We start from the raw sequence: 265734 nt of genomic DNA on the forward strand, positions 1-265734 counted from the left end.
AATTCATGTAATGGCTTGTAATTCTATCCAGTTTTCCAAACCTGACATAAATATGCTTCTTTTAACAGCACATGGTGATTTTTACCCCTTTGATGGCCCTGATGGCACTCTTGCCCATGCCTTTGCCCCAGCCCCTGGCATTGGAGGAGATGCTCATTTTGACGATGATGAGACCTTCACCTTCCGCTCAAACTCTGGTGAGTTATTTATGCCCAGCATAGTGTCTGATTTTACTCTATAACTACTCAGTGTATATTTTCATATACATGATATATTGTATGCTTTTCATTGAGAGGATCTGTATATGACTGGTAATTCTGTCTTTTCTGCTGTAGGATACGTCCTGTTCATGGTAGCTGCCCATGAGTTTGGCCACTCCCTGGGCTTGTCTCACTCTACAGATCCTGGTGCTCTCATGTACCCCAACTACTCATACAGAAACCCTGACACCTTTCTTCTCCCCCGGGATGATGTCAACGGCATCCAGTCTCTCTATGGTTAGTACTAACTGACCGATTCATAGCTGCCTGTTTGCACAAATAGCACTCAGCCTAAATCTCTGAGGAACTCCTGAACATAACATTACTCTGACTTTATTCAACCTCCAGGTCCAAACCCTGATAAGGATCCAGTTCAGCCTGGACCTACGCCTCCCACCACCCCTGATGCCTGTGATTCTACCATGGTATTGGACGCTGTGGCCACCCTGCGAGGAGAGATGTACTTCTTCAAAGACAGGTATCGCAGACATAGAATGCTCAAATATCTGAATACTGAAGTCCATTCTGAGTGTTTTCTCTTCACACAAGAGCAGGTTTATGAACTCATTTGTGTTCTTGTGTGTTCACAGCTTCTTCTGGCGTAGCTACCCTCAGAGCGATACACCTCAGCAAAGTCTCATCACAAACTTCTGGCCTAATGCCCCTGTCAACATCGACGCTGCTTATGAGAGCAAACAATCAGACAATGTCCTACTCTTTAAAAGTATGTGTTCTCTTAATCTACCTAAAACTCCTAATCTGACACTATTTTCAAGTGTACATTATTAACCCTTACATGTTTACTAAAAAGTATTTTCTTTGAATCTCCTTACAGATCGTAAAGTGTGGGCTTTCAGTGGCTATGACCTTGTACGTGGCTATCCTAAAACAATTTCCAGTTTTGGTCTGCCCATAACTGTGGAGAAAATCGATGCTGCTATGTATGACGTGGATTCTCGCAAGACTCTGTTCTTTGTGGGCAGAGATTACTACAGGTGTGTTCAAATGACGTGATCTGAAATCAATTCAGGTGACTGATTTAGACGTGACAATGGTTTACAAGATGGTGTACAAATAGTGAATCGGTCTAATTCTTGTCTGTGTGTCTGTAGTTATGATGAGACCAAACAGGCTATGGATGAGGGATTCCCCAAACGTGTTGATGACACCTTCTCTGGCATGACCGGCAAGGTGACAGCAGCTTTCCAGTACAGAGGTGAGTAGCATTCAAGGCTGATCTGAGTTTTCCAAATCAGGACTGTTGAAATGAGAGAATGTTTACAGTTACTGTGAATCCTTCCAGTCTTTATCAAACACAGACACTAACACTGATTCTCTGTTCTCCAGGTTTCACCTATCTCTACAGTGGACCCCATATGTTTGAGTACAGCATGAGGAGCGGCACGTTGTTCCGTGTGCTGGAAAACAGCTACTTCTTGCGTTGCACTAACTTCTAGACCAGATGACAACAGAAGTTGTTAAAAAGTTTACATAACTTGTAATAACATATTCTATAATATCTAATTGTATTGTTACAGAATTAAGGGTATATACTGGATATATGCCCCTTCTTATAAACAGCACCTTACACTTTTTTTAAAAATACTTTAATGAAATTGCATTTTTGCAGCACCAGCCATTGCTTATTTTTTTACTTATTCAAAGTTAATTTAATTCTAGTTTATTGTATTTTATTTGTAATTCTTTTTCAAAATGTTGCTGTTACTATGTTGTTGATGCATTCATTTTGTTTAACTTAAAACTCAGGAATTATTTTTTATCATTTTCATAATTGCACGTCTGCATAGATTTGAACACCACTGTGACAACACATATGAATGTATGCATGTAAAAACTGTGAAAATAAATTGGCTCCTTGAGTTAACAAATAAAAGTTGTTTACGTACATTTTTAAGTATGTTTTGTTGTTATTTTGCTAAAACAAAAGATAAAGTACTGATAATGTCATGATATTGCTTGTGCATTTTCTCAACATGACATTTGTCTTTTAGCTTATAATGTATGACGAACAAAGTTACTAGCAGTCAGTAGTGCAGTGCAGTAGTGTAGAGTAACTTTTCATCATAGAGATGTGAAAATATGTAGTACTACACAAGAAACATACAGATACAACCGCTAATAACTACATTATGATGCTTAACTACTATACTGTATACTGTAATACCTAGTTTAGCATGATAGCATGCTAACATTTGCTAATCAGCACTAAATATAATGTGCAGCAGGGCTTGGACGTTTTCGAGGTAGTCCAAAGAGGCCCCTGCTTCGTTTAAATCAAGAACGGGGAAAATCTACTTTGTGTCCTTTGAGAAATGTTGAGGCTCGGGATTCCTGATCCCACAGTCCAGGCGCTGATAGTTTTAAAAATGTGTACGCAAGGCGAAGGGCTTGCTGAGTCTTCGTCCATTTGGCTTCAGACCACTGCCACTGTACCACGGAGAAAAGTGTGAAAAGAACTTTGATGCTGATGTTGTTGAAATCTGTTTGTGTGTAATGTCTTAATGTGTGTGTGTGTGTGTGTGTGAAAATGGGCGACAAAACGCCCAAAGCAGTGAGTAGAACAGAATCTACAAACGAATGAATCAACTCACCATAAGTTAAGGCTACCTGTGTTTCAGTAGAAAACAAAAGTAGCAATTTGGAACTGAAAGGTCAATCTGTCATTGATAAGCAACCTGCCGAAGCAAACGCACTCAGACCCACAGAGACACACGCTGGCTGGAATTGTTGGTAGACTGAAAGGATGGACTTTTGTCTGTTTCCATTTTCTTCCCTTATGAATGAGTGGATGTATGGTGTGTGGCCATATGAGGGAGCGTGTGATAGAGATAAACTTCAAATCGCTGAACTCAATGTTAAGGCTAACCTTGGTAACCATGGTAATGCTGATTTACTCTTTATCAGAGAGGCCTCTGCTTTTCCCAAACATCACAGAGGGTTCCCGAGTCTCAAGGAGAGGAGAGAATGTCTCCTTTCTGCTTAAGAATTACAGTATGACCTCAAGGCCCAGGCTTGACCCAGTATAACCCAATTTCCCTAAAGATGGAAAATTCCATAACACCAACCATGTGCCAATTAAGCTAGATGAATCAGAAAGTAAACATATTGCTTTTTATAATGAATACAGTAGTTGAAATAAATAAATAAATGACTGAGTGAATGAATGGGTGAAATTTGGGACAAGGGAGTTGGGGTGGGCGTGGTCACATTGAGCGTGGCCTCTATTCCATTACATTCCATGTCAATGAACAGTAAAACATGTGAAAGTCAAAACTCAATGCTAAAATGTATTATTTTTGTTTGTGAAGTCAACTGTCATTAGAAAAAAGACACACAGTGACTGTGTTGTATGTAACAGTGTGTAAATCATTATCTGTTACATAAAATTCAGTTTGTTTCTTCATTTCATCAGTGCGATGCTGATCACATCCGTCTGTGCGATACGCATGTCAGATCACTCCTCCATGGCTGCCTACAGCTACACTTCCCCCTGTTCTGAAGATTGCAATATAGATTGCAAATATATATTTCAAAATTACTACATATTGTTTCTAGAGCAGCAATAGTAATGTTTACCTCAGTAAGTCACTATATAAATTCAATAATACCTCACTGGAAACAAATCTAGTATTCCTGAGTTCAGTTGACTCACAATGTTAATACCTAGTTCAGTTCAATTTTACGGCGTGTTCATTTTGAAACAACTGAACCAATTACTGTAACTGCTGGCTTAATTTTAAATTTCAGAGGGATTAAAATATAGAATAATTTAAAGTAACATCAGACTCTAACTCTTGATATTATGTAGATCAGTTTGTACAGATGGACAAAGCGAGATAGTATGACTCTGAGGATGATATGAAGCGCAGTGTTCTGTGTTTACAAGATGCATGAACGGTTACACACGTGACAGGTATGTTACAGGAGCTTACAAACACATTTTTTTAGATATTTTTATCATAAATTCCTCCTGCAGTGACGGCTGCACTCTCCCTCATCTACTTTAAAACAGGTAAAATGACATCAATAATCCGTTATTTATGATAGCCTTATCAGTGCCATAGACAAGTGAAAACACATCAATAATACTCAATAAAAAAGGAACAGGATATTTTTTAATAACTAAAAGCAGGAATTATAGCCTATAGCCTAAGTGATCTGATTAGAATATTTTCACAGATTCAGAGAGTAAAAATAACAACAAGGCTAATTCATGTAGACTGATAATTTAATGAAAGGGTTCTCTCATTCGAATTTAGAGTCTTCTACATTAAAATCTGGTGACAGCAGCAGCTTCTTATGTTATTAAATATTCATGACAATTTGGCAAGACGCAATACCTTCAGTGCAGCCTTTTTCAACATCACCATGCTGAGGAGATTCATCAACAATTTGCCGTGAAAACCTTTAAACACCCCCCCAAACTCCTCCCTTTTTTGAACAAATTATAAAAAGGAAAGCTTAACTGAATTTAGTCGAGCTGGCCTCCAGAGCTCTTGAAAATTCTTAAGATGTCTCTTTTATTTGTTTTTCAACTAAGTATATGCATATTTAATCTTTTATTGAATCAAGTTTAGTTTGTTTTTGTTTTATTTACAACTTTAAGTCTCATATTTCAACATACAGTATATTATTTTGGATGTAAACACACACAGTATTTTATTTTTGAAGAAAACGCTGCTGAAGATTTGAGTGTAGTCAAGACTCTACTTCCTTCAACCCTCTCGCTGGCAGCTCAAATCCTCCCGCTCATTCGGGTTGATGATGACATCACAACGCCGCCTTTTACAACAGAGCCCAGACTTCTTCAGCGATCGGTGCGATTCATTTGGGCGCACTCCGGTGTGGACCAAGCTAACTGCACTGAGACCCTTTAGAGGAAGTGGTCTCGGTCTGGTCCCAAACAAACTCTGGAGTGATTTGTTTGTGGTGGGAATATGATCCAACCCGACTACTCTGCAAGTGTGAGCTAAAAGGCTCCTGTAGCCAGGTGAGCTTTGCATAGTGGCATGTGGATGAGTGAATTTAACAATTGCTAACAGCTAGCCAGAGAATGAATCAGACATGGACTAGTGCAACGTAGTATGTTGTATTTGGCCAGGCGACCTCCTTCAGGACCTTCTACCTGTGTTTATGTTTTTGCCCCCACCCCAGTCACATCTGACCAATGAGTGAAGTGAATATATGTTATATATTAACATATAGTATATGTTCTCATATGACTTGTAGTGCTGTTCACCAGTTCACCAACTGATTTGGACCAGAGCAAACTAATAAAGGTGTGAAAATGCCCTAAGTCTTCAAATCTTAATAATGGAGCAATTATTTCCAAAACTAGTGCAGTGCCTGTTAAAAATGTGCCAATTGCTTGGCCTCCAGCTGCTACTTAAATGCCTAGAAAAATGAATACAGTTGAGGTGAGGAGTATATACACCAACAACAACGAAGGAAACTAACATTCTGTTATACACAGATGTTATAAATAATAAGTAATGTAATAGTAAATAAATGTTATTTTCTCATTTCAAGTAAAATAAGTAATATGCCCTATGGCTTTATGTAGGTTTCCAGAAAAGTTAGTAATTTTTTTAAACGAATCAGGTGGGTTTTAACCAGGATTGTGCAGAAAACTGTCAATCTAATCTGGCAACACTACTGAATTATTGGGCTCTGAGCACTTCCAAAATGCGGGTGACCTATGCTCAACAATGTACCTGAACACCTCCTGTGTAGTCACTTGCAGTTGCTGCTGATGTGCTAAACGTGCTGCTAATGCTACACTTTCTGTTTGTGATTAAAAGCTCTGTTTTTGCTGTCTACTTTTCTCTTTTTGGAGTACTTTTCTCTGACTCATGTCACGCCTCATCTCTGGTCTCTCGCTGACAAGCTGGAGTCAGTCAGCAGTCCCCTGAAGCTCTGCCCTGCCCCTGCACAGAGCAAAGCGCCTCACTGATCACTGGTTTATTCAAAGGTTATTTATATGAAATGTATAGCATGTCCAAATTGCATCAAATTTGACAATGCACTTCCTTGGGTCCCCAGCCATACACTCACCTAGTGTGAAGTCAATTGGATGAACGATTTAAGATATACATTAAGGACATACATACAGACAGAGAGTTCTTCCTTTAGTAGAGAGATGACCACCAGCACACTTATTAGAGGGCCTGAATTTAGAGATTGAGACCAGAATGACTTGTTGAAAAAAATTATTGACTGTATTTCATGAGAGAAGTTGATGCTTTTTTAAAGGTTCAATGTGTAACAATTGGCCAGAATGTAGTTTAAAACATCCCAAAATTAACTAAAGTTATCAACAGAATGTGAAGAAGTAACAGTTTTGAGGTTATGTCAAAGACCTATACGTATTGTGTTGCAGAGGTATCTACTGAAGTTAGCATGCTAACCAGCTAGCTCCAGCCCTGTCTGGCCTGTACTGTCTTTTAATACCCCTTTGTACCACAGGGGCGATAGTGAGTCACTGTAGTGTCCAGTCTGGCCTCAGTCCAACATGAGAGGAAGAAGTAGTGCTGCTGTGGTAATAGCAAAGACAGGCTGAATGTTATTGAAATTTATACTGTAGGATTGCTAATATGTCACTTTATTAAATTTTAATATTTTTTCAGGTGAGAAAGTAACCATGTAGATTGCCAATATGTGGTCAATTGCACTGTCATTGTCGGAGCAGCAGGCTGCTGCTGCAGACGCTGGCTGGGGAGACATCAGCTGGTCATTTCAATTGGAACTGCACTAGGTTGCACCAGCTATGTGTAAGCTGACATGAGCCATTTGGCGTCATAGTACATTAGTAAGCTGAATCAATATTAAAATATCAAATTAACAAATTGGGTCTCTACTGGATTACTGTGTTGTAAAATGTCATGCATTTAATGCAAAAAATGATGCTGTGTGGCAGAAAAACTCCTGTTTTACCATTAGTAAGTTCTGTGACACTTTATGATTTATACCTGCCCTAGGGGCATGTGTCTAACTACTTCTTTGTGACTTAGACCTATGTTGTAACTTATCCTGTGGTGCAACTGCTTTCTGATCTGTGCAGCTCTTTTGTAATTCACCACTGTCTCTAATGTCTCCATTGCATTTTGATATCTTGACAATGCCATAGCACAGAGTCATTGTAAAAGAGTAAGCTTCATGCTATGTCTTTTATGGATTGCCCAAAGTACATAAATCCACTAACAATCCTCCCCTCCACCCAATTGTGGCAGAAATTGTTCTTTTCTTGGGGACACTGTTGACATACATACCCATTACCTCAACAAACGTCCAGATGGGATTCTGCTTTTCTAATGAATTCTTACTGACACTGTCGGAAATTATCCTCACCATGAATTTTCAACCAAATATTTAGATTCCTGTTAAGTGCAATCCCATGGCACAGCTATGGGCAGTGCTTTTGCCCCATCCTATGCCTGTCTTGTTATGGGTCTATGGGAAGAGAGATACATTCATATCCAAACACACTCCAAAACACATTTTGTACAAAATTGCTTTGTGGAAAAGATACATCGATGATATTGTGGTGATATGGAGAGGTGATAAAGGAGAACTGTCTGATTTTCTGAAATATATAAATTCTACTACTAACTATCTTTCTTTCACTATGGAACAGCATGAAACTTTTGTCCACTTTCTAGACCTAACACTTTACAAGGCAAACAACAGTACTATTGAGACTACAGTCTATCGTAAACCCCTCAGCAGAAACAGACTTCTAAAGGCTGAGAGTAACCATCCAAAACAACTCAAAGTCAATATTCCTATTGGTCAGGTTTTTTAGATTGTGCAGAAACTGCAGTACTGTTACAGATTTCCAGTGTACAGCTGTTGAAATGAAAGAGCGTTTCCAACATAGGGGTTACCCTACATCATACATCTCTTCAGCTTATCAGAAGGCCCTACATACAGAGAGGGAATCCCTGTTAATTAAGAAAACTAGAGCTACCGCTAATTCCCCACAGATGACTTTCTCTACTGAGTACTCTCCTCTGACAGGCAGGGTCAAAAATATTATCCTTACATTGGAATGTCCTCAAAAGTGGCCCATCTCTAAATAATATCAGCTCTGTGCCTCCCCTGATCACGTTTAAACATGGCGCGCAATTTGAGGGACAGACTGCTTCATTCTGACACTAAAAAACTACCTACTACTAAACACTGTCTCCTGGCTGCCTAATCAAACTACCGGCTTTTTTTCACTGTGGCCACTGTGCACAATGTTCTAACTCATTGGACACCAAGTACTTTACACATCCACATACTGATAAAAAGTACTTCATTAACTGCAGCAGCACACATGTTGTCTATATGCTGAAGTGTCCTTGTGGTCTGGTTTATGCTGGACAAACAAAAAGAGCTTTAAAGACTTGCATATCTGAACATTAGACCACAATACGTATACGAAACATGGACTATTTTCTGGGGAATTTCACCCTCTCCTAGACGTAGTGACATCATCAACTCACTGCCCGCAGAGAAGAATATTGAATTCCCACGCTGAACACGGTGGAGCCCTCAGGCATACATGAGGAACTGGATTAGTCATGTTTCCTCTGAGTTGTCATACTTGATGGATGTTTGTATCTGTATTTTATGTACTTTATTCCTTTTTTTAGAAAAGTTTTTATTCTTTTTGTTTCTGACCTTTCACATTAATGAAGTTAATGAACTAAATTTGTCATGTTTCCTCTAATTTGTCACATTTGATGGATATTTGTACTTGGATTTGTTGTATTTTTATATTTGTGACTTTAAGGGAGGTTTATGTTCTGACTATGGCAACTCCCACCCTTGGATTCATTATCCAATAGACTTGAAACCCTGTTCAACCAATTATCAAATGACAACTACACACCTACTCTAGGTTGATTACATATGTTGTTTGCCTCGTGTCTTTGTCCACTCTGATTCTGATGAGGACATAGTAGTGTTGAAACGTTAGTCTGTTTGCACAACGAAAGCCTGTGAATTAATCAGTGTGCTCCAGTCCCTTTTATTCTGTGGAAGTCTGCTCTCCTTGAACTGAGAAGCACCTGATTCAGCCATATTTTGCTGGAAGATGTGTGGAGAACCCTGTTTCATCTAGAGCTTGTGTGATATTTCTGTGATTTATGATGCATAACAGGAACACTGTACCAATATAAATAGAAAATAGCTACAATACAACACAATCATATACAGTAAAATACAAATTTAGCATTAAAGTTTGTCCTATGTATGGACAAAAATTTAACATCTCCCAGATATATTTAATGCAGCTGAGGGGCAAAGAATTCTGTGTGTGTGTGTGTGTGTGTGTGTGTGTGTGTGTGTGTGTGTGTGTGTGTGTGTGTGTGTGTGTGTGTGTGTGCTTGGGAGCATTAATCACACTATGTATAATAATAAACTGGTGGCTGATGAATAATGCGGGAGTGAAAAGTGCTAACTTCAGCATGTAAAACTGTGTTGTAATACTGACTTACTTAATGTCCCCTAAAATAGAATATATTATTTATTGTCCTGGAAACAACAGTAAATTTTGTTCCTCATGTATTAAATTACAACTTTTGTGTTTTCTATTGATTTGATTTTACAAATTGTGTGATAAACAAATGACTTTTTTATTACATTTTTCAAAAGACTTCAATATTCCAGACTTTGTGCTCAATTGGTCAGATTTTACAGGCAAAAATGCTCACATGTATATTTTATAGAACTACAAATAATAATATTTAATTAATCAGATGTTGTCTTTTTATTGCAACACTGTCATTCTTACTGTCTGTGTTTACTGCTGTTTGTTAGTTAACCTGAGAGGCAAGTTGCACAACAAAGACAGTACTGTTCCTCCCAGTGTCCAATGTTAGGAAACAGCAATGTAGTTTTCCATGAATAATAATGTACCAATGTTATGTGAATAGATAAATAATTGCATACTTACATAGATAATTACAGATATATAAGGATGGAAAGCTAGTCAAGTCAAAAAAAATCTAACCATCTTCATGCACAACAGCAGCCATAAATAAATCTCAGACAAGTGATCTGTGGCATTTACAAATACTCCATACTCAGTCAGAATGATTTTGTCATGGATATACTGGATGACCTAACAGTCCAGTAACAGGACTATTGTTCATGACATGACACAGCATGTCTGTGTTTGCTCATAGGGCACAATGCTGCCTTATATGGAGCAACAGCAGCCTGAGGGTAGGAGAAGACAGTTTGTGAGTGACATATTTGAGTTCATGACAGACTGCCTTAAAAGTCTGGGTAAAATGTCAGAATATCTCTCAGAATGTAACCTTAAGCAACAGATATAGAAATCAGCATTTTTTTTTTCAAAATGAAAAGAAAAATATGTATGAATATGAAGCAAAGCACTGATTAGAATTTGGTAAATCACTCACACTACTGAGAGCATACAATATGTGTAAGTTTAAGCACTCAGGTTTCATTTGTCAGATATGATTATTGATCACTTATTTGAAAAGGTCATCCACTCAGTACTTAAACGAGGGAAATTTCCTGTGCTGTGTGTCACATGATTGTCATCATAATTACAGTCTTCTTTTGGGGAACTTTTTTGGCTGCGCAATCAAAGCCAATCTTCTACTTCTATCATCCATAAATGGAATACCTATTGAGTCACTGACTCAAGAAGGTTGTTGCTCAACACGCCCATTCCCCAACACCTACATTCCTAAGCCTATATAATAGCAGGCTCCAGCACAGAGTGGCAATTTGCATTCAAAGAGGAAACATGAGGTCTCTCAGTCTGTGCATCGTCCTAAACCTTGCAGTAGCAGTTTACTGTGTGCCGGTCTCACAAGTTACTGTGCAAGATGAAAGTTTTGCAGAGGTATGTAGCATGTATTGTTATTTTGCCTTTATGATCAAGTTTTGCATTTTCAAAACTTTCATTGTTCCTTTATTTCTGAAGATTTTCAGTGATCTAATTCTTGTCTTCTTTTACAGAGCTACCTGAAGAAATTCTTCAACCTAACTGAGGAGAGCGGTCCAACTATCAGACGGGGGATCAGCCCCATAACCAAGAAGCTGACTGAGATGCAGCGATTCTTTGGTCTCCAGATCACCGGGACGCTAGATGCTGACACCATAGCGATGATGAAGAAGCCCCGCTGCGGCGTTCCAGATGACAACATTGCCCGTTTCTCCACCTTTGGAAATAACCTCAAGTGGCAGAAAAACAGTCTTACGTACAGGTGAATGATCTAAAGAGAAAATGTGTGAGAGACTAACTTTAGGCATTGCATGTGATTAATTATTGAAGTATATTCTATATTTTTCTGTCTTACAGGATTGAGAACTACACACCTGACATGTCTGTGTCAGAGGTAGATGACTCCATGGAGAAAGCACTGCAGGTTTGGGCCAAAGTCACTCCTCTGAGATTCACAAGAATCAACAGCGGCACAGCTGACATCATGATCTCCTTTGGCCGCCAATGTAAGTACAAAAGAACTTTTTTATTTTATTTTATATTTTTCATCAATGTGAAACCATATAACTGATTACAAAGTAACTTAATTTTTTTTGGTTTCACTGTAAAAAAAAAAGCCTTATGACTGAAGCTTATCTCAGTTATTATCCAGACTTAAGCCCAGTGCAGCAGGAGTAAATATCCTAGAGCGTTTGTTGTCACCTCTGCTATAGGGCGTACTGTAGTGCATATTTGAGTGGCATTTATCCTTTAATCACAGGCAATGGACCAATTGCAGAGCTGTTACATTATGTGTATTTCTCAACGTCACAAAAAGATAACAATCTTTCCACCGGTGGCTTGCCAGTGCTTGCAGACGAATGCTGTTTTTTCCTTTACATTGTTTTAAGGGTTAAGAATATGCTGAAAATGCTGTGTTCACCATAGCTCAGGCTTGTGGCTGTGATATATCACAAAGCATCTTAGAGTAAGACTAGACTAAGTGTGCAGCAGATCGGACACTTAAGCAATAAATCCAGTTCTGACTTGTAGATTTTTACAGTTTGCAAAACCTGACATAAATATGCTTCTTTTAACAGCACATGGTGATTATTACCCCTTTGATGGTCCTCAAGGCACTCTTGCCCATGCCTTCGCCCCAAGCCCTGGCATCGGAGGAGATGCTCATTTTGACGATGATGAGAACTTCACCTTCCGCTCAAACAGGGGTGAATTTGTTATTTATTCTCTGCATGTGGTGATATATTAAACAATTACTGCATCGTCAGTGTGTATCTTGGCATGAAGTGCTGTAACTGACTTGTAATTCCACTGTAGGTTTCGTCCTGTTCATGGTAGCTGCCCATGAGTTTGGCCACTCCCTGGGCTTGTCTCACTCTGATGATCCTGGTGCTCTCATGTACCCCACCTACTCATACAGAAACCCTGATACCTTTGTTCTCCCCCGGGATGATGTCAACGGCATCCAGTCTCTCTATGGTTAGTACTAACTTACTGATTCATAGCTGCCTGTTTCCACAAATAGCACTCAGCCTAAATCTCTGAAGAACTCCTGAACATAACATTACTCTGATTTTATTTCACCTCCAGGTCCAAACCCTGATAAGGATCCAGTTCAGCCTGGACCTCAGCCTCCCACCACCCCTGATGCCTGTGATTCTACCATGGTATTGGACGCTGTCACCACTCTGCGAGGAGAGATGCTCTTCTTCAAAGACAGGTATCGCAGACAAGTCTATTCTGTGTGTGAGTGTTTTCTCTTCACACAAGAGCAGGTTTATGAACTCATTTGTGTTCTTGTGTGTTCTCAGCTTCTTCTGGCGTAGCTACCCTCAGAGCAGGACACCTCAGCAAAGTCTCATCACAAACTTCTGGCCTAATGCCCCTGTCAACATTGATGCTGCTTATGAAAGCCGAAAGTCAGACAAAATCTTTCTGTTTAAAGGTATGTGTCCTCTTAATCTACCAGAGGCACCAATCTGACACCATTTCAAAATTTACCTGAGTCAACTTAATGTATTTTCTCCATCTTTTAATGCCTGCAGGGCGTAAAGTGTGGGCTTTCGCTGGCTATGATTCTGTACGTGGCTATCCTAAAACACTGACCAGTTTTGGTCTGCCAAGATCTGTGGAGAAAATCGATGCAGTCCTCTATGACAGGGATTCTGGCAAGACTCTATTCTTTGTAGGCAAATATTACTTCAGGTGTGTTCAAAGTAGATATTCATTTCTGGGAACTGACTTCAGTATGAGCTATTTTTCACCCTTTACCATCATTGAATATATCTAATTTTTGTCTGTGTGTTTGTAGTTATGATGAGGCCAGACAGACCATGGACCGGGGATTCCCCAAACGGGTTGATCAGACCTTCTCTGGCATGACCAACAAGGTGACGGCAGCTTTCCAGTACAGAGGTGAGTAATGTTCAAGGCTGATCTGAGTTTGATAAGATATGATAAAATATTCTGTTTTGTCTTTTCAGCCTTTAAAAGAAAAGTTCAACATTTTGGGAAAAACGCTGATTGGCTTTCTTCCAGAGAGTAGATGAGAAGATTGAAACCACTTCCATATCTCTTCCTTAAATATGAAGCTACAGACAGAGGATCATTAACTTTACACAAAGACTAGAAGCAGGAGGAGACAGCTGGTCTGGCTCTGTCCAAAATAACAAAAACACACCCATTGTACCAACACCTCTAAAGCTCATTAATTGACATGTCATAACATGTTTGATTAATCCATACAAATACTAGTGTAAAAAAAAGTTGTGGTTTTACAAGTGTGGTTATGAGCAGCTATTCTTGCAGTCCTTTCTCAGCAAGGTGCACTGACTTCCTATACTCCCCACTGGTTGCCTGGTAACCTCTTGGTGACGACAAGACCGGTTAATCACTGCACCCTGCCAAGAAACAGCACAGTCCTCTGTAAAACCACAAGATATCACATGATAATTAGTGAGTTCTAGAGATGCCTGTAGGTGGATTTTGGTACCATTTGACAGAGCCAGGCTAGCTGTTTCCCTGCTGACCGGTCTTTATTCTAAGCTAAGCTAAGGATCTTCTGGCTCCAGCTTCATATTTAGCGGACATTGGTATAAATTTCTCATCTAACCCTTGGTCCAAAATGTTGAATTATCTTTAACTAGCACAGAAACACTAACACTAAGCTTCTGTTCTCCAGGTTTTACTTACATCTACAGTGGACCCTACATGTTTGAGTACTACCTGAGGACCGGCAGGTTGTACCGTGTGCTGAGGAACAGCTACTTCTTGCGTTGCACTAACTTCTAGACCAGTTGACTAGTTAAGTTGTTTATGTAGATGCTCATGTAGAATGACAATGAATAAACAATAACCGTGTTAAGGTAGTACAATATTTGTATTATTCTAAATATTATATTTTCAAAATGTATTGCTGTAAACATACAATATTCAAAGAGTTAATTAATGAAGTTTGTTATCTATGTAAACCTGTCTACTTTTCTGTTATATTTGCATTGTAGCATATTGTTGTGTATGAGACTTTTTCAGCCTGTAGCCATGAGATACTGAAATGTTCCATATGAAAGGCTTCTATTGTTTGGACCTTCTTCTTTAAGATGTTTCTTCAAGACAGCAAGTCCACTTGTTTTTGACATATTATCACTGGTAATATTGATGCTGTTCTTTATGTCTGTAATCTAACTATATTATATAGTTGCTATAAGGAAATTCATTTATACAATAAAGGCTCCATCATTAAATATATTTAACTATAAATCAATTAATTTTTATTTGACAGTTAAAGAAAGATTAAAAAAAGACTTGAGTGTTTTGGAATTTGTACAATTTAATTGCAGGTTTTGACATGAAAAAATGCTAAATTCACAGTTAAATTACATAGTTTTAAATAAAAATATTTTTGAAATCTATTTTTACATTTCTTTTATCCAATTTGTGTTTAGATTTTCCAGTTTGTTCCAACTTTACTCATTTCCATATCTCATTATCTGGCACACTGTGACCAAAAAGTTTTAAAGGTAAAAGATACATTGGCTGTATCAATTAATACATTTTGTTAACCTTTTTCAGACTCTCAGGGTCCTCCACAATTGGATATATATTATCATTCAAGGTGTTGTACTGTATGCATGTATAAATGTAAACTATTTGGCACTATCAATCAACAAATAAATATTTCTTAATAGGACAGTGTAATGTTTCCTTTTTGCAAGTGGGGGTTTTGCACAATAGAGGTAATGTAGTACCAGTCATTCAAAGATGGTCATTTGTCCTTTAATCAGAAGGTACATTTATGGCCAATGGGTCATTTTCATGAATGAGACCTAAAAAACACATGGTTGACACCTTGTCATATCTGTTATGAACAGTTATGTTCAGCACTGCACTTGACTGTCTTAATAACAACTTCAGATTTGCTCTCATGGCTCCCTCTCTTGTCTTTTTTGCTTACTACACCAGTGACACATTATCGTCCATACACCAAAGTGCTCTTTAAAGGAATACCCTAAAATAAATATTCCATTGCCTGTAGTTGCCCTGCATGTATAGAGAAGAGTTTTGTACCCAAGATTTAGATCAGGAAATTTAACAGATTTCAAAAGTAACCAAAATCAATAATGTAACCCAATTCTAAGTGAACAGTTGGCTGGACCTTAGACTACTTAACCTGTAGAACTCAGACAGTGAGAGCGAACTTTTCAGATCTGACCATAACATCAACTAGCTCCCCACAGGGCTGTGTTCTCTATCCTCGTCTATTTTATACACAAACAACTGTCAGTAGGTTTGAAAACTGTCGTATATTGAAATTCGAAGATGTCACAGTCATAATGAACCTGTTGAATAATGACAAAATGTCTCACAGTCCTGTTATGGATGGCTTTTTAAAATGGTGCCAAGAAGCCTTTTTAGAGTTGAATGCAACTTAAACCAAGGACGTGTTTATTGATTTTAGGTGTCAAGCAACAAGTTCAGTCAGCACTGTAATTAATGGCAAGAGTGTGGAAATAATGGAGTCTTTTAAATACTTAGGCACCATAATCAAATTATCATTTGAGCAAAACATAAATATGCTGTACAAAAAAAGCCAGCAGTGTCTTTTTTTGTCTGAGACAGCTGGTCAAGTTTCAGGTGGACAGAACTCTGATGACATTGTTTTATAAATCTTTTATTGAAAGTGTCCTTACATTTTCTTATAATTGTTGGTTTGGCTGTCTTAATGTTAAACAAAAAAAATCATTAAACAGAACGGTCAAAGTAAGCAATAAAATCACTGGAACTAAATTAGGAAGTCTGTCTGACCTCTATAAAAGACAGCTACTAAACAAAGCATAGTCCATACTGTCAGACAGCTCCCATCCCCTGCATCCAGAGTTCCATATCTTGTCTTCTGGCTCGATTTCAGACTGCCACTAGCCAGAACCAACAGATACAAACTCTCTTTTTTACCCTCTGCTATCACTCTGGTAAAGCAAAAGATCATCTCAATACCTTTAGATGAATTTCTTGCATTTGAACTGAAATGTTTGACATGTTTTTTTCATCTTTTTTATGCATTCAATGTTTGTTGTTTGTTTGTTTCATGCCCTCTGGGTACGATAAAGTTATTGAATCTTGAATCTTCTCTCTGAGATATTTGCATGTGAGAATCTTGATCAGTGAGGTGATATATTAGAACAGAGGAAAGTTTTGATACAGACAACTTCTTAAAACAAAACACAGTAAGGACATGATACCTCTTGTCTCAACAAGACACTGTGTTCCTGTTGATGGTTCATATTGTACCATTTCTGATCATCATGTTCATGCAGGCCCATGCTACTCCAACTGTCGACCTCGTCTTACCTCTTCTACCTCCTGACTCCCTCTCTCTCACTATACTTATTATCTATCTGCTTTTGCTTTACATGGGCCTGTTCAGACACTCACAGGAATGTTTTTTTGCCCAGTCATGTATCTTTACCTCACATCCAAAACACTGAAATGTGACTGTTTCAGGCAGTAGTGCATTAAACCCTTCATCTGACCAGAGCGTAGGAGGAAGAATAAATAGTATCTGGAGTTATTCCTTCTCCTCTGCAGTGGAAAAAAGGAATCATGGAAGGTGCACTGGCTGTTAAATCAGTGATGATGGTGGTGACTGTAGCACTCTGTGGAGCTGTGCCCACCTCTTCACCCAGCCAAGAAGAGCTCACTAAAGCACAGGTAAACATGAATTACATAAATGTGCTTTCAAAGCCGAAAGATTTATCTGTTTAAATCCGTTAGTTAATCTGGCGATATAAGAGGGAGAGAGAGCAGTATTCAATATTTCTCTGTGGTTCTGTACTGTACATGTTCTTTCAACCTTCAAACAATAAAGTTTTACACAGTGTATTAATTTCTCACTTAAACTTCCTTGACATTTAGAGTCAGCTTTACAGCATTAAAAGATATGTATGAACGATTCAGGGTTTGAAGATAGGGTTAAAGTTGGGACCATTATCTTTACAGTAAGGGAAAATACCTAAACCTGATTAGTTTAATTAAAAACTGCTTCTTGCTGTTATTATTGTGATTATTAAGGCTTTTTCATGGTCTCTAAACATGAGAAAGTCTGCAGATATTCCTGTCTGTGTCACACATTATATCCAACACTTTTCTCAGTTTTGTAATGCAGAGAAATTTTAAAGGATTAATGTGGATTTGTTTGTGGTGAGCTAGCAAATGTCGTCCGTCGTATATAAGATGAAAAAGAAGCAATACTTCTACTGATTTCTAAATACATTTCTTTTGAAATACTTTATTTGTAATTTTAAGTTAATAGCACTTTAGTCCCTCCCTCCACGTCCCTTCCTACAAATCCCTCTAAGGCTCCCTAGGTTGGCTCATGATACACCATCTTGCTAAAGAGTTTAACATGAACAGAAAAAAACAAAACAAACACATCCAGGAGAAAACGGTTATATACAACAATCAGTCAAGTGCTCATACATGCATGTACATATAGCAAATGTACATGCATGTACCATGAAACAAAAGAAGTACCAGAAAATTATTTCGTCATAAGGTGTTTAACTCACAGTCACAACAATCAGTAACTAATATCACAGTTTACCTTGGGGACAGCTTATGTTACAGCTCGTATGAGGGATTTGTTTAATTTCACTGATATCTGCTGACGTATTAATAACACTTATACATTATCCTGAAAAGGAATAGGCCTTCCACAAAAGGTGGCCATTTCATGCTTTTCAACATGGTAACATTTACACCTCCTCCACCCAACGTTGGACGGAGGGAGGCTTGTCTGACTTCCTTGGAAAAAGAATCAATCTACACGAGGTAAACACTATGATATGGCGCTTTCTTGCGATGCCATGATTTTATCTTTCAGAAGATACGCTCTAACAGCAGCAATGCTCCAGTGAGCTCTTGTTTGTTTGCAGCATGTGTGTAAAGAACTCAAAGACCTCAAAACTTGACTTTGATGGTATTTTGGACAGTCTGAACCAGAGTTATGATACATTTTGACAAGTTCATCATTTGAGTAGTGTAAACGATTAAAAACTTTAATTTAATAATGACGATGAGTAAATGCGTTCCAGACTGTGTTTCTATACCTCCTCTGGAACTACATTCCTCTCTAAATGGTATCTTTATAATTGTGTTTCACTGTAAGCACATATTAAATTTATTTCATTTATGCTGTAAATAGATCAGAGTGAATATACTCTAGCTGTACCGTTATAATACCAACTAATAGTCTAAGATAGTAAGTCCCAGCAATAAATGAATAAGTGTTATTTGAGTAAAAATCATGATCATAAAATGTAATGGTACTTTCATTAAATTAAACTACTATTTCAAAACAATCTTTTTCACTCAACTTTTCTCAGAATTCTGTATTACAGTTTTATTAGCTAAATTACTAATCTGTTAGATTGATCATATATGGAGTATTATCTGTATATGAGAGGTGTTCCTGTTTTCTTTGTTCAGGATTATCTGTCTCAGTTTTTCTCTGACATGGGTGTCAGTGCTCCCAATGGTACCTGGCGCAGCGCTCTGGATTCCTTTGAGGACACTCTCAAGAAAATGCAGGAGTTTTTTGGCCTGGAGGTGACGGGGCAGTTGGACTCCAACACCCTGCAAGTGATGGCTCGCCCCCGCTGTGGCTTCACAGATGTGCTTAAATATAGCCATTTCGATGGTCGACCCAAATGGGACAAGACAGTGGTCACATACAGGTACTAAACTACACATTCTCTATGTCAGAACAGAGAGCAGCCCATCCACACATAATGTACTTGTTAAGAGATTTGTTAACTATTTTCACTCTCACACTGCCTTAGGATAACTGACTACACACCAGACTTGAGCCAAAGTGATGTGGATGCCACCCTAGCTAAGGCTCTGAAACTCTACAGTGACGTCATTCCTCTGGATTTCAGGCAAATCCACAGCGGCACCGCTGACATCATGATCATGTTCAAGGCTCAAGGTAATGCAATGTCTTCACTGCCTTTGAGAAAATGTGTGACCTAGTGTTACTGTAACTTTCTCCTTCTCAAAACCAGAACATGGAGACTTCGCTCCATTTGATGGAGAGAATGGGGTCCTGGCTCATGCATTCTCCCCTGCAGAAGGCAGAGGAGGTGACACCCATTTTGATGAAGATGAAAACTGGACTCTAACCTCAACAGGTTTGGACATCAAAGAAATGTTTTTGAGGTGACATGATGCTACAGATGATTATATACCCACGGTTCACATCCTTACTTTCTGTGCGTGTGTATGTGTGTGTGTGTGTGTATGCAGGAGCCAACCTGTTCTTGGTGGCAGCCCATGAATTTGGCCATGCACTGGGATTAGCACACTCTAAGGTCCAAACAGCTCTGATGTTTCCCACCTACCAATATGTGAACACGGAGGGGTACACACTACCAGATGATGACAGACAGGGAGTGCAGGCTATCTATGGTGAAAGCCTAACTAACTCACAGACTTATAATAGCAACATATAAGAGCCCTTTTCATGACAAACTTTTCTATTGAGAGATTTTCAGTACTCTTTATTTTCCTTTTGCCTCTCAAAGGAGTCAGAGAAACGTCAGTTCAGCCGACAATAAAACCTGTGACTCAACCAGCACCAGAACCAGAACCTGCCCCAGACATGTGCAGCAGGAACCTGATTTTTGATGCCGTAACCTCCATTGGCCGTAATCTCTATTTCTTTAAAGACGGGTGAGACGTTTATATACTTTGACTTCAAGGTTCACAGAAACATGCAACTCCATCAGATAGAGCAGTTATGTTGATAATCACATTAAGATGTCTTTTCTCAGTGTGATTTCTATCCGCTCATACTTATCATGGAATGTTTGCTTCTTTACCAGACATTTCTGGAGGAGGAGCAGCAGATGGGGCGGCATCGTCATGAAGAAGATTCAGTCTGTCTGGCCTGGGATCAGCAAAGTTGATGCTGCTTATGAGTATAAGATACGCAACACTGTTGTTTTCTTTGAAGGTACAAAATTAGCTCATGAGTATCAGTATCAAATGAAACCAAACTTATATTCCCCAAAAGTGAATTTATTGTTTCTTGTTGATTAAAAAGTGTTAAATAAAGGCAGGGACCAGTTACAGAAGGAAGATTACATAACTCCACCTTTTCATTTCACAGGGGATCATTACTGGGCGATCAGTGGAAACACTGTTCTACGTGGTTATCCTAAACCTCTCAGCGACTTTGGCTTCTCTCAATCTGTCACCAAGATAGATGCTGCCGTCCATGTGTCAGTCACAGGCAGAACCCTTCTCTTTGTGAACAATAGATACTGGAGGTGAGTAATGTCCATCATCATAAACATATAGGCTGAATCAATATACAGTATTGATCAATATGCTGTGCTGATGAACACTCCTCCTCATATTATTCATATAGCTACAATGAAAGGAGGGGGAGAATGGATGCTGGGTACCCAAAATTCATTCACAAAGAGCTCCCTGGGATTGGCTTCAGGGTGGATGCTGCTTTTGAGAGCAGAGGTAAGTATCAGTCAAAGGTTAGTCCCTCTGCAGTAGCATTATGTTCCTGTTTGGGGTGATACTGACGATGCATCCCTCCTTCATCCCAGGTTACCTGTACTTTTCATATGGATCCGAACAAAAAGAGTACCACTACTTGAGAAGAAGAGTGCTTCGTACTCTGTTAAACTATAGATGGATGGATTGCAACTAAAGAAACAAAGACCCAAATCTCTCTCTCACACACACACACACACCTTTGAGCATGCAATAATAGCTATGGTCTACTCCACATCCTAAGCAGCTTATGGGGGCTTTTCTGTAGAAATCTGGAAATACATAGAAAAACTTTATGAAATAGTGTAATAATCCTGTAGGCAACAGCTGTTTGTTATCTAGCCAATGTCTTTTTTTTTCTTGGACATGCATCGAGTAAACATGAATTAATAAAGCTTTGAAAGTGAAAAAAAAGGATGGTTTGAAATGTTTCTCTGTTATCCTGAGTATATAAATTAGGTTATACTAGAATAAGGGAAATCTGACAACTCTGGTGTGTGTGTGTGTGTGTGTTTGAACACAGGCAAGTAGAGTAGTAGACCATTCATCTTTACAGCATGACCCCAAAGGAGTAGGCCTAGTTGCTGAAGGAAAAACAATCACACACACTCATACTCATAGAACCACAGTTGTCATCTTATGTCCCTTAACTGCACAAGTGCACTTAAGCGGCTGTAGCTGAAGAGGGAACATACCTTGTTCATTTTCTTTACACAATGGGTTTAACACTCAATCACATGCTTAGTCCCACTCAGATGTCTATTCATGTCACACTGTAGAAAAATGTGGAAAGTGGTGAACAGTGTGCATAGTTTAGCAGTCTGTGGGTTCACATTTTTAAACTGTAGCAGGACAAAGGACACAGTGTCACTGAAACAAAACTAGGCCCGACCTAACTTATCCACTGCAAATCAAGTATAGTCATTTTTATTCTGTTCAAAAATGTGAACATACTTTTTTTTTAATGTCTATAACTTTTTTTTAGAAAATATTTTTTATATGTGATCATGATGAAATGTATTTATTTGTGTATGAAGTGATATTTTGAAGATAAATGACTGGCGTAGTTCATGTAATCGATTATATCACATTGTACCTGGGGTAAAAACTACAACAACCATAATGCCTAGCTGAGCGTGACGTCAGGGGAACACCTCTCACTGTGATTGGCTGATATATTTCTTCCTCCGCTGCATGGCTGAAGGTGAAGCAGGTCTCAGTGTGTGAGTCAGTCCTGTCTACTAGTCCAACATGTCATCCAGTGGACTTTTAACCATGCGTGCTCAAATGTGTAAACGCCTGGTAAGTGAGGGTGTGTAAAATAAGCTATTTGGTTTTGTCTGTTATATTCTTGCATTGCATATTAATGCTAGTTGTAGCCACAGTCCTGCTAAACACAGCAAGGCCTGCGTTAACTTCTAGTAGCTCAGCTAACACTTGTGTGTCTGTCCGTGACCAACAGCCTGAAAACACCTGATAACTGCTTCAGGTGACTCAGGATGACGTTATCTCATATCCTTGTAACCTTACTGACCCAGCAATGTCTGCCCTTCAACAATGTACGAATTAAGCTGACAAAGAGAGCAACAACAGTAACAGCTAAACGAAAAAAGACAATAAAAGGAGTCTTGTTAACTGGTGCCCGGTAACATTAAGCGTTTAACTGACAAGAGCCAAGCTAAACTAGCGAAGTTTAACGACGCAGAAGTTAGCTTCTGATTCGGAGTTAAAGGAAAAGTGAAGGGAAACATAAGTAGTGATATTTAGCGGCTGAGTCTCTGTTTTTTCACCACGTACACTTGTGAGTGTTAGAAAGTGTTAGACAACGCTTAACGCTGTTTAAACCCACTTTCAGATTTGTGAAACCTTTGTTTTGCTTATGAAACTAAAAAAAGGGCGATTTCTCAGTTTTTTTTTTTCCCCATCCAGATCAAAAACTACTATACTTAGACTCGTCAAATCTGTACTAGATTAACAACGAGACTCCAGAGACTCTATTTGTGAAAACAGGGCAATTTCTCTGATATTTCTCCATCCAGACCACATTAGGCCTGATTTTTTTTCAGTTTTACAAATAGAATAAATGTTTCACAAATCTGAAACTGTTTTAATGAGTCTCTGGAGTCTCCTTGTTAATCTAGTCCAGATTTGATAAGTCTAAGTATAGTGGGGTTTGATCTGGATGGGGGGGGGGGGAAAGCAGTGAAATTGCCCCTTTTTCTGTTTTCACAAGTAAAATAAAGGTTTCACAAATCTGAAAGTGGGTTTAAATAGCATTAAGGCTTTTGCTATGATGTATAACACTTTTTCACAAGTGTAAGTGGTGAAAAACAGAGAATCAGCAGCTAAATATCATTATTTGTTTCCCTTAACTTTTCCCATAACCCTGAATCAGAGGCTGCAACTCGCAAGCTAACTTCAGTGTTGTCAGTTTTAGCCATTATAACATCATCAGGTAGCTGGCTAATGTTCCCTGCCTGTGTCTGCCCTTAGTTTTAGCATAGCTAACGTGTTTCATACCTGTTAGCTTCGAAACTTGATTCATTTGAAAGTATAGAATAGAAATAAACTCTCTCATCTGTGAAAGGTGTATTATCCATATCATTATCCTGTCATTTTAGGCTCACAAGTACCTCTCAAGAACCTACACATCTCGCCCTTCACTCAATGTAAGTACACTGACTGGAATTTGAAAGTCTCATCATAATGAACTGTTTGGACTGCAGACTGTAATACAGACTTTAAATGGATGGTTTCAGGAAGTCGTTATCGTCAGCGCAGTACGCACTCCAATGGGCTCCTTCAAAGGCAGCCTGTCAGCAGTACCAGCTACCAAACTGGGCTCCATTGCCATCAAGGGAGCCATAGACAAAGCAGGTATGTTCAGGCAGTTTACTTTGCATAGAGAGAGTCAAGTATTTCTTATTCATTTGTGCAGTAAAATTCAGATCTGATGTCTTTTAAGTCATTAGTGGTTTCATACATTTAATCAGACATGATGATAATGTTTATTGGGGTTAAGTGTAACATCAGTAGACCAGCTGCTGATGTGTGCAAGCATGGCTAATATAATACACCGAATGCAACAAATTACCTAAGTTTTCTCATTCTCATATTTATACTTGTATGCAGTGCTGCGCCACAGAGTATTAACTACCTGTGTATGCGATTTGACTTTCTTGAATGTTTCTTGTCTTTAGGAATCACTCCTGAAGAGGTGAAGGAGGTCTACATGGGCAACGTGCTTCAGGCAGGAGAAGGACAGGCCCCCACAAGACAAGCTTTGCTTGGAGCAGGTATGGTCGTGCTGTTTTATTTTACCTACATTCTAAATGTGGGCGTTAGACCTCAATATTGATGTTGAGAAACCAGCTACACATTTGCTGTCTTGACAAATTGGTGAATGCAAAACGTGGATTGCCATTTCTTCCTCTATAAAACTGACTACATTCATAATCCAAAAGCCACACATCATGCTATACATGCCTGACCGAGGTTAGAAAATAGGAAAAACAAAAGTTTTACTGCACCTTAACACAAGCACGGTTTATCTGCAGCAGCTTAGAGAGGCATATTATAGCATTATTGATATCAAAAATAAGAGGGAGGTTGGAAACTAGTGTGAAAATATGCAAAACATGATTACTATGATTGTTTAATCATGCATAACAGATCAATGTGAAATAATACACAGTAGCACCATTTTCAAATATACAATTATGCATTCATCCTGTGCCAGACTGACACATACAAACACACACACACAAGCATAATTGAAGGTTTGTTAAAATATTTTTCAATTTTCATCCATTTATTTATTTTTTGCAAATGCAAACATGTCTCTGATTGTATCTCCAGGCTTGACCCTCGGCACTCCAGCAACAACCATCAACAAAGTGTGTGCCTCTGGGATGAAGTCCATCATGATGGCAGCCCAGAGTCTAATGTGTGGACACCAGGTAGCATGAAGATTAAATGCATTGTAGTTGCTCTGCATGCTAGAGGCTGCTTTCAGGTACAGTGACAATGCATATAGCATGTAGTCGTGCCGATTGTTGGGTCTTTCTTACAATAATAAAATTAAGATATTAGATTCTTCTCACATATTGCCTCTCCTGCCATGAAATTGGCTGATGATAATGTGTATTGAAGCACAAATGTGACCTCAGATAAGATAAGAGAATTTTATTTGACTCAAAACAAGCTTTGTTTACCATAAGATGTCTGATATCTTGCGAGCTGTTGCAGTATGATAGGTCACACAGACTTTGCCTCTCTATGGCTGCAATTACTAAGTGTGGCATTGTAAGACAACTATATACAGGAGGCTAGCTGTTACTACAGCTAAAACTGAGGCTGTGTATGTGATTTTAGGATGTGATGGTGGCAGGAGGCATGGAGAGTATGTCCAACGTACCTTACGTGATGTCCAGAGAGACCCCAGCCTACGGAGGAGTGAAGATGGAAGACCTCATCGTCAAGGATGGACTCACTGATGTCTACAACAAATTCCACATGGTAACTGTCAACCTCCTGTTCAATATGACCTTGTTGTATATTGTTTTACAGCATCATAATATGACACAATGACTGATGTTTTTTTTTAATGAAATGATTGGATATACTGTATTTCTGGGGGTGTGGGGTAACACTTACAGCAGGGAGTGACTAAGATTATCCAGAAAGTAAAAAATAATGGGATTTACCTTTTTTATATCATGACATGGGAATTTTCCTACTATCGTCCCACACAACTCTAATGACATATGTTGAATTTGTAATTTCATCAGTTTCATATTTGATTTGTTTACCGTACTGTCTTAAACAGGGCAACTGTGCAGAGAACACCGCCAAGAACTGCAGCATCACCAGGGAGGAGCAGGACGCCTACGCCATTGGCTCATACAGCCGCAGCAAAGCAGCATTTGAGTCTGGCGTGTTGGCCAAGGAGATTGTACCAGTTAGCATTCCCAAGAAAGGTACAGGAAGATGGACAAACTAAATCTTTCCTCGCCAAGAGACATTTGTTATTTACACGACACAAATATCTGATGATGACATGGTTTTATAGGCAAACCTGATGTGGTTGTGTCCGAGGACGAGGAGTGGAGACGGGTTGACTTCAGCAAAGTCCCCAAACTGAAGGCAGTGTTCCAGAGAGAGAATGGTAATCATCCAATAATATTTCTTTCTTTCCTTCCTTCCACCTTCATATTTGAATGTACATTTTGTTCTGATTGGTCACTTGCTTTTTAGGCACAGTGACTGCAGCCAATGCCAGCACACTGAACGACGGGGCCGCTGCTCTCGTTCTAATGACAGCAGATGCTGCAAAAAGACTCAACGTCACTCCACTGGCCAGGGTTGTCTGTAAGTCACACACACACACACACACACACACACACACATACTAACCTGCACTTGCAGAGCTTGACTGAAGTTGAGGTTTTAACTCATGGCAGGCCTACAGATGAAACAAAAGACTGTTGATTTGCATTTGTTCTACTTTGGAGTCGATAGTAGTCAGAGAGCTCTATGTGCTAGTTGAAAACAATAATCAAAGTTTTTTTTTATCTATGCTGGATATTTGAGCATGTTTAGGGAGCTAACTCTAAAGTATTGATGAACAGGTGCCATCAACAGGATATAATTGGAAAAAAACATTTTTAAAACACAGACAACAGTCTTCCTCAAAGATCATCCATCAAGCTGTAAATCACAGGATTGATATGTTTTGTTTGGGTTTTTTTGCAGCTTTTGCAGATGCTGCGGTCGCACCCATTGATTTCCCCATTGCTCCTGCATACGCTGTACCAAAGGTGAGTATGAGGATGTTATGAAGGGCTTTGGTCATCCCAGGAAATATGGAACAGATGGCAGTGCAGTGAACTTGGAAGTGATGTATATTGCTTGTGCATTTTCATTTGTATTTTTTTTTTTCTATTCCAAAGTGTATCATTATGAGTGTGTATGTTTCCAAAAAGTTTTGGGACATTGTGATAAACTGAACACACATGTAAATCTGGTTTAAAACTGTGACACATATGTTTTTTTTTTAATTATTAAGTCCAAAGAATTATTTTACCAAAATCATAAGATGTACTCTACACTCCCCTGCACTCATGCAAGTGTGTTAGAACATCCTAACACTTCCTGTGTCTGTTAGGTCCTGGATGCAGCAGGGCTGAAGAAGGATGACATCGCCATGTGGGAGATCAACGAGGCTTTCAGTGTGGTCGTCCTGGCCAACATCAAGATGTTGGACATTGACCCTGCAAAAGTGAATGTCAACGGGGGAGCTGTGTCACTGGGACACCCCATTGGGTAAGCAGCTGAGAGAGAGAGTGATGCAAAGCAGCTCATTTATAAAGAGAAGAGACAAAATAATAATAATGAGCTTTTATCAGAAGATGTTTGCAGTTGAGATGATGACCGGGATGTGTCCTGTTATCTCCTCTGATTATCCTCTACCTCTTCCTTTCCTCTGTGATGACTTTTGTTTTGCCATTTTTGAATCTGATCCAGTAGAGCGGGAGACAAAAGATTCTGCTTAAACTAACAAAGCAGTTTGACAAATGATCCACAAAAATATCCCTTTCCAGGAAGTATATTTTAATTTTAAGCCCATATTCAAACCTATTCCTTAACATCATGGAAACCAGTAACTGACATTGTTGGCAGTTAAGCGGTTAAGTATCACTTGTTTTAACCATTACAACTTTTTAGTTTCTTGTTTTTTCAAAACATAACTAAATGAGTGTTTGTTTACAGGTTACAACATGTCTGTCTGTAAATAGCAATTTATGTGCAAACAATCTGCATCATTACTTACATTTTATTTATTTCTCCTGTCAGGATGTCTGGGGCAAGAATTGTGGGTCACATGGTGCACAACCTGAAGTCAGGCCAGTACGGTCTGGCAGGTATTTGCAACGGAGGCGGAGGAGCTTCATCTATTCTCATCCAGAAACTGTAGGAAACTTATGTAGTGACTATCTGTTGGTTCCAAATGGCAAAGACTTCCATAAACTCCCTTTTTACTGTGAAGAATGCATCTGTTACAACTTCAATGCCGGTGGCCTTATTCAAACTGCAAACTAGGACTCAACTCACATGACATCATGACTCCAGTGTTTAAAACACTCCTTTGTTTGAACAAACGTCTAGTGCAAAAAAAAAAAAGCATTAATATTTAACTCTGAATTGAAATGGTTAAATAAATAGTTTTTATGAAACCAGTATTGTGTTATTGGTCTTTTGTGACTAACAATGGGGTTGATGGTTAATAAAGGTTTGACCTACAAGTTCCAAATTCAAGTTTCACAACAGGTACATTACTTTGATTTTTATGCTAAATTAAAAAAATGTAATCACAGAAATCTACAGTTGGTACTTCAGTTGTCAAGTTAGCCACTAGATGCTGCTGTTTCCTTATTTATGTGATAGTGCTGCAGTTGAGCTGTAAGAGCTGAAGTTTATGGTGCTCTTACTGCCTTTGCAAAGCAAATTTGAGTTTTATGCAAATTTGTTGTTATTTTCCACTTATCCTTGTTGGCATCTAGCTGTGCTGATTCACTGTACCTCAGGTTTTACCTTTGAGGGTTTGAGATACCATCTAGAACTTTCTGCTGTCACCTCAGTACAAAGGAGGTGAATTGAATTTCATCTGTGGCACCAGTTTGTAAAACACAAGAGCAACATGCCTCACCAGAAAGACTGCCGTTTCAGAGGTGACTGTATATCACTGTGATGAGGATACATACCAACAACTTTCTCTACTTCTGTTGATTAAATTTCCCTTTAAACAAATTACCCCCATAGTTTCAGTGTATCCACTTGGAAGTAAAACAACATGCACACTGAAGTGTGCATATTGTACCATCTTAAACTTGGTATTGTTGAGAGATCTAGTTAGATCCTTAGTGTATACTTTTACTTTTTGTACTTCTTGCATGGCTTCTTTATGTGAAAATTTCATTCAGGACAGATTATCTATATTTGACCTTGAGAATTTTTCATTTTCATGTTTTTGGTAAATTGGACTTCCACACACTACAATACCTGCTGAGTCTGATTCCTCTTATGTGCAAATGTTTTTTTTCTACAATCCAGGATGATCCATCCCTCTTATGTACTTTACATTCAGTATGTTAAAAAAAAATATGCAAAGATTGAGCTGATGTCACCCAGCAGGACATCACGCTCTTCACTACTGGACTTCTCTTACTGGATGACTCTTTCATTCCTTCCTTTTCCTGCCAGTTAGCATTGTCAAACATTTAGTTAAAAATTAACAGGGTCTGAAAGTCCTCAGGCCATCAGTTTTTTTACTTGTCCATTTGTTTAGATGTTACTGATTAAACACAGCATACGCTTCTCTTTAGGAGGATGGACAAAAGCAAATGTGTAATGTAAAAGCAAAGTCTATTATACCTTTTTTCCTCAGCTTTAGATCTATGTTATACTACTTAACCCAGCTCTTGGTATGTCAAACAAACAGTGAGCACTTGTCACCTGTTCACCTCTTCTCCTCTCAGTCACGCTGTGGACGTGATAGGAGTGGCAGTTTTGGTTACTGGAAAGCATGACTCACGTTATTAACCTGTTTATCCACTTTTTAAGAACTTGTCAGCTGATAAAATTTTATTTGTGCATATTTTTAGGTGTGCATGTGTAACTTCCAAATTTAGCAGATTTTATGATAGCAATCACATTCTAGGCTAGTTTAGCCAGTGAATGTCTGCAATTTGAAGAGGAAGTTAAAATGCTGATATGATCAGATGTTTGCTGCTCAACCATATGACCAACAAATATTTTTATATCTGTTTTGTAAAATTGTTGTGAGAGTGACATCAGCTGGATATATATGCTTGCCTGGGAAATGTCATTAGTGTTTAAAGTTATACTGTAAACCCATACAATAAGATGCACAGGACCATGATGCCTTTGTATCACATTGCTGAGATTTATGCTTGATTAAGATACAAATGAGTGGAGAGTCACCGCTGGATGAACACGGTCCTCTGCTCATTGTTTTCAGTTCATGCACCTTATCTCATAGCCTGGCTGTTGACAGAAGATAATGTGTATCGCTGCTGGCTTGCATCAATACCTGCTGTTTGCTCATGTCATTTGAAGTGCTGTATAAATCAAGCGCCACACAACAGGCTGGCGTGCGCACACAGTGGAAAAGGTGTGGTCATGGCTGTTGATTATATGGAAGAATGGACTGAACATGAGACAGAGAGGGAAACAGGGAGTGGAGGGACAGACGGAATCAGAGCGCTGAAGGAATTTGTGGGAAATCTAGCTGAAAACTTAAAGTGAGTCAGCCTGCGAAGGTAACAAGTGTTGTTGTATTGTCTTTTGAAAAGAAACAGTTCTCAAATCGGCTTGTAGCTTGAAAAAAAAAGCAAATTCTCAGTGTATTTTAGATATGTATTCATATATTTTGGTAATATATGTGTTTCTTGTTCCTTAACATTTTAATGACAAATATTCCTCAAACAAAAGTTATGTTTTATGAACAAATTGTACTTTTCTTATGATTACTGCTTCATTCAGTTTTCATTTATAAAAATGTATAACCTTTTCCACAGATTCCTACTCTCTAAGCTGTGTAACCAACATGACTAATAATAAGGTAAGTTCAGCTTCACACTATAAAAGCAACATTTTTAAATATCTCCAATATTTTTCTCTTTTTGAACAGTTTACTCTTGATCTGATCCCCACATATTTTTCCATCTGTTCACGTGAAATTTATGATGATTCTTTTGAAAACAGCCACCTGATGACATTCCAGATCACACATTTACCTCAGTCACTTTCAGTGTTAGCAACAGCAAATAATCATTGTGCTTCTCTTTTCCTGCAGGCACATGGTCCTACTTATGACAACATAGGGTTTCAGCGTGAGGAAGGACCCCCTGCATATACCGCGCAACAGGGGGTATACCCTTCTCTCCCACAAAATACCCCCGTCTATGTTGCCTTTACCCCCCGAACCATCAACACCCACCACACTGTGACACCTGGAATACCACATAAGATAGGACAAAAGACAGGTACAGTAATATTTGATTTAGTTTGTGTCACAAGTTTTTTTTAGGTGATACCATCTGGAATAAAAAGGTGGGTAAACAATGACTTCCAGTTAGCCATAAGGAAAACATCTGTTCAAGTGAGCGATTGTAATTTCACAGAATCATTAACTTGTTTTGATTTTAACTTTACATTTGGCTCATTTGTTCTACGACCCAATGCATAGCGCTTTATAATCTATGACTAATACATTATGAGGCTGCTATGATCACTACCACAGAAACCTCTGCGTCACTACCCTCACCGTTTATGACAGGTTGTTTTGAAGGAAGTAGATGGAAATTGTGGATGTTACCAGTGCTACAGGAAGGGACAATGCAGCAGTAATTTTAAAAAAATCAGCATTTTTTGAGGTCATGTCAGTGGAGCATGTCGCTGTGTTACAGGTTATAAACTTGTGTCCGAACCTCTTCCAAGTTGTAGTCAAAAGATTAGAATAAAAGTTTGTTTTACTCTATTAGTTATGTGTGTTGATAACTCTCTAATAAGATTTAACTTTACTTAAATTTAACAGCTTTTCCTCTACTGTATGTTTTATTTTTGACATATCTGCAGCGTAGTACCTGCTTAATCTTGTTTTTGCATGTGTGCTACTATGCAAATCTTGAAGCTTGTGCAATTTGCATTTTTTATATACTGTAGCCAATTTCAAAGTAACTGGTGTGTAAAAGTGAAAAAAAAAAAATCACTTTATTTTTGTCTTGCCTTGCAGGAGTAAAGAGATGCCAGTGGAAATATATACTGTGTGTATCTCTGTGTGCCGTTCTTGTCCTGGCGGTGGTCGGCCTCTTGCTCTGGTACTTCTGTAAGTTCGTTTGAAGATCTTTGCAGTTTCTTGAAATTATTTTTGTCACCACTGGCATTCAGTGTGATGCACATCATCCATGTGTGCTCTTGTATGTGTACAGTATACTGTATATGTGTGTGTGTTTGCAGTGTACTACCAGTGTTTACTGGGGAAGTCGTGCAGAAGTGGTGGAGCGTGTCTGAGCGCCTCTCAGTGGTGTGATGGAGTCCAGGACTGTTCACATGGAGAGGATGAAGCTCAGTGCTGTAAGACATTAAAGTCAACACCTCAGTCTTTCACACATGTCTGTCTTTTTGTTAGGTGAGTAGTATTATCCTCTCTGCTTTACAGTTCGCCTCCACGGGACCAACTTCGTGCTAGAGAGTTACTCATCAGACAGCCAGTCGTGGATGCCCGTGTGTGCCGAGAACTGGGACAACAGCTATGGGATTGCTGTGTGTGAGCAGATGGGCTACAATAGGTGCTGATTATCTTTTTCACTGCTGTTCATGTTGTCCCCCTTCTGCAGAGTCTTGTACAACTACTGCATAAAAGTCAACATACAGACTGCATCTGGCACTGCTGCTGGTACCTTAGAATTATTCAGTGTTTCCCCCATAATGTGTTGTTGTCTGTTAGAAAAATCCATTGAAACAATATTTAGACTGTCATATGACACTAAAACTCACCATTAAAAACCAAAAACATTAACAGCATCTTAAAGCACCCACGACACATATTTAGAGTTAAAGGAGACTGAGTAGATTAATAGATTAAAATTTAGAATTGACTCATTAAAAAACAAGCAAATGACTGAAGTCAGTGAGGAACCTTCATTATATTAACATGGCTGATATTCAAATCTTTTTTAAAGGTGCAATATACGATATTCAGCCCCACTAGATGTCAGCAAACAACTACTTGCTATGTAAAAATATAGAGAAGTAATGGTGACCTGAGCAGAGAATGAAGTCACACTCCCTCTGTGTGTGTTGTAGTTTTGAATTTTTGATAGCCGGTTCAGCTGCGCTACATGTTAATGCATGTGAGTCCTCCCGTGTCCATTTTCAACATGGCAACCAGGTCACAAAGTTTCTCATATTACAGCTAAACAGTACACTAAAATCTGAAAACATTTGAGGTGAGAAATAGGCAATGGAGTAACAGAATCTTGATCCATATTTGATTAGTATTTGATAGTTTGAAAGTTTGATCTGACTTTCGTGAGCTGTTGGTTTAGGGGCCACTTTCTTTTTTTCTTTCAACTTTATTGAGTAAATGATGTGCATATTTGTTTTGGTCTGAGCTGCTGGTGCTACAGTGGGGCTGGATGTTGTATATTGCACCTTTAAAGGGACAATTCCAGCTGAGTACAGTATGTTAGTCTCACCTCACTGATGCCATTTTTGTCCTTGTGTCTGTCTCACAGGCAGGATTATGTGTCCTTCTCTCGAGCCAATGCAGGTTCTTTGGCCGCAAGGGGATACATGAAGATGAAGCCTGGATATTACCATGGATCAGTTATACAGTCCCAGCTAATTCACAGGTAAACAAACCCTACTATCACTAGATAATAGTTTTAAGCACAACACTACAGTGATGAAATAAATTCCCACTGCGAGCCGAAACAATTTAATTTCACTGTTTAATTTAGAAGTCGCAAAATAATGAGTGAATATTTTGTTTTTGATGTGTCATGTCTTAAATGTAGATTTTTGTCTCCCCTTCCTTTGCAGCCAAAGCTGCTCAGCAGCTGTTGCTCTTCGTTGTATTGGTAAGCTACAACTTTAACTGGGACATAACTGCAACATTGAAATACTTATGAAATAATGTGATACTGTATGTGCAAAACTGTTGTGACAGCTAGATTTAGCCAACCAAGAAGTGGTCTAACTATCTATCTAAAACAACTTAAAGTCGCCCTCCAGTCAAAAATGTGTTTTGCTTATTATTCCTTCGGTTCGATGTTTGAGCTTCACTGTGCAGAATGATATAATAGTTATTTCACTCTGAACTACAAATATCAACCTTATGGTGGAACTAGAGGAAAAGTCAGGAAAAGTCATTAGGATACATTGTCTGGGAATCATGAATTTCATATCACAAATTAGTACAATTTTATGCCAATCCACTCAGTGTTGTTGAGATATTTCATTCTCAACCATGGCGGTGGACTGCTAGTGTGGCTAGAAAAAAAAACCTTCAAGTGGGACCTGTTTTAAGAGAAACACACATAAGAGATAAGCGTGTATTTTGTTGACTTTTAAAAGAATGTCATGATAAAGTCTTTTCTTCCTTCCTCAGACTGTGGACAGAGTTCAGCAGCCCCCAGTACTCGTATCGTAGGTGGTACAGAGGCGGTAAACGGGGCCTGGCCGTGGCAGGTCAGTCTCCAGATTAATGATCATCACTTGTGCGGAGGCTCCATTATCAGCAGTAACTGGATCGTATCTGCTGCACACTGCTTCCAAGAGTGAGCTTCTACTTTCCACTTTCCTTTACCTGAATAATTCTATAGGAACACTGTAAAGTTCAGTTTGTCTCAGTTGATACGGCTCTGTTTTCTGTGCTGTCAGTTCACAGTTGAATAAAAAAATATCTTAACATAGTTATGACCCAATTTAATACAGTGCTCGTGTGTGTCATTACACTTTACTGCCACTGGTATAAGACAGACAGCCTTTCTAGTCAGTTATCAGTTCTCTGATATCGAATTTAACTACAACAATAAATCATATCTTTGCAGGTTGATTACTAACTAGATCAGTAGCAAACAGTCAAGCATGCATGAGTCTGTATTATCAATGTCCACACATGACATGAGTTATCTCAGCTTCCTCTACCTGACCTTCCACTCTTGACACCATTAAGAGACATTTCCCTTGTTTATTGATATTTGATTTTTACTATCTTTTGCTAGATTTTCAGGAAAAGAATCAGAGATTTGTTTACCATATGATTGACTATATTGCCTCGTTATATTTGCCTCTGTTCTTCATGGCAGTTACCCCGATCCTGGAATGTGGAGAGTACGCTTTGGGGGTGTGAGCTTGATTCAAATGATCTCAGGAAATGGCAAAAGAGTTCAAAAAATCATCAGTCATGAAAAATATGACAAAAACACACATGACAATGACATTGCTCTTCTAAAGCTCCATACACCTCTGAGATTTACAAGTAAGTACTCGCCAGTTCATGTTTCATTGATTGAATTATGATTTATATCTATTCATATATATATTTATCTATATTGGTAATGGCAACACTTGGAGCTCATAATTGTTATTGCCTCAGGAACAGTGAGGCCAGTGTGTCTCCCCAACTTTGGCGTGGACCTGTCTGCAGGACATCAAGCCTGGATTACAGGATGGGGAGCCTTGCGGTCATCTGGTGAGCCAAACACTTGGTGTATATGCCCACCTGATTCACTCTCCATGTGCATTAAGAAAAGAATATATACTGTATCAACTGCAAACGAAACTGAACACATACTGTAAATTATTTGTTAAAAATGTTTCCTGTCATCTGCTTTTTAGGACTTAAAATAGAAGTAAGGTAAAAGTACATCTTAATCCTTGACTGTGCTAACTGTGAGTCGACAATCATTAACTTTCCTCAGGACCGACCCCCCACATACTAAATCAGGCTGAGGTGACCGTTTACAGCAGGGAGACATGCAACAGACGTGAGATATTAGATGGGGCAATCACTGAGACCATGATCTGTGCTGGCAAACTGCAGGGAGGAGTAGACTCATGTCAAGTTAGTATAACTTACACACACACACACACACACACACACACACACACACACACACACACACACACACACAACACACACAACACACACACACACACACACACACACACAGTGACCTGAGATATTTATTATTCTCGTATGCTGCAGGGTGACAGTGGGGGGCCCCTGGTGTTCAAGGAGGGAAACGTGTGGTGGCTGGCAGGGGACACTAGCTGGGGGATTGGATGTGCTTGGAGGAATAAGCCAGGAGTCTACGGCAATGTAACCTACTTTACTGACTGGATACATGAGCAAATGAAGGTATGTTAATACAACAGAGACGGATTTCATTGATAAATACCGAGCCTTGAAGAATGATTTTATGGTCATATGATAGTTATTTTTTTCAAGGTAGGTCTTTTTTTTAACGACTCAAAATTAAATCTGCATGAATTTTGGCTGATAATGTATAAATAACTAAAATATTGATTTATTTATCAAGTTTTATGTGGATTATGTTTGCAAACAACCAAATGAGGGCATGCAGTATGACACAGGAGTCCTCCTGCTCGCTACCTGTTGAATTCAAATCCAGTATTTTCTTATATTTTATCTCCGGTTTGATCCACTAAAGGTCTAAAACCTGCAAACAAAACAAAGAGATGAATTTCATGGAGTTGCAGACTGGAGAACTGATTCTCAGTTGGATCAGTTGTACAAGCAACCTTTTCATATTACATGGAATCATTTGATCCCATATAAATATAAAAATATTGCTTGGAGCTACAAGCTTGGTAGAATGAATGTGCTAGACACCTGCACATAAAACATGACAACAGAGAACTGTTTAATGGGAGTGATGGCTGAGCAGGTTTAGTGGTTTCAAGTCTAACTTAATTATTATGTTTTTTTATGTCGACAGAATGAGTGACGGAGTTGTCAGTGAAAATGAAGACAAACCTCTTCCATTAATCAGTGTTCCCCATCACACGCTTTGCTCTCGGAAGTTGAATAAGGGAACTTATTAATCGGAAAGATTTTCCAAAAAAACAATCACAGATTTTACAAATAAAACCAAATGTATCATTTCATTATTTTTATATGCTTGTTATCAGTGCACATTGAATGTTTGTATTTGAACAAATGTTTTCTATTTATTTGTTGAAATAAAATAAAATTGTTTTTGCACTAGAATCTGAGTCTTCGGTTTGATATTTTGCGGTTTGAGATGATGTCGTGTAGAAGTTGTCACAGTAGACATTTGCCTTTTATTGTGTTTGACCATGGAGAAAACTTCACAAACATTACAAACTAAAAGTATAATCTTTATCACATCACCCCTTTAATTGTGTTAAAAGTGGTTTAGTCCAGTCCAGTGTCTTACATTGACTTTTATCACGGAAGAAAACAGGGAGATGACAAAGGAAGTGGTTGATGTACTGTTATCATCTCCTTCTTAACGCTGAGTCAAGTTTTTTGAAGGAAAAAGAGACTACAAAATAAAATGAAACAGTTGTTTACTTTCCTCACAAAATACCCCAATAATAAGAGCACAGCTTGTTAAACTGTTATTTAAGCTTCATCTTTAGCTGTAAAAATTCATTCACATTAGACCAAACTGTCTCAGCTTTTTTCCTCCAAAATTAATGAACATGCTTCAGCCACAGCTTAGGTTTACTTTGTAATGTTGTGTGTTCAGTTAGTTTCAGTTGATACTGCTCTGTCTTCATCTGTCTTTTAACATAGTTAAAGCCGGTCCTCGTGTGTCATGTTTACGCCACTGTTTTTGTCTAGATAATTATCAGTACTTTGAATTGTACTTTACTACAACAGTATCGGTTGGTAGGTTACTGTGCCACAATAAACAGTGAAGCATGCACGAGTGTCTGATCAATGTCCAATATGTAATTAAAAGTTAATGAGGTTGCTGGTAGGTCCGTAGTATCTTTATTGACCCTGCACGTTTTTCCCAAACTCTATTTCCTCAATCTGGTTTAAACTTGAATGGAAGCTACTTGCTGGTTTGTGACCAGTCCACTAAATCACATTCTGAACTAAGCCCTGTAGATAACTTTTAGAGCACTCTGTGATCATTCTTCCATTTTCAGCATCCCTTCGTCACCACTAGATCATTAATCATAGCTTTTTGGTTGTACTGACCAGCCGAAGGTGTGTGAGGTTGTGGCTTCAAAACTTTGGAATTTATTTACTTTGGACGTAAAATTTGCGGACACTGGACACCCTTTAAAAGTTTCACCAGCACTTTTGTTTATTGATGTTTTTTATCGTTTGTTATTCATTATGTCTATTATTTTATTGCACTTTATCTTTTTTTTTATCTTTGTGACACTTTGTTTTGGCTTCTGTAAAACATAAATCAAGTTAATCTTTAGTAAAAACATGATTCATAGGATGTTGTTGATCAGCTCTAGGGAAACTCAGACGGAAGTACACAACTAATTGTCATTTGACGGTAAGCGGCTGTGATAAAAACTAAGAACCACCTGCTTTGCACCGACCCGATCAAAACAAGGAAGGTGTTGCCATGTTTCCGTTGTATGTTTAACTGTGAGTTATAAATATCTTGGCTGCCTGGCTGCACACTAACACTCCATTTTTTTTATTTTTTTTTTTTAAAGTTGCTGTTTCATTAGGATATAGATCCAGTGAAGTAAAAAAATGAAAGTTCAAATGAAATTTTCATGTGTAAAACATTTTTTTCACAAATTCATTATCCTACTAACACAGTGAGAACATATGCAGTTTGACATCCAGGAAGTCCACTTTTTGGAAAACGAGAGTCTAAGGTAAAAACAACAACACCAAGCTATTCCGGATTGAGCAAAATATTCTTTTTTCCCCATAGTTTTCTCTGCCCTTGTCCTATATGTCATGTCATTTACTTGGAGGTATAGAAGCCAGCAGCTCTCACAAAAGATGTTGTGGCAGCTGAACAGTCTATTCTTGTGTGTATGCTTCTGTGCATGTATGTTTTTCTGAACTGGGTGAAGTAGAAAGGAGCAGACACAAATACAAGACAGCTCTGCTTGCTGTTGAGTCTGTGCTTTTTTTCTTCTGTTGCTGACAGTAGCTGCTCAAGGTGTGTTTTCTACCCCCAGTGCTCGATACACACTTCATATCAAAAGAAACTCTGAGAGCTTTATAAAAACATACTTGCTGGTGATAACAGGTGTTATCGAATGAACCAGGACTGACCTTTTAAGGATTATAATGAACCAGTGAAATTCTCACCACAGAATTTCCATCTTTTATGATGTTCCTCTTAGGGATGCACGATATTGGATTTTTTGCTGATATCCAATATGCCGATGTTTCCAACTCACTGTGGCCGATTGCTGATGCTGATACCGATATATGCACATATTTTTCTCCAGTTGGCTGAGGAGACTATTATGCATGCAAGCATAGATTGTACTAAGTATGATCAAGAAAGACAATATATGAAGGAAGAATTTAGGAAGACTAGATTCAGGAGCTCAGCATTAAAACTTTAATGAACCTGCCAAGTGGGTGGAGCAGTAGAGTTTTCTTTGAGTTTATTAGACAGACAGGATTAATGTGTAAGATTTAATCTCGTATCCACACTCCGGAGTAGAAGGTGGCGGTATTGCACCTAACACGCTGGTTGCCAACCGCTGTTATGAACCAAAAAGAAGAAGGTGAAGTTTTTTTATTTTTCAAACAGAGTGGTACATCCTGTCAGCCGAAGAATTTCTTATATGTGCAGCCGAACACCGCAGCACCTCGATGGACTGTATCGCCTTGATGGTCCCGGTTCGTCCGTCGCAGGCTCCACTTCACTCAGCTGCTCGTCAGACCCGCTGCTTCTTCCCACTTTAACCCAAATCGGGGCTCGGTGGTCCAGCTGGATACACATGGAGAGCCGGGGCTAACGTTAGCTGGGAGGCTAGTGGAGCGTTAGCCGTAGCATGACCTGAGGGAAGCACAGTCAGCTAGCCTTCGCTAGCCTCCCAGCTAACGTTAGCCCTGGCTCTCTATGTGGAGCACCGTGCCCCGGTTTGTTATTCGGGTTAAAGTGGGAAGAAGCAGCGGGTCTGATGGGCAGCTTGAGTGAAGTGGAGCCTGCGGAGGAAGCACCGGGACCATCAGGGTGACACAGTCCATCAAGGGAAGCACAGTCAGGCGGCAGAGGAGATGGCGACATATTGGCCTCTCATAATCGGCAGAATTTTCCAGAATTTGCTGATGCCGATATTTCATTTTAGAGCTTTCATCGGCCGATACTGATGACATGCCGATAATATTGAGCATCCCTAGTTCCTCTAACTAAAGATGGATGTACTTACTTACTTATTTACACCTACTGCTCCTTTTTCATGGAGCATAGGCTGTTTCCATGTCAGCCTACTCTGCTTGATGTCCATTTCGAGGTCCCTGCGCCAGGTGTTCTTGGGCTGGCCTCTTTCTTGTCCTTGTCTTCCATCTAAGGGCCTGCCTGGTGGCACTGGTGTGTGGCTGATCCATCCCCATCTTCTTCTCTTGATCTCCTCTTCCACAGGTTGTTGGCCTGGTATCTGGCCAGAGGATGTTCAAGATCCACCTCAGGCAGCTGTTGATGAATGTTTGTACATCATTGTGGTCTTGGTTGTCATCCACATCTCTGATCCATAGAGTAGTATAAACTTGATGTTGGAGCTGAAGACGATTGATGTTCTCATTTATATTTGTTAATCCTTATCAACTACTTAATAATACATAAATATAATGTCTGATGTGTGATATAATAATATTCTGATAATACACACAATGCTGCAATCACCCTTGCCTCTGTTTGCTCTACTGTGTCACAGTGCCACCTCCTGACAGCTCTCACCACCCTGAAACTTTACCTCAACACAACACCAGCGGTGCTTTGGTATCACAGAAATTTGATTTCTAAAACTATTACCCCTGATGTATTTTGACATACAGTAGATCTGTGTTGAAAGAAAAATGTAGTTTGTTCATCTTTGTCCTTGACCTTTGCTGGTTCCTCTGAACTGTCACATATATTTACTAATGTAAAAAGTACTGTTCTAGGTTTTACAAAGTTATCCAGATAACTTAGTGTATCTGCTTGTTGAAACACAGTGACATACTATATGTAGTTGTTTTGGAAGCACTTTATCTACTAGAATTATTATATACATTATAACACCTGCTAATATGTCAATATTTCGGAAGCTTTTCATTAACCCAACAGCACTGAGGGAAAAAGATCTCACAGAGCACACTTTCATTTTTAATGCCTGATTTTATTTTTTTTTTATCGAATTCTACACCAAATCAGTCAAGTAGCAGAATAGTGAGCAGATGATGAGCTTCCTGTGAGTGTGAGGAGCTTCCCAAACCCACCAGCTGAGAAGAAGCAGAGAGTGACAGCTCACTATGCACTGGTAAGTTCCTCTGCTACTGTAGTTCTCTGTACTCACTGGCTCTGCACATGGTGTTTGAGGTTGGGAAGCAAGTATACGGTGCTGAGACTGGTTCAGTGTGCTCAGTGGTTTGTTGTGGTGCTGCAGCCTCCTGAGATGATCAGGTGGCTGACGCCCACTCTCAGGTGCCCCAAAGAGACAAGAGGAGGCCCGCCCAATGAAATCTGAAACAAGCACTGTAGTGAGTATTTTTTGGTCACAATATACATACAACCGGTAATCTGTCGTGTTGCAGGTATACAACATATGTCATAATTCATTAAAGAAGGTAGCTTTAAGAAGTGTCCTCAACACATAGTATATAATATTAACTTCAGATTATCAACACTTTATGTCACTGTTGTTATTTAGTGGTTTTAGTGAGGGTATTACTTACTTAGTCAACTGAACAAGGAGACTTCTGATCTCTCTATTTTGTCCTGTGGTCATCCATCCTCCTGATCTGATTTGGAGTTAATATATCTCCTCTGTCATCAAGGAAACCCTGGATGTTGTTTGTCAGTCTTCTATGTTGTCTCTTATTGGGAGAGGTTGATATAGTGCATGTAACCCTGAAGGCTTCTGATGACCACAGAACATGTTCCAGCTACCACAGCTCCACCTGACAAAACAACAAAAAACATTATCTTTGATGGACTTTCTGATACAGCAGCATGATGGGCAGCCATCTGCTCTGTCAGAGGTGCAATGTGAGGAATGAGACAATGGCTCCAAAGTAGCAGAGTACTACCTCATAAATGTAGCAGTCCTGCTCCTGCTGAACAAAAGAGACATGGAAGTGTTTTTCTACTGCATTCATGTGAGATCTAAATAACAGTTTGCACCACTTGGAGTCATCTACACTTTATATATCTAGATGGATAAATAGGACTCCCTAATTTATGTTATGATTATTATTACAGCCAGACGCAAAGTCTGGCCAGGCTGGGACATTGCAGCTCTATCCAAGTGTGAAGGTTTTCCAATCCAACTGTTTCCTTCCATGTTCAGTGTTGACAATCCTAGTAGGAGTCACTGTTGTCAGACCACCTTGGGCACACAAAATGACCAATCCAGTATCTCCTGTTTGTGGAGGAGCTGAGGCCTGAGGAGCTAAGGAGCTGAGGGTTCTGTGAAAGAGCTGCTACCAGTAAGACAGAATGCTTGTGAGAGACCTTCTTCAAGTGGCCCCAGGTGCTGCTCAGACTCAAGCTCCTGATTCCTGTGGATGTCTGCAGTTGGTTGTTGAGGAACACCAGCAGGAACAGGAGGTATCATGTCTCCAGCCCTGCCAAAAGTCTTCTGGTGGGAGCTGCTGGATGACAGGAGAGTGAGGTCTGATGTCCTCATCACCATCATCTTCATCATCAACACCTTCTTCTTCTTCATAAGCAGAATCAGGAGAGGGACCAAGTGTGCGCACATCCAGGCAAATTATTCAGGTACAAGACAAAAAATATTTAATTGCAGGGTACAAAGGAGTGAGGTCTGCACACTGCTAAGCTCCCAATAAATAATTGTATTCTCTTTTTTGAGGCAACATTTCAATCTGCAACATCTTTCTCAGGCAAATGTGAAAGAGAAAACAGGCATTTCTTGCAGAGGCAGCAGTCAAATCAAATTATTATCACCTGCTGGTTAACAAGCAACAAGGAAAACAAACACCACAAGATGGCAGTCCCAAGAATGTAAATAATGGGAGTACTCCAGAAAATAGAAACACCAGAAATTCCCGAAAATTTTAAAATACAACGTTGATATGACAGCATTTGAAACCATATGGTTTCAAGACAAGAGTCATATACAGAGAATTATATTATTTTTTCAAATCATCTGACTATCAATAATGTTCCAGGGACATTTTCTCTAAGCACATCTTCATATCAGTTTCTTCTGTGTCGAATATTAAACGATATATGTCTTAAATGTAAGTTTAATATGTGAAGAGTTTTGCATTAGTTTTCAATGTGAATCTGAGAAGAGTGTGTTCATTCATCGTTAAATGAATTTAGAGGACAGTGTTAATTGCCAGTGCTGGTCTCGGTCAGCAGTACCAGCAAACGTCCAGCAGGTGTCAGTGTCTGTGAGGACAGCATGACTGCACAGACAGAGAGGGGAATGAAAATGATGATGTCAACTTTAAACGTGATAGTCACATTTTTCAGGTGAGCTAGTTAGTTTTAGTTCTGGCTATGATAGGAAAATTAAGGTTTCATACTTTCGTTGCTTTTTTCAGTACTGTGTGTGTTTTGTTGGCAAACTTATTGAGTAATGTTATCAAGCTAGCCAATCAGCAAGGACTTGTATCATGGCCAGTAACTTACCACCAACAGGTGTGCTTGTAGTTTCACTGAAGAGTTGTTGGTACTGGTTCTTTACTGGGTGAAGCTTATTTGCTCTCAGCTTGGTCTGGGGTGATGTAATATTGTATTATATTGTAATATGCTGACAATGACAGTCTCTGTATATGGATGCAGAAAATTCTGTGTACATTAACGACTGTCAAACTGAAACTTGATTTTCACATTTTTGCAGAGAAACAATTGAAAATGGAGCACAAAATCCATCCTGTGTGACATCACTCTTTGCCAGCCAGAAGATCCAGGACCTGGTCCATCCACAGGAGACAAACCTGGAATAGCTTCATCAACAGAAGGGAATCATGGGACTGTTGCTGGATGAAGAAAGCAGTAGTAATGAGGTACTTATAGTTTATGAATAATTGTGACAAATGACATTTTGTGGGGGGCATAAATACTGCCAGAGCACTGTAATTGGAAAAATATGATACTAAACAAGAACATAAAAACAGTCAGAGGCTGAATAGAAAATCTGTTTTAAAATGCATTCAGTGCAAGTAAGACTTGATTCTGAAATATCAGCCAATTTTCTATGGTTCACATGATCATAAGCACTGAGGTGAGATGGGTACTGATACCAGTATTAGCTACTCGGCTCATGCCTGGGACCAGAGGCTGACCCTCTACAAGTCCAAGCTCTTCTCTGTGTGTGCAGTGCAGAAATTACTAATCACTTTGCTGTTTCAAATCATTTTGATCAGCTCACTTCAAAGATTTGTAGTCACTGACTATGTAGGTTTTTCATTCATAACCCAAGCTGTTCAAATGTACATCAGTAAGCAGTCGCCTCTCTGTTCAGACAGATATGATGTTACAGTGACTTTTATGACTGTTTTCAGTTAAGTAGCAAGCTCAGTATTAGAGCTGCCATGATTAGTCAATTAGTTGCCAACTATTAAATTAATCGCCAAATATTTTGATCGATTCATCGTTTTGAATCATTAATAAAAAAAAAAAATCCAAATTCTCTGATTCCAGCTTCTCTTATGTGAATGTTTTCTTGTTTCTTTAGTCTTCTGTAACAGTAATCTGAATATCTTTGCTGTGGACAAAACAAGACATTTGAAGATGTCGCAGGCTTTGGGAAGCAATGATCGATATTTTTTCGAGGAAATAATCAACAGATTAATTGATAATGAAAATAACCGTTAGCTGCAGCACTTCTCATTATGTTGCTGGATCAAAGTGTTTGAAACTAATTTGTAAAGGTGGTAGAAGAAGTGCTAATAACATTGGAGTTTCATTGAAGCAAGCGAGTTGTTGGTATTTTGGTAGAAACTGGGTCGTGCTGAACCACGTCTGTCTGGTGTGAAGTCACATAGTTGGTGACTTAGTCAACAAGGATAATCTAAATACATCAGTTACAGAATAATGACCGTGTGGTTATATTCTGTAAACTGCTACATCTGGATAACATCATATTTTCCAAAAAGCAGCAGAGAGATTATTTGGGGGAGCTTTCAGTTCATGTAGTCTATAATTGCACCGTGTTCTTGTTTTCTCACAGTATTTACAATAGTGGCATTATTGAACATATGAATGTACATGGACACTGTATAAATTGAATTCAACATTTTTAATCAGTTAGACTTTTTAAAAGGACTTATAAAACATACAAGTCATCAAGGTAAAAATTCAAAGAAATGTGACATAAAAGAACATTTTCAATAGTTTTGGTTTGTGATTATTTCTTGTTTCGTTGATCTAAAATAAGAATGATTGAATCAAGAAGTTGAATTAAATACAGATTAGATATCCTGCTTCCTCGCGATATAAATAACCATCTTAAGAAACAGTGAAATTAAATTCCCAACAGACAGAGACTAATATAAAGTCTGTAAAGTAGGACAGAACAATGTAAGATGCTTCTCTACTGATGTCAAGCTAGTGCCATCTGCAGGCAAGATGTTAGCATGACAGGTTCATCACCGTGCTGACCATGAAAGCAGTGCCATCAGCTGACTCTCTGGTTTATTATTAGTCATTCAAACATTAAAAATCGGCAGCTGACTAGTGTTGTTACTTGGCTTTTTTATTAAATTGATTTTTTAAATTTTCTTTTTCTATTATTTCACAGACTTAACCTGGTGTGAATTAAATTTGTTGAGTTTTCAATCTTAATGTTCTATTCAAAGGAGGTATTTATTTTCATCATTAATAGGTAATTCTTTATGTATACACACAAGCAGTGATAAGTTAACTGATCTCAGATACATTTGAGCCTCAGTATGATGATGCTGTGAGATTTATATTTGTGATGATACAACATGCAGTACTCAGGTCCTAACTGTCTATTTCAGTTTTCCCATGTGATGCTACATGACACTAAAAATGCATTTATTAGATAAGATATGAGCTGGAAACCATCACATAAGTTTTATTTTATTTTATATTTCTAGGTCACCTTAAAGCAATGTCATGGCTTGATTAATTCTAGTTTAATGATTCCTCAACCAATAAATCAATAAAAAAATAAATTCTTTGACAAAAAATAAATCTATACATTACTTTTAGAAAACTGCATTTAAAGGGGACACAATTGACTTGGAAAAGTTTTTTTTTTTTTTTTGACAAAATGTACTGATTTTAATGGATGATATATTCAGTGGTTCGTCTTAAATTCCCCTCTTTCCAAGGTTTCTGTTTCTCCCAAGAGAGTCCAACTGCGGGCCTCATGTCTGGGGACCTCAGGTCTGCGAGCAAATGGAAAGAGAGTAGGGTGCTCATATGTGAAGTTCTCCACTTCCTTTAGGGTCCCAGACATGAGCTCTGTCACTTCCTCGATTTACTTAAATTTGCAAATGGTCATATTTCTCTGCTCTAGAGAGTTATTGTGATGTTTTTGTTACATAAGAAATAACTAAATATTTGCTCTTGTTGTGTGTTATGTGTGAAAGAAATACTGTGGTAAATTACAGAAAAAACACAACCTGTTACCCCTAACCCTAAACCTGCTGTATACAATATAGAAGTTAGAAAACATTTTTCTGTATTTTGTAACTCCTTCCCACTCAAGATAAAAATGTAACGATGCTGTAAATTAATTGACAAACACAAAATCATTTCTATCAGACCAATAATACCTGAACATTTGACTCTTTGTGTGGCTTTCTTGACCCGGACCTGGGGACCCCAGGCATGAGGTCTGCAGTTGGATGCTATTCATTTTTTCTGGGATTTTTCTCCTCTCCTCTCCTCTCCTCTCCTCTCCTTTCCTTTTTCATCTCTCTACATCAGTTTGGCTGTGTAATCGCCGCTCATGGAGGTTGGCTCACTAATTGGCAGATGCTCAATCCCAAAGCCTGCATCTGCTACCTGTTTGTACCAATTAACAGGCCCATGATACTGCACTGACACCTCTTCAATGAGTTAACAGATGCCACAATTAGCCACTCATTTGAATTGCTGCCTGCTTAGCGTGAGGACCCTTGTTGCATCATCTCCAACTGTGGGAGACCGCCTTTCATCTATTTGCCTTTTTTCTTGTTGCCTCTCAAATGAGGCGTGGGAAGGCCAGGGAACCCTGGTGTGTAGAGCAAACAGTCTTTTCGCTAGATCCCTAAATTAGCTCTCCAGACTCACTGTTGCAGCTGAGGGGTAGCTGTGGAGTCACATGGCAAAGTGTGCTGCATTCATGAGAGGGGACGGGACACTATTGCATGTGCTCATATTTGGGGCGTTTCCATCAGTGAGAACAGGTTCTATATAAAGTTCTCAGAATATAATTTTAGCCCAGTTCAGGAGCTCAGACTAAATCTGGAACCCAGATTCCAGGAACCTCCAGGCAGAGATAACAACACTGTTGATCACAAGGTTTACTCTTTTACATTCTTCCTCATACAACATATTCTTGCCTCATGTTTACCAGACAGTAATGCATAATAAAGAACAAGATGACTAGACTTGTTTCTAACACATTTCCTACTGTACTATTTTGTGGTTATTCATGTACATTGGAAAAAAGAAACTGAAAACTTACAAAGTAGCATGAAAGACATCTTTTATCGCAGCACCTGCCATTGTATAAATCCATAGATGTGGAAATAATGAAACTGAAACACGTTTATTAAACCAATTCTCACTGTAAAACAAGCCATGTTGCTGCTGTTATCCTTTCATTCGTATGTGAGGAATATGAAGATCAGTCATGTTTGAGAATGAGAAAACCTGTCTGGTTTTCTTAGAAAACAGAATAATCATAATAGTAATACGAGACATAATATTCAAATGTCTGCTTTTTTTAAATGTTTAATATGGGTTAAAAGACACATTTTGATATTGGGTAATAGACAAGTATATTTAAAATTATAACAATTAAAGTGTAATGTTTAAAACTCTTTTGCTGCATTGGGTTCTCAGATAATTTTGAAATTCTAATCAGCCATGTGATCATCTAGGACTCCTCTACATGTCCTGTTTCTGTTTCTTGCCAGAAGTGTCTTTGTGTTTTATATGATATTGATACTGCTGAGCATTTTTATCACATACCTTTCACAAAATATCTACAGTATGTATTTTACTTCTTGATACTTGATGTGTTATCACCAAGAGACAAAAATGTATACATACTGCATACAGTCACTTATAAGAGATGCATGTTCCGTTCAGTAAACACCAGATCTTCAGTGAGTATGTACAGTCTCATCCTGCAGCACACGTTGTACTGAGGTCAAATAGATTTGTTAGATATTTTAATCTCAAATACTGATGTCAGTACAGGCCTCAAAAATCAAATATCGGGTTTATTGGGCCATACTTAACATGTGATCACAACAATCACTCCGTCACTGTTACATAGCCTTGAAATGACAGAATGATACAGAATGAATGAATTAATTATACATTCTTTGGTGTCTGAGGATGTGGGCAAAAATCTTTTTGCCTCTGTTTATATGAAAATAATTTACTTAGAATAAGTATTTCGTTTTCTTCAAAACGGTTGGCTCACAGCTTTTGTATGTAAAATTATTTTTCTTCAAAACAAATTTTTTTTTTCTATTTTTCCAAACTCAGTGAACTGCAGTCCAGCCCTGTTCAACATAATTTAAAATGTTTTATTTTCAGATTAAGTGATCAACAAGAAAATGTCCTTGTTGTTATTTAATATTCATCTTAAATAAATGTTCTTAGTTTCTTAGTTAACACATAAACTATGTGCTGATGTAAAAATCAGCCAATTACCAAAGAGGAAACAGTGTTGAGATTAAGTATGAAACATGGCGGGTGACGTGTAACAACAAAATGACAGCAGTGTTACTAGGGGCTAAGTGCTAATCTTGGGTGGGGAAAAAACTGAATTCTCAGAGGATATTTAAGTAAAAAAGAGGCTTAGCGGTGTGATTCTGCCCTAGTTCTCACCAGCACTTGTCAGTGTGTCTATGTGAAGTGTGTTGTGTGATTGTGCGAGTGCATGTGTTTGTGCACGTCTAAGCCTCAGACTGTGCATGCGCATACACAAGCTGCAGTGCAGTGTGTGTGAGCATGTTACTGTAATCCTGCCTATGTACTGCGTGGATCAAAACCACATGTGTCATTTTGCACAAAGAGTATGATCAATGCAACATTCTTCAGCAGCCAATGAGGAGAGAGCCCTTGTTACTGGGCAGTTATGTGTTTACCCCCCACCCCCCCACCCCGTTCTTTCGTGAGGTCGATGTCACGCGTCAAGCCTCATAGACTCTCAGATCAGCATGAGTCTTTACGACACACCAGGGTCCTGCGGTTGTGATGAACATCAGCACTCTCACTGGTTTTGTAGGTCAACCAGTATTGAGCTACGGGTGCAGCCCAGCTCACAACACATGTACTTGTGTGCACAGGTTTTATACACAGAGCAAAGGTCATATAGGAAATTCTATTCACAAAATCCAGGATATTGGCTGGAGTTTGTGAAGAAAAATCTCCATTGATTTTAATAATTTGCAAGTTAAATTTCTGGAATTTCACTGTAAACAGCTAAAATCAGCACCTTTGCTTGTGGAATTTGGTTTCCTCACCTTTTTAGGATGACATAACGTCATATAAACAATATTATATCTATCAAGATAGATACAATAGACTACAGATGCAAATTAGCTTCAAGCTAACTCCAGTGCAGCGCATCTTTAATGTTTCAAACTGCACACTGTCCCATTCAATAAATAAATAAATCAAATACGAAAAAAATAAATCAATGCTTACTAAAAAGGTATTATCAGTTTTGTTAATATTGGTTAGTCACTGACTAGATCACATTAATATTTACTGTAAATTTACAGTAAATGTTGGCTTCAGTACACTTTGCCAGTCGTAAAAGAAGTTTAGAAATATTTCACTCAGGTAAAAGTATCAGCAGCAACATGTACTTAAAGTATGAAAAGTAAAAGTATTCAGCAGCAGAATGGCTTCTATTAGAGTGTTATAATGGATTATTATTACTAATGTATTGATGTGTAAGTAGAATTGTAATGTTATAGATGGTTATCCAAAGTTTATTTGAATTACTTTATATACTGCAGTGTAATTTCATCTATAACAATGTGTCATATTTTATAAGCTCATCATATGTTTTGTATGTAAAATCTTGATGTTCAAAGCAACTAGTAATTGTAACTGTCTAATAAATGCAGTGGAGTAATTTAGAGGAGTAGACATATAAAGTTGCATAAAATGGAAATATAGGTAAGAACAAGTACTGTAGTTCAAAATGATGCTAAAGTACTGATTAAATGTACTTTACATTCCACTACTGCACGTTGCAGTCTTTAAAGTGGATCACTTATAATAAAAGAGCATGAAAAACGCATAGCCAATACAATTCAATGTAACTGCAACACAAATTTTAATTGTTGTTTCTATTACAGTAGACAAGAGATTGTCAAATGAATAAAGGGCAGTGACAACTAAAGTAACAGACTGAACCGTGATACTACTAACCACTTGCATCAATCTTTGTATCAGCAGGAAGATTTATTTATTTATTTATGAGCCTTTACTCAATAGTTGAAAGTGCAGAGACACAGGAAAGAATGGTTGTGATTAAGTGGTGTGTTCACCAGTAAGCTACTGGAGTTCCCAGCAGTCTCGCATTTTTATAGACTTTTGGAAGAAAAATCTGAAATACTTCTTTTAACCCAAAAATATTTTATTTCGAGATGAAGTGTTTTTTGTGGGCAAAACCCCCGATATATTTTAAAGAATACTTTTATAATTTTGTCATAGAGAAAGTTAACAGGAGCTGCTGACACTATTGGAGTTGAATATGACAACAAATGCCTCACAAATGACAAAGAGTTGGATCAATACCTCTGACACAGTCGCAACAAACATCTAACATTAACAGCATCACAAAGGTTTACAGGGCTGTTGTATTGTAATGCATTACATTGTGATGATTTCAGGTTATTTTGTTTTACCATTACAATACTTATGCTTCATCAGTTTGATTCTAATTACAGTTCTATGCTGTTTAACCTCACAGTGCTAATGTGAGCCTAAGAAGTTGGGTTAACTGACTTGTTTGTTGTGTTACCCTTCACCATGTCCCTGCTTATAGTTAAGAATCTTAACAAAGTATGTAAACCGCCTAAATAACAGCTTGTAACAATAAAATACCGACGAGAGATCATGTAGTGTATCATCAAAACACTTCAGTGTGAAGCTTATTGTTCTTAAGATAAGCCTTACAAGGATTATCCATTGTAAGAAATGTAAAGCAACTAAACAAACATACAGCTTGTTCTCCACAGGATTTATGCACATATTACAGGATTGATGTTGTGATCCACCTGCAACATCACCTCTGACCACATGGTGGCATCAGTCCTCACTGATTCAGCACCACTGATGAGCTGCATGTCGAGAAATCCTCTTTACTGGAAGGGTTAAACTTTAATCTTAACAATCTCTTTTCACCCTTCATGTAAAAACTATGTAAATACCTCAGTAACAATACAGCATAAACATCTGTTTGAACCCTTCAAGTAAACAATGAGATTTACATGTAAGCCTGCTAGTTACTGTAATAACCAGATCTCCTTGTACATCAACAACACTTCCATCTTATTTTCTGAGGATGAACACATGTATTTTGCATACAGGGAGCATCATCTTTATTTAGTGTAATGTCTTCACCGTGGTGGGAGTTTGTCCCATGAAACATTAAAAATAACCTTTGGAGATTTGGATTCCCAGTTGAGGTATTTTCACTGATGCTGTCTTTGCACAGTTAAATGTTTGTTTCCCCAGCGCTCTCTTTTGGTTGGTCAGTGTACTATTGCTGTTGACAATTTTGTATTTAGGTCAGTGTGGCCCCCTCAGGGTCTGACAAACCACTTTCTCCCAGAGTCCCCATGATTGACACATTTTCTTATAGCAAATGAAGTCCTGCTCCTCCGGTTTTAAATTCTTGATGAGTAACATTTTATAAAATACAGCACTAAACGCTGCTGTTGGTGCGCTCTCATTTAGATTTCCCTGAATACCATTTAGTTATCCCCTGGAAACCATTAATAATATTACTAATAACAACAATGACATTAGTATTGTAATTATTTATCAGTCTTTCTGTCAGTTTGTGTATTATAGCTATCTGTTTATTCTCTGAATGTTAATCCCATCACTTCGCCATATACTGCAAACAGACATATGTCCCCTCTGGGTCCTCAGGATCTTGTTTTGCATAGACTGCAGCACCACGTGACCCAGTCAGTAAAGATGGCTACCTGTTGTCCGCTGTGCTGCCTCTCAGCTTCACCCCTTCTAGACAGCATGGTAATAATCAGCAGCCTGGCAAAAACCAGAATTACCAGGACATCCTCTAAGAACATAATGCCTGTCTTAGACACTGGGCATCTGTTGGCATTTCCTCGCGATACGCCGGACACAGGGGGGGAGGGGGGTGAGGTGAGGAGGAGGAGGAACGAAGGGAGAAGGAGGGGAGGGAGCTTCAGGCTGGGATTACGGGGGAGCTGTGAAGGGGGGGAAGAGAAGGAGAAGAGATGACCTGACCACATGCTCCATCCGTAAAGCGCTTTTCTTGTGTGCTGGCCCTCTGCCCTGGACAGCCAGTCCAGGTCAAACCAAGAGCCCCCACTGGGCGATGCCCCACGCTGCAGTCAACAGCCATTGTGATCTGCAGATCTGCTCAGTCAGCCTCTCAGAGTCTGAGGCTTCGTTTTGGGGAAGGTCCTGGGAGGTCTGCAGCTTAATTCTTTACTCAGCGCTAAAACTTTGTCTTGACTCTCGAAGAATTGCAAAGCAGAAGGAAGAAGATTAACTCCAACACAAAAAATAGATACTGTACATTACATACTGAACCCCGGGCCCTCTGTAGCAGCTGAAAAACATGTTTTTATCAGGCTGATGTTTTAGAAGACTTCTCTTTTTAAAACATGGTTAAACACAATGAATTTTAGGCTCTACAGTATATACCTGATTGGCGTTAACAATCCTTTTTGCACAGCACTACTCCTCCAAAATGCCCCCCAAATTATATTTTGATTACACTTGAGTTTTATTGCAGTTTGTTCATTAGAGGTCTACCAGCGAGTTACACCTCTGTCTCTCTTAACTGACCCTCAACATGAGTAATGTCACTGTATAGGGTAACATGTTCTACATTTCTGTCAAAAGAATATGTATTTGTACATTCATAGCCCATATAACATGTAAAACATGAATAAATATTCCCTTATACTTTAGGGTAATTTTCAAAACTCGTCACCTTCATCCAATGTGCAAGCTCAGTTTGTGGCAAAGAGAAGATCCCCTTCATACACATTTCAAGACATATAAAGATACTCTGCTTTGAATAATCATTAAAATCACGTCTCCTCCTTCTCCCTTACTGACAAATCCAGAATACGAATATGCAAATATTGTTAATGTTAAAAGATTAAAAAACTGCTGGACACAAGATGTCTCACACTCTATAGAATTTTCAGTGTTTGTGCACCGGAGGCTTCAGGTTTCCACATCACACTTGTGTAAATTGCATACTGGACCACGATTGGCCCTTCAAACTAGTTGGGATGTCACATATCTTGACATCTAAGCTCAGATTTAAGACACAAAGCTACAGAGAAATCTTCCTCCTGCAGCAGATGAATATGAAAACAGCCTCCTAGTGTCAAACTCTTAACATACATCATTCTGCTCAGTGAAGCTCAAACATCCAACTGACAGAACAAGAAGAAAAACACATATTTGAGTGGAGGAGGTCTTTACAGATGCCCTCCAGAAATGTTTTAAGACAAATAAAAATACTGTACTTGAAATAATTATATGTGCCTGATATGGTTTACCCACAAAAAAGTTAAATTATTTCATTATTACATCTACCCTACTCCTATGAATATTATTTTGATTGCAAAAGATTTGAACTGCTGGAAAGCTGTTTAGTATCCAGTAACTCAAAGTTGATTGCAACTATCTTAAACCTACATTTATTTTAATGCATTTCTGGAATATATTTTAGGCACAACGCTAGCTGCAGACTTTTTAAAATCATTTTGTAGAACAAATAAAAATCACTGCAGTCACTACATGTAATGGCAAATACCTACAATTTCTTTTTTACCTGCTGATAGTATGGACCACATTTGGTGCAGATCGGTCAAAGGTTAACACACCTTGAGGCGTGAACTGATTACAGTCATATAACTGCTCGTGCCTCCAGTCAAGGAAAATTGTGTCTTTTTGCAACAGCCAATCAGATAATTTACTGGAAGGCTGAACACCATTTTACCGCAACTGTTATTGCAGTTTTCTGGACATTTGTGATGTACCACATATTTGTTCCTGGAATGGCCCTCAGAATAATGATTTGGAAAAATCCTAAAAAGCATTTTTACTTCAGTACAGTCATCTGTTCAGTCACCATGCAACACGAGCACCACAAAACCATGTTTGTTTTCTTCCTGTTTGTGAAACAGAACTGACACATTTTTATTCCCACTTTGTGTCACAGGGAATCTAGTGTACACTATGAAGATGTCAACAATTTAGTGTAAAAAAAAGAGAATATACAGGAGAAACATGGGATCAAGAATAATATGCGGTGAGTCATTGCTTTATACATACTGGCCTGCATTCTATTCATATGTTTAAATAGAGAATAAATGACCAACATGTAGTTATAATTGCTCCTTAAATCTTACCGATGTCAGCTGCAACATAAAACCTGACCAGAAACAAGATAAAAAACTTAGGCAAGCAGTTGCCTTGGGATTAATTAGTCAGTCCCCACTCTTTTCTTTCTACTGTCTGTTGACATTAGCTCAGACGCGTTTGATTCCCACCTCCCCACCCCCGCCCTTCTTAACTCCAGTGAAACCACCCAGAGAGTACAACGTTTTGCGCAAGGTGACTTCCAGCTCCTGACAGGCTTTCTGTCGAGTAAACGTTGAAGATGCCCCGGGGGCAGAGTGCCAGCACCGAGGCCAGATGGGAGCCCCAGTCTCTACCTGCCACCCGGTGCCAGTCCCCCTGACACCCCCCTCCTGCCATCTGTGCCGACCTGCCCCTAGCTGTCAACAGTTCAAGAGCAGGCTGTGACGTTCTCCCGCCTGTGCGCGGCAGCTGACAACACAGCTGTGCAGATGTTGTCAGGGCGAAAAGATGGCGACGGCAAGACTAACATCTGTGCTCCCTGTGGGAACAACAGAGCGGTACTTTCTCGCTGTGATACTGTGTCAATGAGCTGACAGACGCGGTGCTTAACGTCCTGTGTGGAATCATCAGCGCTGCTCCTGGCTTGTTAAGGCCTCGGAAAACCTCACGCAGTCGTACGCAGAGCCACCGCTGCATAATACTTTGTCAGTTCCATAAATATGTTCTGGGGATTAAGCCAAGATTAAGACACTGTAAACTAGACAGATTTACATCAACTAGCCTAAGTAGATCACAGCGATGTGATACTGAAAGCACCCCGGATCATAGGTTACACAACACGTAATCCAAATATCATTATGTTGCTTGAATCTGAATCCATTGGGGGTTTTTTTATCCTCAGTGGCATAATGCATACATGTCAGTGAACCTCTGCTGTTTTCCTGTGTGTGTTTCCTGCTGATTTTCTTGTCACTGGATGCTCTCCCCCACCTCACTCTCCATGCTGCTTGATGCAGTCTGTGGCATGTGTCAGGTATAGCCCTTCATTACCACCCTGCTGCTCTCTCTCTGTGTCTCTCTCACACGCACACACACACACACAAGAACAATGCATTTACGATGTGTTCATTTGAACTGTGTGTGTGTGTGTGTGTGTGTGTGTGTGTGGGTAGGAGGGAGGGGTAGGGGGGGACAGCACAGAAGAGAAGGAAGAATGAATAAAAGGACTTCATACATTTTTATGACCGCACCGATAAGGTCAGTCATGTGCTGTGGTTACTAAGCAACGCTGCCACCCCATGTTGGACAGTTACGGACCAGAAGAGTCAAACTCGAAGATGTTTACTATTGCTCTGTGAACGACAGTCGACCGGTCTCTTGCTTCCTACATGTCTCTGGTCAGTGTGATATCACAGTCACAATAAGATAAAGACACACGGCATGTACATAGATAAGCTCATCCCCATGATGTATTGATCCACAATATGGAAAGACTTTACAGCTAAAGGTCTTCAGACGATTCAGTGAATTTTACAGATAAATTAAAAAGTTTAGTCAGCTGTAAGACACAAGAAGCCTCAGCATATATGATCTTTGCAACAAGGTCTCAGAGCTTTTCTAAAATCAGTGTAAATCATGGTCTATTGTGTCTTTCATCACATATGGTTCAACATGAGGTCAAACTATTTCCAAGATATGTGGAAAAGATGTACTTTTAGATGGAAAACAATTATAGCACTTACAGTAGCTACATCTATTTGGAAATGATTAATACATATGTACAGCACTTGTATAATAATTCTAATAATACAACACAGTGACTGGTGGTAAATGTTTCTAAGGCTTTCGGGAAAAAAAACATATTTTTTGATGTTCAGCCACGCTGGCTATAAATGCTCACACTGACTGCTGCCTGGGACTATTCTTGACAAATTGTTCCCGGTGAAAAAGCACAGTTGTACGATGCACCACTTTTCCCAGGAAAAATGTGGATGCTCCCAAGTACAATAGAGAGCTTCAGGATCTTGGGATTGATTGACTGAATCTCTGTTGTGTTCTGTCAACTGCTGATAAGGTCGACATAATGAAGTTTTGACCAAGACAAGTTTTGAAAGTCTGAAGAACATTAAACGGTTTAGCAAGGTAAAATCCTCCATAGAATGATCAGTTTTGATTTCATTGTAAATTAAGTGCTTTTATTATAAAATATTATGTTTATCAGTGTGTTAGTTTGTAGTTGATAGAGTCAGGTTTGCACCGGCTCTGAGATGAAATAACCCAAATCATCACAATTATCAGAGCTTTAAAGTTATTAGATAATTACACTTATGATCGTTCTGAGCCATGAAGTGGACCACAGAATTTCAATCATCTTTTTACTGTAATGGTCAACTTTTCAATATTTAAAATTTCAAATCAGTTGCATCAGACATCAGTGAGACATTAAAGAGTAGGGAGGCCTATAGATGTGGATACTACTGCAAAGTGCGATGTACAGACAGAATGTAAATTTCCCTATAAATGAAGTCATTTCTACATGTGAAAACTGTCACATTTCTACTCACTGCAGTTGAATTCCATAGTGCCAGTTTCTGTGGACTGACACACACAGATAAAAAACAACTCAGAAGGAATGTCCTGTATGTACAAAATAGAATTACATTTTATGTATCTACTTATAGTACAGTACACCAGAGTTATCAATTCTGCTACTTAAATTCAAAAACTCTAAATTCCTAGAATTACCTCTGGATGACCCTGCAGTCCACTTAATCAGGACCGGACAGGAGTGCATTGAGCCGTGAGATGCAAAGTAGTCAATGAGGGGAATCAATGTATAGATTGGCTAAGGTGGGCCATCAAGGTGCTCTGCTTTGTCCACTCAATTGGTCGCTATCTTATGAGGCAAGGTGATTATGGAAACCAATGAGAGAAAATTAGTGTTTTTCAGCCTTGTTAACCAGGGATCTACCAGGCATTTAGCTCTCAGTTTCTAAAAATAACTAACATGTATGTGAGGACTAAAACAGGTAAAAGCCCTCACATCTGTAACAGAGTGGAATCATTTGTAAATGCCTCTTTGGTTGATTGGCACCTCGGTAATCAATCAGCACGCAGGAAAAGAAAGAAAACACATCAGGATGGAAAGCACAGTGCATTTCTGGGTCAGTTTGATGTATTGTTTTATTGTCAGAAGAGTTTCACTGGTGTAAAACAGTGGTTCCAACCCTTTTCTAAACTGTATTTTAAACTGTATGTTATAACACTATTATCTTAATATTGTATCTTGGAATTGTCTATGTTTAGATTTGGTCGGTTTGGTCAAGTTTGCATTTAAACTATTATCACTTGGCAGTGACAGAATGATTTGAATTGTACATTATCCTTTTATTCTTTTGCTATCTATTTCAATTTCTCTGTTTATGGCCTGTAGCTGGTAGTTAATCCAATTTGTGTGTTAATATTTGTTCTAAACCCAAAATGGACATATATCTTTAAACAAATCATAATTTCTATTTTTAGTTACTCTAGCAACACCATGCTTTAGATGGCGATGTCGGTATGTCATGTCATGTAAAGGCTGCAGATCTGTATTTTTCTTGATCGGAGGAACATCAACAGTTTGATATCAACAGAGTATCCAGTCGAGGATGTGTCCTTTCAATTCTTTATTGTTCCGTCTTTGAAAGCAGAGTATTCATTTTTGTGTAACCTGCAGAGGAAAGCTTATAGCACAGAGCTTATTTTCAAGCAGACACAGCACTTTTCACCCTCTAATGGCAGGGAATTACTCTCACAGGGAACACGATTTCTCCATTTCTTTATTCTGGAGACATGTCGACTCATTAAACTTGAATTGTGACTTAGTCTCACGTTCCGTTCAGAATTTATGGGCAGTGAGAAGGATTCAAAGATGATCTAATAAAATGAGGGTCTCAGGATGTACGTTAGACTACTGTTTCTCCATTTCTACCTCATAACGTGGTTTGAATTATTCAGCAGTCTGACCCAGGCAGCAAAGCTCCCATATTCCTTATGAGTCGCAGATTGAGGACTTGCCATAATTGGTCATCTTTAAGACATTATCAGATGTATATTTTATTGGGCTGTTTGAATATAATCAAAGTACTTGAGAGTATTTTGTTAATAAGAGCCATAAAAGTTACCCTTGGGGAATCTAGCTCTTTGTAGTGAAGATTGATGGATATTATAAATCCCCACTGTACACTGGCTTCTTGTTGAACTCATATACATACATTATACAGTAAATAAGCTGCTACAAACCTGCATTATACAGAGAAATGAAAGTAAACAGCACAATACTGACATACAATTAGCTTGGTTGAATATATATATATATATAAATATATTTTTAAATCTATAATATAAAGTTTTAGATAAACCTGTCCAAAGAATCCCTCCATGACTACCAATCTAACATCTCTTCTATCTCTGTTCTCTTCTCATTACAAGTGTAGTGGAAATCAGCTGTAGTGTTCTCAGTCGAGCCTGGATACTCACGATCTGACAAGTGTTTGTCACAATATGTGCTGTGTGGGATATTTATAGGCCTTTCTCTTGTCTCTGTGTTTAATAATGAGTACAGGTTTGCTGTTGTACTCGCATTTCACTCACAGTATTGCTGACCTCCTGTAAAATTCCCCCCATCTGCTTTTCACAACCAATATTTTCTGTATCTCCAAGATAATGTTTCATTGCATTAATCAATATGGATAGGAAGTGTTTCTTGTTGTATGTGAACTGCTCATGAGCAGTGTGGGACAGAGTGTGTACCATTCACTGATATCACAGTGTTTGGCTGCAGGGTGCAGTGAACTGGAAACAGCATGTTTTAGCCATGCTAGCAAAAATATGGGGTTGTCAATGGTCTGTCTGTCAATCTAGACTGAAATATCTCAACAGCTATTGGCTGGATGGGTGTGAAATTTTGTACAGACATTCATGATCCACAGAGAATGAATCCTACTAACTTTGTGATCTCCTAACTTTCCCTCTAGTGTCACTGTGGGGTTGATATTTTTGTTTTTAGTAAAATAACTCAGTTATTGAAGGATGCCCATGAAATTTGGTCCAGACATTCATGGTGACCATAGGATGAATCCTAATGACTTTGGTGACTCCCTGACTTTTCCTACAGTGTCACCATGTGGTTCACATATTTGTGATTTGAATGAAATGTGTTGACAACTATCGGATGGATTGTCATTAGATTTGATACAGACATGAATCTTTGTGTTTACTGTGTACTCTTTTCCATATTTAATATTCAATCTAATGTCTAATTCTTACCTAAAAAAGGAAGCAGAAACAGAAGAACAGACATGATTGACCAAGTTCTTGACAAAACAGCAGCTTGTAAAACATGACATGTATTCTCAGTAAACTAACTGATGCACTATAAAAATGTGACAAGTTGATCTTACTTTATAACCGATAAATTATACTTATTTACTTAATTTTGTGAAGTTGTTCCAACTTATAAACGGTAGGACAGTTTGGCAACTTATTCTTTCTCACTGTGCTGAAAACATTCAACAATTTGTCATCTTTCTGCAGCAGTTTAAAAACACATTAAACTGTTTAACTCAGTCTCAGATTTAGGCACTTTTATCAGTGCGAAGAAAAGAAGTTCCAGAAATGTCTGCAAAGGTTTAACATTTAAATAACAGGACGGCTTAAAGAGGATAATACCTTTGATTTGATCATAACCTCACAACATATCATGGAGTTAAAGCAGGGATTAGAGAAATAAGGACTGAGCTCTTTATGACCATGCAGCCAGTGATTTTAATCCAATCTCTGTACCCGAACAGTCCACTGAGACGAACACTGAAGAGAATCATTTACCATATGGCTGAATGATTGGACATGGCAAGACAAAAAAAACAACAACAAAAAACAATGAATCATTAAGATTGGTGAGGAAATGGGTCAGTGCCAAGTTAATTGGTAGTCTTGTGTTTGTATGTATTTTGTCAACAGCATAAACCAGCAGCTACTGTCTGTTGTAAATAGGTTATAGCAGTTTGGATTAGGCCTCTTTCATACAGCAGCTATTATATACAGTAGCTATCTTTGTCTTGATTGGATATCATTTATAAGCAAATATACTTGACTTGCATTTTTTGACTAAAAGTAGATAAAATAAAGGAAAAATGTGTTAAATATCAGTAGGTGTGTGTGTCAGTTTATCTAATGAGTTGCTTCATATTTTCAGGCAGTCTAAGTAGGTAGCTGCCTGCAACTGGAGCAAAGTATGTACAGTAAGGTTTCTAATAATAATTCATTTGAAAAGGGTAGTAGGGCGTTGAGAGTGGCGGGCTGCAGACCGGTGCTTTACAGAGGCAGGTAGAGGAAGAGGAGGCGTGCGCATCATAAGGAACACAACAACATAACCGGATAAACAACAAACCTCCTTACTACTGGGAGCCAAGGAGACTGACAGGGAGGAAGATTAGGCAAAATCAACACACACAAAAAAAAACTTTGTATACAATGTATGAGGAATAGCGCATGTTTCCCTCCCTTCCGTCTTGGTTCAGGTGGCTGCAGTCGGTGATAATGATCTGTTTTATTTTGGGGATGCCTGGCTGGAAGCGGAGGGGGCCAGACAGGCGGTGACAGGTCTTGTATTCCTGGTGCAGAGCATGTTCATGTGCAGGTCTGATGTGGATGCTAAGTCTAAGAGACAGACACTGTATCCGGGCGCAGTGCTAAAGCCCGGCTCGCCTGCTACAGTATTGGAACATAAATGGGCCACGCTAAATTCAAACAGTCACATGGCAGCGGATGGCCCTGCAGTTACTGCTGTGTCAGTGGCTGCGGAATCATTTCAAATGTTACACATAATGCAAATATGACTTTCTTATCATAACACCATGCCAGAAAAAACATAACATGACTGTTCGCTTGCAGCATCTCACCATCGCAATTTCAGATCAGTCAAAATTATCATTAAAATAATGAGTTGTGCAGTTGACATTTTCAGGTATGCTGTCCTTCCTTTTTTTTACGGCCAAATGCTAATTGTTCATTATGAAATGTTAATATGAAGGTCACACTGCAGTTCACACACCTTATCATTTCAAATAAAACATGTTTATGCCACCGAGTCTTCCTCTCGGCTTGCCAGTGACCACCTTGTTTTTCACATATTAATCCAAAGCCTCCTGTGTGGTTTGTATGGAGGTGAACTCATGCAGGGGGCTGTGGATGTCTGACATGGCCACCGTGTGATGCCCCCTGGTGCAATGTGTGTATGTGTGTGTGTGTGTGAGAGAGAGAGAAGGAAGAAAGGGGGGTGGAGTGGGGGGGGGGGGGGGGGGGGGGTCGCTGCTTATATTTGTCAAGGTCAATTAATGAATGCAGGGGTAAGGCTGGCAGGATCCCCAAAACGCCCCTGGGGCTCATAAATTATCCAGAAAACACATTAAAAGACAAGATTTGATCTCCTCCAATTAAGATAATTTAGCATCTTTTCCCTCACCAAATGCCTACATAGTATCCAGTCAGGTGTAGCCTACATCACTCCCTCTCTCTGCCTCCCTCCCTCCCTCCCTCAGCATCCATCCTCCAGCCTGCTACACCACAGCAGCGCCAGCAAACCATAGAAGGATGTCCTGCATGGGCTAATTCTCTCCTGCTTATGTTAATGTACAGTTTTCCCTCTCTTGAGTGGGACACCTTGATCCGTCTTCTCACTGATAAAACAAAAGAAAGAGGATTTTTTTTTTGTTTTTTTTAACGCTCTTTCAGAGGCTCAGCTGTGCGCCCCCTTCGTACCCCCCCTCCCACCCCCCCACCCCTGCACCTTTAAGGCAATGGAGAGGGAGAGAAGCGGCTGCGGAGAAGGAGGCGAGGGTTTATTCCACAGTTCTGTGAGGCAGGGCAGGTTATAAGCGCAGGGACCAGTGTGCGCAGTTTGTGTGTGCGGCTGCGGGGAAGATGCGTGTGCTTGTTGCTCGCCGGACGGAGAGAGGCGGCGAAGAGAGAATGAGTTTTCAGCGCAGCTAACAATCAACTCTATGCGCTTTGTAATCCTCGAAAAAATCCAACTTTTACGCATTTTTTTTTTCTCCATATGCCCGAGGTGACATGTTTGGCTATTTTGCGTGCATAGACTTCTAATTTATTTATTTATTATTTATTGATTCTTTTCTTTATTCAGATTTTTGGAGCCTTTTGTTTGTTTTTTGTTTTGTTTTTGTTGTTTTAATTGTTTAACCGTGGAGTTGGGTGTGCGCATTGGCACTTTGTCCTATGCGTCTCCAGCCTCTGACTCAGCAGCAGCAGCAGCGGCGGCGGCGGCGGCACAGCTCACCTGGACCGGAGCGCACCGAGCCGAGCTCCCTCATGTTCCACGCAGAGCAGCGCTCCGACACGGGGGGACGGATGCACTGAGGCCCCGCGCGGTGCGGTGCGGTCAGTCCGAAAAAGGGGAGACGCACAGTTGTGGATCATACACTATCTCCCGCTGTACCAGGAGACAATCAGCAGCAGGAACAAGCTCAAACCTCCTCCTCTTCATCTTCTTCCCAACGTGAAGGATTGAGAGAGAGAGGGAGAGAGAAAGAGGGAGAGAGAAAGAGGGAGAGAGAGAGAGGGAGAGAGAGATTTGCATGCTCCCTTTTCTTTCATTGCAATTGACTTGTTGAAGAATTAAAAGGAAGAATTTACAAGAAGAAAGAGTGCGGGGAGAGAAGAAGAAAAAGCATAAGCTTGGATATTGAACGGAGCGGGGCATGTGGATATTGGCTCTTATCTTTTCCCAGTGCATCTTGAATGGTAGGTGATGCATTTGTGCACGTTAAACTTCAAGTTTATGTGAATTATCCCACAGGACTGAACGTACAAATAATATCTTAAACAGTCTGCATGCATTTGCACATTGAAGGTATTGAATGATTTTTATTTGTGCTGGTAAATTGAACGGAGGAACAGGCTGTTGCTATGTCCTGTCACAAGCACAGAGCCTTTCTGAGGGGAGGGGGGAGGAGGGGGGGTTGATAGTTACATTTACATTAACCTTCATAGAGCTTAAGTGTAAGAACGCTTAACCACTCGTGCATTATACATATTTAAGGTGATCCTTTTATCAAATAGAGAGAGAGAGAGAGATACACAGAAGGAGAGAGAGAGAGAGAGAGGGCTTATGTAGGTTGAGTGATAGGTGCAGCCTGTACTGCATTAGGAACAACACATTTTCATGTGTTTTTTGTTTTAGTTTGTGCACAATATATTTTTAAGGATATTCTAGGCCTTCAATTAAATCTTATTATTATTTTTGTTTCATTCTCAGTTTGAATTAGAGAAGATTATTTATTCTCTTTCATCACACTGTACTGGGCCTCAGTCTGGGTGCATTTTTCTACATCATTTTTAGATGATTCATGTGTATGTTAAGAGTTTTTTAACCGTATTTCAATGTAGATAGCTTCTAAAAAATATTTCTTAGTAATTAATTAATTTTGTTGTAACACATTTGCATGTTTACCTGTATTAATGAGCATTTGTTTGTTTCATCTCCAACCAGGCAGCAAATTGCATTCAAACACTGCAATTATTCACTTAATGAAAATGAAATAATTTCTTTAAAGACATTTGAATGAATTTTCTATTTAGAACTCTACTACTGAACCAAGATGTTGATAAAAAATGTAGTGCATTTATTGAATGCCTTAATAGAAGTAAATGTTTTTATTATTTAATGTATCAAATGTAATAACTTTGCACATATGATTGCATGTTTGCATGCTTTCTGTTAGATCTATCGAGTATCTTCTAGGAAAAAGGATTAAATAGGTTGGCTGTGCTTTCTTTCTGGCATTGCAACCGCCATATTAGAAGCACAGACATGGAGTCATTTTGGATTGGAAAAAAAAAAAAAATAGACAAGCCCTTATCACCCTTGCCCAAGTGCACATCACACAAAATACATCCAGATCCTATTTTGTGCACAGTGAATTCCCCAAAAGATAGGTTTGATAAGTGACAATTGTGTTTTTTGGGGCTGGGGGTGACTGATTTTTTTTTACAGCGAACACAAGAAGGGTGTGTGAGGAAGGGGGGCAATGAGGAGGACAAGGGGCTGTGGGGTAGGGGGTGGGATGTGCGCGTGTTGGGGGGCAGAAATCAGCTCGAAAGAAAATTGGGGGTATTTAGAAGATCTTTCAAAAGGTAGACGGAGGGAAAGGGTTAAAAAAAATTTAAAAAAAAGTGGACACATTGTAAACTGAGAGTAGAGGGTGATGCGTCAAGCAAAGATGACAGGAAAACCATTTTGTGGCCATGCTGAAGGGTTCAATGAAGGCAGTGGTTATTTATAGAAGAGAATGGAGTAAAAGCAGTGACCGTGGCGTACCAAAGACTCCTTTCTGTAATTGATGCCAGACATTGTCCAGAAACAGAGAGGACACTGATGTCCATTTCAAATCTCACTCAATGCTGTGCTGAAATCTCTGTTTGCTGAGCACGATGAATTGCTTTGCTTGTGAATGGCTTTTCCAGTCTCTTTGGTCCAGGCAACAGCGTTGCAAAATGGCTGCTGCTACAGACATCTACATGGAAACTTTGAATGGCAGCAACAGCACTTCTAATTGTGATGAATGCTGCGTTTGTGGTCGCTGCTGATGTTGTACCATTCATATCGACGGACTCGCTTCATTTGACACTGACCTTTTCTATTGATTCAAAGATTCAAATATTGTTTTGTGGGCAGAAATTAGAATTGCCCAAGAGTGCATTATGACAGTCCTCACTTTGTATTTTGATTCTTTCTGTGCAATGCTGAACTGACTGCTGGCAGAATAAAAGGGCTGTGATTGTTGATCTGACACAGTATTCTTTCTGCTGCACATTTGTTTTCACCAAACAGACCTGCAGAGATTAGTCTTAATGAGCAGCTTCCATCAGAATAGTACATTTTGCACCTCTTGTGGATGGAGAGATATAGCTTCCTGAAATAAAGGCTTTTAAGGCTCTGGTCCAGTACAGGCTGCTGAGGTTGTCTCTATGGAGACCTGGGTAATGAGTGTTGCTGCAGTGTGGGCTTTGGGCTCGAGCAACACTGCACTCTGTTCAGGTGACCCTGGGAATGCTTCCTGATAGATTTCAGCCTGTCACTCTTGCCTTATGATATTTATGGGAGTAACATTTGATCTGATTTAAATGCTTGATTGGTCAAATGCTGTAATTGATTTTTGTCTATTTAGGTTTATCCTTTTAAGGCCGTTTATGTAGATACTGATATTTGCATTGTCTGTTAGTAGAAAATATCTTTAAAAGCTTATAAATTCAATCCATCTATTTGCACCTCAGTTCTAGCTTTGCAGTGGTCATTTATGAATTGTAGCTACTGTACAAACTCCATTTTGTTCTGAATTGCCGTTTGCCAATTTGAGGACACATTTGCGAGCTCATCTACAGTAGATATAAACAATTCACCGCTGTGGAGAGTAAAATCCGCTGTGGAGTTCACTTCAGTGGTGCTTGAGCTTTTAAACTGCTCTTGCAAAAGTGTCTATTAAAACCTAAATGGAATGGGAACAACATTTTCCAGTTATGAAGAGATAAAATTGGAGAAATGGCATAATGTTGTTTTTGCTCAGCTATGCCAGGGGGGGAAATCTGACACATGCTCAATTGGACACTAATAAGCTGTGTAAATATACAGCGAAGCTCCTCAATTGGATCTTAGTATCACTCTGTGCATGTGTATTTTTAGCTTTCAGCTTAGGATGGTTAGGGGCTGCTGGAGAAAAGGTACCTTCGCTTATTAAAACATAAGCATTTTCAGTATGACTTCATCCAGACTTCAAACATGATTAATGTAGGAACACGGTTTAGTTTCCCTCTGCTTTTTTTCTGCTCTAGATCATCATAGCAACAGACTGAACACAGAAAATTGTCTCTTAGCTCCTTCATACTGAACAACAATTGTGAAGGATTAAAGATTAAAAATGCCCGAACATCTGAATACCTGTCATCAGCAGTTGCAGACTGCTGATTTTGATTTTTTTGGCTATTCATCGAGAATACCAGATATTAACCCTGATAAGCACAGATATTATAATCAACCAGGCTCAAGAGAGGAGAGCTATTAGACATACAGACATCATTCACTTGTGTGTATCTGTATAATTTTACCAGTTATGAGCAACTAATTGATCACAATGTGATGTGTGTACCTTACTGTGCCACTGAGAGGGAGAAGTCTATGATGTTGTCAGTTGTGAAAGTTGCAATACATGGGTTACACAGCTCCATCTCATAGATATTATACTACTAATTTATGTTTTTCATCAACATAATGAGGAAGGCTTTTAATGAATATATCTGCCAAGTGACAAAGTGTTCACTGACAACATATTTCATTTGTTTTCCTAACAATATTGTATCTGCTCAGAGCAACTAAAGCATGATTCAAGTTGTTTGTAGTTATTTAGGCACTCACAGCTCTTGGTTAAGGATAAGGAAAGATCACAGTCTCGGTTCAATATTGAAAAAGTGACTTGAGCCTATTTTGTCTCAAACTTTCACAGATGTCTTATAAAGATACAGTGTTGCATTTCTTTTATTTAATATTTTTTTGGTGCTGAAAGTGAAACATTTGTCCAGTCTTCGCTAGTCTTAATGTGACTGTTTGATATTGTACACCAAGTTTGATACCGTTTGCAGTGTTCTAACCAATTATCACCAGTCAAAACAGCGCTGTGTAGAGGTCACATTAAGGCCAGTGGGAAACTAGGTCTGTGCAGACTTGTGTCTTTTGGTATACATCTGTCACTTCACATAGAGCCAGAATGGCTTGACAGAGTCACAGCAACACACATCAGCAAACAACAACTGAGCTCAGCTCCTCAGCCGCCCATTAATATCAACCCACCAGTCAACACAATGTAGGCCACCGGGAAGGAAACGTGTTTTTCAAAATGCTGTGATTATTCTTTATTAGTAGTTAGTGCTGACCAGAGTTTACTGATGCTGTGCTGTATTAGTGGTTGGATATTCCTACATTCATTTAACCCTGTATGTTAGTCTGAGCTAATAAACAGTCCATTTCAATACCATGTGTTATGATAATTTGTAGTTACGACCTTCAGGTGATTATTTCTTCATTGTAACACAGTTTAATAATGAAAATGTAGTTTTAACCTGAAATTGATCTATTTTTTTTATACATGGTGTTTCAGATTGTATGTAGTAATCCTGGAAACAGGAAATGAAACTTTTAAAGTCCTCACTTCAGTCACATTCTCATTCAGTAACATGTATTCTGATTGGTTGAATTTAGGTCAGAGCTTTGATTCTTCTTTGACTTTTTTACAACCACTGTACAACTCAGGTTTAGGAAGACATTTTTATTGTAACATCTTATTTTGATCATGCATAAGGCTTTGTAAATGAATATTATCTGGTATTTTTCTAAAGACTTACTGTCTATTAGTGACATGCTGTTTTCGTGGACTCGCTAATCTCAGCAGGATTTGTCAGTGCCATCGGGTCAAGATTTTTTGTGTCGCTCCACTGTGTGCGCTTACGCCTTAGCTTGGCTGTTCAGACGGGTGTAGACTCAAGCATATGTTAATGGATGCACATTGAACTGTTAAAGGTTTCATTTAACCCAGACCGGAATGCTTAAGGAGATGATAGTGTGTAGTGAGGCAGAAAAAGAGGAGGAAGAGCGGGGGAAGAGGGACACAGAGTCAGCTTGTGTTATGTGGTATCTAATGCTGAAATTCATATCAAATCAGCCTGGTTTTCCATGCAGAAACAAGGCTATTTTAGGCACTTTTCCTATATATCAGACAATTATATCATTGGACACTGATGAAGACTGACCAATCTTTAATGTAGGAAGAAGACAAGTTCACTTATGGTTTACAGTTTTGTTCATATTGAGTTCCACAATCCACATTTCCTGGTATAAGTGATAGAAGCAGCTTTAGCTCTTTGTGTAATGTTAGGACAATGCTTTGTACTGCTTATGCTGGTGATAATCAGTGATGCAACTGACATAAGAACAGTGTGATGATTTATGAAATGTCAGGAAAATATGAACTTGACTTTAATAAGGTCAAGGCAAATGGAGTAGAAAAATACTCCGCAATTATTAGAACGCTGGATACAAGAGCGGCTATTAAGGGATTTCCCAGCTTGTGAATGTTTTATGGATAATATGAGAATTGCTATCGATGCTTACTGGAGTCTGTCACTTCTCACGGATGTCACAACCACCATACCACACTTGAGTTTGTTTGGTAACTTTCATAACTCACATGGTGTTTGCATTTGCTTTTAAAAACAGTAAATCCCATTGTGCATTACATGTTTTTAAGATTCTTGCAAAAGTGAATGTAAAGTGCATCAAGACACCAGTGGGTGAACTATTTAAGAATGATGCTGCAAGCAGACTTGTTAAGTCTTTGCTCTAGAACATTGTTCTTGGCATCTGTTGACAGGACAGGTGACTTAACAGGATGACAATTAGTTGTAGTGTTTGTTCTCCATGCAGTCTGTATCCTTTCATTATAAAATAGGGCAGTAGGTTAATGCTTTGGCCACGCAGGTACTGCAAGACGTAAGCTAAGTTCAGCTCAGGCTGTTCCCTAAATAAAGGCCCTGGACATTGCTCTTTGCTCGTAGTCTAGTTTCAGCTTTCCTACATTCACATAAACCCTATTGAAACTTTTTGTTTTTGTCTCATAACATGTGGTTTATCTCATTTTCCTCTATCAATTTTCGATGTCTAACACACAAGAATGTAACAGCAAACTTCAGATACTTTTGATTTTGATAAACTCAACATCAGGCGGTTACTTGTCAGTGAGGAGTCCTCCATTCAGAGCTGTACAGTGACATTTTTCAGCTGATTGGCAACTCTTGAAGCTACAACAGCAAATATTCAACAGCAGGGAAACCTCTGTGAACTGACTCTACAGTCAAACTACAGACGGACATGGAAAGAGCTTTGTTGTCTTAAACAGTATTGTGCTTATTTGCCATGAGCAGATATTCTGGGAATCAAACATTTAGAAACATCAGCGCATTGGCAAATGTGGCATGAAACATGTTGCATATCTTTACTTCTGCTTTGAACATATCTGCAGAATATGTTGGCAGTGGACGTTTCACATGTTCCATATGAATATTTTGCCTCATTTGTTGGGTAGGTGGCAATGCATTATCCTCCATAATGTATTTTTTAAATGCAGTATACTGTAGTTGCATATTCTGATAAAGGTTGGTCACTGGGGTGATGGAATTGTTGCCAAACAACCCTACAGAGACTCTGCCGCCTGTTTGTTCTTCTTGGATGTGGACAGCTATCTGTGTGCTGACAGATCAGCTTTATTTTAACAGTATTTATGGATATCTCTGAAGAAGAGACAGATCCTCCTCCTTTTTTTTATCTTCATGTACATTCACAACAGCACCACACTGTATGCACAGTAAGATGATGATGTGAAATGTTTGTGTGAGCATGTGCTAGAAACATTTGAAGCTCAATAATATCTCATCCTGCAGACCCAATCATTTATCAGAGGGTCTTGGTATCCCTGAGAAAATTCAACATATATCTGAAATCCATCTGAGCTGCAGAAAGGGAAAAGCTTCACTGCAGTGATTAGCTCACACTGTTTATTATGTTTAATTCTAAAATTGTTTATAACTTAAAAAACCAGTAGCCAGTAGTAACAAACAGTATGTAACCTACAACCTATTCATATCTGCTCTGTAGTAGCCATTCATAACACATTGACCCTGCTTAAGTTATTATAACCTCCATGCACAAGGTGATTTCTTAGGTGCAAAATGTGGATATCCAATCAGTGTAGCCCTCTACTGTAAGATATTTGGGTGCAGTTGCTTCTTTATCTTTGTAAGGCTGGTAAACCAGCAGATTACAAAGAATCATTTGCTGACTGTGTAATTAAAAAAAGTGCCAGCTTTTTTGTTTCTTCCAGAGTTTTCTGTTGTCTTGTTTGCTTTTGTAATTTCTCTTTCCTTTTGTTTTTTACAATCTGCTTTATGTGACTTCTGCCATAATCTTTACCAAGACAAGGTTACAAAAAAGATTCAGCAGGTTGTTTATTCCTCTATCAGGCCATTTACAGTATTATTACATCAACGGGACTTGATTTGTGAGGACAGTAAACAAGGACAAAAGGTTTGTATTTTTATATCAGGATATTTCCAATGAGATTAATAAAGACTCAGTATGTTTTGAACCTGAGATTCCCAAGTGCTCAGGTCCCTGCGCTACTTGTTTTGTAAGTAAATAATAGGGAGGTGACCTGGGACTGCCACAGCAATAGTTTGTTAAAAGATAGGTAATAAATAAAAAGATAATATAAAATGAAATAAAACAAACATTAATTTTTTTTTAAACTGAATTTTATACCATGCAGCAAAAAGATATCAAATCACAAACTCACTGGCAGTTTCCCTCTCTTTGGCTGACTACTGGGGTGTATTCATTAGGCGTTACCAAACCGTGCTGATTAGTATTCAAAATCCAGCTCTGTTCCTGTAGCCTGAAATGTGTAACATTTTCAAACATTCTGGCAATGTTTCATTAAAGTGTTGCTAGCCCCCAGCTCCATTCCGCTTCAGTCTCCGCTCTATCAGGCCTTCCCCAGAAGTGATTATGCTAATTGCTGTTTGATCAGATGATTAAATTATAATTTGATTAATCCCGGGCACTAAACGCTCTGAATACGTTGATGTGTATTTTGCTGCCTGGCAGTGTTTGCAGAGCCCCCTTGTCACCAGGCAGGCAGTGTGATACACACAATCCAGGTATAGGACAGAGAAAGATGTATGTAAGGCTGCATTAGGAGGTAGTTATGAACATGAATGAAACACTGGTTTGGATGTACTGTGGTCTAGTAATCACAGAAAACATGATGATTAATAAAGGATCACTGGCGTCTGTGTGCAGATTGAGTACAGCTCTAATGCAGATAGCTGCCATTTTCTCAGCCATTGCTTGTCTCTGTTACTCTCAATTGACCGCGTATCCATCAGGGTGATTTATAATAGTGCTGTGTAGACAGCCTGCTGTAGGACTAAATGACGAGGGTCCTATATTGTATCCTCACTATAGGATTCAAGGTGTATTTTTAGTATGTCTGTTCTGTGATGTGTTTGAGTGTGGTTATACTTCTTGAATGAAGGTAAATTGAAGATATGCAGTGGTGTTGATGCACAAAAACTTTATGATTTCTACAAAATAATGCACAGACACATACAGACCCGCATACGTAATAGATTGGCTGGCTGTGTGTTTGCATTAGTAGCAATAAGGGAGGACTGTCTCCTGCAGTGGGGTTACTGAAGATGAAATGCTCTCGCCTTTGAGGCAAATGGAGGCTGTTGAGGGGAGGGGAGGCAGGGATGGGGGGAGAGAGTGTTGTGTGTGTGTGTGGGGGGGGGGTGTGTGGGGGTGTAGGGGTGGTTGATATTTTTCTGAGGCACAAGAGGATGGCTGTGAGCGGAAAGGCAGCGATGTCTAGTCATCTGACCCACAATCCCATTTAACCCCAGGACTTTGATTTGCCCTCCACTGTCAACTGCCAGCTTATTTCGCCTCTTTGTTTCTCTTCTGCAAATGGCTCTCGTTTTATCTCACCCTCAGACGATACAAAAACAATATGCCCATAAAGAAAATTGCCTTTACCTTATTACTGTACTGAGCCAAAGAGAGAAAAGTATTTAAAATAAATATTTATGTAATCTTTCATTGTGAAAATGGATTCAGGAAAATAGCATATTGTGTTTATTCGTTGTGATGGAATTAAACCATATAATTTTTTTCTTTCTTGCAATTTCTTGCTAATGCAATACATATTATACACACTCTATGATTAAGATATAAGTAGATTTATTCTACATTCATCTCTGTAAGGCCTGTAAACCAATGCAAGTAATGCATGCAACAATTAAAGACAACATTCACTCTCATGTGTACAAAAATGTGTTTTCCAAAATTTGTAACTCAGCGCTAATCATATCTTTCAGGTGGAGGTGCTAAATGCAGAATACTGAAAAATTACAAGTGATAAAGACATTGTTTGGGTTAGAATGATATTAATCTTTATCTTGCATTTGTCAACTACTGAGAGATTTTTGCTATAAGCAGATAAGACTAACACACTTGTGTTAGTGGAGTATCTGCCAGGCCCAGTGTTGCAGCCACACTGATGGGACAGAAGTTTGACTGAGAGCAATGTTGTCTCTTTCCTTTGATGCAAAGAATGAAATCCAAAATATATCTGTGAATGGACACACATGTGGCAGAAATGGACACATCACCTGTGTGTGTTCAATTGGCACTTTTCATTGAAAAACAAACAGCAGCAGACAGGCTGAACAGCGATCTTGAGTCAACATATCTCAGTCACATTTTTGGACTGTGGTTTGCTCACCACTAATGTTGCAATTCAGCTCTCAGTCATTCATGTCAACATGTTTTAGTCACCACTTGCCTTCGGTCATGTGTCAAATCAAGTCATTTATTTATAGAAAAAGAATGTATAGGAAAACTGGTTAGTCATTACAGACTTTCTAAAAGTGTACATCAGAAAGCTTTTGTGATTCATTGAGTGTTTTTAATACCAAAGACCATCCTCTAATGCAGAATCCAGGAGATTTCACTTCAGCTAGTTCCCTGATGCACTGTTGGAACTCTCACAGGAAAAATAATGTAAAACCCTGCTCAGACTCAAATGTAATTATTCCATTCAGATGCATATGATATCCATATACTGGCTATAGGCTCCTGCTCTGTGCTGTAGTATAATATTAAGATGATGTTCAAACTGTCAGCTTTCCTCCCTCAGCTAATCTCCTCGTTCATCCCTCCCTGCTGGGTTTAATGTCCTCCCTCTCAGCTCACCTGAGATCAACCTCCTCTTTCTCTCTCTCTCTCTCTCTCTCTCTCTCTCTCTCTCTGTCTGTCTGTCAGCTCAAGTCAGAGCTGCACTTGACAGTATAGCCAGCAGAGGTGGGAGGAATTTGACTGAAATAGAAATAATGCCTCTCCTCCCCTCTGTAAAAGTGTGAGCTTTTTTTAAAGCAGCTCAAACTAAAACCTCTCTTACTAAAAACAAACTCCAGCACTCAGTTCAATGACAAGATGACAAGACAAGAACTAATGTTTTACTTATACAACTGGACTCTGGAGTCATTACTTTGAGGTTGTGAGACTCCAAGTTACTGTCCACATACCCCAATACTCCAAAGAACATAACATTTTTACACTTCAGCTTTTGTAGGTTAGACAAGCAAGATATAATATGTTAATTAGTGAGCTCTTGAGGTGCCAGTAGGCAGATTTTGTTACCTTTGGTAGCTGTCTCTCCCCTCCTTCCAGTCTTTATGCTAAACTAGCCAGCTACTGGCTGCAGCCGGGCTGTGAGTCTGTTAGGGTGACCATATTTTTAAATGCCCAAACCAGGACCCTTAAGTGTATTGCACATACATCTTCTGCATGGACCAGAGGTGTTTTCATCAACTATTTCAGCGCTTAGCACACCTACTGAGCGCACCTTTCAACACCATGGACAGCACCTCAACAGATGAAAAATCATGTTTTGTCCAAAATCCACCAAGTTATTTGTCAGTACAGTGAGCATTTTCCCGTTGAAAACATTTAAAGATATTTAAAAAACAACTATGGTCACTGGAGAAAAGACATTCAAACAGGGTCAAAAATGAAGTTTTTACACTGACTATTTGAAGACGTTGATTAAGCTCTATCTCTATTATATAGTTACAACATTTTTTATATGAAACATTAAATGCGTTGAAATGATGTCCTCATGTAGACCACATTTTGCTTTCCAGTGCAATATGACTTTGGAGAAATACCTTCACACTAATCAATATCGTCTCTCTTTCAAGCTACAACTGAACAAATTATTAAAAATGATCAAAATCATTAAACAATGTGTTTTGTGACACGGTGATGTTCTAACCACATTTTAGCTGAACGTTGAAATCCTGTTGAAATCCCAGTTGTTTTTTTTAAACAAAACAAGGTACAAATCTCTTTGTGGCCTATAAATAACTTTATGGGCTATAACATAAAATAACTTTAACTTACATCTTCACAATGTATGCCATGAGCTGGTCGAATTTACAAAGATTAAAACATCAAAACATTAAGTCACAATTGCAATGTTGTGGGACAAACCGGTGCATCTGATCACTGTAGAGCCTGCAGACTTGTACAAATAGCCTAATCACAAAAGCAGTTATAGAACAAGACTAAGAGTCTACAGCCATGCTAGCATCCTGATGTTTAGCTGGTATAATATCTATCATGGTCACCATCTCAGTTTAGGCTGTTAGCATTCTAACATTTGCTAATTAGCACTAAACACAAAGTGCCAAGCCAAGGTAATTGGGAAAGTTATTGGATATAGTATTGGATAAGCAAAAATTTTGGCCAGATGATGGTACATCATCATAAAAGTCTATTCCAAATGTCATTGCAAACCTTCTAATTGTATAGACGCATAACACAAATCTTAACCTCATGTTGGGGCTCAGGGGAAAGGATCAACAAAGTCTGTATGATTCATCCTATGTGGACCATGAATGTCTTCACAAAATTTTATGGCAATCCATCCAGTAGTTGTTGATATTTCAGTCTGGACCAAAGTGCTGGACTGACTGAATATTGGTTGAGACTGACATGAACCATGCCGCTAGCATGACTAAAAAAACCTGCTTGAAGAGAATCAGAGATCATTTATGATTAATTATGGTTTATGATAATTTAAGAGCATTTGGATTTCATTTACTAAAATCTCTTGCAGTCATGTGTCAGAGGACATACTGTTGGGCCCGTGGCTGTGGTATTTATGGGTTTTAATTTGACCCTGTAATGCAGTATGTGAGTATGTAACCAGAGTCTACATCAGGCTCTGATTCACACTTTGATATTCATGTGGAATAATATTAAAAGTTGCTACATCGGGTACATGCTGTCATTTCAATGCAGTGTCACTTAGGAAGGGTAATGGAGCATTATGAATGTCTCATATGGTTGTTTTTACCTCATTCTCTTCTGTCTCTTGATGTGCCTTTGCATATTAGCTTCAGTGGCAGCAACAAGAACTTGTTTACTCACTCACAGGAGTTTCTCCTCTTTTCACTCCGTAGCCATCTCTCTCTTTCTCTCTCTGTCTCAGTTGATTTTTAGAAATTGTCCATTTCCACCTTGGTGATGTAACTGATTAAGGTCTTCAAAGTACCCAGTATGTGGGAACTCCCTCGACTCTTGTTGGCGCTCATGTAAATGAGCATTCATATGCATCAACTAACCCTCTCCATGATGACTTTCATCTCGCCCTCCAGAGAGTTGACATCAGAGGAGGGTATCATTGGTTTTACATAGCGGCTGCATGGCACTGAGCACACCGCTCAACATTATTCATGAGGGCAAATTGGGAGCCGGTGATTTGGGAGAGTGAGGGGACCCTGTTCTTCGATCTGTGCATCTCGGCTCTGCACAGCACTTCTCTTTACCGCTTATTGTGTAAGCCCCTAGGGCAAGAGAGGAGGGGGTAGAGGTTGAGGGGGTGCAGGAGGGGGGTTGGATGCTTACTCACTGTCATCATGAGGCCGTCCTGTCCTCCACCCCTCCCTTTTCCACTCCCCCAGCCCCCACTCTCCCCTCCCTAGGCGGTCTCTGCAGAGCTCTGCCTTAATTACCTGCATCGCCTGCCATGAGCTGTCAGTGTGGCTCAGTGCTTGTTTGCCCCAGTGGAGTTGCCCTAATGTCTTGATGCCCTGGTGCCCACTGTAGCACCACAGAGATCTCTGACCTGGAGAGGGCCACACTGTGGCTGAGAGCCAATTGGACTAATGTTTAAATACATTAGCGGCCTTGGGCAGGGCAGACATGTTGTGGCTAATAGCTAATTCAATGTGATAAAATCATAAGAGAAAGGATGAATATCAGGCCGTTGTTGCAGAAAGCTAAGCAGTCAACCAAGATAATATGAAGTAAAATAAAGCATCACTGAGTTTTCTGTCATTTCAACAAGAAAACAAGAAGCTCACAAGCACATTCATCTAAGGTTGATTAATGGTGTTTGGTTGAGGTAAACACAGGCTACACAAAAAGCCCCTGACACATCAGTGGGCTAATGCGCAGGCTAATGCATAGGCCTATTTATGTTGTGTGTTAGTAGGACCTGTATTGATCAGACATTTACTTAAATAAATTGCCTGGGTGATTTGGAAGCAACCACTGACGGGCATTGTCAGAGTGGAGGTTCACAGGTCTTGCTGAGCACACATTACAGGGAAAATAAAAGGCTTGTTGTTTATTCTGTAGGAAGAATAATATCATTGAGGATCTTTGCTTTTTCACTCTGGGAGACATCTCCTTTGTAACCAGTGTGTTGATGTTTAATTCCAACATATTTGAAACATCTACATGTGCCAGTGGAATATTCTCTGTAATGGTGGCAGGCGAAACCAGCAGCATTAGTGGCTGCATTGACTCCTCGCTGTCTCGCCTGTCAACCGAGCCCATGTCAGCCTCTGTGTTCGTGGACTCCCAGACATTAACGCTCATCCCCCCACATCCCTCTGACACGCCACATGCACTCTCCTTGACCGAAGCGTGTCTGGTGCCCTTGAGCTCCAAAACACTGTAGCAGAGGCTCCACAATGGGAAGACTGCATTAGGAGTCACCTGCAATCCACCATTAGAGGTTTCAGTGAGGCCTGCCACCAATAGGTGCTGACATCTGGGACTGCGCTAGGCATTATTTCACATAGCAAGAAGAAGGGGCCCATACTGGACCCCCCCCCCCTCCTTCCCTTCCATTCCCTTCCTCCTGTGAGCTCTGCTAAAACTGAAAACACAGAAAAAAAGAGAGTCCATCTATTATACATGTGTCGGATTCATAATTGAACAATATCACTTTTTCCTCTTTGTGGTTTTGGCTCATGGAAAACTGATGTCGATTAAGACGGGCTCTGGCACAGGCTGGCATATGGTGACTGTTAGTGAGAGCATGTGTGTGTGGGCATGACAGGCACAGGAGTGGGTTGGTGTTCCTTCAGCATAATATTGTAATCGAACATGTGTGATGCCAAAAAAACCATATCAAGGAGACTGAGACAGACTGACTTGAAGGATTTGTAGTTTCTGCAATTGAGGAACTGCGTATAAAAAATAAGATTGCAACAACTTGTATTATCAAAATCTCTTTTCCTGGCTGGGTTTGCAGTGTGGGATAGGACACAAGAAGAGGCTTTAAATGAAAGAGAGGACAAACCCAAGCACATTTTTTCCAGGTCTATTCAATAAGTGAAAAAGAAGATTATTCATTTGAAAGTAAGATTCAGAAAAACCAGCACTATCAACAGAGACAGAAATCCTTTGAGATGTGGACCAAAGTGTTGCAGACTGCAGCCTTAATCTGCCAACCAGGCTGACAGCTGACCGACTATCGATAGGGTCCACATAAATCTTTCATCTCCCGTTTCAAGATTCAGCCAGCTCTTGTTTTGATCTTACTCATGTGTTCCCAGTATTATCAATAGATTCTCTAAAGTGCGTTGCTTCCCTCTGCAAAAACAATGCATTGCATATCTCTGAGATGCGCATTTGTATGTGTTACATCTTACTATTTTATGACAGCTGTTAATGAGATTATTATTTAACGGTGCTGGTACACAAACACACTTGATGACAGCCAACAGCCACCCACATTATGTCTCCAATGCTGGCAAGCAAGCATTAAGATAAATTGGGCTGGTTTGTCTTGGACTATACGACTGAATATTCAAATAATATCCACCAAAAATACAAATTATGTTTATGTAATTTCTGCTTGTATTAGATAATTCTCAGTGAAGAGTCATAGCAAAATATACTGCAAGGAGTGTCTAGCATTAACCTGATTCAATGAATTATCGGACGAGTGGTCCAAGTAGGGTAACATGATGAAGGAGGATTTTTTTTTATCAGTACCCTGACCCAGTAGTCCCCTTTGTTCTTTTCCCAGGACACAGCAGAGTGTATATGTTGTTTTTATACATTTACTGCAGCACTGCACTTGCAGGAACTCATGAAGGACCAGTGGATGATAAATACAGAGCAGCAGAGTCCGTCAGTGGACAGCTGGGCTCTGTGTGTAATACACACACTTCCTCCCTGGCTCTCTCCCTTCACATTTATTGTCTTTTGCACCTGTATCCTTGTGTAAAGATGGGGCAGGTCTGAATGTGAGAGACAGGGTCAGAGGAGCGGGAAGGAGAGATGAAGGTTAGAGAGGAATACAAACAGACAAATCAGAGCTTGGAGAAGGACATCCTGGGTGGAGGAAGACAATGAAGAGTAAAAGGAATAATGGAAGAAGAAAGGATAGATTTGAAGGAGGTTATGAGAGATAACTGAGATGGAGCATGCCTTTGACCTTTGTCGAGCCATCCCCCCTTTTCTTTACATTCTCTTTATGTCTCTCTCTGCTAATAGCGGCCTGCATGTCACTGTCTGAGTGCTTTCCAGCTTTCCCGCCTCCCCACTCAACCCCCACCCTCACTGTTTTCCTTGGCACCGCACTGAAAAATAAATGCACTCCTACTGTATCTATCTGAACTATTGGGATCTGGCAGGGTTCTGCGTCCATCAGGCTTTCTCATCTTAAGGAATCAGCCACCCAGAAATGGGTGGTGGTGGTGGTGGTGGTGGTGGTGGTCTCAATTTTTTATGAGTTGGTGCAAAGCAGATTGAGACAAAAGCAGTTATGAGGCAGCCTCTCTTCCTCGCTCAGTCACCTTTCAAACAAACTCAGACCAGAGGCTGCATGATGGCTGTTTGTTTAGAGTGTCAACCACTGCAGCAAGGCTGGACCTCCTCCCAGCATACACACAAGCTCCTTAAAAAAAGAAAATCTGGCCAAATACAATTCTGATTTCTATTTCCCCACTGTTAGAACCTCCCTTTCAATTTCCACTGTTCATTTTCACTCAGACCTTTCACAGTTACTCAGCTTTCAGCTCAGAGAGGTAGGGTTCAAATACACATCCTGCTTTATTATTTGGTGAATTTAGACACAGATAGGTTTATATTACACCCTTATACTGTACTTTTATATTACTGTATGTTACTGTACTGTTGGACAGGAAATAGTAGAACACTGCAGGTACACCACTGATTAATACACACCAACAAAATCCCTGGTTTGACTGTTTGTACATCATTAAAAAACATGTCTGTGTGTAAAACATGTGAAATTTAAAACGTCACAAAACAAATGCTTAATTGTTTTTTAGCATCTATAGTTTTTGGCACCATGCTGTATATACAGTATATACATTGTACTGATATGAATTAAGAAAAGCTTTTAGGTTATACAGTTAGTCACAGTGGCGCTTTCATTCCTGCTCCACTGCTTGTTTCTCAAATTAAATAAAAATCAGCTGTTGAGTATTACAATATGGATAACGCAGTGTGTAAATGACATGATTACAAGGGATCGAACAGTGTCACAATAACAAACACTTGTGTGAGTGTGTGTGCATTCACATAGCACTCTGTTTATGTATCAGCTATGTGGGAAATAATCATTAGAAATGTATGAAGATGATGAGAGCCAGTATGTCTATTTTGGAGCCAAATGAAGTAAATTGTGGTAAAATAGTCCAGTCACTCTACTGTGACAGTGGCTCCCTGCTATTCATAACAGATGCTGAGATTTTATGATCATCTTGATGGCAGATTTTCCTGCTTGAGATAACAACTGACAAGCTGTTACTCTGTATGATTACACAGCCATAAATTAAACCCTGTTAGGTTTTACATGTATCATTATGGGAAGAATTCTAAATTACTTATTTTGTCCACAATTTCATCCTGGTTACTGCTGCTTTTTTTTTATATATATACGTACTGCATTAGTGCAGCTACTGTATTTTAAAGCGATTTTCAATGCTGAACATGTATGTTTATCATATGTATTGTTTTGTCTGTCTGTATGAAGACTAATGCTTAATAGGGAACCATGCTTAATCGTTGCAACAAATGAAATAAAATAAAATAAACCTTCCAATCAGATTGTCATGAGAGAAACCACAGTTAGTGATCATACAGCTGTCAGAGTATTTTTACATATTCAGAGTCATATGACAACAGAACCTGTCAACAATAAAGGCTGCAGGTTACCTGTCAGTGTGTCAGCTACAAAACAGGATAGACTGTACACACGCAATACACTCTCATACACACACGAAGGCAAACACAACATGTGTGTGTGTGTGCTGCTGGATGTGTTGTCAGGCCTCATCAGCAGACTTGTTTTTGAAGTCTTCACTGTTGTCAGGTTACTCATTCATTGGTAATGTGACACCTCATTGTTTAACTCTCCATCTAAACTCCCCAACGATCTGTGTTTTAAAAGTAATTAATGTTCAGGTTTCAGTGCGGCCAGACTGGCGATCAATAAGATTTCCCCAAGAACTGACCGGTGTCAGGGCTCCTCTGCCTTTTCTCGCCACCTCTGGGATAAGAAACTACAGTCTTGTAGCTGTCGACAAGTACAACTGTTCGCTTTTCAACACCCCCGGGCCTGGCCCTCTGAGTACTGCATGTGTGAAGTGAGTGCAGCTAGAAAAGTGCTGGAACATGTGTACACCATGGTGTTTGTTTGTCATAACAGGTTGAACGACCAGTGGGTGGAAGTGGCCGGTGATTTGAGCGCGCTCATTAGGAATTTATGAAGCGCTAAAATGTTTGGTCTCTGGGGAGGGGGGATTGGCAGCTGTCGCACAGGCAGGCAGGCAGGCTGGCGACAGGAGGGGAGAACCCACATTAGCAAGAGAGCAGAGACTGTAGAGATACAGTAGAGCTGTCTGAAATATTTACAGTAGCTGACTGACACTGGCTGTCCACACAATACCACAGTTAAGATTAGCTTTAAAGGACCATACTGTAACTCTTTCTCAGCCATGTCATTGTTCAGTATGGAGTTATCATTTGCAAGTTAGCGTTTTGGTTTGTAGTTACCCTGCAGGTGTAACTGATATCATTAAAACAAACGTATTTATGACACATAGACATACTGAGGTGAATAATCATTTGTATTTGTCAGCAGGCCTCATTACAAATCTATTTCTAGACTTCTGTCCTCTTCCTTTTAGCATAAATCTGTCATTGTACTTGTCTTTTATTCTTGTATGGACTTAATTAATAATACAGGCCAAGAACAAAGTTTTACAGACCAAGTTAAAAGCTTGATCAAATGTTAATAATTTCCTCAAAAGAGAGCAAGGAAATTACAGCCGATACACATGAAATACATAGGATATACAGTATTTGTTTACAGCGTTATACTTGCATCAAAGAGAGACAGAAGACAGACATCACTCACATTCCAGTAGCTCCTTTACATTATCATATGCTCCTGCCCATTGTGTAACACTTCTCTCACTTGCACCATGCTTCCTAGCCTCCGAGAGCTCTATTACGATCACATCAAGAAAGGTGTTTAGCCGTTGAAAAGCCGATATCTCTCTATTTAGTGACCATGTTGCTACTGTGGATCCAGCTTAACATTGGGGCAAGCAACACAAGTGATCTACCTGAGCCTAAACAAGTGAAAAAACAGACAATATCAATATCATTACATTATTAGTGTTGTAAATTCTCTTACATTTTGCAAAGCAACTTGTTGGGTCAACTTTTATCTACTGTACTTACTGTATCCAGTCGCAGCACACAGCTTTCAGTGGATCATTAGAACGGACACCAGTTACTCCAAAAAAAGGACAGAGGCATCGTTGCAGTTTCAAACTTTCAGCTTCACATTAAAAGCATCATCAGCAGAGGTGACATCTCTACCTGCTCCTGTTCTGGGGCAGATTTGGGAGTAACTTTACTCTGTCTAGTATGTCCATATCCATTTATTGATGTATTGTTTGTGTTCATCTTCAACCAAATAATTTGGTTTTGAGGATTGACTTAAATTGGACATCTGTTGATATCGTGTCGTTGTCTGAACGCTCATGTTGCTTACCCAGCTGCTGTTTGGTCCAGCCATATTGCAGCATCTCAAGTCATAAATTGTTATTATAACTTATAGGACTGATGGAAAAACTTAACAGACAGGCTGTAAAAGATGTTTCACACAGACGAATAATCAACAAATGACTTCTTTGCAGAATAATGATAAATAAACCTATTCAATGGTTAGTTGATTGATTCAGTCAGTTACCTGTCTGTTAGAACAGAAGCAACTATGTCATCAGTCATTTGTGCGGAGAGTTGGAATGTAGTTTGAAGTGCAGCAATACAAGAGATGTATAGAAATGTGCTAAAAACAAGGTCTGCGGTTATCTAACTGTTTATTCTCTCCACAACTTGAATAAGGGGAAACTTTAAAAGGCAGTATATGTATTAAACAAGCCCTCCACTCTTCCTTGGGATCCAGCCAGTATACATATCCTGGCTTCCTGCCGGCAGCGTGGGTTGTCCATTACAGCAAAGAGTTGCATTGTCAGTTTTTATCCAGCACAGTAACTTACTACAGGGGAAGTGCATCACATTACATTGACTTGCTTCATTAGTTGAGATGACTTGGAAACATCCTCTGCTGCACACTGTGTAGATAAACATGACAAATTGACTGCATAGCAGCTTTTAGTGGTATTTTTTTTAGGCAATATCCGAATTATAAATGTGGAAACTGATTCTCAGTGAGTGTTTGACAATACAGCAACAATATAATTGTTGCAATGATAGATTACTTATCGAGATCCAACCTCTTAGAGATGAACTGTGATGGCTTTTAATTCTGATGAAAGCATAGATGCAAATTAGTTTGTCAAGTGGAAATGTATGGCTGTTTGGCTGTGTGAGAGTAAATACAAAAACAGAGAAGAAAAGATGCAAAATAAAACCTTGAAAACACTGATATGTTGTTGTGAACATCACGGCTCACACAATATGACGTAGCCACTTCTATTATACTATTTTTGTTCAGGATGATCACTTAAGCTTGAATAATGATGAGTTTTTACCTCATACGCTTACTAAGAAATGCATCTATTGTTGGAAAATTACCCCTGAAGCTACTAACAACAAGTATTCACTTCTGAGAACACTGTTGGGTTGTGTTTGCCCTCAGAGCTTTTCAATTGATGTGGAAAAGGATTGTGGATTTTGTGGTGTGTGTGTGTGTGTTTCTGTGTTGTATACACGTTTTAGAGGAAGGGTGTGGCTACAGATGTGTGTGTTGTGTACTCAGGTCTGGTGCTCTGCTGGTTCACTGCTGCTCTCCCAAAGCTTTGCTGCAATGTGTCCTCATAGACAACAAGAGACACACTCTTGCAAGCTCCCCCAACTGCAGTGAGCACAAACACAACGGTCAACCAGGGAAAAACACACATGGCCTAAATTCAAAGGAAAACACACCACAGTTGAGGAGATTCAGGATAGCACAACCCAGTTGGAAATAATAGTTATTCTCTTATGTGTTGGGGTTAACAATTATAAGTACAGTTTGACAATTTAATTATTTATCATCTTAAGGCATGCTGTACAATGATCAGGGTTTCATTGGAAGTAAAAAACAATTGCTTTTCTAACATTTTTGTTTCAAATTTCATTTCTCCCTCTGCAGTTTTCTGTGAAGATCTACGTTCCAGCTTATATTTTGTCAATGCATCTGTGCAAGAGGTAGTGTTTGCCAGCACCACAGGGACATCGGTGCCCTGTCCCGCCGCAGGCGTGCCCCCTGTCTCACTGCGCTGGTACCTGGCCACCGGCGAGGAGATCTATGATGTGCCAGGGATCCGCCATGTGCACCCCAATGGCACCCTTCAGATCTTCCACATCCCCCCTTCCAGCTTCAGCAAACTCATCCACGACAACACCTACTATTGCACAGCGGAGAACCCCTCAGGGAGAATCAGGAGCCAAGATGTCCACATTAAGGCGGGTCAGTTTCTCTTCTCATGAATGTGCTTTGTTGAAACCCAAACAGTCATGATCCATTATGAGGAGAAGCTTTTCTGGTAGTAGCGGTTTTCCATCTTGTACTCAACACACCTCTTTGTCCCCTCCTCCCAGTCCTACGAGAGCCCTACACTGTCCGGGTGGAGGACCAGAAAGCCATGAGAGGCAATGTGGCGGTCTTCAAGTGCATTATCCCTGCCTCAGTGGAGGCCTACATCACTGTTGTGTCCTGGGAGAAAGACACAATGTCAATCAACGCTGAAAGTAAGTCATGGCGTCTGTCTCTTCTACAGTAGCTACTGCATGATGTCTGAGAGTTAAAAGTCCACGTGAGCTTGCTTGTAGTTTGATATACAGCAATTGACAATTACAAGTGTTGTCTGACATGTGATGAGTATTGTGACAGCAGAGGTGTTTGTGTTCTGAGTTAAAAGTGTGAAACTTCTGACATGAACCTACACAAAGGACTGGCTTGTGCTGTACTAGCTAGCCAAGCCCACTGTGTGTGTGTATGTGTGTCTGTGTATCCACGTCTGTCTGACCCAATGACAGTGAGGTCCCGCTCCTCTTCCTCTGCCGGTCTTCCACGAGAGCGCAGGCTGCCAGCCGTGTCACTTAGTCTCAGTGTATTGACCCATTTCTCTGGCTGATAGGAAGCACTGCGGCGCTCCGATCATTCAAATCACTTAAATGGAACACTCGCCTGCGTGATTGTTTCCCAGCCCTGGGGGGCAAATTCACTTTATGTGGGGCATTTAGCAAACTCAATAGACAAGAGATAATGTCATTTTGCTTTTGGATGGAGGGCAAATGCTGGCTAGCGACTGTCTCTTTTTTTTGTTGACGTTTCACATTTGCCGACTGAGGCGAAATCGGCCATGTTGAAATCTATAGCAATCTCTTAATTGTCCATAAATGGATTTGCCGCAAGCATGTTTTCATATACGGGCATATACAAGGGTTGTGTCGCTGATGGAATGTGCGCTGTAGGGTTTCTCATTTTCAATACATTTGTGTTTGGACTTCTGCATTGTTCAGTTGTTTAACGGTATGGCAGAAAGTTTGAAGTGGATATTTTGGAACACTGGATCTTTTCAGGAAAGTTTCTGCATTGTCAAAACAAAGTATTTATCTTGCGCCGTAGAAATCCGTCCATCTGTAGCCGTCAGCCATGTAAACACTGTCAGAAAAATCATCCAGCCACCAATCCACTGCTCTTCTCCATGCTAAATAATGGATGACGGAAGCCTATGAATCCGTGAGCAAATGGTCTTTATTCACGTCTCAGTGCACGCATCCTACTGACGCACCGTCCATTCCCCTCATCCTCTTGTACACACATTTTAAGTGCACTTTGTGTGTGTGTATCCATGTCTGCGAGTCTATATGCACACTAACCGACATCTCAGCGCGAGATGGCTTAACCCCTCATCTCCATGACCAAGCTTCCAACATTTCAATTTTTAATGAATAAAAATAATATCAACACTTGGACTTAAAACAAAAAACTTTGTGAAATATAGCTTTTCTGTTTCTGACATGAATAATTGACTTAGGCTTTTCAGTTTGGAAGGTGTAGCATGATGTGAAGCATCCGTCAGACAGGCCCTCTGTAAGTCTCACTGGACGTAGACCATTTGGAGATGTTGCAGGGTAGACAAAGCACCAGCTAAAGAACCCTGGTGTCCATTAGAAAAGAATAGAAAATTATGATGAAAAATGCATTCAGTCAGGACAAAATGAAAGTAACAGTGCAGTATAGCTGTCTGATATAATGGTTGTATAGTAGTCTGGTGTTTTAACAGAACTACTGCAGAAAGAAGCCGTTTCATGCTCTGCAATTGACTCTTAAATTTTAGTTTTACTGGGGGAAAAAGATAACATCTACTAATGAGGTGAGACAGTTTAATTTTCTAATGTATTTTTATGTGAATCCTCTTGCATTTGTACTATATCAAGGAGCTTTTTGACAAGTTGATTTGCTTTGGGAACAAGTTTATTTATTTTACTGAGGCGGGTGCATTTTTCTCATTTCCACTCACTTAAAAAACCTCAGTTTTAGCTAATAAAGATGGATATTGTTTTGTGTCCTAACCTGCGCAGCAGCTTAACTAAATGTGTGAAAACAATAATTGGGCTGAACTCATTTTAGCCATATCAGTAGAGGTAGACAGATTCTTGGATGTATAAATCACTTGTCTAATAAAATTACTTTAAAACTGTGATTGGAAAACAAGTATTGATACAGAGCTGGTAAATGTTGTGTATTTAAGCAGTGACCAGTTTATCAGCTGTGACTAACTATGAAAGCAGTTGTGTGGTATTTACTACTTGCATCTTTACTGAACAATATAAAATGCTTGCAAACATTAATTTTCTGTGTGAGTATCAAAGCAAGGTGGGGGATGTATCAATTCTAAAGCAGCAAGATGTCCTGACTAAGAGGATTTCAGTTATTGTTTAGAGAGAAGAGCCAATCAGGACCAAGTCTGATTGTTATGGGTTTACCGGTTTACTACAATTTATGCACACAATGGAGGGAAATCTGTCCTTGTATAATTATGTTCACAAAGAGGGCCCAACGCCAGGGGGGCAAAGTTGACCCCAACCTAAAGCCGCCCAAATGGTCTGTTGTTGCTGCAACTTACATGAACATTACGAATTTTGTTACTGATTTATTTCACACATTTATTGTCATTACAATATTTATATTAGCATGATATAAACTTCTTGTTATATAACTTCATAATCCTACTATATGGTCAACCATGGTACAATCAACACAAGCACCAGTGACACATTCATTTCATGACATTAAAGTCCACCTCCACTCAAAATGTGTTTGTCTTTTTGTTTCTTCAGTTGGCTGTTTGAGCTTCACTGTGCAGAATGATGTTTGTGCAGAGTTTGTTTTCACATTCATCTGCTGAAAATGGAAAGTTTCTCCGTCTCACTTTAAATCTGAATTTAAGGCATGTGCCTTGGAGCATGATTTGTGATTAGTTTGGAGCCAATCATAGTCCAGTATGCAACTTAGTGTGATGTGGAAACTTGGAGCCTCCAGTGGAAATACACTGAAAATGTCAACTTTTAATGTAAACTTCTGAAATGAATGAATGAATTTGTGTATTAATAGATTCTAGATTGTTTTTTGGAGCTCTTGACAAGGTACTTTTTTGTGCAAAAACCACATCAAACACAAATTACTAGTCAACACAAAATATTTTTAGATGTTTTAAAACATGTCTGGTGGTATACTATGCAAGTTTTTCCTAAAAAAAAAAAAAAAAAAAAACGTAGAGACTCATACGAAAGTAATCCTTATCAATCATCACTTATGACCCACTAGAAGTATGTCTCGGTGTATGTATCTACAGAGACTCTGCACTCGGCTTGTATTTTCTTGTTTTCTGATTATTTTGCTGTGTTCGGGATGCTGCTGGGCATCAACCTTTGGGCAATAGATGTGTAGCCCCCAGCCAATAGCAATACGCAGGGTCCCCGTCTCTCCTCTGCTCCACTCTGCTCTCTGTCTCTGTGTCATGGATGTATACAGAGCTGCAGGTCTGTGTGTCTGCTTGACCGAGGGTGGGGCTGAGCAACACACACGCGGAGCAAAGAGGCCACAGCGGACAGGATGAAGCTCTGCATTCACACAAAATCCGGCAATGCAACACCCTCAGACAGGGTTGTGCGTAGGTGTGGGTGTGTTTATTTGTGCTTTAGAACATAACCACCATGAAACAATCAGAAAATGACATATAATTTATCTGATTCACAGCTTTGTTCTCACCAGCACCGCTCAATCTCTTCATTCACTCTCTAGCTCACTCGTTGTGCTGGAGAGGAGGGGCCAACTTTGAATGCTGTGTGTTTACAAACACCAACTGACAAATCCTACATAGTATACCTTTAAGTAAACTATGCATCCGTCTGCCGCCTCCCGCTTGACTGGCAGAGCTAATCCTCGTCAAGATGCCAAAGAGTAATCAGAAGTCAGGGCCCAGAAGAAGAGGATTTAAGAGGTCAGTTAGAAATGAAACGAAAGAAGCAGAGATGAGTTGTTTTCCATCTTTAACTCATAGCAGTGATCATTTGTGGTAATGCAGTTAAACACTAAGATTGATTTGCAGTTGTGGTGTACTCATGTGGTTGTGGCAAGATCCGAGACTTGTTCAACAGCAGGCTTATGAGCAGGGATTGCATTCACAGTCTATGTGTTGGAAAATCTAAGTAAACATGGAAGCCTCTTGCTTTAGAAACAGGACTGCAATTTCACTGTTGCTGTGTTCTTCCCTCTTGTTTACGGTCATAAAGAACAATTTACCTTTACTACATTTTGTGCATCTTGATCTAACAATGAAAGATATATATGTATACAGAAACATTTTTGTGTGTGTTGAGATGGTGCTGAGAAACGTAAAGGAAGAAGTGTTTGTGTGGGTGGTTGTAGGTGTTGGTGAAGGGTCCTGTTGTCTGGTAGATGTCCTAAATTACTAATGGCTGACTTGCTTTTAAAATACTGTAGCAAGTAGCACTCTCCGCTATCAAAAGAAAGGCCCAGATTAGCAAGAAAATAAAAGAAAATGGTTTCAATCTGTGGGAAATGTGAAACCTTTTGGAGCAATACCTGGTGGACTCACGTGTACGTCCTCCTGTAGGGTTGCTTTTAAGGATGTGTTGTGATGGACTGTGGCTGGCTGCGGCTGTGTTGCTGTGCAGGGCCATTCCCCAGGTGCAGCCTGTGCTGCAGTCACTGAGGAGGCCTTGTAGTCATTTGCCTCGGCCTGATGCTGCCTGCTCTGCATTCAGCAGCAGTAGGGCCGAGAGGGGGGCGACCCCCCAGCACTACTGCAGAGAGTCACACACACACACACACACACACAAGCGGGGGCTCCTTTTCATTCAGCACACGAGCTAAGCACAAGGGCCGTCGGCCATCACACAGATTCTCTTTGCTCTGCTCAGCCCTCCCTCACCTCTCCTGCGTCTCAATCTTTTCTTTTTTTTTTTTTTGCTCACATTCCCTCTTTTCTTTCTGTTTCTATCATTTTCTCATTCACACATATAAGAGCTATTAAACAGGTAGACATGCCTTTAACATCTTAACATCATATTTCCTCCACAACATTGAAAACGAACACTAAAAATCACAAGTTACCCAGTTCATATCTCATATTAACTATCAATTAGTGCTGCTGGGTTGGGCAGCATGTAGACACAGTTGTTTAAGGATATTGCAGATTGCTCTAACACTTTCAGTCTGGCCATTTGCTGAGCCATCTTGTGCGTTTCACAGTTTCTTTCATGTTTGTTGACATTTGGGATGTGCGTCGGAGTTATTTCTGCAGCCAGTCTCTATCCCTGCAGCCGTTGCCGAGAGGGAGAAGAGCCAGCCACACTATGTCGGTTTAATTGGCTGTGTATAATGGGCCTTTGAAGTAAATATCAAGAGTTACTATCAAAAGGCTGCTGGACGTTATCATGTGTTTCCACAGTGCCCACTGTTTCTCCTCCACTCCTCCTCCTCCATTTCAAGGCAGCTACAAAGCCGGGCTGGTATGGAGGCATGTAAATGTGTGTGAGTCTCGGGTCGTGTGGTTGATGGCAGTTGATGTGAGGAAAAACCTGTGCTGACCTGTGTGTTTAAAATCCTCTTTGTCACTATAGATACAGTCAGTGAACCCTGTGATGTCCTTGGTGGAAGGTGTGTTTGGCCACACTGTTAAAAATGTAAATCAGTTTCAGAACATAATTGTGTCCTATACATTTAATAACAGTAAATTAAGGTTGTGTATGTCAGTTTAAATTGTGTATTTTTAGAGGGATGGTGACTTTTCTGAATCACTGCTGCCCTACAGTAAACAACCTACATTACTTTATTGTAATACAAATGCAAAAAAAACAGCATATGTATGCACAATCAACATGAACATGATGTAATCCTCTTTATATTGCCTCTTTTTGCTGTCTGTTTTGGTTTTCTTCTTCTCTGGAGTCTGTTCGAGCAGTGTCTGAGACAGACGGCCGTTTGTTTAGTTTTAGCCATTTCTCCATGTTGCTAATGCTACTGTAAAAAAAACCCAAACAGTTCCTCTTCTTTGTATGTGTGTTTGTTTGCAGCTACATTTCAAGTGCCGCATACCGAAACCTTGCAAGTCAGCGAGTTTTCCGCAACATGTTCCTGCAAATGTTTCACAATGAAAGCTTTGTTAAGAAATGAAGGGTTCCTGTCCACTGAAACACTAGAGGCCTTTTAATTCAAAACAGATACAGGAAGTGTTGAGTTTGTATTAACGGCGTAATGCAGTGACTTCAACAGGGAAAACAGGAGCGGATCAAAACAAGGCTTCGTAATAAAATATGACCAATCATTTTTTATCAAACAGAGGGAATTAGAAACAAAGGCCTGCCTCTAATAAAGGCTTTCTGCAGTAAATAAAGGGCCACTATTTGAGGAAGTACCACATGTCTGTAAAGGTCTTTTTAAAATATATATTTTATTAGCTCACAGACCCCTTGCAATTACACCATGGCCCATTAGAAACAATGGCCTAGAGGATAGAATGGGGGTTAATCATTTGCTACATACTGTGTGTTGTAGCCTACAGGTAGTGTGGTATAATGAATGTGTTTTGTTGGGAGCAGCCTTGCAGCTCACTCGCTGTCGGGTTTTGCCCTTTTCTTAGAACGCTATGTAGGAAGCGCAGCCATTGGCGCAGCACAACCTTGAGCTGGCGGCTAGGGTGGGTGGGTAATGGTTTTACTGGTCCCTGTGTGATGGGGATGTAGAGGGAGAAGAAGGGGTGGGAGGGTGGGGGGGGAGAGAGAGAGGATAACTAACTCTCTCCCTCTCCATCCCTGCCTCGCTCTGTCGACAGGCAGGGTTGGGACTCTTACGTGTGACAGGCTGGATGTAGAGTCTTTTTCCAGCATTCGTCATTCTGTCTGCCCATGATTGGCTGGAGTATTGTTATTCACACAGAAAAATGGGTCAGGTGGCCTGTGGAGAATGGAGTGTTTGTACGGACGGACGGACGGACAGCACAAACAAACGTACACGCACCCACATCCACACGCATACCTACACATGCATCCCACACAGAGCAGGATTATACTCGGCAGCGGAGCAGCGCTGGCAGATAAATAACAGATAAATGAAAATAAATCCAGGTTGTGTGGTGAGCGTCTCTCTCATCTTGAATTCACTGTGTCCTCTCTCACAAGCCGCAAGCTGGTTCTTTCCTCACACCCAGTGGCAGGAGCTTAGCGAGATAAATAAAGGGTTGCACTGAAGGAGGAAAAAAAAATGGGAAGAAAATCAATACCTGTGTGCATGAATCTGGCTGCAGCTGCCACAAAGCATTATGGGAACATGAAGGGTAGATGCACTCGGGCTGGGCAGCGTGCAGGCAGCATGCTAAGCCATAAGGCTAAAGAAACTAGAGACACACTGAGCTCTATGAAAACATGACATGCTTACTTTAAAAAATGTGATGGTAACAATCAGTATATAGATAGATAGATACAAGTTTAGTATGTTATATTTTAGATATTTTTAATATTATATCATGCTTTTTATAAATTTGGGCAGCTGCAGTAATGGTTTATAAATCTTTGAGTTTGTCGTACAGTCCCAATCCGTTTTTAAGAAAAAATAAAGTATGATAATAATCATTTTATTTGCATAACACTTTTCAAAATAAAGTTACAAAGTGCTTTCCAAAAAGATATGAAATCAAGACAATGTTTGGATCAGAGTGAAATGAAACAAAATAAAATGTAGTGCTATATTATGACTACATTTGGAGTACATGTGTGAATTTAAGTGAGTCAATTATGTAATAATTGTAATTGTCCACCTCTCTAAAAAAAAAAAAAGCTTAATAATAGTTACTCTTCATGTATTGGGAATCCAGACTGGTATCAGGACTGAGTCAGGCCCTACATTGCAAGTGTAAAATGTGCATGTGCAATGCATGCTTCGTTACATCATTTAAGGTGGAAAACATGAGCGCAGATATGAGTATGCGGTTATAATAGCATGCTTATTGATGTGTTACCATCATGTCACAAGTGTCCAGCAACACTGTGAAATATTACCATTAGATTATGCTCTGTGTGCTCACTACATCTCTCTCCACACACTGCTGCTCCAGTCGTAGCCTGAGACTGACAGAGATATTAATTAAATTGGCTGATGCCCTTTCTCTCGCTTTACTGCGCTGGTGCTGCAATGATCACACTCCCACCTCCGTACTGTGCTGTTTGCTCACCAATAACCGCAATTTGTTCTTTATTAAACTCTCGGGGCTAGGAACAATTAAGGTGTGAGCTGGAGGTGGTGGTGTATGTGTGTGTGTGTGGGTACGCATGCGTATATTTGAGCGCAGGCAGGAGGAGGAGGAGGAGGAGGAGGAGGAGGAGGAGGGTCGGGGGAGAGATACTAAACACTCCTTAATCTTTGATAAACAGTGAAGTCTCCTTTGTGCCGCTGCAGTTTGGCACATCTTCTCCAGGCTGCTCAGCGCTGTGCTGGGCTAGCTCGTGGCTGCTGCCTCCGCGGCTCCCGGACCTGGATGGAAGCCAGGTCATGTGTGGCTCCCTGCCAAGATACAGATTAGCTATAAGCGCAACATGAGCTAATCGTGGAAGGAGCCACCAATTAATTGGCACTTAGACGTTCTGTCGACTGTATGGATTTGGGGCTGGACGTTATCAACAGATCAAAGTGATTGGCGTGGATGTCACTGGCGGTTAGATGTATATTCACATGTCACATATGGGGGAAAAAGCTTTTGTTGTGTGTGTGTGCATGTATGCTAAATCTTTTTTTTTTTATGATAAGGCCCTGAAGCACAAGCCTGAATGTTGGATATTAAACTGCTGAGAGAGCCGGGCCAGGCTGTGTGTATTTGAGTTTGTGTGTTTGTTTGATGGGATCTTAGTCCCCAGAGATCATTTCCTGTCTGGGTGGGAGGAGAGAACATGATATGTATGATGCATCCAGGCCTAAACATCTGAGGAACGCAAGGTGATATAAGTTGCAGTTTTGGTGCAGAAACAATGAACATTGTACTCAGTTCTACACGGCAGAGACAGTAATTGGTCATTATGGGACAGTGATTTTCAGGTATTTAAGCAATCATCTTCCATGTGAGATCATCAGAGAGAGCCAGACACAAAAAAAAGAGAGAGAGAGAAATGAAAATCAGACTCAGCGCTGGTGGATGTGGAGGACAGCTAGATGAGTGTCAGTCACAACTCTGGAGGAACGCTCGTGTTGCTGCCTGCTGAGCGCTGTACGTGATTACTCTCTGTCAGCGATAAAGAAAAAAAAAGAGAAAGGTGATCCCCACCTCTCCATCTCATCCATGTTTAACCCGCTGTACTTTGATGTCAAGGAAAATTTAGGAAAAAATACACAAAATGATTTGCAGGGAAAACCTTTGACTGGCAACAAAGACCGCTTGAAATCGCAGCATCTGTGGAGAAACCTGCAGAGAGGTTGATGTGCATATAAACGTCTGTGTGTGTGTGTGTGTGTTAGAGAGACAGAGGGGAAGAGGAAAAAAGTATTGGTGTGTGTGTGTGTTGATGTGTAGGAGGAGGAAAAAGGGGGGAGTTGGCTGTGAATGGTTGCTCTTATCGCGTGCATGCAGCTGCTGCAGTGTCTTTGAGAGACAGAGGGGCTGTCCATGCATGCCACTCACTCTGCCTATTCACAGCCTCCCGCCCTCCCTACATCCCTCTCTCTCTCTCTCTCTCTCTCTCTTTCTATCTCCGTCGGTGCTGCATTCTCCGTCAAGGAAGTGAGCGCAAGAAAAAGGGGGGAAAAAAAAAAAAAAATCATGACTTGAGCTTTAATGCAGACTCATGGTGTACCGGCCCCTCAGTTTCACATCCTCGTGCTGATTCTTATAACAAGGGACAGGCAAGAAATGAAATGTCATCGGACATCACAGCATCACCTTAACTGATGTGTGATTGTTCGTGCGGATGTACATCAGTGTGTGTCCCCCCCCCCTTTGTTGACACGGACATTCGAAGGTTTCAATAAATCATGCTGCAAATGCTCAGCGGGCCCCGAATGTGTTGTGTGCTCTTATCATGTTATCCAGAGATTTTGTTTCTGTCCTGCAACACGCATGCAGAAGTAAACATTCAGTTGAATCAGTAGTAGGGCTCCAACTAACGATTATTTTCATTATCAATTAATCTGTTGATTATAAGCAATCGATTAATCTAGTAATCGTTGCAGCTCTAATCAGTAGATGATTTCTGCTTGCTTGAATGTGGGATGCATCGCAAAAGAATTTAATGTGCAGATTTAAGCACAGATGTGAAGACAGAGGTACCAACCTTAACTGTCCCCACAAGTCAGTCAGAAGATAACAGCGATGAAGATTTCTCCCCCTGCTACACAATGCTAATCAAAACTTGGAATAATGAAGTGAATTCATTCAGTTGGGAGCCAGTGCCAGTACAAAGGTGCCCAGTGGAAAGGTATTTCCAAGATGACCCGCCATGGGAAATCACTTTGATAGATGGACGTCTCGGGCAGCTGGGGAAGTGATATCCCCCCAAGCAATGCATGCTGCATGCAGAGTGCATTGTGGGATTTGTAACTCCCTCCCTCCTCACCCATCTTTAGCCCAGGTGCCCTGTCATGTATCGCTACACTCCCGCAGCAGTATTTTTTCAAGCTGTGATATGTAACCTTGAGTCTGATCAAGGAGTGGAGCAGCAGATGGTGAGAGAGGATGATTAAGAATCAGTTTGGGCCGGGAAGATCTGGGAAGCCTGGATAAAGACAGTTCATGTGTTTATTCAAGGTGCTTTTGAAGAGAGATTTTTTTTGTTATCTAGTATTATTTCATTGTTTCAGTATTAATTTAGCAACTGAAAAATTAAAAAAAATATATTTTGTGTTCATTACATTCATTTAGCTGGAGTAAATTGAAAGCTGTTTATAATTAGATAAGCTATTAAGATTTAAATAAATTTAAATAAATAACATTCAAATAAATAACATTTAAAATGAACTAAATAAAATTGTTTTTGACTATAGTAGATAAAGATTTTACAAAAAATATGAAAAGCAAATTTGTTACATATTCAAGGCCCAAAAGAAATGCTGCACATTTTCAGTTATTCAAAAATGGAAGATTCATTTGATTTATTTACATTTAGTTTAAACCAAAAAAAATAACGCTGATAATATTTTAGGAATGCATTAAATCAGTTCAGTTTTCATTTAATAAAGTGAAACATAAAACAGATTAATCAGATTTATATTTGTTATAGAAGTACTACAATTACAAGACTTTAAATGCAAGGTTCAAAATTATACAGCATTTCGTTAAAGATATATTTATATGTTTGAACTTAATGAATGTCTTAAAAGAATTTAATTCTGCATACAATCTCCATCTAGTGAAAACAATAAAAGAGAATTTATGCTTTACATTATTTTGTCCAAGGTGAGGAAACCTAATTTTTCAGAAATGCTTGCATAATCCTTTAGTTCCACTCGGTAACTATAGAGAAAGATACAATACCGAGGGAGTCTGTGTAAAAATAATTCACAAGACAAAGAAATTAAACTGATAAGTAAACGCATGAAGGGTCCTTTGCATAAGCCGAGTTAATCCATAATGCAGAATAAAGAATGAATTGTCTAAAAATATCTGACTGCCTTCAGAAAGCTGAGGAAACATGTTTAATTAGCATGTTAGGTGTTTTTACTCTTTCTGCAGCCGTCATAAATAATATCACTATCACAGGTTTTATGTAAAGATATGAGTGCAGAAAAAAAAAAAATTAAATGCTGGTAAAATCAAACAATTTCTGTTACATTCATGTATGAAGACAACAGAAGTGAATGTTCTTGTGTGTGTGTGTGTGGTGTATTGGACGAGCAGTGATGAACCCCACATAGATTTTTCTCTTGCATACAGTAAATAGTCATGTTGTTGCTGAGGGCCTGAGTTGACGCTGTCAGCTCCGCCTGATTGGCTGAAGCTTACTATGACTCGTCATGCGCTTGGCCAATACAGTTTGCTCGGGCTCTTTTTTTTTTTTTTTTTCCCCCCCACCCTAAATAAATTGCCTAGAGAAATTGAACAAAAAAATTTAGAGAAAGGGAGAGAGCCTTTCATCTAATTGAGAAGCTCATATTAGCTGTGGTGGGAAGATAAGCTCCTCTCTCTCTCAGCAGCTATTAAGCTCACTGTATGTTAGCCAGTTTCCTCTTCTTTTTTTTTTTTTTTTTTTTGTACACTTTAGCTTGATTTCTTTTAAGCTTTCACCTCCTGTACGCTCGGTGTTAGGAAGGTTTCAAGTTTGTATGTGGAGTTTACCGGGCGTGTGTTTTGTCTTTGTGTGTCCCAGGTGTGTGTGACATGCTGCTGTTCCTGCACATGCACACATGCACAGCGCTCCAAAATGGAGACCGGATCATGTGACCTTGTGCAGCCATTTAGTCAGGGAAAGACACACACAAACACACACGTACACATTTTCCTCATTTCATCAGCTTTGTTGACTGTTTTTCAAATACATTTGTGCACCGTCTTGCACTTGTGAGATGACATTCTTATATTCATGCAACCATGAAATCTATGAAAAAGAAATTCTGATATATTTCCTTTTCTAAATAAAGAAATGAAATAACTGAATGAGACTGTGAAAAACAATCTTTTACTTATAAATGTTAACTATTAAATTCAGTAAATTAAAAAAATCAATGTGCGTCGTTCTCAGCATGCGTGAGTGACCATCACAAGTGTCATGCATCAACTAATGTGTCCCAACATATGTTCTAATTGACATTGTAGATAAACCTCTGCTTGGATTTATCTTGTGGTCTGATTCTTGGGGTGTTGGTCCTGATTACATTGTGTCTTCTAGTGCCTTGATCCCTTTAGCCCCCAAACCAGGATTACATTGTGGAAATGTAATCCTGGTTTGGCGGCCCGAGGGAGGTCACTGTAGCCCCCAAATGTCTTGGTGTGACGGTGATTCTGCGGGTCTTGCGTGTGTGTGTGTGTGGGAGGGGTGAGGGGGGGTGGGGGGGGTGGGGAGGGGGGGGTAAAGCAATCAAGTGGTGTTATAGTGGCGATTTGTTAATCTTCTCTCAATAAGAGTGAGGAAAGAGGGAGACCGGTAAAAGGTTCGCTCTATCTAGGCTGCTGCTGCTGCTGCTGCTGCTGCTGCTGCTGCTCTGGCTTACTGCCTCTTTTCAGTCCAAGGCAGCCATTTTGTGTCAGCCAGTCTGTGTTGCTGGAACAGTGCTGGTTCTCAGTTTACATTGAAAAGATAAGCTGATCAGGAAAAACAAAGCACAAGTCTTTTCTGACTCCTAACCAAGGCTTTTTTTTCAGCTTGGAAAGAGAACATTTAATGAAATGATGCATTATTAATGTGGTAAAGGCCCTTTGGATACAAGACGCAGTGATGTCGAATGCTTGGTCTAGATTCAGGAGTTGTTTGATTAAGGAAAACATGAGGTGTATTGAAACAGTTGCGATCCATGTGCCTTTTGAATTCACTGTGTCAAAGCAGCCTAAAAACAAGCAGCGACAGTAGCGAGTCTAGTTTGAGCCGCAGGGTAAAGAAGGTCCATGTTAGTAAGCTTTCCCCTCTGCACACACACACACACACACACACACACACACACACACACACACACACACACACACACACACACCTGTCCTCTCTAGAGTCCAGTGCACTGCTCATCAGCCACAACCACTCTCCTGGAGCTCAAATAGTTCCTTATCTGTGTGAAAATGGCTGTGTACTAGCAGTGTTGTGTGCCTGTGTAGGGCCTGAGCAAACACAGCGTCTATGGAAGTGATCAGTCGGCCCATTCAAGGAGGCCTCATAATGGCCAGCTTCTTCCAGCCTTGTTTGCTCGGTGTTTTGTGGCTTTGGCGTCTGGCAGATGGGCCATCAGGGATTATACCTGCTAATGAAGAGAGGTGGAAGAGGGTGGGGAGGGGGAGAGCAGGGGGGGGTTGAAGGTTTATTACAAGTTATGATGTGACCACGTGGAGGACAGGCCACTGACGATGCTATAGGTCCTCCATTAAACTTCTCACGCAAGGACAGATTCTGGTAAACAGTGCTGTGTATATTAGAGTGTATTTGTGATTTTCAGGCTGTTAACTGTATAGTGTAGAGAATTATTACTTTCATTAACTTGTGTTGGTAGGGGTTAGGGTTATGGTTAGGGTTAGCAAATTTGAACAACATATTCTTTCTAAATTTCTTCAACAACATGGAGGCAAATGTTGTTTGGACACTGAAATAATTATGAATTTATGACACAAATTCAGAAAACTAAGTTGTCCAAGCTTTCTCCACTTTTATGTTGGTGTTTTTAGACAGTTTTCTATTTCCTAGCACATAATTCATCCCTGGTTGACTGCTCGGTGCTCACAGCAGCAGCTGCAGCAGACTCACTGTGTAGGTGTGGGTGGGGGGCTGAGTGTTTTTTTTTTTTTGGTCATTGAGGTTATAACGGGGTGTCCTGGGGCCCACAGATCCTTACTGGACAGACAATGACCAGCCCCTCCAGCGTGATTATACAAGCCGTATGTCCAGACAGGATGGCCTAATCCCTGACACCCCACCACCACCACACCCGTTCGCACACACACAAACACTCCCCCCTCCCTCTCCACCCCTTAACATATGGAGATGGGAGGAATTAGCGCAGTGGAAGAAAATAAATGAGTTAAAGCAGCCAGCAGCTTATATCCCACAATATTTGTTCTTGGGTGACCCGTCTGTGAGTTTCTTAGGAGTGATGCAGTCGTGGAGGAACATCTCTGCTCCTTATTTTTTCTTCTTTCCGTTCAGCATATCCAAAAGCTTTGAATCAACCTCAACCTGGATGACTGAGAATCTTCACAGACATTTTTCCCTTCAGCAACAAATAACAGAAAAACACTGGGCCATTTTACATACAAATGCGCACTTTAGTTTGATTAAATTCACAAGTGCTTAATAAGAATGTATTTGACTGATTAGGGATGGACACAGGCAGAGAAGTGTAGTGTACATTGGTGTTGTGTTTGGGACCAAACCACCCTGAGAGCCACAATTTGACCCCGACGGGCTCCTCGTGTGACCCCACCAATACGCCCCACCCCACATTCAGCCCAGATCTTGTTAAATAGGATTATGCTGGCTACCTGCCATTCAGTGGCTTGGACAGGACCTCTTATCTCCTGTCTTCAGATGGCTGCCAAGAACAACATAATGCAGAACGACCTACATTAAACAATGCCACATGCAGCTTTTATACTGGACCTGTATTTTCTGGCCAGTGTAGGTATTGTCTTCTGTGTGCTGATTAGGGTGCAGGTTACCAGGCCACTTACATGTCTAATTGATTGGCCGCATGCTAAAAGGCATTCAAGCTCAAGCCAATTAAACGTTTTGATGTCATGTGTAGATATGTGTGTCTTGTACAGGTTCTTGCGGAGCTGTGTGCATGTTTGCCTTTTAAACTACATCTTAATTCCCCTGCCCTTTGCACTCCTCCCTTTACTTGAATACACCAGGTTTTTCCATGTGTTTAGCAGGACGGGGCCCTGCAAGAGACCTCTGCAGGCTAGAGAGAGCAGTGGAGTCCATGTCCTCCAAAGCACATGTGACATGTCTAGAGCTCCCTCCCATACTCTCCCTCGAAGCAGGGACACCAATTCTGCGGCGTAAGAGGCTTTGTGGCCAAATCCCCAGTTGATCTTCATAAAGTTTGTGTCTTACAATTAAGTGCAGATGGTTTGCAGCTGGTTGTAAGGCTAGTAAATAACTTGGGCCTCTATTTTCGCCAGGGATTTGGTGGGGTAATCCCTCTCTCTGACAGTTTACCAGATTCAAATCAGTCCAGGCTTTGCTTTCCTTCCTCCACTTCTTCAACCGTTTTCTCTTCGCCTATCCCCCTCACTCCATCAAAAGCTCTTTATCCTCATTTGAATATGCGATCATTTAGAGGAAGCACACACATGACATGACTATAGGGGTGTGGGCGATGGAAGAATCTCAGTCGTTACCCCTTAAAACCCCTTTCAATCTGAGAGGTCCATAGTGTAGGTTGGAATTAGTGTTTACTTGACTACAGACATGCTGAGAAATCTTTCATCCAAACAAATCTTTCTTGTCATATTGTTTGTCCACAAAATACATGAATATGTTACAGTTGCTCTTCTTTGTCTGATGAACAGAAGCTCTATAAAGCAAACTACATTTTAAAAAGTGGTTATCAGAAACTTAAAAAGAAAATTGGGACATCCTTTCCTGTAAATGTTCTGTAGCTGAAGTTAGAGTAAGTCTGTTCAAAAAAAACAAAAACGGTTTTATAAACTGTATCTTCAACGTCATGTCCTAGAAGTTACATTTATATACTAGTGAATAGTTTTTCCAATTACATTGCTTTGACAAACATATAATTGCTGTCTGGATTACGCTCACAGCAGGCAATGTGTTTTCAAATGAATGAAGCGCTACATTTATGAACCACACTGAAGTTGGAGGGAAGAGTTTGATGTGGTTGGTGGATGGATGGATTCACATCCTGAGTCCTGTGTGTGGTTAAGTAGGTTTATGCAACAAAAGCAATTTGGTTCAAGTTAGTGAAAGATTGTGGTTTCAGTTACAAACACGTCATGTCTTGTGCTTCAAGTCACTGCAGACTTTTTTCTGTAAACTAAACTGAAGCTGCAACAATTAGTTGACTAATCAATTTTTAATCAACAGAAATGTTTTTGTCATTACCAAAAATGCCAAATATTCTCTGGTTTCAGCCTGTCAAATGTGAGGACTTGTGCTTTATGTAACCATATATAAAATATCTTTAGGTTTTGGACTGTTTGTCAGACAAAACAAGTAAATTGAGGACATCACTGCGAATGCTGAGAAATTGTGAATGCCAGTTTTTTTTCTTGTTAAACATTTTATAGACTAATAAATAATTCATCAATAATGAAAACAATCATTAGTTTCAGCCCAACTGTAGCCACTACAAGCAGATATTGTACTGCAAGAATGGATATTGTGGCAGATAAAAAATTGTCACTGAACATTTTACTCAGATGTTCAGCAAGAACATTTTTTTACAAGATTCATTAATTAACAACATTTTCTCTTTATGTTGACAGAAAATGTAATTCAGGTGGCATGACTGATATATTATGCTCTTTATTATAGCAACTGTTGTCAACTGAAAAAAACAGAAGTACACAATGACATTATCAGTATTGCTTAGCATTCCACCGCGTCTTCATAGCTTATATAATGCATGTCAGTATGCATAGAGGACCCCTGTTAAGCAGATCTGTCTCCTGGGACGTTGCCGGGGCCCAGAGGAAGACAAACCTTAATGAGGACATAGTTACAGCACTCACACATCCTGAAAGAGCTGTGATCATCGCCAGGTAAAAAGCAAACGCTCCCTAGGTAACAGCTTGACCCTGCTGCTCCTTGTTTCCCCATCCTGCCATTCCTATTATTCAAATATATTTATATATTTATATCATTATTTATCCTCTGTAGGTGGAGGGACCCAGCACAGCAACACCTCATCTGCATAAGACAGTAGCTAACTGCCCTAGTAGCCCCTCGGGATATGAACAGATGGAAGTGTTTAGCAACCTTACCCACCTACCCCTCCCACCCCAAAACACACACGCACACAAACACAAGTACTAAAACCCACACACACACACCTCCTCCACCTCTTCTTCCCCACCTCTCCTCCACCCTTTTTTCCTCCCTGCGCACCCCTACCGCGCGCTACCCCCTGCCAAATGTTCAGTTAACCTGTCAGTTCTCATTGCCCAAATTTCAAGATGCCATATGCCTCGCTCTGACTTCTAACCCTCCGCCGCCCTTCTTCCCTCGCTTCCTTCATGGTGACATGAAAGTCCCCCTTGAAACATGAGGATGTCTCTTCTCCGCTGTTTGATTCAGAACGCCTGGCTGAGATCACAGCGATTGCGAGCGTAGCTTGTCTTGTATAATAAAAGCAGTCACTTAGTGTTACACAGCACAGTGGGAGCGCATTTACCACACCACCATTGATGAGACTTTTGATGATCTACCTGCGTAAATGCTACAAATAACTTAGGATGAAAATAAGGAAGGGACAAATGACGGACGTGTACAACATCTAACACCGAGCTCATGTGGCCTCATCAGCTGGTTGATGAATGGAAATGTTTCATTTCTCGCTGAGATTGACTGATTGTTCAAACGAGTGTACAATAAACTGAGCGGCCCCTGTGCTATGATATCTAATAACTGTCTCCCCTGTGAGCTTTGGCAGTCCTGTCCAGTGAATTCCAGGCCATTTGCCCTTGCACAGAGGGCAGCTCCCAGCAGGCCTGGCCATAGTGACAGTTTGTTGTTGTTTATAAGGTCATCCCCACCATAGGGGGCAGCATATTCATTACACCCACCCCATGGCTCTGTTTGTCTCTGGCAGTCTGTTTCTCTGTGGGCTCCTGTCATAAGGTCAGAGGGTACTTACTATCATCCACTTCTTGTCTTCACAACAGGCCAGGAAAGTCATAATGCCTTTGGAAAGAGTTCAAAGGTTAATTGGCTTCATTTAAACTAAAATGGCAAGTTTATATTGAGAAATGCAGCAACATCAGTAATAGTCCAGTTGCATGCGGATGGAGTAGGAATCCACTAGATTGTTGCAGTCATTTACAATTAAGTCATAGTGTACACAAGTGTGAAGAATATTTTATTAATTTTAATGCTCAAATCCAGCAGTTGAACCTCAACAACTAGCATTTATTAATTGTAAAATTCAATCTGAGCATCACCTGCAATAGACTGAAGCGTGCAGTGTTCTGAAAGAGAATCAGAGAGAGAGAGAGATATAGAGTAAGGAAGTGTCTGGGAGTGGGAGCAGCAAGCTAAGTGAGGTTGTTAGTAGGAAGCGCTGACAGTCCAATCCAGCACAGCGACCATTCAAAAGACAGCTCCTTTTGTTTCTGCCTCCCTTTCTTCTGCCAGGGTAGAAAAAGAGGGTGAATCTCTCTGTGTGCAGTAACCCACTGACACCTCCCTCTGATCTGCCTCCTGCACTCTACCTCCTCCACCGCCGCCAATCCCCCCCACCCCTCCTACACCCCACCACATCCCCTCACCAGCACTCTCCACCTCCTCTCCCTCTGTCTCTTTCTCTCTCTCTCTCTCTCTCTCTCTCTATCTCTCTCTCTCTCCCTCCCTCCCTATGCATATGCCTTTGCCCAAGAGTCACTCTCCTGGTTGCCACAGTAACTAGCTCACCTCTATCTCTCCCTCTTTCTCCCTCTCACAATGCACCTAAACAGGAGAATCTGTCTCAGTCTGAGAGACAGAGAGAAGGGAAATTGGGGGGGAGGCATATTTGAGAAAGAGTGCTGTTTCACAATTGTCTTCTTTTCTACAATCCTTATCTACGCACGCACCACAGAGCAGACCAGGCAAGGCACGAGGAAAAGAACGAGGGAAATAACAAACAGGAGGGAATAAAGACATGAAATAATAGGGAATTCTGAGAAAGAATACCAGGAGGACACATGTACAAAGCGAGCGCTCCCAGAATGACAACCTCCTTTTTGTTTTTTTGGGTTTTTTTTGCTCTTACATTTACAGCACCAGTAGCGCCACTGCTAACCAGCATTCTCCACCTGCTCCAGCCATATTCCCCCATCCCCCCTCTTCCACATCAGTCCTCCCACCTCCTTCATCCCCCTCTCCTCTTGCCTTGTCGCCTGTGAGTGGCAGTCAGGTGGTGGTGGTGGTGTTGGAGAGTCTGCCCATTCTTTACAGCATCGTTGCAGGTGTCTCTCCCTCAGACAAGACCAGTTATTCAGCACCTGAACGCTCTCCCTGTCTATCTGTCTGTCTGTCTCTGTGCCCAATGCCCAATTACACTCTCATTACCTCCTAATTACCCCGGACACAGCAACTGGTAGCACAATCAGAAAGAGAGCAGAATGTAAATCAGTTGCATTCGTTCTGACATTATTTGTGGTACTTTTTTTTTTTTTTTTCCACTGGGTGGTGGCATGTTAAATGCTCCCCTGGTGATTGTGGTAATTTAGAGCAATATGGTAATAGGGGTGCTGATGGCTATTTCTCCTCTCACCAGCCGCTGTTTTTGTCCTTTCATGAGCTGTTGTCAGCCAAATTACATTGAAGGTTTAATTGGGTATTTTAGATCACGGGCATCACAATTGATGAATGATAAAAAATCATCTCAGTGATCATCGATTATCACTTTTTAGAGCATGCATCATAAATTAGCCCATCATCGGCTTATGCTGTTTTATTCATATATTCATATTCACATTACTCTTGATGGCTCAGTCTGTGATCTGTGCGCTATTTTTTTACGTCAGCAATGTTTGTAAACAAAGGCATAAAATCTCCTTTTTTATGACCTTTTATTTATAGTTATTGAGATTTTTTTTTTCAGTTATAAAACAACACTTGAATTATAACGTGAATACTCTATGAGTAATTTATGTGGTCAGAAATGTGCTTATTGAGGTGCCTTGAAAGACACAAAAACTTAATTTGATCTTTGGAACCAAATTGCTTTCAAAATCCAGTGTCTATATATCAATACTCATATATGAAGTTACAAATTTAATGCACACACTATGTTTGGCTTGAAAATGAGTAACAACTGATCATTAAGAAGAAATCGTTTTTTGTAGTAGTTTATTAGATGTAAGTCATTTATACAGTTCAGAGGAAACATATTAATTAGAGCTAGACTGATAAATTGGCTGGGCGGTTATATCCGCTGATATTATCTTATTGCAAATACAGTAATAAAAGTATATTCCAGACAATAAGTAACAAGAAATTGTAGCACATATGCCAAATATATGTTTGATGTTATTTATCAAATGTATCTCCATGACATAGCTTGAGAGCACCGACAGAATGTTTAATTTTTAACTGTAAAATGTCTTGCACACTACATATCTTGGTCACAATTCTTTAACAACCAAATTATTGTATGTAAAATGTTTATGTTTGTGTCAAAAAATGAATACAATTTTTTACAATTTTTTTTTTGCTCAAATATTGATATTGATATCAGCCTTAAAAATCCAGAAAGGCTTTGGCTCTAATCCTAATAATGAGTCTTTTCTTACTTTCAAATAAGATTCTGTTGCTTGTCATGTTTTTTGCTGATAATGATGAATAACAGAATAGCCACACTTTTCTCTATGTTACTGGTTCCCAGCAGCAGAGTGATCTGTGGTAGTAGCAGCAGGTGTAGGTGGACTGTGATGTACTGTATATTTATTGATTTTGATTGCTACCTCCATTCTGCCTCCAAATGACATTTTCTACCCAGAAATAGGGGAAGTGTTAGTTCATAATTAGAATGTAGAAACATACAGCATCATTGAAAATGACTCTGCTTGTCTTTGTCCCTCCTTTGGCTGCTTCAGTGCATGTTCCCTCCATCTAAGAAGACCTTCCTAATCTGTTCAAGTTTCTTTCAGAGTATGCTGATTTGAAAGGTTTTTACTAAACAAAGTGCAACCACTCTGCCCACCCATCAAAGCTGTAATTGCACAGTTGATCTTTTGCCAGACGTTACTCTCCTCCTGGTTGAAGGCTGCACACCTTTATGGGTCCAAAAAAAAAGTAGCCATGGAAAAATACTCTGAAGAATCCCCTGCCACTGGGTTAATTTATCCTTCATCTTTTCTTGTTCCTTCCAGCTTTTTCTTTGTGGATAAGAAAGACTGGTCCCTCAAGCCTTTAGCAGCTTACAGAAACCAAATAGAGACTTCAACACAGACCCCAACTATTCGGTGTAATAGGACACATCCAAGTCTTCTAACTGTTGCTTTAGGATTTTACCTCCTCATCAACGTAGAAAAAAATGTCATGTTTTCACTCCATCCATGTTTTATCATCTTGAAGTGTCGTACCCAGACAGATCCAGCCAAAGCCCCACTGGTGGTGGATGTGCCACAACCAATCTAAGATATTTGTGTTTTTTCTTGGGGTTGGGACATAAAAGATTTTTAGCACTGACTTAGCAAGCCACTGACTAACTTTACCACTAGCACCACCATGACATGGATTTTTTTGTTCCGTAGTAAAATGTCTCAAGAACTATTGTATGAATTGCCATGGAACATAGTACACAGATGTTGTATCCTAACGAGTTTGAGGATCCAAAAAGTAAGTGTTGGAATGCTAACATGCTAAACTAAGATGGTGAACATGGTAAACATTATACCTGCTAAACATCAGCATGTTAGCGTTGTCAATGTAAGCATGTTAGCATGCTGATTGCATTTAGCTCACAGCAATGCTGTCAGAGCTGCTAACAAATGCAATAGTTCAAAAAGTTAAACATACCCTGTGGAGTTTAAGACCTCCAGTACAATAGCACTATGGAGCAGTTTTTTTATGAGTGGGTCTCGTGCACATGGAGGAACAACTTTTGTTTATTTAAAAAAAAAAACTCCACAGTGCCCCTTATTCCAAAAAACAATGATCCTTCTTTTGAGTGTCCATCCATCCATCCATCGCTCCTCCACCCGTGCAGGCTGGTGTCTGGTGTTTATGGGCTTCCTCAGCGGGCGGGGTTGTTTAACGAGGGCAGGGGGACAGTGTGGCACTAATTGCGCCGTGTGATTTATACGAGACTGGGACCAGGCAGGAACACAGGCAGACGATGGTACTCTGAGAGCAGCTGCTTCGCCCAATATTTACTTAACCCTCCGCTGGCGGGCCTGGCACCAGTGCCACTGACGATGGGTCTATGGGGAGTAATTTCACTGGTTAGTATTATGTATAGCAGAAGGGTTGGGTTCATGTTTGAGGACTGGCTGAAAGTGGGGGGGTGTGTGCCGTATGGGAAGGTAGATTGAACCAATTAGAAGGAAGAATGTGATTGGTCTCCTGACAATTTGGCTATCCAGGAGGAATTGTTGCTAGGTGATATAATTGCAACCTATTTCCAGAACAGTAGGATTTGTTTTTTAAGACATTATGTATGTGAGTTGTTGTAACTGCTTTCCCACAAAAAACAAACCCAAAGTATATAAACATATTTAAGGCTGCAACTAACAAATATTTTCATTATTGATTAATCTGTTGATTATTTTTTCAATTAATTGTTAATAATTAGTTATTTGGTCCATAAAACATTAGAAAATGATGAAACATTTCTATTACTGTTTCCTAAAGCCCAAGATGACACCTTCAGATGTCTTGTTTTGTCCAGACCGACCATCCATAACCCAAAGATATTCAGTTTACTGTCATAGAAGACTTAAGAAACCAGAAAATATTCACATTTGAGAAGATGGAATCAGAGAATTTGTACATTTTTTTCTTAAAAAATGACTCCAAGCAATTAATCGATTATCAAAATAGTTGGCGATTAATTTAATAGTTGACAACTAATCATTGCAGCTCTAAACATATTTTACCTCTAAGTTTGTCTGTGCATGCATGAACAGAGGAGTCCTTAATGGTGATTAGTAGCGCTTCTGACTGAGGTCCTATATTGAGCAGCCTGATTTGTACAGTGTTCACTCTACTGTCATGTGTTAGCAGTGATAGACACTTCCATCCCACGCCTGTCTGCCCGGCTCATCTGGAGTGATAGTCAGAGACATCTTGGGGTTTGCATCTCAACTCAATTAGTCACACCTCAAAGAAATTAGCAGCAAAAGGTGCCAAAAAATTCCCCTGTAATAGATCAGTTCAAGAAGTTAAATCACATCTAAATATTCACACCTTGTGTGAGCTTAATGAGCCATTTACATGTTAGAGAAACAAACAAACACTGGATCATGTTCAGTCCATGAACAGCCACATCCAAGACCAAGACGGAGGAAGGAAAAGACGGGTAAAAAAAAATGAAGGAGGGGAGCCTGATTCTGTCTCCACAGCAACATTGATTGATATTCTTCAGGTGGAGCAGCTGTCAAGCGGCCTGACCACTGCAAGCTAATGCTCTGCAGGGAGAGAGAGGAGAGGGGAGGAGGGTGGGGGGGGGGAGGGGGAAAACACCAAGGAAAAGGCAAGAGATGAAAAGCAAGGAGACAGAGGGGACAGCGACAAAGAAGGATGTGGGGAGGGGAGAGAGATGGAATTGAAAAGCGATGATATAAAGGGAAGGAGATATATTTTTTGATTGTGATTTTGAGCCATTGTGAGAAGGCGGAGGCTGCTGTGAGAATTTGATTACATGGTAGTCGGGTCGTCCGGTAAACGAGGGGTGTGTCTTCTTTCTGTCTTCTAGAGATGAAAAGGGGATAAATGATGTGTGAAGTCAGGTTGTTAAAGACTTCTCTTAGTCAGCTGATGTATGCCTTCAGTTTAGGTTCCTTATTAAAAGGCTGATATTATTCAGGAGGTTTCATCCTTTTTGAACGTGATTAATATGATTTTATGTGCTTGTGCAAGAAGTTCTTGGCCTAAATTTACTGTAATGTGACATTTTTTTAATTAGATGCCACACAGTACTCGAGTCACATTGAAAGATAACACAAAAACATCATTTGTCCACAGCTTTTGTCCAAAGCCTGCTGGTGTCTAAATTATCGTTTATAAAAAGCAGATCATTCAAACACTAATGTACAAAACATCTTAGTGTGTGAGTGTGCAGCTTCCTCTAAATCTGCGTAGCTTGGCCATAAATATCCAGCTGGACTAATGAATGAATGTAGGTCTCAGTGAAGTGACCTTGTAATCTAATTGTCGCTACGGTGCATTCTGAAACCTTTATAAGGAAGCTGGTCCTGCTGAGAGAGGAGTGTCTGTCCTCAGGCCTGCAGGGAACCCTCCTCAGTGTTTTCTTTGTGCTTAAGAACATGCGCATTGTTTAGCCAAGTTTAGACAAGATTCATAAATGTGTTGTCTGTCAAGAATTTTCATTTGCACCCATAATTACTCCAACATGTACACAAAATTATAATGTTCTAACAGATCCTCATAAATGTTGGTTGTTTCTGCAACTCCAGGCTTTATCCTCATTAATCAGAAACACGTTGAAGCGGGTAAACCAGGCAGCAGTTTGCATAAACAACCTTAATAAGCTTGATAATCAGCTGTTGTGAGGTGGTACAGGGATGCCTATTCAGTGTCTCTCCTCTCTGTCTCTTTATCTTGATCTCTCTCTCTCTATCTCTCTCTCTCTCTCTGCATCATGACCGTGTAATTTTGTGAAATGAACTCACACAGACAGTTACAAGAGAAGAGGAGAGGATGCACATTTACACTCTAATTTATGAACCGTTTTACAGGAACATTCATCAGGTTTGTGAAAGTTTCAGTTTTTGAGATGAAATGCAAATTTTAAGTGTTCAAAAAGTCTTGAAAAAAAATTAAAATCTCTCTTCAGTTCAGTTTTTAAACTAAACAACCAAGAATGTTAGATAACTTTTCTGTACTTCATGCAAGTCTTTCCATTTTATATTGCTTTATACTTCAACTACACTACATTTCACAGGGAGGATAAATATATCATCTACTTATAAATTACTATGCATTAGTATAGATTAAAGCCCCTGCTCAGGTTGGAGTTGTGCAAAGATAAGTTGGGTTTTATATGAAGTTATGAAACTCCATATATTAATAAGAATGATAAAGTTGTAAAACTAACAGAAGAGTGAGAGCGATGTCAGTCAACTCTTCGTACGCCCACACATTCCTCAGAAAAAGTCTAATCAGAAAAATACCTGTGGGAGTGTGCAGAGTCTTAAGCGTACACATCTAATCTTGACATCTGTGCCTGATTTTAAAAGGTCTATAGATTTATAATAAGGGATTTAACAATAATAATAATTTCACTTGTTTCCAGAATATGTTCACATATTTTTGTGTATTTTAATACGTGAGAACTATGGCAACAAGTTGAAATAATGAACCACATTGCTTTGGAGAGTGATGAAATCAACTCGCTCCATTGGCAGACTCTGACCCTCAGTTTATGAAAACTAGGTTTTACAGACTGACTGTTAGAGCAAATGTCATGTCAAGATGTAGTTTCTGTGATGTTGTGGATGGAGGCTGTAGCTTCGGGTCATGATCAGACAGGGTGACTCATTAGAGAGCAGCACTCTGTCTCTTCCTTTCCTTCTACATAATCATCGTTATGTGGTTTCCAGTCTTTTCCTTGATAGACTTTCATACACACAGCCCATCAGGATGGTTTTAACCTGTCAGGATTTCCTTTTTGAATTGTAGGTTAGTTCCATTAGTGAGTAAGATAACGATTTAATCCATTAATAGATCAGTACTGTCATTCTAATGCAGAATAGTGGAAGATGTTTTTTCTCAATGTGTGAATAAAATTGTTTAAAATGACTTAATAACCTGATTCATGGAGCTTATAAAGAGTCCTGATTTCCATTGATGGATTGGTGTAACTGTAAGAAAACTTGAGAAATTCCAGCTTCCTGATATAGTTTTTTGCCTGTTGCTCAGCAGCGTTCAGCACCACGGAGAGCTCCACTCAACAGCAGGTTTTGAGTCTAGTTCATCTTCAAACTGGATATTTGAAAGAAAAACCTTTGATTTGCAGTTAGCTTCTTCTTTTCTTTAACTATGTACCTCAACTAAAATAGTTTTCAGTTTTCAGACCAACAAGTTTGGTGCTTTTTAGGTTCTGCTTTGCAGTCTATTGAGCTCAGTGATCCCAAATTGATGACCACTTTTTCAACTTTCAAGTGATAAAAAGTCAAAAATAAAAGGTAAACATACAAGAATGTAGATATTCAGATCTAGTAATTAAGTATTATTTTTCTAGACGTGCTGATTTGGGAATTTAATTTCCGTACCTGTAAAGATCTTTTATATAATATGAGGACATCTGATCATTACCTGTGCAGACTTTCTTAATAAAGAAAATATTTTTTTCTTCACAATGGGGATGAATGTATATCTCAGTCTTCATCAAGCAGTGACCACATATGCCTTGTCTTGCCATGTCTGCCTCCCACTTTACCTTCATCTTTCTCCCGTTGCTCCCTCCTTCCCTCTCCTCCTCAGTGTAGCTCCTGAATATTTAATAAGCCTGAATTACTGAGGCCCTCAACTGTAATGACGGGAAAATCAGACAATTAAAGCAGAAGGGCTCCGGCTTTAAGTCTCACCTCCCCCAGAGGAGCCAGAGATTATTTAAAGTGGCACACTGTTTGATTATCTAATCCTCCTCTTGCCCCCTCTGCTTTACTCACAGAGCAGCATTGCCTGCTCCACTTGCCACCGCAAATTACCATGAAACACCAATGAGCACTGTATTTAACTCCTTTTCCATAAGCGGGAATGTGACGCTATGAAGTCTCGCAGGAATGGCACTATGGGAGAAACTCTTTTACACTCAGGTTATCACAGTTTAGCAAGGTCTTGAAGGGTTGACTTGTTCTCACTTAGGGAATGTAATTAATAACCATGTTGAGATGTGCACATTTGCATGAAAAACCATATTACTTGTACTGAAAATGGCCCCTGTGTGCAGATTCAGTGCAAATATCATTTCTAAGTGTGTCAGTAGTATTGAAAAGAATGATGGTTGGAGTCTATACCTCTCTTCCCCAAGGTGGCACAAGGGGTATTAAACCTTTGCCTTTTTTTTCTTCAATCCCCTCATCAAGTATGAGTGAAAGGAGATGCAAGATGTGTGTGAGCAGACAAAAAAAGCAAGAAAATGGGGCCCACCAAGATAACCCTGGCATGGTGAAAGGCTCAACTCTTTTTTGCTCCCAAAACAAAACCTGTTTTGTCGGGTCTGGCGATGAAAAGAATTGTTGTCAGCTTGACTTATTATCCAGACACGTATTGTGATTGAGTAGATACTAATAGCTTCCTTAATGCCTGCCAGTGCAGCACACACACACACACACACACACAGAGGTTCCACACAGAGACGCAGACAGAGAGATGAATATTCATGATTATACAGCTGAGGCTCAACACTGGCTCATTTAGTGTTGGCCAGAGAGAGGCCAATGATAGCATTGTAAACACACAACCATCAGGGGTTTAATAGCTTGACTCCCGTACTGGCTAATTACGCCGCACACGCATCTGCACACACACCACAGATATAAACACACAGGCACAGATCTGAAAGCTATTGTGACGGAGATGTCCCTCCTCAGTTTTGACTTCAGCAGACAAACATTTGTCTGGTAGAAAAAGTGCTCACGCAGCTGCCCCCAAAACAGTCTGCTGGAGAATAGAGACATCCTGTCATAGTGTGTCAGTGTCTGCCAGATAAGCCCCATACACATGAACTCCATTCTTACACTGTCCATTGTTGAATTGTGCTTATATTTGATGAGATAGAGTTTCATTGGTCTGTCTACACAACCAGGTGTGTCTGTAGTTTGGATAGAAGCAATTGTCCATAATGGACAAAGCTGCTGACAATGACTTTAAATAGCACAGAATCAGTGCCGTCATGTTGGGCTGACATGACGGGTGTCCCTGCTATGTCTACTATGTTATTTTTAAGTTAAATTAAGTCGAAAGCAGTTTACATGAACAACAAAATTAGAGCTGCAATGATTAATCAGTTAATCGATTAGTCACTCGACAGAAAATTAATCTACATCTATTTTGATTTATGTTGTTTTTCAAGTAAAAAAAGCCACATGTTTGTTAGTTCCAGGTTGTTAAATATGCTGCATCTCCCAGTCTGACTTTATGGTAGATTTAATATTTTTGGCTTTTGGACTGATTATCAGACAAAAGAAGACATTTCATGACATCACATTGGGCTCTTGTTGTGATGCATCATGTAATTTTTTATAAAGTTTTATAGACCAAATGATTAACAGGAAAAATGATTGGGAGATTAATCGATTAATTGATGATGAAAATAATCATTAATTGCAGCCCTAAACAAAGCAATTTCCCAAAAAGGAGCTAATGCCATTCAAGAGCGCTCTGTTCCTTATGTTTTCAGTCCTAAATCTCATACGGGTGAACAGCTACCATCCCAACTATCATAACATTTTGTTTCATTTTCAAATCTTTTGTAGAGCATTGCTCTGAAGACAGACAGTATCTAAAATCTCTATTCCTTTTAACACGACAGAGGAATGTGGAGCAGCGATGGGGCCAAGCGCCTCAGGGCTTAAGCTTCCCTGTTGTCTCCTGATTTGAATATTGTTGAACATCCATTTGCATCTAGTTTTAATAGCGGTTTATTCAGTCAAGCAGAAGATGACATCTTTATCTGTGGTTGACATATGAGGCCGTTAGCCTCAGGCTAGCGTGTGTCTAGTTAATGAGCAAAGGGATGCTGCCGCTGATTAGGAGCGGCAATAAAAAAGCTCGGCTTTCTATTCTGACTCAACCCTGTAGTGATCAGATAGGGTATGGACCCAGAAAGGCTGCTTGAAGTTTGTAGTCCAGGTGTGATGAGAAATTAGGGCAAGTGCTTGGTTTGTGTGTGTTTTCCTGTATTCCTGCATTTGAGAACTTATGAGGGCCAAATGTACTAAAGTCTTTTAGCGAGGCTGAGTCAAATAAATTCATGCATGCCTGTTTATGTGTCTGTGTGCACTTTTAAGGTACAGTACGTCAAATGATCAGCTTAGTCTGATTTAGCTCACCCTGGATGTCTACGGGATCAGTAGCAGCTTGTGAAGCTAAATGTCTGAACTAACTAGACTACCTTTTTTAAATTTTATACATGTGCAAATTCACAAAGTCACTTATGGAAAACTTTTTAAAATATATCAGATTTCACTAGGATTATTTAGGATTATATTTTCTAATTTTTCAATGAATTTTTTGTTGTATAAAACATTGGAAAGCAGTAAAAAAAAAAAAAAACAACCTAATCCCTCACAATTTTCTTAAATCCAACCTGACATCTTCAAATGTTTTGTTTTTGTTCAACTAACAGTCCCAAACCCAAAGATATTTAGTTTACTATCACATAAAACAAAGAAAAGCAGCAGTTCCTTACATGCTGGAAGCTGGAACTAGAGAATTTCTGCATTTCACATAATAAATGACTAGAAAAAATAATTAATTATCAAAATAAGTGCATATTCAATTTTTGTAGATAGACTAATCAATAAATTAACATATAGTTTCAGCTCTAATCTTCATATTCACTTCTAATTTATGTGCTCAGACTTTAAGGATGGTTTTAAGTTTGTGTATTATAATGAATTTGTATATATATATTATATAAATATGTATTTTTTGAAAGATTTTTTGTTGAAGATAAACAGATCAACATGCTTCTGTAAGCAGAAACACATAAAACACAAGTTTAACTCAGAGTATGAAGGGAAAGTCAAGAGAGCTTTACCATCTGTACAGCATCTAGCTAAGAGTGGACAAAGATTCAGATGTGGAAAAACTCTGGAGCAAAACGGAATTTAACAGGGACAAAAGAAAAAAAAAGAGCAACAGAGGATACATGCAAGATAGAAGAGGCAATAATAAAATATTCGGTAGATAGATTGCTTACAATCAATAAGAATAAGTAAGAAGAATCATTTTTACGGTGAGACATACACTGATGAGGATTAAGATCAAGATTTGGCTCAATAAATCCTACATCATATTCCTGTGTGCATCTAAGCATTGCAACATTTGCTTGGACAGTGTTTCCACCTCTCCACCATTTACAGTACTGGGAATATTGCTTGCTAAGCGAATGGTGGCCAGTGTGTTGCCATGGCAACTCCAGCAGCTGTCAGTGTGCCTCCTGTAAGAATGACAAATGATTTTTATTAGAGGGGCTCTAAATTGGTGGGATCCCCCTCTCCATAAAGATGCTTATCCCAGCCTGATCAAACTGGAGTCATTCTGCCAATAACTCTGACCGGGCCTAATTACAACACAGGCCCTCCTGGGCTCATCATACACTCATTATTACTCACAGACTACACCCGTAATTCCTGCGCCAGTCACTGTGTGACATTTTCATAGTAGGAAACAATGTGGCGTTGCATATGGCAGTATTACAGCTGCAGTTTCAGATGGTTCTTGCTGAATTTTCATTTTGCAACTGTTACACACATGGAAACAGAATGTGTTTTTCCAAATTATATTAGTTCATCATCTGCCAATCACATTTATATGTATCTGTGTATTTGTTCTTCTGTGATCACAGTAACAGAAATAACCTCTAAGCAAACTGTAGCTTTGTTTTTTTGAATGGAGGGTGCATATATACAGTATATTAAGGAAAATACTTTAATTTTGTTACAGACAATTCAAGAATTAAGGGCATACATGTACGTTTTGAAATTCCATCTTAACCAAGATCTACACTCACCAAATAACCTCAGTAATGATATTTTTCAAAACACACACTCTGCTTTAGTCCAGTACATGTTTAGCTTACATCTCCAATTGTTTGGTTCAAGTTAAAAGACCTTTTTAAGTCACATTTTCAAAAGAAAATGAATTTGAAGTGTGATAAAAGCACAATAATTTACAGTTGGAAGCTCAGACAACCCAACACACGATTTTTAAAATCAGTTCTAGATGCAGATGGCTGTTGGTTTGTTAGCATGCTAGTGTTATATTCAAACAGCATGGATTATCTTTTATTTTTTGTCAAGCTGCATGACTTTGAGTGGCCAAGGTCACATTGACACTGTAACTGTCTCCAGGGACCATACTCCACTCGCTAATACACTCCAAGACAGTTGCACAGTGGGGACGCTGCTTCCACGCTGCCAGCAGAGTGATGAGGAAGCAATTTTTATCTGCATTGTTTAGCTGACTCGATGGGTTTCCCGTAAGTGGCGTCCAGACTGCTGGTGTTGATAGGTCAGACGATTCAAAGTTCTTCAGAGTCAGAGGAGTGCAGGTTGAGGTGTTCAAGGTCGTAAGAGAGAATAATCAGTGTCTCAGTTTTGCTCTGTAACAAAAGGAGTTGGAGGTTGGGAAATGGGATCAGTGTACTTTGGGTAACAGCATTTTCTATTGTTGAAATAATATACTGTACTTAGAGGATTGTGCTGCATGCAGAGCTGCAAAGGTACACATAGATAGACTCAAGTCGGTGTTTGGTTTATGTATGTTTTTAATTGTCACAATGTCTTTATCATATGCACTACTTGCTTTTGCAACAATTGCTAAAGCATATATGATTTCAGACAGTCAGACAGTCAGACAGTGTAAGAGAAAGAGAGAGAGTGCCTGTTGAGATCTGTCAGACAGACACGGCTGACTTTTTTTTTTTTTTTTTGATAATTGCTCTGCCTAGCCATGATCTGAATTAGCATATGAAAGTTGTCTTTTTTTCCTTCACTGGGAGCGCATAGCTGTAAGCTAATTTGTAAGTCATTTTAGATGACAGAGAGTGGTTGTATCCCAGAGGTGCTTTTTCCCTCTTGATCTTTTATTTTCTCTCTCTCTCTCTCTCGTTCCCCTGCTTGCTCTCTCTATCACTCTATCTATTCTCTCCCTCCTCCCATCTCATCTTTCCTACGCTCTTGTCTCAATTATAGAATATTGAAATGACTCAGAGAGCCAAGGTAACTCTTTCAGCTGAAGCTCATGTTTTGGGCAGATGGTCGCCCAGCAAGCGAAGGTCATAGTGCTCAGCTATGTCACCATGTGTCATTGTGTTCCTCCTTATCCTTCTCTCTTAGTCCTTGTCACACACTAACCTGTGTGTCCAGTGGCAACACATTCATGCCGGTGCTGTCCTTGATGAAAAGTGTAACAATAGCATTGTGATATTATGGACATGATTCAGCCTTCTCTCACTATTTCTATTATGTCTCACAAGCAATTTAGGTTTCAGTGAAAAACTGCAAAGCCTCCCAATTTGAGTGAACAAAGAGTCTACTTGCAGGCTCGGTGTGGCTTATATGGGGATTAATTGAAGCTATTGAGTGTGGATCCACAGAAAGAGACTTGTGTTTCTGGCACTGTCGATGCCAAAGCAGCTGGGCGGGCCCAGGAAGGGAAGAGGAGAGGACTGATAGTCCAGCAAGCCACCTGGAGTGAAGTGAAGCCATAGTTTCAGAAATATACACTCATACAGCCAGGTGTGGACACAAATGCATGCTCATATGTCTAGCATGCTCACTCACACACATATACACACACAGTGCAAGAACAGTGGAGGCTGTCTCTCAGGCAGTGTTAGTATGCAGTAGGTAGAGCAGAGAGGAGCGGGGAAAAGCGTAGTGGAGCGCCTTCGATCGTTATTATTGACCATTCCTCCATGCAGCTGTATGCTGCATAAACACATTCACACTCACTTGCATGCACATAGAAACACACAGGCTCACACACAAAGACTTGAATATACAGACACACAAGCCAGTGTGATTTGAGAGAGCTGCAGTGGTACGAGCATACACAGAAATGCCCTCAGCTTACAAGGACACACACACATACAATACTGTGCTGCAGGCCTGCAGCGCTGTGTGAGACAATCAATTCTGTTTGTTGGTGGTGAGCATGAGCTGGCTCAGGGAAGAAAGAAATGAAATCTAACCAATAATCAAGAATGTAATCAATTACAATGGTTTTTTTGAGTTAATTGCAACTTCTGCCACCTTCTGTTTTAATTGCAATTGTCTAAATATACACCATCTGAAAAATGCTTTACTCATGTAAACATCTTTTGATTTATCTCCTGCTGAAAACATGCTTAGTTGTGTTTGCAAACTGCAAGGTGCACAATCTATCTATATCAAAAATTACTTTTCTAAATGGTTGGAACACTTAACGTTTCAGATTTTGGCAATCTAAACGTAATTATCTTCTTAATTTGTAGGCACTGCAGGGGACAGCAGTTTCCCCAGAATCTGTATGTAGTTTCTTCTCAGTAGTAGCTTTCTCAGTAAAGCCTGAAGATGATGTATGTGTAGAGACAGAATGAAAAACAAAACCAAGATGCTGGTACTGTACTGTAAAAAAAAACAAACAGGTTAATGTTCGATGTTGTTGCCCATATTACATCAGTATGTATCATCAATGGAAGACTTCAGACCGTAGTATTTTTTAAAGGAATAGTTTGACATTTTGGGAAATATGCTTATTTGCTTTCTTGGTCAGAGTTAGATGAGACGATCAATATCAGTCTCATATCTGTCAGTTCAATACGAACCTTCAGCCAGGAGACCGTTAGCTTAGCTTAGCATTAAGACTGAAACAGGGGAAACAGCTAGCCTGGCTCTGCGCAAAAGCAAAAATATTCACCTAACAGCATCTCTAAAGCACATCAATTAACATGTTATATTTGTTTATTCCATTCAAAAAACAAAAGGTAAACATGACTAGTTGTGGTTGAGCTTGTGCTGGTGGGCAGATGTTTTTTTTCTTTTGGACGTGGCAAGCTAGCTGTTTCCCACCGCTTCCAGTCTTTATGCTAAGCTAAGCTATCGATCTCCTCATATAACTCTTGCTAAGAAAGCAAACAAGCACATTTCCTAAATGTCATTTAAGCACATTAGTCAGTTGTTATAGTGGAATTTGTAATGACTCCAATATCAAACATACATGTCGATGAACCACATTCTACACTGAGAAATTCACTTATAATCCAGAGTCTGTTGTTACACTGGTAGATGAGAGACGAGCACACTCACACACATGTAAACACGCATGTGAGTATGTGTGAGTCTGTTTTAATGTGCATTTAAATCACAGGCGTACTCCCCTCTCCTAACTCTGGCCTTTTGTCACAGTGACAGGCAGTCTGTTCTAATGAAAGCTCCTCTCATTCATAAGCCTGCCTTGTCAACTTTTGATGCCAGGCAACTTTCAGAGGGAAAGAGGAAGAGGGGGAAAAAGGGAGAGGAAAGACAGAAGAGACAGCCTGCTTTTCCCTTTCCTTTGATATCTGCTTTCTCTGAATTGTTTCTTTCCTTGAAAAGGAACTGCAGTTGCAACCAGCAAAACTCGAATTTGATAATATTTACTAGTGGATGAGTGTCTGTCACACACTAGAGCACCACACCACAAGCTGAAAAAAACCCCTTTAGGATATTAAATCCATGGCCTCTCATTTCTAACTAGGTCAACACTTGCTCACTACCCTCCTCTTTATATTCCTCCCTCTCCTTCCCTTTTTTCTCCCTCCATTTCTGTCCTCTCATTCATCCCTTTCTTATTGAACAAGTAAACATGTTGGAAGTCATTTGTTGTCTCTGTTTATACATTTGTTCTATCCAGTGTCTGTGATTTCAAGAAACTCATTTAGCTAATTTTGTGCTGAAAGACTTATGTTTCCCCCTAAAGTGACAGATCAGTTTTCCTGTTAGACTCCAAACATAAATGTAGAAGCCAACAGTGACCAATTGTAATTTTGATAATGTTTGCAGCAATTATATTGATAATCAATTAATCATTTCAGTCATTTTTCAGGCAAAAATGCCAAACATTTGCTGGTTCCCGCTACTCAAATATGAGGATTTACTTTATGTTTTTATCTTATATGATAAAAATGACTTTTTCTTTTGACTGGTCGGATAAAACAAGCAATTTAAGTGGCATCACTTTTCTTTTTGACGATTTATTGATTAAATTCAATCGATAATTGATAATGAAAATGATTTGTTTGATTTATTGTTGGGATGTTGCAGCTAACACCTTTGACACATTGATCATAGGCTGCATTTTTACACCTCTTTCTAGTATTTTAGCTTGCACTATACAAACGCCTGTGCAAGCAGTCTTAATCTGTGCTAAACTGTCATGACAGGACTAAATGAGAGTAATTCAACACCCCATAAAGTCTGCATTATGATATCTCTACCAATATTGCCAGAATCCCCCACTGTACGGCAGCCCCATTTGATCCCCGTCCCAGACAGGCTTCTCCATCATCAGTGACACATGAAATACCCCGGCAGCCATCAGCTACAGCGCACATCACTCCTCATAAACACTGACTACCTCTCTACTTCCATGTGTTCACGCAAATTAGCATAACATTAGCATGATATTAGCACATCCGACCTGCGCAGCCATGCCTTATCAAAGCGCTCTGTGATCCCTGGCTCCCCACGCTTCAGTCTGGAGCAGAGAAAGAGAGAGAAACTGAGAGAGAGACAGAGAGTTTCCCCTGAGAGAGAGAGAGAGAGAGAGAGAGAGAGAGAGAGAGAGAGAGAGAGGAGAGCGATGAGCTACATGATAACGAGCTGTGTTACACTGCTACACAACACACAGCCTTGTCACAGCGCCTCAGAGCTGTGCTGAGCTAAATGGGCTGCAGCAGATGTTTGGTGACTACAATCACACAGGGCAGCATACTTCACTTGACTTGCAAATATTTGCTAAGAGACTTCAATATTGGATTTTCTGTGTTTTCTTCTTTTAGAATGTGTAAGGTAGTGATTCCAGTGCATAAGAATGAACACACACACACACACACACCGCTTTCTTCTCCACAGTTTCTCGGTGACTGTGGAATATTATCTGTTAGAAAATGCTAGTTGACTCCTGAGATGAAATCAGGAGGCAATTGATTCTTTGTTTGTACCTTTCATCACGCACACACAGTGGTTCAGATACTACTTACTAGATTTTGGTACAATGGGGAGGAACAGTGCATTTCAAGTGTATTTTGGCATTTTCAAAAGGTCAAACGAGTTGATATTTGTGTTATTGTTGCTGGCTCATCAGTGAGAGTCAATGTGTTTCGTTTTTAAAAATGTGTATAATTATAATTCCACTGCACAAAAGTGAAAATTCACACTCCACCTTATACTCTCTCGCACTGTAATTCTTTATTTGTTTTTAATAAAACTTTTGTTGCACCAGACAACTAAGCTGAGGGAGACTCTCAGTCCAGTCTTTATCTGTCCATATGTGTTTTGTAGTGATTCTGCAAGCTACATATCACTTTTCCAGAATGTTCAACATTATACTAATTGACCAGAGGCAATATGCAGTACTTAAAGGTCAAGTAAAGGTGATATATTTGGTATTGATTGGCCCATGGTGTTGGAGTATCCAATGGGAGTTTTCATTTTAAAAGGTTACTTTGGTTTTATTGTTTCATTAAGACCTGTGCTGTAACTGTTACAAATCGCTTCATACGTCAATAATGTGCAGTGACTTAATATGTTATGTTTATTTGTTTACTTCCAGTGTCACGGTTTCTCATCACGTCCACGGGAGCCCTATATATCCTGGATGTGCAAATGGAAGACGGGCTGTACAACTACAGGTGTATGACACGACATCGATACACAGGAGAAACCCGACAGAGCAATAGCGCCCGCCTCATTGTCTCAGGTAAGAAGAAGGAACACAAAAATAGCCAGTGTTAAAATGAAAATGATGCATACCAACAAGTTATCAACAGCAATGTTAACAAGGCTGACTGCAAGATTTGAAATCAGTACGAGGTATCTCGTCACATCCTGCCATATGGCTGTAATTATCTGTTTATGAAGTAGAGGATCTTCACACCAGACTAACACAACACAAGTAAACAAACTGTGAGCCATTAAAAATTAGACTAATCTGGCCTTTAAACCCACTCTAAATACAATTTGATGAATGAAACCTTGTTTTTGTTTTGTTTTTAACCATTTCTTCTCCTTTATTTTATTTAGTTTTGTTTTCTGATAGTGTAACAGTTGGCTTTGGTTAGTAGTGTGTGTAGAATGACAGAGGAGCATATGGAAATAAATTTGCACTTGTAAAAACAAATGTGAAAAGAATCGAGAATGACAGGAAAAAACACATGAATTAAAGACAAGGTGACATGTGGTAAAGGTCATTAAATCTGTGCCAACACAGTTTAGGGGGAGGGTTCGGGACAGAAAATGCCTTCCCTAACCTCCAACTATTTAAAGGGCCACTCCAGCTGTTTAAAGTCTGAATCATATCAAACTAGAGACTCAAATTCAAGCATCCTTGCAAGGGAGCATTTCTGTTCCACATTCACAAATGCAGTCCCACGAGCACGGAGCTGTGACAAGCTCGATGAGCTCGATCCTCCCTACGCACTCACAACTGCTTAACACTCGCTCACTTGTCAAGTTGACTTTTGAGACTTTCGAGGCAGGGATGGAATAGACAGTCTGTTCCTTTGATTGGTCACTTAGAATACTGACTATGACCTTTGATTGGCTGTTTGGTTTGATGACTGACACAGTCAAAGACAGGCAGTTGCCTGAGAGAACAAAGGGAAACACAAATAATGATATCTAGCAGCTGATTCTCCGTTTTTTTGAAACTGTGTTTTAATGACTCACTGGAGTCTCCTTGGTAATCTAGTCCAGATCAACAGAGCGGATTGTCTATTCCATCCCCGCCTCCAAAGTCTCAAAAGTCAAGTTGATGAGCTCCCTCACAAGGATGCTTTTCTGCTCATGGATACTGTTCTGTGTGCTCATATCACGTGCACACACCTGCTTTTTATGTGTTTGATTTTTGAGACTAATTAAACGATTTTGATCAGAATAATTTTTCAGCAGTTTTAAAGGCTAAAAATTTAGCACTCCATAGATTTTGGGGATACCATACCTGCCCATGAGCCACATTGAAACACAATATGGCTCGGCGTGGAGTGTGAGCCCCTTTATCTACTCAGCCACCATGATAATGAGTGAAACTGGTATAATAAGGATTAAAATGTCAAATTCCACACATCCGTCGCAGTATATACTCAATGTTGTACACCTTACAAGTGAACAAGTCAAATCTCATACCACACTCTACCGCCCCCTGCAGATCCCACCAACTCAGCGCCCCACATCCTGGACAGCTTCGAGCGTCGTGAGGTGATGGCGTCTCATCGAGTGGAGTTACCCTGCAAGGCCTCCGGTCACCCTGCACCCAAATACCGCTGGCTAAAAGACAACCGGCCGCTGGAGCCCGACACGCGCTTCAGACAGAGTGTGACAGGCCTGCTGATAGAGAGAGCCCAACCCAGCGACACGGGCACATATGTGTGTGAGGTGTGGAATGGCTACGGAAATGCTGAGGTGGTTGGCAGGCTGCTGGTGAAAGGTCAGTGTCTATGAGCTGTAAGTCATTGGGGTTGATTTTTATCTTTGCTATGATGCCTCAAAACAGGGGCAAGCTAGGAAGCTGTACATGCTGCTTCCCATTTTTATGGTGCTGCATGAAGCATTTTGAACAAATCAGTGCCAAACGGATTATGCAAATTACAATAAATAAACATGACCAAATACTTCCCAATACAGTACTTATATTAATACATGCTACAGCAAAGACATTTGTATAATGTAACACTGCTCTTTCTGTTAAAGGGGACCTATTATGATTTTCCTTATTTTCAGTCATATATATAATGTTACAATGTCGGATGTTCATTTTAAACGTGGCATGTTTAATATGACACAAGCACAGCAAAGTAAAATAAGTAGTTTACCTGTTGGAGGTGTGCTGGTCGTCTGCAGCTCTTCATCAAACATCATCACTGTGGCTGTTTCTGCTTACTATTTACGTTTGAGCTGCAACAATTAGGCGATAGACTGAAAAGCAATCGCAGACTATTTTAATATTAGAGCCATTTTTTAAGAAAAATGCCCAAATTCTCCGATTCCAGCCTCTCAGTTGAATATTTTACGTTTTCCGTAGTCTTCTATGATAGTAAACTGAATATCTTTGGGTTGTTGACTCTTGGTTGGGACAAAACAAGACAGTTGATGACATCGACTTGGGTTTTGGGAAACAGTGATGGAAATTTTTCTCAGTTTTATGCAACAGACCAAACGACTAATAGATTAATCAATAATGAAAATAAGTGTTAGTTGCAGCTCTATATAAAACACAATGATATTGTTATATATTAAACTACCCAACAGTATATAAAATAGTTAAGTAGTTAGCTCCACCTTAACCAGCAACAACAGTGAAAAAGTACTTACACATTGATGCATCAGTACTAATAATCTAATTTAATATATAATAATGTGTCACTACCAGGGGGCATTTTTCTGCAGAACATCCTCAAGTATTTTCATACATCTGCTTCAGTAAAGGATACAAATACTTCCTCCACCACTGACCATTCCCTCCCTCACCTACAGAGCCCCTGAAGGTTGTGGTGAGCCCACGAAAGGTGAAGGGCAGTGTCGGGAGCCAGGTTTCACTGTCCTGCGGTGTAACAGGCTCCGAGGAGTACCAGTTGTCCTGGTATCGCAACGGAGAGCTCATCTACCCCAGTAACAGCGTCCGCATGACAGGCCAAAACAGGGAGAACCTGGTCATGGCTGGTATGGCCAAGAGCGATGGAGGAGCCTATCAATGCTTCGCCCGACACGGCAAGATGTCCGCCCAGGACTTTGTTCAAGTCATACTGGAAGGTCAGAATCCACAGTGATCTCACTGGAGATGTATGGGTGGTGGCAGTCATCATACTGTATGAATGGAATGGATAAGTAGCTGAATTTGTATGTATAATCTGTTTTGTGTGTAAAGGTATATGTGTATGTACATGTGAATCCAAACTGAGTGTCTGTATGTTCAGTCTGTGTGCTGCAGTACAGCTGAGGCCCAGCCCATTTTATTAGATTTTCTAAAAGAGGCTTCCATACTGCTACAGGAGCAGGGCTGCTGCAGTGTCTGCCTCACATGACCACACCAATATAAGGAGAATATTGATAATCAATGATGTTGTGGAGCCACAGAAAGGAGCTTTATTAATCTTCTCTACACTCTTAATTCTGCTTTTTACAGAGCAGACATGAATAAATGGCTCTGAAAAGACAAATCAGTCAATTTTGAAAAGATTCCCATTAATAAAAGCTTCAGATGTGCTTTTGTAATGATCTATTATAAGAGAAATAATTGTAGAATAATAAAACGTGCATTGTCTTGTCTCTCTGCTCCTGCTGCCCAGATGGCACCCCCAAGATTCTGGCTTCATTTAGCGAGAAGGTCTACAACATCAACGAGTTTGTGTCGCTGTCGTGCACGGTGAAGGGCACGCCGGAGCCCCGGGTGACATGGACTCTGGATGACGAGCCAGTGGTACGGGACAGCCGCCACCGCATCTCCCACTACACCAACGCTGAGGGCCACGTGGTTAGCCACCTCAACATCAGCCAGACCCAGGTCCCAGATGGAGGGGTGTATCGCTGCATCTGCAACAACTCGGCCGGGACCGTTTCCTACCAGGCGCGAATAAACGTAAGAGGTGCTTGTCAGATCAACTCTTCCAACACACCATCACATATACACATCAACATGTCTTGATTTATTCTGTTTTTATACATTTTTTTTAATTGGCACCTGGATGTGCAGATGTTGAAACAACGCCTGACTAGATTTGCTTCAGTGTGTTTCTCCTTTCTCAGAATAGGGCTCATACAGCATCCTGTAGTAGCTCCTCCTATCATCAGTCACTAGTGTCAGCATTAACTTTTCTAATGCCCCACTTCCTACCCAACACCTGCTTATAGCTTTATATTGGGACACCATTAGGGTGATTTACTGTTACTCTAGTGTATGACTGTAGAGCTATCTGTTCTCTACAGGGACATGGTTGGCTGGATTGCTGTTGTCATGTAGCGGTAATACTGGGGCACTCAAGCTTTCTGTGCTTGGTGCACAGCCATTAGTATTTCTCTATTGCAGGAAGGGGGCTTTCTGTACACTGATTGGTTTAATTTGATTGTGTTCATTCTTGCATGTTGTAAGGCTAAATAGGGCGATCCTCTAGCCCTTAAGCGAGGGTCCATGGATGCCGAATGCAGCCAAGCAATGAAGATAAATCTCCACAGGTGCCATTGCTGAGAAAGTGTAATGACTGTTTCTCACATCGTTGGCTCCTTAATCGTGCTAAAGAGAGTAGCAGCCCAAGATATGCTTGTGCTCAAAGTACACTACAGAGCCTAGTTAAACTGTCTTCTACAGTGCTTTAAAGAGAAGCCTAATAGTCCATTTCCCTGATAGACACTGAGCTATGGAAGCCTATTGGTTATTCTGTTGGTTTTTCACAAGTGAGTGCGAAAGCAGGCAACATGAGTAATGGTTTTGATAATAGCTTCATGAGTGGAGAAAGGGAACATTCCACTCTAATGCTTGTCAGAGGCAATCACAGCCAGCACCGAAGAGGTGGGAGCAGAAGGTAATATTCACTACAGGCTCAAATAGAAGGGAACACCCTTTCCCTAATTCATCTAAGAATGAATCCCTGGTTCTCACAAGGCAAAAAGCCATGTTGGAGAAAGACAGACTTAATTAGAAGCCTTTCTTTGAATGACTGCAAGGAAATCTTAGTCAGGCAGTCTAAAACTCCTAAACAGATATTAGTAATGTTTTTATTTCTTACTATCAGAATGAATCAAGGCATGTAAACTTTGTGGTGTCTTGAAAACACACACAACGCAGCACAGCTATCGTTTATACAACCCCCCCTGCCTCAAAATCATTTTAAGAGAGTTGTCTCTCCAATGTGTCCTTCAAGGGCCTGCCAGCATCAGACCAATGAAAAACCTCACTGCCATCGCTGGGCGGGACATGTACATCCATTGCCGTGTCATTGGCTACCCATACTACTCCATCAAGTGGTACAAGGACTCCAATTTGCTGCCATACAACCACCGCCAGCGAGCCTTCGAGAATAACGGCACCCTGAAGCTGTTTGATGTGCAGAAGGATGTGGATGAAGGAGAATATACATGCAATGTACTGGTGCAGCCTCAGCTCTCCACACACCAGAGTGTCTATGTTACTGTGAAAGGTATGAACTCAATCTGATTTGTCCATCAGTTATATAGTACATAACTCAACACTGTAAAGTAAGCCTGGGCCTTGTATTTATAAAAAAATATCATCAGATTTAGTTGCTGTAGCTGTGTGTAGTCACAAGTACTCCATCATGATTATTACCAATCTGATGTGTCATGTAAGCCGCTTAGACCATTTATTAGAGGTGTACATACACACTTTATCATACCCCAGTATTTGTTGAGTACATTCATAGATACATCATTAATCTCAGTCTGTGGACACTAAAATGAAATCATTTTATCAGTCTACACGCTGACCCTGGAGTGTCTTTCCATCTGGCTTACATGCAGTACATCACATTTAAGAGACACATTAAAGCATCACCTTAGTATCTACCTTTCTTTGTTTGCAGAGAACACAGATATGCAAAAGGGGTATTTGTATATCACAACCTGTAAAAAAAAAAGCAACTCACATCACTGATAGCAAAGCAGCATCTCCATCATCCCAACCAGCTTATCCGGGGCTCATCTGAATATGCAGCGGCGCTGAGCTGAGCCAGATGATGATAACCTCAGATAGCTCTCTTTCTTCAATGACGCTGCATAATTTGAAATGTTGGATGGGCAACCCCCCACACCCTCCTCCCCCCCCCCCCTCTCTCTCTCTCTCTCTCTCTCTCTATGTCTCTCTCTCTCTCTCTCTTGACGTGCTAACGAGTGTGCGAGGGGGAAATCACACAGCGTAGACAAAGCTACGCCGCCATTCCGCCTCGGCTAATTTGCCTCTCGGCTGCTTAGCATTCCATCGCTGCCGAGAGGGAATCCCCAGGAGCCTATTATGCCTATTTTGTTGTGAATTAAATAAGCGCTGAAGTGCCGCTTATTCCAATGTTATTTTAAATCATTAATTTTCCAAAGCATCTGGTTCTCACGATGGCTACAGTGTCCCCAGAGAGCAAAAGAGAGTGAGAGAGAATGTTATATGCATGTTGTTTGAGAGAGAATTCAGACACTCTACGTAGGGAGAGGTAGTAAAATATTTCTCTTACTCCTGCAAAATCACATTATTATGTTTTAATATAGAGAACAAGGTGATAAAGAGAGAACTGTGACTAATGAGTTACTTTATAAAGTAGCTCAGATATGACATAAACCTGTTGTCTTTTTATACGCTCATGAATGCTGACTGATTTTGAGCCACATTTGTCGTTGGGGAATGTAACCCAGAGGCCTAAGGTAAAACTGCTGAGGTGAAAATGAATTTGTAATGTCTCTTCCACAGTCCCACCTACCATCCACCCATTTGAGTTCCCTCGGTTTTCCATCGGCCAGCGAGTGTTCATCCCCTGCGTGGTCATGTCCGGCGACCAGCCAGTCTTCATCACCTGGCAGAAGGACGGGCGGCCGATCCCAGCCAGCCTGGGTGTCACTATAGACAACATAGACTTCACCAGCTCCCTGCGCATCTCCAATCTCACACTCATGCACAACGGCAACTATACCTGCATCGCACGTAACCAGGCTGCAGCTGTGGAGCACCAGAGCCAGCTCATCGTCCGAGGTGAGCAGGGGAGGGATGGGTGAGAGAGGTGGAGATGGCGGTGACGAGGAGAAGAGGGAGTAGGGGGAGGGAGGGAGAAAAAGATTTCCCTGTAGAGTGTCTTATGTCATTGGCCACCAAAGGTTTGATGACAAAACGGAGCAAATGCTGATGACAGACAAGAAATCTGTGAGTGTCAGCGTCAGATTTATTAGTTGTTCATCTAGCTATTATCTTCTAGTAAATGTTGGTCCTTAGTGTTCCTCTGATGTGGCCTGGTGATTTTGATTTGACTTTTTTCCCTGCATACAATGACAAACACTATGAAGCAAAATGTACACTCCTCAGGCTGAAGTTTAGTCAACAAAAGACCTTAACAGATTTCTATCAAAGTGTATTTGATTTTGAGATGAATTAGGTGAATCTAATGTATACTTTACTTGCAGTTCCTCCCAAATTTGTGGTGCAACCGAAGGACCAGGATGGCATCTATGGAAAAGCTGTGATACTAAATTGCTCAGCTGAAGGCTATCCTGTTCCTACCATCCAGTGGGAGTACTCTAAAGGTAAACACACAGCATGGATATATGTGCATGTACGCCACATGCACACACACCTGTTACATACTGTAGTACCACACAACTGTCCCTCAGGTTCAGTGAAAGTGTTGAACGTTGCCTTTCTGCTCTTTTGACTCTTTTGTTGAATTGGATGATTGGTTGTTTTTTTTTTTTTGAGCTCATTCTCTGCAGTAGATGATCTTTTTGTAAATGCCAACACAACAAACATAACGTCCACAGCCTTGAGGTTGAATGCATAAAAACACCCACCTCAAGTCCAAACAAGCACTGTGAGATGAGGAAACTGTAGCAGTTCAAGGAAAACCTTTCTTATAACCCTAGAAGTAGGAAATAGGTGGAAGATTATGTAACATAAACTCACATTATTCTATCCTGACTGGCTGGACACAACAGCAGTTTCTTAAAACGCAAAGGATTGCTACTGACATGAATATCGGTTACTTTCTTTTATGACATTTCTTAACTATTATGACACATGACTGAGGCTCATATGCTGACACTGTTGGCGCAGAGTTAAGATCATTGCAGGTTTCTGGTATTCCATGAAAATGACCATATTTCAGACATGTACTGTATGTTTTCTTATATATTGGTGCAACCCTGATCACAACACTCACTCTGATCAACACTCACTCAATCTTCTCTGACAGGCGCCGGGGTCCCTCAGTTCAAACCCATCGCCCTCAACTCAGGCTTTCGGATCGAGGTGCTGGTCAATGGCTCTCTGCTCATCAAACATGTGCTGGAAGAAGACAGTGGCTTCTACCTGTGTAGAGTCAGCAACGACGTCGGAGCTGATGTCAGCAAGTCCATGTATCTCAATGTCAAAAGTAAGTCTCAGGGGGAAACAGCACCTTTTTAAACCTAAGAATGCAACTTGCATCCCAGTATTGCAAAGTGCTATAGATGGTGATGTCTGCATCAGATTGGATGTATGGAAGGTTATGTATGTGGTGTATTCTTTCATTTTGTTAAAAAAAAATGTTAGTTAACTCTCCTTTTGCATGCCCTGGCTGGTCATGCTCAGTGCTGCTGCTAACATTAAAGTAAAAAAGTTAACACTAAAGCACAAAGGTTAAATTAGTTGAACCGGACTTGGCTTTGTGGCTTTGCTCTGTGACAGTCAGGCCACCAGCAAGATGCCATCATGGTGCTCGCTCTGTGCTTTCTGCCTGAATGAATCCCACGAAAGCAACGCGCAGAGGCACTGCCACCGCATCTCTTGGAGAAAGTACAGCATTTATCTGCTGTGTGGCCAAGGACTTAGCTCCCCTCCATTAAGCCCTGAATTCTGCATGCAGGCAGGAGCTGCCATGTGGAAAAGAGGGTTGAGGGATGAAGAAAAGGGGGTTGGAGGAGGAATGGGTTATCCATGTCCACACCCCCACCCCTCTTATGTCTGGTCTGCCTTCTCTCTTTTCTCTAGTTCTCTCCTCCCTATACAGCACGTTTTCTCTATTTCAGCCTCGACAGTTTATCCTACCTTTATATTTGCAAGAGATACAAATATTGATGTCCTTCCCTTCATGCCTCACCAATGCTTTTATGTATTTGTTGAGCTGCCATGTTCTGATTACCACTGACATTATCAAAGGATTGGAACTAGCAGCTATCATGCATACACACATCACAGCCATGGATTTACATTATTCAAGAGACCATGACCATAATTATATACAGTAGGGTTGAAGAGTCTGAGACCACTTTCACTTGGAAAAAGTGGAAATAGGCATAAATGTAAACAAATTATTGCAGCTAAATTCACTGATGTTTGAATGAATGCTTACTTCTAAGTGTTTTTGTAGTAATATGATACACTTTTCAATAAGAATACTGCCCTCTTCAGGTTAAAACAACACTTAATAAACTATACAGTCTAATACATGATTGAATTCATCATATCTTCTCAAAGAGAGAGATTCTGAAAGCAGGGATTTGACAGTCTGCAGGCGCCTCGCAGATACTGTATATCTGAAATCCACTAAAATGTACACTTCTGTGAGTTTGAGCGTGTGCATGTGATCGTGCATTTGCGTGTGTGTGTGTGCGATGTGTGATCTCCAGCTGGTCTACTGTGGCTGGGTGCTCATTTTGATCAGTCACTGCTAGATGAGGCTTATGCCTCTGTGGCTCTTATCAAGCCAGAGCAGAATACTCCCCACTGAGTGTCTCTCTGTCTGCCAGCCACAGCCAAACAGACTACCACTCCTCATGACCCCTCCAGCCTATCATGCTCCCTCACAGACAAACATACATGCACAGAGACACAGAAGCCCCTTATGTCATTTGAGTGTTATTTACAATTATCTTTCATCCCTTTGAAGATTCTCTATAATATTCTGGTACTCACTCTGACTGTTCAAAAAGTTGCTAAAATCCTCTCCTTTAACTGGAACAAACACTAAATTACTTCAATTTTCAGCTAAAAGTAAGCTTCTTAATGGAATTAGAAAATAATATAGCTGTAAAAAGAGTGGACTCTTTTTACAGCTATATTATATATGGTAGGAGTGTACTCAAGTCTGTAGGAGTGCTGCATTGTATAGACAAAAATACAGGCAATTAAACACTCAGAGGCAGTATTTCACTGCTGTACACCACAACTACACTAAACTATTTATTACATTAGATTTTTTGGTGTTTAGACCAAATAATTGTAATTCTAATTTCATGTTTCCTTTTATTTATTGTTATTAATTTGGTGTATTTTAGATCATATTAATTCATCTCTGGTTAGTTTAAGTTGTGCACATGTTTGAGGTACATTAAATAGAATATAGTGATATTGTAAAATGGTCCTGGCAGGTCACACAGGTTATGCTGATGTTGTAACTTTTAATATACATCCCACAACTGGCCTTGTCCAAAAAATCTTCCAAAATTAGCTTCACTGTACTTTCATTTTCGTAGTACTAATATGCAATATATGCTTTTTAGATTTGTTTAAACAAATATTGCGTTGTAATTTTGAGATAAAACATCTCACAATTCAGGAATTGGTTTTGTAATCTGTTGTAACCAAATCATTGATGACAAGTGACTCCTGGAAAAACAGACACACTGTGAGATTTGGGGGTTTTTTTATACAACAGATATTGATCTTTGTATTTTTATGTCTGTCAGGTTTTCTCATCCCCTCCCCTGTGTGTGTACATGTGGTGTTTGTGTGATAGCTTATTAACTCTTAAAGCTTAACAGGTGCAGTGTTCAGTCTGTGCAGTCCACTATAATATCTGCGGCTGTAATGCTGGGTAATGTTTGACACTGTAATGTTCTGTACACTCTGTGCTGATTTTATGTTGTTTATTCAGGCCAGCCTACACCAATTGAGCAGTAGTGGCTACTTAAGAGGCTTAGGAGCCAATTAGGGAGGCACACAAGCTGACGCATGCTGAAGTACTCACGTGATGGATAGTATGATCTTCGCTGTGTATTATTGGCTGTCCAAGTGTGGCTTGATGTATCAGTAAACAAACAGTGGAAAATCAATAGATTCAATCAGAAGAACCGAGATGTGTACTTGAGACACATGGTGAGGATGCTATTGGGTCACTTGTGTGACACAGGTGAGCAAACAAGCTCACAGGTGCACACAAAGACATACATTAGCACACAAAGGGCTGCACACTTTAATGCAAAGCCATAATGTAAAGGCACAGATACAGTGCAGCACAGTGCAGCCATTACAAAAGAATAATGGGACAGACGGCTAATGCAGTGGTTTAGATAGATCCCACTCTGCCAGGCTATTGTGGTGGACTCTCCGGGAAATGAATTGCAGCTATTGTGATGTCCTAGCTTGGCACTTTCATTGTTATGAGTGTCTGTGCATAGGCTAATGTCTCGTCATAATACACCATGCATCATCCTGCATGAACACCGCCACTGCACTAACAGCCAGTCGAAATTGCTTCCACTCACTGCACCAGGATTAAGTTGTGCATGTCTGCATGTGTGAGTGTGCGTAGATGCACTTGTGTTTATGTTTATTTTTCATTCATAAGTACTCTACAGCTTCTTTATAGGAGTAGTAATCAGTTTTTGTTCTGTCTTGACACCGGTTGCAGGTGGAGCCCTAAGCAAACGATTTTTATGCGATTTCCAGTCAAGCATCCTTACCTCCAAAACAGATGCAATTCAGTCAATTCATTACCAATCCACAGCGGATGCTATCAGTCAGTCAACAGCCACTCAATGTTTATCAGTGCCAATTAAGACCAATCAAGCCTATTAGACATCATAATGTCGCCAGACACAGTGATGAGGGCAGAACACATAATGAGGCTTCTCTGAAGAGAAGTGGTAAATGGTCTTGTGGTCACTGAGCAGTCTCCCAAGTACAACATCCTTCAGACAAATATGAGGAAGCCCCCACTTCCTCTGATCTGTATTTCTTTCATCTTATTTACTCATCTGCATCCACGTCTTCCCCCCCCCCTCCCCACCTCTGCACAGAAGCCCGCCCAGTCTGCAGGCGTACATTTGGTATCATGCTCCATGTCCAAGGAAATTGTGCAGCTAAGAGAATTATTTCAGTACATTGCAGGCGGCCAGTGAACCAGTCATCTTTGTACAATCGCCACAACGCTCTCCCTTCCCCCACCCCACCCCATCAGGCCGTCTCTTCCCCAGCGCCCATTTACAGTGTGCCCCCAGGGCAGAGAGCTATGCACATCTCAGCTCGTCTTCTCTTGTCTGGCCCTCGTGGCCCCATTGAGCCAGGGCGCCCTCCGGCCTACACTGGCCTGCCACGCAGCCAGTGACACATGCGGGGTGAAATCTAGTCTAGTATCCCTGTGCTTTCAACATGGATGATACCCTGATGAAGCCAGCACACCTGGAGAGGTACAGAGAGCACACTAGAAGGTTTTTAAATTAAAGATTTTCAGCATTTAAAAAATCATTTATTTGATAAAACTAGTTAAGATGCAGACACTAAGAGAATCCACTGGTGCACAAGAGGTAAAGGGTTTAACTTTGTTAGCAGCAAAAACAGCAGGTTATTTATAGTAAGTAGAGAAAAAAATGTGTTGTAAAACAGCTGACAGTCACCAAGAGAATAGCGCCCCCTAGAGAAATTCATACTGTACCTCATCAATAGAAAACCCCAAGAAAAGGGACATCACATTACTGTGATTGGTGGAAATAAAACGTGACCTCTGGCAAGTGCATTACAAACAGCTGAGACCTCATAGCACCACAGATCTCATCACCAAATCAAAGATAGCAGTAACTTAGGTCTTTTAGTGGACAGAACAAGAGCATCATTTCCTTTTTTTGCAAAACATCCAAAATGGAACTTAATGTTTCAGCCCTTTTTGTTGCTAATAGCAATTAATACAACTTAAGTTATGCTGAAATAAATGTAATCCCTTCTCATCACCTCACACATCTCACTGAACCTCGGAGACTGCGTTCTTTCTTTGATCACTGATCCCAGCCCTACACTGAAGTAGCCATTCTGCTGTAATTATGTGTTATTATTATTCTCCTGACTCTTCCATTTGGCTAATTCTGTTTTCCACATCACTAACACCACCAGTTAGAGACATTAGAAAGATTTTCTTTTTGTATCTTAATTTTTTTTTTTTTTTTTTTTTTTTTTTTGGCCCTGCATTGCGACATTCAGGGTGTGATTGTGTAATCATCATCATACTGTAAAAATCAATGGCAGGTCCATTTTCTATTCCTGGCTACTAGAAACGGCCCTTTTTCTACGAGTAGAGACTGGAGAGAGAGAGAGAGAGAGAGAGAGAGGAAGGAGGAGAGGGAGGAGGGAGGCGAGGTAAAGAGAGGAGAGTAGAGGAGAGACTGTCCGATGCTGGTTGGCATGGTAACCTGGCCAGGTGAAAGGGAGCCTGGGAGAAGGGAGGTTGTGGGGGGGGGGGGGGGGGGGGGCTTTTGTCTCACGGGAGTAGCCTATCAGCAGCCAGCCTATCCCCCACAATCCCCTGCAGGCTTAAGCGTATCATCACTGCCCTCTGGGTTGCTGTGGAGGAACAGGGCTCTCCTCACCTCCACATTAAAGACACATTGCAAAAACATACGCTACACACACTCCGTCTGTTATTCTTTTGCCTTCCCTAAAGCTGTGATGCCCGTGTTTTCTTTTATTTTTTCTTTAACGTCAGATGCAGCCACATATTTCTAGAAACAATCTCAGGACGAAAAATAAGCATGTTTGTGACTGCAACACACCAGCATACACTCTCATCATCATCATCATCCCCTCTTCCTCATCAACACATTACATCTTATCGTTTTAGGAGCAGTGTATGAGTGTCATTCATCTATTTATGCTTTGTTTGCGACTGTCTTATTTAGTGGAACTAGATTTAGTCTCTTCAGATGTGCGTGCATATAGCAAGTTATTAATAAAACAGTGAGATACAGCTGGGCAAATAAACAAAAATACTAATGTTAATATGAACTACAAATGATTCAAAGAGAACAAGAGATTCGCAATGATTAATGTAAGTTAAGATTCAAAATGACATTATTTTCTTTGTGTGTATACTGTGCGCATTGCCTCATGTGTTGTGTTTAAGGCTGAATTAGATGTCAGGGGAGCTGATGCCTAATGAGACAGGGGACTCCCTTCTTCCTCCATCTCTCCTCTCTTTTTCCCATTCTTACTGTCCCCCCCCCCCCCCTTGGTTCCCGTAATTCCGCTGGATATTAAAGAAATACATCAACACAACAATTACAGGGCCACAAAACTGTGCCTCAGGACTGGCTCAGCTGCGCTGCTTGCACACATATACAAACACACGCTTGTACACACACGGATATACGTAGACACATACAGCCGGCGCATGTACAAACACACTTAGACACACATACAATTTGCATGTGCCTCATCTCTGAGCCCTCCTCATGTTGCACAGACACTCCCATTGTTGAGTTTTTGCTTGCTTTTGTGTCTCTGCCTTCTTTAAGACATTAATCTCAGATCAAAATCAACTCAGCTTCATGTCTGACATTAAAATAAAAGTGAGTTTTATGATCAAGCATAAAAGAATTTACAAATAAGCAAAAATTTTTATGTAGATGTCAGCAACTGGTTCAGGAAAATAAATGAATAGTGATGATTAATGATGCAACATTAAATTCATGTCTTCAATAGTTGTATATAGAGAGAGCTCTTAGAGAGAGTATAGACAGCTCTTGGGAAAGTCTGCTTTGTCAGTGCACACTCAGCCCATCAGCCAATAGCAGTCTAGCCTCGAAAACATGAAAAAACCTGTTTTGCTGCCATGTGTTCATCAGTTGTCATCACAGCTTTCTACATCACCAGCTGATCATGTTCAGACTTTCCCCTTTGAGGTGTTGTTTTTTTTCTAAATATAGCTTAGAAAAAAATAAAAATTTCTGATATTTTCTATGAGCACAGTACTACACTACCTATTTCTAAATATTTTACTTTTAAAAGCATTATCACCAGTAATATTTTCTGTGGTAGTGGCAGCAGTGTATTATTTCTAAAAAGTGAATACTGTACACATCAGCTCATTGTATCAGAATATCAATAAAGAGTTTCTGTTGGATGATACATTAATATAAAAAAAGAATTGAGAACTGCAAAAATGTGCTATTGCAAACAAATATATTGTTACTTTAATGTATTTTCCCTCCAGATCCTGGATGTTGAAATGCCTTTGATGTTTACACTGCAGACATCTTGTTTCCTCTACATACCTAACGGGTGGAGCTGTCTCGATCTTTTCGCCGCCCATGCTGTTTGTCACCTAGAACAGTATCCTACTCTGCCAGGAGTGTCAACAACATCGCCATGTGCCACCTCTGAGCCACTCACACGGCAAAATGAGAGTAGCTGTGCTCGAAAACGATAACGTTTACATAAAGCCCGAGCGGTTATTTTTTTTTCCCCTCACTTCTCTAAATGTGGCTCACAAAAAATTCATACTTGTCATGCAAAATAAATCAGCGTTCTTTTCTGTAGCCGAGCCCCAAATGGCTCCAGAGTGAATAAGAGATGAGGCTTAAATGTTTGCAACCTCTTGCCTGACACTTCCCATCACATCACTGAAGTCATGCTTTGTGTGTGTGTGTGTGTGTGTGTGTGTGTGTATGCATGTGCGTTAGAGACAGAAACCGAGAGAAGGCACACGCATTTGTGTGTATGCAGGAGCTTGTGTGTGTACGTGGGTGTGAGTGTGTGTGTGAGCATCTGGGAGCAGAGGGTTGTTATACACTCTGCTTTGGGTGTAATGAGGCATGTATGTCGTTAGTGTGCGTTTAGTGTGATGTCTTCAGAGTGTTGTTAGAGCACCGTTGTGCCATTTAGGATTCAGATACAAGATACATGCCAAGGCCGCTTGTTGCCTTCGACACATTAAAGAGAAGCTGTATGTTCACTTTAAGTACATTAAAAATTCTTGAAATACTTCGTGTGCTTAATGTAAGCATGTTTGTGTCCTCTTAGTTGCTCAGATTGTTTTTAAATTTTGCAAATTTTTGCTTCATGGCTAGATAAATAGTTGAGAAACTTGGTGCACTGTTAGATGAGACATTATATGATTGTTCAGCATACTGAGACACAATGTTTGATACTTATATAATATGAATATGACTTTATGAAATAAATAATTGTATGAAGTCAATTTCATCATTCTGAGTTGTATTGGGGTTTGTTTGTTTCCTTATAGAAAATTTTGTTGCATAATACCCTTTTTCATAATTCAGTTTTCCCTCTTAATTCGCTCTGTCTTTCTCAGCAACTTCAACAGCAACTTTAAACTAAAATTTCTATAAGATATGATTGAACTCAAATTAAACTGTAATGAAAACAAGAATAACGAAATAGCATTTCATAATAATGTGTTATGTTTTCTCCCTTTAGTTTCATGTATATATTTGATGCTATTTAATCATGTATGAGCATGTATTCATAAGGCTGCATTTATTTATTTAATATTGGACACTGTGGGGCTCCAAAGATACTGACTTTATCAAAAGTCATTTGAACTGCAGAAATTTGTCTACTGGTGCTGTTCCTTTTAGAAGTACAATTATCAGTTATAACTCAAATCCCATACATTTTTCAAAAACACCATAATGACTCATATATTCAATAAATCTAACAATCCTCTTCTCTTTCTCTCCACTTTATTTTCGCACCAGTCCCCGCCATGATCACATCCTACCCCAACACCACGCTGGCCACGCAGGGTGAAGAGAAGAAGATGAGCTGCACGGCGCACGGTGAGAAGCCCATCATGGTACGCTGGGAGAAGGAGGAACGCATCATCAACCCCGAGACCAGCCGCTATGTGGTTTCTGTCAAGGAGGTGGGCGATGAAGTCATCTCCACCCTGCAGGTAGGAGGCTGTGCTACTAGGAAGTGGACAGTTCATGTAAGGGCCATATATTGCTGATATTTGTTTTATATATGAAGCCACTACACACTCCTTCAAGTATAATGTGGAGCATTTCCCATGATGGTCTAAATAAGTGGTTCCTGACCCTTGATGGGTCTCAAGATAAATCAGAGGGGTCAAGATTTAATTAAATGGATAAGAATAAAAGAAAAAAAAAGTCTTCCAAATTTTTTCTGACTTCAATTTTCACATTTTTCTGATGAAACAGTGGATACTTTCACCTCCTTAGGACTCTAGAAATCCTTCTAATGAATCAATCTTAGAGGAAAAAATCATCTCTTTGGTTAAACTGCTCACATGTACTGAGGGTCACAAGGGAACTACTTTCTGAATGATGTTTCAGAGGTTTTCCCATCCTGCCAAGACTACGTATTATCTTTTGCATCAGTGCATTGCTAAATCCATCTCATTCCTGTGCATCCATCAGATCATGCCCACAGTGAGGGAGGACTCTGGCTTCTTCTCCTGCCATGCCATCAACTCCTTTGGTGAAGACAGAGGAATCATACAGCTCACAGTACAAGGTAAAACTGCAACTGCCTCAACTGCCCAAAGAAAAGAAAATGCTGAGACAGAAGCTTTCAACCTTCACACCAGGTGCAGATTATGTCAGACTATCATTTTACCTCAGTAACACTGCTTGTCAACTTTGTGCCTTATAGAGCCTCCGGACCCCCCAGAGGTAGAGATCAGAGAAGTGAAGGACAGGACTATCGCCCTGCGTTGGACCATGGGTTTTGATGGCAACAGCCCAATCACAGGCTTCGATATTGAGAGCAAGAATAAATCAGGTGCAGGAAAAGGCATTTATACCTATAATTTGATAGTGTGATCATAGTTTGCCATGATTTCACATAGCAATGGTTAAAATCTGTAAGCATGTAGAGAATCGTATGTTTTGGGACATTAATTATCCCTGCATTCACTTTGTGTCAGCACTGTCATTTAATAAAGCCTGTCCTAATGCACTTAGCTGGATTTGACCTCTCTCCTGACTTCAGCAACCCCAATAAACCTCACCCTCTCCCCTCCACAGCCTCCTGGGATACCGCTCAGAAGACCAAAGATGTCTCACCTCAGCTCAACCAGGCCACCATCATCGACCTGCACCCCTCCTCCACCTACAACATCCGCATGTTCGCCAAGAACCTGATCGGCAAGAGCGAGGCCAGCAACGAGCTCACCATCACCACCGATGAAGCAGGTGATAATAACTGATGAGCATGGAGGAGGATGTGTTAGGATATATCTACCATCTTATAGTCCTTCACTATCAAACTATATAATGAACAAATGTTAGAGACATTAAAAGTTAAAAAAGGTTCTTGTCTGTTAAAGAACAAAGAAGAAGAAGAGCATTTTTGGAAGATTTTACACGTTATTATTTTAAGTACACATTAATGTGTTACTATGAGCCAGCGTATCGGAGTAACAAAAACACAGTGAGAAAGACAACGGTCAGACGTGAAAGACACAAAGCTAAAGGAGGGACAGAGCCGACTGAGTCAATTCATTAACAGCCTGGTGACATCAGCTCCATTGGCTCTGTTGCATTATTGAACACACGCTGACCCTGCACTAAAAGCAGAACTTTTCAATTAGCGGACTCAGTAGTAAATGTCACACTACGGTCAATAGACTGAGCTTGGACCCCTTCTGCAAATTAGCCCCCCCTCTGCCAACCCCCCTACAGAGCACTTCTCTTCACCCTGAACAGCCACCAATAACTACAACCATCATATTTGTTATAATAGCCAGACCCAGACTCAGGCTCGCTTCTGTACATCATTTTGTCTGGTAGGGGGTTGTGTTGAACAATATTGCTTTGCAAACAGCTTTTTGAAAATGAACTGAACATGTTGGTGATCTGATCTCAGCTCCTGATGGACCACCTCAGGAAGTGCAGCTGGAAGCCCTCTCCTCTCAGAGCATCCGAGTCACTTGGAGAGTAAGTTATTCTTAAAAAGTGTGCATGCGTCTTTATGTCTGTAAAGTGGGTATGTAGTCCACATGTTTTAAATCCCAAAATAAATCAGTACTGTTCTCTCCTCTACATCAGTGAGACTTTAAACTATTTAACCTGCTACTGCTCCAGTAGAGCAGCTCAGAGGTGAACAGTAGAAGATTGAAGCTGTACTGGTCAGCTCCCAGGTGTTTTACCTTATGAATGTAAAGCAGGATATTGCAGGCAAACAGTATGTGTGCTCAGTTTGCTGTTCCTGAATAAATAAATGTGTTAAAAGAATTGTGTGTGTGTGTGTGTGTGTGTAGCAACACTATTTGCAGACATTAACTGTCTTTATTCAGTTGTCTGGTGGTTTTATGGTAGGGAATGCATTTTCCACAAAAGTTATTCCGAAAGAGTGAAGACTTGGGATGCAATTAGGTTTCCTTATTTACTGTAACATGAGAAACTGTGAAGGCTGTTCAACAGAAAAACATTCACATTTTCTCTCAGGCATGCAGCAAAGAGAAGAGGATTGTGTTGGCTGCTGTATGTGGTGCCTTGTTTTGGGTGCCAACTTTGGTACTTTCAATGAGTTATTGGCAAAGACAAATAAACATTGTATTGGAGGATTGTAATGCTATCCACTTACTGTACCACAAAGTTTACTTCACTCTTTATACTGTGTGTGCTTCCCACATCTGTGTCATGACCATATTGACCAATCAGATCTGAATACATCCATTTATACGTACATTTTGGGGGTATTTACTGTAGCTTAGTAGAGTTCTCCTTGGGTAGAGAAAAGGGGCAGAGATGTTCACCGCTGTCTCAAATAACTCCTTTCATTCCTTTGCTAGTCACCCAAGAAACACCTCCAGAATGGAGCCATCAGAGGCTACCAGGTTGGCTACAGGGAGTACAGCTCAGGTGGAAACTACCAGTTCAGCGTGATCAGTGTGGAGACAACAGGGGACAATGCAGAAAGTCTGGTGCTGGACAACCTGAAGAAGTTCACCCAGTATGGAGTTGTGGTGCAAGCCAGCAACAGCGCTGGGACAGGACCCTCCTCCACAGAGGTCGCTGCTACCACACTGGAGGATGGTAAGAAAGGAGGGAAATGTTGCATTTTTGAGCTCAGTGAAGTTGTGGTGTAAACTTTGATAGCTGAATTAAGAGTACTCCACAGATTTAGCATTGCTCTTGTATTACAACATAACATTGTCGAACTCACAATGAACAGTTTTACATATGCAGAAGTACTTCACAACACCTGTAAACAGACTTTGATGTGTAAATCGGTGGAGTCCCCCTTTAATGCACAGAGGATTCTGAATACAAGGAAAATTTTAAAAATATATGTTAGTGAAGACATCTGACACAACAAGGCAGAAAAGACTAAAAGTCACTACAAACATTGCATGTGATATATTTCATTCATTTTGAGTGTCTAAAGTGCTTCGTCCTCCCCCAACACAAACTAAGCTGTGAGCATGTTTAATGTTGGAGAGAAATGTGATGATATATCACAACCTAGTGGAGATCTGAGGGTACTGCCACATGTTGTCAGTCCTGTAGTGTCTGCTGAGTTTCCACTGTTAACATAGTTTGTCCTCTGGTTCTTCCCCCTCAGTGCCCAGTCGTCCTCCAGAGAACGTCCAGGCCACAGCCACGTCTCCAGAAGTCATCTCTCTGTCCTGGCTGACCCCTCCCAAAGATGCTCTGAATGGCAACTTGCTGGGCTTTAGGGTCATCTACTGGGCCAACCTGCCTGATGGAGGTACACACTTATAACTATACACTGCTTATAAACATAACTGTTACCTACATTGTGTTCGTGACATTGAGAAATAAAATGTGTATGCAGTAAAAGTTCAGATTAGCACATAACACAGTCCACAGGAATCAGCACTTTGTCATCAAAACATTTAGGGAAAATTTAAAAGCTGCTTTATTGCATTTTCTTGAAATATCACAATCCTGACAGAAGAATTTAGCTGGTGTATCATTTGGGTCACACTCACTGATTCCAGAATGAAAAGTAGATTTTTTAAAAAATCTGTGTTTGGTAGCAGTTTTCTTACATCCTGGATGTGGTCTAGTCTTATCCAGTAATTTCTTCTGATTACAAAATGCAGTGAGCTAAAACTGTGTATCGCTGTGTTAATATAATAAAGTAATAAGGTTTGTTATTAATGCCAATGAGTAAGATGTAGCTTAAAGTTACCCAGGTGGATTCTGGGTATGTCGAGCCCTTTCTTGTAGACTCATTTACCCTCAGCCAAAATTCTGCTTCTTGTGGAAGTCAGGCAGCATGCCATGCCATTGTCACATGCCGGGTTTGTGTCAGCAGGATTGGTTGTGACAGCGCGATTACCTTTGACCTCCGCACTGTCACATCATGTTGGCCTTCCTATAGAACATGAATGCTCAGGACTTGACAGCCACGACTAGTTTGCATGGTAACAGTCTGTAGCTCAGTGGGTGAATGCTCAAAGATGATTTTAAATGTGAAATGTTTATTGTGTGTAAATATAACGTACTATATATAATACCTCACACTTCACACTAAAACATGTAACTTTTGCAATTAAACTGTATATTATTCTGGACCACTCAATTCCAGACAAGTGCAGTTCATCAGTATGAGAAAATCTCACTGACCAGCAGAGGGAGATACAAGCTTTTCTAACAGACGGTGGTGCAGGTTGTATCAGTGGTTCATTTGGCTTTTTAGACACCAACAACTGAGGGTTATATTAATCTTACACTGAATAATTTAAGATTTTAGCAGGAAGTTATATGTGAATGTGCTGTTACATAATGCATGTATTTATTCATGTAAACACTGAAACTGAGTAAAAAAGTAAAATACTGTCTCAATCAAAATAATGCTTTGAAAATTTAAACCTCTTAATTCCAGAGATATTACATAATATATTTTACACATCTTAAACATTTAAGGCTGCGATAATTTTATTATCAATAGCCTGTTAATTTTTTGATTAACCAAACTGTTTTGTCCATAACATGTCACAGTGGCTTCTGCTCTCCAACCAACAGTCCAAAAGACAAAGATATTCAGTAAACCTATCATATAATAACATATTTTTGTATCTGCACAATGTAACACAATACACAATATAAGTGGATATCAAAACACGAGACAAACACAATCGTGCATAAAATGCTTTTACTGTGTGATAAAATCTCTTTAGGTGTGCTGGGTATTCCAGGCGTTTTAATTGCTCATTAAAAGCCAAGAACAAGAGATGCAGCTGGTCTCATACAGTAGTTTATATCTCTGGAGAGAAGTGAAGAGAGAAAAAGTGGGCAGAAGAAAACAGTGTAAAGAAAGGATATGGACAGAGAGCAGTGAAACAGTGATACATCAATAATTCAAACCCTAACAGCTGAGGGCAGCAGGTTGCCGGTCAAGGCCTGCCACCAGACCTTGGATACAGGGTTGTTTAAACTTTGTGATTGACTATGACATTATATCCAAGGCTGTGTTATGACACCCTTGGGCTTGACGTTATTTCTATCTATGTGATCTGCTGTATGATATATTGTTACATATGTGTTTGGACCAGTAGCAGCTTGTCATATAGTTTAGTATTTACAGTAAGAGAGTTTCATTGCATAAGGCCTTTGACCTGAGATATCCTTACTAAATTTTACTTGATGCCCCCACTCTCTCCTCTCCTGCTTTCTGTCCATCAGAGCTTGGAGAGATCAGGAACGTGACGACCTCTAAACCTTCTCTGGAGCTGGACGGACTGGAGAAGTACACCAACTACAGCATCCAGGTGTTGGCCTTTACCCGAGCTGGTGATGGAGTTCGCAGCGAACAGATTTACACCCGCACCAAGGAGGACGGTAAATCATCTCTCCACACTTGTGTCTCACACAACCTGTTTATAGATATAGTCAGATTTGTCCGTGTTGAAGTGTAAGTCTGACTCGTTGCTTTATGGCACAGAGGAATTATAACTTGTCTGCTCTTTACATTAAATGTTAGTTTTGCAAAATTGAGTATTAAACTGAAGCAAAGAGGTGGCAGACTCTTAAATATGCTTATTAAGTCTTACATGTAGCAGGAAATCCTGGAGAATGTGATATATTTGTCCATCTGTGATCTTGCTTTATAATCGATGTAGAAAGCACCATACAAATCTTCTGAGTAGTAATATTAGCTTAATGTGGGAAATATATTAACTAGATCATCTTTTCCTTATAGTTCCTGGTCCTCCGGCAGGCGTGAAAGCAGCAGCTGCTTCCAACTCAGTGGTGTTTGTGTCTTGGCTTCCTCCTCTCAAAGTGAACGGCATCATCAGGAAATACACTGTTTTCTGCTCCAACCCACACCCCACGGTAAAACATTACAAAATATATCAAATTAAACATTCAATATTTAGTTCCTGTGTTAAATCTATGAACTATTTAGAAGGAACGCTGATATGATTATTATGTTAATCACACTTTGCATTTTGAACTGGGTAAATTCAAAGTTCTATACTCTATATTTGTGTTATTGTCAACAAATCTCATGAAAAGACCAAAACCAAAGGGTTATTCTGTCATTCAGTACTCTCTGACTTCCCTACACTGTCTCTGGCACTCAGGTGAGCAGTGAGTTTGAGGCGGCCCCGGATGTGTTCTTCTACCGCATCCCCAACCTGAGCAGGAACCGGCAGTACAGTATCTGGGTAGTGGCCGTCACTGCTGCAGGTCGTGGAAATACCAGTGAGATCATCACTGTTAAACCCATGGCTGAGGGTAGGTGGAGTTTCTCTTTCAGACAGTTTGATAGTCAGTGCTGAACAACGCTGAATCACTTGTACGGCAGATTCCCTGATAAACTGGTCAGTAAAAAAAGTGAAAGTAACCTCCTAAATGTCAGTCTGAAAAAGAAGGGAAAAGGTAACCCCTTTTACATGCCTGACAGGAGTGTAAGAAAAAAAGCCTGATTTAACATGAAATTCAACTGTTAGCACCAAAAATAGAGCACAATCAACATGTCACATACTGAACAGTATTGCTTTGTTTTTTCTATGAGGAAACAAATCACAGTATTTGGCAGCACACAGTTTAATGTAAACCATGTTATTACAATTGGTCTAAACATAAAATTTTAATAAAATATCATGTTTTTGATAGAATATCATTTTAAGACTTTACCAGGACACCAAAGCACAGTGCGAGTGCAGTTAAACAGGATTATCCTCCTTCACCCCGTTACCCCAACTCACTTTACTCCATGTGGAGAGGTGAAGGAGTAGCTCGTTCCCAGTTTCTCCTCATAAGAAGACAGGTGGGGGAGCGTCAGTAGAATGTAAATAACCTTGTGTTTAGCCCTGTCAGCACCTTACATGCTTGGGGAGAGTTGATAAGCTGATTGCATATGCTGATAGACCCTATGGTGTCTGGAGTCAGGACCCACAGCTCCTATCAGGATGTTCACATCCTGTCTGAGGTGTAGGTGATGGATGTCCTCTCCTTACTGCTTCACTGCTCAGATGGAGGGAGATACACATCACGCTGTGGCCCCGATCCTTTAGCCCCAACTCAGTCAGCTTCAGGGTTAGAGAGTAGGAGAAAGGACAACAAATGGAAAAAAAAACTGTAATTAACACAAGAGTACTTGAAAGAGTATGTTGTTCTAAAATCCTGTCTCAGTCTAAAATACTTAAAAAAATAGCAACACAGTTATTTGTTTCTGTGTGTCCTCCGTGAGCTGATGAAGCATTTGGGTGTTTTTGCAGCTCCAGCTCGGATCCTGACCTTCAACAGGACTGTAACGACCCCCTGGATGAGGGACATTGTGCTGCCTTGTAAGGCAGTGGGTGATCCATCACCAACCATCAAGTGGCTGAAGGAGATGTGAGTTCCTACATACATAAATGTGTGAATACTGTAAAGTTTCTGACAGTTTGTTGAATTTGTCTCCTCAAAGTAACCATGTGACACTGAAAACATAAAGATAATTCTAAACACATCTATGTTTCAGCAATGGAACGCCAGCACCTGTTGTGATTGACAGCCGGCGCAGCGTCCATGGTAACGGCAGCCTTGTTATTCGTACGGTGAAAGCAGAGGATTCTGGGAACTACACTTGTGTTGCTAGTAACAGCTTTGGGTCTGACAAGATCGTCCTCAACCTGCAGGTTCAAGGTAAGAAATGTGGAAAGAACTTATAAATGACATGTCTATACCAACACTTAACAACACAGGATACAAGCCAACATTTCAGTTGGTAGCGCTTTATTTTATTCATTCATAAGTTCCAAATAATTTCCATGATTTTTCCTGGAAAGAACTATTTAATTTGGTATTAATCATAGCCAGAAAAGGAATGCCCAAGAAAGAGAGAGCTCCATGAAAGCTCAATTCATTACTCATTTATTTTTGAAAATGTTATTTTTCATATATGTTGAATTGGTTGTTTGTCTGTAGTCAAATTTTTCCTAATTACCCTTTTAATATGAACAATTTGTACTTATTACCAAATTAAATTGTTCTTTCCATGAAACATTTGGTAATTATTGGGAAATTATGGTGCCATATATTTAAGCATTTGACTTGAGTCTTTTTTTTTTCAGAGTCATGTAAAAGATTTGTCTGTTTTCTTTCCTCCAGTTCCACCTGATCAGCCTCGCCTCACAGTGACCAAAACAACCACCACCTCCATAACTCTCTCCTGGATCCCTGGAGACAACGGAGGCAGCTCCATTAGAGGTCAGATACACACCAAACTGTGTTTTTTTTTACATGTTTCCAGCTTAATATGAGTGGTTGATTCACATTCATTCCCCACCTGTGTTTCCTCTCCAGGCTACATTCTGCAGTATTCAGAGGATAACAGCGAGCAGTGGGGTAATTTTCCCATCAGTCCCAGTGAGCGCTCCTATCGGCTGGAGAACCTCAAGTGTGGCACCTGGTACAAGTTCACCCTTACCGCCCAGAATGCAGTTGGGCCCGGACGCATCAGTGAGATCATTGAAGCAAAGACCCATGGGAAAGGTGTGAACAAACAACATTATTAGTGTCAGTCTGGAGAAGCCTTTATTCTTTGAGTTGTTAAAATAACAAGTTACATTAAATTTTTAACATATTGTAAGTGATATAACATTCTTACTGTTAGTTACCGCAAAGCACAACTTGTGTCCATATTTTGCAGTTCTTTAGTTTCTCCAGGGTTCATTCTTACTATCCCCCCCCCCCCCCCCCCCCCCGCAGAACCTCAGTACTCCAAAGAACAGGAGCTCTTCACTAGCATCAACGCCACTCGGGTCAAGCTCAACCTGAACGGCTGGAATAATGGTGGATGCCCGATCACCTCATTCACCCTGGAGTATCGGTCGGTCGACTCGCCCACTTGGACCACGGCACAGCGCACCTCCCTCACCAAGAGCTACATCCTGTACGACCTGCAGGAGGCCACCTGGTACGAGCTGCAGATGAAAGTCTACAACAGCGCCGGCTACGCTGAGAAGAGAGTCAAGTTTGCAACACTCAGCTATGACGGCAGTGAGTTGACACATTAGCAGAGAACAATACAGTTTCCCACTCATTTCTTTCCAGGTAACTGAGTCACTGAAATAACTGTCGTGGCCCACTGAAACTGGCACAGTACTGTACCTGCATGATTCACCTGCTGCTCCAGAGGTAGTATAATGTGAGCACCAACACTGACTGTTGAACAAGTAGAGAATCTGTGATAAAGCTTCCACTAACTGGAGCATACTGAGACTGGATCACAGCAGTAGTTTGAGGCAAAGAGGAATAAATCACATTTCCTGTTAATGGCAAGCTCGAGGCTCCAAGGAATGAGGCTCCCTTGATGAATTGGGCAATAAAAAACAGACTCTAGTGACTTTAGCTGGTTTGTGCGTTGCTGTTTATGACATCTCCATCACAAGCCTACTGAATGCCACCACATGAGTTAAATACTTCTATGATCTCCTTTGAGATGAAGGATGTGATCACTGCCAGCTCACATCGTACCCCAGGAGCCAGAACCAGCTCTGAACACCAACCACTTTACTTCCTCCTTCACTTACACCCAAAGCTATTAAAGTGAAAAATCAAGCTCAGTGTTTAGCTATGAAGGATGAGTTCATTCACATTTAAGTAGCCGGGGAGATTTGGAACCATGTATTACTCTCAATTTGGCAAAACATCAAGTGCTGATATGAACAGTGTAGCAGCATGTGGTGACACACTGTATGTGACTGTTCTACTCTAACAGCTTCGAGCTGCTGATGGTAGCTGTCATGCAGTTATGTTTTTGGGATTCCTACAGCAACACCAACAATTTTTCTGTTACATGTAAATGATGTGTTAAAGCCCATGTAGACTGAGCATAACACACAACATATGATCCGTGCACAGGTACCATAGCACCTTTGGTGAAGGCACCCAACGTGAGTGAAGACAGCTCTGGAGGCGGTGAAGGTTTGAAGATGATGGTGACCATTTCCTGTGTGTTGGTGGGCATTGTTGTAATCTTCATCGGGCTGCTGGTGCTGAGGAGGAGGAGGAGGGAGCAGAGGCTCAAGAGGCTCCGAGGTGAGATGTTAGAGGGCACGTTAACATAGGAGAGGATTCTTTTCTCTCACATGACAGATTTTAGCCTCTATTCTTTAATGTTAAATAAGTGAAATAATGTTTTGGTTTTTTTTGTTTGTTTTCCAGATGCAAAAAGTTTGGCTGAGATGCTTATGAGGTAAGAAGACTAGTATCTCAGTACGCACATTGTGCTGTTGTCCGAGCAGACTTCATCTCTACACATTTCCTCAAATTAAAATCATTTTTGTTTTGTGTTCCCCAGTAAAAACACACGTCCAGCAGAGCCAATTAACAAACAGCAACAAACGCTCAGAATGCACATCGACATCCCCAGAGCCCAGCTTCTGATCGAGGAGAGAGACACCATGGAGACTGTTGGTAAGCACGCTGCTAGTGTCCTATTGCTCCTGTACAGGATGCTGCACTGATTTTTTATAAAGTAATGCATTAGGCAAATGAACCTGTTTATTGCATTCCTGAGCTTGCCTTTGTTTCTGGCCTACAGATGACAGGTCCACTGTGTTACTGACTGATAATGACTTCGGAGAGACACAGAAACAAAAATCATCCACAGTCACCCACACTGTCCACTACCAGTCCCTCTCCCAGGCCACCGGTCCACTGGTAGATGTGTCTGATGCCAGACCAGGAACCAGTAAGTCCAGTACGGACTCTTTTTTTAACTTCATGAGACATAAAATGTACATGTGTGTGTTTTTTCTTTTTTCACAGCTATGTTCCTTTTCCCATCAAGTTTTTTTCTTTTTTTCTATTTCGTATTGATTATTGCCCTATTAGTGTGGCTTTTATTTACCTCTGGTGTTTTCTGCATGCCTTGGTAATTACATAGAGTGAAGCAAAGCCTCCTTGCGGTCAACTCGAGTCACCACTAAACTCCATGCTCCCTGCAACATGCTGTATAACCACCGCACACTTTCAATCATGCTGTTATACTAGTGTTCTGCTCACTCCTTTGCTGCCATGCTTGCCACTGCTGCTGCTGTTCACGTAGCATTTCACCTCCACCCCAGCATCCACCTGTAGGCTTTAAGTCTACTTCCCCTCTGGAGGAGACATTATAATAATCATTGCTGTGCTGAGTTTGATCTTTTCTTGTGATGAGGTCAAAGCCCTGTCACCAAAGTTCTTAATTTACACAATAAACCATTCAACATGAATTGACTGACGGAAGTGTTGCACAGAATCCTTCAACCCTCTTCTATCACTGTAGATGTATAACTTCTAATAGAAAGATAGAACACATTGTGATGATTGTTAAGATTCTGTCAGGTATGATATGAAAGAAGTTGGGGTGCTGGTGCTTTAGTTTTTTTTCGCTTCTATCACTTCTGTATTTGTAACAACACTTATATAGTTGGTAACGTCAGTCAAAAGCTCCTTTTGTGTTTAGAAATGAAGTTGCAGGTTTTGGAAACTGTGGTGGCAGCTATTAGGTGCAGAATTACATCATCATTGTAACCATGACCATTTTATTAAGTTTAGTCCTCCCTCTGACCTGCATAAACACCCTGCATTCTCCTCCTGAATCTCAGACCCCACTGCCCGCCGCACAGCCAAAGCCGGCCCAGCTGCTCGCAACCGCTATGCCAGCCAGTGGACCCTTAACCGCCCACATCCCCCTGTCTCCTCCCACACTCTCAGCACTGACTGGAGGCTGCCCACGCCCAGAGTCGCAGGCTCTGTTGACAAGGAGAGTGACAGCTACAGCGTCAGCCCATCTCAGGACACAGGTGAACAGCAGCTTTATAACAGTATAACATTACTCTTCATTTATAACAACAGATCAGTGTCAGTTGTGTCACAACTTTAACAAAGTTACATCATAACAATTGTGCCACTAAGTCTTGACACTAATCCCTCCACTAACCTTGGCTCATGTCCAGACCGTGCGCGGAGCAGTATGGTGTCAACAGAGAGTGCTTCCTCCACCTACGAGGAGCTTGCCAGAGCCTATGAGCATGCCAAGATGGAGGAGCAGCTGCGCCACGCCAAATTCACCATCACCGAATGCTTCATCTCTGACACTTCCTCAGAGCAGATGACAGCGGGCACCAATGACTACACCGACAGCCTGACCTCCAGCACACCGTCCGAATCAGGCATTTGCCGCTTCACTGCTTCCCCACCCAAGCCTCAGGACGTCAGCCGGGTCATGAACATGGCCGTGCCCAAGGCCCACAGACCGGGTGAGGCCGTGCTGTCAAGAGCCACAGATCTGTTTCAGCCTGATTCTGACAACATGCTAACCTTTTATTACAGCGGGCCTCATTATGATGTTTATAACACTAATCCCTAAACTTTAACTTTAACTCTAATATTGACATCCAATCATTAACCATGTCTCTAATGCCAACAGTGAATCCAGATGAAGTGTTGATAATGTATTCAACTTAATGATTGTCTCAGTTAAGTTTGTCTTAAAGTTGAGAAATTAGGGAACCATTGCTTTGAAAATTCAATCTGAATGAAAAGCAATATAACATTTCAAGATATTAGGCAAGGCAAGTTTATTTGTATGGCACATGTCATTCACAGAGGCAATGCAAAGTGCTTTACATCAAATATATACAAGAAAAATAAAATATAAATAAAAATGATAAATAAAAAGATTTTTTAAAAAGTATGAAAGACATAAAAAAGAGTATTTTTATAGATCTAAGATCTTTTGGAAATTTATTCCAGCTATGTGTAGCGTAAAAGCTGAAAGTAGCTTCACCATGTTTTGTTTTAATCCCAGGAACAGTTAGCAGCCTGATCCCTGATGACCTAAAAATCTATTGAGTACATAGGATGGAAGCAAGTCAGAGATGTATTTTGGCCCTAAACCATTAAGTAACAGTATTTTGAAATTAATTCTATGGCACACTAGTAGCCAATGCAAAGACCTGAGAACTGGTGTAATATGTTTAGCTTTCTTAGTTTTTGTGAGAACTCAGCAGCAGCCTAACTGCTTTTTGAGAAGGCCTGAGAGAAGACTATTACAGTGGTCTAATCTACTGGAAATAAAAGCGTGGATTAGTTTTCTAGATCTTGTTTGGACATGTATCCTTCAATTCTTGCTATATATTTAAGATGACAATAGGCCAATTTTGTTATTGACTTGAGGTAGGTGTTCAAATTTGGATCTGAGTCAATAATAACACCAAGATTTCTGACTTGATTTTCCAAAGGGAATCAAGATGAGCCTCAACTTTCAGCCTTTGTTCTTTAGCACCTAAGACAATGATCTCAGTTTTTTCTTTGTTTAGTTAGAGGAAACTTTGGTACATCCAGTCATTGATTTGGTCAATGCATAGACCTAGTGAGTCTGTAGGAGTGTAGTCACTTGGTGAGAGAGCTATGTATAATCGAGTGTCATCCGCATAGTTATGTTAAGAGATTTTGTTCTTTTGCATAATGAGGCTTAGTAAGAGCATGTAGAGGGTGCATAAAAGAGGTCCCAGAATTGAACTTTGAGGTACTCCAACCCTCATGCTAGTTCGCTCAGATATGTAGATGCCAATGGAAACAAAATAGAGTCCAACCCAGTTTTCCAGCCTGTCCAGTAGTATCGAATGGTCAACAGTATCAAAAGCAGCACTAAGACAAGTAATATTTCGAAGATTGTACGATTAATATTTCAAACCACTGACTAAAACTTCATGAGAAGTAAGAATCTAATGTTGGAAGCAGCTCTGTTGAAACTGAATGAGAAAGTTCTGTTTATTTATTTTACTACCATGTATGATTGAGGTTTTACACCCACATACGACTCATTTCATAGAGTTGCTAACAGCTCTAAATGAACACTGCATTGGTTTGGCGATTTTTGTTTTCACATCAACAGTCTCAACAAGACAACACAATTTAGAAACCAACCTTTCTGAATAATGTGCTATTTAAGAGATAAAAACCTATTCAGACACACTAATGACTGCTGAGGGGATTTATGTTAGTTGTAAAAAAAAGACCATTTTGGTTAAAAGTGACAAAAAGTCAATATCTGTAGTTGATATGTGTACATGCTAGACATTGAAACATATTACTATTACTACTTTTACTATGTTACTATAACATATCACTTATTTGATATTATTTTATTTAATTAGTGTCAGAGAAAGAACACAGGAAGACAGCTTACGTGTCTGTGTATACTAAATATATTGCATTTGTATATTGCTTGATAAGCTGACAAAGGTGTGTTTTCATCACCTATCAAGGTGAGTAGATGATAAAAAAGATATTTAATGCTATTTTTGAAGTTGAAGTTCATAAATAAAGTAATTTGTAGAGTTCAGGTGATTTGGGACAGGAACATGTGCATGTGTTTTCTGATATACTTAACTCTGATCTCTGTGTGGTCCTCCAGGGGGCGAGTTGGTTCACCTTCCTCCGTACCTGCGCATGGACTTCCTGTTAAACCGAGGCATGTCCTGCTCGGGGTCATCCAGGGGGACAGCTAGTGGGGAGAGAGCAGCCATGGGTCAGGCCTGTCTGGAGCCCCAGAAGAGTCGCTCACTGAAGCGGCCCTCTCGCATGGCACCCCCAACACCCACAGAGGCCCCTCAGGCCAGCAGGGACCCAGTGGCCCAGTGGCAGCCTGGCTCGGCAGCCACACTCCCCCACAGAGAGGGCTCGGAGCTGGCCCAGGCAGCCAAGCTCAGCACCTCCCAGGAGTCCCTGCTGGACTCGCGAGGACATCTCAAACAGAGCAGCAACCCCTACGCAAAGTCCTACACGCTGGTATAACAGCAGGGGCACCTAGGGCGGGACTAGAACTCACTCTAACACTGGACTTAACACTCAAGTGCAGTAAACTGACTTTCACCACGCAGTTCTGTATATACGTCCCCTCCCTCCAAGGGCGGGGTCACTTTTACTAATCTCCTTTTATTTATTTTAGAGCTTTCTTTTATCTCTTGTTTGTATTTCTTTTTTTCTTTTTTTTTTTTTGTTTCACTTGAGAAAAAATTCACTCATCGGAAACGACTCCAGCTGGAGCTTTGCCAAACTAATTGAGTAACGAGGGAGCATTATTTATTCTTAATTATTGTTAATTCTTTATAATTAATCAGTGATTATGAATTGTTAGTTGTCAGCTATTAATGATCATGAATTATTGATTACCAAATGATCTATTATCACCATTACTACAATGTTTTCATAAGAACCCGGACATCTTTTTTTTTTCTGGAGTGGAAGATGACGATTTGGAGTCATTTTTTTCCTATGGAATATCCTTCTGAAACACTGAATGAAACTTGGAACGAAAGCAATTGACACCAGTCCAAACTTTTCAGCTGCTCTCAAATTGTTACTTTTTTTGAAGAAAAAAAAAATCTATTTCCTATGGATGCATGGGGACTGACCAATTAAAAGACAATGAGGATTACGATCGTGGCTGGACAGCCCAGTCGAGCATTTTGTCACACTATGAAATGATCCAATGTGAAGATTTATTATTCTTATTACTATAAATATATATATAAAAAGAGAAATCACTTTTATTTGTGGATATTACAGGGAAGAATTGATTTGGTTAATAAAGTCCTTAGTCATGTTTGCACATATCTCGTTTTAATTAGGAAATGGAGTCTCTGTTGATCTTTCTCTGTGTCCCATTCTCTGATGGTGCAATATGAAAAAAGATATGAAAAGTATATGAAAACTATTGCTCTATACTGTACTGTAATGATGAAAAATAACTATGTTGTGAGTATACTTACAGGGCCGGACACACTCCAGCTATGTATTCAGGTGTAGTTTACCACTGCTTGTGTGCCAGGGTGGTAAATGATGTTAGCTAGAACAGGGAAGGTTTAGAGAACTAATGGTTTGCACTTCACAACACCCCGACTCAAGTGTGTCCAGATAGATCCCCCTACTCTCAGTGCACTAGGTAGAGTCTTCAGGGCTCTCACTCTCCTCAGTAGATTTACTGTTGCTGCATTGCAGTGATGCTCCTCTACAGGGAAAAAAAAACGTGAGACAATCCAGCAGAATCCCCCCTTCAAACCAAACCTATACTGTCTATGGGAAATATCTCAAAAAAAATGTGGATATACGTAAGAAGCTGTTTTTTGTTACTGTCTACCCTGGCCCATTTCTGTTCTTTCTGTTTCTTGAGTTTTCCCCTGAAGGGAGAAAAATTTGATCCAAAATGCTGTGAGGTCATTATGTCAGTTTCTATGATTAGTTCTATGATTAACTGTCTTCATTATGATTATACATTTTAACAACAAAAAAAAATGTCACTTTTTATTTTTAACATGGGTGTTCACCATGGTGGCACTGGAATAAAGAGAAACTAACACAAAGTTCAAATTTGATTAATAAAATGGCTGTTCCCCAAAGTGTCCTGCACGGGTTTGACATGAATGACTGATGGTGGTGTGGAGGTGAAGCAGACGCACGGAGGGCAGCTCAAGGCTCTGCGAATGTCAACAGGAGACCTGAATCCTCGCCTTGTTGTCATCCTGACAGAAGCCAGTCGTCCTAAAGGTAGACAGCGATGTCTCAGTAATGACAGTTTTCTAAAGTTGGTCAGTCAGATCACATCTTCTGTGATTTTGTAGCTTCTTTGCCTGCAGGTGGCAGTGTTGTACAGTGTTGTGTGGCTCACTTATTCATCCTCTTCCATTAACTTTCCTCTTGAATCTTTGCAGCCAACATCAGCTTGCTGTGTTCGAGTGCCATTTGGAAACTGCGTCTATGTGAGGTTATGAACAGAGCAACTTGACATCCATTTTTTAAAATATTTTATTCACAGTTTTCAATTCTATAATACAAAATACTATATTGGAGACAAACAAAACAATATAGAGAAAATAAAACACATAGCAGAACATGAACAGAACAAGAAGGCTGCCAGACTATTGAAAAGATGATAAATAAACCATCTTTCATAATGTTTTAAAGATGGTAACATCTCAAGAGCAAAGTCACATAAATAAAAGAGTCATGTTAAACACCTCACCCACTCAACAAACAACAAACAACAGGTCAGACTCACTACTGCGGCCAAGTACATAATGTGGGACAATTTGATGCTATACCAAAGAAGACCCCCCATATTTTCTCATCTATTTTGTGTATTGGGTTTGTACAGATGCAGTTTTTCCAATTCCACTTTCAATAAGTTTCCTAGTGAGCACCATTCATTGGTGTGGAGCAATCTGCACATAGTACAAAAGTGCAAAAGTCTCTGCGGAGCACCCAAAGATGGCCAGGTCGTGGTTGGGCTTAAAAGTATAATGAAAACCCAAAAAGATGTGCTAGTGACCCTTCAGCAGAGCACCACTTCACATACTCAGAGGACAATGATGGGAAGATGTGGTTCAGTTTTGTTTTTCAGTAACACAGTCTATGTGTCCCCTTGTACTGAGTCAGTCTGTAACTGATCTGTGTTAATAGGACAATAACGAACCTGAGATGTTTCATCTTCCCAGAACTCTGCTGATACCTCTGAATTCAGGTTGCTGGCGCAGGCTTCCCTAATCTGAAGGAACAGAATTAGAGAAGCATTTCATGAATGTTGATACTAGCTGCTTTGAGTCTGGAGGAAGCATGAAAGGTTCATAAAAAGGATGGGTCGTGGGGTAATCTCAAAATTTGGAAATGTTTTCCTTAACATAGCGTCTGACTGAAAAAATTTGAATTTATTAGATAATTGAGTAAATGATGTGAATCAATACGCAGATTTAGTAAAGTCTACCTTTCTCTCCAGATTGCAAACAATCCAGCAACTTGACATCATTATAGGATACAAGCATTCGAAAAGTTAACACATTCAAAGAAGAAAATCAACTGGTTTGCATTTCTGGGCCATTTTATTGTTTGGCTGTGTGTCTTAGGGTTTTCCTTTCTTCCCCTTTCTTCCCTTTAGACATTGTTTTTTTCTGCACTGCTGCTGTGGAAAAGGCTTAAAACTACCTGAATTATTGGAGGATGTTTTTTAGAGCTCTTTATATAGTTGACACCAATTATTTGTGTCAGTGCCTCAAATTAAAAAAGTACTTTCTAGACTAATATTCAATAGAAACACAGCGACAATCACACTGTTAGAAACCAGATTCCCCACCAACAGAGCCCCAATAGATCAGCATTCGATGCAATTAGAAAAAATAAAGTATAATAAAAACAAACGCTGTATTCAGTCTAAAACAACATGATTTTTGAGTGCTGCTGGTGTACACTGTTCTCTCACAGTGTAATGCATACAGCAAACGGAGGAGCAACTCACAGCTGGAAAAAACTGACACTAATAATAGATGGTGGAGAATCAGCTTGATGAAAACCTCAGAGAAAAAAAATAACTATTAAAGTTTTGAAAAATATTGATTGATTTGATTTATTGATTGAGACAGTGTGCAGTTTTAAACATTAAAGATGTACCGCACCAGAGTTAGCTCGAAGCTAATTTGCATCCGTTGTCCCCCACAATCAAAACATACAACAGCACAACAACAAACAGTACAAAGCAAAAAAAACAAACAAACAAAAAAAACAAAACAATACAAACAAAAACAACAACACACAGAACACACCATACAAAATACAAAGCTACATACAACAGCACATCACATACACCCACAATGTCAATTAGAAATTAATAATGTAAACTAGACTCACACAGCTGATTGGTCTTCAGTACATGTTTTAGTCTGGCCTTGGATGTATTGATAGAATTACAGTTCTTCATATCATAAGGGAGGGCATTCCACTGAGTTGTGGCTTTCACAGAGAGTGTTATTAGTATATACTATATACAGTTAGTATCAAGTATGGAATTGTTGTACATCTATAGACATATCCCTGATCCACATGCTTGTCAGTGAGCTACAGTGGCTATACTGACATACTGGTCACTGCCAATTTCCTCATAGCTGTCAAAAGGCATTATGGGAAATCTAGGCAATTACAGGGCGGGACTGAGTGAAAAGTGGGTACACCATACAAGTGAATTCCAACCATTCGTTACAAAATGTGCTTAACATTATCGGCTGTTGAAATCCTTCATTTTAAAGCACTGGTTCACATTTTTTCAAGTCTGTCTTAAAACAATACTCACATGCCCTAATGTACAGTGACAGAGATACTGGACGCTGTGATTGGTCTTCCTGTCCACACTGGCTAATGAAGAGATCCATTCTTAAAGCAGTTTTAGTGTGAGCAATATGGGACAAAATCTACAGTCCTCTTCCCCTGCAAACATTTATTTCAATTTCAGCTGAATCTGCTGAGAGGCTTCAGCAATTTTCTGTTTTCTACTGTCCCTCTACCATGGGACCATCTACATGGCTCAGACAGGAACTACTGTAGGTGTAAGCACAAAGAGGAAATTTGAGTTTTCCTGCACAGACTGTTGAAGACTCATATTACCTACAGTTAAACATGACTGTGGATTATAAAACTGAATTTATAAAGAATCTACTTTTTCCTTCCTAAATTGGTTTATTAAATGAGAACTTTCCAACCTGCCACTCTGAAGCCTCTGCCTGAGCCTCCACATGTCCTGACTGCTAAATTGCTTCCATGGTCTTATATCACAAGAAGGGAGTTAGCAGGAAGGCGTATTACTCAGCATGACATCTATATCTGCCATCCACCTCTGAAGTCCACAACAAATTAAGCGTGGTGACAGAGATTTACTTGCCACCACACTTGGCAGTTAATAACTGCTGTCATAAATAAGGTTCAGGCGAACTGAATTCTTCCCTCTGATCAGCCTGAGAAATATGAAGCTGCCACTGGCAGCATTGCTGGGGAAATGATTCTGAAAATATTAAGTAATAAACATGGATGCATGTTCCAGTGCAGAACTGGAACAATGAGTGCTGACAGCTGGGATTGTTTATGTTTTCAATTACTGGATTCAAGATATTTTTTCTCCTCTCAACTTGACAAGAGAAGGAGGTGATTTCCTCTAGATTTTTAACGAGCTGGCACTGAGAAACTTCTACAGTGAAGTACAGTGTGATCTGTTCAGTCTCATTTTTCAATACAAAATATAACAAATTCAGTCTGGTTATAAATTCACACTCATTTATACAGACTAAAGCACATTTATGACTGGTGGTAGGTGATCAAGACAGTCAGTGGATCTTATCAAATCTGAGTGAAAAATAAGAGATTAGAAGAGAGAAGCCCATCTATTGTCAGCTATCTACGATTTTAAAGAAGAAATGCCTGGAAAAACTGCTGTCTCATCTCCACAAGTTCATTCTTCTGTATTTCCTCGTGTGAGCATCAACCAAATATGGTCTTCATAGATATGATAATGTTACACACCTGTATTTGTCAACAGGTGATGATGAAACAGGATACGTCAGCACCACCTCATGAGATAATCAGTAAAATAAGCTCAGATCCACTGAAGCTGATCAAAAAAATGACATCAATCCCAAGTTGATGAAACAAATATCACACATGCATACCAGAACGCTTCATTTGAGAAGTTTATTTCCCCTTTATTTCTTTATACTTGGCTGCACATATTTTAAACCTTGCATACACTTTCACCCTGACCCGCCCCACTGCTCTTTATAAAAAGTAGCAACTGTTGTTGTCATTCTTCTCCATAGCTGACAATGAGCAGAGACTGCTCAGAAGCTAACTTGTGGAAAACATGAAACTTAAAAGTTTGTGGCTGAAAACTATCATAGTCACCAGCTATTTTGCTACAGAAAATCTAATTAAATCCAGAAGACAATAAGCAAACATCACTCTCAAGTCTCAGATGTATCTCCAGATGAATGTTGTTCAAACTACCTAAATTCCCTGTTTATGCATTAAGTAGTTTAATGTTCATATAGGCAGCAAAGTTTAAGCATCTGACCTCAACAGTGCATCCACCAGTCAAAACTAGTTTCTGTTAAACCATGACCACAATCTTTGCCTAACCTTAACCAAACGTTTTGATGATCATAACACACTCATGTCATTTTGAAGTCTGCTGGCACATTAACTGTTTTGTCTTGTTGCTGCACTTCCTGCAGGGACTACAAACACACCATCACTGATAAGTTTGCAATTCCCACATAGTTGGGAAATCAATCAGAAAATGTCCTGTAGTAATGTGCAGTCAATGAGGATCTTCTAACTGTAGAGTACTGTATGTGGTGATCTAATAAAACAGTGATTTACTTCATTAGAAAGGCAAAAGCTAAAGTATCTAATAATCAAAAATGCTTTTTCACCCTCTTGTTTAACCTATTTAAAAAGGTTTTTGACCTAAATAAGATCACAATAGATATTTGTACAAATAATGAATCCCTTTTAATATGATCTCTTGCACATGCTGCACATACTGTAAGAGTCTTTTATGTATATAGTTGACAATATTGCAGCCACAACAATGTGAAAATAAATCAACTTGCACTTCTTTCCAAAGTTTTTATTTATTTCTCTATTTGTGTGTGTGTGTGTGTGTGTGTGTGTGTGTGTGTGTGTGTGTGTGTGTGTGTGTGTGTGTGTGTGTCTGTGTAAGCTTGCATGCATAAGTGTGTATGCTTGTACAGTATACATGTGTGAGCCAACTTAACAGTGACATTGTTTAAATCGTGTTGGGACAAGAACAAGGAATCTAATCACGAGCACCACATCTAGAGTCTCTACAAAGACACACAACTCAGAAAGGTTCACGTCATCAAGTGAAAAGACATGCTGGAGGGGAGACCTCTGACGTCCCAATACAGATTAGAGACATTTGATTTTAAAAGCATCAGCCATACAGCGTGAAAGCACTCATTTTACCCAGTCAGAGGGAAATACCATTAACAGGCCTCCAGTAGAGCTGAAAAATCTTTTGATTATGACGTCTTGCTAGTACTGTCTTAAAGTGTCAATCACAGCAATGTATGTGGCTTTATATTCCCCCTGAAGTAAAGGTAATCAATCTTTGACAATTTAAGAGAAAATCTATTTATCACATTGTTTACATGGGTATATTACACTGATTGTGACATAAGAAAAACTATTCAAACTTTAAGCTCTACTTTAGCTACCATGAAGTGTCATTGAAGTAAAAAACAGAAATAATAAAATTATAGGAAAGATCTAAATACATACACCCAGAATTTCATAATGTATCATTTATATACTGTAATCATACACAACCTTTCACAAAGATACTATTTAGCCCCCTGATCACCCCATGAATCCCACCCTCACCCCTGCTTTTGAGTTCATGACGGTGCAGTTTGATTGACATGCAAGACCAGGCCAACGTCAGGTGAAGAGAGTCAGCTGACAGCACAGCAGCCGCTCTACGACTTCACATCCTGCTTCTTTTTCTGGAATTTCCTAAACTGCGACTGGATGGCCACGGCAGCCTTCTCCGTCTCCGGGTTGTCCATGTCAATGTCGAAGTCCTCGGGGGGGTTGTTTTTCTTTTCATCTGGACAGAAGAGAGGGGGGAAGGGTGAGAAGGTGTCTCAGTGGCTTTGTAAGGATGCTGGTGGTGCCACTACTTTGGTCCAAACTGAAATATCTCAAAACTTGGATTGGACAGACATTTATGGTCTGAATGATGACTTTGGTGATACCTGACACTACCAGAAGGTCAAGATTTTCACTTATCTTGTGAGATATCACAAAATTATCTCAACATTTAGTACAGGCGTTCATGGTTCCCACATGATGAACCCTAATGACTTTGGTGATCTCTGACTTTTCCTTTAGTGACACCATCAGGTCAAAATTTGTAATTTGTTTTATGACCAAATACTTGCAAAACTAATAACATTCCCATCAGCCTAGCACATGTTAACATGCTAACACACAATACTAAGATGGTGATATAGTAAATACAGTATTATACCTGAATGTTTAGCAGCATGTTAGCATGCTGACATTAGCATTTAGCTCAAAGCACTGCTGCATCTCAGTACAGAGCTGCTAGCATGGCGGTAGACTCTTAGTCTTGTTGTATTAAGTCCACTGACAGATAATATTTTGTGCTGAGTCACAACTATTCTATACTTCCCCCTTAGCATCTATTCTTGTCAGGATGGAAAAGCCTTTATAACTGAATTTAGACCATTTTTTGACACTGAAACTCAAGATGCCTTGTCAAAGTAAACTCTGGGAGCTTATAAATGAACCATTATTTTACATAAACATAACTGAATAAATTGAGTCATAAAACATGCAAAGGAAATGAAATTTCATTGCAGGTTTTACAGGCAGTTTTTCTCTGTGGCAGTGCTTAGGGAGTGACCTCATTCATGTCAGACGTAAATGTCATTACAGATGTGTGACATTCAATAAAAGGACAGTACAGAAGCCCACATATAGACAAATGATGCTAACGAGGCAATCGCTCACAGTTCAGTAGAGAGGATGTTGGTCTCTTATGACAGAAGACAAAACCTTCCTAATCCCCCATAAATAAACTGCTATCTTATACTTACAAGCAGCAGACTTTATTGTCAAACTCATTTTTAATTACTCCTACTGTATGCCATCCTTTAATCCTTCTATGAGACACTCCTCATTTGAATAAGGAAAACGAACACTAATTATCTGATTTAAAGGTTCAACATCTCAAAATATTATCATATAAAACAAAACCATATTGTCAGTGCTGAAGTGCCCAAATAGTGAGTGTACAGTGAAGACTGAAGTGAAGTCAGTGCTGTGTCCTCAGATGTGCACAAGCGGAGGTGGAGTGTGATTAAAACAAGAGTAAAGTTTTGTGTGGCTTCAATAAGACACGTCACTATTCAATCACTCACTGTTACCCAGAGGTCAGTTGTTTATTCAAGCAGCATAGTTGTCATGTAGTAAACATTATAGTGCTTCGTGCAGGACTGTGCTGACCTGCTGTGCAAAGTGTGCGTACTAGCATCAGTGGTGATTTTTCCAAAATGGCCTACTTACATTTAGATGGAAGGTTTTGTTGACCTTGAAGCCCTTGGATGACACATGTGACAATGAAAACAAATTCATATTTCATGATCGCAGAAGCCACATAAACCCATGTGTCTCTCTTACACACACACACACATATACACACGCACAGCTTCCCTCTCTAAAATTATACCTGCTCCACAGGGTTGATGCCCCTTTACACCAGAGGGCGTAAGACTTTATAAGCCAGGCACATCACACCTTCAGTAATGTGTAATGCTGCTGCATGAATGAATCAAATTGTCACAATGCATGATGGTATTATTTCCATAAGAGGTTTGTGGAAAGGTCATGTTCAAATTGGATCCTGAGAGATTTAAAGCAACCTAAGAGTATACGGACAATGATTGATGAAGGTCCCGTGTACAGAATACTGAGCAACTAAACCACAATGAGGTGACCTGTGCACCTGAGTGATGACTGTGAAAACTGAACCCCAAATTAGACTTTAAATGCTAACAATCAGAAAAGGCACATTCATGTGATATATTGTGTCTATAAGAAAATAGTAAGTTATTGATTTTCATGCAGACATGATGCCCTTTCAGTCATAGTTAACCTGACAGGTCATATCATCCTTATTCACAATCACCAGTTAGATTGTGAGCTATAGTTGGTAGGTGGATGGTAGAAAGCTAGAAAGATGGGAGAGCTAGGATTTTTTTAAAAGTAGCTTTCCACGGCGTCCTTAAGATGCTGAACACAATGTCCATGGTTTTTCTGACCAGGGCCCCATGTTGCATGCCATTCTCTATCGCTCTCCCCCCTCATTTCTTGTCTGCTAATAAAGGCATAAAATGTCAGATTTTTTCTTTTCTTAAAAGAAGCTTTCTATTTAAGGACATGTGAAACAATGGGAAGAGGATGCTCCTCATGTTTATGATGAAGATGTTTGTGAAGAGTGTATTTGGGCTTCCCAGTCTTATTTGTCTTTGTAGCAAATACAAAGAGATACAATATAGGGTATTACAGAGACCAGAACCAACTTGCTTTGTGTATTAAGTGTAAATCAACAGCTGGAGCGTATATGCATTCCTTTTGTTTTGCTCAAAATTTGCGGTCATGTATAGCCAAAGAGATCAGCTTTCACAATTTTTGTAAAGATCCAGGAGAGTTTTTACTGGACCTGCCATCTAAAGAGGGAACCTTGGGCTTGCGTAGATGTGCAAACTTCATGTCTTAGTATAAAATACTATGTATTTGGATCTATAAATTACCAAACCTGGGTTACACTTTACATCACAGGTCTGTCCATCTGTGAATGATTTGGTGCAATTTTCTAGTAATATTCCTATAAAGAACTACATAATTAATTACAGCAGACATTTAATTGAATGAAAAGCCTGCACACCATGACTTATGACCAAAAAGGTCTAACAATAAACACACTGAGGAAGGGCTCAGCCTGAAACTTGTGCATTTAATAATAGTTTCTGCATAAGTCATGATGTGCAGACATTTCAGTCCTACAGTCCTATGTATCAGTTTTTAGTGCATTTCATAAAAGTGTTGTTGAACACGTATCTCCACATTTAAACTGAAGGAAAAGCTCCATTTACACCCACGTACATATTAATTCATGATTCATTTTTTACTAGAAACTTTATTCTTCATATATTTTAAATTGTATGCTGCCTGTAGACAAATTTCATATTCCTGCATGTTCAGTTGAACTGCTGTCTGACTAAAAGAAGTCATGCTAAAAGGTTATGACTAAACACTCTATTTTCCCTGTAATTACTACCAAATGAAGTACTTCTTTGTAGGAGACTTCGAAATTATTGGGAAATTAGTTGAAATTTACATACCCATAAAAAATTATTTAAACCTCCTTCTGTAACACAACTGACATCAGCTCTATGGTTCTCTGACAGCTTCTGATAAATCACTTGTCCTGTGATCTCAGTGACATACATATAATCTGAAGGGAGAGGAGCACACTGGACTAGATGTGGAACTGGATTTGCTTGTACACAATAGGATTTGTGGGATGGTATATAAATGTGTGTAAAATGTGTCCCTCTTAATAACTTTACTGTACAAAGGATCAATTATCACACCAGCCCCTCATTTTTCTTACTTTCTTGTCCCTTTTTCTTATAGCTCAGGCCTTTGACATTATGATAATGTTGTGTTGTGCAGTGTTATGATGCAATAGAAATACAATTATTTGATAAAAGGAGCTTCCCGAGACTGTACATTTATTAGAGTGAACTCATATTAGCTTACTCTTCTAAATCCAAAACAATGTAAGAAGGAAAAAAATGAAAAAAGGGAAACAAATGTGTGAAAATGAACAAATGTCAAATTAATGTAATTCCCGCCTCTATCAAATTCAATTAAGCTGTCTAAAATCCCTCCCGATAGGATGTTTCCCTCAGGACTGAGCCTGAGCTGCAATACACTTCATCATCCCAGAAGTTGGGACAGAAATCCATTTCAACACGGGGTCTTACCAGCATTATCAGCAGCCCCAGAGAGAGAGGAGGTGACACATGGTCTCCAGGTACATCAGGGCTGCTTTGTGTGCTGGATGAGGCTATGGAGCCATTTAGCAGTGGATGGGCAGCTATTAACCTGCTGCATCCATTGTGTGATGAGAAGGTTGACTTCAAGGAGTGGTGGAGATTACATTCAGTGATTCCTCGGTGTGTTGTATCATGTTGCTACGAAACCTAATTTTGTAAATGTGCAAAGAGCACTTATGAGCTTTAGAGTATCTGCTTGCATGTTTGAATATAGAAAACCCAGTAGCCTGACACAACCTGTTAAATGTATATCCATGATAAAATATCTGCTTTTTCAAAGCTTAGTTAGCATTTGTTCATTCTGAGAGGCAGAATGATTCACACTTGTCTCACCTGAGCTGAGGTCATGGAAAAGTGATTCACTGGTCTGAGCTTCATTAAAAACAGGCTTTTGTTCTTGCATTTTCTAATTTTGCCAGGATGACAGTTTTGCACTTAACACCATTTATGAATTTCAAAGGATCCTGCCAATTACTGCAAGTCCAATTTTACTGTTTATAACTCAGGGGATTTTAATTACATTATTCTGCCTACAATATCATGGCCCAGTTTGCAAAGTAGGTCTTCCTGTGAATTGCTACCATAGCAGAGGGAACTATTATTGCCATAACCACTGTGGCATGTTGTTTCTTATATAAGAGTAGAAAAGTGACAAATTCAAGTCAACTTTTCTTTCGGATTCTGAAATTAGTAGTGAAATTAATTCTGGGAGGTTGAGATGTTGATGTCGTTTATGAAAATTTTCACTGCAGTTGGCAGAGAACACTCTATTCCAATGGGTTTTACTGGGATTATCCTAAAGATTCCCTCCAGACATGTTTTCAGTTATATAAAAATGCTAATTGCTTAATAATATCTCTAATAATTTTAACAATTTTTCCACAATCCAGAATTTATGAATATGCAATTTTTTTTTACTTAAAAAGTTTAATTGTTGGACACAAGATGTCTCTTACTTCATTGTAAAGTCCATTCTCAGTGTTTGTGCACTAGAGGCTTCAAGTTTCCACATCACACTTGTGTCAGTTGCATACTGGACCACGACTGGCTCCAAACTAGTTGTGATGTCACAAATCATGCTCATAGTTATACGCCTTAAAGTCAGATTTAATGTGAGCACAGAGAAACTTTCCTCCTTCAGCAGATGAATGTGAAAACAGCCTTCTAGCGTCAAACTTTGCACGTACATCATTCTGCACAGTGAAGCTCAAACACCACAGTGAAGTAACAATAAAAAAACACATTTTTGACTGGAGGAGGACTTTAATATTCAGAAATCATTATAATATATGTTTGTAATTCCCGGGGCTGTTGCATTTCTGCCCCTTTGCTTAAAGAGATCAGAGAAGGACACAATCTAACAACAGGAGTTAATCTACCATCTTAGATTTTGAGCCTGCCACCTTACAGTCCACTGTCACTTCCAGTTATATTTACATTTACTTCTTGGTTTTGATTTTATGTTTATACAATTAACCACCTGTTATTAAAATCTAATTAGAATCAGAGACAGTATGATTCTACAGGGCCTGTAGAATTAATAGTTTTTATTTAACATATAATATTCTATACTATACTAATACTGCATTTAAACTATTCATTTTATAATTTGTTGGATTCACTCATGGGGGTTGAGAGGTTTTGCATTTTCTTTTACTAAATTTGTCTCTAAATCATCTAAACTATGAACGCTTGCAACCTAAAATCAATAGTGGTGAGCTGTGAAATCAACAATTTAAATCAAAAATGCCAAATATTTCCTGGTTCCAGCATCCAGATTGTGAGGATTTGCAGCTTTTATTTGTCTCAAAATAAAAGTGGAGTGTAGGTTGGCCAAAACATACAATTTGAAGACATCAATTTGGGCTTTAGGAAATAGTGATGGGCATTTTTCACTATGTTCTGACATTTTATAGACCAAACAATTAATTGAGAAAATAATTGGCAGGTTGATCACCAATGAAAATAATCATCAGCTGAAAATCACACAGAACAAAAAGGGCTGAAGCTTTATTCTTAGACAAACCTCTAGATACTGTCTATGCACCATACAAGCTTTGATGAAAAGTGCACATTAGTAATACTCTACACTGTATTTCTGCATGGTTGTACTTTTCAGATTGAACATATTGTGTAGAAAATACCTTGCCCAGCAGATGGTTTGCTGTTTCCAGTCATTGCTCCAGATGCTTGTCTCTGCAAAGAAAACAGAGAATTACATGATCATCATTTTTTTTAAAAAGATGAGGCAAGAACACCACATGTCAAAATGAGAATAAAAAAACTTTCCTCCTGTCAGAATTTGTTATTTCAAATTCATTCCACAAATTGCACATCTCACAGCTGTCACAACCTACTTTCATTAATCACAAAACAAGATTAGACATATTTGTTATTTTCCCAACACAGGGAGGGTCACAAGAAGTTCCACTGAACCTAGTCACAGTGAACATGTTACAGGACGGTCTCTGCTGTTGCTGCTCTGTGTGATGAGATATGTTGATGTATAATCCATGTTTCTGCAGCAGAGGCACGCTCGCTCTGCCTGCTCTAACAGCGCCCAACTGTTCTCCCCTGACAGGCTGCTGCTGCTCTGCAGCGTTACAAGATGCACTCAGCTCCAAAAATAAGACGGCTTCCAGATGTGGAGACGCTACAGTGTACGTGCTTCATTCAGATCTTCAATTTGTTGGCTTGCTGAAAGAGCATCATACTGAGCTTTTGTCTGTGGATAATATTTTTACAACCATTCACTTAACATTCAGTTATTGTTTTTTTTCTCCCAAGATCAGTGTGTTATCAATACATGAGCATCACTCACGCAGCTGTGTGTTGTGTGTGTGATTGGATTTAGAGCACATTGTATTTTGCAGGTACATCTGCCCAGCACAGATTCATCCCTCTCTCGCCTAGTTCAACTTGAATTATTAATCCTGTGCTCTCAATGAATTTCAAAAGCCAAAGCAGTTTTGATATATGTGAGTCGAGCAGGGCAAAAGAAAACTGGGGGAAAAAAAACCCAGACGCTTCTTTGGCGTCCTTGTGTGCCATTACGAGAGCCAGTGGAAGTGAAACTTGTTTGGCAGTGTGGCCATCTGTTTTTCTGTTTACACATAAAAATCAAATTGAGTCAATACCGCTGGGATTCCCGGCACCACGCTGGCTCTCATCTGCTTGATTGTGCTCTGGTATTCAGCGGGGCAGGAGAGGTGCCACACAGTGACAGTGCCATACATCACACCTCCACCCACCAGGCCACAAGCAGCCAGAGCAAACGTCCGGGAGCAGAGCAGCAATAATGTTTGAGCAATTGTCTCGGTGCAGTTTGAAGATGCAGTGCAATATTCAAGACAAATCAAGACAAATGGAGATGGAATAAATAATCAGCTGCAGCTCACAACTTTCTGATGTTTCGTTCTATCATTTGGCTCCATTTTCTCTTCCTTCTTTTCACATCTATTCTCCTTCACTTTTCCAGCCTTTCTGTCTCTCCTGCTTTACCTTTAGCTTTCACTCTCTCATATTAAGAATGAACCATGGCTGTAGACCCACCAACAGATATGAGAGGAGCTAATCCAAGTTCAAAGAGTTAGACTTCTTCCATATTAGGTCACATTCCAGCTATAAAATATTCGCTGACTTCAGGAGGGGCTAAAAAATCGCCCTGATCACACAAAGTGCTATTTGTGTCTGTGGTGGGCGGCTGTGTTGTGACAAAAGTATCCTAAGTAAAATTATTTTTGTCTCTAACTGTGACAAAAAAGTGATATCAAGTCTGAGACTTGAATGCTTTAAAACTGAAAACAGAATTAAAACAATTCAAAGTAAATATATTTTTGATTGATTCTTCAGATCCATGAGTATCTACCATCCCCGTGACATCACATTAAACTCTGAAGTGTATGATTTTTTTTAAATCACAATTTTATCATATGCATCACTTGCATTACTAAACATTACATAAACATAACTAAACATTTGCCTATTGATGCTGTAAAACACTTCAGTGTGTGTAAATCTAATCTATTCTAATCTTTGCATTTCAGATTGCAGCGCGATCAGATGTCAAAGGTCAGAAGTCATCAACTGGAGAGCAGCCCTGCAGCTGGCTGAGAGTCATTGTTTATTCATGGACACTTTGTTGCCTCAAACCTTACAAAAAAGACAATAGATACAATGTTGAGGAAGAAGTTGTGACTAAAAAGAAACAATAATGTTATCATCTTCTTTCCTTCATTCCTTTCTTCCCTATACAGTATTTAGATCATCATCATCTCTCCCTCTCTCTCTCATACTCTGCCTGGATACAGTTACATAACAACTCCAGTTGTAACGTGCAGGGGGATAACTCTCAACTCTTATTTGCATATTTTCCCCACACTTTTCCCTTTTTTGCTCAGTTTTGCTGTCCAGTGAAGGTTCTCTCTCACTAATTTCTGCACATTCTTTGCTTTACTTGCCCTAATAAACGTGGAGGAAACTGCAAGAAGAAAGGTGCATTTGCATAAAAATTCATGAGCAATGAATGAATTTCAAATGAGATGTTTGTTATTGCCCCTCCTGGTCTGTGCTCAAGCTTGGCACTGCTTGATTTCCTTCACTTGCTCACTTCTAGCAGTTGAGGAGGTATTATTGCTCTGTTTGCCAGCAGCATTTTTAACAAAGGACTCAAAACCTCAAGATGAATTTTAAAACGTTAAAACAAGAAAATAGGAGGAGTTCAGCAGGTGTAGCAGTGCTGAGCTTTGCCTTTTTTGTTGTGTCTTAAACTGATATACACTGTAGGATATCACAGGATGATGTTTCACTGCACAGCCTCTGGATAAACTCTGGATAAACTTAAGGCAAACTGTCAGAAGCAAAGCTTCACCATTTTTGAGGTGTTTCCTCCCTGACAGGAAAGCTTTCTATAGATATTGTATTTTCAGTCTTTATAAATCTAAGGGAAACATTACAGCTTTTGTCCCTCAGTGTTCAATCAGCCACATTTCTATATGTTATGCAATGAAATGCATACATGAAATGTACAAACATGCTACAGTATGGATACTTAAGTTATTTCTTAATATGCCTGATCTCCCATGGCTATTAAAAGTATATATGATGATGATGTGATGGTATATAAATAAAACATCACACTGCCTTAACTTTTGAAAGAAGAACAGCCACATTCTTCCCCTGCCAATGAAAAGTTGAATTCATAAGCAATAAAGACACGCTTCCTCAGTTCAGTACACTCAGGGGTTTTGCTGTTTCAGCCTTACTTGGTCTGGTATGACCAGGAGGAAACTTAGGATGGATATTTCTGACATTACTTTACTGTATTAGGGAGAACCCTCACCTAACCCCAGACTTCATGCTACAGTGTCCCAATGTGTCATCTTTTGGATTAAAGGCACATGTATGTTTTAAAGACACAGTGTAATATATAATATATTTTACGATTCTAATCCTGTGTCCTTGTGTTTTGTCTCATAAGCAAAATATATGTCAAAAAATATTTTTGAGTGTTTTAATTGGCACCGTTCAATCAAATCAAATGAATGTTGTAAGCTTGTAAACTGGGCATAGTTTTGCATTCAATTCAATGTAACAGTTTGAACCAGCAATTGACTGATCTTACTACTGACCTGAAGAATAAGCATCAAACATGACAGCGGTATGAACAGTGATGTGCATACTGATGTTCATAGTGATGGAAGTGCTTAGCTTAGACAAACATGAACAACAACATGCTCAGTGACTACAAATATTTCAACTGAACTAAACAAAATGATTCATAATTTTCACCTCTAGTGATTATATCAAAATCCCTCTTTTCTTTTATAATAATAATGTGTTTACACAAATTTATTCAATTTACTGTGATTTGAGCTGACAAGCTAACCTCTTCCATCATGTAAAAGCACACTTGACTGTTAGCTTGTGGGTTGTAGTAGCGTGATGTGCCACCGACTTAAAGATGCTAACTCTGAACAGCTCTATTTGCAGAATACTGGAGAAGACCTTCTCCAGTCTTGTGCCTGGAAAGATCCAGTACAGATGATGCAACAAATGATGATGCAGGAGTCTTTGTATGAAGGTGAGCAGGTCAAAGAACTGGGAGAATGATTCAGGCTGATGCACGCAAGCGTCAGCTGTCATTGTTGCACATCTGAACTCCTCTCTCTGTCTGTGGCCGTCCACTTTTCATTAACTCCAACACCTGTCAGCTGTGACCTCCACTTCAACCCATCTCCGTCTCATTTAAAGGTTCACGCGTGAAACAGAAGCTGGCAGGGGAAGCCTGCTATCATGATGATTAACACTAGCAAAGGAGCCAGTGCCATGGGAGCTTTTGAGGTATATAATTAGAAAGACTGAAGGAGAAGAAGAGGAAGAAAGTTTATAGTACTTTCAGAAATACCACAATTAGAAATGCTTTGTAAAATACTTTACAAAAGATTTTAAAAAGCAGATAAAATCAACAGAAGTTGTAGGAGAGAAATATGATGAATCATAAGGTTTAGCCTCTCTGGCAGGTCGCTCTGAACTCTCAGATGGCAGACGACTCTTTTTAATCTACATTTTGGAGCAGCCAATGGAGACCTAAATATGTTTAATCTAGTAGAACAGGAAACTGCTGGATTCACACAGGGTTAAAAGATGTGTGATGTAATGTAAGAGCCGCATTATGCAGCATTTAATGTAACAAAAAAAATCACTAAATCACTATTGTGACCACAACAAAGTGAGATGTGTCCATTGGGAATCCTCCTTTATGGTCCAGTATTCAGCTATGGGTTCCTGAGCTCGTGCTTAAATAATACATTGCTTGAAGGGCACCACCACTCAGTCTGGAATTAAGAATAATGTATTTGGTTAACTGATATCGACTCACATGATTTGCATTCACAAATCACGTTCACATTCGATCAGTCACATTGATTTTAATGTCCTCAGATTTCAAACAGTAAGCTTTCACTGCCGATTTGACTCAAATACAAATCTGCCTCATGCAGATTTTTAAAAAATGTTTATTGAACTTTCTCTCTTTTCCTTTTCAAACCAGCTTTTCCTGTGCAGCATCACACTAAAATTATATAAGAACAAGTCATTAGTATAAATAAACTAAATTCAAGGTGATAGTGACTTTTTGTTCCAGTTACAATCCTACTGCTGCACTCTGACGAGACACACTTTAAATCAATAATAAAAAATTGAATTTTAGAAATACTTTTCAATTCAAAGAAACAATATTGAAAAATTCATATTTGATAATGCTTTAGATAACAGCCTACAATGTACAGTGTAATTTTTGTGCACCAGTACAGCACATACCGATACATACATGCAGCTAAAAGAGAGCAAGATATGAAGTTAAGGTATAAGGGGGTAACAATGTGGGAATGTAAAAAGAATTCATACCTTTGGTATTTCTTAATTAATGCGTATCTATTCTACTATTACAGGGTACAATATGATCTGCCATTTGGGGGATTTAATTGAGAACTTATACTGTAAGTATTCTTAACTACCACCATGTATATCCAGTAGTATTGTAAATCATGACAACAGGGTTAATCCTGTTATATCTTGCTTTGAAATATTCCTTGTGGTAAGTTGAGCTCACTGAGCAGATCTAGTCACAGTTCACTATCTGCATTTAGTGCAGTGATACTCATTTCATATTCTAGACTTCTGCGCAAACACAGAAACATCAAGACAAATCCAAAGCAACAGACTTTTTCAGGCCTGCCAAACAGCACAGCTCCTCGTTAGGAAGCTGGACGAGAGATCAGGAGTCTCGTATGCCTTCAGTGCCAATAACGTGGTGAGCTAAACAGAACCTATCCTAGTGTTGCTGGCTGGTGTTTGAGCTGGGCCTGTGTGCAGCTTGTGTAGAGATGCCGTGCTTTCAGAGTCCCTGAGGAGGAACCACAGTGTTTGCCTGCTCTCAGTCCCATATGCTGGAGACTGAGGGAGCCTGACAAATGGATGGCAATGATGATAATTGCATCGCTAATGATGATGTCCTTCTGTACAGTATATTTGCCACATATGGCTCTGTCTGCCACAGTTGACTAACAATGTACAAAGCTTCATAAGCACTAGAAATTATTATTTTGTTAACCCTTGAGATTCTGAATAAGAATCCAGAGTGATGTAGGAATAGTTTTATAGTTATTTCTGTCTCATGCCCACAGTGTACCATGTTCATTTACAGGAAATATAACTGCTAAAGTGTCCAAAATATCAGTATCACTCATCAAAGCCTAAATCAGTCTGACCTTACTTCAGAGCACAAAAGAACATATTGCCCAACCTCATTGGTTATATGGATCAATTTAGCAGATTGTTGTTTAACCAAAAATTGTTTCAAATGACATAAAATATTCTATAAAATATTCTCTTATTGTTACATTGTGACATTTGAATCAGAGGTCAGCTACTGTAGGCTGTGCTGAAGCACGCCTTCAAAATGAAAAAGTTGTGTTTTGGATTGAAATGAATTAAAACAGAAAAAGGTGTTTGTGTAGGCTATTGCATTTAATAGCAGAATTTGATTTAAAACAGAAAAAGCTTCAGTGGAAGCTCAAATTTGCACCCACAGTCTGGGTGAGTTGTATTGATGCAATATCTAAAGATATGTTGTTTCCATCACTGCTTCCTGATGTTATGCTTATGTGTTTTTTTTTCTTATTGACTGGATTTATAAATCACCACACTGGCATGTAGGGTTGGCGTGGACATGGGGGGAACTGGTAAAATAAATAAATTAACTTCCCAGTGTGTGGGGGGCTATTTTTGGTTCTTCTGGCAGCTCGGGCTCCCCAGAGAGATTCCATGCTGCACTCAGGGTCTATTAACAATTTAACGAGAAGACAGCAAAACTAGGTCACAGACAGCTCATCCCAGCACCATTACAACTCCTTAGCAGCTTCCCCACCACCAGACTGGAAGCATGGAAGAGTGACACCGCTGAGGAATGATCGACCGAACGAGTGGTATGATGCCAGGACGGTGGATACTATGCTGTATGCTGTCTTCTTTTCTGATCAAATCATCTCATTCAAAGACGGTTCAACAACAGCTTTTAAAGATGAACAGCATCTTGGCTTTCTTTGATGATGTAACTGTTACTGTAGAGGATGACACAATGAAATATTTCCAGCCATGTTTGACTGTGAGAGAACTTTTTTTCAGGTGATCTAAAACATAAACAGTTTTGCTGTCAAAGCCTTTATTCAAAAAACGGCATTTTGCTTCTACGTTAAAAAATCGTTGTGAAAGATGCACAGATGAAAATTTCATCACAAACAATAGCCTCAATTGACCAGAATTCAATTCAGCCAGAAGACTTCTTGTGTGTCCAACTGTCATTCTTTACATCCACAAATGAAACCAACATCAAATATGGATTAATTTAGTTGATGCCCCTTCACTGGTATGTCTTGAAAGGAATTCTGGGAATTGTAGGAGGTCGCTAGATGGGGCAGAAGATGAGACATCTTTAGGAAAAGGAAAGTGAATGGCGATACTTATGATTTATTATATCTATATATACATTACAGTCTGAAACCATATAACAATGTATAACAGTGTCTGAGGCAGCGTGAGTTAGATCTCTGTCATAATTACAGAGGCATAACACTGGTCCCATCTATCATTTCAAGTGTCTCCTATCTGGATAAAATCCAGATGCTTTTTAATAAACTTTTGTTTACACTTACAGACATATATGGGTCTCTCTTGGCCAGAATACAAAACTGATTGAAATCCATCTAGGTTTTCCCAGGCTACATCCAAATCAGGGTTTTCCTTATCATTAATATTCACAAAAGCTCTTTTCTTAAGTCAGTTTTCCAACTTTTTAGCTGTAATCTCTGCTGTCTAAAAGCGCCTGTTATTCCAGCTTTGTTTGAACTAACTGCAGCCCCTCATCTCGCCTCTTTTGTCAAACTCTGATATTTAACCCACGATGGTCTATAGCTTGTGGGAAATGGTGTTTGTTAAAGGCTGCTAAAAACAGAAATACTGAATAAACAATGGTATTAGATAGATCTTAACATTTTAATTAGCATCCTTGTCTAAATATATGAAGTGAACAAGACTACATACAGTTGAGAAAGGCTCCAATCCAGGATTTTTAGTTATTCTCATAACTACAAATGTCAGTGGGATACAACAATAACAGTTGAGCTAGCTAATAACTATATATAAACTAACACAAGCACATGGATAATCTGCATTTATGCACTAAGAGTGAGACAAAACTTTTATCTTTCCGTAGTCTCATTCATGCTTCTCCCTCACCCATACAGATCACTGCTCTGTCAGTAGTTGAACTGATCTGGGATTTAATAAATGTTACAACAGCATCTTATGTCTTCTCTCAATCACTGGAGCTGTTTTTCCCTGTTTGAGCAACTGGATTTCAATCCATCTCAAAAGCTTCTTTTACAATTTACATTTGACAGCTATCTGATCCCTCCAAGACATATGAATGAGTAGTGTAAATGAGCTCATTAACACTGTTTAGTAATACTTGCTATCTGAAATTAATCTGTTTCCATAGTATAACCCACCATTTTAGAAAAAGCACCGATGTTTGTAATAATATTAACGATGGCTCAAATCATGACAGTATGACAGTGAGCAAACATGCAGGACCCTGCAACTGAAGCAGCTAAATGGAATTCAGCCACCATTTATTTTATTATTTACACCTGTGCTTTTCCGACTCTGACATGAAAAACATCTCCTGCAAAACAGTCCTATTAACTCAATCTAACAATCGCAGTGTATGTATAGTTCAGAAAACTGTCATTGTATACATATAGTACAGTGTATGTAAAGCTTACATTCTTATTTCTCCAGTATAGTATCAGCTGTCAGAATCTGTTGGCACATTAGCATATTGCACCAGTGCAGCTTCCTAATGAACACTGGACTCCAGCTTATGTGTCATGATTGATTGTTCCAAGGGAAGACTTCAGCTACTTTTCATTGTTTGCATTGTTTCAGTTTCTAACTCATTAACCGTCCACAACAAAGAAGGTAATTCTTTCATCTGCTACATGAATGCCAATAATATAGAAAATAATTACAGCAAATTCAAATTAATTACCTGAACTTCAGGAAAATATTTCAACAGCAAGTTGGTGAAACTGTGTTTCGAGCAAAAAAAAATCTGACGACAGAAGACATATTCACGTGGCTGTGGAATAATAAATGCCTACTTTTCATGCATTAAGACTATTGTTTTAGACAAAAAAAAGTTAGAATATGAAAGTTACCTGACTTCCTTATTCAGCTCTATCTCATGCTGTTGTGGTCACTAATTATAATGAGTCACCAAACTTGATTTTAATTGGTAGTGTTTATCACAAATAGAGTTTGTAGGGGTAGAAAATATAGTAAAAAGGAAAGACTAAGGGGACTAATAAAATGAAACTCAGGGGCTCTAGTGTTTTCCAGCCATAGAGATAGTTTCAGTTTTAGCTGGACTAGTTTTGAATTATTGATTTCTGCTTTCACCTCAGCTTTAAGTTTAACTAAATATTTATTTTAACCCAAACCATCATCTTTCACTAACCCCAACCAAGTCAGGTTTGTGCCTAAACCTAACAAAACCTCAACTGTGGCGTTGTCAGATCATAAAACTGGTTTATTTTTCCGACAGTAATTTGGCACTGAGTAGTGATGTCATCCTGCTGATAGAGGCATGAGATCAGAAAACACTTATAGGTGTCATTATGGAGGGCAATGACAAACAATGTATTTTGTTGTTTAATTTGGAGGACGTGTTGGATAATCCACAAAACACACTCTCAAACAGTTTGCAGTGCAGCTACTTTGTACCAAATATGTTCATGTACACATATGTATATGTAGTTTGTGAAAAGAGACGTTATTGATGTTTTCAAATATATTGTTTAGTGGTGACAGCACCACAAATGAAAAAAGTTCCATTCACCTCCATTGCATTGGGGTGAAATCTAAGAAATATATAAAACCAAAATCATCTGCATATAGCTAGATACCACCATGGATAAGTGAAATGTTGTTGTTTTTGCATTTTGGTGAAATGCTCCTTTAAATCTCAACAGACGTGCTTTACCCAGAAGAAACATCTTCCATTCAACTCACCGAAACATGTACACCAACATCATCACAGTATAAGGAAGGTGCAGTTTGCCTTCCAACTGGGGTTATTCAAGTAAAACTAATGACAGAGCAGCATGGTTTCCTCATAGAACATTAGCATGCATTAGGCAGAGCATGAGCCACCCAGCAGCATATATCACACACAATAACCCAACTCTTTCTTTAAGCTATTGTAAAGACTCTGAACACAAAATTAAGAGGGGGGATAAAGAACAATTGTAGTGCTCCGTTGCACAAAAAGACTATAATGTATCTACAGAAGTTCATAGGATCCCATCTCGAAATGAAGCTACTGTATTTATATCATCTCACATGTGGAGGGCAGCCAAACAAAAATGCATGGATTTCAAGCCAGTAAATGATGAGTGAAGGAATATTTTTTGCAACATGAGATGTATCACTGATTTAATTATCTGTCTCTGCTGCATAACTGTGAGTTTATTGTTTGTGTCAGTTAAGGCATCCACAGCATGAGGAGACAGGTGGGGTGATGAGGTGAATCTCTGGACAGTGGAGGAGAAATCTGCTGCTGCTACAGTTCCTACTGGTAGATTGTTTACTATTTCTTGCTTAATCCCTCAGATAGTGAATAATCCACCAGATAAATTACTTTATTTCCTTGTATTCCCCTCAGGTGGCTCTAATATTGCAGAGTGAATCAGGTGATGATATTTAGTGTATCATCATGAAACAGTATGTGAATATTAACAGCTTTCCCTCTGTGAGATTCAATTCAATTCCCTGAGAAATGATGTGTGACATTTTAAGAGCCTTGGGGTAAATCTGAATCTATGAGTTTCTGATAATTCTACCAGCGCTGATCCCGTCTTGGCCGTTTAAATTTAATCTTCTCTATTTTCTCTCATGTTGACCATTCACATCACACTCCTCAATCACTGATGTCAATTTCTCTCTGCAGAGTCCGCGAGAAGCCAGGATTACCCCCACAGACCAGGTTACAGTGAGTGACGGCACCAAAGCCAGTGACAGTTTAGATGGATTACAGATTATTTCAATGTAATCTCTGTTCATTGTTTAAAGCAGGATTAGGGTCAATCTACACAACAAATCATAGAGAATCACAGATTAAAATGTGTTTATATTTCAGGTCAATAATTGAGAAAAGAATCATATTAAATCAGCACATTTCAATTGATCTTTGAACATATCCTCATTGCAGAGAATCCCAGTGGCTTTTTTTCTAATCACTACTTTAGTTTGGATCTCAATCACTACTATCGGTCTTAAGTCAGCAAAAGAGAGTTTTAAGGAAAATCCATCCTCGACCACTTTTTCCCATCTCAGCTTGCTGTCCTTTTTACATTGATCAGCAACTTTTAACACTCTTATCTCATTAATTTAATAAAAAGGGCTCTAGTCCACTTTGGATGATGAAACAAATAGCTTTGCCAAGTAGCCACCACTCTCACTGTAATTAAAGTAGATGACAGGTGGACACAGCACAGAAACCACTTAAATGCTGATGCATTGATTGAAGGATAGGCCATCAGTAAAATAGGATATCCCCTTTAATTCCTCCCTATGGCAAACTTTAAATAATAAGATTTTCGAACAGATTTTACACAGATGACTAACATATTGCCATTTAATTATTCATACACGCCTCCACCCTCAACAACATACTGCAAATGATTCATCACCTTAAAATTGACTTTACATCCGGAAGGCCAGTCAAATCCACCAAAATCTAATGTCAAGCGGCACTTAAGCACAGCGTGCTGCAATTAACCTGAAGTGGAATTATAGAGATATTACAAGAAAATCATATTTCTAGTTCTGCCCACATCGTTATTTGCATCAGCTTTTAGCAGCTGGAGGTGTCCACTAAAAGCACAGTGACACCAAGTCAGTTTTTCAGACTGTCACACAGCTGAGAATTAGGGTACACTCAAATAATCATTCCAGTCTCTTACAATTTATTTTCATAGTTATGGCCAGATTCCTGTTGGTTATGATAACATTGTACATCATCAAGTTAATTACTGATGTCTGGAAACATGGCAACATTGCACAAATAGAGTTCAACAGGCAAACAGACTTTATGGTGGTGATGTCTAAGATCTGAGCAATTCATTTGGTAAGAAGAATGTTATCATAACTGATAGAAATGATGGAAAACCTATAAAAACAGGACCAAAATTGTAATAAACCAGAATTATGCTTTAATATTTATTATGTTGTTCATATTCTCAGTTTACCTAAGATGAGACTCTCAGCCAAGATGCGTATAAAAAGAGTGGGCGCATGTAAAGTAGCCACTCTAACCTTGAATCAGTCGGGATAAACTTCAGCAAACATGCAGACTGAACAAAAGTCTACAAGAAAAAAGTGTAAAAGACCTGCTAGTGGCCCCTACAGGCTCTGCTCACACTGCATGAGACCGAAGTGATTTGACTACGACTGACGGACAGTGACATCCTCAGAGCCCACTGCTCCCAGTGATGGGGGAAAAAATGTATCAGGACAGAGCAAAGTAGATGATAAAAAATTTAACTGAATTCAGAAATCACAAATTGTCGAGAGGCATATTTTACAGGAAGTGAACCATGAACATTATGTGTCTATTTACATGGAAAATCTCCAACCACTGGACGTGTGATCATTCAAGGTGTGGTGCTCTTCTCTTCACCATCTGTCTACCTATCTGTACTCCTGTTTATATAACAGCCACACAAAATTTGACACCTATATTCATTTTCTTATTTTTTGGACATTTTCTTTTTAACTAGACGGAGTAAAATATAGCCAGGCATGACAGACAACGGTCAGATATGTTTACCTGGTTTGTCGCTTTGTTTCCTGAGCCTCCAGGATGCTGTGCTGTGTCTCCTGGTGTGACACTAACTGGTAATGGGGTTCAGAGGAAATCATTATCGTTTGCTGAAAATCTGGAAAGTGGAACTGACATATCTTGGCAACCACATACAGTTTGCTGATGGCCACTCCACTGTGTGCTATCTAATTAAAGTTTTGTTGAACCTGAGGCTTAATGAGAGAAGGAATAAGTCTCCTGATCATAATGTGAGCCAAAAAGCACAACAGCAGCCAATAGGCACATGAATGAATTAGTTTCTTTGCTTTATAAAAGTCAAAAGAACACAATGTCTAAAACTGAGGTCTCCACTAATGGATGGACATGTCACACGATGGTGGGAAATTGGGTTGATTTTCACAAAAAGATTTATGCAAAATATGAAGCATGAATGGTGAAATGACTGATATGTAGCCAGCATGAGTCTGTTTGTACTGAAACTCCAAAATGTTGTTAATTTCAAAGTCCATGTTGTCATGACTGGCTGAGTAGTGTAGCCTGGAAACGCTGGATTGTTCATCACTATGGTGACAGACGGCACATTTAAGCTACTTTCACCACAGGAACCTCAAACTGTCTGATGTTTATGGACAAAGATGAATCGACTGAAGCAACACCAACAGGCACTCGGTTTTGGCCTGGTTTCTTCACATTAATCATAGCGAAGTAAAGTATCACAATTAATTTAACAAAGATATCGATTTTCAAAATGTAGCAACAACAATTTTGGCCAATCTGTGTGCTTTTTAATATCTTATTAATCATGCCAGCTCTCTCTGGCTGTGCAGCAGTTTGGATTTAGCAGACAGTTGTAATTGCAGTTAGTGTTTTATAGATGTGTTATCAATGATATACTGCCTGTACTTGCTCCTAGAGAAACACACTGCCTTAAATTGATTTGACAAAGAGAGTAAGTAATTCCTCTGGTTTTGAAGGCAGGCAGCGAGTGGCTTGTAATTAAGTAAGATTTCTCTCATTTGTCAAGAAAATGCTCCAAACTGAACAGTCACATCACAGTGATACCATAGAAATTTAAATCTTCTCTGCTGCCGGTGAGAGTGCCAATTATCCTAATGAACGCTTAAAACTTTGAGTGTGAACAGAGCAGTGGAGTGTGGAGGTAGATGGAGCCTGCCATTGATTTTTATTGAATTATTCATTCAGAGTAACGTCCTCTTGTCTCAGCCTCTACGGGCTCTTTTTAGGCGTATGAATCCATCACCGACATGACATGCAACTGAATTTCCTGAGTACTACTTCTCCTATGTGTAATATTTTATTTATAAGATTCGAACTTCACTCTCTAAGCGGTACGTAGGAGAGTAGGTAGTCAAAAATACGTGTATCGTGTGTATGACACTGTACAAAAAGACATCACAAGTCTGTAATAAAAGATTCATAATGACAGAGGTGGGAGCTGGTGTTCATAGAGTGTTGAGGGAACACTGATGAAGAAGTAATATCCCATCTGGAAAGAATTGCTGCTGCAATTTGTTTTACTTTATTTGATATCATAAAGTATGTGATAAGAATGCCTCGGCAGGATTCCTGCAATAATGAAGTTCCAACAGAGGACTACATGCTGCAGCTGTGGCGAGGCAGGATATCTATGTTCCACTGGATACCATCTTCAACTGGCAGCTTAACATATGCAGCAGGATACAGATTAAAAGCAGAACCATGTGTATTATCTTCCTAAAGAACTCAGCTTTACCAGTTCAGTTTCTTTGAGTGAATAAACTGGTGATAAGGTCTTATTGGAGCCTGTGCTCCCCCCGTGCACACTGTGAGAATGTTTTATTTCTCTGGGTTAGCAGCAAGCCTTGAATAATTCAGTGATTATACGATGTGCTCTTTACCAGTGAGTCGTTTTTCAGATAAGATTCTTGCAGGGGTCTCGTCTAATCTACACTTTGACATTATCAGAGGCTCGTCACCTCTCTGAAGTCCACATATGGCTCAGCACCATGACATGATGCATAGACTGTCTGTATAGGTCAGTGCTGCCTTTGCTTCACCCAGCGTGCGTTCATGCTGGATTGAGCTTAGTTTGAAATGTCAAAGTGAAGCTAAAATAAGCAAACAAGGACGCGTTAGTCTCGTGGACTGCCTCTCACATCCTGACTGCAATTTATCATTTGAGTTATTTGAGACTTATCACTAAGATCTGCTGCTCATTTTCAACTTCAGAAAAATGTCACAGTCCTTAATATATGTTGGCCAGTCAGCACAGCACATCAATCACCATCACAGTCATTAGAAACTGAAGGAATAATTGACCTGCGCACAGTGCGTAATTGTCAGGTTTGATTACTGCGGTCCAGTGGCCATATTCCCAGAAAATATTATAATTGTTATCATTATTATTATTATTAGTAGTAGTAGTGGTAGTAGTAGTAGTAGTAGTAGTAGTAGAGGTAGTAGTAGTAGTAGTAGTAATACCATACTGACGGCGTTCAGTATTCCAGAGCTTTAATCCCGGACCTGCGGTTGTTGGATGGAACATAGACATTTGGGTGTCCTATTAGAGTAGATAATAACCTCTCACTTAATCACATAACCACAACTCATTCTTTACTCTAAGCGTTTGGTCAAATTGCAATTTTCGGCTACGAGAAAAATCAAAGATGAAGAAGCTATTAAGAGTTCCGTGCAGCTTGTTGGACAAAGCGCGACTTATAAAAGCGAATTCAACCACAGTACTTGTGCGTCGCCTAAATGTCTGCAGTTTCTGTTAACTTTGCAGCAGGAATATTGCTTAAAGCAGTTGCCGTGATGCTGAAGGACAACATGAAGCTGGAGGAAGCACCTACCTCACTCATGGCTGCGCTGTGTGTGTCAGTTTGTGGATCCAGTTTCTGTGATGCGTTCTGGCCAGCTGACTCTGAACAGTCTTCTACAAGACGCTCCGCTCTCAGAGAGGCTGCTTTTATAGCACGGACAGCTCCGCTCTTCTCACCACATTTACATGAAACCAATAGCACGTCTCCTGCTCTACACTGTGGACCAACCTTCATATTTTCAGTAATCTGCCACGTGTTTGGCATCCTTACAGTTTCTGTTGTCAGTGGGATACAGGGGGTGATGAAAGTGCATGCAAAACGATGAAATACAGTTTATCTGAACAAAATGACCACACGATGTGAAATATTCTCTGCACACACAGTTTATTAAATGACAAACCCATTAAATATTTTTATATTATTGATATCTGCACGAAGGCATCTCCCACACCAACATATATCTATTAATATGTCTATAAAAAGTATTCAACCTAACATGGGCTTCTTTACATATTATATTGTTTTAGACCAGTGACTGACAGTGGATATATTTAGGATTTTGTGACCCAGATGAATAGAAAATTGATATAAATAAACTATATATATGAAATATAAAATTACAGGGATCACCACCTATCATAATTCACATAATAGGTTTATAAAATATAAATACTGGAGATCATCGGTTGGTAGGTGAAACGTGAATTTAGAGTAAATACACTTGGAGGGTCTATCAGCTGGATAGTCAATATCCTGTTAGTTCGGTATCATGAAGACGAAGGAACAGTCCAAACAAATCTTTGAGAAGAAACTTTGACAAGTTTCAGGTTATTCACAAAAAAACTGAATCCTCACATCCACAATGTGCGTGAGAGCAGGGCAAGAGTGAGAGAGGCCACCAAGAGGTCTGAGATCAGTCTGAGGAAGTTACAAGGCCCCATGGCTGGTAAGTTAAGAGATGTAAGACGCTGCCTGTGAGCTTTAATAGTTTCAGCTTTACAGCTGTTGCCAGGACATCTGGGCTGGTGTTTGTCAGAAGGACATAAAGTAGAAGATGGTTCCATGATCTGATGAGACCAAAGCTGAGCTTTTGCCAAACACAGCACATCAGCAGATTCACACCATCCCCAGCATGAAGCTTCACACTGTTCATGGTGATGATGAAGCGTGGGCGCAACAGTATGCCTCTTTTATATGTTTTTATAGACCAATGTGGAGTTCCAGAGGAACCAAATATATCAGACAGGATACTAATAATACTTGTTAGTGGGATAAATTAATTATTGGTTTTGGACACAGCAGAGGATTTTTGATTGTTAAGTCCTATTATATATAGCATTTAACAGCCAAAACCTGAAGCATAATAATGTTTATAAATAATGTTTTTAAATGGTTTACAAATCAATTATTAACCACCTAACAAATAGTAAAATAACTATTAACTAAAGTTAACTTTCAATTTACCATGTAGCAATGATGATTATCATAAAGTGTTATCCTTAATGCTATTAATCTCTGTGCACACATCATTAATTTGAGGGAAGAAATTAAATAACTTGGGGCTACAAAATATTAATTCCAGGGTTTGACTTACTACTTTATTTACACAAACCTTAAAAATGCAGAAAACACCTGCTTGATGCCAAAAGTGCAACATCCTTGAGCAGGAACTGACCCCAGATAGAGATCCAGAGTATATCATCTTTACCAAAACCAGTGCAGAGTTCCCTTTAAATACTTTTATTGATTTAGCAGAGGACACCCATATCTTTCCATGTGTGTGTTTGTGGACAGTCATTAATCAGGCCGAGTTTGGTAAACTCTAAATCAGTCACATTTTAATCAGAGCACTCAGCTGTGTAGAGATCCAGAGGAGCCGGCGTCCCTCAGGATCCACGTTCAGGGACTAATTGATCACCAGTCACTCTGAGCATTGATTTATTTGGTTTGACCATAGACTCAGAATCTCATCAGCTACTTGATTTAAAGTCTTGAGCAGTGCACAGAGAAAGTGTACTTAGCAGCTCACATCATTATTGTAGAAGTGAATAAATGATTTATGCTCATTTATCACAGTTTTTCACATGATACATGTTGTTACAGACGACCCCTCAGATTATTCTCTGATTAGTATTCCATTCACACATTTAATTGGAGCATTATTTTTTTTATAGCTCTTAACTCATTAGCCAATATAAACTTGGAATGTTGATCATGATATTAGATGTGAATTTAATTAACATCTCAGTTTGCAGTGGGGCTGCAGCACAGCAGTGTGTAGAAGAAATGCATACAGTGTATTTCGATATTACCCACAGCTGAAAAGTTAGTGTAACATTATTTTTGGTTTATTTTAGTTGTAAGTCTTTGAGCTCATTGCTTGTCAAAAGCACACAAAAGACTGATTTCTTGCCATCTAGTGGAAGTGCATTATTCTATTTTAAGCAGATGTTCTGGGTCTTTCTGTTTATGCTTCAAAGAAGAGATCCAGGATTACTGGACGGACACATGACCTTATGCAGTCAATTTGGAAAGCTTCCACTGCCTTTAACAAGTTACAGATGTTGTATGTTGCAGAAACATATGCATAAATGTCTCAGTGCCATAAAGGAATATACTGTTAATGTCTTCATTAATCATGGCACTGTTGGATTTCAGAGGGACTAAGGAAGTCTGACATTTTTTGACTCTTTGAAGTGTGTTACCTGGATATTTAAAGCAGCTATAATGAATATTTTAGCCATGCTAGTGTCATGGCTCTACAAATGGCAATGTTGGTCTGTTGCTCCAGGCTGAAATATCTCAAAAACTGTCAGATGGAGAGTTCCCCAGAGGAAGAGTGTCAGCAAACTAACATTGTGAACATGCTAAACATTATACCTGCTCAACATCAGCGTGTTAGCATTGTCATTGTGAGCATTTTAACATGATGATGGTAGCATTTAGCAAGTACAGCCTCACAGAGCTGCTCGCATGTCTGTAGACTTAGTCTCATTGACTACATGACTACATGTAGTGTGAAAGGTGTCCCATTAGCTCAACAGAGCTTTATTGTCTTTCAGCTTATTGTTTTGGTTTTCCAGCCTGCAACTTTACTGTTTCTCCCTCATGGCAGGCAGCTATTTCCAGCAACAAAGCTCTTAAAACCCCACTTTACTCTGCGTACTCAATGTTATATAAATGAGGCCGGACGATTGAGTTTCATTGTGAACTCAGCTTTACTTGTACCATGTACAACATAAAGCCAGCGACCACCACATTGCGAGCACTGTTCCCCTGGCTTCTGTACAATGTCACTACTGGTTCTACTGGTGCGTACAAGGCACAAAAGCCTATTACATTACACCCAGCACCAAACAGGAGACAGACGAAATTAGTGACCAGCTGGTGAATACAGTGGAGATTTAGAAGCTAATGAGCCAGATATTCTTCTCAGGGATTGGTGGAGACTAAAAAGGAAAGTGAATATTGGGCCCAAGTTACCAGGTGGACAGAAAACATGACTCCAAATGAATGCTAGCACTTCATTGCAGTATGCTAACAAGTTCACCATGTCACCTTAAATGCAGTCCATGACAGTCCATAAAAGGTTGTTTGCTGACCAAAAAAGGCCAGGTTTAGTAGAATTAGTTCCTATTCTACAGGATGATTAAAGGATAAGGCTGGACATTTTCTATATTTCTATATATATCTTTTCTTCTTGTCAACAAATCTCATGTTTGGAGCTTATCTAGTGTATGTAAGTAAGTATTGTGTGTGTATCTAAAGCCTGATATATCTTATTCCTCTGTGCTGTAGACCTCCATCGTTGTCCAAAAACTATTAAAAACACATCAATGTGCCACAATATTGCACTGGATGACATGTTCCTTCATTGTGAAGACTAATGTTGTGTCAATAGTTTTAAAAATCGCCAGCCATATCCTTTAAATGCAGATGATTATGGGGATTTGTCTTAGATAGTATCTCTGTATATTGAGCTGCATTGTAAAATCTACTCATTTGACTTGCTTCTGGGAACATGTTCCTTTGTAACACACCCTACAGTGTGTATTTAGCCTGATAATCAGATTGAATAGTAGTTTTCCTTTCAGTGAATCACTGAGAAAAATCTAAGGTGTAGGCAGCATCTCAGAGGTCTGAGACCAGACTAATATTTTTGAACACAATTATAAACACAGATACAGGTTTGTGTGCGTTGAGTCATTATTGCTGGCAAAATTCAAAGACAATCACAGGATTCCTTTAAACTGCTTGGACATGTTTTCATGAGCAACACATCATTCGAAGCAGTCATTAAAAGAGCTTAAAGAGCATAAAAATATGAAATAAGGATGTAAACAAGAGGGCACTGCGAGGCTGACAGGGATCTACTGTAATGAGTCAGGGCTCTGGCCTGTAGAAAGGCAACAGAAGTGAGAACATGACTCACTGTTGTCTTTTTCTTGAAAATGCAAGGTCTCATATAGTGCCATTATCACATTAATTTTGAGACATTCATGAAATGATGGTACCAAAAACAGACAAGACCATACATTAGCTGAGAAAACTGTCAGATTGTGTTATAGTACAGAGGGAGATTACAGCACAAAGTTGCTGTTCTGCAAGTGGAACCAGAGTTAAAACTTTCTGAACGTTGAATGAAAAGTTTCAGAAGTGACAAGAAGTTTATTTCAGTGGCTCTTTACCACAGTTATAGTAACAAAGAGTGAATTCTCTTTGTCTCTTCAATAAATGAAAACAAATGCATTTTTAATATAACCTCTTCTCCTCTGCACTAAATTCATCCAGTGGGTGTGTAAGTGAGTGAGTGGGAATGTACCCTGTGCCTTGCCAGGACACCTACAGCAGTTAACGAACATATTGGCTTTTGCAGGGATCAAATCCGCAAACTCCCTCTAAACTCTAAACCTACTGTGAGACCCTGAAGACATATTGGCAATCTGACAAAGTGAGCACTCAGCCGTGTTCTCTCTTTGCAAGCTAAGTTGCAGGGTTATCCATTACTAGATGCCTGGCAAGTACACCCTCTCTCTCAATTCAATTCAATTCGATTCAATAAGCTTTATTGGCATGAATGTCAGATGAACAGTATTGCCAAAGTGTCAAGGATAATACAATTAATTAAATAAAATAAAATCAATGAATAAATAAAAAGAACAAGAACATTTCAGAAAACATTAAACATGTTTTGTGTGTGTGTTTGTGGTGATTCTCTCTCTCTCTCTCTCTCTCTCTCTTTCTCTCCATCAGTCTGACAGTCATCCAGCTTCATTCTGGATCTTATAATGTTGCTGAGGCATTTATATTACAATAGCTGCTACATCAAGACCTGCTATTTTTAGTGTTTACTCCTCTGAAGAAACATCTTTCACAAAAGTGGATTTTTTTTATGCATCATTGCATCATACTGTATGAGGTAAGGTCTACATCAGCCCCATTTGCAGCGCTAATATGATAAGTCAGTATAATCTCACAACATGATGCAGTAGATTTCACAAAACAGTATTGCTGATGGTTTGTGACGAACAATACACAGAAAACAATGGATCACATTTCTATTGTTCTTTTTGATCAGTGCTGACTTCAGGCAAAGTAAGTCATTCTGTACATTTCATTTCTGCTGGAACTGCGCACAATATGTAGTGATGTATGGCTATTGTTAACATATCGTCAAGTCATTTGTCATGAGACAAATCCTTAAGCAGCCCAGGAAACTAAACACACATCCATAGCAACTTCAATTAATATTCCTGTATTTGTTGTGCACATTGACATTTTCTAGAAATGAATGCAGCACAGTGTGATTTATGAATCAAATACTGCTGCAAAATAAAATTATAATTATTTCAAAATTTAAGAATAAAATGAAGAATGTAATCATAAAATATTACTATGAAATATATATTAAAATATTTATTAAATAAAGATTATTTATCTGGCATTAAAGAAGAAAAGGAAGTGCCTCAAGCTGAGATACTGATTTTGAAGGAGATATTGCTACATTTACTTGCAGAAAATTGGCAGTAGCAGCCAGTACTGCACAATTTAAGCCTGTCTGGTCAACATACAGCACTTTACTTTCCATTATATTCTGCCAGTCTGAGTCTTATGCCAGCAGGAGGCATGTGTGCCATTCCAGCTCCCCGTACAGAGCCAATTTGATGATTGAAGTCTAGCTTTGGGAGATTAATTTGCTAGACATTCCTTATGTAATGGTAATAGTGCTTAGGGAAGGGCCCTGAAAGCCAGCATGACTCGCCAAGCCACACTATATATGGCTTATCAATAGTCATTACCACAGCTCTCTATTCATTAATTTTATTAGTACTATTCATTAACTCTTTCAGACGCTGCCAGCCTGCTGCTTGGGTGATTATCTGAACTTGGAGAGCCATGAGAGAGTTGTTTCTTTGCTCAAAACTTGGATCAGTTTACAATGTTGTAAATTACAATAATGAGATAAATAGGCCAAAAATACGCTACTACTGCTTTCACCTCATAAAAAACCTTAACAGCCAACTAAAGCATCAAACAATGTTAGTTGTCTTAATCTTAGTAGCACAAATGAAATGTAAGAAGAGGCAAACTGATCCTCTCTCATTTGGAGCTCATGCCATTTATCACATGTAAAAGAAGCTAAATGGAAGAGAGCACTAATGTAATTTCCAATATGGAAACATAAACAGAGCAGGTAATCGGATTAAGTGTTGGGTTTCCCAGAGTTGAAGGGTTCTTACGGCAGGCTGAGAGTGGAGTCTTCCTCCCTGTCAAGACACACTCACAAACATCCTGAGCACATCTGGCTGACACAGCAGCACTCTACCAAGCATCACTCCCATCATTTGTTCAGGCACAGAGTGAGGTAGCTGGGTGACAGTCTGCTTACAGTGTCTGCAGAACTTTTAAGTCCCTCCATCCATCCATTTTCTGAAACTTACCAGTCTGGTTTGTGCTGATAGCAGGCTAGAGAGCCAAGAGAGATCATTCTGTATTATTCTTCAAGGCTCCTATAATTTATATTTTGATATTAACCATGGATCACATGACTACTTGTGTGTGAAAGGGGTCACTTGTAGTGACAAATCCAAATCCAATCTGCAATTCCCCTCAGCTCTGGAGCATTTCAGTGTCTTTCAGCCCATTGTTGAGGTGTTGTGGCCCGCAACTTTACTGGTTGGTTCAGTCTCACCTTTCTCATCAGGGTCATCTTCAGATGTTGCAGGCTTAGGGTTAGGGTTACGGTGGGTTTATTGACTTTTTTTGCATAAAAAAACCCACCGTACACTACCTGCTGTGCACCAGACAGCAAAAAGATATTGTTAGTGACTAGCTGGTGGAACATTTAGTAGCTAATGAGCCAGATATTTCCCTTGGTGGAGGCCATTTAAAGAGCTAAAGGGAAGGGAATATTGGACTTACATTCAACAGGTGGACAGAAACATGACCATGCTATAGTTGCTCCAATGTGTAAATAAGTGACTATTTGCTAACAAGTTAGCCACAAATTTATCAAGTGGTAATGTGTCAAAGTTGTGTTTGCAGCCTTTTTTTGCTGCCCCCAAGTGGCCAAAAAAAATCTGTTATTGCAGATTTAAGTAAACCAATGAAGTCCATCGAGCTGGTGATGTTTCTGTTGATTTGTCTCATTTTGTTTATCGTCATTCTTATACTGATACTCATAACCTAATTTGGATAATCTCTCATGAATAAAATTATAATGAAGTTAAATTGATCCTCATTTCAAAAGGATCCTTTTAGGATCAACTCAAGGACCACTGTTGAATGCCGTTTTACCCCCTAAGAAAAGACATGTCCCTTGATCAAACAGACAGCCAGAAAGATGGGACTTTTCCACTGCAGGAACTTTTCAGGAACCAAGGAAATTCATGACTCTGAATTTTGCCAGGGGGTTCCTCGATCTGTAGTGAAGTTTGCACCGTTTATTGCTGATCGGTCAAACACAAGCCTCAAGACTACTACAACTTGTATAGGCTAAACCATTCATTCACACAACCCTGATCCTCCTTATCTTTCCTCAGACTTGTGGCAGCTACTTGAAAAAGGGTCACATTAAATCCAATCATGAATTTAATTAAACCACTAATTAGCCAGGGCTGATAATGTGCAACTCTGCCACAGCACTGCGAACATCATTTTATCGTCTAATTGATCCACGGTGACAGATGCCATCGCTGGCTTGTATCTGATATTACAGCTCAACCAGGGTGAGTCTGGTCCCTGCTGGTGCATCCTGGCCAACAAGTCCAGCTAAATGTGTTTTCTCTCCAAGTAAAGATCGTTTGAGTTCAGTTGGCTCAGCAGCACACAATCCATGCTCACTGGTCAGACTGAATCTGAGCTACAGAGGTATATTAGAGTATATTTAAGGATATACAGTGTCCTACAACAGTGACTCCAAAACCTTTTTGGATTGTGACCACTGAAACTGAAGCAACATCTTCAGTGTGACCATTCCTCTCCTACTGTATAAGTCTTCCACTTCTAACCACCAATTCTTTAGTGTTATTTGAACATTTTAGAGTCCTGGAGAGTAAAATAATCAGGAGGATAACCGAAAAAAAAAGATTTTGGTGCCTATATATGATTTCCATATCTATTCCCTATATTACTTTTATGACATAGAAGAAAAGGAGACTGAAACAATTTAGAGGACCGTGCTGTATCCAGTCCAGCTTGATGACAAGGAAATACCATACTCCATTTACAGTTTATGGGTGAAATAAATATGCTAAAATGGGTTGTAAAAGGTTAAAGTTTAGCAGCCTACAATTTCAATATTCATGCATGTGTAAGTGAACATGCAGTGCAAAAAAAATCTAAAAATTTAATCAATTAAAAAGGATATTTCTACAGCTGAAATACACCCGGCACAGACTCATCTCCATCACTGCATGTATATTGAGTTTTGCCAAGTGATAATGCAGTTGGTTATGCAGAGTTTGGAAGCGCAGGCTATATTAATTTTTATTTGGTATTTATTTTAATCATTTTTAAACAGTTTGTACTTGTTTTTAGACAGTTTTATGAAGGTTTTACTGGTTGGAGGGCCATGTAGCCACGTGTGGAGAAAAAAAACAGCCACGCAAAAATAGAGATGAGCCCACAGGTGCATGCAGCTTCCATGGTTGCAACTTCAGTTGATTATAATGGACACACTCTGCTGCAGCCATGCCGTGACAGACATGTCATGCCGCATCTGTGCCCAGTGTATTTTGGCCGTAAGACTGGCTAACAATATACATATATGAAATGTTCGTCATGGTGACTATTTCAAACACTTGCATGTTTATTGCTATATATGTACAAACAAGGGTTTGTTGGTTAGAAGTGATTATTTCATCATGTTTCAAAAATAGGCCACTGATCAGAGAACAGTCATGTAAGAATGAAATTTAAGGAGGATTTAATTATAAAACATTTACAGATGTTGGAGAACAAAGGAAGTTTAATCTGGTCCTTTTTGAATATCGTCACCTTCCTAAAATAATGGCCCAAGTAATTTTTTCAGATTTCTCAGAAAACACAAAAAAATCATCATGGTGTGCATGCACCCCTAGGGGTGCACAAGCTGCCTCTAGACACTACACAACAGGCATACTATAATACCAGTCAAATGATGTTATGATTACTAACATTATGTTCAAGTGAGATTTTTATTAAACAAAAACACAAAAGTAAAGAGGATCCTTTGTAATTTTTTAGTTATACACATAATTTCTAGCTGTTAGATTACAATACAGTATTTAAATCTTTCTTAATTAGATCAGGTGATGTGGAAAAAAATGAGACAAAAACTGCAGCTGAAATATTGTTTAAAATGTAGAAAAGAGTTAACAGAAAGCCTATCACTTGTAACAGCCACAGCCTTTCCACTTTTCACTGCTAAATACTAGCTTCATGGACTGAGCTATTTTGCTGACTAAAATGCTGACTAAAAAGACTGATTAAAAAGACTAAATAACTATGCAATATGAGGATTTAGTCACACTCTTGACATAGGCCATTATATTACAGGGGTAGAATCACATGATCTGTTCAACTGAGGATGTAGGCGATTTTACCATCATGAGGAGATGATTTAGGCAAAAAAAATCATTTTTGTCAAAAAATGACTTGGGCCATTATTTTAGAAAGATGACGATATTGAATTTGGATTAAATAACGTCTCAATAAAAATATATGGCTTAGTATAAACACAGTTAATCAACAAAAATATAGCCTCTGTGCCATCATTTGCATCATGGTGCTGCTTCTGCGTCTTTACTGCAGAACTCTCAGACAATTTCAGAAACTGTTTTCAACTGTTCTGTTTTCAATACATACACATATCCATAATTGTATCAAAGTTTCCACCCAGCAGATATATACTTTAATCAGGCAGTGAACAATGCATTTGCATGTTCTGCAGGGTCTCCTCTGCTGACAAGTCTCAACTCTACTTGAGTACATCAGTCTTTGGTCTGTCCTCAGTCCTTCTTTCCACCTTTCTCCAAACTTCAGAAACCATGGCAGTGAAGTCAGGCTTCAAGGTGCTGTGCAGATTTGTCCTAAAACTCATCAACATCTGTAGACGTCTTGGTCTGCTGTCCTTACACAATGGTGAGATGTCTGTGTTTCTTGAGGCCTGATTCATTTGGAATGTTGTAGGCATTATTGTAGCTATTTCCTGCCTGGTTACTGTTCACAATATCAGGCATCTAAAAATCAAAAGCAACACAAATTTCTGATTAATAATTCTCAAAAATAGCTGAGATCTGCAGTTAAAACACTGTAGACTCATATTTTACCAGCCTTTCCCTCCCTGTTATTCTAAAACAAAACTTACCACAGTTACATAAACAATGCAACACTGCTCAACTGAAAAGACAGTCCGCTTGGAATTATTATGTGTATTACTGTGGACTTGAATAATATACTTCTTTATTTTTATTCATTACTCAAATTAATTGAATGGTCGAGCAATGAATTATCCATATGTACCATGCCTGATAAATGCAGCCCACTCTCTAAAAAAGAAAACATCAGTATTGGATGAATTTGGAAACCCAGGACGATAAATGACACGTAAAATGATTAGTGTCTTTATAATTAAAGATGATAAATTCACATGGCTGGTTATTTTTTCGTTTCATTTGTAAGAGCCATGCCAAGTGATTTATATAAATCACCACTTCTCAGGCATGTAGAAACATATCAGCTTAGAGGAATGATGACATTTTGATTTATACTTGCATGTTTGACTTTAAGGGTGCATACTGTATGCCAACTGTGTGTTCTAAGCTTCATTTACTGGGGATTACATATGGAATTTGACAGTATAGGCACAGCAGTGTGGGACAGTGCAGGCAATACATCATGGGTTCTCCATTATAGTGCATGGTAGATGATTGGTGCGCAAACAGAGAAACAATTTACAGGTGAACTTTCCAACTCTTTTTGTCTTTGGTACCAATATCCACAGTACCCAGATGATGAATTGCAATGATTTTGGTAATCCCCTGACTTTTCCTGTTACCAGCAGGTTTGAATTTATCAAGTAAAATGTCTCAATAATTATTGGATGGATTGCCATGAAATGTCGTTGACACATTTATGTCCCTTCAGGATGATTTGCAATCACTTTGGTGATCTCCTGACTTTTCATCCAGTGCCATCATCAGGTTGAAATTTTAATTTGTTCATTACTTTGACTTATTTGCAAATAAATCTGTAAATCTAATGACATTCCCACCAGCCTCAGCTGTACTTCTCTTCACTTTACTGTACTGTTCTGTACTTTACTGCTTGGTGGTCATGAGATTATGATAGCATGCTAAATTAAGATGGTTACCTTGGTAAACATTATACCTGCTATACATCAGCATTGTCATTGTGAGCATGTTAGCACACTGACTTTAGTATTTAACTCAAAGTACCTCTGTGCCGAGTACAGCCTCACAGAGCCCCTATCATAGTTGCAGACGTACTAAAGACAAAATGTCCAAAATTATACCAAAGTAGCCAAAAAAAGGCACCGAAGAAGACAGTTGTGACATACTGTATCTCCCCACCATTGTCCTGTCCTCAAAATGCCATGTCTCACAAAGGTGCCTTTCTCCTCAACCCCGATGACCTAAAAGGATCTCTGCACACTACTGCATGCAAACATTTTCTACTGATTATCATTGCGTACTACTGAACAACTTCACAACCTACCTCTAAACTACTGGGGAGATAGAGTTCACTGGGAGCGATACCTGTGAACAAAGAAGAGATAGAAGAAAGAAGTTTGACTTCATTGTGTCACAAGTGGATAATGATAATGATACCAAGAGAGTGACATTTTGTCAAAGATTTTGATGAAAAATGATGTGTTTGTGTACGTGCTCTCATCGGTCTTACTTGTTCTTGTTACTTGATTGTCTTTTACATATCCTGCGTTCACTTGACCTTGTTGCTGTCCAGTGGGATTGACACCACTTAACTGACTCTGTGTCCTCACTCTCCTGCTACACACAAACATGTAAGACAGCACAGCAGTTTACTGTATGTACAAACATGTAGAAGTACAAAAGTACAAAATATTTATAGTTTTGATAGAATATTACCTCATTTCATCTTGGTAGTTGGCTTCTGAAATGGATTGAACGATAATAAGTTGGTTAGTACATAAGTAATATAACACTTGCTATATAATGTAAATGTGACATTAATATTAGTTTGCTAGGACCCTTCACTCTTTTGTCAGGACAGACTATAAATTAATCTACAAAGCCATTACCGTTACAAAAAGCAACTGTGAGTTAAGCTGCTCTGAAACTCTCAAAGCTGTTTCAGTTTGCAAAAGTATATCATGTTGAAGAAAGAAGCAATGGGTTTTTCTGCTTCTTGTCATCTGTTTGAAAAGTCTCCTCCTCTTGATTTGTTATTTTCCAGCACATCCTGCCCTCAGACAAAGGTTACTAGCCTAACATTTGTGATTTTGGACATACAGTATGGTGTAAGTTGTGTTAGAATTAGTATAATGAGGGCCTTACGTTTTTCCTTCCTGCGTTTGCAGCAGAAGATGATTCCGATTATGAGCAAAACCAGCAGAGCAAAACCTCCAATGGAGCAAACCACAGCTATCAGCACCGTCCAGTCAGGAGGCTTGGGCACTGTTTTAGGAGGAAAGACCAGAGAAAAGAGCAGAAGACCCAAAAACCCCAAAAATTATGATTGTAAAATGCTTCTCTGACCCACCATAACCCATTGCACACACATTAGAATTCTCTTTCCCCTGCAAATTGCATATTGCTGCAGGGTTTTTTTCCTCCTGCTAGACAGTACATTATGTTATCCATATGTGTGCACCTCCTGGTTGAAACCTTACACTCAGGGTATTGCTGTTAATGTGATTGCCATACAGCGCATGTTGAATGGGTTTTTTTATTCAATTAAAACTTGATTTTATCAGATTATTCTCCAATCACCCAGGTCATATGTTAATATCATGTGTAGTGAAGGGCTGTTAGTAGAATCCCAGACATTTTTAAGACTTTGCAATTGACAAAAGTACATTAATGCAGTAACCTGACACACGAGATGGTTTGTTACACAGAACAAATACCTGGTAGGTGATTGGATGAACCATCTGTCTATCACCCTCTATCACTGTCTTACGTTGCGAGGCAGCTGGATTCACATGATATCATGATCTTGTGAATCCAGCTGCCTCGCGGTAATTAATGCAGTAGAAAAAAAGAAATCACATCATCCTAGATCAGTCCAATCAGTCATGTGTCTCATGCCATGTACTGTACAGAAAAATGTTGTGGAAGACCTTACCAACCACCAGGTAGACAAAGCTGGATTTTGGATGATGTAGTTCTGACACAATTGCCTGACACTCCACTGTGGTGTTGCTGACCGCCTGGAACTTCAGGACACTGGTGGTATGTCCATCCTCATGGGTGGTGTTGTACAGGCTGCTGTTCACAGTTTGATTATTTCGGATCCAGCTGACAGTAGGTTTGGGGTACCAACCAGTCATTACACACTCAAACTCTACCTGCTGGCCTTGTTCCACTGTTACATTCCCTTCCTTGATGTTGATTTCACCACTCACTGAGAGACAGGGGTAGACGAGGGGTTAATCAGCATTATACACCATGTTTCTAGGATTTTGACTCAGTGGTCAGCTTAGCCATAGAGTGATGAGTGATTGCTGAAAAAAACAACCTAAAAGTTTAAATCTATTTTGCAAAGACTAGCAGTTTAAAGTATACATCTTGATGTGACATTCTATATTTTTTTATTGTTAGCAAATCCCATGAAAAGACCAGAACCAACAATGATTGATCTAATAACAAGTATTGTATGTGTGTCAAAGCCTGATATATCTTATTCCTCTGTGCCGTAGAGCTCCAGAGCATTGTTGTCCAAAAACTACTGAAAACATAATGATTATCCACATGGTTGCACTGGATGACATGATCCAAAATGGTCATTGTAGTCAATCCCACATGCCATAAATACTCACTACAGCACCACATCCACACTGAAAACAGTTCCCAACAAACGTACCATACTCTTGTTTGAGTAACCTCAGCTAAAAAAAAGTGCCAAGATGTTCATTTAGCTTTTTTTTTTTAAAAATGAAAGTATATATTTTTGGTATTAAAGTCTTCAATATGAACCAATCGGCTTAGAGCTGGGTGGCACAGACAGGCTGAGGTAGACTAAAGTATTCCAAGATGGACTAATACATTGTTGGTTTTGCTCTTTTCATGGGATTTGCTGACAACAAGAAAAATAAAGGATTTATCCTTTAATACAGTTCAGTCAAAAACATGTCAAATTGACTATTTATGGCAAATGATTATGTGATTAGATTTGGCAGAAAAGGCTCTGCTCTCAGAGGGAGCTCTCAAACAATCTGAGTAGCAGTGAAGATTTGACTCAAAGACTGAAACCCCTTTTAGACAAACACATACACTATATACAGGTGCAGTAACAAGTTAGCAATACTGAAAACATATCACATGAGGAGATTAGGTTGAAGGAGCTGTAGCAGCAAGCGGCATTGGCATGAAGGTATCAGCTGAGTATTGAGTGAAAAGTATTAGGTCCTTAAAGGACGCCATGTGCACCTGCATGAATATGATTGGACATTAGTCATCACCTGGTATCCAATCAGCTGGAGAATCAGCCAATGTGAAAGCATAAATAAAGCAACTGATGCCAATCAGCAAAGGATAGAGCAACTTCAGTGCTGAGTGAAGTTCATGGAATACTGAACTATCACAGAACTCCATGAAGAGTGAAAAATGCAAAACTAAATATGACTGTGCAGCATGCATGGCTGCTGCATGGCTAATGATAATGCATTTTTACATTTTATAAATTGTATGCTAGAATTGGTTTATGTAATGTCAGCATTCCTGACATTAAGTAAACCAGTGGTCCAATCTCATAAAACCTGTATTCTTTTCATATGAAACCTTCTTTCATTTGCTGTTAAACAGCGTTTGCTCACTGTCAGTGTCCCTCATTAACATCCCCTTGCAGAAAAGCAATCAGAGTACTCAACTGGCAGGTCTATTAAGTGGATTTATTAGCTTTGGCTGCCGGTTTTGCTACATGCATGGAGAATATGTCTGTAATGATGGAGGTCCTAATCAGCAGCATGAGATAGAGATCCAACACTCTGACAATCAATTATGTACATGGTACAAAGGAGACATGCACAGAGTACTGTTGTTTACTTCATACTGCTGTGTAAGGGTTTAGTTTGAGGCTGGTTAATTGTAAAACTGCCTCATAGAGACAAGTCATTTTTGGGGATGAACTGAGTGTTTCTAATTACTAATCCAGCTAGAGGCCAGAGGCTAGAGGTCAGAGATGAGCTGTCACAGGGAAATGTCCCTTCTGGTGAAAACACCAACACGTTTCTCAGGATTGTTTTAGGGGGAGAAACTCTAAAACATTTGTGTCAGAGAGTTTCTCTCAGGACACAGCAGTCAAATCTCTATTTCTGAACATCTGATGTCAAAACATGTCCCACTTCTACAACATTTATAAGCCAGTGTTTGCAAAACAATATGCATCCCTGCAGTGATATATTACATATTCATGACACCACAAGATGCGGTTAACTGCTGGGTCCAGCAACACATTTACATATCCATGATCATATCTGTGATGATTGATTCTTGATACTATTCAAATGTTCTTTTAAAAGCAGTCTCATCACAGGAGAAGGGGCTCCTTGAGGATTTTCAAGATTTTAGTCAGTGACAGATCGGTTTATAACGTTGAACACACTGACATATAGTACAGTATGTGTTATTGTATAGTATTGTTGTATATATTGTCTTATTGTATTGTATGATATTGTGCTCTTTTATTGTACTGAAAATATTTTATCTTGTGTATGTGCTTGGGCCTTTTGGCTAACTCTGGCATATTTTCAGAAGTGTGAGAAGAGAAGACATTGTCCCTGTAAAATAAATGACTAAACTAAACTAAACTAAACTAAACTAAACTAAACTAAACTAAACTAAACTAAACTAAACTAAACTAAACTAAACTAAACTAAATAGTGGACCCACTGCTGTTTCCTTTGCTTTCTCCAAAAGTTAACTCATTTGAATATACAAAACAGAAAGATGACGCAATGTTAGTTTCTTAGTTGGTCTGTCGGTCACATTATGGGTGAGATTTGGAGTTAGGAGTGTTATAACAAATGCTCATAAAATAGTTTTTAGACTTGTTTTTAAATATTTCTTGATGATTTTTTCAAAAACGGCATGTGCAGTAATTTGGAGGTTTTTCAGTCACACATTAGTGATAATTATCAGACCTTTAAAGGCTGACTCATACTTATTTCTGTGGCTGCCGTTATAATAATGAAATAGTTTAAAAAGTTTTTCCCATGTTGTATTTGTTTTATTTTGTTCCCCTCTTTGAATTCCAGTTCTGTGATACAGCCTCTAAAAGTTTTATTAGCCTGCCCTCACCCTCCAAGGAAACTACTTTCCCCTTTATAGAGAAAATTACAGTACAGTTACTCTCTCTCTCCCTGAACAAAAAGTCGTTATACTCCGACAATCTGAACACACACATAAGCTGGAAGTTCTCCACGCACCCACACAAAAGTTGCCCCCATAAAGTGTTCCCCCTCATATTTCCACAGCTTGTTTCAGTATGGATGAAAATCACTGCAGGTTGACTGAAATAAACTAAGTTTCTCCATGTGACACAGCTCTCCTTTGAAGGTGATGGGGAGATAATGAGCCCTAACTGGCCATCTAGCATTGTGCTATGAAGAGTGGATGGCAGACAAGTAAGTGTGTATGATCATGTGTGTATGTGCAAGCACATTTAAAATACTGTCAGACACTGAGTTTGGTGTGAAAGTTGTAGGGGAGAGTGGGGTAAGATGACCCTGTGGGTAAGTTGACCCACCCCCTGTATCTAGACAACTATGCACCTGTTTTGTCATGTGATCATAAATTGAGGACACACGCATCATGTCTATGTCACTGTACATGAGAGATGTGGGAAGGTTGTTTGTTTGTTTTTACACAGAAACCACTTTTTTGCTGGTCAAAGTAAATTTTCTTCATGTAAGGTACAATGACAGTTTTGTCAAAGCAAATTTATCCAAGTCAAACACTATGTATTATACATGTTGGTGATTTTCTAACAAGTGAACCATGTGAATCATTTAGTTTAAGATTAGATTGAATTGCTAAACTAGGCCTTTTTTTTCAAAATGGTGGCTATGGGGCAAAGTGAGCCAGTGGTTCAACTTAAACTTAAACATTGTAGAAAAGCTATCATGCCAAGAACCTACCCTTGAAGAGATGGAGAGAGCAGCCAATGATGTCAAGAATGGAAAATCCATAAGATCAGTGGCAAAAGACAGAAGTATTGACAGGTCATTAAAACAGAGGTAAAGGAAGTAAAAACAGAGGACGTAGAGAAGGAGATTGCAGACCATATCAAGAAGCTGGCTGACCAGTTCCATGTTTTTACTCCAAAGAAATTATGTGAACTGTCATTGAATTGGCAGAAAGAAACAACATTCCTGTCCCCAACAACTGGAAAGAGAAGGGTTTAGCAGGTAGGGTGTGCCAGAAATTACATGACTCATTGGGTCAGCATAGATAACTTATCTTGTGTAGTTTAATACAGCACCATGACAGAGTAAATTATAGCCTACTTTTCTAGGTCCAGATTGGTTCAAGAATTTTATGGCACACCACAGTCTCTCATGTCATATGCCTGAGGCAACTTCTTTGGGCTTCAGCCTTCAAGGTGGCTGGCACCACATTTGCATTCAAGGAAAATGATGAGGCATTTTTCCCACTGAGTGATGAGTTGAAGAAGCTACCTCAACCTCTAAAGGCTGGAGTAACTGCAAGGAGGGAGCAACAATTCATATTTCCTTGCAAGCTTGATGGATGGTATGCTGAATGGTCATTTTTGATTGTTCAATGGTCTTAAAAAGTCAGATGGTCAGTTTACCCTCAGATGGCTTTACTTACCCACTCACTCAGATCAACTTACACCTAACCTGGGGCATGTTGAGTCACAGGAACACTTTTTTTGAGAAGTCATACTTTCAATGAGCCATTCTTACAATTTCATTTCAAGAGACATCCTGAAATAGAGGTGGATGTTTTCATTCTACTTCTGTCTCATTTTTCGTTGCCTAGAGAACAACATACATAAAAATTGGCTCATCTTACCCCACTCTCCCCTACCAGCTATCAAGGCCACCAGCCTCTTTTTTTCATGTTTTTTTTTTTTTTTATGATTCTTTGAAAATATTAAATTCCTGCTGTTGAGCAAAATGTTACCACAGAGAGCTCAGTGTCAGTCTCATTGTCATCTGATGTTCTCGCCATAGGCTGCTGAGCAAACACATGAATGGGGCTCACTACTGCCCCCCAGAGTACAGCCCAGTCACTACACCTCCCCCACAACTATACAGAGAGCTATTTGATGAGCACATGAATAGGATGGTTTCTGGGTTGGGCAGTATACATACAGCTTAGCATCACTGAGCTGCTGAAAAGAACCTCCTTTTCGATGCTTTTGCATCTACAGAGAGGTCAACACAGTTACAAAACAACCTGTCTCTCAAAATACTACACACCACCCTGCCCAAAGTCATTTAACAAAATATAAATACAGCCTGATGAATGTTAATGACCCTACCTTGTACGTAAAGATGTGCAGTCCTCGGAACAGGCGCCCCCTGCAAAAAGCAGACGACTGGCCCATGCTGATTGTGGTTGGTGTTATGGATAGTGAACTCCACACAGCTTCTGTTTCTGGAGCAGAATTTGGCCGAATAGTTTTTTGATGACAATATCTCGCCGGTAGCAGGGACAGTGAGGGCTAGACGGTTTTGGACGTGGAACGTCATGAACGTCCAACTTCTCTGCACTGTGGCGGTGAATCGGGCATCAGATCCTTGTAGCACTGTGATATTCAGAGGCTCCAACTGGAACTTGTCTGACAGCACTGAACAAAATCCTAAATGCACAGGGATACAAAAGTTTTACTGACTGGGAGAAAAGAAAATACAGTACATATACAGTAGCCTATATATGGCCTATATATATTGTCATGCTGTAATTATACAGTTGGTCATAAATAGACTATAATGTATAGCATGTATAATTTTTTTAATGGTTTACTGTTGAATATTACATGTTTATTAGGTTTCTCAAAACATACAGATCAATAACTGTTTTAAAATGTTCAACTCATGATTATTAATGCCTCTTGTGTTTTTTGTAAGTGGTGGAATAGACTGAAGAAATAATGAAACTGGGTCACATAAACTGTATTTGTTGGAATAATTGGTTGGTTGTGTGATATTTTTATTTTTTTTTTTTTTATTGTTAGTCACAAAATATAAGCAATATACTCTGTGCTCACTTTAGGCTCAGTGAATTTGTAATGAGTCGACATTCTGAGATTTTATACACTAAATATACATACAGTATATATATATATAATTGCTGTTGACTTTCAGTAGGCTACTGAAGATTTTTGTGAGATAGGCAACATATTTCAGGTATTCACATCACTGCAAAAGTGAAGCCACAACATAATCAATAAAATAGAAGTAGACGGGGTTTTTTTTAATGTGTTAAGTGTCATTGATTTACATCTGTTAGTCAACTTTGGCTGAACTTTTCTACTTGATTCAGCACAATAAGAAGGTCTGCAGCAATCTTTGTTCAAATCAGTGCTCAAGACATGTTTGAGTTTGCTCAAGGTACGTAAACGTTACAAAGGACATTGGTTTGTTTGTAACAAGACTGAAACTCAAACAGAGCATTAATCTGGACTGATCCTTCACATGTTGAACATTAAAGTTCAGGAAGAGTTTGTGAATGTTTCCCTGGATGGTTTGTTACTATTGTTGCATCCTATAAGAGTAAGCAAAAAGACATTTGTGGCAAATGCTCTTCTCATTCAGTCAGTTACTAGTGTCTGGAATGAGCAAGCCTGTTTACATTTTGATGAGAGTGACTGATTAGATTTGCAACAGTTTCTTTTGGTTCAGCTTTTTTTCTTCCAGACAGCACCAAGGGTAACAATTAACAAGTGTAATAGTACAAAAACTTGTTAGACCTGCTGTTGTATTTCAGAGAGTGTTACTCATGTACTCTCCGTGATAATGAAGAACATCACCCTGTGGTACTGACTTCATTTGTAAAGTAATACTCCATTTAAAAATCTGTTCAGATGTCATATTAGTAGTGGTCGACAGAAAAGTCAAAAAACTGAAAAGTCAGCTAATACTGCTGTATTCACAGTTAGATTCACTTGTAGTTGTTGGTTCAGTTGATTCATATGCTTTATTTAATTTCACTAGAGGGTTCATTAACATTTAATCCACCATTTAAAAGTCCCTCTCAGGACTTTTAAAACTGCTGTTATTACAGCTTCACAAAGGTAGTATATTATGTAGGCTGTCATGTAATTTTCATAAACACTGTGTAAACATTAAGCTACAATTCACTAAACATTTGGACTAAATTGCAGGATCCAGACAAATATAACTCTTCTGCACACTTAACTTTATCTAGCATCCTGTTATTTATCTAAATATCATCCAATCTGCAGGTTTATACACTTTATATAATTATTTATAAAAAATAAATACTGACCTCCAATTGCACACAGTAATAAACAGATGTGGAAGCGGTTGGCCATGTTTTCAGGAAACAGTCGTGCTAGTGTTGTTATCCTGAAAGATGAGGAAAGGAGGATTTAAATTAAAAGAGGCTCTTATGCATTTGGTCAGTGTTAAAAACAAAAATTACATATTTGTAAGCTCATATCTTGATTTGAATGAACTTGTCCATGTCAAAGCAGGAAGAAGAAGAATCAGTTAGCCTTTGATTTTGGCTGTAATGTCTGTGAAAGTGACAAATCATTCTGGGTGATTTTACAGGTACACCGATACCTTCCCAAAACAAATTTAAGCTCCGGTGGGAACGTAAGCCACAAATAAATGACATAAGACCAAAAACTCAGCCTGTATTTCTTTGTGAACGAAGCAAAGGACATCAAGAAAATAGATTTTGATTGGAAATTGTTTGGAGTTATTTACTTTTCTAGAGAAAAAAATCCAAGACATTCTTTCTTGTTTGAAATTATGTTTAGATTAAATATACAACATTGTTTTACATTTATGTACTCAAACAACAGGATTGCAACTGATCATTCCATCATTCATTCACACGAAATACATTGAGTTAAGTCTCTACTACACCATTTTTATGCCTTCTGTTTCTGTTGCTTCGTCACTACAGACCCAAGCTGTTTTTACGTGCTATCTTTTCGCTTTCATAGCCTTTCCATACCGTGCAGGCGTTGATATCAAAACACACAACTTTTATAAAATAATTCCAGTGGATCAAAATCTCTGCAGTCATCACTAAGTATTCCTCAGAAGTAACAGCATCTCCAGTTATACAAACTTACTGTGTGATGGCTCCCGCTGTGGTGCGTAGAAAGGATCAAAGCTTCATTTCCTGAAACAGCAGGTGAGCAGCAGAACTCCACCTGTGGCTCTGAAACTCTCACAGGGAGCAAAGTTCAGGTCTGGTCATTGAAACCCAACCCTTATATCCTCACACTACCTGTCAGTTAATGCTCGGCTGTGGGTGTGAGGCTGACGTTTTCAGAACAGACAGGTGAGGCGGACTGTCTTATCAGAAGACTAATGCTGGTATATCATTTAAGAGTCAGTCAGCTTAAGCCTGTTTTTATTGCCTGATCTTTTGTGTCTTTTATTCTTTGGGGGGTGTTTTTTCCAACACTTCATTCCTCAATGATCTTCGATCTTATCTTAGATCTCATCTAATATCATATGAACCTGTTCTATAAATAGTCCAATGCTGGTGCTGCTGTTGAAACAAGAACAACTAATTGATGAGATAAAAGACAAACAAACAGCAAACAAGAACTGACTGAGGATTCTCTGTTGAAATGTATTTGTTTTTGGCCCTGAATCAGCATCTTATTATGAGAGACATGCTATATGAACACATTATTTTCTGCCAAAGTTAGAACAGTTTTGGTTGTTTCACATGAGAGATTTCAGTATTTGTGTTTTTGTTTGTGTTCCTCTCACTGGTTTGAAGTAGGCGAGGCTCAGTTAGAAGAAAGTGATGTCACGTACTTACATGCACCAATCAGGATTTAACAACATCTGAATCATGTTTATGACAGTTGTGGGGTTGTTTGGTTACTGTCAATCAGTATCAGAATCAGCTTTATTGTCAAGTAGGTAATCAGACTACATATGAGGAAGTTGACTTGTTGTTGTTATGGTTCATAGCAGTCAAAAAAATACACACAAGAAATATACACAAAAATAACAGCTCCTAAGTAAAATCAAAGAGGAATTTACAATAGAGGAAAAATGTAAGATATGAAATATAAAATAAAAACTAAAAATATAAAACATATTCTAGTGAGAGGAGCAGCTATAGATTGAAATATTAAATATTAAATAGAGGAGAATGGGATGAATGTACAGGGTATTGACCAGGAGTAAACAGTGTACGCAGTATGTATAATTTATAATAAGTAATACAGTTGCGTTGATGAAAATCAGATCAAACCCCTCATGTTCTGTTTTGATGTAGCAGATAAGTTTTTGAGAGTAAAACTCTTAATGAATAAAACGATACAAATAAAGGTTATCTTTAAACTGTGATTGTTGCTTGATCATGAATATTTAATGTTATATAGGATCACTTAAAGGTACCCTGTGGAGTTGTGGAGTTGTTGGTTTTTTTACCACTAGTTGCACTGTGGAACATGGTTTCACAAGTCTGTCTCCATTTTTGTTTGTACTGTGCACATGAACAAGCATACAGGCATCACAATATACACTGTTGCCAATCATTTCACGTTATTCCACTAATCAACAGCAAGTGGCAGTAATGTGCGAAGAAGTGTAGCAATGCTCCCACAAAGACAGTGAAGAAGATGACTGCTAGCAAGTAAACATGGATGTAAACAATGCAATTTAAAAAAAAAAAAAAAAAACTGGCTTTGCAAACATTTTATGAGAAAGAAAATACATCCAATGTGTTTGTTGGGCCTTAAAGATATATAAAATGTGCTTTGGATAAGAAACACTGAATGTAAACAGAACTTTTGTATGTTCACAAGAAAACTTCACAGGGTACCTTTAAGATTTGGAGCCTAGTTTTCAGGGGCTTTAAAGTCCTGTGATGCCTCATGAGTGAATTAGCCACTTGCTAGTTATTTGAAACTGAGTGAGTGATAACAGTTTCCTTGTCCTTCATTACAGTGTAGTTATCACTGTTGTCTCCAAAAGCCAAACTTTTGGGAGCCTGTCAGTAATGGTCTTGTTTCAACTTGATGACACAAACACTTCTAGACATTATGGAAAGAGAAGATTCACTCAACCTGTAGAGGAGTATGTAATCCTTCAACTCATCTGAAAGCATGAAAATCACCCACTGCTAAACATAACTGTTCCTCACACAACAGAGTACTTTTAATTTAGATACCTGTATACATTTTACTGGTAATACCTGAGTACAATTTTTTTTGCAAACTTGTAATGAAGGATTTGTTGACTGTGGTATTTCACTGGTGTCACAGACACGTCAGTGAACTGGGATCATGTTAAAGGAGCTGTAGACAATGACTTAAGCTCCGTAGAAAAAGTAGATAAGCTCCCGGCCTATGAGCTACCCAGACTCAAATCAGGCTTATTTATAGTCTCAGTTTAAACAAGGGGGTGAGGTTACTTTTTTTAGACATAATCACTATAATGATTAGGAAGACAGCAAGCATCTTCCTCACAGTGATCTGACCTTTGACCTACCTGTGGAGAGAAAAGAGTATCAGTAGTATTAACACTCGACGTGCATTTCTCCATGTATCTTGGTCCCTCATGTATCCAGCAAGTATCTAGTGATTAATGTGATATTATGTCTTTCAGTGATTGTTTCAGTAATCAGATTAATTTCATTATGTGCAATGGGACTTCTACACAGGGAAATCTGTCTCCCCCATCTTTTTATACTGGCTTTAAATATCATACATCATATAAATATCAACTTACTATTAAAGTGAAGAGAGTTATGTGACACAAAAAAATAAAATAAATTCCTTTTTAAAAACTACTGTCTATTACTTTTTTAAACCAGTGTTTATTTTCCATATAAGATAAGAGAGAAGATAAGACTCACATGCTACAGCAGCACAGAGACAAGCTCAGGGGTAAGAAAATAGTTAAAGAACTGTTGGATTAGAGAGGTGACATTTAAAAAGCCATATAAAATACATACATCACAAAACCTTAGACTATATAAGTGATTTGTGGAAATAATTGTGCAAAAAGAAGTCCAGAAGTGCAACTCCAGCAGCTATGATGCATGAACTATATACAGTATGTAGTGAAGTATGCAGGTATAGGTATGAATACATACTGAATACATAATAATAATAATATAATCAAGTATATAATTTTACATGTAATACATACAATATACAGTAATAATATAATACAATGAATTACTGTATATATAACAGAAATCAAAGAGAATAGTATGATGTAGCATGTACAATGATAAAATAAAGGCATAATAATTACAATATAATGGTGATATTGTATTTTTATATAGTGATATAAGTAATATAATGCAATGTAAAGTAAAATAGTGTTATAAATAGTAATAGTAATAAAGATGCAGGTAATGTGTATCTGAGACAAGGTGCAGCTGTACTGTTTTATATAATGACCAGATGGTCAATCTACTGTTGTAAATAAGTCTTCTCTACTGTAATGAGTTTTCTTTGTATTGAAGGCTGTTTAACTCAACCTGTCATTTATTCCTGCAACTGATCACACAACATATAGTATCTTCTTCACTGCTACTCGGTGTGGAAATGCAGATCAGCAGATCTTCCTCTGGCCCTTCAGCAGGTTGATGAATGAAGGTGGAAGTTTGCATGTGAACAAGAGTTCACACTCCTACTGTGGAGCAGCCTGTGGACCTGTGACTGTCAGTGGGGTGGCTGTCACAAGATCATCACCACCACGGTCATCTGGACTGGTTAATATAACTGTGTGTTTGAGGAATGTAGCTGAAGGTCTCTGAACTGTTTGCAAGTTGAGCTGCAAAAACACATTCAAGAGAGACAGATACTGACTGAGTGGTGCTTTTCATGTTGACCACTAGATGTCACTGTAGGATTATGTTCTGCTGCACTGTATACATCCCGAAATGTATATGCTCTTACATTTTATTATGTCGACTCATAAACCTTGTGAACAACTTTTCTATGTGCTTTGTGTTTTGTATCACTTATTGTTGAAGCTGATTCACAAAAAATCAAGTTTCATGGTCAATATGGCGCCAAAGTTTTGTATAAACTACAGAAATGCAAAATTAACTGGACATACTTTGAATGCAGTATAATTATAAAATACATTTTTACAATTTTTTTCAACGTGACAGAAAAATTGTGAATTACCTGCACTTAAATTTATTCAGCTGCCTACGTGCTGTTTATGTGGAAGTCTGTGCACATGATGACCAAGTAATTACAGGTAACACTTACATACATCAATAAAAAACATATCTGCTAACAACTACATTATAGTATGTTATAAACCTTTTATTAAATGTTTTATACTGCATAGAGTAAAGTTACCCTAAAATGCACTATACTATCGGTATACACATGCTTCGGTTTGGGCTCAGAGGTGCTCTCGCCAAATTATATTCAACACACACAAATCCTAACAGAAAATGTTGTCCATGCTAAATATGTAACAGATAAAACAACCACTGTGCTCTATGGTAAATTAAGCTGATACACATTTTTTAATCACATGGTTTTCAAGTTGATTTTTACGTGACCGATTTGCAGTTACTATTTTTCCAGTGTAAAACCAGTTTAAAAATAACAAAAAAAAGTCTACTGAAGCTGGAAAACTAATTGCCAGCTAATCCGTTTCAAAAGGCCTTCAGTGGAACAGCCTCCTGATTAGCAGATCTCATATGATGCATCGGAAAAGCTGGCAATGTGATATGTCTTTCCTCTGTTCTGGTTATAGGCTCCTCTGGCCCACAGTCATGGTTTTATAAGGGCAGCAGTATAGTACGAGCTGGAATGTCTCCAGACACAGCTGGTATTGTATAGGCAGAAGCAAGCAGACAACCATGAAAAACAGGAAGTAGATAGTGGGGGAGGGTCAGCAGCAGCAGCCCTCTGAACCCCTGCATATGGCCTGCAATGGAAGTAAATCAGAGGTCTCTTCTGCCACCAGAGCAGCCGTGTCAGAGATCATCACTCACAACTCATCATATGTGCTCGTCCTTGTGTCGGCTGCTTGACTTCTCAGGCATCTAACAATCCTATTGTTTCATTTCATTGTTTGCAACCACACATTAGTTCCGTTCAATTGCCCCCTTATCTGAGAGAATAAGATATGGCTTCCCAATGCATTACTTTCTTCACAAAAAGGCACGCCTTCAGAGCACGCATTAATCGCCATTGTGGGATTTGTTTTTGTTGTGTCAGCTGTTGGCTAATCAATGGTTAAAGCCGACTAAGGTTTATTGTTACTGAGCTTATTAGGCCGTGTTGCCACTGGGGCGAGCCTCCGCCCTCTCTCACATGTAAATTACTGTGTTAAAGGCAGGTCATGGGCACTCCCCTCCTTAGACCACAACACATTCCTGTGACTGCTGAGTAGACAAACCTAATATTTTATTTTTGGAAACTGCATGTGACACTTTGTCCCATTTGTCATTTTGTGTTGGTTGTATATTATCTTCTTGATACTGGATATTGTAGATAGAATTCCCAGTTTTATCAGCACAAACCTCAAAAGAGAAGTAGAAAGTAGAACAAAGGAGAGGGAAAAGTGGCTGTTTATTGTAAGTTTGAAGAACCAAAAGTTGCATCATTGAGGTAAAATCTTTATTACAAAAAACGCCAACCTCTGATCACTCGGTTTAAATCTTTCTTTAAACTGTCAAATGTGTAGCAGATAAACACTAATAGGTTAGTACTGTTGAATTGGCCAGACAAGAGGCTCACACTGCTGTTGTATAGTTTGGAAATATAATGTCCTTAATGTCCATGTGGGTTCATGCTGTGAACTCCGGTGGTGCTGCAGCCCCTCTCACACAAACTGGTGTAATCTGGCTTTACCCGCTGCTCCATATGGGAAGGCCACCATTCGCCGCATGGGAGAAATCCACTTAGTAAGAGAGAGAGAGAGAGAGAGAGAGAGAGAGAGGGATTCAGCTTTTCCTTACGTCCAGCTGATCCATCCACAGTCATCTCTGTCACCTTCATACCTGCCTGCAGCATGTACTACACCACCGTGACCAACCGATTGTTTACAATCTGGCAGTGAGGGGAAATAAAAGTGTGTTTGTGCACAACGCAGCTGTTCAGTCTCACCTGTTCGTGGTCTACAAGACTTTACCAGCAGCTACTGACAAGTGGTGTGTGTGCATGTGTGTGTGTGAAAGAGAGAGAGAGAGCGAGTGGAGAAGATAAATGAACAAGTTGCCCTCTGTCAAAGAGGCTTTAGATGAGGTCACCTTTACCTTCATCCACCCTCCGCTAAGGATTATGCCAATGTTTCTGTTCCAGTTACCTCTGAGACAACTTAGTGCTCCATTTATTCTTTCATTAAGTCAAATATATTACATGTATGTGCCAACAACAAAGATTCACGAAATTACTTTGCATTATCACCCTTTCAGTGAGTTAAAACAATCGTTTTTCAAAGAATTAACAGTTATTGGAGTTACAGCCCTCGCCACTGACCCTGCGCTGCTGTTCCCTCCTCCCAGTGTTCTTACGACTCAAGAGGGAAAACCAGAAAGTAAAAAGGAGGGAAAAGACAGCAACAGGCAGCAGCTGTGATGGAGGGGTTCTTCCAAACTCAACACAACAACAGCATTGTTATCTGAGACCTACCTAACGCCTTCTCCCCTCCCCCCGATCGTTCTCTCGTTTTTTCCCCCCCTCCCTCTGTCCTCATGTATTTACAGTATCTTTACAGAGAGACTCCTGCAGAGAGCTGCAGGACATTCTTTTACAATGTGGGGATTTTTATGTCTTGCAAAGCCAGTTGTACAAGACAGGACGGAAGAGCAGAGAGTTAAACTGCAGCTTTGCAAGTCACTTTGCAAGTTGCTCTTCAGCTCAGCGGCGGAAGAAATTCCCTTATAGGTTTTTGATGTTTTTGATACTTCATATCAGCGGATCACACAGAAACCTTGCTGCACCCTGGTCCCTCATTTTAAAATGGAAAACAGATTATGCTATAAAGCAGACACCATGTTGCTCTGAATACAAAGTTGATCAGTAGGTTGCTGTTCTACTGTCTATGTGGTGGTATAACTCTGCTCTGTTTACCGAATTTACATCCGCTTTTGTATCCTTATTTTACCATATAACAATTTCTGTTAGAAGATTATTGTGCAGTATAATATCTCATAAGTTTAAATCCATTGCATTGGATGAGGCACTGTCTAAAACAAATAAAAGACAAACATACTGGCTATTCTTCCACAGTGATACTGCAACCTCCATGGCAGTGGAAGTTATTTCTCTAATTAAGGGTTTCTATGTGTTTGGACACAGATAAGTTCGTTGTCTGGTCAACTGAACCTGTTCACACAGTGTTGTAAGTTTTACAGCTGTGTTGGCACTCCTTACTGTTTATGACAGTGCTTTAAAATGTCACAAACTGGCCCTGAAAGACCTTTAATACTCACTATACACTATATAGTATTCCAGGGCCTTCAGGTTGTCTCTGTGTCACATATCACATATAAACATCATTGATCACATCTATGCAAAAGGTCACATCTTTTTTTTTTTTTTGTGGTCAATTTGGCCAACACTTCAGCCTAGATCACATAAAAATTTGAGGAACAGGATCCGAGCTCTGTATTATACTAAAAACTGAAATAAGATGGCAAAGAAACCTTGTGTGTGTCTACACTTGGCTGAGTTAAATAGTACAAACATTGGAAACTTGTGAAACTGGTTGCTGTCATCAAGGTTTACACTCTTTTGGGCTACAGTGAATGACTACATTGCAAACTGCTGGTGTGTATTCTAAACTCCTTGTTTTAAGTTGCAACAAGAGGTGCAGGTACTTAGTTTATGCATCACCTACACAGTGCTTGTTTTGTTGAATGGGGCAGTAGGGTGCAGTAAACTTCTGATGTCATTACCATGATAATACTAGCACGCATCAACATGTGACCTGGTCTTACTGTTTACACCTCTCTGCCTACAGGGAGGCAGAAACTTTTATGTGGACAAACAAGCTGAATCTGCAGGGTGCCAGATGGGGGATGGGCTGATTGTCTTTGTTACAAACTTGCAACTCACTTTGAGGAAATTAATGTTTTTGTTTTGTTTGTTTGTTTGTTTATTTGTTTGTTACATTTAACCATGTTGCTCATCTCTCTCTTCTCACTTTTATGAGTATTTCTGCTTTACTTATGAAATGTTGTGGTTTACTTATGAAATACTGTGTGTGTAACTATACTGATGTTGCCACATGAGAGCTTCAGTTTATAAGAGATCCTTAACTTAAGCAGTCACCTGTATGTGTGTAAACACTGCAGAGTCAAGGTATCACTGCCTATCTGAACCCTCCAGTGTAATTTACCTATAGGTTCCATACAATCACATTATCACTATGGACTATAGACACTATAGACTTTGTGGCTCTGACAGTAAAGAGACCATGAGGAGAGGTAATGCATGTTGAACATTGCCAACAACTGCAAATAACTCTGCAGTATTTATACAAAAAAAGGTTATTAACAATATGATTCAAATCAGAGAGATTTTGCTGTAGCTTCATTTTGTAAAGATGAATCTGACCTGTATGTTTTTCAGCATTTGTGAGCAGTAAAATGTCACAGACATGTGTGATGTGGGCTGGAAGGATACAACAAACAAAATCAAATTTGTTGTGTTCTCAAGCTGCTGTCGAATGCAGCCCTGCAGGAAATGTCACTTCATTGTGAATTCAAGTCTGTTAGTTTAATGCTGTTCACACCAGACAGAAGAGGTTGCAAGCGCCAGTGGCAGCAGATCAGCTCACAAATACCTTAAAACAAGAAGTCAGCCTTACTAGTAACTAATAGAGTGACGTGTCACTGAACATTTGGCTTATAACTAATCACATGACATTGTTGACCAATTGGAGGAGACAGTATATTCTAATCTCTATGGTATTTTGCTCTTCTTAAGAGGCCAAATTGGATTTTGTTTACAGTGGACTGTCTGCATTTTGCCAAACTTGGAATCTGCAATCTCAAAGTAAAACTGAATAAGTGTCTTCTAAAACAACACTATAGTATTGGCCCAAATACTGCAGCAACCTGCCATTTTTAAAATGTCACATCATTTGAATGATTTGCTTGCATTGTAAACTTTAACAGCTGAGAAAAAAATGTTTGTGTGCTTGAGAATGTCTTCCTTTCTTTCTCCTGATTTACAATGCTGAATCCAAGTACTTTCTACCCACTTTCAATATGAGCGGATCAATGTAAACTTCATTGTTAAGAGCATGTTGCTGTATCTCCTGCTGAAACAGGATGTCGGGCTGTCCAGGATTTAAAAATCAAAGTTAGTTAAGGAGGGAAGAGGGTCATTTTGATTTGATTATTTGATGTATGATGTTTTGTGTTTAACGTCTACCTAGCAGAGTACAAATCATCATTATCATCTTCATATCCTAACATCAATAGTGAAAGAAGTACTCAGATCCTTTACTTAAGTAGCAACACCACAATGTAAAATTATTCCATTACAAATAAAATTATTATGCATTTAAGATCCTACTTAAGTAAAAGTACAGAAATATTATCAGCTAAATTTAAATAAAGTATTAAAAGTAAAAGAACTCATGTTGCAGAAAATGGCCCAATGTGACTGTAACTGATATCAGCCGGGTATAGGACAGAAGAAAATCAAACATTTTGCCATACAAATTTTTATTCATTTTTCAGACTTTTCTCTAAATTTTGCTTTTTTTTTGTGAAAATAAAAATATTTTTTTACCTCTTTGGGCCTCAAACAGTTATTTATTTGGTGAAATTGCTTACAACTCAAAAATCAGTAACATCACACAGAACCACAACTACACACAGTTGTTACAAGCCAAAAAGTTTGTGAACTGCTGGTTTAAATATAAGTTTATCATAGTTTACATTATTTAATGCAAAATTTTAATCTGAAGAGTAACTATAGCAGTCAAATAAAAGTAGCTGAGTTAAAGTACCAAGTAGCATAAAAAGAAAATACTCAAGAAAAGTACAAGTACATAAATATTGTACTTAAGTACAGTACTTGAGTAAATATTCTTAGTTACTTTGCACCACTGCTTAACATACCAAATATTTTCACTTATAATAAACATGACACTCTTCCCAGAGCATGGGAATATCAGGATTTAAAGGATTTTACAATGGCTAGTTTTTGTTCACCACACTTTCATCATCGACTTCATATAGAGTCCAAAATATTGGAATAATGTTGAAATAAAGCTCTGCGAAGGCACACTATTCTAATTTCATCTAAGCCTAGAATCAAATACGAAATAAAACTAATATTGTCCTCACTTCTAGCTAAATGAACAATTTATAGAGGAAATTTGCCAAAAGTAAAAAAATTAATATATCCCATAGCCTAAGGTTCTTTGGTGTGTAAGTGATAAAGCCATAAATGGACTGAATTTGAATCTGGCTATATTAACTGTGGCATCTTTATTAAATTATCTGTATACAAGATAAATAGCCAGAAATAAATTTGGAAACATTTAGAATTTGCTGTCTGTTTTCTGTGCAGTACACTTAAAGAAACCACACAATGCTCAGTGTTTTTCGTCTTCTCAGAGAGACAGAGGAGATATAACACTGTCAGTTTAGTGTCTGTGTCATTGACAAGGGGGAAATGAATGTCTCCGTGCTGAAATGTCTGAAATGACTTTCACACACAAAGCTGGAGCGCCACCGCGGTTGTTTCCACTGAAGTCATGTTTGGACCGCACACTCACAGTGGAGCAAGTGGACGGTGACAACACTTCGAGGAGGTTATTGCACAAGAGCACACAGCCTGCTAGGAGCTGTACCCACACTTATCCTGTCGCCATTTTCCCAAGCTTTAATACAAAAGACTTGGCTGGGGGAGCACACGCCCCTCTCCCAATCTATTGCCAATACACATGCCACATTTTCCTTTATCAATCGTGTAAAAGGCGCAGAATGGGGAGTATATTTTAAAACAGATTGCACTCAATGCTCTTCCATATAAACATGTTGCATTTAGAGAGAAATATGCATGTCTAAGCAAGGTTAAAAGCAGATTTAATGACAATTTTCGCCTTGTTATAGCAGATGGCTGCACAGAAAGACAAATCGCTCGCCGTATTTGTTGAGTGACGTGTGACGTACCCACACAGGTAGGAGTCCAGATTTGAAATCGTGTTGCTGACCACTGTTTCGCCCAATCACCGTGCAGCGGGGGCGGGACATAGCGCCGTCAATCATGCAGGAACTATAACGGTTTGAATAGGGAGGGAGGGGGAGAATCCAATCCGGTTTGAGCTAGTTTTTCTTCCAATGGAACATTAACGTCTCGCTGCGCTGTATTAGACTGTACTTGTACAGCTTTATCCTGAATATACCACTGTATTTTCTCCTGTATTGACTTACACTTAGCTCTCTTTTTTCCTTCTACAAAAACACCCCACACAAACCAACCATGCCTAAAAGGAGCAAAGTGAGTAGACCGATATCTTTCATGCATTTAGTAATACAGCATTTATAACCCACAACTGCAATTTGTAAAACGGGCTTGTTACACAGCTTTGCGGTTTTAACAGAGTTGTTAAAATGTTGCTGCAAATGTCCGTTTTCTGTTCAGAGCGAGTGTCCACAGCCGAGAGTTTAGTCGGTATTTAGCGTCTGTTGTGATTTTTTTTCAAGTGGCTGATTGTTGGTCTTATCTCTCCCGTGCAGTGATTATCTTTGTGCCAGGTGGTTTTCAGTGTGCCGGGTTTTTTACCGCAGAATGGTGACATGCATTCTTGCATTTGTGTGTAAATACAGTGCAGGTCAGAGCCGGGGGTCGTTTTCTGTGTCGATAGATCGCTTTTCTGCAGAGAAAGTTGGCGGCATATTGATTGTTTCCTTACGGGGGTCGTCACGCTGGATACGAAAGTTTCTCCCAGAAAATGGGACCGAAATTGAAAACGCAAAATTCAGTGAAAGCATGTTATTCTGTAGGAGTTTGGCTGTAATGTTGAGGTTGTTATTTTTTGTATGGGTACTAAGTCTTGTTTATGTCTTTCTTGTGGGAAAATTAAACACTCTTATTATGATTTAATTAATCACTTTCTCTCTTTCATAAACCTAACGCGCATGTGTGTGTTTTGTTCATGCATGGCCGCCTTTATTAGCGCCGGTGAAACGCGTTTGTTGGAAGGCGTCCGTCGTGTAGCGGAGTGTCTGTGTTGTCGGCTCAGGCCAGTTGTAGGTTATGCAATGGCGAGCCTCCGTCAGCACAGCGCTGCTCCTGTTGCTGGGGGCTCCAGTAGATTCTGCTACCAGACCCACAGAGTCGCTGAGCATCTCGGAGTGACTCTTTTCAAATTCATGGCGGGAACATTCACTACACGGCTCGGTTTTCTCCCTACACTGGCAATCCCATTTATTACCAATGAATGGCTGTGTCGTGAGGAGGCGGAGTCCGCCCCCTCCTCCACCGGAGTTTTACAGTAGGCAAATCACTTGCAGGAGCTGGGAGAGAAAGCCACATGATGCCATTTGCACTACATTATGTTATTATATTACTCTGGTACACTTTTGTGTTCAAGCATGCCAAAGCACACATTCGGTTTGTTTTATGACGCTTGCGCCATACAAATGTAGTTCCTCAAAGACCATGTTTGATGTGTAAATTACAGTTATTATGTGATATTATATTTTGTCTTCTTATATATATTTATTTACTGTTTTTCCTGTAATGGAGCCTTCCAGCTAAAGTATTTCATAGGATTGTACTTCTGGAGTGACTAAACATCCTGAATCTTGATATAATGAGTGTAAACAGGCTAACTAATGAGTAGGTCCTACTCATATAGTTTTGATGAGGACTGATGTTTATATGCACTGAGATTATGAGCCCCATTGTGCAAGGTTTTAGACATTTCTCAGCCAATCACAGTGCTCGGTCTGACCTAAATCATGTATGGAGCTGTATGTGCAGCCATAGGCTGGTACTCTGTCTGGAAACGCCCACTTTTGAGTTACATAACTAATACTTAAAGCCCATGCCCCAGTCCCATCACCAATTAAACCCACCACAGTACAGGAGAGTGCAGACAATGTCCTTAATGTGATTTTTTTTGTTTGTTTCTTACAGGCAGCTGGAGGAGCTGAATCAGCGGTAAGAAATAAACAGAATGACACTTTGTTTGGAGTGTCTGTGTTTTTATTCCTCATAAAAATAATGAAACAGTTAGTCTGCTCACCCACCAGGGGTCAGTAACACCCCATCAGTAACATCCATTATCATAACATATGTTAAAAGTAATCCCCGTTTGTTCTCTCTGTCTGCAGCCCAAGAGGAGATCTCTCAGGTTGAAAGATGTAAGTATAGACAAGCCCAGACTGTCACAGACAATATGTACGCTGCTCACTGCTTTCTCAGTGCTAACATTAAACTTTTTCTTCCCCACAGAGACCTGCACCTGCAAAGGCAGAGCCTAAACCTAAGCCAAAGGTGGGATCTTGTTTTGATTTATCATCATTAAACTCACTTTTTAGACTCCTGACTTTGAGTAGTGCCTAACGTGGTGAATGTGTTTGCTTGCAGAAGGCACCAGCTAAGCCCAAGAAAGCTAAGGAGGTGGAGAAGGCCAAGCCTGAGGAGAAAGCACCAGAGGCCCCCGCTGAGAATGGCGAAGCCAAAGCTGAGGAAGAGGTAAGGGTCATGTCATTGTGTATAAACATGCAAAATAAGTTCGACTCCTCTGATGTAACTTTGACGCTGTTAAAAATGTGTGTTCCAGGCACCAGCTACAGACGCAGCTGATGAAAAAGATGAGGCAGCAGAATAACATCTCTCAAACCACATCTTTTACCAGTGCTCCCTGTACCTCTTTTCTTGTACAATTCAGGGGAATATTTTTATCAACTATTTTCTAAATACAGGTTTTTTAGTAGTTTGATTGTAGAGAACACTTTTTTTTAATGAAAGAAAAAAAAAAGTCGATTTGGAGACGGGGAATTTCATCACATCCCACAATTTTGCATCGCCACGAAAGTCGCGGTCATTGTTGTTACTGTCAGTGGATTTCATTTCAGTTTTAAATGTGAAGGAGGGGAGGGTGCGGGACAGGTTACGGTGTCAACACGCAAGCACAACGTTCACAGGAGACGGGGCAACAACGGAAAGAGCTTGCCTGCGTGGATTACATTCCATATGCTTTATAAGGGACAGTGTATGTAATCTGTGCTGGGGTGGGGACGGACCAAGTCACAGGGCAACTCATTGTTTTATTGTTTATAATGAAGAACAGTGTTTTAGAATGTTTGTAAGCTTTGTTCTTGTATGTTAACTCTTGTACTCATGCAGTTTTCTTAACGAATCTGATCAATAAACCTAAAATCTCTAGTACTGGAGCTCTCCCTATCAGAACTGTGCATCACGTGTGTTGGTTGTGTCTCTGTTCTGTGATAGCATCGCAATAAATTTGTATAGCTGCTGTGAAAAGGGTTTTCAATCTTTCTATATGCAGTGTGTAATGGTACATTGTAAGGATGGTAAAAATGGAATTTGTTTTCTTAGCCAAGCTAATGAGGTGTGTAACCATAAAAAAAAGAAATTGTTGAGACTGGCTTCTTAAATGCCTACAGACAAACTGTACATTATTTGAGATGTCAAATGCATACCAGCAGTAGCAATATTCATGTGGGTTTTAGGTATCTGTATCAAGTACAAGTGTGCAGTTTCTTTTTATTTGTTTATAGATGTACCTGTGTAATGATTGTTATCAACGAACCAATAAAACTCAGTTGGTAGTTGTTACGCTGTTTCATTCTGAAAAGTCGGTTAATTGTTAAGGTTGTTGACATTAGACACTAACTGTTAAACTAAAGGGTATGGTTGAAAAGTCTACCTAAAAATGTCAAAGGGATTAAAAGAAATCCTTTCAATGAGGCTCTGTAGAAGAAAAAGTATTATAAATACTGTCAGAAACATGTCAGATTCACTGCAGAATTCAGCATATAACAACATGGTAGTGGTAAGTCACTTGATGAACAAATATTTAGTATGCAGTAGAGAAAAATGAAGGCCACATTGGTAAAGGCACCTAAAATATAACACCACGGAGGGGGTTTGCGTAAACATCTAATTCAATGGCAGATACAGGTTCATGTCAGAATTGTGCATTTTGGCCCAGCTAGAACCGTAGGTAGAAAATATGCCTTAGAGGAGAAGAGGGCAAGTTCAGAAACAACTAGTATGGCACATTTTAGGCAACTAAGAAAGGCTATGACATTTTATACAAAGTATAATAGTCAAAGCAAGAATTCAAAACAACACAAACAGTACTTTCAGTCACACAAAACAGTCCCCAAATTATGGTTATAACAGCCCTGTCCCTATAAAAACACATGAATTAGTTTCAGCACCATGGACAGCTTCACACTGGACCACAGGTTCATCAGCTCTTGTTTTTTCTGCGTTGCCTTTAAAATGTGGTTATATCATGAAATATTCATCATCATTTAAGACATAATTATACCGGTGATTCACTTCTGTGTTGGTAAACAAACGTAATCCTAATGAAGATGTCAAACAGCCTGCCGTGTTCACACAGAACACAACACAGCTTTGTCTCCTTCATACTTGTGACCATTCAAACTAATTACATCACTAAAATTCTGTTAAGTACAGCACATGAAAACACAAAACAGATGTATGACCGGTTCTTTTGAATATCTATTCTGATGCTTTATTGAAGCATGCAACCCTCACTGGGTTGGTGGAAAAATTAAAAACCCACAAGGGAAATAAAATTTCCCCAATGAAATGCATAAATCTTCTAATAACAGTGACTATATTTATTTTGTAATATATTGGCAGTGGTGGAAAGTATTTACTAAAGTACTGCACTTAAGGACAGTTTTGAGGTACTTGTAGTTTCTTCTTTTCATTTTATGCTTCCTTGTACTTCCAATGCATTTCAGATTTCCACTATTTAGGAGACTTGGCAGCTAAAGTTACTGGTTACATTTCAGATTAAAATTTTACTTTAAAAAACACGACCATCTTATAAAATGCAATGCATTTCAAAATTTAATCAGTGGTTCAGTTTTTGGCATGTAATTTCAGGAGAGTGTAGTTGGGGCCCTGTTTGGTGTCTATGAGTTATTATCAGCAGAGACTGATTTTTCCTCTGAATTTCTTTTTATGGTGCCATTTAAATAATTGTTCAAAGCCTCAAGAGGTAAAATTATCCAATAATTCACAAAAAAAATCAAAGATCAGAGAAAAGTCCAAATATATGAACAGATTTGTGTAAAGGAACAATGTTTTTGGGAAATGCTGTACTGAATTAGCCAACAGTATATAAAGTAGTTAAAAGCAGCTACATCTTGACCTGTTACAACAGTAAAATGCTGCATATGCATTAATACATCGGTATTATCAATAATGTTATATATAACAATAAAATGCTAACAGGGAATTTTTCATCAGAACGAGTACTTTTACTTTGACACTTCACAGTACACATTTGACTGATAATACTTTTTGTAAGACTGTACTTTTATTTTAAGATTTTGACTGCAGAACCTTTATCTGTAATGAGTACTTTTATTTGAGTAAACGATTTTGATACTCCTTTCACCACTGTATGATGTAACGTTTTTCTTTGTAAATGTTATGTCAGTGTAAAGAGGGCTCTGTAGACAGGGTGGAGGTCGATGTGGAAATACTAAATTCCTCTGTATTTAGGAATTTCTTGGCCTCAATTTCAAATAAATTCTGTCTAAAATACTCAATCTGCCTATAAAATAACTACCATGTCTTTTTTTTTAATTGTGGAATGTGAACTGCCCCAAGGACATCTCAGTGTCCTTGAATCTATAGAGATCCAGTTTTGATGACACTCTGTATGCAATACATCAGGACCAGCAGGTAGAAATCACCAACTTGCCAGATCAGCCTGACACTGGCAATATATTGATTTGAAGGATAGATTTAAAACCCAACACAACCTATCCTTTAACCATAGGTGTGACATGGGTAGACATTCTTCCTGCTTTTGGAAGATTTAAGCATCTTTAGTGCAACAAAGAAAGTCTTTTGGGCATTTCCAGACAAAATTTCAAAGTGATAAGTGCTGCCAGTTTACAGATAAATGAACCAAAGTAAACTTCACATTTATTAGATCTCCTTAACTATTTCAAGTTCATTGTACAATTCCAGTAAGATAGAAATATGCCAAAGTGGCACTGAGTGTAGACCCATTAAAACTCACAGATTTTAGAGAGTCCAGAGTTGTAACTGTTGTATTCGACTACAATATCAGTGATTAAACAGTCATGTAGCAAAGATTTGATTTCAATCCTTAAAAACATGTCAGATCTCAAAAGCTGACACGACATAAGACTGCATCAAAGTGTTGCTCTGTATCATGTAGCACAGAACTGTGTATAAAAATAACATGTTCCAGGATTACTTCTTTAAGTGAAATAATGAAGCTATTATATTTTTACAAATACTTGAGGTAAAATGAATGATGACAATGACACATGCTACCACATTTGTGTAAACATCTAGACAAATAGTAGTCTAGAATGTACGGACCTCATCAGTAAACATTCAACAAATTAAATATAACTGACCTCCACTGAAGGCAATGTATGCTGTGAGCAGCTACTACTTCATCTCAACAAAACCTCACATCCTCATGTCCATACTCTCTTCAGCATACAGCTGTGATAAAGCAGTTTTACACATCCCTACATGAAACTGCTTTTATGAATCAGTGGAAGAACTAAAATATTAGCTTATGACAAATAATTATGATCTACTGTCTTTGTTCTGCTGAATATGAGGAAAAAATCCAAGTATGGGTGGTAAAAGTGCCTGATTGAGGAATTAAAGTGATTTAATGACCTACACCCACCCTGAGTGACTACAACAACCAAATTAGTCCGTGTTCGACAGTGGTTTTGTTTGGTCAAACTGGAGTTATAATAATGTGCAGTATTCTGTATACAGAGCCTTCATAACTGCAAGAACACAGTCCGCCATGTCAGGTCACATGACAGGACATCGACAGTTGGCTCATTTCAGGAAGATACATCAGTCCATTTTCTCTGCAATCCGTCCCATTTTGGTGCGTATGTTGCGTACGAGGAAGTACCCAACGGTGGCGATGGCCATTATCACCTCGGCTACCCAGAAAGCAACGTCCCAGCTGTACTGTTTGGCAATAGTGCTGAAGGGAAGTCCTGCCATAAAAGCCCCCACTGTAACAAAACAAGGCTGGATTACTCATATGAATGTGTCAATGTTGAATATGTTGTTATGAATACTTCATAAAGCAATATTGTTATTTTTGTTGGTCATGTGAACTTGCAGCGTACCGTTAGCCATCAGAGCTACAACAGCATGAGAGGTTCCACAAAAATTTGAGGGAGCACTTTCACTGGCTATCACCCCAAACAAGGCAATTGGTCCGTAAGAGGAAAATCCAAACATGGCACCGAGGAAGAGGATCCAAATCTGTGAGTGACAAGAAAATGTGAAACTGTGTTCTACAGAGATTTTAAAAAAATATCCCTATTTCATCCACATCTAAAGAACTGTTAGGAATACCTCTTTTTCTGACACGCCAAGGAGGACAGAGACAGGATGGATGACTTGGACCCAAAGAGGAGCCTCCTGAGCAAAGAAAAAAAACAACTTAATGATATTTCCAGTACTGGCAAAGTGAAGTCTCATCACAGTGATGACATTAATATTTTATTGGAATTACCTTTGGGATTTCCGGTGTGATGGTGACTCTGAACAGGTACATTGACACACACATACCAGCCATCATGACAATGAGCAGGCCATGGCGAGGGTTGCCGTGGGTGCCCAAGCCTTGCTGTAGGAAGTCAAAGAGGACGTTTATGACACTGAAGACACTGATAGATAATACCAGTCAATAATTAATTGTTTCCTGTTACTCACCCGAGCTACAGCTCTGTCAGAGAGGAAACCTGCTGCGAGGCTGCCTGCGAAACCGCCCACCTCCAAGGCACTCATGTAGGTACTGCCTACAAGCAACACAGCTGATGTCAGCACCCTTAACCAGTAAGGTTATACAAAAACCACTAAGAAACAATGGACAGTAAGTTAGTATACGTACCCATGAGAGCAGTCTGGCCTTTCTCCTGCATGAGGAACAGCTGTCCCCAGTCAGTGGCTGCCGTCTTCACCCCGAACACCACCAAGTAGCCCAGAGACAGCACCCACAGGAAAGGGGAGAGGAGGAACTCACTCAGGGTGCTCTCACCGTTGCCTGATAAAGTACGAGTGCAGTGGTACAAGCTCAAATTAACAAGAGATTAGCAATGTATCTATACACATTCAGTATACAGTAAGTACAGAATTATGTACAGATTATTAAATGATTTTATTACTTATTCCACATAGCATGCCTGTCACATGGTATCTGATTGGTTATACTGTATAAATGACAGTTCTAAGACTGTTCAAAACTTCCAAAAACTCCACTAATAGTCCTGCCTTCCGCACTGCCATCTTCTGGTGACAGTAAGCAAAGATCTGGGGTGGTCTGGGTGGTCCTAAATTCCATGAGAAGCACTGAATTTTAGGAATACTGAATATTATCCTTGAAAGCTGTGACTGAGACGTAATTGCTGTTAAAATGTTGAGTGATTGTCTCTCTGGCTGCAGTTACAAACAGAGTTTGTAGATGGTTATTGAAATCCTCCAAAATGTGTCACCCCAGGAACAAGGAAATGATTGTGAAGATTATATGAACACATCTATGTTATAAAAAAGATGATGTCATTATTATATAATACGCCTCATGACACTGTTGGGAAAACAACCTTCAAGTAAATGGAATTCATATAAAACAACTGCAACCACATGTTTGACGTAATATGTGGTTGCAGTATGGTATGTGGTTGCAAAATGTAGCCCTTTTAACAGTCTTTCTTGGAGACACATTAAAAAGGCTGGAAAAAACACATTTGACATGTATTATAGCAATGTCCTTTCTAAATAGCAGAGATAATCCAGTGCAAACAGAAAAATACTGAAGAATTGTTACTGATGAGGTCCTGGAGCACTGCTCTGCCTGCAGGATGCATGTGTCTGGATGTGGGTGGATACATCATTGATGTTGGGTTGGAAATGAATGGCCTCCTCTTCCTGATCTGGATAATTATCTCAACATGCATCATGATAGAAGGTTTGGGGTTAAAGTGGTGACTGTGTGGGTAGTTATAGTCATCACACTGAGGTGGTTAAGTAGTGATCATGGTGGTTCTTTGGGAAACACACCTTAAGTCCAGTCTACTCCTGTCTAAATATTACTTTTTCCTGCAGTTGTTTGATATGCTTACACACTGCAAGATAAGCCCGCATGCTACTGGCTCTGTCCCAGTACACACACATGTGGTCTTGAGCACTTGAGTGCAAGTTCATGTGCTGCCAGGTCGTAAACTAATGTTTCCCATGTCTGAACAATGCCAAAGCACAGGGCACTTTCCCAAATACTGCTTCGGAGTGGTATTCTGAGCCAAGTGTATCCCACAGTTCCCCTGTCTACTGTGCAACACCAGTCTAGTTGTTAGCAGTAATGTGCCTATGAGCTGGCTTTACAGCTGACAGTAACCAACAGATATGAAGAAGCTGAACTTGATTTCATGCTGGAATCAGCTGGGATATTATTATTTAGGTCCAAACATTAAACTGTTATGGCAGAACTTCCACACATGAATTTAACTCAACAGGAAAATCTATTCTTCTTGATGAAACTGATACGAATAATGTATATTGTAAAAATAGGCATCAATATCATTTTGGGTTTTTTTTAATCTTTTTTATTTGTATTTTGTTAGATTTTTAAAAACAAGTTCCTTCCCTAAGAATCAGACAAAAAAAACATTAAAAATAATATTGTTCAATGTTCTTCATGTATAATATAGTAAGCCAACCTGCTTCTAGATTACTACTTATTTACTGGTGGAAGTATTAGTGATCATTTGTGGAAGTTTCAACAAACAAAGAACCTGAGCTAAATTAAGCAATATTTGCCCGAGCCACAGTTGGCATCATTAATCAAGGGTCTCCCAGTGAGCTCTGATAAACCCCCACATGCTTGCAGTCTTAACATGCACTTGAGCATTGGTGGTAATTACTGGAAATACATCATATGCTACTCACAAATACCACAAGTGTGGGTATTGGGGCAGACCACTGTTGGGGTGTTATAACTAAAAAGAAGCTAACTTGGTTGGAACCACAGTACCATGTGACTGATATGCTCTGAGGTAATCACCTTTCTATAGAGGAAGTGGCCCCTCTACCCGCTGTAATCCTACCCAGCAACCCCTTTCTTTACTCACCTCCCTTAGCCCCCTTCTTGGCTGCTGCCTCGATGCTGGGCAGGCCCACATCTTTGGGCTCATTCTTTATAAACACCAGACAAACGAACGAGAAGGCGGCACAGAAAATGCCTGACATGGTCAGGATAGTCCTCCAGTCGTAGTAGTGCAGGAGCACTGTTATCAGGATTGGACCCAGACTCCCAGCCAGGTTCATACTGCAGGACAGTACAGACCACCATGTTCCAAACTGGGAGGGTTCAAACCACTAATGGAAAAGAGACACAGGGGACAAAACAAGCAGAGAATAGTCATTTCCAAAATCCTACAATGCAGGCAGAGTTAAAATAACACGGACATATTTTCCCTTCATGTGCAAGTTTTCAACTATCTCATGTTGTACATACTGTTTTTTTTACTTTTCATGCTCCACTTTCCTGAAGCAATCTACAGGTCCTGCTGCAAGCATGCTGATGGATATCATTTTTAGGTTTTTTTAGATTTAGGTTTATTAGGACCAGAACAGACTAGGATAGAACCTAGATAGAAACTAGGATAGTCCTGGACCTTTCCATTGGTGTCCCTGGTGTCCTCACAGTTCATCAACTACAAATTAGTGAAATGCTTTTAGGGAGTACTTCAGATAAAGAGATACTGCCTAAAAAAAAAAAAGCCTGTGGAGTTATTGACGACTAGTAGCTTTCTCGAGAAATGTTTGTATTTGTGGGTCCCTGTTTTGTTTGTTCTCATGCATGGAAAAGAGTATGCACATACACGCAAGTGAAGCCATACACACTCCTGCCGATGGTTTCATACTATTCCTCTGATCTATAGGTAGCGGTAATGCACCAAGACACACAGCAATGCACTAGCAAAGGAAAGGAAGAAGACGGATGTTAACTAATAAACATGGATGTCAACAATAAAGGCTTCAAGCTTTTCCGAAAAAAAAAAACACTTTGCAAATGTTTCATGAGGAGTAAATGCACTAAAAACGTTTGTTAGAACTCAATGAATTTTGGTGAGTAACACTGAATGTAAGAAGACATTTTGGTGAAAAGTCCAGAGGGCACCTTTAATTATCATTAAAAGTGTTTTAAGGCAAGGACAAAATTACAGAAACATTACCTAATAAGCAACAAACCTGTGCATTTACAGCCCTTTATTTTTCATAAGCATTCGGATTCTTCTCTTATTTTACTGCTTCTGCAGTAATGGCGTCAGAGCCGACACGCCCTTATGATGTAATATGAAGGCGGCCATAAACATTCCACACAGCATACCCAGCAGAGCAACAGAGTAACCAGTAACTTGAGAATCCACTGGGCGAACACTTAAAACAGCCCACAGGCTTATTTAACATTGTGTTGATCCACAGTGTGTGGATGTTAACTCAGCAGTGGAACAGCAGCTGCAGCACTGGAGCAAACTGGGTAAGACTATTAAAGGTAGAGTCAGTCATTCTGGAGAAAGATGGTTGATATTTGAACTAAACACCCAAACAAATACAGCCCTCCCTTCGTGCTCCTTCAGAGGCTCCAACCCCCAAATTCATAAACACGCATTACCAAGGCAACAACCAAAAGAGGAATATGGCGGAATCCAGAGTGATGTGTCAGCTGTAGAGTCATTTCTGTTCCTCTCACACTTTATGACGAGTGGAAAAAAAAAAAAATTAATCTCATGTGAGCACAACAGTCCGTCCACACTCTCCGCCTCTCTGCGGCCTCGCCACTTCTCACTGGACCTGCGTTCAGCGTCTTTGTCCACAGAAGCAGCCGACTGTCGGTGAGCTGAGAGGACAGCGGCCAGACAAACTGCCTTCACCAGGCTGACTGACAGCAGACATATAATAAAACAAAATAGTTTGCATGTCGGCTCCATGGGAAAAAATCAACAGTGACTTATTTATTGATTCATTGATGCGGTTAATGTTGAAAACACATATACAGCGGGATATTTGTGTGATTTAAACAGCTGCCTGCGGAAACAGACCCAGAGCATGAAAAACTGTGAGGGTCTCTGATTCAGTGTGGATTGATAGATTTAAGAAAATGAAAGTGCATATGTTCCATGAGAAAACACTTTCTATGTGCACTGGCCCTGGCCTCTCTCTCTCCAGTCCATCATGTCCTCACATAGACAGCTGCTTGATGACTTCCCTCCTGTCCTGTGCACGAGCACAAACGCCCCTGTTACTGATTGGCCAGAGTAGTGTTGTCTGGCTCGCTCCGAGTCACTGTGTTTACATGACCATTTACAGAGTGGTCATTTACAGAGTCAGTGCTGTGTATGGACACCGGATTTTTTTTATCAGCACATACACAGAATGGACAGCTAGCGGACCGTGAGTGGATATTTGCTGAATTTGACAAAAAGTATATTGGATTAGAATCGCTGACTATACCTTTACGGATTGTTCCTCTCACTGGAGAAGGAAAACACCTTTAGTCAAGATGTTCTTTCTTCTTTTTCGTCTACTGAGGATCTTCTATAAATAAATTCTCCTGTAATCTGATCCCCTCCAGTACGCTGAACACATGCCAAAGCCTATTTATTCCCCACCTTTTGAACACTGCTACTTTTTTAGGCAGCTTCTTACAAGCCTCAAGATGTCTCTCAGCATAGAATAGCAGGGTGCATTAAAGTTTGCTCTAAGAGTATTTACTTTAAAGTCCACCAATTCACTGCACTAATCCCAATGATCCCAAAATGATTTAATTTAATTTAAAGCAATTCCAAACACTACGTGTGAATGAGACCTACAGATTATAAAGTAATCCTTTCATTTCTCAAACCACTAACCCTGTGAACCGTCTCAGACAGCTGACACAGACTGACATCTCCTAAAACCAGACAGTGCTACCTCTGGCACAAAGGTCAGCACTGTTTGACAGCACGGAACAAGAATCCTCAAACACTTCCAACAACCAGAGTGAAAACACACACAATAGCTCTGGCAGCGAGTGGCTTCCACTCTGGGGTTACACCCTTTGACTCATTGCCCAGAATAATCACAGGCATCATGGGCGGCCTGAGTGTGGAGACTGGGACTTCCCTTGGCTCTGAACATTACAGTTACACTGAATTAGCAATCTGTGTTGCATGAGATGGCAGACAGGATGGTATTACCTTGCGCAGGACCTTCCCACACGGGGGCCAGCCACAGCCTTGTCCCAGGCCGTTGATGAACCAGAGCAGTGAGAACATGGGTACGGTGGAGGACCAGGAGAAGGCTACGTTGATGCCCCCCACCAAGAGGAGGCCGATAGAGAAAAGCCAGCGGGCGCTGATCTGATCTGACAGCACACCGCTGATGAACTTACTGATGGCATAGGCCATGGTCTGGCTGCTGGTGATCAGACCTGCAGAGACACCATGAGGGTTAATATTAAATGAATGTACAGAGCTGGGCTGCAGTTTTGTATACATGAAGGTGATATAAGTTGCATGACAACTAAGATTCAAGTCAGTTCCTCTACATGTGTCAAGGTTGCTCTTGGTAATACAAGGTAGTAGACTGCTCCACTATGACCTATGATGACACTCATGACTTGATATCATTATCAACAATATATAAAGACAACAGAGGTAGTGGGGAGTCATCTTTTTAGTAGCCACACTTGCAACAAGGCTTTAAGGATGGTAATGCTAGTTGGTTGGGCTGTGTGCCAGTCAGTTGATCAGTCAGTCTACCAGTCTGGAGCAGACTGAAATTTCTCAACAACTGTTGGATGGATTGCCATGGAATTATGGTGCAGACATTCATGGTCCCATCACAATGAATTGTAAGTATTCTGATGATCCCCTGACTTAATCACACATTACCATCAGGTCAATGTTTAATTTGTCCAATACTGTAAATAAATAACTGCAAAATGCATTCCCATCAGCCTCAGCTGTGCTTATTAATAAATATTAGCATACCAACATGCTACACTAAGATGGTGACCGCAGTAAAGATTATACCTGCTAAACATCACCATGTTAGCGTTGTGATTGTGAGCATGTTAACATACTGACCTTAGCATTTAGATATTTTCTGGTGCTGTTTAATGGTGGATTGCACCCAATGTTATCTTCAGTACCACCCTGTATTGTTTGTCATTGTTTCTCTTGTGCTACTTGCAAGTTATCCATTGAGGTCAAGTGTGGTATTGGAAAATCTCTGTCACAGGCATAGGGATAAGCCTAAACAAAAATGTTACATAGCAAAGTATGGTATTAATCATTAGCACAATGCAGGCGCAATCAGAAGGTGGGACGAAGGTGAGGCTGACAATGCAGCACTTCAAAGAATAAAACTATTTTTAATGAATAAACTTGAATGTTCTGGAAGTAGTTCCATCACTTCAGTATTTGTTCTCCAAAGTGCATGCTAATACCTTTGTACTGTACGTTTGGCAAGCTAATAAGCCAGATTTAGGCATTATGGCACAATGGTTTTGGCAAATAATATACTAATTACAGACCTAATCTTTGCTTAAACAAGACAAAAAAAAATGAATGCTATGTCTTACCCAGGTCATCTTTGTCCAGTTTAATCTCCTCCATCACAGAGGGCATGACGAAGGAGAAGGTCTTCCTGTTGAAGAAGTACAGCGAGTAGCCGCTGAACATGCAAAAGAAGATGACCATGCGGTAGTAGCCATAACCTGTGGCCCCCATGATTGCACTTGATCAAACAAAAAACTAAGAATCAAAAACTTCAAGGATGAAGAGGAAAAACAATAATTATTTCTCCAAAGCCTTCTCTTCAGTGTAGTGACATCTAGTTGTAACCAATCAAGTTGAGTGCAGTGCTGTTATCAGTGGCTTTTGTTGGACAGCTCTCAGTAAAAAGTCGACGCTATCAGCTGGTCGTTTGCACTGGGACAATGGAGGTATGAAAACAAGATGCAGCATCAGCTGGGTAGCACTGATTAAATGTTTTCCATGTGAGAAAACTCTCTTGACAGCACTCTGTTTGCAGGCTAGTAGCGCCGTCTATCTGTGAGGCTGCTGCTTGTAGGAGCGAGGACAGAGGACTGGCCTGAAAATAAAAACAACATAACAAATATGATTTAAGACAGAAGCGATTTCTGGTTATTCTAGAAATGCAGATTATATAGCTCTTTTTCATATGGACACTCAGCTTTAATGGGTTTCATGGACACATAATGATCATTTAAAGGGGACCTAGTATGATCATTTCCAGCTCTATATTTTTATTCTGGGACTCCACTGGAGTAGCTTTGCATGATTTACAGTTCAAAAAACTCCTTAACCAAAAAGCGAATTAGCAGAGCTTTGTTAGCGGCGCTAAAAGCCGGTCAGGAATAGTACAAGAAGAAACAGCCACAGTGACGATGTTTGATGTTTGATGAAGAGCTGCAGATGACCAGCATATCTCCCAAAGATTAACTACTTATTTTACTTTGCTGTGCTATGTCATGGCGTCATAGCTCAGTGTGACTACCCCCAAAACAATGGAAAAATACCATAATGTTAGCGGAATGGAGGAGTGAACTCACACGCTGTGCGTGGAGCAGCTGACCATATAAAGAAATCCATCACAAGCTGATGTCAGCTGAAAGAAGAATAAAACCTTGGAAACCGAGCGTTGAGAGCAGTCTGAAGCCAGTGCTTTTTACTCACAGGGATTACTTCTACATACGTTTACCTCATTATTTGACACTTTGGCCACGTTTAATATGAACATTCAACATTGTAAGATTATATATATGACTGAAAACAAGGAAAAGCATAATAGGTCCCCTTTAACATCACATTTAATCACACCCAACAGATCCTTTATAGACTTGTTATAAAAAATAAACTTAAGCTATCTGAAGCTGCCTTTCTGCAAATACAGATTTTTTTTGTCATGCTGGTGGTTGTGATTCTGTGTGGTGGTCAGCTGACCCAGTCCTTCTACGTGTTCAGGTGCAGGTTCAGGTGCAGGTTCAGGATGAAGTGACATCCTGGACCTGCAGCTCAACTTGTTCTGTGTTTCATTTGTGTAGCAGGTTGTCATATAAATATCACAGTTGTTCCTTTAACTGGCTTCGGCATCCTGTTTGTCACAGTCAGCAACCCTGAAAATATCAGGTGTCGTACACACGGAACTTTTAACTTAGAGGGCTGACCTGGTTGTGGCCATTTTTAACAAAGTTAAGAGGGTCTTAATGAGCGGTAAGAATCCCCTCTAGTCCTGCCAGGACTACAGTTTTACACTGTTTCGGCTTTTACACTTAAATGGCAGCCTATATGTTGTCTTTGTAACCATTTCTGGTGGAGGAATACGGCGTAAAAAGCGTATACAAACATAACAAATGATAAACGGATACACTCACGAAAACCAAACATTCCTGATAACATTGATACAGAATATCCTCAGAGTTACTCGTGGCGAACTGATTTGTGGGGCGGTCCGAGCATTTCAATGTCACTCGGCCTACATCTTATCAATGCCAACATGAAGCAACACGACACGTCGATGCTCGCGGCCATACGATACTGTACTTCACTGTATCGCTGCTACACAGAATGAGGAAATGCCTGTAAAGCTGGTTACCTTTCATTCGCGTCCCTCTTGGTGGTTCCCATCCATGCTAAATGACGCCGCGCGCTCACGTGTCTGCTGTGTCCTTGAGCGCGTCACCGCGACAGGCTCAGACGACGGGAGCGAGCCACCGTGGCAAAAACTGATCCCCTCCACGGGCTATAGCTTCACATGCCGCACTGCGATTCATGAATGCATTTGATGTGAGGTCTTGAATCAAATGTTGGTAATCTGATAGCGATCAATCCTCATGCCGCCAGACTCCATTTAAAAATATGTGACTTTAAATTTGTGACACAGACAAGCCGGTATCTTTCACCATATAATATCGTTAACGAATCAGTTGAGGGTGCTGATGAATTCGGCATTCGTATCTCACGGTTTGTTGGCATATTTCAATAAAAATCTTAACATTTAGCTCACACTGCTCACTGCTGCCCTCTGTCGGTTGAGGGCTGGAGGCTGAGGGCTGCCACTGAAATAACTGCTGCTGGTTGTGCCCATGCAGGGTCAAATGGTGAGGGCCTGCAGGTTCTTCAAGGTGTGCATGTTAAGTGTAGCCTTGTAGAGCTTTTTCACAGCAGACATTTTGATTTAGCAGGAAAAAACACAGGTGGAACTGAAAATGTTAAGGATTGCTCATTTCCCAGGAGGCCATACAGTTGAACCATCATACCAAAAGTCATTAATTGGGCAAAACTAAATGGGATTCAGCTATCATTAATGTTATTAATTGCACGTGCTCTTTGCTTTCTTTGATCATTTTTTGCCTATTTAAAATGACCCAATTGCCTGCCAACCTGCTCAACAGCTATGGGATTTGTGATTTGAATGTCTGCTGGTTTCAGTACAGTGTGCAGGTGTACTGTACTGAAAGTCTGCATATTTAATGTGCTGAACTGGAGAAAACCTCTCATTTTGTGGTTATGTAAATACTAGTCATAGCAAATGTATAAGTTTGTTTTTTAAGTCAGATTCAGCAGTGAATCAGTGCAATAAGGTTATATGGTTCACTTTACTTATCATCGCCAGCTGGAACAATGCCGTATCAGATCATCTTCAAAGCCCACAATTCAAAGCTTATATCACTGCAAGAAAAGAGCCAACTCCTGTCTGCTGAGTGTTTGTAAGGCTTCACGTGCGGGACATCCTTGAATGCAACATCTGGGGCCTGTCTCACAAAGCAGGGTTAATTTAGTTAGATGGGTAACAGTGCTGAGGATAAACATAAAACCTCAACAAATCTGGCACTGAAAAATAACTTGAATCGTGAACTGAGAAAAAAAATCTTCAGGAAAAGAAAATACACTCATTCTTTTTTTTATTTAATGATCCAGAGTTCAGTCTCCGGTTCAAACACCGCTTTTCCTTTTTTTTCCTCTCCTCTTAACTATTAAGTATTTTCTTTTCTTCTCTCAGCATTAAAACTGTGGTGATGAATGAACCATTTCATCTAGTTTATTTCCTAAAATGTAGTTTATATAAATCCCTTTTTTTTTCAGACGCCTTCAAATGTGCAGTCTTCCCACTCTTCAAATTGACCTCTTCAAGTTGTATCAATCACAGTTTGCTCCAATTAAAAACTTTTATGTACAAATGTTTTCATACCAGAGTAAAATGATCCTAAACCCTCTCCTTTACTGATAACAACAAGGATCGCTCACCATTCACTGATTCAAAGATCTACATTGTGTCATCCAGCTTCTAGTGATCAATACTTGAAGCATCTCTAGTTAATATTGTAGTAAGAATTTAATCTTATTCCACAAATCAAAACTAAGGTGCAACTGACTAACGCATGCTGGGGGCCAACAGGCTTATTTCACAGCAGACATACTGACATGTCATAGCAGGAAGAGCACATGTGTCACTACTAACATTAACAATGGCTCGTTCTGTTCAACTGTCTCAGTCATTGACAGCCATTGTCATTTTGCATCATCACTGAGAGGTGTGGAGTCACTCACCGGAATGATAATTTTCACATTTATACAACCTGATGCAATGCATCATTGGATTGTTTTTCATTCCATTATGAGGATGTTTGATTCTATATTGTGCATAAATTTCACACTCCAGCTGTATTCCAAATCCATAATGCATACTAACACTAAGCAGGTTTTGAGCATGTGTGTGTATTCACCTTGGAAAAGTGACAAAATAAAGTTTACTCATAAAAAAGTCAGTGTACAGACTAACTTTTAAGTGCTGTTGACAGACGATGCTACACACACAGAAAACAAGTGAGCTACTCACAGCTGGAAAGAATTAAAACTAATTGATGTTGGTGAAATCGCTCCAGGAACATCCAAGAAAATCATTTTCTTGAATTTTTAGAAAAAACATTGTGCTGTGTCTTTGTTGAGTTTAATTGGCCGTGGCATTCTAACTTCACAGTTGCGAATGTATTGCATCATTTCTTCTTGGTATGAAAGAGTAAAATATGTAGCTTTCTTGTGTACTGACACGAGCAGTATATTATAAAGTATATATGAAGAGTAAATATAGTGAACTATATGGTGAATAGGGACTGATTCAGACAAAGTCCAGAACCTGAACCAAAGTCATGTCTTTAAGAAAGTTATTGAATTACTTGCTTCACTTTTGATTTGCTGCATTTCTCTAAGTGATGGCTGAGTCATTTTTTCCTTAATGTTTTCAATTTGGTCAACAAATAAAATTTTTTATGTTAATGCTGCCAGAGTATATTCATGCAACATGTCTCCCTGATCATGTGATATCAAATACAGAGTTCATGATCAATTTATTAATTGATATTAATATTTATTACCAATCTGAAAGGTCCTACACACCCATGGTGAACCCACACAGGTGTTTCCAATTCATGTGGATGATTAACGAGACCTCCCCTCGGGACTGTGTGGGTGTGTACAGACTGAGAGAGATGTTTGTTAGAAAGGGAAACACATATTTATCAGTCACATGGAGTTTAGTTATCTCACGTCATTTCCAGAAAAACTTCACTTAACTGTATCCTGAGCTGAGGTCTAATTAGCTTCATTAAGTAAAAACACCAATGTTGGTATGCAGGGCCTTTCTGTCTGCTCTCAGTTTGTACTAGAAATACTTTTAGATGAGAATACTGTTAATGTATCTTTTGTCTCTTCTGTAGTGATTTGTGCGAAGACACTTCTGGCCAACAGATGGAGCTAAAGTAATGTGTTATTTGCAGCTGCTGTATAAAGCAGTCATAGCTTGTCATGGATGCATCATCCAGGGAGAGAGAGATAACTTCAAATAAAGTCATTTAGAGTCATGGTTGCACTTGTTTGCGTCTTGTGTTTTTATTTCCTTTTTTTTCACTCCTTTATGTTTTGGCTTGAGAATGAGGCTTTATGCCCTTCACAGCTGAGAGGTCTTGTGGTTTCAGTCACAAATCTTCTCAGCACAGAGCTGACAGAGTCACTGATCAACCACTCTGTCAAACCCTCACAAATATGTTATTTGTCATTTTGTGGTATGTGACAGAATATGTGGTGGAATATTCAGGTCACCTTTGAAAGCCAGCTCTGCCAGTGAACCAGTTACAGAAGATGAAGGTGTGCCTAATTGTTTACACTGCAAATGAACAAAGCAATAAATGCACTGATTTGCTCAATTATTTCACACTCACAATTAAGAGTAATTTAATTGCTGGTTTTCAATCACCTTTTTTTAAAAGAAATACAACTAAGATTAAAAGAAAATTATCTCAGTTTCAGCAAAATTTGTATTCTGATTATCATTAAAATTGCAGAACTGTTATTTGTGGTGAAAAACCATCACATTCATTAATCCTGACGGACTGAAAACACAATACTGCATCTAAATGTTGCATTTAAATGTAAATATCATCAAACCTCCAGGCATCTCTAATGGATTTGACCATCCCTCTCTCCAATATATATACACACATTTTATTCACTCATGATATTTTTGCAGCTGGAGTCTCCACTGGTTGCCTGGCAACCTGAGGGGGTCTACAAGATACATAACTCCCTGTAAAACCATAACTTCAGCTGAACAAACGATTCCTGTCATTCAGTGTATGTAATATCATATTCCCTGAAAATGTCCAGTCCTGCATATTAGCTACATCTATCTCACCAAGTGCTGCTCTGATGACCTTTTAGAACAGCATTAAATACTTTTTTGGAAGGAGTTTTATCAGATACTAGCTCTCAGTTTTCTTTATAACAAAATTGTGGATTCATGAATGTGCTTCATTGGCTTCCAAACCAAACCTGGTCTGCTGGATTAAGAAATATAATTGGAGCAGTGTTAGATAATAAATAATCATTGATAGATGCATCATTCATTTTTGCAACATTTTAATGCACAAAGCTACATTGTTAACTCTTACATACTGTTCATATTCTGATCCTCTCACAATTAGTCTCTATACAAAACCTCTGAACCACAAATCTATTTTTCATCCATAACTACCTTATCAGTCATTAATAAATGGGTGATTAGTACTTAATGAAGTTTAAACATGAGAGCAGAGAGTGTATTCTTTGGGTTTTACAGTATTTATATATGATAAAGAAAATACATTCACAGTCACTACATTATGATCCTATGTCACATAAAAAAGGAGAACATACTAGCCATAATTATTTCAATGAATATTATTGAATGTGAAGAATGCAATAACACTTTTGAATGGTGATTTTCAATTTTTTCAATAAATAGGGTCAAACTTAACCTAGAAAACCTTCTATGTACAAAAATGTGCATCAGCTACACAAACAATTTAAAAAAGTTAAAATATGTCCATATCATATTATTCTGAGTCACTTTGGGAAAAGTCATCCAGTTTCAGCCTAAAATTAGGTGTTAAATTGGGTTTGGGGTATTTTCACTGCTCTAAAATGTAAAAATTTGACCTGCACAGTATATGAGGTTAAAAAAAAACAACAACTTTCCATCCTACAGCTTTAGATAAAATTCATAAAATAGAAAACACACATGCACATGACCCTGTACTTCTAAAGCATATTAAGCATAGTTGACCCTACGTTAGTTCCTGTCTGCTTTGGGTTGTTTTGAGTTGCTCATTTTTACAGAATTTTCCTTTTTCCCTGTTAAAACAGGGCCAAAATCCCAGCATGCAAAGCGACTAATTGCAAACATAAGTATGGAACAATTAATACCGACATTTTAAAAAACAAGTTTCAAATCTTAGTTTCAGCTTTATACATTGTGAGTGTAATTTAGGAGACAAGGCCCAAACTCTTAATTCTGCAACTGCCACAGAAACTGAACTGACATTTGGAGTGTTTGTAGTTGTATGTGGAGTAGGATGAATATTGACAGTGACAGGTGTTTGGAGCTACAGTTAATCCAATGTCAATATTCATGCTGAAATGTAGACAGGACCATTTTGACTTTTCAAAACACACTTCCCTTCTACTCTGTTATCTGCAGACTGATTATTGGTGATTAAGGTGATTCTTTACAATACAAGTACATACACTATTTATATGCTGGTAAGTGGGGAAGCAACAGTGCTTGAACACTATGATGCAACCTACATACATACCTCAAACCTGGGTTTAAATTATTCAAGATCATGTCTCATGACTGCACTGTAGAATTAATTAAAGATGAATTTACGCCCAAATGGCAGAGAATGTGCATTAAAGAAACAGCTTCAATTATGTGTATGTGTGTGCTTTACTCAGCTTGTGGGGGCCAGTTGGAGCTGTGGGTATCATTCAGAAATGTGGGGCATTTAATCAAACCACTCTTTGAAAATGGACTATTAGGTGACCTTTCGAGGTTTGGTTCAATTCAAGCATTGAAAACTAATTGAGACATTTGTGGCTTTACATTGTGTTAATATGTTCACAGGAGACATTAGCCTACTTAAATGTCAGATTTTTCTTATCTGCAATTATAGCAATTACAATACTAAGAATTGTAGGTGCATTTATTTTTATAATTGTCTGCCTGCTCATCCACAATATCACAGCTAGTTGTGGCCTCAACAACTGTTGGCCTATATTCACACTGTCCTGTCTTTCTACAATCCTACAATCACTGGTCAACTCACAATTCTGTTCACAATTCTGTACCTTTGTGTAAGAAGATAACGGCCTTCAGCCACAGCAGTCAGGCTTTAGACCTTGTGCCTGTATCACAAAGCAAGTAGTGGGTTAGCCAGCTATCTTCGTGCTTAAGTCAGGTTTTCTGGTATAAAAAAGGTAGATCACAAATGATAACCTGTGCCGCACAGGTAACTGGCAGGTAAACCTCAGAGGATCAGATCAGCTTTCTGGAAAAACTGACTCAGTATCCTGACAGGGACATAAGAACTGAGTTACAATAAAGTGACTATCATTTTAGAAATAATCCCTCAGCTGTTCCAGGCTTCCATATCCACTCTGTGTTTAAAACAAAGCTGCTAACAAACAGAGATAGTTCACCACACTAGATATCTAATGAGTGGCAATTACAGCTCAATTTTATTGCAAAGTTTCTTTCATTCTTGACAGTGTGGGCTATTATTCCCTCTCTGCTGCTCAGAATAGCATGAGGCGACTTCATGATGATTATTAGAAATAAAGTATACCAATGGTTGTCTTTAATTAGAAAAAAATCCACATTCTGTTAATTAGCAACTTGTATAAATGCAACTTTTCTTTTTCTTGTCAGATGAAGCATGAACTACTTTTCCTCTCCACTGTACTCTCCTCTGTGCAGCAGAAACAGTCTTACATGGCTTTTAACTTTTTATATATTACATATTCATAACAGTTTGTTCATCATGAGATAAAGAAAGTAAAAATACTCTGAATATAAATATTTAAAAACACATATAATAATTCCTTATAGCGTTAGCTTTAATATTTGGATATTATTCCTAGTGTTTCTACAGCTTCTTTTTTATTAAAGTTGTGTGATTATATTGTATATATTAAATGTTTGCATTTCCAAAGCTCAGATCTGTACTCTGAATGGAAATCTAATACATAAAGTGCAGGATCATAAATACTTTGGTTTGATGGTTTGCGAAAAGCTAAAAATTCACATTGGGTTAAGTATCATCCTTTCAAAACAGATGTAATATGCGCATGTTCTTTATCTATCTAAACTTCCACATTACTAATACTTCAAAAAAACACATCAGCATAAAAGAAGAGAAATAATGAGTCTGGGACTGTCACTCCTGTCCAGATGTGGCACAAAGGGAGAAGAAAAAGTTACCCAGCTTGTTTAATCGACTCTTACCAACAGCAATCATGGTTTCACAGCAGGAGAGACGGGCCATGGCACAGGAATTAGCTTCACATACCAATTAATACATCAAATCTATCCCCTGCTGCTAGAGACTTGGCAGGGCCATTACGACTCCCTGTCCTTCCTTCCCTCCTATATCTCCCTGTTGTGAATGAGGATCTACCCCCTGGGGTTACATGTATTTCCTGCGGATCCAATTTCACCTGCATGCAGCACACTGTCAGTCACACCGTCAAAGAAATGTCACTTGTTCTAAACCCTTTCATTTATAATCAGTTCATTCAACTGAATGATGTATTGCAGGGATGGGGGAGTTGATGCAGTTCTCACAAATTCAAATTCACATACATGAGCAATAGGTTAAAATTAACATGACGCTCTCCCAAATGCAAACTGGTTGCTATGGATATTATGTGTCCAGGGGTGGGTATAAGCAAATGTTTTGTTGAGGCTTCATTTATTAAAAAGAAATCCAAATTTATATATATCTAAAATATTTAAGTAAAACCTATTTTTCGCATCAAAGGCAGATAGATTCATATACAATCGACACTCTGCATTAGGTTTATCTCTCAGAAGCAGCTCCTCCACTTTACCACCTACAGCTGCGGGGTAGAGACCAATGGGAGGTGAGAATGCAGATCACAGGTGCAGAAGCGAAAACATACACAAGAAAAGATGTAAATTTAATAAAAATGTAAATTCCTCTGGAGAGTTATAAGAAGCAATTTGAGGATCTGCAGAGCAGCGTTTGGATAACTGGATGGTCTAAGCATGCTGATGGGCTGTGTTGATTATTATTGAATGAGGGCAGCAGGTTTTGGTATCAGGTTCCTGAGCTATTAAACCCTGGTGTGTTCGTTAACAACATGTAATTGCAAAGCAACAAAAGCACTGATGACACGGTGGTCATATCAGCGCACCACTGACTCTTGTTACTGTAAGAAATGGTGACCATGCACTGACTAAAGCGCTTTTTATTGAATATTCCTGTCAGTCATAATCAAAGCCTGTTTTGATGAAGCATGTGCTGGACTGTCGATATGTTTCCTCTCTCAACACAAGCTGTAATCCATGATAAACAGGAGGCAGCCTACATATGACTAGACTTTAATCACTGGATAGTTGCATGGTCATAAATTAGTCAGCCATTGTTAAATTATGCAGAAAAGTCACAGGCTGGCACAAGTATTATGTAAATTTTAACAGAATAAATTAATGAGAAAATTAATCAGAACGGACTGGAGTGGGAGTGAATGATAGCACGGAATAGTAATGCTGGATAGAGGAGGTATAGTGCTATAGCTTTCTCTCAATTTCTTTTTGTCACATACAGACCCAATTTCTCACACACTCACAAAGCATTATTCATAATTAGCTCACATACAATTTTAGACTGCCAAAATGTACTCTGTGGTTCACCAGTTATGAAGCAATCAATCTCAGTGAAATGTATATGAGAGGAGCTCGTCCCCAGATTAATAATCATAAAGTACTGAATCACCGTGTGCAGTGAGATATTATATTGTCATATAATTATCATGTTAAGTCGGAGCGTGTTCCATTACACCGATCAAACAAGAAGGTTAATTTAAATGTCAGATGAGGGCTTGGACTGACATGTCATGCGGTGCCTCATACTGTCATAGAGACACAGTGAGTGTGTTAGCAGTGTTGACTTGAACATGAGAGGGTGAATATCACACAAACCCCTTTTGTGTTCAACTGACAAAATAAACCTGTTGTTCTCCGTCCAGTGTTAGTGAACTGACAATCATAAAGCTGATACACTACAGCAAAAGATTTTCCCTTGTACAGTGTCACACTTTGAAACCTGTATCTAAAAATACATATGATTTGAGGTTTGTGTTTAAAGCTAACCTGATATGTGAAAAACTTGCCGGGCTATTTCCTTACAGTGCCATGAGTCTTGTTAACGTGAGGTTGTCAGGCAACCAGCGGAGACCCGGGAAGTCACTAATTGCTTTAATCAATGAATTAATTAGTGAGCTTTAGAAGTGCTGGTAGGCAGATTTTTTTTCAACCCAGAGCCATGCTAGCTGTTTCACTCTGCTTTCAGTCTTTACACTAAGCTAAGCTCCTGGCTCCAGCCTTACATCTAATGTGCATGAGAGTAGCATTAATTTTCTCATCTAACTCTCAGGAATAATGTATGTAAGTGTGTTTCCAAAAGCCTTTTAAATTTGATTACATTACGTGAGGTAAGATGCCCAAAAGTGCTTTGTTCAGTCGAAGTGCTGCTTTGGAGCATCCTAACAGCAGTGAGACGGCTGTGTTCAGACAGAGAGTGAGGCAAATTTTAGACATTGTGTGACAGCATAGAAAGTCTATGGAAAGACAGAAGTGGGTGCAAACAGACTGAAGAGAAGACACATGTTCAAAATGTTTCAACGCTGTAAAATATCATACAGGAATTTAGTGGGATCAACTAATTGTGTGTCATTAACTTTACTTAAATACATGAGTTTTATCATTTCAAGTTAATTCAACCTAAAATTTCAAGTTTTTATTTCAATACCATTTCAGAACTCATATCTATGAGTTCTTCTGACATTCTAAAGAAACATGATCAGTGGTCATGTCCAGATGTTAACCCTAGATTTGTGAAACTCTGGCAAGCCACTTCAAAATATTCTTGTCTCGCTGTTTTATGATGTGACAACGCTGTGGTTGAGGTCTGGTTAGATTTAGGCACAAAAACCACTTGGTCAGGGTCAGGAAAAGATCATGGTTTGGGTTAAAATGACCATTTGAAATGTGGTGTGGGTTAAAGTTACTACTTCCTTACAAATCTGAGAGTTTTGCAAATTTTCGCAAATATAGGGTTCTAGGGTCTAGAGTTCTAGACACGAGCATGATCATTTTAGCATATTTCCCGGCATGCATTGTTCGAGAGTTAAAAGTCTCTAGAGATCTCTCTCTTTTGTAGTTTGAAGAAAACAGACATGACGGAAATTTGCTGTGTGTCTTTCATACATGTTCAAATAAGTCATGGTTGTTTCTTTTCATAACAATAAAAACATGATGATGAAGGTTAGTATTGAATTCAGTCCCACATACACTTCTGTAATAATAGGAAGATCTCTGAGAGCAGCTTTGCATGTTATCTTTGTACTGACTCTACAGAGCAACAGCAGCAACTAAAGCTGCAAGTTCTTAGTGTCAAATGAAAAACTGACTCTTCAAATTAAGAAAATATAAATGAAAACCAAAATTAATCAGAAATTAGATTTACATTAGATTTATAATATCAAACAACCACCTGACCAGTTCATGAATCAACAGGTCTAAATCCACCAAACAAAGGCTAGGGTTTATATAACATGCAATATTTACTCAAGATAACTTTCAAGGCTGCCCGGTCACTCCTATTTTTTCAGTTGGCACAACAAGTTACATTTTACAGTGAAAGCATTTGCACTCATCCTGTGGCTTTACATTCACTGTCAAATAAACACAGGCTTTACAAACAGTCCAGCATTTACATTCACAGGGCTTTGCTTCCTGTCCGAATGCACGCTGTAGTCACATTGTATTGTTTTGTACAAAATTTCATGGCAAACCATCCAACAGTTGTTGAGATGTGCAGTAGAGGGTCTTCCTTTTACATTTTCAGCTCAGCTCCTACACAAGCTACACCATCCATGGCCATTCACAAAAACTCAAAGAACACTGTCAAGCTTGGTGTGGCTCTAACAAAAGGAAATATATTCACTACATTTAATCATTATTGGGTCTTCTGATACAAGCTTAACAAGGAAAGAAATACCTCAACAGTGTTACCATCAGGCACAGCGGGCAAATGAAGTCAATCATTCAGTTTCATCATCCTTATTTGTTAATGGTCTCGTCTGGAAAAAGGAAGATTGAGTGTCATGCAATGAAACATAATCACTGGCTGAAGTAGATGTAATTTACAAAAGGGAGAGTGACTAACGTTAGGTCAAACTTCACAGTCCAAGATGATCTTAAGGAAATTGTGTCTTATCTTTCAGATTTAAGTATCATTTAATTTTGTCTTGAAAGTAAGTGAAATATTATCTCGTGTTTTAGCTTTGATTAATCATCAAATCAATATATAAATATATCAAACGCCATGATGCTGTCACAGTGGTTCCAAATGAGTCTAACTGGAAATCTTCTGTTCGTGTAGGAAGCCAAAGTGGAAACATGTTCTTATAATGTGTAATAGAGCTATCACTTCAATTCTAGCAGTAGCAGCTCCTCCTTGTCACAGATGTGAGAAGTTGAGAACTAATAAAAATATGACACTCACACAGGTGCTTGATGAATATGCACAAGATAGACAAGTTAATGCATTTGTATTTAAAGGCTGTGCAAAAGACTGCTTCACACTTTTAATGGATATTCATGAGAAAAAGTCACTTTAAATCATATTGATTATTATTTTCACATTGACATGCTCATTTCTGTTCACACATGCATTTCACTGGGTCTTAATGAGATAAAGTATCTTTGGAAACTACTTTCAACCATCTGCTCCAGTCCTGTTTGAATCTGAAGCTGCAAGACTTTTCTCGCCACAACTGTATGATTTTTTTAGTAACTATCAAAATATCAATATTAAGTGACTCTCAGCCACTTGTCCAATTTAATGCTATATAACATCTCACCAAAAATAATACAGACAAAACTGCTTGCTGTCAACTGCTTGGTGATCTACTGTAAGTTAACAGATAAGAGCTCACATTCCTCCCACACAGACAATCTGTTTAGAAATATTGCCATGAATTACAAGGACACTTCATATATGCAGTTACACAACAAAAGAAAAAGAAAGTAAACTTAATGACCCTGTTCTAAACTGATGTATACACAGAGTATCCAGTATGTCATGAGCTGATCACTTTCTGCATTATAGAAGCAGCTGAACTTGTACTGTACAGAGGATGCAATGCTTGTGTCTTCCTGTTTTTAGAAACACAGCTGCACATCGCGCTAAAAAATAATTAATGAAATCCAAGAGCTCACATTACAAACTATTATAAGTCTACAATCTGTGAGATTCCACTTTGATTGACTGAAGATTTTGTCTGCAGCCCACTGAGGTCACGGAGGTCAAACATTATACATGTTATTCAGCCTTCTGTACCAAACACCTCCAGTGAAACATTAGACAAACTGGATTATGCTGGAAATGTGAGAGTGTACGCATGTGTGCAGGTGCAATGTGTGTGTGTGTCTGTTTAGCAATGTGCAGGTGTTCACAGCAGTTAATGACAGGAACCTCTCTGAATATTTCATCATGAGCGTTTGTTGTAAAATAAAGCACTGAAATGTAAATTCTCCAAAAAACTTATAATACAGCTCATATATCTGATGGTATCTGTGTGGTATGTTTGTCCTGAAAAAAAAGAGTCCCCCTCCACTCAAAAATGTGTTTTTCTTCTTGTTCCTTCAGTTGAATGTTTGAGCTTCACTGAGCAGAATGATGTACGTGCAGAGTTTGACACTAGAAGATTGTTTTCACATTCATCTGCTGAAGGAGGAAAGTTTCTCTCTGCCTGCTGAAAATCTGGTTTTAAGGGGCGAGTGATTTGTGACATCACAACTAGTTTAAAGCCAGTTGTGCTCCAATATTCAACTTACACCAGTGTGATGTGAAAACTTGTAGCCTCCAGTGCACAAACACTGAGAACAGACTTTACAGTGAAGTAGGAGACATCTTGTGTCCAGCGGTTAAACGTTTGAAAAGAACAATATTTTTATATTTATAGATTATGGATTTATAGATTATGTTTTCTTGTGGAAAAAACATATCAGACACACACTTTTATTCCAAGCATAGTATTTTTATATGTCTTAATATGTCTGGAAGGGATATTTAAAGAAAAGTAAAATTACTCATTTTTAAAAATACTCAAAAAGTACAAGTACACAACACACGGTTTTGTTACAGTGACGAGAGTAAATCTAATTGATTCCCCTCCCCCTTGCTTTTCACAGCCACGTCTCATGCCTAATGGATGAACGTATATATTTTGAGTGCAGGCATAAACTTGACATACCTCTGACGAATTAACTGGTTCTTGTGTCACTCAGTGCAGCACTAGATCAGCCCTTACCAATAACTTTTAATCTACAAAAAACAGCATAACCAGCAATGTGGACGTATTGTATGTAATCCTGTTCCATTCTTCATTATTTGTTGTCCACATCTTGCAACAAAAAGCCTCTGTGTTTTCTTCCTTTCTTGCAAGGACCTAAGTTACTGATGGTGAATGAAAAGCTACAGACTATAAAATCGAATCTGTATCCTATCATTCACCATTAAGGCCATTTCAGTCAGAGTTGGAACACCAGAGGATGTCCAGGAAGTAAAAAATTCATTTTCCCCACCAAGGACTGCAATTGGGAAGTAGCTAAATCTGGTACAAAGCATATCTTCTCCTTCTATGAGATTAATGTTTTTTGTTCAAGGTCCTTAAGAAATAAATTTAATCAAATGAAAAAAACAGAGAGAGCACTTAAAATGTAGAAGTCCACTAAACAATGACATCATTGATATCATTTTTTTCTGCACACAAAAAAAGGTTGTGGATTCAACTAAACCTGCAACGATTAGTCAATTAATCAATTAGTTGTCAACTATTAAAATAATCTCCAACTATTTTGATAAACAGTTATTGACAAAAAATGTCCAAATCCTCTGGTTCCAGCTTCCAGCTTTGAATATTTCCTGGTTTCTTTAGTCTTCTGTGACAGTAAACTGAATATCTTTGGGTTGTGGACAAAGCAAGACATTTGAGGACGTCATCTTGGGCTTTGGAAAACAGTGATCGACATTTTTCACCATTTTATAGACCAAACAACTGATTGATAAATTGAGAAAATAATTGACAGATTAATCAATAATAAAAATAATCATTAGTTGCAGCCCTAGATTCAACAGACTTTCATTCTTGTGTGAAAATCAGTAGGAGTAAAGTGAATATTGACCATTTGTGATTTTTATTTTGCCTTTTGGTTCTTTTTGGCATGGATTCAAAAAGTTCAACCAGAATGTAGAAAATTCAATATTTCTGCATAAAATCTTCAAATGGGGACATACTGTAATGCAAAGAGTCAAAAGGGCCGATCCTGCATGAATGAAAGCGAGGATAGTGAAATAATACCAGACAATCTGTAATCATACATTATTTTTTGGTTGCCTGTCACTGGTGAAAGCGTTTTGGTTAAAGCTTTCATGAGGGAACCTTCTTTGTTGTCAAGAGCGTTTCAAGTAAAATGTCAGCTCTGTCTGTTGTGTCTCTTTACTCCTGTGAAACAACCTACTGTGATGCAGCCTTCGCATTTGCATGGCCAATCTCAAACATCATTTCCTCATCATATGCAGCACTTGCTCACTGAAACAATTCAGCTCCCACCACAAACAAAGAGAAAAGTCATTCATTCCCTACTGCTGTGGGAAACCAGCAGTGGTTGATACAATGGTACCAACCATACTGTGCTCTCTGAAGAGATTCAAAATGGAATTCAATCACGAGGGGCTTTTGTACAATATTCTTTCTCTGAATAATGCATTGACATGTTGTGTTTGTTTTTCCAAAGCAGCTCCACAATACTACAGGGTGTTAATGCCTCACTCTTTGCAAGTCCTTCCTTCAGTCTCACCAGTTCTGAACTGTGCACATGCAAATAAATGAAATGAGTGACAGCATTGAGCTACTTGACAACAATAAAACTTCTTGACAGGCTGTGCATGAAAAAAATAATTTTACCAGGTGGGGAAATGTACACAATCGGATCCCCAGCTCGAAAATAACTACTTTGTACAATGTGATGTTGGAAGGCAAATGTGTCACACTTGAAGGTGGGGTGAAAAGCCTCCTGTCAAAGAGAAGGAGGTTTAAATATGTGGATAGCGGCGCACACTTTCAGTCTCTCTTGGAAGACATTTATAGTGTTGCACTTGGTTGTAAACACGAAAAATTAAATAAATAGTTGTGCAAAGAGTTTTAGTTTGGTTTAGTTTAGTTTAGTTTAGTTTAGTTTAGTTTAGTTTAGTTTAGTTTAGTTTAGTTTAGTTTAGTTTAGTTTAGTTTAGTTTAGTTTAGTAGGATCCCCATCGACTAACGCCATGACGTCAGCTAGTCTTCCTGATATCATCAATCACAAGGAGGTGATTGATGAATTCAAAGGCTTATCAGCTGCCTAAATACTGCACAGTCATTTGAAATACTCAGAGATAGGATTTGAAAGTTATCATGGTGGTAACTATTTAACTATCTAAAACAGAAGAAATAAGCCATTCACATTACAAAGTAATTTACCAATGTGTGCTTGCACTTATTTGATTGGCCAACGCAGGGCCTTGCTAGATGATGCCTCATTGACCTCAAAGGTTGAGGCAGGTTTTTGCTAAACGACCCTGCATTGTTGTTTTTTTTGCAGGATTCCTTTGGATTGACAGAGTGGCCTTATTCAAATGAAGGAGGGAGTTGCGTTTTAAAGTATGTCTGAACATGGCCTTACAAACGTTGTTGGACCGTTTCCAACGTCAGGAAAGAGAGGATAGATAGGATTTCAGGTGCTGTTTGACCATCTGGCGAGCACTTCTGTTGAAGTATACATGTGCCTTGACACCTTTTCAAACTTTTTTTTTTTAATACTTGTTTAGCCCACACAGACTTATAAGACATCAAAAATACCATTGCAGCAATGAAGCATTTGCAATAAAATAAAATCTGCCACCATAAAGGTTCCCTTCCTAAAGCACAACTCAAATCTTTTATCATCCACAAAAAGCCACCAGAAGAGAGAAATGATGAAGGACATTTTAGTAAAAAGTAAAGTCCTCTCATAATTCATCTTCAACCTTACTTACATCATATAACCTTTTATAGACATGCCATGATGCTAACATGTCAACATACCGTACAGTATGTATCTGACTCTCTGTTCTGTCAGATAATTATTTAGTGTTATTGTGGATGAAAAGAGAGGCTGTCAGGGAGTCCTGAGTGTTAGCTGTACCCTACAAGTGCTTGGATGGCAAGTGTGAACCAATGTGCACACATACGTCAAGTGCACTTTATCATATTAATGCAGCTACAAGTAGTAACATGCTAATATGCTGCTATTGGAGCTACTGAAAGAACTTCCATCTTTTTGCTGCATCTTCCTAATCGCCAGAAAATAGCTTTCTATGCAACACATGTGATTTATAACACAGTCGGGACAAGGATGAATCATGTTGACAGTGCTGCACTATCACTGTCATGTAGGAATGAGTCCCGGGCACCTGTTGCCAAACTATTTTCTGTTGCAAGATATGTTTTCATGTTTCTTCAGAGCCCAGCGCTCTCCCAGTTTACCCCAATACTCTCCAAATGACAATGTTATTTGTCATGCTGGAATGGCTGACAGTCAGATGGAGAAAAATGGATCGCATGTGGGAGGCTTGCAAATAATCTATCATCCACAGATACCCAGAGATATCAGCTTTCAAATCAGTTTTATCTGAATGAAGAGATACAGATTAGCTTTGCTTGATCTCAAGATTATTCTACACAACCAATAACAAGATGAAAATGTAAATGAAAATGAACAACTGCATCATCAATATGTGCTGTGCAGTGCAGTGCTGTCCTTTCATCAATAGAGGAATCATACACTGATGTTCAGACTGGAACCTGCATATCACTGTTGCTTGACATTTAGCAAGTAACAGACGTGAATACATAATAATGTGTATTTCTATAATATTGTAATGCAGTCAAACATTTTAATACCAAAAGAAACTCACCTTACTTTTATTTTACCACTTTTAGTGCAGTGTAATAATTCTACTAGTCTTTATTTCATTCTGTCACCTCCTGTGTAGCTTTCTGAGTAAAAAGAAAAAAGTACTTCTATACCTGCTGTATCTGTCTGTTGTCAAGCCAGTGATGTGAGAGCTTGTCTGGCTGAGATTTTCTTTCTCGTTTGACTGATTACACTTCATTTTGAAGTCAGTGTCAGGAACACTATTGCTGTCACAGCATGAAACATTCAAGCCTAGAGAGGGAATATAATGGAGCGGTGTAGAGGCGTATGAGCATGTGTTGGATCTTTTTTCTCATATTATAAAAGGCTTAATGCACAAGTCAACAGTAAGTTGATGGTTATAACATGAAGGTGCATAATAAAAAATACTATAAGGGTGACATGTGGGAATTCATAATGCTATTGAAATGACAATTATAGTGCAAGCTGTGAGGCTCAAAAGCATTTATCATTTCCATGAAGCCAAAAAAGAGACAGCCAGGGCAATGATAATGCAAAATAGTAGATGACAAATGTGTTCCAGCAGAAAGCCTCATGCAGTAGGAGGAAAATGTCAGGTTGATTTTTGGACCTGTTTTCACCATCGATAGCAGAGCCATTTACGAAACAGCAAGGGGTGTTTGTCCTGTCAGAAACAACCTGCTTCTTAATACCTGATTTCAAACCGAGCCTTCAAGCAAATTTGCAAGGAGGTTCTGAGGTTTCATGCTGCTCTTTTATGAATTACTACCATCAGAGAGTAAGATTTATCTCGGTGTCCTTTCAAACTAACTGCAATCTTTGACATTAAGTTGCATAAGTTTATAACTTAAAAGCTCAGAAGAATAAAATACAATGATTGATACATTCTCATGACATGATCATGTGCTGTTTATAAGGACGTGTGCAAAGCTGTTGCTTTATGATGTTTTTGTGAAACACAGTATAATAAGAATTATATGTGGGCAGATGTTGTTATGAAGACCAAAAGGAGAAAACTATAATACTGTCCTCCTTATGAACGGGGCCCTGCGGCTGTGCACTGCAATTTGTCATGGCAAAGGGCCTAGATGAAGGTGTTAACCTGGCTGATCTAATATATGTGCTGTGGATAGTAGCTGTGTGAGCTGTCAAAGCATAATGATCACGCCTCGTATTCATAAATTATCGCAGCATAGTGATTTATTGCAGGCTGCCACAGCAGCACGGAAGTGTGCTGCAGCACCCCCTGGAACAAATTCTCCTTGTGTAGATCAACACTCACAAAGTTGCAGTACTAAATGAACAATTATGTGTGAGGTGATGATTCCACAGTGATGACTGATTTGTTTCCTTTTATGCTTGTATAATGGTTAAAGTGATCATAATAAAATGTGAATGTAAATTCAGTTTTTTACTGTGGGTGACTTCTTAGAGCAGCTCTGTGGTGCTGAAGTGCTGCTGATATCCTGTGGGAAGCGTATTGTCTCATTTCCAGTTTCAGGCTGTGCTACTGGTAGCTTTTACTGCTTTCAACTCAGTTAATTTTGCTATATTCTTCATAACTGCAGATAATTACCCACTGTACATTTAAACTTTCACTAGTTTCACTCAAGCACCCAGTAGCCGACCCAGCATTGCTCCTACTGTCCCCCCAGTGGCTCTCGAGCAGCCGGGAAGCCAGGGTGTCTGGGTGACGGTCTGAAAGAAGCATAGCCCTAAGCAGAAGCCTACAGTTCACCACCAACCAGTTCCTATTTCTAACAGGTTCTTCCACTCAGCGACACACCCACTGAGAAACCGACTCTGATTATTAGCAGCTATATCATGAGAAAGGTGAAGTTAGGGACACCAGTGACCAGAGTCAAATGTATTCCTGGGTCCAGAGCGGGCAATATAGAATCCCATTTAAAAGCGCTAAGGATAACTGTAAATATGGTAAAACTATTATTCGCATTGGCAGTAACGACTCCCGATTAAGCCAATCGGAGGTCACTGAAATTAATGTTGAGTCAGTGCGCACATATGCAAAGACAATGTCAGACTTCATAGTTTTCTCTGGGCCCCTGCCAAATCTGACCAGTGATGGCATGTATAGCCGCATGTCATCATTCAACCTCGGTATACATTCCACTTTGGATGGAGCTTCTCTCATATCTAGATATATGGCTGAGATTATTAGACCAAAAGCATGACAACCCAGAGTTGAGACCAGAAGGCAGAGTTGCAGTCCAACAGTTACCCACCAAAAACCCCATAGAAACTGTGTCTGCCCCCTGACCACTTAAATCAATTAAATCTAAAGTAAACAGAAGAGGAATTATAAATAAGAGGAGTGATAAAATTCTAACTCTTAGAGACAAAATTTATCACCTCCTGCCTCAGGCAATGTATCCTCAAACACAGCTGCAAAACCTGATTTATATTTAGATTGTTTTTCCCTAATCAACCTTTTTGAACCAACTTCAACAATTTCTTCTTCCCAACTAAGCTACTTAATGAAGTTTTATCCTTAGTTAGCACTTCTTTACTAGATATGATCAATCTGTCTTTAGTAACAGGCTATGTACCACAGTCCTTTAAAGTAGCTGTAATTAAACCTCTTCTTAAAAAGCCTACTCTTGATTCAGGCATTTTAGCCAACTATAGACTAATATCAAACCTTCCCTTTCTCTCCAAGATCATTGAGAAAGCAGTCACGATTCAGTTGTGTGACTTTCTACATAACAGTAGTTTATTTGAGGATTTTCAGTCAGGATTTAAAGTGCATCATAGTGCAGAGACAGCACTGGTGAGTAACAAATGATCTCCTAATTGCATCGGACAAAGGACTTCTCTCTGTACTTGTCTTATTAGATCTTAGTGCTGCATTTTGACGCCACTGACCATCACATCCTATTACAGAGACTGGAACATTTAATTGGCATTGAAGGAACTGCATTAAGCTGGTTTAAGTCCTATTTAACAGATTGATTCCAGTTTGTACACGTTAACGATGAATCTTCCATGCACGCAAAAGTTAGACACAGAGTTGAGCAAAGTTCTGTGCTTGGACCAATACTATTCACCTTATACAGTATATGCTTCCTTTGGGTAGTATTATTCAGAAACACTCCATACATTTTCATTGTTTTCATTTCATTGCAGATGATACCCAATTACATTTATCAATCAAGCCTGATGAAACCAATCAGTTAACTAAACTCCAAGCATGCCTTAAGGACATAAAGACCTGGATGACCTGCAATTTTCTGCTACTAAACAAAACTGAAGTTATCATGCTTGGCCCTAAACACCTTAGAAACACATTATCTAATGATATAGCTACTCTGGATGGCATTACCCTGACCTCCAGCTCCACTGTAAGGAATCTGGGAGTTATCTTTGATCAGGATATGTCCTTTAACTCCCACATAAAACAAATTTCAAGGACTGCCTTTTTTCACCTTCATAACATTGCACAAATCAGGCATATCCTGTCTCAAAAAGATGCAGACACCATCATATCTTAAAGAGCTCCAAAAGTAGAATGGAAGGCAGAGCGTTCAGCTATCAGGCTCCACTCCTGTGGAACCATCCTCCAGTTTCTGTCCGTGGGGCAAACACCCTCTCTACATTTAAGAGTAGGCTTGAAACTTTCCTTTTTGATAATAGTTATGGCTGGCCCAGGCTTACCTTGGTTATGCTGCTATAAGCCTAGACTGACGGGGGACTTCCCATGATGCACTCAGCTCCTCTCTCCTCCTCTCCCTCTCCATCTGTACACATTCATGTCCCATTAATGCATGTAACTAACTTGGCATCTTGTAGTTTTGTGCTTTCTCGCCTCGCAGGTGTGGACTTTTGTTTCGCTTGCTGTCTGTGGCCACGGACCACCTGCTTTGTTGTTGTTATTGTTATTATTGTTGGCACTGTGCTTCTCTGTGTCTCTCTCTCTCCTTCCTCTTTATCTCTCAACCCAACCAGTCAAGGCGGATGGCCACCCACCTCGAGCCCGGTTCTGCTCAAGGTTTCTTCCTGTTAAAAGGGAGTTTTTCCTGGCCACTGTCGCCAAGTGCTTGCTCATGGGGGAATGTTGGGTCTAGACCTGCTCTATGTGAAAAGTGCCCTGAGATAACTTCTGTTGTGATTTGGCGCTATATAAATAAAAGTGACTTGACTTGACTTGTGTTGGATACTGAGACAGATAGTGAAGTGAAGTAAAATGGCATAAAAGAAAATATTGCCCTTCAGTGCTAGCAATGACCAAGGACTGCATTTAATGCAGTACAATCCAGCTGTTGGCAATGAAATTGTTTCCTGTTCACAGCTTTAAAAACAGGCCCTGTTGTGAGAAAGCATGTCAAACTAGACAGCAGTGTCAATTTAAGCAGAGGAGGAGGTGGCACAGTGAGGGCTGGAATGACTGTGGGGGTTCTCGAGAGGTCGCGCTGAGGAGTAACGTTCAGTTAATTACTGCCATTATTTCCCCAGTCTCCTCCCGAGATAAAGGTCTTCTTGCTTGGGTCCTCATTATTAAACACAAGGTTGTTTGTCTCCTTATGTTGTGGGAGGACGTGGAAATAAAAGCTGATGGTCTGATTTTCATTTCGGGCCTGTGCATAACTTTAGACAGTCAAGGAGGAGGATGTGTGCAGAAAGACACTCACTGCATTCACATTTTTTTGTTGTCTGGTGATAAAGAGTGACATGGGGCTAGTGCACTTTTCAAACACAAGTGTACTACTATTCTACTTATTGTGCTTCTTTAGAAAAACTACTGAAGAAGAAAACAATCAATGCTTTTCCCTCCTTCTATTTCTGCCATTGTCCCTCCTACTGCTCACCGGTGTTTGTTTTACAGAGCATCATAAAGAATAAGGCTCATATCAGCTGTTGATAAAAGCCACTACATGCAGAACAAAGTATGCTGATGTGAAGTTGAAATAGTGCAATTAGAAGAACGGAGGAGGTGACAATTTCTTGCGAGGCAAAAATGTTTACCATTTGGTCCAGACAGACATAACAATAGTTATACTATTACATGATGGAGAAACTGAATTACAATAGAGTACAAACATATATGAAGAACATGGATCTGTATTGCGACTTTCAGGTTTTACCAAACACTGGTAACCTCCTTTCTACCACAGCAACCTGGAGAGAGGGCAGACTACACAGGAATCAGTGTCTACAGTACGCAAGACGCAGAAGACTCAATATATATATAGCAATATATTTTGCATTCTCCCCATTGCTTTCTGTTTTTGGAATAGCCAAAATAATACAGCTCTTATCATCAGTGCACCCTTTAACCTACAGTCCTGCAGTCTTCTAATTTGAAGGAGGACCGACGCTGCATTAATTTCCACTGGATTCTGAATTAAGAGTTAACTTTAAATGTTTGGATGCAGGAACAAATGTATCCATTTTCTATTAAAAGTGCTTTATCCTCATCTACTGCTGATTTTGTTAATCTTAATGCTCTCTATGCCATAGTATAGTAATAATGTAATAAATTATATCAGAACTGCTTATAAATCCAAACAGAAATTGGTTAACTTTGCTAATTTCATCTGTTACAAGTTGTACAAAAAGCTAAATCACACTGCATGTTTGTAAGGCCAGTATATTCATAAATGTAAATGCATGAATGATAATGTATGACATGTATGATAACACGAACCTACCACTGTGCACCAAACACTGTTTTCATATTCAACTGCAGGACGGTTTGTAACATGTAGTAATGTAAAGAAAATGTCATTCTTTAAACTGTGAGGTGGTGTGTGATTGTGGGATATTATCTCCTCTTGCCTGTACCATATTTCCTTGATCGGAATGTCATCCACTATAATCCATGTGTGAACGCAGCATTACCTAGTTTTGTTTGCCTGGAGGTGTTGTTTACTCATGTATGAGATCAGAGTTTCTGAATCCTGAGGCAAACAAGAACCATTAAGATATGTTTTATTAATGAGAATGTAAAAGTTAAATCCACACAAAGTCCCAATGTCCACAGGAAAGGAAATTAAGTTTGTGTTTACAGCAAAACTTACATTTGTGCAACACATACTAACTAAGTAATGTCAGTGTGTGAAAACTGTAATGTTATGCTTTATGAAAGTAAATTATTAAAAGGCAGATCTGGAAGATGAAGTTTGCTGGGTCACTTCTCTTTTAGGACAGTAAAATCCAATTTAGAGTTACACTGTCATAACAGCAGCAGCTTTATTAACCACAAATCCATCATCATTTTCCAGGGCAGTAGTAGTGCAAAACTGCAGGTTCTGTTGATTGCATTTTGCTGAAACAGCAAACAATCACGGTGAGGTTGATATAACAGCATTATTGAAGCATCTTCAAAATTGTGACCAACAACAGGGATGTTAAGGGGAAGACAGTGAGGCAACAGTGAAAGAGGCTGCAAAACATCAAGTATTAATGACCTTCACACAAAGCAGTGACAACACTTCTCCTAAATATTCTTTATATGTAGACTCCTACACTTAACATGTATTATTGAATATGTTTGAGTGTATAATTTATATTAGGTCTAAAAAGTAGGCCTATTTGAATTCTACTCAAATGTAAGACATGAGATAATAGAAAAAGTGAAATAAACAATGTAATAATGATGTGAATGTGAATGAGAAAAAGATCAATCTGTACTCTCTCAGATTTCCCTGTACCTCATCCAGTACACACACATATTTATATATATGAAAGAGGATGCTGGGAAACACATTTAAATTGCATGGTAATTTTCAGAGTTTTCTGTTGATAAAAGACTATTTGTGAAATACAGAACTGTAGAAAAGTATAACTGTGGTAAAAGCTATGATTCAAAACCAAGCATGCATGGAAATGCAGGGATAGATTTTCATATACATTTTATTTAATCTCTCTAGAGATACAGTGTATTATCTCTTTTAAAAGAGAGACCTGGCCAAAACAACAGTGAAGAGTATGAGTAGTTGAACACAGTGATGACTTTGTGACTCAACATTCAAAACAAAATGTAGAGATGGAAGGTAGACAGTAGTGAGTCGGATGCATGCATGTACAGGATGTCGCCATAATCCAGGATAGATCAAAATATAGACTGAACAAGGTTTATTTCATAACAGAGTCCATACATGAACATCCATGTAATGACAATATGACTTATGTACTGTATATACATATATTAACTCATAAAGGATGACATGGAAATGGATCATGAAACACTGCAAAAAAAACTTTGACTCATTCAGTGGGATCAAAGCAGTGATGTAATTTACTCAGGTACTGTACTTTACCACAATTTTGAAGTACTTGAGTTGTTGCATTTTATGTTACATTCTGTATAGAGCGCATACTCTACATATAAGTACAATATACTTCTGTATGTCTTCAGTTCAGTAAAATGTTTTATTCACATCTTTTAGTTGTAATGGAGTATTTTTATGGTGTGGTATTGCTAATGTTACTTTAGTAAATTATCAGTAAGTTATTTTCAGTAATATAAATGAGAACAGAGACAACAGTCAATTTAAAATCCATCTTATTGATCTTGCTCATCCTAGGTGTAACATATGTTTTTACTTAGATTAGGTCCTGTGATTCTGACCAGTTGATAAAACATTAGAACATTTATCAGGGTTGTATAATTCACTCATCGGTATGTGAGAGACAAATGAGCTGGTAAATAAAGCTTCAAATGATCTGGATGGTTAAGTCTCCTCTCCCCCTGAAATGAAGTGTGGCTGACTGATATTCATGTGTGATTTAATGTTAGCGGTATCATCTGATGAGGAACAGCTGACAGTATATTTTTGATTAGTGACTGATTTTTTTTTTTCAAAGTTTTGAAATACTGTGTCTTTTGTTGTCACACATAACTGCTAAAATCTTTGCTTTTTGAAATATGCAGACAGGAAATGCAACATACCAATTTTATTATTTTTTTAAAAAAAAATTACCAAGTAAATTCCATTGATGTTGGAACTTTGACCAAGACAGCAGCATAAAAAATTGCAGACAAGACAAACTAAGACACCAGATAAAACTGGATAAATAATACTTATGATAATCACTTACCACAGAGTTTACACATCTTGAATTCATCCAGGGATATCTAATTCAGCCCTTTCCAAGTGGCTGGGGGCAGGGATGTTTCAAGGGAGCTGAAACCATGAGGGCCTCCATTCCCATCTGTACACATTTTAGGGAGTGAAAGATAAACTGTGAAATGTATTTGCAGAGATGTGGTAATTTAATGATGGTAATTTGCCAAGAATGACTTTAAAAACAAAAATATACTGATGACTCAATCAAAATATGGACAGAGATGACCAGCCAACTCTGGAGTACAAAGCACAGTGATAAGTAAGAAGTTTTCATTTGACTGCAGATCTCAAACCGCAATAATAAGCAGAACCCAACATGTGAAGAATGTTCATTGTTGGTGTATGATTGTCCAAAGAAATTAAATTACAAAATGATGAACAGGACACGTTTGTTTTCTGATATAATGCGTCATTTTCAGTTTGTCTTCATCAATATGTTGAGCTGTTCTTTGTAGATTGTAGAGTGGATTAATTCATTTTTTGTTGTTGTTTGTTTTGGGGTTTTTTTCTCCAATTAAATATTTATTGTTCCCAGTGGGGACAGTTAACAGGCCCAAAACCAAGTCACATCAACATGGACAAGACGGTTATCTTGCACCGTTTGTTATTGAATAATGAAGCAAGGCCATTTGGTTCATTAATAATTTATACTATGATATAAAATGACCTTGGGCCAAACCTTGGCTCAGAGGATGAAAGTACATGAACATCTGAATGGCAGCTTGATTGTGGTTTTACTGCAGTGAACTGAACATAATAGGCATATCTAACTGATAATCCCCATAGTTTGATTCAATTGCCCACAGTTTCCATTTTTTATGTCAGTACCTTTTCTGTGTAATTACACATCCAATCTAGTTCACATCACATCATAGCTCTATTTTGAAGTACTATACCATTTTTTTTCTGCAGAAGCATTCAGAGTGTCAAGAGATCTTCAGACTAAACAGAGCCACTTGACATCCTGCTTGTTTGAATTAGGAAAATAAAGAAGACTTACAGAGGTGTGATGTCTAACAGGGCTTAATGTCTAAGCCTAGATGTGCAAAAAAGGTTGTACAATTTTACAAACAATAACAATTTCAGGTTCCTACAAGGAGAACAAAGCGTCTGTGTTTATGTCAGCACTGCTGATCCAAAATTTGCCTCTTTACACTTATTCAGATGCAATTAGCTCAGCTTCACCTGCCCTCTCTATGAGCATGTAGGTGCAAACTTAACTGCTTCAAGACAGCAGTTGACTTTTGAAGTATTTAACTGATGAAAACCGTACAGGATAAAACACAATAATTTGAATAGAATAAAGAAGAAGTCAAAGCCCCATTATAGGACAATATCAACTGACATGGTAGGGACCTTAAGTTGGGTCCTGGTACCAGGTCCTGTCTTGAACATGTCAAAAAATGCTTCAGCTATGCTTATGTGATTCCTAAATTAATGTGTTTAATCAAATTATCACACAATAAATCTAAGGCCAGGTAGCAATATTCTAACATTAAAAACTGTACACAATGCAGAGAGAGAGGGGGAGGAACAGACGTTACTAGGGGCCTAGCCATTCATTTTTGCCCCAGAGGCCCTTTGCAGGTTAATCCAGCCATTGGTCAACCAACTGTACTGTACGTAGTGAACAACAACAACAAATAAACAAACAAATAAAATACATAACAAAGCCCAAAAGCCTAGGCTTGCTGCTGTGGAAGAAAATAGTCTTTTTGAAACTGTTCAATGTGGTTTCCATCAGCAGCACAAAGACTGCCCTTCTTAAAGTCACAAATGACCTTTTAATGACCAATGATGTTGGCATGTGTTCCGTCCTTGTATTGTTTGACTTGAGTGCAGCTTTTGACATGATTGATCACAGCAGTTTATTAGACAGACTGAGGCAATGGGTCGGCATATCGGGGAGGGGTGAGTTGGATCCAATTTTATCTTTCCGACAGAAATTCTTTGTGTAACAACTATATGTCTGAATTTGCTACAGTCAAGTATGGGGTACATCAAGGGTCAATTTTTGGACCAATTTTTATTCTTGTTTTATATGCTCCCATTGGGTAATATTTTTCATAGCCATGGTGTTTCTTTCACTGTTATGCTGACGACATACAGCTCTATGTCCTTGTTAAGCCCACTGACCTCAGATGGGCCGCCTTTGTTGAAAATTGTGGCATGTGATGTTGACAGAATGAAAAAAAGACAGAGCTCAACTGTGAGGGCAGTGCAGCACCCGGACAGTCTACAGCGCACACACACTGGAGTTATCTCTTATAGTTCATCTTCAAAAGAGGCAGCAGTTGCAAGCATTTTTTTGATTTAATGAGTAAATAATAACCTTTGTGAGATGAACATGAAGTATATTGTTAGCTTTCTACACCAAAACCCAGAGACTAATGTGAGCGGAGCGGTGCAGCGAACTCTAGAGGTAACAAACGAGACCAGCTGACCAACACAACAGCATTAAACAATTTAAACCAACTCTGGGATGAAGAAAATAAGTTGGTGCTCAAACTGTTTCTGCTCAAACTGTTTCACCTCAAAAAACCTGCACCCACTCAGCGTCTTGGACAGCGATGTCTTTCCCCGGAACTAACAGTGCAGCAGAGAGGCTGCTCTTCACTGCTGGAGACATGACATTAATAACAACACAGCGGAGCACTCCTCCCCCTCATTTTGTTATTCACATTCAGGCAGGAGACTGTAAGATGCTTTAAAATTAAATAATTCATTCATTAATGCAGTTAACTTTTTAAAATAAAAAGGCTGTGGACCATTTATCTTATCTGCCAGTTATGTTTCATATTGTATTTCAGTGGACTAAGGACACCAGTGAATGTTTTTTGGCATACAGTATACTGGAGCAAGAGACTGAAAATAATGCCTCCTTTTCTATTCATTCACTTGAGAATCAGTTTTGAATTGAGTATCAGTTCTGAATCGAATTGGCACCCGTGTCGTGATAGTATCAAACTGGGAGATAAGCATATTGTCCTTTGTCACACCTTTATTTTTCATCTTTTGGTTCCATCTTGGTATAAAATTTAAATTCAAATTTAAATTTAGAAATTTAAATCCCTATGAACACTTTTGTCTATCAAATCATGATTTTTTTTTCACTTAAGCACTCAACACTCTAAAGGTGCATGCATAAACTGTGTAGGCCACACCACACATGTTCTCCAACCTTTGCCACCTTTGTCTCAAAAAAATCCAGGGGAAACCCTGTCTCTATAGGAGTGCCTAGTAGATGTAAGAAACTGGATGTCTAAGAATTTTCCTCAATTGAACTACTGGGTACCTGTCTGAATACATTAAGCCTGTTGCTACAAATCTTGTCTTGTTTGACTGTAATTTAAACTTTGAGCAGCATATTACAAAGCTTAACATGTTATTATCAACTGAGGAACATTGCCAGAATTTAACCTATTTTAAGATTTAAAGATACAGAATACATTTTACATGCTTTTATCTCATCACGCCTGGATTACTGTAACAGCCTTTTTACATCCTAAATAGAAAAACTGTAGAGTGGCACAGACAATACAGAACTCAGCTGCCAGGCTTTTAACCAGAGTAAACAGGTTTGAAGACCCCAGTTTTGGGTCTCTTTACACTGGCTTCCATTATGTTTTAGAATTGATTTCAAGGTTATTTTAATTACTTACAAGGCTCTAAATGGTCTGACTCCTCAAAATATCTCAGATTGTTTATCCTTATACAACCTTGCTTGCACTTTGAGATCCTCAGGCAGGGGTCCTCTATCTGTTCCAGACTCTCGGCTGAAGACTAAAGGCCCAAACACACTGAAAGCGATAAGTGACCAACCTCATCTGATGCATGTCATTTGATGCTCCTATGGCGCACTGCAGGCATCAGATTTAAAATGCCAACACCACAGAATCAACACAGATTTGTCCTGTTGTTCTTTGTATTTACTGCTGCATTAGTCGGATGTAGAATGAAAAGGAGAAATGCGTTGCGTCATGTGTTGAGTGTTAGAGGGTTATTTATTTTGTGCTTTAGAACGTAACCGCCATGAAACAATCAGAAAGAAACATTTATTTCTCTCATTCAAAAAACAGCTTTGGTTGCTGGGTACTTCACACTCAAGGCAGTTTGACGCACCTCGTAACGCTTTTGGTGCACGTTTGGCCATTTAAAACAATAGGTGCACTGTCAGTGCATTTGGGCCTTTAGGGCTTTTGAAATAAGAGCCCCAATGTTCTGAAACACCCCACCCAAGGAAGTAAGGCAGGCTGAGTCAGTGGCTTCCTTTAAATCTAAGCTCTAAATGTACTTGTATCCCACTGCTTTCCCTGATTTCACCTGATTCTAGTTTTTATTCTGTTTTATGGGTTTACTATCTTCATTTTTTTGTTGCTTATGTTTATTCTGATGTTTCTGTTTTTGTTTGTTTTTATGTGAAGCACTTTGTAACATTATTCATTATTAATGTTATTATTATTATTATTATTATTGCTGAGTCACGTTTCTGGCAACTGGATGAAAGTAAGTGCAATATATATTCTCCTTTTAGCTCTATTTTCCTCTCCACGAACTCCTGAGGGAAATATCTGTCTCTTTAGCTGCTAAAATCTCCACTATGTACCGGCTATGCTAGTTGCTAACTGTTTGGTGTGGGGTAGATAGTTTGTGGTGAGTTTTTAAAGTGTTTGGCTGAAAATAGCCACCTGTTGCGTCTGGAAACACTGTGAGAGTGGTGAGAGTGACTGAAACGCACTGAAACGCTCTGTAGCATGAAACAGCAGAGTTGGGTGATCATTCTCTGTTCGCTCATGTATCAACATTCTAAGATCTATTGTCTATTGTGAGAGGTAATGGGAAACACACATTGTCATATTAATCCCAATGCTGATTTAAACTTATGTTAACCAAGTATGTTTTATATGCCTTGTTCAATTGAGAAGTGATATCGAAAGGTGATGTTCTTTGCTTGCCACTGTCGCTGTCAAGAGGATGAGTTATGCAACAATAAGTGGAAGTAAAAGTTCACTGTTTTCTGAGTATTGTGTCTGCAGACGCATAAGCAAGAAAGTAGAAGTACGTGGTTAGACATGTGGATTAAGAGCATATAGAGAAGTAGATCAAACCAGACTGAGGGAGACAGAAAAAACCTTAAGCGTGGGTGGTGAATTGGGGTAAAAAAAAATGAAGAAGGAAGACAGCTCCTTTTCTAAGAAATGATAGACAAAGAGCCAATTGGGGTCCAAACAATAGATACACCCAAAAAGGGGGTGAAAACAAGGTATAAAATGCTCTGGCACGTAGACAAAAGCTCAGAACACAGGGCGCTTTGCCAAATGCAGGTTTTTCTGTGAAGTGTTCTCCGAAGATCTTCGATAAATAAATTCAGCTGATACAAAGACATTACTCGACTGTGGTTTCGTTCTTCTCGCATCAACCAACTCGGGGAGGTTGCCTGAAAGGCTTCCTCAACACTATCTATAAAAATATTTATTATAGTAGCTTTAATGTAAAATGACCATTAACCTCTAGGCTAACGGCTCGCCTGGTTAGCACTAAAGTGATTAAAGTGGTTATTTAACATCTCTTGAAATTACATACTCTCAAAACAATAGATACAAACAGTAGCAGTGATATAATAAATCGAGAAATAACAATAATAACACTTAAACAAGTGCATAAAGAGTGGTGAGATGTTTGCCTATATTCGCTAAGTCTTCATTCCAGAAAATGTCAGTTGGGCAACAGCAGTTATGGAACTGTGAAGTCGCTAAGCTAGCAGCAGTAATTTAACCAAAACCAGCTGTAACATTTCACATTAGCTTGGATATTCTATCATCTCTGTTAACAGTACTTCTTTATCCGTGTTTCTTAATGAGTGCAGGTTAAAAAAAAAATCTAGTAGGTTAAAAAAAGGAGGGATTTGTCATCCTGTGTTAGCATGTGGAGTTGTTTCAGTCAAAGTCACCGCTCAGCAAGCGAACTGCACTTGAATCTGTTTGTTATTCTTCTGTTCAGTTCACAACACAAAGACGGGAGAATCACCTGCAGAATACCAATTGAGCTGGGGAAGTGATTTGTTTGCTGGTTTGGGAAAGCCTTGCTTCAAGGCTTTTTGTGAAGGATGAATTAACACACATTGTAGGCTGCCCATTGAGACACCCAGAGACAAAATACCCAGCCATTCAGCTTGGTTGAGCCATTTATTTTTTTTCCTTGCAACTTCCTTTGCCCTGTTCTCTCTCTCTCTCAGCCACTTTCCCCCACCATTGCTACAGTTTGTGCATGCCGTTGTCTGGTAACAGTGACAAGGTAGAAGAAGCTTTCCCATAAGGGACTTGCCTTAGCAATGCAATAACTTTACTTAATAACTCTGTACTTAAAATAACCTATAAGCCAAACAATGTATATTGAACAGCTCAAAAGCTATACTGTAGCTGACTATCTCAATCACAAACCCATCTGTGTATGTTTCCTGTCTTCATCAAGCTCCCCTAGCTTTATCATATTTACATGCAGTAGCCTATTTATCTATCTTTTTTAAAGAAACTATATTTTTCATGTTCCCAGTTTTCTGATGCACTAGCTGCAGGAAGGAGATTACTGTGCAGGGCTTTGCCCTAAATATTGCCTTCACCCCTCTGGAGACCAACTTCCAGGAGATCTGGAAGTCTGTCAAAATGCTTACAGAGTCCCCAGGCGCTTTGACCTACTTGTTCCTCTTGCAAGGCAAACTGTAGAGACATACAGAAACAGAAAAATAGTTCACAATTGTACAGCATCCAATTATCACCCACTGACACACACATCAATAACAGCGATGCGATGCCACGTTATTTTGCCAAAAACTGAGTTGACAAAAATCAGATGAAGGAAACACACATCACATCAGTGTATAGCATACTATGAAGCATCCTGCGACTACCTCCCACAACTTTGTGAGAGAAAAATTATGCTGCATTCTCACAGATGTACCATTGCAAAACTATCATTTGTTCATTTCCACCTCTCATGAGACCTGGTGTACTTCCAGTACCTATTTCCACATTTTAAGGTAGACTTATGCAGCAAAGGGCATGGTGTTGTGCCAAGTGATAAACATTATAATCAAGAAGTAAAAATTCAGCTCTTTCTTTTTTGTGACTGAGA

The 265734-nt window shown here is 39.3% G+C and overlaps 9 protein-coding genes, 1 long non-coding RNA gene and 1 pseudogene across 17 annotated transcripts; 8 read left to right on the forward strand and 3 right to left on the reverse strand.

Moving 5' to 3' along the window:
• LOC122995344 overlaps window positions 1-1717 on the forward strand; it is a 3201-nt pseudogene extending 1484 nt beyond the window's left edge.
• A 9292-nt stretch (window positions 1718-11009) lies between these two features.
• LOC122995342 (collagenase 3-like) lies at window positions 11010-15064 on the forward strand. The gene is made up of 10 exons (XM_044370509.1): window positions 11010-11145; window positions 11262-11509; window positions 11605-11753; window positions 12327-12455; window positions 12565-12726; window positions 12838-12967; window positions 13059-13192; window positions 13293-13452; window positions 13559-13662; window positions 14429-15064. Exons 1-10 carry the CDS (start codon window positions 11047-11049, stop codon window positions 14536-14538), a joined length of 1425 nt encoding a protein of 474 aa, XP_044226444.1. The 5' UTR covers window positions 11010-11046; the 3' UTR covers window positions 14539-15064.
• A 2281-nt stretch (window positions 15065-17345) lies between these two features.
• mmp30 (matrix metallopeptidase 30) lies at window positions 17346-21728 on the forward strand. The gene is made up of 10 exons (XM_044370512.1): window positions 17346-17454; window positions 19231-19478; window positions 19584-19732; window positions 19809-19934; window positions 20050-20211; window positions 20328-20475; window positions 20628-20758; window positions 20915-21074; window positions 21176-21279; window positions 21369-21728. The coding sequence occupies exons 1-10, from the start codon at window positions 17347-17349 to the stop codon at window positions 21470-21472; spliced, it is 1440 nt and encodes a 479-aa protein (XP_044226447.1). The 5' UTR covers window position 17346; the 3' UTR covers window positions 21473-21728.
• Window positions 21729-22479: 751 nt separating this feature from the next.
• Window positions 22480-28553, forward strand: acat1 (acetyl-CoA acetyltransferase 1). Of its 2 annotated transcripts, none has more exons than XM_044370510.1 (12): window positions 22480-22617; window positions 23937-23984; window positions 24075-24192; window positions 24516-24611; window positions 25174-25274; window positions 25690-25833; window positions 26144-26294; window positions 26387-26482; window positions 26572-26685; window positions 27070-27134; window positions 27482-27639; window positions 28171-28553. In XM_044370510.1, exons 1-12 carry the CDS (start codon window positions 22567-22569, stop codon window positions 28289-28291), a joined length of 1263 nt encoding a protein of 420 aa, XP_044226445.1. In that variant the 5' UTR covers window positions 22480-22566; the 3' UTR covers window positions 28292-28553. The 2 variants fall into 2 exon arrangements, with proteins under 2 accessions (XP_044226445.1, XP_044226446.1); XM_044370511.1 differs by having other exon boundaries at window positions 22497-22627.
• Window positions 28554-30423: 1870 nt separating this feature from the next.
• tmprss2 (transmembrane serine protease 2) lies at window positions 30424-37138 on the forward strand. 2 transcript variants are annotated; one of them, XM_044369603.1, is made up of 14 exons: window positions 30424-30656; window positions 30915-30958; window positions 31193-31382; window positions 32132-32224; window positions 32356-32472; window positions 32558-32687; window positions 33636-33752; window positions 33943-33980; window positions 34511-34679; window positions 35211-35383; window positions 35501-35596; window positions 35826-35968; window positions 36113-36265; window positions 36867-37138. In XM_044369603.1, exons 2-14 carry the CDS (start codon window positions 30944-30946, stop codon window positions 36873-36875), a joined length of 1443 nt encoding a protein of 480 aa, XP_044225538.1. In that variant the 5' UTR covers window positions 30424-30656; window positions 30915-30943; the 3' UTR covers window positions 36876-37138. The 2 variants fall into 2 exon arrangements, with proteins under 2 accessions (XP_044225538.1, XP_044225536.1); XM_044369601.1 differs by having other exon boundaries at window positions 30425-30638.
• A 2362-nt stretch (window positions 37139-39500) lies between these two features.
• On the forward strand, window positions 39501-44748 carry LOC122995896. 3 transcript variants are annotated; one of them, XR_006406866.1, is made up of 6 exons: window positions 39501-40547; window positions 41256-41361; window positions 41488-41581; window positions 42475-42821; window positions 43431-43544; window positions 43915-44748. It is a non-coding gene; the product is annotated as an uncharacterized LOC122995896 (long non-coding RNA). The 3 variants fall into 3 exon arrangements; XR_006406867.1 differs by lacking the exon at window positions 43431-43544 and having other exon boundaries at window positions 39503-40547; XR_006406865.1 differs by lacking the exons at window positions 42475-42821; window positions 43431-43544 and having other exon boundaries at window positions 39512-40547.
• An 18282-nt stretch (window positions 44749-63030) lies between these two features.
• Window positions 63031-155861, forward strand: dscama (Down syndrome cell adhesion molecule a). 3 transcript variants are annotated; one of them, XM_044371278.1, is made up of 33 exons: window positions 63036-63635; window positions 84500-84817; window positions 84949-85098; window positions 121933-122079; window positions 123526-123804; window positions 124851-125126; window positions 125663-125959; window positions 127232-127507; window positions 128782-129060; window positions 129486-129605; window positions 130271-130450; window positions 138765-138961; window positions 139449-139545; window positions 139684-139812; window positions 140058-140225; window positions 140899-140969; window positions 141827-142070; window positions 142600-142746; window positions 144690-144845; window positions 145207-145340; window positions 145592-145745; window positions 146732-146849; window positions 146977-147140; window positions 147606-147704; window positions 147801-147989; window positions 148206-148496; window positions 149361-149537; window positions 149664-149694; window positions 149800-149915; window positions 150043-150201; window positions 151091-151288; window positions 151442-151744; window positions 153907-155861. In XM_044371278.1, exons 1-33 carry the CDS (start codon window positions 63593-63595, stop codon window positions 154284-154286), a joined length of 6087 nt encoding a protein of 2028 aa, XP_044227213.1. In that variant the 5' UTR covers window positions 63036-63592; the 3' UTR covers window positions 154287-155861. The 3 variants fall into 3 exon arrangements, with proteins under 3 accessions (XP_044227215.1, XP_044227213.1, XP_044227214.1); XM_044371279.1 differs by having other exon boundaries at window positions 150043-150192; XM_044371280.1 differs by lacking the exons at window positions 128782-129060; window positions 129486-129605; window positions 130271-130450; ... (20 more) ...; window positions 151442-151744; window positions 153907-155861 and having other exon boundaries at window positions 63031-63635; window positions 125663-125952; window positions 127232-127349.
• Window positions 155862-160967: 5106 nt separating this feature from the next.
• Window positions 160968-183920, reverse strand: pcp4a (Purkinje cell protein 4a). Of its 2 annotated transcripts, XM_044370933.1 has the most exons (4): window positions 183773-183911; window positions 168121-168172; window positions 163419-163451; window positions 160968-161934 (listed from the first exon to the last, which is right to left on the reverse strand). In XM_044370933.1, exons 1-4 carry the CDS (start codon window positions 183779-183781, stop codon window positions 161804-161806), a joined length of 225 nt encoding a protein of 74 aa, XP_044226868.1. In that variant the 5' UTR covers window positions 183782-183911; the 3' UTR covers window positions 160968-161803. The 2 variants fall into 2 exon arrangements, with proteins under 2 accessions (XP_044226868.1, XP_044226869.1); XM_044370934.1 differs by lacking the exon at window positions 163419-163451 and having other exon boundaries at window positions 183773-183920.
• A 9232-nt stretch (window positions 183921-193152) lies between these two features.
• On the reverse strand, window positions 193153-205826 carry igsf5a (immunoglobulin superfamily, member 5a). The gene is made up of 9 exons (XM_044370873.1): window positions 205745-205826; window positions 204925-205004; window positions 202955-203275; window positions 197573-197851; window positions 196783-196902; window positions 196354-196378; window positions 196148-196254; window positions 195962-196002; window positions 193153-194463 (listed from the first exon to the last, which is right to left on the reverse strand). The coding sequence occupies exons 2-9, from the start codon at window positions 204968-204970 to the stop codon at window positions 194356-194358; spliced, it is 1047 nt and encodes a 348-aa protein (XP_044226808.1). The 5' UTR covers window positions 204971-205004; window positions 205745-205826; the 3' UTR covers window positions 193153-194355.
• An 11064-nt stretch (window positions 205827-216890) lies between these two features.
• On the forward strand, window positions 216891-220395 carry si:ch73-1a9.3 (non-histone chromosomal protein HMG-like). Its single transcript, XM_044370282.1, has 6 exons — window positions 216891-217087; window positions 218732-218755; window positions 218929-218958; window positions 219050-219091; window positions 219185-219292; window positions 219381-220395. Exons 1-6 carry the CDS (start codon window positions 217070-217072, stop codon window positions 219426-219428), a joined length of 270 nt encoding a protein of 89 aa, XP_044226217.1. The 5' UTR covers window positions 216891-217069; the 3' UTR covers window positions 219429-220395.
• A 2356-nt stretch (window positions 220396-222751) lies between these two features.
• Window positions 222752-233802, reverse strand: LOC122995226 (glucose-6-phosphate exchanger SLC37A4-like). Its single transcript, XM_044370280.1, has 10 exons — window positions 233513-233802; window positions 231477-231988; window positions 230089-230321; window positions 226978-227224; window positions 224745-224897; window positions 224567-224652; window positions 224367-224480; window positions 224207-224272; window positions 223975-224113; window positions 222752-223857 (listed from the first exon to the last, which is right to left on the reverse strand). The coding sequence occupies exons 2-10, from the start codon at window positions 231622-231624 to the stop codon at window positions 223691-223693; spliced, it is 1353 nt and encodes a 450-aa protein (XP_044226215.1). The 5' UTR covers window positions 231625-231988; window positions 233513-233802; the 3' UTR covers window positions 222752-223690.
• Window positions 233803-265734: the final 31932 nt, after the last annotated feature.

This window comes from Thunnus albacares, chromosome 13 (genome assembly GCF_914725855.1).
Source record: "Thunnus albacares chromosome 13, fThuAlb1.1, whole genome shotgun sequence".
Lineage (NCBI taxonomy): Eukaryota > Metazoa > Chordata > Actinopteri > Scombriformes > Scombridae > Thunnus > Thunnus albacares.

Coding starts and splice junctions, on each gene's coding strand:
- pcp4a (XM_044370933.1), bottom strand. Junction 163,452..168,120: donor CAAACCATCTGCTGGGCAAG/GTATTTTCTACA, acceptor GTGTCATCCAAG/GGCTTCAAGGTCAACAAAAC. Junction 161,935..163,418: donor ACAAAACCTTCCATCTAAAT/GTAAGTAGGCCA, acceptor TCTTCTGTCCAG/ATGAAAAGAAAAACAACCCC.
- si:ch73-1a9.3 (XM_044370282.1), top strand. Junction 218,756..218,928: donor CTGGAGGAGCTGAATCAGCG/GTAAGAAATAAA, acceptor CTCTGTCTGCAG/CCCAAGAGGAGATCTCTCAG. Junction 218,959..219,049: donor GATCTCTCAGGTTGAAAGAT/GTAAGTATAGAC, acceptor TCTTCCCCACAG/AGACCTGCACCTGCAAAGGC.
- LOC122995226 (XM_044370280.1), bottom strand. CDS start 231,624: ATGGGGGCCACAGGTTATGGCTACTACCGCATGGTCATCTTCTTTTGC. Junction 224,653..224,744: donor AGGCCAGACTGCTCTCATGG/GTACGTATACTA, acceptor TGTTGCTTGTAG/GCAGTACCTACATGAGTGCC. Junction 224,114..224,206: donor TTGGCGTGTCAGAAAAAGAG/GTATTCCTAACA, acceptor TGTCACTCACAG/ATTTGGATCCTCTTCCTCGG.
- LOC122995342 (XM_044370509.1), top strand. CDS start 11,047: ATGAGGTCTCTCAGTCTGTGCATCGTCCTAAACCTTGCAGTAGCAGTT. Junction 12,727..12,837: donor CGGCATCCAGTCTCTCTATG/GTTAGTACTAAC, acceptor TTTCACCTCCAG/GTCCAAACCCTGATAAGGAT. Junction 12,968..13,058: donor ATGCTCTTCTTCAAAGACAG/GTATCGCAGACA, acceptor GTGTGTTCTCAG/CTTCTTCTGGCGTAGCTACC.
- tmprss2 (XM_044369603.1), top strand. Junction 33,753..33,942: donor CAGTCCCAGCTAATTCACAG/GTAAACAAACCC, acceptor CTTCCTTTGCAG/CCAAAGCTGCTCAGCAGCTG. Junction 33,981..34,510: donor TGTTGCTCTTCGTTGTATTG/GTAAGCTACAAC, acceptor TTCCTTCCTCAG/ACTGTGGACAGAGTTCAGCA.
- acat1 (XM_044370510.1), top strand. CDS start 22,567: ATGTCATCCAGTGGACTTTTAACCATGCGTGCTCAAATGTGTAAACGC. Junction 23,985..24,074: donor CATCTCGCCCTTCACTCAAT/GTAAGTACACTG, acceptor GGATGGTTTCAG/GAAGTCGTTATCGTCAGCGC. Junction 24,612..25,173: donor ACAAGCTTTGCTTGGAGCAG/GTATGGTCGTGC, acceptor TTGTATCTCCAG/GCTTGACCCTCGGCACTCCA.
- mmp30 (XM_044370512.1), top strand. CDS start 17,347: ATGGAAGGTGCACTGGCTGTTAAATCAGTGATGATGGTGGTGACTGTA. Junction 19,935..20,049: donor CTGGACTCTAACCTCAACAG/GTTTGGACATCA, acceptor GTGTGTATGCAG/GAGCCAACCTGTTCTTGGTG. Junction 21,075..21,175: donor GTGAACAATAGATACTGGAG/GTGAGTAATGTC, acceptor TTATTCATATAG/CTACAATGAAAGGAGGGGGA.
- igsf5a (XM_044370873.1), bottom strand. CDS start 204,970: ATGGCCAACCGCTTCCACATCTGTTTATTACTGTGTGCAATTGGAG. Junction 203,276..204,924: donor ATTACTGTGTGCAATTGGAG/GTCAGTATTTAT, acceptor CTGTGCATTTAG/GATTTTGTTCAGTGCTGTCA. Junction 196,003..196,147: donor CAATCAAGTAACAAGAACAA/GTAAGACCGATG, acceptor CTTTGTTCACAG/GTATCGCTCCCAGTGAACTC.
- dscama (XM_044371278.1), top strand. CDS start 63,593: ATGTGGATATTGGCTCTTATCTTTTCCCAGTGCATCTTGAATG. Junction 129,606..130,270: donor CCAGTGGGAGTACTCTAAAG/GTAAACACACAG, acceptor CTTCTCTGACAG/GCGCCGGGGTCCCTCAGTTC. Junction 147,141..147,605: donor CCTCAACCTGCAGGTTCAAG/GTAAGAAATGTG, acceptor TCTTTCCTCCAG/TTCCACCTGATCAGCCTCGC.